Below are 288358 nucleotides of genomic sequence, written 5' to 3' on the forward strand. Positions count from 1 at the left end.
TTTGGTAGCAAATTTGTAGAAATTTTAAAAATGTTAGACTATCCTGTTGTGCAGGATACTCCTATATTCAATCATATTTATTAACTGAATATGATTTAATTCTCTAAAAAGTGGCCGGTTCCGCGACTCACTTGGCTAATCCTCTGCCTGTGGTGCCGGCACCCTGGGTTCTAGTCCCAGTCAGGGCGCCAGATTCTGTCCCGGTTGCTCCTCTTCCTGTCCAGCTCTCTGCTGTGGTCCGGGAAGGCAGTGGAGGATGGGCCAAGTGCTTGGGCCCTGTACCCTCATGGGAGACCAAGAGGAAGCGCCTTGGTCCTGGCTTTGGATTAGCCTGGTGCGCCGGCCGTAGGGCCATTTGGGGGGTGAACCAACGGAAAAAGGAAGATCTTTCTCTCTGTCTCTCTCTCTCTCACTGTCTAACTCTGCCTGTCAAAAAATAAAAAAAAATAAAAACAAAAATAAAAAAAATAGTTCTCTAAAAAGTGATGGAGTAACTTAGTATATATCTTTTCCAGAATAAAATGCAAAGCATTTCCTACAATTACATAGCCTCATTTACATATTGTCATTTTTGGTTTCCCCCCCAAAAAATACTTCCCACTGGAGATATGTTTATTGACTTTGAGTACAAAGAGACTTGCCAAGGACACAAGAGGAAAAAAAAAATCACTGGTTAACATTGATATTTTGATACAGCTGTGGCAATGTCCATAATTCTTCCTAAAGTCTTATGATTTCTATTATTAGCACTGCATGTTGTAAAATGAGGTTATGTAGCAGAATGTTTACTAGAAAGAGGAGGGTAACTGGTAATTATTTGATGGCACTGAGTAGTGTGGAGAAAGATCTGGGTAAGTGTAAAACATCTCCATATATTTTTTCAATGTCCACCATGCTCGCTACTGTAGTTAGTGATTATTAACCGCCTTGTTTACTTTTTGTCTTGAAGAAACCACTTATTTAATTTGTTCAGGAAACCTGTTTAATTTACCATGGGAGCGTATTCAGCAGGACATTGAAAATGAAAGAAGAGAGAGGACACGTTTGCCACATATTCTAGAGAAACGTGAAATATACTACAGATGCACAGAACCATAATCACAGGCTCATACTTGCATGTGATACATGCTGGATTGATAAAATTCATCCTAACAACAGCCTTACACTGCAGGAACAGTGCTGCCCCTCCTTGAGAATTTCTTAAAACCAAAGAGACAGGGGCCAGCACTGTGGTGCAGTGGGTTAAAATCCTGGCCTGAAGCGCCGGCATCCCATATGGGTGCCAGTCCTGGCTGCTCCACTTCTGATCCAGCTCTCTGCTATGGCCTGGAAAACAGTAGAAAATGACCCAAGTTTTTGGGCCCCTGCACCCATGTGGGAGACCCAGAAGAAGCTCCTGGCCCCTGGCTTTGGATCAGCTCAGCTCTGGCCATTGTGGTCATTTGGGGAGTGAACCAGTGGATGGAAGAGCTACCTCTCTCTCTTTGTGGCTCTACATCTCTCTGTAACTCTTTCAAATGAATTAATTAAAAAACAAACAAACAAACAACAACAGCAAAAAAAATTAAAATTAAAACAAACAGGGAGAGTTCTGTTACCTGACTTGATTCCGTGGTGAAAGACCCCGTTCTCACAAGTAAACATTGTCACTACTTCAAGCACTGCCTGATACTTTGCAGAAATACAGCATCCAGGATTCTCACCCCTCTGTATTTCAGCAAAGCATTGCCGGCGTTGTGAAACAGCCGGTTAAGCCACCAGACCTGTATCCCTGATGGGAATGCTGGTTTGAGTCTCCGCTCGTCCACTTCCTGCTCAGGTGCCTGGGAAGCCATAGGTGACGGACCAATACTTGAGTCCTTGCCATCTGCTTGGGAGACCTTGCTGGAGCTCCTGGTTTCACCCTGCCCAGACATGAGTGTTGCAGTTATATGGAAAGTGAACCAGCAGATGGAAGAGCAGTCTCTTTTTCTGTCTCTCTCTCTCTTTCCCTTTGCTTGTGTCAGTCTGCCTTTCAAATGAATAAATAAATAAATTTAAAAAATTTTTTCACCCAAAGAATTCTCTTTAAATTCCATTTCCTTAAACTATTTGAAGTGTCAGTAATGACATAGGCTTGTGCTGTGAGTTTACAACCACTAGATGGAGAACTTGTTATGCAAAATAGCATGTAAGGATGGGACGATCCAGCCAATTTAACTTTGCTGTCAGGGTAAAATTTGCTAATTTGGATCATATATTAGACTTCTGTTTTAGTGGTCAATGTGGTTCAATTTTAAGCAAGGGCATAATTTGCACAGTAACGAAAGCTGAAATTAATACTCAGAAACAAACCATAGTCTATTTAGAACGAAAATCCATTAAGTTGTCTGCGTTAGAGGAAGAAGCTGACCAATGTAGATAAAACCAATTTGTTATATTGGAATAGCTGAACTCGTGAAAAAATTAATATAGCATCCAGCAATCGAAGGATGGGACTAAGCCCCAGTGAGGTCACTTTGTTTTAATTTTAACTCCTAAGGAGAGTATAGTTCAAATAGTTAAAAATGACACTTGGCTTAACACTGCTGTTGATTTTTTTAACCTATCAAACCTGAAGTAATGATCTCAAAATTCTTAATTTCCAGCTCTCAAACAAATTCATCTCATCCTCAAAATCAATGATCTGTAAAGACAGTAACATCTATTGTCAATATTCTTGTTCATGTTTAAACTAATCAAAATCATGCAAAAAAAATGTTAATGCTACTACAGTGCTGTCAATGGCAGATGGCTTAGGCATTACAGAAAATTGTGTCCCCAAATGGCTGAAATTTGGAGCAGCAAGATATTTTTCTGATTCTCTTGGTTAAGTGTTTTTTTCTAAGATTTATTTATTTATAAGAGTTACACAGCGAGAGAAGGAGAGGAAGAGAGAGAGGTCTTCCATCCGTTGATTGACTCCCCAGTTGGCTGCAATGGCTGGAGCTGTGCCAATCAAAAGCCAGGAGCCAGGAGCTTTTTCTGGGTCTCCCATGTGGTCCAGGGACTCAAGGACTTGGGCCATCTTCTGCTGCTTTCCCAGGCCATAGCAGAGAGCTGGATAGAGTGCCTGCCTGATTGTTTTTTACAGGTCCATGGTGGTGACTCATTTATACATGGCGGGGAAAGAGGACTCTATGCATGGTGGATGCTGGGATTGGGTTATTTATGTATTTATCTGAAAGGCACAGGGAGACAGACAGACACAACCCACCCTCTGGTTCACACCCCCAGTGAAGGCTGAAGTTAGGCTTACACTGAAGCCAAGAGCCAGGAACTCTATGTTGTCTCACATTTGCGAGGCAGGAACCAAATTATTTGGGCTCCATGTTTCCTCCCAAGGTCTGCATTAGCAGGAAGCTGGAGCCAGGAGCCAGAGCCAGGAATCAAACCCAGGTACTCAGGTATGGGACACAGAAACCTTAACCACCAGGCTGAACACCAGCTCCCAAGTAATTAGGTTCCAATGCTGGAGAGATGCTGCATGTTTTGGGTGATTTTTCCAGTTTTATTGTCCAAGAGTGGGAAAGTAGCTCATGTCAAGATAATTCATCTTGTTCAAGCACAACACCACATGTAGAAACCGGAGTGAAAACAGCTCGATTGTCTCAACTGTGTCTCCCGCCTGAGTCGATTGCTGAGGTTAGCTCCCCAAGAAATGCCTCCAGCAACCTCTTCAAGAAACACAATCGGAACATTCACAATCACATTTGAAAATAAGGCCTTTAGAATTTAAATTACTACAAAATTATATCTTAATCCTGGATATGAATTTTATATGTCTCAACATTTAGCAGGTGTAGAGAAAAGCCAGACATTTTAGGGTAAACATTCTCAAATGCCAAAGTTCAATAAGAGGACAGCTTGTAGGATTTTTTTTTCCTCCTATTGGCCTAGAGGGAAATTTCATGGTGAGCAACTTATCAGAATCATCTGGAGAGAGGGAGGTTGTGGTGCAGTGGGTTAAGATGCCCCTTGAAATATCCACATCCCACGTCAAGTACCAGTTCAAGTACCAGCTCCTCTGCACTTCTGATCCAGCTCCCTGCTAATGCACCTGGGAAAGCGGCAGAAGATGGCCCAATTACTTGGGCCCCTTCCACCTATGTGGGAGACCCAGATGGAGTTCCTGACTCCTGGTGTCAGCCTGGCCCAGTCCCAGGTATTGTAGATAGTTGGGAAATGAAGCAGCAGGTGGAAGATTTCTTTCCCCCACCCCTGTCTCCCTCCTTCTCTGTCACTCTGCCTTTCCAATAAATAACTCTTTAAGAAAATCACCTGGAAATTTTTTGTTTTTCATTTTTCATTTTTATTTATATAATACCCAAAAATGAACACTAGAGATCACAAGTTAACGTCCCTGATGGGTTTCTCAGGATACTTAGGCTTGGAAAGGCTCCCTTAGAACCAAGTACATCCTCAGGGCAGGTACTCAGCCTTGTCTGCCGTTGTAGCACCTGCACCTCAGTGAGAGCAATGTGAGAGTGAGTGGGAGCTGTTATTCTTGACTTCACTTTCTGGATCCCCCAGTGCCCCTCCATGGCCCACAGTGCAGAGAAAGCTGATGATGGTTTTTGCTGAATGAATCAGGAAGCTTTCAGCATGCCTGAAAATGCAAGCACTCCCACTAAGAACCCAGACACACTTGTGAACTCCACCATTGAACTTTGTTCCCTCAAGGTGCTTTGTTTGCCCACTCATTGAGATTATTTCCAGCAAGTCAAGCCCTCTGTTTCCTAACAGATTTATCCTCACCAGAAGCTCCCAAAACGTGGAATGTTCCTTAACTCCAGAAATTTGACAGAGCTTGCAATGAATGAATGCAAACCTATATATATATAGCGTTAGGGATTCAAGAACCACGAATGTCAAATTGGATTTCTCCCCTTCTGTTTTGTTCATCTTCTCTCTTGCTTCACGTGAGGATATGCTGAAATAGAGCAACATCACACCTTATTGCATTTGCCTGCGACAGAAAAGGATCTGACACTTTGTGAATTAGGGAGGTGACTGTTAGCCAAAATACTCAGAAAAGGGGTTCAAATATGGATTATTTTGTAACCATCTGAGCCAAACACTTCATGACTCCAAACATTGTTGCACCAATTATTACTTAATTTTATATTTTTTATTCTGTTAAACTCAAAAGTCAACGTGCATAAATGGGTGCTTGTTTCCCTGTTCATCTATTTAGTGCTGTCTGAATCTCAGTTTGCAGAACTTACAAGGAGGCTGATTCTGGCAGTGTCTTGTCCATGTTGTGGCTTGGATTTCACAGGACAGGCAAGAATTCACGAGACATGAGGTTGACGTATTGGTAGGCAAGGGCCAAGGAAAACACAGGCAACTCTTGCGTGGTGTGTAGTGCTCACAGCAAAGGCTTTCTTGAGTCATGCTTGCCGTGTTGTGAGAGAGACAATTATGAGTCAGAGTTCCCCAGTCCCACTGCTGCAGGTCATATACATTCTCTCTCATTCACTCAAGGCCTGCCTTGTGCCTCCTTGTTTAGTATGGCTGACCCACTCACAGTTCCCTAAAGGCACACATAGATGTTACCCACCGTGTTTAGCTGCTCAAGCTGTTTTTTTTTTATTATTATTATTATTTGACAGAGTTAGTGAGAGAGAGACAAAGATCCTCCCTCTGTTGGTTCACCCCCCAAATGGCTGCCACAGCCAGGGCTGATCCAAAGCCAGGAGCCAGCCAGGTGCCTCCTCCTGGTCTCCCAAGCACTTGGGCCATCCTCCACTGCCTTCCCGGGACACAGCAGAGAGTTGGACTTGAAGAGGGCTGATCAAGATTTTAACCCCAGAACTCCTTCACCCCAACACCAACTTGGCCAACTAATTCTGCAAAACGCTGTGCGGTACCACCTCTCCTGTGGTTTTCCTAACTGATCCTGGCGAGTAGTGGCCCCCTCTCACTTGCTCTCCTTGAGATTGCTGTGTGTGTCCATATCATGTAAAGAGCTTGGCTCCCACACCCGAAGATTCTGTAATAATTGGGCTGAGTGGATGCTTGTGCACTGGGGTTTTTAAAAGAACTTCCAAGAGTATGCCATGGATAGCCATAGTTGGGAACCACTGTTCCATTCCATTGTATTGAGTTCTCAGTGTGCATGTCTGAACTGCCCCTGTGGTTAACAAATGCCCCATGCTCATTTGTTATGCCTTGGACTCCAGCACAGAATTCCTCAAGGCAGCATGCGGGTTTTAGAAACAGCTGGTGGCATCAATGGGATTCATTCAGGAGAGGCTGGGAAGACCCAGATTTGAGGAAGATGTGAGGAATCCTCTAAGGGTGCAATGTGAATTAAAGAGAAAAAGCGGGCACAGGCTACACAGTAGATGTAGATTGTGAATTCCATCATGGTTGGTGTACACTTAAATGCAGAAGGCAGAAGAGGGAGCAATCAACGGGAATTCAAAGCCTCTAGGAAGAGTTTTCATTAATTTAGAAGACAGGAGAGAAAGGGAAATCCGGACCAGTAAACTTTTGTGCTCATAATGAAGCCAAATCCTGGCCCAGTTAAAACTCTCTTTAAAACTAAGAGACAAATCATACCACTTACCTAGTGCCTTGTGGCTTTTCTGAGAAGAGGGGGCATCCCCACCATTGACTTTTCTCAGTGCATGCAAATCCAAAGCAGAGTAAGAATGTGCAACAATGTTTATAAAATCAATGTTCAAACAAGTGTGAACTGAAAATTTAGGGGATGAAGTTCCTGAGAAACAGCGTGTGTGATGTCTATACTTTATAAAGGATTTCATTCTCAATTAGCTCATTACGTTTTGCTGTTTCTCCTATATCTGATTCTAATTCTTTCTTCCTCTCCCTCTCTTCCTCCCAAACCCTCTGCCTGCCTGCCTGCCTGATTTCCCTCCTTCCTTCCTTCCTTCCTTCCTTCTTTCCTTCCTTCCTTCCTTCCTTCCTTCCTTCCTTCCTTCCTTCCTTCCTTCCTTCCTTCCTTCTGTCCTTCCCTCCCTGCCTCCCTCCCTCCCTCCTGCCTCCCTCCTTCCTTTTTCTCTTCTCTATTTTATGAAGTTTCCTGTAAGACATTTAATTTGCTGAGCACTAGAGAAAAGATTCAACCAAAAATTGAGGAAGTAAACTGAAATGTAAGGCATGACCTTCCCTTCCCTCCGACGCACATGTAACAGATTTATGTGCCTTATTGTAAACATTCTGCTGCATCTTTCCTCCACCTGCTACAAGGAGTTAGAGAATCTGCTTTTAACAAGGAAGATAAATGCACCAAATGTCACTGAGCCTCAGGGGGATCAGAGATGGTAAAACAAGTGGTTTAATGTTCTGATTTCCTTTTTCTAATGCATGCACTGAGTTATGTTTTCACTGAGTCCCCAAAACCACACAACTGAATCTGCTCTCTGCCTAAGCTAAGGGACATTTGCACCAATGAATCGAGCAGAGAGAATCATTCTCTCGTGGGTGGGTGTGCGAATGGCATGGAAGGAATGGGGTTGATACATGAGGATGCAGTGTGGCTACATTGGTGAGGACCATTTATGCACAACAAAGCAAAGATATTTATACAAAAATTTTGCTCTGCATAAGCTGTTTTTTTTCCTTTGAGCAGTAGTTATTTTTGTTGTTACTCACTTTCAGATCTGACCCTCAACATAAGAAAATGTTCTATTGTGGAGCACTAATTGGCATCAAGACATTTTGTGTGCTGCCATTGCACTGCTTTCTGCCATAGGACCACGTGAACTTGACCCAAAAATGAAGCTGAGTTGTAACAGTCATAAACAACACTGAGTTTGCCAAAAGAAAAAAGAAACTAAGCAAGGATGTCTGAAAGTGAGAAGTAAGGTCACAAAGACATAAAATAAGCAAGAAAAAAATGGATGGATGGATGGATGGATGGAAAGAAAGAAGAAAGGGAAGGGAGACTATGTTGTGATGCAAAGGATTAAGTCTCTGCTTGCAATGCCAGCACACCGTATGGGCGGCTGTTAGACTCTGGGCTGCTCCACTTCCAATCCAGCTCCCTGCTAATGCACCGTGGAAAGCAAAAGTAGGTGACCCAAGAGCTTGGGGGCCCTGCCACCCACATGGGAGACATGGAAGAAGCTGGCGACTCCTGACTTCAGCCTGGCCCAGCCCCGCTATTGTGGCCTTTTAGGGAGTGAATCAGCTGATGGAGGAGCTCTCTCTCCCTCTCTCGCCCTCTCTCTCTGCAAATCTGCCTTTCAAATAAATAAGCTAAATATTTTTTAAGAAGAGGAAGAAGAAAAAAAAAAAGGAGAAAGGAGAAGAGGGAAGGAGGAAGGGAGGGAGGGAGAGGCATGGAGAGAAATCTGTAAGACAGAGGATTCAATTTGAGTGAAGCAAGAAGGTGGAGGGGAAATTAAAATGAGGCTTTAAAAGATTGTGGTAGCCTTTTGACAGGTGAAGAGGGTAGTGATGAGTGACACAAAGGTGAGTAAGGTTATGAAACACCAAAATTGGTAGCAGGACTTAGTATATCACACGTATTTTTGTCACCTGTTTGATGAACACCTGAGTCCCTCCATCAGTGACTTGGGATCAGCAGCCAAGGGGTGCTGTGGAGCTTAGAAAGACAAGGGTGTGAGAATGGGCTCTGACAAGCTCACCCAGGGCAGCACTTTCTTGGTCATTTTAGAAAACACCCGAACTAGAGAGACGCCACACCGGTCAATGCCAGTGCCCTATGCAATGGGACGTTCTCAAACTCTACTGAAAGGAAATATTTCTGATAGCTATTTGAAGGGGTACGTATGGGATACAATTTTGGAGAGGACTGTACCAATCTATGAAAATATTAGGAGAGAATGCTTTTTTTCTTTACTGTTCTAAACAGAATAATTATAGCTGAGATCCATAAGTGGGTTTCTTGAATCATACAGTAAATTGTCTGTATTTAAAAATATATTTAATACACTGAAATATGCTGAATTATACTCAGTTGGGACATAATGTATTTAAAACACTGATTTACATATATATTATACTTCTATATCCACATATATGCATGTCTAGCTATACATACACACACTTATATATATGTGTGTTCATAATTTATTATTAAAAAAAAAATTTTTTGACAGGCAGAATGGACAGTGAGAGAGAGAGACAGAGAGAAAGGTCTTCCTTTGCTATTGACTCACCCACCAATGGCTGCTGCAGCCGGCGCACTGCGGCCCTCGCACCGTGCTGATCCGAAGCCAGGAGCCAGGTGCTTCTCCTGGTCTCCCATGGGGTGCAGGGCCCAAGGACTTGGCCCATCCTCCACTGCCCTCCGTGGCCACAGCAGAGAGCTGGACTAGAAGAGGAGCAAACGGGACAGAATCCGGCACCCCGACTGGGACTAGAACCCTGTGTGCTGGCGCCGCAGGCGGAGGATTAGCCTAGTGAGCCTCGGCGCCGGCCCATAATTTATTAATAATATATAAAATATGCAATGGCTGGCTGTGAAAAATATCAATCAGGTATAGTTCACTGTAATGCCATAGTCATGTACCCTAGCCAGTGCTTTAGCATCTAAATATTTTTATCTCCATAATTTAAAGCATTTCAATATATCCTGATTGCTACTATGACTCATTTACCTAAATATGCTGTCAACACTTGGTTCATTTATCTTAAATGCCTCTCCACTTACTTCACTATAAATCCATATTGTGCAATGAGGATTCTAGATTCTTCTTACCTGTGGGCTTACCTGTATGACCAACTTTGCACTCCCACGATGTCCCAGTACAAATGCTGTGGTGAACGCGATGTCTGCAGGTTCACTCTGCTTTCTTGCTTACTCTTTGCTTGCACTCGCATGGTCTCTCTCAGCTATTCTCTCACCATCCTCATCTTCCAGCCCTTGGGATTTTATCTGCCCACAGACGCCGTGACTCGCCTTGCGTGATGACTTCCTAATGCTGCACTCTTTACTACAAAACTTAATTTTCTTGATGTATTTAAACTAACATGTATGTAAAAGCTTTTTACAGGATGAAAATAAAAGTTTGACCAAAGGAAAAAACGGCAAGTTTGTCCCCTGAAGCCCTAGTTTTTGTTGAGGGATTTCTTTAATGGATGATATTAAGCCTAGAACCACAAGTTGGTGTGTATGTGTGCACACGTGTGTGGGTATACTAGGCTGTGTATATGGAATAAGAACTTTCCAGAGCTAAATTCTGAAATTAAGTCTCTAGTGAAGATCATCATCAGTTGAAGATAAGCATGCTGGGATTGCCCACGTTGTCATTTAAAATCATGCTCACTTGTTGTTAGGACTTTTCTCACTGCCCAGAATCAGCTGAGGTCACACTCATACATTGCGTACCCTGCCTCAGCCATCAGGATTTCCAAATCCTGCAAAATGTGAGGGTTCTGCCTGGCTGTGGGGTCTGTGCTCTGCTTGCTGACAGAGACTCCCTCATTGTACTGAAAGCTGAAGTGGCTAAGGGAAGAGGCCTCTGCATCAACAAAGTTGTGTCTTCTCCCAGCAGTTCTAAGAAAGTAGCCCTCTCGGTATCCTTGACCAAGATGTAGAATGCTTAGGGAAACAACTGCAAAAGTGAGATTCTTAGACACTTAATAATGAGTCTAATTTTGGTGATAAGCCCAAGGAATGGGATGCTGTGCCACTGCACCAGTGACATTCCCCCTCCTGTTGCCACTGGGAGAAGTCTCCAGCAACCACGTGAATGGAGGAATCCACTGTATTCCTTCATCAGCACCGTCATCTAATGTGGATTATTCCTTCCCAGCACTAAAATCAGTGCTCTACTCTGAGGTCATCATTGAGCTAGACACCAGAAATGTGAAAAACATAAAAATTATTTGCATAGTTCCCAATTTTTCCATCATTTTCAATTCAGCATTGTATGTATTATCTCTGGCCGTTGCTAGATTACTGGATTCTTGGAGACAGGAATTGTCTCTTAGTTTTATTTTTTTGTTTCCCATCATTTTTAATGGTGCTTGATATATGGAAATCTTTGATGTGTATTTTGCTGATTTGAACTAAATTAAAGTGAATGGGCTCAACATCAGTTTAAAACACGATTAAAATAGAGTTAAAAAAAAAGACTGAATTCTGCTGAAATATCTTTTGAGTACCCTGGGCCAGTTTTCCACATTTTGGTTAGTACGTCTATAAATAGAATAATACCATAAAAATGTCAGAATTTAATTTCAACTTTTGTCTTCATTATAACTACTGTTTTTCCTTTAGGGCTGAGTTGTATGGTTTTTCTTCTTGGGATATCAGATCCTAGCATTTAGTCAACACTTTAATCTCATTTATTGCAACTTAACTATACTCTCTGTCTTTTTATAAGACAGTCACCACTGACACATTGCCTGGTGGACTACTTCCATTTTGCCCAGGATGGCATGTACAATGAGTTGAAGTGTTTCCTGGAATTCAAAAATTATATTTCAAATCAGTTTCCAGCTGTTTTATTGTTTTCTTGTTCATGATCACATAAGGGAAAGTGAATAATACCAAACCAATTGTGAAATCACGTGTCACTCCCCTGGTGATGAAAAACGGGCGAGACAGAGCGTGTCATCAGCTTTGCTAAGTACAGACATTCCATCAACCTTAGGAACCGAGTGTGTACTTCTAGGCGGCCAGACTGGCTTAATGGCTATCAGGTGTGCTCTGAAAATTTGGTACTCCCACAGGGGGTTGCTCAGAATCCATCAGGACTTAATCTGGGGAACCTCTCAACACATACACATCACTCGGCAGCATCTTTAGCCTGGGGCACTGTCAAGGGGGCCTTTGAGGGATTACAATGACTAAGCCAGGCTTCTCCTCTAGACAAGAGGCCATAGTGGCACTTGGAGGATATTTCACACTCATCAAATCTCTTCATAGTGGAACAATTGAAAGAATAAGCAATGGTTGCAGCAGGAGCAAAATGATATCATGCTCTAAAGGGGAAACTTCTATAGCTATTTAAAATAAAGACAATGCCAAGAAACTTCCACCCCCAGCATGAGGGAGCCAGAGATGACGTTTGAAGTACTTGTCTGTGTGATCTCAACACTAGGCTATGTTTTAATGTTCAGTTGCCTCTTTGGAATACAATATGTTCATTTTTTCCCCATTGATGATCCAGGGAAGGTGGAATGGAGGGTTTAAGATGGCAACATGAGTAGTAGTCATAGGAAAGGGGTTTGAAATTCTACAATATATATAGGTGTGTTTATTTAGTAAACGTAGAGAAAGAAACGATGTTTGCAAAAAAAGCTTATTATGTGCATGTATGAAGCAAATATTTGTTGTAAGGCCAATGATAAAACTGGAAATCTACATTGATTTCCTCTGATAAATCTGTTCTAACATTCTTCCTTGCATAGTTTAGATTTAATCTAAAAATGTAAACCTAAGTAGCAAAGACATACAGCAGCAAACTTTTGAAGTCAGTAATATAATATCATCAATCACTTGAATACATAATGCTATATTCCTGGCTCTATAGGGCATGCCAATCTATTTTGTATCATTTCTCGTAACACATTATGAAATTGGTACTATTTTTATCCCTGTATTTTACAGATGAGGAAGCTGAGGTTCACAGGGATGCAAGTAAATTGCCCACGTGCACAGGTAAGTGACTGAGATAGGATTTGAACGAAGACCGCATTAATGTAGATGCTCTGTCTTCAAAACATAAATTCTGGGGACAGCGCTATGGAGTAGTAGTGAGTAAAGCTGCCACCTTCCATGTTAGCATCCCATGTGGCACCATTTGGAGTCCCAGTTCCTTGACTTCCTATCCAGCTTCCTGCTAATGGTCTGGGAAAACCAGAGGAAGATGGCCCAAGTATTTGAGCTTCAGCCACCAAAGTGGGAGACAGGATGAGTCTCCTAGCTCCTGGCTTTAGCCTGACCCAGGCGTGGTTGTTGTGGCTATCTGGGGGAGTGAACTAGCAAATGAGAGATCTCTCTGCCTCTCCCTCTGTCTCTGTAACTCTGCCTTTCAAATAAATACATGAATAAATAAATCTTTAAAAAATAGCAATGAATTCTCTCTTAAAATGGATGGGATAATTCCACTCCTCCATCCAAGTGCAGACACGAGAACTATCAGAACTCTCAGGTATACAAAAATTGTCCATCTATTTGCTCTTGTTGAAACTGGCTTAGTACCTACACTAAATGTGTAATGCTTAGCAGCTGTGATTGAAAAGCCAGTATTCTTATTCAGTTTATTTCATTCATTCACTTAAAAGTAGTTATTGAATGAAAGGCAATTTCACAGGTGCTGGAAAATCAGTGTTGAAATAAACATAGCCCAACCTTCACGGGCTCACAGCGGAAGGCATGTGTAAGGCTAATTTAGATAATAGTTGTACAGGGAGAAGTCTCTGAGAGAGCGTAACACTTGACCAAATTTAAATTAAAGGCTCTGTAGAAAAGGCCTCTCTTTATTTAAAACGGAAATTATTCTCTCATTTCATAAAACCAAAGCCCAGCTAAGGTTGTGTGTGAAGGTGTTGCTGTTCATACGGAGCACAAGCCGCAAACTCCAGGTGAAATCGACTCCCTGCCTGGTTCAGTTTTCCATTTGTAAATGGTCATGTTGTTGTAAATAGCTGCATTTACCTGCACAGTCTCTTTGATGCCATCTCTTCCTCCCAAAGTATGAAACGTCAGCTGTCTGGTACTTTAAATGAAAATCTGGAGCCTCTGTCTTTGGGGGCCCCAGTGGTTATCAGCAGCCCATTAGAAGGCTGAGCACAATGGCCGTTCGAGTTCCTTTCATTTTTCAGCTGATGGTTTTTAGTTCACCTTAATTTATGTTGGTAAGCGTATAAATCCGAGTTTTAAGAAGTTAGGGAAGTAGTAATTGTGCTGTAGTTCTTAAGCTTGCTGTGTCACACACCTTTTGTGTGAATCTGTAATTTCTCTGTAGACAAATGTCTTTATGGAAGCAAACACACAGGCACTCCCAAGGATTTCCAGCAAGAGCTTGCCTCTCTGGACTGTAGATTCAGGGACCACATATTTAGCATTGCTCCTCTGTTTCTCTTGCCAAAAAGTTAGTTGTCTATTTAGAGTAACAATGAATACAAAATTCATCGAGACAGATTTTTCTATTTGCATTGTCTGTCTGCCTTCCTTGTAGACAGAGGAAATGAGCTGGCTTCTAATAAGAAATTGGTTGATAGGCATTACTGGCTTTTTTTTTTCTCCTCTAAGTTTGATTCTTGAAGTTGATTTTAGTTGCTCATCTTCCTTCAAAGACCAGATGATCATTTAAAAAGTAAGTTACAAACATGCACTATGAAAGAAGCTATGTTAGGATTCTCCAATTGGATTGCCATTCCTCATCTTTCATTTGGATATTAAGGAAGCAAAATATTCACATCAAAGTCAAAGTCTTGATAAAGCTTTTAGGACTTGACTTAATGCACTCCAACCTCGTAGGTTTGGCGCCATCCTTTGAAGCTGAAAATAGCTAACAAATGGCTTTGCAGCGGTGCCTGACTTCTATTGTATTTCTGTTCTGCTGGTGGGCATGCATGATATAGGCAGATGACATCATATCTATTAAACCTCTCTCATTAAGAAGCTTATTTTAAGCTGCTCTTAGAGACCTTTTTTCATCTTATGTACAATTAGGAAACTGCAGGAAAGACTTACAAATTAAAATCTCTCTGAAAATGAAAATAGGGATAAATGTTTCACCTGTAGCACACACACACACACACACTTGGAGCACAGGAATGCACATAAGTTATCCGCATGCACCCTGCTAAATAAATTTACTTGTCTCCCTGTATGAGAAGCAGCTTGAACATCTACCTTAGGGGACCATGGAAACCTCAGAGGACGCTTCCAAAACAAAATTTACCTTGGCCTTCTCCCGTCCTGTGGGAGGACTTGGGAAGATGGATTTTTAGATGGAATACGTTTTCTCGAGATAAGAAGCAAGCTTCATTTTGCACTACCTTTGACGGAGTGAACTTCCTGGAAAGAGAATGTGAGCCGCAGGAGGGCTAATGAACGTGAACCTGGCTGCCGGACAGACCCACAGGCCGGCTTCTCCGTGGGAGTGGCTGGGCTGAGACCATCTCAGAAAGTTATGATGAAGCCTTTGCAATGCAGCTCACATTCCAGGGAAGTTCAGGTGAAGTTATGATGGGAGCTCCACGGGGGGTACCCAGAGAACAAAACAAGCTTTGTCCTGTAAGAGCTTGCACTGTGAGGGGTGACAGAGAGGTTGCCCAGGAAGAATCCTAACAGATGCATCACAGAACTTCTGAAATTAAAAGCAGAGCCCTGCCCCCAGTCGTAGCTGCAGATGTGTCCCAGAATGAAAGAGCTCTTCCGAGAGCCTTAAGGCCACGTGGTTTGGCTAACATGCTTAGACCTTTGTTGTTTGTTTTGGTTTTTTCCCCAGAAGGTACCCATCTCAGAGTAAATTTAATGTTTCAGTATTTTCTAAAATTTTATTAATATAAAGATAAAAGATTTCCTGAATGATATGAAACCATACTTGTCTCCCTAACAGACTCTTGGTTGCCAGTATTACTTGGGCTGGCTGGATGCAGGATAGGTTCCACTGCCCCACCCCCACCTCATTCCCTTTCACACTCCCTCACACTCCCCTGCTTCTTTCCTTTCTTTAAAAAAATTTTTGCAAAAATTTTTTTGTATTTCACATATACAGTCTTAAGAGCATACTGGTGTTTGCCACCATACCCTCCTCCTCCCTCCCTCCATCCCTCCCATCCTCCTCCTTCTTCCTTCTCTTCTTTTTTCTTTTAATTTTTACAATGCCATACTTTCCATTTTCTTTATAATCACAAGCTTAATCCTCCACCGAATAAAGAATTCAAGTACAAAGTAGAGAAGCCACTGCTCCTTGAGAGCATAGACAAGTGCTGTGATTCAAGAATTTCTGAACTGAAATTTAGCTCCTTACTTCTTGGAGTTTTACAACTCAAGTCTTTGTGATGGTCATCCCAGTGCAGACCGAGTGTCACACAGCATTCTGAAACAATTAGAGAAGAGACAGCAGCCAAAAACACTATGTTTCAGGTCGGCGCTGCGGCTCACTAGGCTAATCCTCCACCTTGCGGTGCCGGCACCCCGGATTCTAGTTCCAGTTGGGGCACCGGATTCTGTCCCGGTTGCTCTTCTTCCAGTTCAGCTCTCTGCTGTGGCCTGGGAGTGCAGTGGAGGATGGCCCAAGTGCTTGGGTCCTGCACCCACATGGGAGACCAGGAGGAAGCACCTGGCTCCTGGCTTCAGATCCACACAGTGCGCTGGCCACAACACGCTGGCTGTAGCAGCCACTTGGGAGGTGAACCAATGGAAAAAGGAAGACCTTTCTCTCTGTCTCTCTCTCTCTCACTGTCTAACTCTGCCTATCAAAAAAAAAAAAAAAAAAAAAAAACACTATGTGTCAGAGGGAAAAGAGAAACAAGATAGGAGAAAAGACTGTATTACCAAAAAGAACAGATTTTCATGGCAAAAACCTTCAGTCCTAACGAATAGATCAAATAATTAGCATTAAGTGTGATAAGGTGAAAAAAACACATGCTATGTTATTTAAATTTTTAAAAATTTAATTAAAAACACATTTGGAACTGGAAAAGGAAAATTTAGTCATCTGGAAAATTGATTTGTCTGGAACACTTTATAACCCATATGCATCACATAAGGGAGGTGTCAGTGTGCTTAGAAAAAATATTGAACTTTGTATATTGTTTGATGTAATCCAATAGATAACTCAAACAAGATTTTTATTAATATTATATTAAATCAGTATCTTAAAATTAGTATTAAGTTCATAGTTTTCAATTCAAACTCTATCCAGTGCTACTTTGAAAACAAGTAAAAGAAAACTATTAAATCCTCGTCTTTAAAGTCCAGAGCCTTTCATATAAACCATATTTTCCTAACCTGTTCACTAAATCTCACTACTGCCAAGGTGAAGAACTGCTTCTGTGTGTCTCAGGGAAAGTCATGTTGAAAACTAAAGTGGCCCCTTTGAGCATCAAGGAGCTTTGTGTGAAAAGATACACTCCAAGCCCTGTGAATCTTAGAGGCTTTCCTTCCTGAAATGCATTTTATAGTTTTTGACATTTGCTCAATTTATAGCTTTAACTGTGCCTGAGAAGCTGGCATCGGGCTGCAACAAGCCATTTCTCCCCTGTGTCATTGAAATATAGTTGTCAATTTGTAATAGATGATAACTGTGATTAATGTGTATATGGAATGCTTACTGTACTCTGTAATGTTACAGGAGTTAAACTGTCAAATAAACATATATGTAAGTAAATGCATCTCCTTTTATTCTTCAAAGATGGCTATAATCTTTAGATGCCACTGAGATTTAGTGATTATATTAACATATAGGACCTACACATTTTTAAAAAATTTTACAGTCTTTATGCTCATGTTCACGTGTTTACACAGTAATAAATGTCTATATACTAGGGCACATGGCAAGCCCTGGGTAGGCGTGACCCATGCCTCTTAAAATGCAATACTTTTTAAATATATACTATGAATGTGTATGTTTTTGATGGGGTATGTTTGAATAATCTTAATCCAAAATAAATGTCATTTAAATTTTATTTATTTTTGAGGAAGAAATACATACTGAATGAGAGAAATAACTCTCTGTCTCTTTTTGAAAGCTTCCATCTGTTGATTTATTGCCTAAGTACCTGCAATGGCTGGGACTTGGCTAGATCAAAGTCAGAAACTGGCATCTCAATCTAGTTCTCCTACATGGGAAGCAGGGACCTAGGTGTTTTTTTTTTTTTTTTTTTTTAAGCTTTGTTTATTGGAGCTGGAGCTGTGGCACAGCAGGTTAACGCCCTGGCCTGAAGCGCTAGCATCCCATATAGGTGCTGGTTCGAGATCTGGCTGCTCCACTTCTAATCCAGCTTTCTTCTATGGCCTGGGACAGCAGTAGAAGATGGCCCAAGTCCTTGGACCCCTGCACTTGCGTGGGAGACCTGGAGGAGGCTCCTGGCTCCTGGCTTCGGATCAGTGCAGCTCCGGCCATTGCAGCCAATTGGGGAGTGAACCAACGGATGGAAGACCTCTCTCTCTCTCTCTCTCTCTCTCTCTTTCAGTCTCTCCTCTCTTTGTGTAACTCTGACTTTCAAATAAATACATCAATCTTTAAAAGAAAAGATTTGTGTATTTATTTGAAAGGAAGAGTTAGAGGCAGAGGCGGGGGGAGGGGTGGGCGGTGGGGAGGCAGGGAAGAGAGAGAGGTATTTTCCATCCACTGGTTCATTCCCCAGGTGGCTGCAATGACCAGAACTGAGCTGATCTGAAGCCAGGAGCCAGGAGTTTCCTCCAGGTCTCCTTTGTGGGTGCAGGGGCCCGAGGAATTGGGCCAACTTCCACTGCTTTCCCAGGCAGACCATAGCAGAGAGCTGGATTGGAAGTGCAGCAGCCAGGACTCGAACCAGCGTCCATATGGAATGCTGGCACCACAGGCAGTGGCTTTAACCACATCACCACAGAGCCGGCCCCAGACCCAGGTATTGAAGCTATCACCACATACTAGCAGGAAGCTGGGATAGGGGATGAAGGCAGGACTGAACCCCACGTACTCCAACATGGGATGTGGGTGTCTCAGGAGGCATCTTAACTGTTATGCTAAGCATTCAGTCCAAACAATCATCTCAAAACACTAGCATTTGTTTAAAAAAACTACTCGACTTCCTCAAACACTTATCCCACAGCCCTATCTCCACCAATTTTCCTCGACTCTCAGAAGATCTTTATTAGAAAACAGTTGGACAGCTTACTATAGACATACACATGTTCCACTCCTGGACTTACCATAGAGAAAGGAAAACTTACATTGATGCCAAAAGATTTCCATGAATATTTACTGTAGCTTTATTTATAAACAGACCAAACCTGGAAACAGTTTATCTGTTGTTCATGTGGGTGAATGCACAAACTATGGATTGTGCATACCATGGAATACTATTCAGCAAGAAAATGGATTGAAAATTGATAATGTGACAACTTGGGTGGGTTTCAGGAGGGCATTAAACTGAGTGAACAAAAAGCAAAACAATGTCAAAAGGTTACACTGTAGGATGCCACTGAGGTTAACATTCTTAGAAAAACAACAACAGAAAGTAGAGTTGCAGTCATGGAGAGAAGGTAAGTGGTTGCCAGGATTGGGAGGCTGGACTGCAAAGTGGGTGTGAGGAGATTCTTTGGGGTGACTGCCCTGTTCTGCACCCTGAGGAAATCTGAGGAAGACCTGTAGCATAGGTAACAGTAGTAGCCATGCCAACCTCACTGCATTTTGGCTTTGTAAGATGTTATCTTTTTTTCCAACTATAGTGTGATTCTGTGATTTTTTTCAAAACAATTCTTTTTACAATTTTTATTTATTTATTTTTTCATTTTAATTGAAAGGCACAGAGACAGAGATACTTTATCTGATGGTTCACTCTCCAAATGCCTGGAATGGTTGAGATTTGGCCAAGCTGAGTCTGGGACCTGGGAACTCAGTCCTGTTTTTACACACAGGTGGCAGGGACCTAAGTAGTTGAGCCATCACCACGCATTAGCTGGAAGTTGGAGTCTGAAGGGGAGCCAGGACTGAAATGCAGGCACTGCAGCCTGTGGTGTGGGCACCCTGAGAGATGTGTAAATCCTGTGCTGAATGCTCGTGGTCCCTCCTTTTGTGGCTACGGGATTTATGTAGTGTCATGTCCGTGTCGCAGTGCTAAGCATAGGACAAGTTTGCAGACTCAGACACCCACTCCAGGCTCCCCCTGTCCTGTCCCAGTGTGGGGAATCCTCCCTCCCATTTATGACCAAGCTCTTCAGGTGGGCTTTCCATTCTACCTCTGCAGCTAACCAGCAATACTTTCTTACCTATCCTTGTGTATACATCTTGCTCTGAGCTGGATCCTTCCTATGAGTTTATAAAGTGGCTCAGAATATATGAGATTCTTTTTGGAAAAGAAGCATCTCCTTTATTTGACCCAATATACCCTCACAGATGTATGTGACCATTTTCCCCCCATTTTCAAAGCCAAATTTCCCCTAAATGGGCAAAATTATATTTTATACCACCTCGTCATCTACCATGTTCACTTTGACCCACACTGATGGGCTTGGAGGGGGGGTTGGTGCTCAGTTATTGGGGGAGCAGGGTGTGTGAATGCTGACTGTCAACATCAATCATTCTATTAAATCCAGTGGACTGTCACAGTTTCAGAGATCTTCTGTTAACACTTGTTTGTGCAATTATCTGATTAATATCTACATACTCACTAGACTGAGACCAGAGGTTAATTATTTTTATTACCGAATTCTTAACAGAGTACATCTTCAATTGTCTAAGCTCAAAATTGGCAAATAAGAAATATCATTCAAAAATACACATATTGGGCCTGGCATTGTGGTGTAGTGGATTAAGCGACAGCCTGTGATGTCCCACTTGGGCACTGGTTCAAGTCCCAGCTGCTCCAGTTCCAATCCAGCTCTCTGCTAAAGCACCTGGGAAAGCGGTCCAAGTACTTAGGCCTTGGTACCCACGTGGGAGATCCAGATGAAGCTGCTGGCTCTTGGCTTTGACCTGGCCCAGCCCTGGCTGTTGTGGCCATGAGTGGAGTATACCAGTGGATGAAAGATCTTTCTCTCTCTGTTTCTCTTCTCTCTGTGACTCTGCCTTTCAAAGAAATAAAGCTTTAAAAAAAAGTGAAACAACAACAAAAACCAAAAATACATATATCTCTAGGTCAGAGGACTCTTTCATCAAGCATATATACACCACTATTTATCTGGAACAGCATTTGGTATTCTCAAGTGCATCCCAACATAATCTAAAAACTGGACTCAAGACCTCTTCTCCAAAACTTACTCACACCAAGTGTTCCCCATTGTAAGGAGTGATATTTCCATGTGTCCAGTTCTACAAGCCTGCAGATGGGAGTCATTCCTACGTTTGTGGACTGTAGCAATCAAAACAAAGCCTTACAGATTTCACTCCTAAATAATAGTTGAATGAAGCTTCCCTTCTTTGTTCTGAAATGCTACACATCAATTATTCTCTCTTATTTAGACAGAGGCCCCTCCTAATCTTTTTACTTCTACATATTAAAACACACATAAATGCACATTACATTATATGTACATTAATATAGTATAGAATATAATAGGATGATTTATAAGGCATCATATATTACTAACATACTATATATTTACAAATTTAATGAATGAATTTCAAAATTTTTTGCACCATAAAGTTTGTTTTAATTGCATTGACATGAGCCCTTTGAAATACTGATATATAATAGTGAAAAGGGAAATTATTGCAGTAGCCATATTCCTACGTGTGTGTCTACCCAAGTCAGTACTGAGTTCACCCGGAATCAACACATCCAACAATGACCAGGCACCTACTCCATGTGAGAGACCGAATCTGATCACATGGGGCTCCTGCCCTGCTGCTGTCAGTCCTAATCTGTGTTCAGGGTTGTCTGATGGACATTGTAGGGAGCCTGTAGTCGGTCCTGTGTCCTGATAATCCTACCTTCTCTGTTACAGGCTACACTGTGTGCATCTAAATTTCTATGTCAAAGTCCTAACTTGGGAGCACCTCAGATCCTGCGTTTGAAAACAGGGTGTTTTGAGAGGTAGCTACATTACAATGTAATCGTGGGGTGACCTCCAGCAGGACTGAGGTCCTTCTCTGCAGAGGAGAATAGAACAGGGACAAGAGCCCACAAGGTTCAAGGGAGGACACAGCCATCCGGGTTGCCAGCTTTGTCTTGGGCGCCAGCCTCCAGAACTGTGAAGCAATTCGTTTCTGTTATTTAAATCACCTTGTCCTGGTACTTGGTTGTAATGGCGTTAGAAAAGAATACACTCGCCCCTCTCAATAGGTCTTCCTTGCTCATCTCTCAGCAGGCTTTGCCACAAAGCTGACTTCAGACTTCAGTAACAATAACTGACACTTGTATCAGGCTTCAACATTTAGATAAGGGTGCATATATTGCCTTCTTTAACCTGCACACCAACCTGAGAATGTTGGTGCTGTGTCTCCTGTCTGCATACCACCTTCCCAAGTGACAGAGCCCGGATGGGAACCCAGGTTTTCATTCCTGAGCTTGTGAATGTCTAGACAATTGCCTGACACACCACAAGCTGTACAATGAGCAATGCACAATTAACTGGAATTGATTCTCTGGTTAGCACCACTGCCTTCTTCTATTTGCTCTCATCAAGGAGTTAACATGTGCATGTGTGGGGCTGTGTGTGAGTCTGTAGCCTCTGGTGACTGGCGAAGACACAATCCGTCAGAATTGCACACCTCGTGACAGTGCACTCCAAATGATGTTCATTAACTGAAGCTTTCTTTGCTCACAACCTAAAATAATCTTGTTTTTCTTTTCTTTTCTTTTTTTTTTTCAGAAGTAAACAAGAACAGCGGCCTGGGGATATTCAGAGAAAATTCCACTGCAGATAACAGAATGTGAGATTGTTAGCCTTTTTTTTGCCACTTGTGTTTAACATCACAACTTGGTAAACTTGGTTTACCAGTAGTCTGGATACTGAGCTCAAGATGCTAATTCTCTCTTTATTAAGCTGTTATTAAGGGTTATATGAAATAAGGGTATTTGGAAATATCCTATTTGTTATGAGCTTATTTCTGTCTGGACAAAGTAGGATTTCTGCTTGGCATATATGTGTACTTCCTGGATAGGCATTTGGTACAGTGGTTAAAATGCCACTTGGAGGCAGCTCACTAGGCTAATCCTCCGCCTACGGCGCCCTGGGTTCTAGTCCTGGTTGGGGTGCCAGATTCTGTCCTGGTTGTTCCTCTTCCAGTCCAGCTCTCTGCTGTGGCCTGGGAGTGCAGTGGAGGATGGCCCAAGTGGTTGGGCCCTGCACCCGCATGGGAGACCAGGAAGAAGCACCTGGCTCTTGGCTTCGGATCAGCGCAGTGCACCAGCCGCAGTGGCCATTTGGCAATTTGTAGAATAACACATAGTAGTTATAAGTATGTGGCATACTCACACTCATATCTAGATGTGTCAAATTGTGTTCTGTCACATGAAGTTTTCAAAGTAAAGGTGAAGAACAATGTTTTAGGAATTCAGAAGATGATTTTGTAATTACTTGTCTCATTCATAAGTCGATGCTTTGCTAGAAAAGGTGTTGAGTCCAGCATTGTGGCATAGTGGGTGAAGCTGCTACCTGCGACACTGGCCACCCATGGGGGCTGGTTCATGCTCCAGCTGCTCTAATTCCCATCCAGCTCTCTGATAATGGCCTGGGAAGATCAGCAGAAGATGGCCTGCATGTCTGGGCCTCTGCCACCCACATGTGAGACCAGGATGAAGCTGCTGGCTCCTGGCTTTGGCTTAGGCCAGTGCTGGCCATTGTGGCCATCTGGGAAGTGAATCAGCAGATAGAAAATCTCTCTTTTTCATGTCTTTCCCTCCCTCTGTGTGTAACTTTGATTTTCAGTAAAATAAATTATATAAAAGCAGAAAACCTCTGAAATACACCACTATTATTGGGTTCTTGCATAAAATCATTAGCAGGCTTTTCATGGACCCCTGTTTATATTGTTGGTCATTACAGCTATTAGCCAAGAAGATGCCGAACATATGACCTCCGTGTATAGCATAAGTCATTCCACATACCTCCAACGAATGATGCTCATGTTGACCTGCCTGGGGAACACTGCTGTAGACAAGTTGCCAGCAGTCGGTAGCACGGTGCTCCTCACAGCGTGACACAAGCAATCTGGCACCTGGCATTGTTGAAGGTACTGTGAATGGTCTTCAAAACATTCATGAAAAATGTATATCACAAAAAAATGCATGGACTTCCCAAAGGTTTTGCACCAACATATGCTAATCCGTTTTCCACAAACTTGTTGAAATCCCCTCATATCATATCACATATTTTTGCTTTATTATATTCACTTTGATGATCATTAAAGCATAGCTAATGGGGCAGATGCTGTGGCACAGTGTGTTAAGCCACGGCCTGGAATGCCTGCATCCTATCTTGTAGTGTCTGCTTCAAGCCCTGGCTGCTGTGCTTGCAATCCAGCGTCATACTAACACACCTGGGAAGGCAGCAAATAATGGCTCAAGTACTTGAGTCTCTGCCGCCTGTGTGGGAGGCCCAGATGGAGTTTCTGATTCCTTGTTTTGTCCTAGCTCAGTCCCCTCTGTTCTGATCTTTTGGGGAGTGAACCAGCAGATGTAAGATTCACTCTCTCTGTGTCATTCTGCTTTGCAGTTCAAATAAATAAATAAATCTTTAAAAATCTTTAACTTACGTATCTAACCAAGATCATTATGGTTATTATCAGTTTTAATACATAAACTGTATGCTTATTTAACAGTTACTTAAATATTAAAGACTGTGCAGGTCTGGCAAAGTCATGGGGATGGCTTTCTAATGTCAAAGTGTTGGCAGAAGCAGCCGTTGTTGGTTCAAGAATACAAAAGGCAAAGCAAGCTGATCTACAGATTTTCTTCTTGACGTTTATTTCCTCTAACTCTGACTCAGGGAAGCGACTGAAATTTTGTAGCCGATTAATTCCCTCATGAGAGAGTGAATGGTGGTTAATTCACTCACAGGAGAGCCCCCAGCATGTGAGGTTTGAGGAAGGGCTCCCAGGACACAGCTCCTGGGGCATCAGATGGTTCAGGGCTCACCCCAGAGGAGTGCGGACTTCATATGGAGCCAATTATATCATCAGCACTGCAGGAAAGCGTCTAAGGCGCCCACTGTGCTTACACAGGGAATGGGGAAGTGCGTGCTTGTTTTGCATCTGAAGGGTTAAAGCTTATATGGAAGACTTCTGAGCCCCTGAGGGACACTCAGGGAAGAATCCCTCAGGTTTTATCAGTCTGCATGTAGAAGTTTGCAAACACTGAGACCACTACGAATAGTCTATGCGCCACACAGGGAAAATATTTATAGGCAGACTCTGATTTCTACATCATTCTTCTCATTCAAATAAATGGAAGTTCCAATCACGTGGCCAAGTGGTTTTTACAGTAGTTTCTCATGAACAGGCATTATAGAAAAAGAAAATAAAACAATTTAAATGTTACTTCACTTAAATATTCTTAAAATATACTTAAAAATATTTATGTAGTCAAGTGCTATATTTTTCAAAAATAATGGGTTAATAATATTTCAAATGTATTCTACTTTTTCCAGTACTCTGAGCCAAATTAATTTCTCGGCAAGATTCTTCATTATACCTCAATATATTTGTCACACTATCTATTGTAAATTTTGTTAATAAATGCTGCATAAAATAACCACTTAGCCTCCTGTTATCTATAACTGGTTACTATATACCAAAATCGGTGAAATATTGTCTTCAAAGAGCAAACACAATTAATGGTAAAACTACTACTCAAACAGTACTCTATACTTGGTGTGTCTTTGTGGGTGCAGTCTGTTGAAATCTTTACTCAGTATATACTAAGTTGATCTTCTGTATATAAAGATAATTGAAAATGAATCATGATGAAGAATGGGATGGGGGGGAGAGTGGGAGATAGGATGGTTGCGGGTGGGAGGGAGGTTATGGGGGGGAAAGCTGCTATAATTCAAAAGTTGCACTTTGGAAATTTATGTTTATTAAATAAAAGTTGAAAAGAAAAAAAAAAACAAAGATGAAAAAACCAAAACACTGCATAGACCTCTTTAGGAATAAGATCCATTAAATATTGTTATTACAATAGAAAAAAAGAGAAACAAACACAAAGGTATAGTCTATGCATAGTCTTTTTCCTTTTCAACCAGAAGATCTGGGGAAGACCTTGAGAGGAAAATAAATGAGTGCAAACTGAAATTATCAAAGTTGACACTCTAGAGGGACAATTCGACATGCCTTTAATTTCATTAATTGTTTAATGTTAAGGACTGCTTTCTGCAGGGCAGGTACATTGTTAGTAGAGACAAGAACATATCGATATCATTTATGGGTCACTCATTATGTCTCTGTTTTCATACTAAGCACAATACTAGCCTTTGGGCTAAGGTCCATTTAGATTATTATAAGATTTATCAATCAATTCCCATTTTACTCAGGGTTCAGTGGCACACAAATGGAAGTTGGAAAATGTTAACTTTTTTTTTTTTTTTTTTTTTGACAGGCAGAGTGAACAGTGAGAGAGACAGAGAGAAAGCTCTTCCTTTGCCGTTGGTTCACCCTCCAATGGCCGCTGCGGGCGGCCAGTGCACCGCGCTGATCCGATGGCAGGAGCCAGGTACTTCTCCTGGTCTCCCATGGGGTGCAGGGCCCAAGCACTTGGGCCATCCTCCACTGCCTTTGCGGGCCACAGCAGAGAGCTGGCCTGGAAGAGGGGCAACCAGGACAGAATCCGGTGCCCCAACCGGGACTAGAACCTGGGGTGCCGGCGCCACTAGGTGGAGGATTAGCCTAGTGAGCCGCAGCGCCGGTGCAACTATTTTTCTTATTTCTATTAATAAAGAAGATTATATTAAAATGTTTTTAATAGGAGATCAATCCTATCAATGTCCTCTTGTTTTTGCGTAGATATTTATAAATGAGACTGCGCCAGAATCTTACTTTTGTCGAAATATTTATTTCAATATTTGATGTAAATAATTTCATCATAAAATGAACCTGAGATTTTTCCTTCTTTTTCTATGGATCTGGAGAAATTTGACATGGGAATTACCTCATCTTCAGTCTTTGAGTAGCTTTACTTTGTAAAATCTTTGAGTCTAAGGCATTTTTTGCAGGAAGGCTCCTTCACATTTATTTTATTTCTTCTAAGGCAATAATCTATTTAGACTATATTTCTCTATAGGGATCAGTAGGGAGAGTGACAGAGAGAGGGGGAGGAGACAGTAAGGGAAACATGTTTCCCTTGGCTCACTTCCTGAATAACCTATATGGCCCAGGCTAGGCCAGACCAAAGGCAGGAGCCCAGAACTTCATTGTAGTTTGCCACATGGGTGGCAGGGGTTCAAGCATTTGAGCCATCTTCCACTGTCTTCCCAGGCACCGTTCAGGCACTGGATTGGAAGCAGAGCAGCTGGGACTCAAACCAATGCCTCTATATGACATGTAAGTGATGGCTTAACTCACTGCACCACCACACTGACCTCATATCACTTGCTTTATTTAGGTGTTTAAATGTACTTTGTGTAGAGTCATCAAAGCTAACCTTTGTGTTTGAGTTTTATTTCCTCTGTTTTGATGTCTGTTTTTCTCTTTCCCATTTTTAAATTTGTGTTTGTGCTTTTACTCTTTTTATTTCTTAATTAGTTCACCATATGCATCAGCTTTGTTAATTCTGTCAAAGGTCAATATGGCCTTTTTTTAAGGTTAGTTTTCTGCTTCATCAATTTCTCTCTCTTCTCTGTCTTGATTTATTTAATTGTATTTTTTTAGTTTTAAATTGTTCCAATATTTAATATTTTATCATTTTAAATTTTTCTTAATATTGTCATGTGATGGTGTCAGTTTTATTCAATAACTGCCTTAGCTTCTTCCAGGACTCTGAAATGTCTTGTTTAAAAAAAAAAAACTGTATCCTGTTTTCATTATCATTCCATGCAAACAATTTCATAACTTTGTTTTGTTTTTCCCTTTTGACTTGAAATTTACTTAGCATACTTTCAAATTTCTGGTTTAAAAGTCTTGTTTAAAAATTATCTTAGAGGGGCCTGCACCGTGGCTCACTTGCTTAATCCTCTGCCTGCGGCGCCGGCATCTCATATGGGTGCCAGGTTCTAGTCCCAGTTGCTCTTCTTTCAGTCCAGCTCTCTGCTGTGGTCTGGGAAGGCAGTGGAGGATGGCTTAAGTGCTTGGGTCCTGCACCTGCATGAGAGACCATGAGAAAGCACCTGGCTCCTGGCTTCGGATCGGTGCAGTGCGGGCCATGGTGGCCAAAATTTTGGGGGTGAACCAACGGAAGGAAGATCTTTCTCTCTCTCTCACCGTCTAACTCTGCCTGTAAAAAAAAGGAAGTTACCACTTACCATGATGGCACTGAGCCATTAAAATGTATGTCAACAATAACAGAGCAGCAATTTTTAGGAAGCAAGAACTGGGGACTTCAGAAAAGTTTGTGGAAAATTGAATTTCTTTTGACAGGCAGAGTTAGACAGTGAGAGAGAGACAGAGAGAAAGGTCTTCATTCCATTGGTTCACCCCCCAAATGGCCACTATGACCAGTGCGCTGGGCCAGTCCAAAGCCAGGAGCCACATGCTTCCTCCTGATCTCCCATGCAGGTGCAGGGCCCAAGCACTTGGGCCGTCCTCCACTACACTCCCTGGCCACAGCAGAGAGCTGGACTGGAAGAGGGGCAACCGGGACAGAATCCGGCACCCCAACTGGGACTAGAACTGGGGATGCCGGCGCCACAGGTGGAGGATTAGCCTAGTGAGCTGCAGCGCCGGCTGGTAAGTGGTAACTTCTAACATCATAAGTTGCAGTTTTGTTTCTTGTATAATTTTACAACTGGATTTTACCTCATCAAAATTAAAATTAGAACCTCAGCTTTCTTGTATCTAGTTTGTATGTTTGCTTTCAGTTTAACTTTTTAAATTTTAACAGTGCTGAATCTCTTTGTACAATGGTGTTTCATACATAATGATGAGATATGATTTTCAGCTAATCTGAAAAATTGTTTTAATAGTTTAATCAAGCTCTTTAATATTTGATGATATAACCAATTTTTATTTGTAGTTTTATAACATTATTTATTACTGTTGCATCATCTACATTTAAATGTTTTAAAATAATCATATTTTGACAGCAAGTAATCTGAAGTTCAAATGTCCAAAAGTGATTTCAACTTGGCAATGGATTACTTTAAAACTTGGAGCTACTTCAAGTGAAAACAAATACCAAGGATACATACAGTAAAATTACTGACATTTGAGTGAAAAAATAATGACTCTATACAATATCACCGATATTCCCATTTGCCGTCAATGACCATGTAACTTTTTACTTAGTGCATCTCTGTGGATTTGTACAAGGGAAGCGATTGCTGCTTACAGCCTGATTATTTTGTAATCTGATTATTCACAGCTTGCTAATTTGTAATTGGGCTTTTACAACTAGAAAATCCCCAGATTTCACAAAAACTAATTTATTTTGTTCGTTGGTTAATTGTAGCATTCACACTCCAAACAGTGGAGTGAGGTGACTTCTAGTGGGTTTTGTGCAGCGTTCTGGAACCAATAAAATAAATTATTGATTGCCTAATGAAGCGCTGCACGTTCATACAAATTCACTGTGTCTGGACAGGGATACAGCTGCTACTTTTATTCTGCTTTGGAGTCACCTACCATTGTGCCAAGGTCTATTGCTACATCTCAGGTGTGCTTTAAATGAGGTTGGGGTAACCTACAGGGAACTTTGTTAGGGGTTCTTATCCTTTTCCTTTCCTGCAGAGATACCCATTGCTTCTAATTTAGCCAAAGATCATCAGAATTAATTATGATTGAATGGCATGAAAATTGAAACAAAGTACAAGTTTAGTCCCTTGGTTTCTCTAAATGAGTAGAATTATATATTTTACCACATTACTGTGTAAGATGCCTATATACATAGGCAGATTAAAATTGTTGATTTAAACATCTGAATTTAAAGATAACATGGCAGAGAGAGTGCAAAGAACCTGGGCTTAACAAGATCAAATGAAAAATTATGAAACTTTATATTTCATTGTAACGATAAAAAAACACATTTATTTCTTTAAAGAGGAGAGTAACAGAGATTAACAGAGTTCTCCTATCTGCTGGTTCACTCCCCAAATGATTGCAACATCCAGGGTTCGGCCAGGCCAAAGCTGGGAGACTGGATCTCCAACCGGTGTGCCACATGGCCCTTCCCTGATGCTTTCCCAGGAACTGAGGGAAGCAGCTAGGACTAGAGCTTCACATGGATTGGTGGCATTGCAGGCAACAGCACTGTGCCACCATATAGGCCCCCATTAGAACTGTTTACCAACGCTAACATACAGCCAATATAGCATTGTCATAATCTGGAGAATAGAAACAAAATGAGAAATTTTTTATTGACTTTTATGAACATATAATCTAAGAAAGGCAACATGACATTGGAAGCAATCAGTTAATAATGTAAAATGACATTTGCTTTTTTTAAAAGATTTATTTATTTGAAAGTTAGATTTACACACACACACACACAGAGAGAGAGAGAGAGAGAGAGAGAGAGAGATCTTCCATCCACTGGCTCATTCCCCAACTGGCCTCATAGGTCAGGACAGGGCCAGGCCAAAATCAGGGGCCTGGAACTCCATCTGGGTCTCCCATGTGGTTACAGGGGCCTAAACACTTGTCCACCTTCTGCTTCTCTCCCAGGCTCATTTAATAGGGAGCTGGATTGAAAGTGGAGCAGCCCGTGTTGAAAGTCAGTGCTGTGGGTGGCAGTTTAATTCACTGCAACACAGCACAGGTCCCTAAAATGATATTTGTATGAGTCAGGTTATCTATGGTAACAAATGCCAGTAAAATGCTGTGCTGTTAAACACAAAGGTTTACTGTTCTGTTCACCACGACTCATTCAAGAAAAACCTCTGAAAAGCATCACCCTGGCAATTCAGGACTCAGAAGTGGCTTTGTCTCTTCTGCTCACAACTGCTTACCTCCTCCTCTCCACCCACACAGGGCTAACAAATCAATAGTTGTTGAACAACTTTGAAGATTATCAGTGTCTAAGTGTTGAATGGATGGAAACAGTTTAACTGCTATTTGAGTAAAGATAATGATTGAAATATTAAACTTTCTTGTCATTCTTCAACAGAAAAGTGATCTGCATCTACATTATTCCAGGTATTGCCTTCAAATATCTGAAATGAGTACCAAGACACATGGAGCATGCAATAGCAAAGCAATATGTCACATGTTAACAAACTGAAAAGATGCAGTATATTGGGTTGTTTACATCAGGCCCAGTCCTCAAACGCTAAGGCAAGTAAAATGATCATGAATTAGACAACTGTTCCGTGTTGTCATAGGCAACGCCCTTCCTTGCTCTGGCTTCGTTGACAAGAAGCTGTCTTCCCATGCTTTGTGTTTGGGAAGAAGACAGCCCAGATTCCAGAGCTTGATGTCAATAGTAAGAGGCTTCTGCAGGAGGGATGTGGGAATGATAAGGTCAGGAATGAAGGCTTCATAGAAGAATTGAATTTGTTAATTTTGACCCAGTTTTACATTGAAAATTCATGTTTGTCATAGGCTATCCTGCAGTGAAAACTCAAGTGATGCTTTCAGAGACCAGCCTGAGGTCACATCACAATCCACTACAATGGATCAACACATGGTAGTCGCTTTTGTACAGTGGCATTTATGTTCTTCTATCTCTTTGGGTGTTTTAAAATAAATAAAGGCTATTTCATCTCCTTTTCTTTCAGCTCTCACTATCTGTTATCCCAATCAGGATTCCCATCTAGCTATAATCAATATAGAAGATGTATGGGTCTTCGGGTATATAAATTACCAGTTACCAAAGAATGATTTGCTTATGTCTTAAACATGTACTTTGATTTGTTTTTGTGCATCTTGAGCTGGTTTGCAGATTCATTCATTATTTGGAGTAGGAAAAGATCTCCAGAGTTGTTGAGGTCTGGAAAAGATTCATTTGTCGAAGATAAAAAAGTAAAGATTTTAAATGAGGTGGGATGAGATGAAAATGCAATAGTGTTCATAGGAACCATTTGTCCGGGTCGGCATTGTGGTATGGTGGGTAAAGCCAACGTCTGTGATGTCAACATCCCATAAGGACATTGCTTTCAGTCCCAGCTGCTCCACTTCTGAGTCAGCTCCCTGCTAACTGCCTGAGAAAAGCAGCAGAAGATGGCCAAAGTGTTTGGGACTTCGTCGCACACGTGGGAGACTCAGAAGTCCCTGGCTCTGGGTTTCAGCCTGGCCCAGCACTGGCAATTACAGCCATCTAAGGAGTGAACCACCAGATGGAAGATCTCTCTCAATCTCTCCCTCTCTCTCTGTAACTCTGTCTTTCAAATAAATAAATAAATCTTTAAAAAACAAAGAGAGAAACTGTTGGTTTCTCCCTTGCTCTTACTACAATGTGATTGTTTAGTACCTTTATGTAACAGTGTAATCAAGGATCAAGGAAAATTGCAAAAAACTTTGGAATATAAGAGAATTCCAATGCTTTATGAGATGGATGCAGGAAGGAGTCCCACACTGTGGTATTGTAAAAGGAAGAGGAGGTGCTTTTAAGGTAGCTGGAGAGAGATGATAGTATCTTCTCAAATTCCATAGCTACCGGAACTTCAGTATCTGATCTTATTTGGAAATAGAGTCTTTGCAGATTTCATTATTTAAGATAAAGTCATATGGCATTAGATTAAATTGGTTAAACCCAGTATAACTGATGTCTTTTTAGGAAGCAAAGATGTAGACAGAAAGACACACAGGGAAGGCCATGTGACAACAAAACAGGATTATAGTTATGGTGCCATGAGCCACACAGTCTTTTTTTTTTTTAACCTAGAAAACTTTTATTTAAGGTATGCAAACGTCAAGCATTTCATATACACAAATTTAGGAAAATAGTGATTCTTCCTACCCTACCTTCCCTCTTGCCTGCATCTCTCATTCTTCTTCTTCCTCCCTCTCCTATTCTCATTATTATTTTATACTAAGATCTATTTTCAATTAACTTTATACTCATAAGATTAACCCTACACTAAGTAAAGAGTTCAACACATAATATGGATAAATAAAAAAATCTGTTTCTCAATAGTCAAACCAAGGGTTATTAAAAATCATGGTGTAAATTCAAAGTGTAAATATCCCTTGTATTGGTTACCTTTTAGGTATTCTATTAGTTACCATGGTTTAGGGAGAACATATGATATTTTTCTTTTGGGGACTGGCTTATTTCACCAAGTATAATGGTTTCTAGTTGCATGCATTTTGTTGCAAAACACAGGATTTCATTTTTTTAACCGCTGTGTGGTACTCCATAGTGCATATATACAATAATTTCTATTTAGTCTTCAGTTCATGGGCATTTGGGTTGATTCCATATCTTAGCTATTGTGAATTGAGTTGCAAGAAACATGGGGGTACAGATAACTTTCATATGCTGATTTCATTTCCCTTGGGTAAGTTCCCAGGAGTGGGATGGCTGGGTCATATGGCAGGTCTATATTCAGGTTTCTGTGGTATCTCCATACTGTCTTCCACAATGGCTGTACCAGCTTACATTCCCACCAACAGTGGATTAGAGTACCTTTCTCCCCACATCCTTGCCAGCATTCGTTGCTTGCTGATTTCTGATGAGAGCCATTCTAATAGGAGTGAGGTGGAAACTCATGCCATACAGCTCTTGAGGTCACTTGAAGCCAGAAAGTGGTGAGACAGGATTTCCCCAGAGCCTTCAGAGGGAGCATGACCCTGAAAACAGCTGGACTTTGCACTTCTCAGCTCCACATGTCTGAGAGAGTAAATTTCCATTGCTGAGGTTACTCTGTGTGTGGCACTTTGCTATAGTAGTCCTGGGAGACTAATAGAGGCAGGTTTTTCTGGTTATTACAATGTGCCGTTTGCTAGCTGGTTCTATGTTCTTCATAATCTATCTGATTGTCTTTAATTCCTTGTAAACTCTAACACTGGTTAGACTTATTGGTCAATTTATTATTATGGTAAATAAATTACTACTGTACATTGCCTATGCATACATGAAAGAATGCATACATTTGTTTAGCACATCTAAATATGTAGTTTTATGTATTGTTGGGTAGTTTTCGAGTGGACTATGAAAGCAGATGTCTAATTTCTATATTAATCAACTTTTAATTACTTTAACTAAAATACCTGAAACAAGCTTCTAGGGAGGAAAGGGTTTACTTCGTTCCACAGTTTGGAGGTTCATGTTCAAGGTGACGCACCCTTTAGTCTGGTGTCTGGTGGAGATCAGCAATGGTGGAAGGTGTGCAGAGGCAGGAGCACAGGGTGAGCCAGGAAGCAGGGCAAGAGGCTCAGCTGAACCTGGCTTTCAGAACCCAGCCTCTTGGGAGAGCCACCTTCTGAGGGCAGCCCCCAGGGACTAAAACACCTGCCCACTTCCCAGCTGCTCTAATTAGAACAAGTCTCCACCCTAATGCATCAACCACCTGCAGTCGTCCATTAACTGTTAAGGAGTGTTTAAATATTTCAATAGGTTTGGCAATCTCATTCCTATTCAATCCATGGCAATGTTTAAGAATAAATGGGAGGCCAGCGCCACGGCTCACTAGGCTAATCCTCCGCCTTGCGGCGCTGGCACCCCAGGTTCTAGTCCCGGTCGGGGCGCCAGATTCTGTCCCGGTTGCCCCTCTGCCAGGCCAGCTCTCTGCTGTGGCCAGGGAGTGCAGTGGAGGATGGCCCAATTCCTTGGGCCCTGCGCCCCATGGGAGACCAGGAGAAGTACCTGGCTCCTGCCATCAGATCAGCGCGGTGCGCCGGCTGCAGCGCGCCGGCCGTGGCGGCCATTGGAGGGTGAACCAACAGCAAAGGAAGGCCTTTCTCTCTCTCGCTATCTCTCTATCTCTCTCTCTCACTGTCCACTGTGCCTGTCAAAAAAATAAATAAATGGGGGGGGCAGCGCCGTGGCTCACTTGGTTAATCCTCCGCCTGCGGCGCTGGCATCCCATATGGGAGCCGGGTTCTAGTCCTGGTTGCTCCTCCTCCAGTCCAGCTCTCTGCTGTGGCCCAGGAGGGCAGTGGAGGATGGCCCAACTACTTGGGCTCCTGCACTCGCATGGAAGACCAGGAAGAAGCACCTGGCTCCTGGCTTCAGATCAGCACAGTGCCGGCCGTGGTGGCCATTTGGAGAGTGAACGAATGGAAGGAAGACCTTTCTCTCTGTCTCTCTCTCTCTCTCTTTCTCTCACTGTCTATAATTCTACCTGTCAAATAAAAACAAAAACAAAAAAAGAATAAGTAGTGGGGATAGCGCTGTGGCATAGTGGGTAAAGCCGCCACCTGTAATGCTGGTATCCTATATGGATGCCAGGTCAAGTCCTGGCTGTTCCACTTCCAATCCAGCTCCCCGCTAATGGCCTGGGAAAGCAGCAAAGCATGGCCCAAGTGCTTGGGCCCCTGTATCTGCATAGGAGACCTGAAAGAAGCTCCTGGCTCCTGGCTCCTGGCTCTGGCCTGGCAGAGCCCTGACTGTTGCAGACATTTGGGGAGTGAACCAGCACATGGAAGATTTCTCTCTATCTGTCTGTCTGTCTCAAACTCTTCCTTCCAAAATAAGTAAATCTTTTAAAAAAAGAAAGTTGTTTATAAAATATACATAAATTCCATTTGCAAACAATGTGTTCCAGTATTACAGCAAATCACTATTCAATGTGCCTGTCTTAATATGATTAGAGAAGAGATTATCAGAGATAAAACTATTTTTAATAATTGAGAGTACCTTTTTTCAAGGGCACTTGATCCATTTCATAACCTTAGACCCAAAGATGAATGGTCTCTGTAATTTCTAATTTTGATTGGCTTCACAGTGTCAACCATGGAACCAATGACTCACAAAATCTACAGATCTTTTTTATGCTTCATAGAAATATCTCAAAAATTCTTTTTTTTTTTTTTTTGACAGGCAGAGTGGACAGTGAGAGACAGGGACAGAGAGAAAGGTCTTCCTTTTTGCCATTGGTTCACCCTCCAATGGCCGCTGCGGCCGGCATGCTGTGGCCGGCACATCGCGCTGACCGGAACCAGGAGCCAGGTGCTTCTCCTGGTCTCCCATGCGGGTGCAGGGCCCAAGCACTTGGGCCATCCTCCACTGCACTCCTGGGCCATAGCAGAGGGCTGGCCTGGAAGAGGGGCAACCGGGACAGAATCTGGCGCCCCGACCGGGACTAGAACCCGGTGTGCTGGCACTGCAAGGCGGAGGATTAGCCTATTGAGCCCCGGTGCCTGCCTCAAAAATTCTTAATCAGGGACGAGAACTCCTCTCTACAGTCTACTTTCTATGGAAAATGAGGCAGTGGTGGTTAAAGCAGGAGCTTCTGGGAGAACCGTTCCTCACCTTGCCCCAGTGATGGCCTAAAAGGCAATTTCTACTGTTCATTTATAGGCTTTGCCAGTTTCCACTCACCCCGTGAAAAAGGCAAGCATGTCATTAATAACTTCATGCACATAGGATTTTATAAACATTTTAAACTTAAAATGTATAAACACTTGTATTTTTCAAAAGGTAAATTGTCTTTTTTTTTTTTTTAATTTGACAGGTAGAGTTATAGACAGAGAGACAGAGAGAAAGGTCTTCCTTCCATTGGTTCACACCCCAAATGGCCACTACGACTGGCGCTGCGCTGATCTGAAGCCAGGAGCCAGGTGCTTCTTCCTGGTCTCCCATGCGGGTGCAGGGCCCAAGCACTCAAGCCATCCTCCACTGCCCTCCTGGGCCACAGCAGAGAGCTGGACTGGAAGAGGAGCAACTGGGACAGAATCCGGCTCCCATATGGGATGCTGGTGCCACAGGTGGAGGATTAACCAAGTGAGCCACGGCGCTGCTCCCCAAGGTAAATTGTCTTTATTTCCCTCATTTAATATATACTACACTTGGATGACTACAGATTTTGGATTTTTTTTTTTTAATTTAGGGAGAAGGAGGAATGGAGAAAGAGCACTCCCATTACCCCAAATGCTCACAACAGCTGGGGGACAGAAGCTGAGAACTGACAACTCAATTCAGCTATCTTACTTGCCTAGCAGGGACCCAAGTACTTGAGCTATCACCTTGAGCTTCTCCCAGGGTGTACATTCTCAGAAATGCTGGAATCAGGAGTGGAGCTAGGATTGGCACCAGGTACTCAGATGTGGGACACAGGAGTTTAAATCAACATCTTAATCACTAGGGAAATGTCACCCTGACACCTGCAGGTTGTGGCTGAGCCTGTGCTGAATGGATGCATACTCTATTGCATACGGGTGTGGATCTAGGCACTGCCTGTTTCTAATATGAATTTCCTCTACCAGGAAAGAGCTGGATATTATCATATATCCTTTAGGGTTCTTTCAAATCCTACCCCATGTGTTAATTCTGCTCATAAAGATAATAGTCAAGAAAATTATTTTTCTGGCCAGCACCATGGCTCACTAGGCTAGTCCTCCGCCTGCGGTGCCAGCACCCAGGGTTCTAGTCCTGGTCGGGGTACCAGATTCTGTCCTGGTTGTTCCTCTTGCAGTCCAGATCTCTGCTGTGGCCCAGGAGGGCAGTGGAGGATGGCCCAAGGGCTTGGGCCCTGCACCCGCATAGGAGACCAGGAGGAAGCACCTTGCTCCTGGCTTCGGATCGGTGCAGCGCGCTGGCCATAGCGGCCATTTGGGGGGTGAACCAACAGAAAAGGAAGACCTTTCTCTCTCTCTCTCTCTCTCTCTCTCTCTCTCACTGTCTAACTCTGCCTGTCAAAAAATAAATAAATAAATAAAAAGATAATTATTTTTCTAACCCTCCCTGCTTAAATCCAGGATTGAGTGTTATGTGTGCTTTTCTATTTTCACCAAATATTCTTTTTTATTTTCATTGTTACTGGAGCTGTAAGAGAAGAAGAGAGAAACTGGTGAGTATCTTATTGGTTAAAATCTCTATTATGCCTTTGTAATATACTTAATGATATGGGGATAAGCAAATGTCAACCAATTTTGTTTAATGTTCAATTCTTTACAGTTTTAGCAATTTTCTTTAAACTCTAGTTTCATGCTTTCTGAACTTTGAACACATACTTAAGACTAGTAATAGCAATGCAATGTCAAAATGATAGCATTAGCTAAACTTTTACATCCACTAGGAGGAGCTGAGTGCTTTATTGACAATACGCAAGATTTATGTCTTAAAATATTTAATAAAATATTAGCAGTAAGTTGAGACAGATACTGATAAAATAATAGTAAGGTGAGATAAAATCAACATTATTATGATTATATAGTGACCCAACAGATAACAGTACAGAATAAAATCTACTGTGTTCTTCCTGATAATTAAATCAGCATCAATTTGAAGAGACTAATACAACACATGTGTGATTTTTCACATAAAGATTCTTTTAAATTTGTTTTATTTTGGCTGGCGCCGCGGCTCACTAGGCTAATCCTCTGCCTTGCGGCGCCGGCACACCGGGTTCTAGTCCCGGTCGGGGTGCCGGATTCTGTCCCGGTTGCCCCTCTTCCAGGCCAGCTCTCTGCTGTGGTCAGGGAGTGCAGTGGAGGATGGCCCAATTCCTTGGGCCCTGCACCCCATGGGAGACCAGGATAAGTACCTGGCTCCTGCCTTCGGATCAGCGCGGTGCACCATTGGAGGGTGAACCAACGGCAAAGGAAGACCTTTCACTCTGTCTCTCTCTCTCTCACTGTCCACTCTGCCTATCAAAAAAAAATTTTTGTTTTATTTTTGTAAAAATTAAGCTTCTCTGCAGTCATTATGCAAAAAGTAGATCCAAAAGTAGGGAAAAGAAAAAGTAGGGCAGGTGTTGTGACACAATATGTTAAGAAATTGCCTGGGAAGCCCACATTACACAGCAGAGTGCCTGGTTCCACTCTGAATCAGCTTCCTGCTACTGCACCCGAGAAGGCAGTGGATAATGGCATAATTAGGTGGGTCCTTGTTGTCTATCTAGGAAACTCAGGTGGAGTTCCTCTCTCCTGGCTTTGGCCTGGCCCTGCCTCGGTTGCTGCAGCCATTTGGGGAGTGAATCAGCAGATGGAAGCTCTTCTCTCTTTGTCACTCCGCATTTTAAATAATTAAGTAGGAGCCAATGTTGTGGCACAACAAGATAAGGCACTGCCTGTGACACCAGCATCCCATAGGGGTCCCAGTTTGAGTCCTGGCTACTCCGCTTTTCATCCAGCTCCCTGCTAATGCACCTGGGAGAGCAGCAGATGGCTGGAGTGTCTTGGCCCTTGCCACCCACGGAGGAGAGCCAGATGGAGTTCCAGGCTCCTGGTTCTGGCCTGGCCTAGTCCTGGCTGTCATTGGCATTTGGTGCTGAAGGCCTTTGCAGTACAGGAACGGTGCAGAGGGGTTCACCCTCTGTGAACTCTGCTCACCATGGTCCCTGCACACTCTGGGTGAAGGTGTTTGGCTATGACCAGGACAGGTGAAGAACCAGCTTTGGAGTCAGACAACTCTTGGATCAAGTGCCTGCTCCTCTACCTACCATGTTACCTGGGACAGTTTCCTGACCTTTCCATACTGCATCGTGCAGTGGCATCAATGAAATGGTTAGCTCAATATCTCAACTGTCCAACAAGAAGAAAATGCTCAACAGATAATGGCTATTACTGTAATTGTTTTCATTGTTGCCTGGCATCAATCAGTCTATAGATACGTCTATTTTTTAAAAAAAGATTTATTTATTTATTTATTTGAAAGTGAAAGTTACGCAGAGAGAGGAGAGGCGGGGGGGGGGGGTCCTTCCATCTGCTGGCCCCCAACTGGCCACAACACCCAGAGCTGTGCCGATCCGAAGCTAGGAACTTCTTCTGGATCTCCCACGCAGGTGCAGGGGCCCAAGGTTTTGGGCCATCTTCCACTGTTTTCCCAGGCCACAGTAAAGAGCTGGATCAGAAATGGAGCAGCCGGGACTCGAACCGGCACCCTTATGGGAAGCCAGCACTGCAGGCAGAGGCTTTACCCACTACGACACAGCGCAGGCCAAGATACCTTTTTCTCGATCAGCTCTTTCATTCAAGCTATCTATAAGGAACAACTCTTTTCTTTTTTCAAGACCAGGTAAATGTCTTTGCTTTTTTAATAAAAAAAATGAAATATTTGCTCATTTTTATGGCACATTTTCCCTCATACACGAAAGTTAAAAAGTAGACATTGTGGACATAGAGAAGCGATTCCTAGGGCCTGGGAACTGTGGGGAGAGGAAGGTTGGAGGGAAGTGGGATACCGGGCTGTTGGGGAATAGTCCGCGGCAGTATTGCTAGGCGGAGGTTTTTACTTTCGGTTTTGACCAGGGGCTTTCCTATGGGCGGGGCTCTCCGGAGGCGGAGGGCTCGAGGTCGCGGTAAACAACAAGATGGCGCCAGGACCCCCGCAGTGAGTCTGCCTGCCTGCCTGCTGCGTGACACCTCACCTGATTGGCCGAACGACGCGTGCCTTTCACGTGAACAGAGACCGGATTGGTGTGCCCGATGCATGGACTCTAACTTGCTCCTGATTGGTCGCATTTTGTATATAAGCCGCGGGTGTAAGGAGGAAGCTCTCTCTCTCTCCTCTCCTTTCTTCCTCCCTCTGTCACGTTTACTTTCTCTAATAAAAAGTCTACTGAAGACAGATAAACGTCGTTCATTCTTTTCTCGCCCGAGAAACCATCATCGCGGGCCCTGGGTTGAGTCTGCTGGCCAGACTCCCCGAGACGCTCGCGGCACCGGGCACCAAAACATTCAGGTAGAAGAAATAACTCCTGGTGCTGCACAGCACAGGGGGGTGACTCGTGCACAATTACATGTTATATGCTCTCCGAAGAAGTCAGAGAAAGGAGCTGGAAGGCTCCAAACATAAAGAAAAGATAAGGAGAGGATCGACTATATACAGCATGATGCTGGATATCATGTTACTTATCAGCTGGGCAATGGGCTAGCCACCTGTAAGTACCCTTGAACTACCTCCTTGTAGGATCCTTACAGTTCCAAATCTTCATGCTTACTCAATACTAACAGCACGACTTTCATGACCTGGATCACATCTGCTAAATGCTGTTGATAATGAATAAAGCTGTTTTTTGAATTTCACTTTTGGAATGCTTATTGTTAGTTTATGGAACTAAAACTGATTCCTTTTCCAATTTTTTATTGGAATAAAATACACATGATAGAAAATTTAACATCTTAACCACTTTTAAGTGGCTTTAATACCACAGCTCAGTGGTGTTAAATACATTCCTAAGTTGCAACTGTCAATACCATCCTTCTCTATAACTCTTTCCTTGTTGTAAAGCTGACAAATTTTTTAAAGGTTTATTTATATTTATATGAAAGTCAGAGTTAATACTTTATCCCTTTTAGTATTTTTTTTTGTTCTACTTAATCTTAATACTATTGGTTGAACTCTGTAATTAACACACAATTATTCTTAGGTGATTAAATTTAACTGAAAAGGAATCTCTATTAAATATAAGAGTGGGAATAAGAGAGGGAGGAGATGTACAATTTGGGACATGCTCAATTGGACTTTCCCCAAACGGTAGAGTTAGAAACGTGCCAGGGGATTCCAATTCAATCCCATCAAGGTGGCGTGTACCAATGCCATCTCACTAGTCCAAGTGATCAATTTCAGTTCACAATTGATCATAATGATAGGTCGAAGAGTCAAAGGGATCACATAAACAAGACTAGTGTCTGCTAATACTAACTGATAGAATTAAGAAGGAGAGAACGATCCAACATGGGAAGCGGGATACACAGCACACTCAGAATGTCAGATGTCCTAAATAGCACTCTGGCCTCTGAATCGGCCCTTAAGGCATTCGGATCTGGCTGAAGAGCCCATGAGAGTATTTTAGGCATGGAAAGCCAAGACACTCTGGCAAAAAAAAAAAAAAAAAAAAAAAAAAAAAAAAACAAACCACCACCAAAAACAAAAAAAACAAACAAACCTAAATGAAAGATCTCCGCGAGTGAGAGAGTGAGATCCCAGTGGAAAGAATGGGTCATCAAAGAAGGAGGTACCTTTCTCTGAAGGGAGAAGGGAGGAGAGAACTTCCACTTTCACTATGACCTTGTCTAAATAAGATCGGAGTCCGCGAACTCAAAGACTTCCATAGCCTTGGCAACTCATGACAAGAGCCTAGGGTGATTACTGATGCCATAAACATTAGTTTGTTAAGTCAACAAACAGGAGTCACTGTGCACTTACTCCTCACGTAGGATCTCTGTCCTTAATGTGTTGTACAATGTGAATAAATGCTATAACTAGTACTCAAACAGTATTTTACACTTTGTGTTTCTGTGTGGGTACAAACTGTTGAAATCTTTACTTAATATATACTAAATTGATCTTATGTATATAAAGATAATTGAATCTTGATGCGAATGGAATGGGAGAGGGAGCAGGAGATGGGAGGGTTGCGGGTGGGAGGCAAGTTATGGGGGGGGAAGCCATTGTAATCCATAAGCTGTACTTTGGAAATTTATATTTATTAAATAAAAGCTATAAAAAAGGATATAATTATATTTATATGAAAGTCAGAGTTACACAGAGAGAGAAGGAGAGGCAGAGAGAGAGGTCTTCCATCCATACTGGTTCACTCCCCAATTGGCCACAACAGCCATATCTGTGCAGATCCAAAGCCAGGATCCAGGAGCTTCCTCTCTGGATCTTTCCATGCTGGTGAAGGAGCCCAAGGACTTGGGCCATCTTCTACTGCTCTCCCAAGCCATAATAGAAGGCTGAATAGGAAATGGAGCAGCTGGGACCTGAACCGGTGACCATATGGGATGCCAATATTGCAGGTGGCGGCTTTACCTGCTATGCCACAATGCTGGCCACAAAACTGACAATTTCTACTCATTAATGATAGCTCTGGGACAACATTGTGGCCTAGCAGATTAAACTGCTGCCTGAGATACTGGCATTCCATATGGGCACTGAGTTGAGTCCCAACTCCTCTACTTCCAACCCAGCTCCCCCTTCTAATGTGCTTAGGAAAGCAGCAGAGGATGTCCCAACTGCTTCGGACCCTACCGCCATGTGGGAGACCCAGAAGCTCCTGGATCCTGGCTTCAGCTTGACCCTGCCCTGGCCAATGCGACCATTTGGAGAATGAACCAGCAGATGGAAGATTTCTCTCTCTCTCTCTCTGCCTTTCAAGCAAATAAATAAACCTTTCAATAATAATAATAACTTTCCACTGCTCCCTTCTCTAGTCTCTGAGAACCACCATTCTTTCCATCTCTACAATTTTTATCACTCTAGGTTTCTCACAGAAGTGGAGTCATACAATATTATGACTTCATAATATTGGGAATGATTTCACTTAGCACAATGTCCTCCAGCTTTATCTTCATTGTTGCATATTTCAGAACTTCACTCCGATTGCAGCTAGCATCCGATTTTATGTATGCACCATCTTTTCTTTCTCCATTCATCCATAGATAGACATTTGGGTTGCTTCCACATTTTAGATATTGTGGATGAAGCTGTTATGAATATGAGTCTATAACTATTTCTTTTTCTGTATTTTAAATGTCTAATTTGTATTGATCATATCTTTAAAACATCAAACATCTTTGATTAGTAATAATTGTACATATTTATGAGATACAGGGAGGCATGGCTGTAATGTATACTGATGAAATCTGAGTGATTGATGTTTCCAGCTCTTGGTTATTACCTTAGACTGCAGTCTTGGAGCTCCTTTTGCTCAGAAAATGTACAATAGACTTTAATGAACTACAATCAACTTACTGCTCCGTGTAACACTAGAAACTTATTCCTCCTACCTGATTGTGGTTTACTACCCATTATCTAACTTCCTCTAACCCCCTCTCTACTCTCTAGTAATAGCTATTCAGTGATCAGCTTGGTCTTTATTAGCTTCCATATACAAGGAGGAACACTCAATGTTTGTCTGTGTCTGACTTATTTTACTTAATGTCCTTCCATTCCATCCATCTTGCTGCCAATGACAAGATTTCACTCATGTTTATGACTGAACAATATTCCATTGTGTACATGTCCCATTTTCTTTATCTGTTTATCTGATGATGGACACATTGATTGATTCCATACCTGAGCTATTGGGAGCAGAATTCCAGTGAACAGGATGGTGCAGGTATCTTTTTGATACAATGATTTTGTTTATTGTGGATAAATATCCAGTGCTGGGATTGCTGAGTCACATGGCAGTTCTATTTCTGAGTTAGGATTCACTATACTAATGCATTCTGACTGTACTATTCCTACCAATAGTGTGTAAGTGTTCTTTCTCTGAATCCATTGCAACATTTATTCCTTTCTGTCTTTTAGATAGTAGCCATTCTAGCTGGGTAAGATAATATTGCACGATTTTGGTTTTCATTTCCTTGATGGCTGGTCATATTGAGCAATTTTTCACATATTTAGGCTATTTGCATTTCTTCTTTGAGAAATGTCTATGCGAGTCAATTGCTCATTTTTTAACTGGATTGGTTGTGTATATGTGTATGTGTGTGTGTATGTGTGTGATTCTTGTGGAGATTTTTTGGGTCCTTATATATTTTGGATATTAATCCTTTGTCAAATGAATTGCTTGCAAATATTTTCCCATTCCTTCAGTTGTCTTTTCTCTCTGTTGATTGTTTCCTTTGTGGCACAAAAGTTTCTTGGTTTTATATAATTCCATTGCAGCAGTTTTGGTTTTGTTGCCTATGCTTTTGGAGTCTTTCAAAAATACCTTTGCCTACACAAATATTTTGAAGTATTCCCTTATCTATTCTTCTGAAAATTCATAGTTTCAGTTTTTACATTTAGGTTTCTCATCCATATTGATTTGTTTCTGTATGATGAGAGGCAGGAATCTAATTGCATTCTTCTACATGCACATATCCTGTATTGCCATTATTGTTTATTTAATAGCTTACCCTTTCTCTGATATATATTCCTGTACATTTTATATTTTTATTTTCAGATATTTCAATACAGAAAAATATAAAGAAGAGTTCAGTGAATACACATAGATTTATAAATTTTTAACATTTTGCAAATTTACTTCATATGCAAATGAATATATGTATACACACATACATGTTATTTTTGAAAGCAGTGATGGAATTATTAATATCATATAGCATGGGATTAATGAAAAAGATCATAAAATGAGGAAAGAAGAGAAAAGAAGTATGTATTATTATGTAAAGGGCATAATTTAGTGAGGATAACATTTATAAACATTTACATACCAAATTATGTGATATCCACACATTTCCTTACTGTATATAATTTTAATTTCCAGAAATGAGAGAAAACATGTGGGATTTGTCTTTCTTATCTGGATAATTACATTTAACATAATGACCTCCAATTCCATACATTTTGTTATAAATATCAGGATTTCATTCTATTTTATTGGTGAATATTATGCCATGGCATCTGTGGACCACATATTTTAATCCAATCATCTATTAATGGATGTCTTGGTCGATTTGCTATGTTTTTTATTGTGAAAGGTGCTGCAATAAACATGTGAGTCCAGGTATCTCTTTCATATGCTGACTTCATTTCCTTTGGAGATAGTCCCAGAAGTAGGATACATGGGACATATGGTAGTTCTATTTTTAGTTTTTCTGAGGAATCTCCATACTTCTCCATAATGGATGTACTAATTTGCATTCCTACCAACAGTTTGCTAGGGTTCCCTTTTCTCTACATCCTTACCAACTTGTTATTCTTTTGACATTTCAATAATAGCCATTCTAACTGCAGTGAGATAACTCATTGAGGTTTTCATTTCAGTTTCCCTGATGGCTACTGATAAGGAGCATTTTTTTATGTGTCATTTGTACTTCCTCTTTTCAAAAATGTGTATTCAGATCCTTTGTCCATTTCTTAATTGGATTATTTATTTTACTGTTGTTAATTTTTTGAGACCCTTATATATTCTGAGTGCTAATCCTTTATCAAATGCCTAGTTTGCAAATATTTTCTACCATTCTTCTGCTTGTCTCTTCACTCTGTTGAGTTTCCTCAGCAACTTCTTTTATATATATATCCATATGCACACATACACACACACGTATAAAATCTCTCTCTTTTTGTATTTTAGAATTTTATGTAAGTTACACAAGTTTCATGAATTTCATATATACAGATTCAGGAACATAGTGATACTTCCCACCGCACCCTCCCTCCTGCTCACCTCAGCAACCTCTTAGCTTGATTTAATCCTGTTTGGTTTTTGTTTTCATTTTGCTGCCTATGTTTTTAATCAAAAACTCTTTTACCAATACCAATATCTAAGAGTGTTTTATCTATGCTTTCCTTTGATAGTTTCATAGTTTTATATCTTACATTTAGACCTTTGATTCATTTTGAGTTGATTTTATAATGGGTCTTGTTTTGAATTTCTACATGTGGAAATCTACTTTTCTCTTAACCATTTATGGACAAGACTCTCCTTTCTACCAGGAGTGCTGTTAGCACCATTGTCAAAGGTAAGTTGATCAGAGATGTGCAGATTTATTTCTGTAGTTTCTATTCTTTTCCATTAGTGTACTTACTATTTTTTTGCCAGCACCATGCTGTTTTGGTTACAATAGCCTCCAGTATGTCTTAAAATCTGATACTGTGATATCTCCAGCTTTGTTTTTATTGTTCAGGATGTCTTTATCTATTTGGGATCTTTTGCATTCCTTTGTGAATTTTAGGATTTTTTTTTCTAATTCTGTGAAGAATGGCAACATTATTTTGATGAGAATTGCATTGAATCTGTAAATCACTTCTCGGTATAATAGATATTTTATTAATATTAATTTATTTAAAACATGAACATGGCAGATCTTTCCGATTTCTTGTGTCTTCCATAGAAGTCTTTCATGTCCTTACATAAATCTACCTCCATGTATTTAAAATTTTTGAAGTTATTGTGAATGAGATTGGCTTTATAAATTCCCTTTGAGGGGCTGGTGCTGTGGCATACTGGGTAAAGCTGTCACCTGCAAAGCTGGCATCCCATATGGGCACAGCTTTGTGTCCTGTCTGCTCCACCTTCGATCCAGCTCTCTGCTATGGCCTGTGAAAGCAGTAGAAGATGGTCCAAGTGCGTAGGCCCCTGCACCCTCATGGGAGACCCAGAAGAAGCTCCTGGCTCCTGGATTCTGATAGGCACAGCTCTGGCCATTGAGGCCATCTGGGGAGTGAACCAGTGGATAGAAGACCTCTCTCTCTCTCTCTCTCTCTCTACTTCTCTCTCCCTCCCTCTCAGCCTCTCTTTCTCTGTAACTCTGCCTTTCAAATAAATGAATAAATCTTTAAATAATAAATTCCCTTAAATTAATATCATTGTTGGAATATAAAAATGCTACTGATTTCTGTTTGTTGATTTTATATATTGGAACTTTGCTGAATTTACTTATCAGTTTTAATAGTCTTTTGGTTTGCCTACATATAGAATTGTGTCATCTTCATATGGAGATAATTCAACTTCATCCTGTCCTATTTGCATGTCTTATACTTTTTTCTCTTACCTAATGGCTAAAACTTCCAGACTATATTGAGTAAGAATGGCAAGAGTGATATCCTTGTCTAGTTCCACATGTTAGTGGAAATGCTTCTAGCTGTTCTCCATCTAATGTGTTTTTGATTGTGGGCTTGTCATTGAAAGCCTTTATTTTGTTGAGATATGTTCCTTCTGTACCTCACATATTTAAGGTTATTTTTTGAATGTGAATTGGTTTTGTATTATGTCAAATACTTTCTCTGCATCTATGGAGATGACCATGTGAATTTTATCCTACATTCTGTTCAGGAGTTGGACACCATCCCTTCATCCCTGGAATAGCTACCACTTGGTGAGGGTGAATGGTCTTTTCCGTGTGCTGTTAGATTCAATTTGCTAGTATTTGTTGAGAATTTTTATGTAAGTTCATTAGGGTTATCGGTCTATAGTTTTCTTTTTGTCTTTTTTGATCTGGTTTTGGAATTCAGATAGTGCTAGCCTCATAGAATGAATTTGAAAGAATTCTCTTCATTTCAATTACTAGGAGTAGTTTGAGAAAAATTAGTGTCAGTCCCTCACTAAAAGTTTTGTAGAACTCAGCAGTGAAGGCTTCTGATCTGTGATTTTCTTTGTTGAGAGACTCTTTATTATTTTAGTCTCACTACTGGTTATTGATCTGTCTAGGCTTTCTAATGCCTTTGTGTCTCAATTTAGGTAACATATTTTCAGAAATTTATCCATTTATTTTAGGTTTCCTAGTATGTTGGAACATAGATGTTCATAATACTCCCTAAGATTATATTTTTCTGGTATCAATTGTAATAGCTCCTTTTCACCTCTGATTTTCCTGATTTGAAACTCTCTTTGTTTCTTTGTTAGTTTGACTAATAGCTTCTCAATTTTGTGTATCTTTTCAAAGGTCTACTATTTATTAGTATTTTATATTACTTTCTTGGTTTCTATTTCATTTATTACTACTATAATGTTATTTCTTTCCTTAAACTAAGTTTGGGTTTGGTTGGCTCTTGTTTTTTTTTTTTTTTTAAGTTCTTGATATTCATTGTCAATTTGATATCTTTCCAAATACTTATTGCTATACACTTTCCTCTTAGTACTATTTTTCCTGTATCCAATAAGTTCTGATATGCTGTGTTTTCATTGTCATTAGTTGTAAGGCATTTTTAAATTTCTCTTTTGGTTTCTTCAGTAACCAACTGCTCATTCAAGGGCATGGTGTTCAGTCTCCATTACTTGTATAATTTCTGGTTTCTTTTGCTGGCCATTTTCAGCTTTATTCCACTGTGATTGAAAATATACATGATGTGATTTCAATTTTTTTTAATTTTCTGAGACTTGCTTTGAGGCCCAGTCCATCCTAGAGAACGTGCCACGTGTTAAAGGAAAGAATGCGTATTCTGTACCTGTGGGATGAAATGTTCTGTAGATTACTGATGCCATAAACAGGAGTGTCAATTTGTAAAGTCAACAACAGGAGTCACGGTGCACTTACTCCTCATGTAGGATCTCTGTCCTTAATGTGCTGTACATTGAGGCTTAATGCTATAACGAGTACTCAAACAGTATATTTCACTTTGTGTTTCTATGGGGGTGCAAACTGTTGAAAGCTTTACTTAATGTACACTAAACTGATCTTCTGTAAAAAAAAAAAAAAAAGAAAGAAAGAAAGAAAGAAAGAAAGAAAGAAATTAATTATCAATTCCCAACTTGACTCTCACTGGGATTAAACATAACAATAGGTCTGATCTGATTTCATCATCATTTAAAAAAAATCATCTATTATTTTTCACTTTATGTTTCTGTGTGGGAGCAAACTGTTGAAATCCTTACTTAATGTATACTAAGCTGATCTTCTGTATATTAAGATAATCGAAAATGAATCTTGATGTGAATGGAAGGGGAGAGGGAGTGGGAAAGGGGAGGGTTGTGGGTGGGAGGGACGGTATGGGGGGGAAGCCATTGTAATCCATAAGTCATACTTTGGAAATTTATATTCATTAAATAAAAAAAAAAGAAATGTTCTGTAGATATTTATTAGGTCAATTTGGTATAGATTAACTCTGTTGTTTCTTTGTTGATATTTTTGTCTAGTTGATCTGTCCATTGATCAAAATGGGGTACTGAAGTCTCCCAGTGATTTCCCTGGCACTTTAATATGGAAGTGGATTGCAAGTGGAGCAGCCAAAACTGTAACCAGAGCTCATAGGTTGCTGGCGTGTCAGGGGCAACTTAACTGGCTGCACCCCAATGCCAGTTTCTACAATTGACTTTTGTATGTTGGTCTTATGGTCTGTGGCCTTGTTATACACACTTTTCAGTTCTTTTTTTTTAATTTCATGGAAAAAGTTGATTAAAATGATTTTATTTTGAGGTAAAAACAATCATAATCCATGCATAGGATATTAGTCTTTCTGTAGCTTCCTTAGAATTTTCTATGCTCAGGATTGTTTTTGCAAATCAAGACACTTTCTTTTTTCTTCCCTGATTGCATTGGTTACAATTCCCAGCGAATTCTTGAATAAAAGTGACATCGGTATCTTCTTGCTAATCTTAATGATTGAACACTTAGTTTGTCCGTTATAGGTATAGTGTTAGTTACAAGTATTTCATAGATGTCTTTTTATCAGATTGGGAATATTTCTTCCTCAATTTGTTGAGAACTTTCTCTTAGTTAAATCAGGAATATTGGATTTGCTAAAATGATTTTTTTCTCTCCTTATTAAGATAAGGCATAATGAAGTTTTTATTATATTAGTATTATTTACATGAATCATTTTTAAACATTAGACCAAATTTTCATTCTTTGCATAAGTTCCATTTGGTCATACTGTATAATATTCCTGTGTGTTACTGAATTTGAGTGGTTTCTATTTTGTGCATATTCATGAGGGTAATGGAAATTCTAGTTTTTGTTTGACATTAGCTCCGAAGCAACATTAGCCATACAGAATGATTTGAAAAGTGTTCTAATCTCTGAAACTTCTTTATGAATGATTTATGTTATTTATTTTCTAAAGATTTGATAGAATTTATCTATGAAAATATGCTTCATCTCTGTAGCATAGTAGGTTAAGCCTCTGCCTGCAGCACCACCATCCCATATGGGCACCAGTTCCTGTCCTGGCTGCTCCTCTTCCAGTCCAGCTCTCTACTTGTGGCCTGGGAAAGCGGTAGAAGCTGGCCCAAGCACTTGGGTCCTTGCACCCATGTGGAAGACACGGAAGAATCTCCTGGCTCCTGGATTCAGACAAGCCCAACTCGGCATTGAGTACATCTGGGGAATGAATCAGCAGATGAAAGTCCTCTTCTTCTGTTTCTCCCTCTCTCTGTAATTTTGTCTCTCAAATAAATAAATAAATCTTTAAAAAGAAAGTATCTGCATCTGAATATCTCTGTATTGGAAGCATATTAATTACCAGTTGAACTCCTTTAATTGCAAAATGTCTGATCAGATTTTCCACTTCCTTTTTTGTGAATTTACCTAATTTGTTTCTTTCTAGAACTTTATCTTATTTAAGCTGTGTAATTTTATTTTATTTTTATATTATTTTTAAACTTTTATTTAATAAATATAAATTTCCAAAGTACAGCTTTTGGATTATAGAGGCTTTTTAACCCCATAAGAGTTCTCCCACCCGCAACCCTCCCATCTCCCGCTCTTAGTATATACTAAATTGATCTTCTCTATATTAAGATAAGCTGTGTAATTTTATATGGTAAAGTTGCTCAAATTCCATGATAAATCTTTTAATTTGTGTAACGTCTATAGTGCTATGCCTTCTGTTATTTTGCATTTTAATAATTTTGTTTGTATTTGTCTTGATAAGTTTAGATAATATTGTATTTTTAAATTTATTTCAGAGTACAGCCTTTTTTATTGATTTTCTCTTATCTTCATTTCAATAATTTCTGTTTTAATCTTTATTATTATCTATTGCCTCTGCTTTCTTTGGGTTTAATTTTCTCTTCTGTAATCACTTTCTTAAGGTGCAAATTTTGTTGATTTGTGGTCATTTTTTTTTTGCTTTTTTTTTTTTTTTTTGACAGGCAGAGTGGACAGTGAGAGAGAGAGACAGAGAGAAAGGTCTTCCTTTTCCGTTGGTTCACCCCCACAATGGCCACAGTGCGCTGCGGCTGGCACACCGCGCTGATCCAAAGCCAGGAGCCAGGTGCAGGGCCCAAGCACTTGGGCCATCCTCCACTGCACTCCTGGGCCACAGCAGAGAGCTGGACTGGAAGAGGAGCAACCAGGACAGAATCTGGCGCCCCAACCGGGACTAGAACCTGGTGTGCCGGTGCTGCAGGTGGAGGATTAGCCTATTGAGCTGTGGCGTCGGCCAATTTGTGGTCATTTCTAATATAAACATTTAAAGTTAAATATTTTCAACTACTTGTAGATTTACATACATTGCATAGATTTTGCATATTTTTACATTAATTTCAAAATATTTTCTAATTTCCCTTATGAATTCTTCTTTGATACATGAGTTGTTAATCATGTGTGGTTTCTTTTTTTTTTTTTTAAGATTTATTTATTTACTTGAAAATCAGAGTTACACAGAGAGAGGAGAGGCAGAGAGAGAGAGAGGAGGAGAGAGAGGTCTTCCACCCACTGGTTCACTCCCCAGATGGCTACAACAGCTGCAGCTGTGCCAATACAAAGCCAGGAGCCAGGAGCTTCTTCCAGGTCTCCCACAGGGGTAGGGGCCCAGCATCTTGGGCCATCTTCTACTTCTTCCCCAGGCCATAGCAGAGAGCTGGATTGGAAGTGGAGTGGCCGAGACTCAAACTGGTGCCCATATGGGATGCTGGCATTGCAAACGGTGGTTTTATACCACAACACCAGCCCCAGGTTTATTTTCTAAAGTGTGCAAAATTCCTAGTTTCATTCTGTTGTTGATTATTTGTTTGGAGAGAATATTTTATTTGTTTGTTTTGATTACCAGTTACTATTTACAGCCTACCCTATGGTTTACCATACACAAATTCTATATTCTCTTAAAGAGTATGATGGATTATTCCAGATTTTATTTAGGGAAAGATCATCTGGGAGAGAGGCAGAGATTTTCTTTTCACTAATTTTGAAGGATAGTTTTGCTGGTTACTTAATTATTACTTGGCATCTTTTAATATATATATACTGTCACCTCATTGCTTTCCAGCCCCTATTCATTCTGATTTGATTTTGATCAGTTGTTCATTTTATTTAGATTTTCTTTTATGTGCTGAATATTTTTTAATTTCTTTTTGACTTTCTTTTGGTTATGGGTTTCAACAGTTTGACTATATTGTGCCTACTTGTAAATGTCTTTGTATTTCTCCAACATTGAATTTGATGACATGGTGGGTACATAGATGAATGTTTTCACACCAAATTTGACAAGCTTTTAACCACTATTTCTGCAAAAACCTTTCCACTCCTCTCCTCATCTCCCCTGCTTCTATGTATAGGTGTGCAGTACCAGACAACTAGACTTGCCAAAGAAAGTGTGGTTATTATGGGTATTAGGCCAACAGTAACCTGTTGAAGGCTCGGAAATACTTATGAGGGAAGAATGGTGAAATCTACTCTTAGGAAAAAAAATTTACTCAGAGAAACAATTAAGTGGTGTATGTTATAAATAAAGTCAGTGAAAAAGAGCACACTATATCAGAGTGGCTGAGGTAAATAGAAGAAATCTTTAGTGAGGCAGAAAGTTAATAGAAAAAAAACAATAAAATATTTACATAAAAATTAACCACCAAATCTATTATATTTTGTCAAATTCATACATTTAAATTAAACAAAAATATGTATTTATTCAAGCTCCCAATAAGCTTAACTGATACAAAATATTTTATTAAAATATTGATTCTGATGATAAATGTTCAATTGAAACACCACCTGAAGAATTTCCAAAATGTTCTTTCCTTTTGTAGATGAAAATCTACATAAATCTGGATCATAGACTTATATTCTAAATAATCCCATATGCTCAAAATATGTCCATACATATGCACATTAAAATTGTCATGTAAAAATAACTTCCAAGGTTCACAATATGTGAACACCTTAAGTCATGACTAAAAGAATTAAAATATTGCAAGGTCCTATGAAACAAAGGGACAAATCATTTTGTACACTTTTCTTTCATCATTTAAAATAACCAAGTTCTTGCTTTAAATTAAAATGTATCAAAACAAATGTTTGATTTTGTTTAGCATAAAATGCAATTTGATCCTTTCTTATTTGAAAAGAACAGTTTTTTTTTAATCCTATAAAACATAGACAAAAATTGTTCCCTTCTCTTTAAACGTAAGAACCACATCATCCTATTTAATTTCAGAGACTAGAAAAGCTGCCAAAAGGATGGTATTGGCTAAAAAACATGGATGCATTGCCAAATTAGTCTTCAACTTTTAGTAGTTTTATGAAATAATTACAGCCCTCTTAACATTTTCCCACGTTTTAAAAATTGGATAATAATCTTTTGACCATGATCGTACCTGTTTGACTTATAGACTTGAATGAACATGATGTCACAAAACATAAAGGACTCAGAAATAGAATAACAAAGGTTGGTTTTGACATCAACACTACTGGCTCCAGTTTTTCAACATCTTATTTCTCTTAATATATTTTCTTTCAGGTTGCACATATGTTGATTTTAAAACTTAAATGAAAATTCCTATTGATATTGGTAACTGTGATAATTGTGATAACTGACGTTGTCCACTGTAGGTTTTCGGAATAATAAATAGGATTTCTTACTGAAGGAATGAATTAATCATACTTATTGCTATTAATCTCTTTCTCCAGAAAATCAGGTGCAAGTTACATCTTGATGAATAAACAGGAAGGGAGACAGATTCAGGTGCTTGATGTGAGGAGAGTGGCATTCTAGTTAACAGAACAGGATTAAAGTATGGCTTCAGATATAACAAATATTACTCAAATAGGGCTTGAAAATCTACACAACCATATTTGGCTCCCAGGCAAATGGGTACCGTGAGCACCATGCCTCAGCAGCTTCACTGTGTGGGTTAGATTTAGGGACCTATAGGTGTCAAAAGCATATTCTTATTACTGAGTCATTGATGTGTATCTTCAAGACAAGTTCAGGGTAGCATTTAGAAGATATCCTCAAATTCAGAAAATAACTTTATATATACAAATCTGAGTCTACGCATGTTGTCCAAAAGGGACATCAGACAAGAGTTCCACAGCCCACGGTACTAAAAACCACATGTAGAAGTCATGACTTATACAAAATTTATAACTCAGTCATGACAACTCATTTGCATAATTAATGTACAAGACGTGTAACAGTTTGATGAAACAAAACTAATTATATCAGCAATATATGAGACATGATATTGAATACTGACTAAAATTCAAATCATGTTATGGATTTTATTTGAGAGGCAGTCAGAGAAAGGGTGGCGGTGGGGAGACTGTTCTCATCTGCTGGCTCACTTACTAAATGTTCATAAAGGCCAGGACGAGGCCAGGGCCAAAGCCAGGATCTGGGAATGCGATCCACTTCTCCTGAGTGGGTGAGAAGTCATCATCATCCCAAGGTCTGCATTACCAAGAAGCTGACGTTAAGAGCCAGAGTCAGACACCAGACCCACAGTCACCAACGTGCAACACCGGTGTCCTAAGCACTAGGACAAATGCCCACCCCTGACTCTTGGAATTAATAACTTCTTACCTCCCTACTGCCACATGTTCTAACACACGATGAGGCTGGTAAACATAGAAATGATTAACACATAGATCTAAGAAATTTAAATTGTGTCTGCCAGTCATATATTTGGAATTCAACAGTAAGGCAAAAGCTATTACTGGAGGTTCATGGGAATTTAATTAGAATGATGTCATTCATTGTTCCACTTACTCAGTATAAAGGTTTTCAACACACACCATATAATACATTTTGTAGTATTTGTGTAAGAATATTTACCTCCTAAAGGCCTTGAGTTAGTATTTGTATTCACAGTTTATGTCAAGCCTAGATTTTACTTCCTAGGGACAAAGTGATTTGTGAGATCCAATTGTAAGTTTTCTTGTGATTCCAGTTAATAATGTAGCTGCACTCATCCTATATCCTGTGCACCAATCTTGAGTGACTATGGTAGATTCAGTTATGTCAAATAAATGAGCATACCTCAAAGACACACAAACCATTCATGTGCATAGAGCTAGCTTTGCAGGAACAATATATGTGAAATAAATCGGTCAGGGTTTCCATCATCTTATGTCCACAGAAAAGTTCTTAGGCACAGACTAACATTTAATTCAAAACAGTACAATGAAAACAAGGGAAAGAATTATTTTTGTCTATCTCCCTGGTACAGAACATTCCTCCATGGAGTAAAGATTATGAGTCACATCTTGCAAAGTCATTGGTATCTGGTACCTAACATTTTCTGAGAACAAAATTTATTTTAGGAACTGTTCAGTGTGTAGTAGGTTTATCATCTCAGATAATAAATAAAATAATCCTGACAGCTGAATCTTTGTGCCTTTGATTTACAAATGACAATTGACATTTCATTCCTTAAGACTCAAATACGGGGGATAGGCACTGTGATGCAGCAGTTTATGTCTCCAGTTTAGATCCACATCCCCGTATCAGGATGGTTTGGGTTCTCATTATTCTCTGCTTCTGATCCAGTTTCCTGCAGGGGGTGATGCCAAAGTACTGGAAATCCTGCCACGATATGGGAGATCCAGATGGAGTTATGAGTGCCTGGCTTTAACCAGGCATCTCTCTGGTTGTTGAGAACCTCTGGAGAGTGAAATGCCAGGTATCTTTCTTTCTCTCTCCCTTGTTGTCACTCTGCCTTTCAAATAAACAAAACAAAAACAATTTTTTTTTCTTTTTTAGAAGAAGACTCAAATCTAAACTGACCTCGATGACTACCATCCCAAACTTTATCAGGGCACAAGAGTTCTATCATGTATAATAAAATAAGATTTAAAAAGCAAATAACACCAAGAGAAATAAATCAAAAGGTATAATGTGAATAAGTAATAAGGTGAGTAGGAGAAACCAATGCAGGAAGGTGGATGTGGTCAGAGCACCTTCAAGGATGAATTAATGGAGAAGACATGGGGAGAACGTCAGGAAAATCTAAGCAGATATGATGGTAAGCATGTTTGTTTACAACATTGTAAAAGGACAACTTTAAAAATCATTTTTTTTTGAGAGGCAGAGGAACAGAGACAGAGGAAGTGACATAAAAAAAGAGATTGAGACAGATTGACAGAAAGAGGTCCCATCTGCTATTTCACTCTCTAGGTGCCTACAACAATGGCTGGAGACTAGGCTGGCCTGAGATCAGGATCCAGAAACTCCATCCAGGTCTCCCTCATGGGTGACAGGGATCCAAATATCTGAGCCGTCACTGCTGCCCTCTTTAGTCTGCATTAGAAGAAGCTGAGGTTAGGAACCATAGGTGAGTATCAATTCCAGGCACTCAATGTGGGATGTAGGCATCTTAACCACTATGCTAAACTACTGCTCTATAGCAACCAACTTTTTGAAAATTCAAAAGATGTTGAGGATATATTTTGTGGGCAAACTGCATGACAGAGTGTGGAATTTGGACTTATGCTTGTAGCTAAATGAAGCTGATGAGAGTTGTTAAGCAGACAGCTGATAGAGTGATGGACAACTAAAGAAAGGCTGTTACTTAACTTTATGAAAACATGGCACAGGCACCAGTTAGAAGACGAGCACAGCTCCTCGGGCATGGGGCAGTGAGGACACGTTGAGGATATCAAATGCTCTTTGACTCCTAACTGGCTATGGCATTTGCCAACTGTTCTCTAGCTATACAGGAAGTCTGGTCCCTGACTAACGCAGTCATGAATTTGTCCCAAGTGTTTGGATAGTATGATGGAGTGGGAGTAGGGATGTAAAGATGGTCACCTCACAGTGACACCTATGATTCTGATTTGCTGGTCAGGCATCTTCTGGCCAGAGGTCAAATGGCTAGGATGGACATGGGCAGGCCAAAAAAAATAGACCTGTGGCTGCTAAAATACTACCCAGAACCCAAGAGGATGAGACTGAAGATGAATGTGATTGAATTATTTTTCCATTGTCATGGCGATACAGCGTTTGGGTGTGGTTGATGCCTAGGTTAGGAAGATGTCCTATTGATAGCTGGACACATGCCTTATTTGGGTCCAACCTGTGTAAGCAGCCCTATCTCCCCTTTCCTCTAATCATGCCATATTATGCTTACATTCCTTTGTGTCTATCTTATTCTCCTTCTGTTTGTCGCTGGGTCTCACCACACACACACACACACACACATACACACACATACATCATAGAAGATCTTGGTGTTATCAAATATGAGAAGGAGATGGTGCAAGTCCTGTGCAACCATCACACTGAGCATTCACACACTTCATTGAAACTAGGTGGCTGATATCAACCATTATTCATCAAGTGCACTGGGCTTCCCACCCTACTCACTGTGGATATTAAGATTGACTGTCACGAGCATTCCTTTGGTCCCTTTGATTGTCACTTTCTCCAGCTTATGTATTCAACAGTCCTGAGTATTATAAGTGTGACCCCTCATTTAGCTCATGTCTCAGTTACTCCGAATACTTTTGAGGCAGTGTGGACACTCCTTTTTGATTTTACAACACCATTGCTTGTGTAAATCTAAACTATCAAGGAAAATGCATTGATCTCTTTTTTTCCCACCTTAAAAGATCAAATCCCTATGACTAGAAAGATAACTTGACACATATTGCAGAAGCTGTCCAAAAGACTTTACTTGCAAACTGAGATCTTCAATGGCAAAGATTCATGACTGATAAGAGAAAAATATTATTTGCCATGAAACTACTTTCAGTGAAGTCCACCCAGGATGTTCCTTCAAAAGTGTGTTTCAAAGCTGAAGTACTTAATCTAAATATATTTATGGAACTCTTACATTTTGTGGGGCTAGGTGGATATTGACAGTGATTAAATTAAACCTCTGTTAACTACTTCAAGAAAATTTCTTGAATATTGCTTGTGACATCACATTAACAATGCATTATTCAGCTGGGTTCAGTGTAAGAGAGATGTTTAATTTGAAGCTTTTGCCACATGAAATAAAAAAATGTGTCGAAGAATTCTCTTTTAAGTAGCAAACATCAAAAATTATTTTATTCCTATATCAAAAACTAGGGGAATTAGAAGGCTATGCATAAGATATTTAAATAAATCAAATACTTAATTATACATATCAATTACACAGATTTTTCTGTATATTCTGTAGCAATGTTTGAATTTTACATCTAATTGCATGTAGAAGCAGTGTGTGAAGAAATATGTAGGTCACAGAATGGCCAAATGTAGAACAGGATTCCAAATTATAATGCCCCACATTTCAAAACCGGCTGCTGATAATTTGCCTAGTTTGTATTTCTTTGGCATCAGCGGCAGCTTTGCTAAGGAAAAGTAAATGTCATAAAATGTTTTGTTTTCCATCAGCCACTGGCAAATAGTTGGCATCTGTTTTCTGTTGTCTAGCAGCAGTTGCGTTTTCTGAAACAGAAGTTTCCAGTCTTCATTGAATAACTTGTTGATTTAGGACCCTCTAGGGACCAAAAACTGAAAAACTTGTTTGAGGAAAGAAAATCAAATTCCTGAAAACATTTGGGCTTCAGAAATGTGGACGGATTCCTTGTGCATTCCATCACAGGTCCTGTGGACTCACCTGTGTTTCCAGAACACACAGGAAAGAAGTAATTGTCCTATGAAAACCAAAAAGATGGAGTTTTCATGTTGCAAATTGGAAAGAGAGGAAAGGTCCTCTTTAAGCTAATTTTGTTCTCTCTCACCTTCAACTACTTTTTGACAAGAGCCACACATGTTAGTTGATACAAAGAAAACGGAAGGGAGCCAAACCTCCAGAGTGGAGAAATTGGGTCTGCCTTGAATTTAAGCGTTTTGAAAAGCTCAGTTAAGTGGGGGATGTGATTATTTGTAGAGCAGGAAAGGCACTTAGGAATGCGACTGTAGGAGGCTCTCTGTTTTCAATGTTTAAGAGCAGATAAAAGGCCACTTTCACTGACACCAGGCTTCTTCTGGCTGAGGACTAGGCCATTAATAGTCATTAACACGCTTTCAAATTTGTTGCCAAAGTGGTAATGAAATCAACACCTTCTAATTTTTATACTGCATTACTGCCAAAGCACATTTGGTCTTGTCACTACATAGCGATGTGTTGTGCGATGCGCTTACTATTTAATATCTCAACATAAACACTGAATAAAAACATACATACATCTTCTATGATGTGAGGACATGTGGCCATTGTGCTGCGAATCAGTAGGGATCAATTGTTGAAGCTTAGCTCACGGTTTAATGGGTGAAGGGCAGATAAACCAGCTTCAGGGTACATTGCCTCTGTTTTCCTATTTTGAATTGACCATCGATTTAGTTTTTCCAAACAAATCATTAGATGAAAAGCTATCCTTAGGAGTATGACTCCATGCCATGTTCCTACCCTTTCTCATTAGAGAAATGTTTTGGATCTTGGATAATTAGTTAATATGATGAACATCTTTTTACCAAATGAAACCATGCCTCATCTACTCTTAGTAATTGATGGTCTGCAAGTTTTACTTTAAAATAGACTGACAGACTTAGCAGCTGATGTCCCACCCCATTCTCCTTTATAACTATGTGATACGAATTATGATTTGGGCAATATAAAATGCTCCTTCTAAGAAGAGAAAGCAAGCGACGGGTAGTAGAAAAGGAGGAAAGAGCAGAAGAAATATCTTTCTTTAAATAAAATTAATTACTTGAAAGACAAAGTGCAGAGAGAGGAGGAGAGGGAGAGAGAGAGAGAGAAAGAGAGAGATAGAGAGAGAGAGAGAAAGCTTTCACCCACTGCTTCTCCCCAAATGCCTGCAACAGCTGGGACCGGGTCAGACTGAAGCCAGGAGCCAGGAGCTCCAGGTCTCCCACATGTGTGGCAGGAACCCAAGTACCTGGGCCCTCACCTGCTGTCTCCCAGGCACAGTAACAAACCTGGACTTGGAAGCAGAGTAACTAGGACTTCAAGTGGCACTCACATATGGGATGCAGTGTCTCACTTAGCAGCTTAACCCACTATGCTACAATGCCGACCCCAAGTCTTTCTTGTTCATTTATAATTTAATTTTCTTTCCCTGGCTTCCTGATTTTTCTTCACTACTGAAACATATTTGTAAATTATAGCTCTATTTTCCATTCCTAAATCCCACCCCAAACCTGTAATTGGAAGATAAAAGAAAAAAAGTTCGTAAGATTAATTAACCTGTGTCCATCCCATCCTAACACAAATCACAGTTGCTTACCTACATCCAAGCCTTATATCTCTGCCCTACATAAGCACCTTCCCTTTCATCCTCTTATCTTTCTCAGACTCACCAATGACGCTGGTGCACCTCTTCCCTTCGAAAAGTGTCTGGAAGACTCAATGAGTCTGTGCTATCTTCAAAAGGGAAGATGTATATATTTTCAACCCATGTTTTCTAAGACTAATCATCATGACTTACAGAGGCATGATCATTTCCTGCTGAGGGACTAAGTATGATGTAGGAGAGAAGGATGGATACAAAGTACATTTTTTTACCCTTACCCACTACCTGTTCTAACTAACACTGACAGACTCATTAGAATTGTCCGCTCATGTCATAGGCCAGGAAGACTGAAGAGCTCTGTGTATTCATTGTGACAGGTTTTGGCTATGGAAATATTTATTTATTCATATAATTATCCAATATAACACAATTATTTTGTTGTTCCCAAGTTCTGAGCAGTATGATCGGTCCTTGATTTTTCTGGAGGAAAAGCAAACTATGCTCATAAGCAATAGACAGCATTATTTTGAAGTTAAATGACATAATGTGTGGTTTGCACAAAGTATTATAGAACAGTACAGCAGAAGTAAAAGGTCTCAGTTAGCCTAAAAGAATTGAACTATCCTTTTTCTACTTTCACTCTGTTGCTCAATGCTGACAGTGGCCAAGAGAATGCAAAAAGCCATCATCAGCTTTGGTGTGGGCAGAACACTGGCCGGTGCAGAGAGAGCCAGAGCCAGCCTTTCAGGGACCACCCTTTAGTAAAGTGAAGCCATCCATGCAGAAAATCATGAGCTGGAATTTGAAAATGAGCACAATCAGGATTGCTCCACAAAGTCAGAAAAGGAGCCAAGGGGATGTGAAAACCTAGAACTCTGGAAAAATGAGGTTAAGAGAAAACAACACTTCATTAAAGAAAAGGTGGAGTTGGCTATCAAAAACCCCCACCATGTTCTTATTCACAGAAAGCCTGAAGTCACTACTACATTTAGGGTAGATTTAGGACTTACCAACTTTGGAACCAAGCCTAATTAAGCTTCAAAAATGAAATTTCAGGATCTATACCAAAATTAACTAATTCATTTTCAAATGGATTACATGAATCATCATAAAATTTCTTGCTACTATTGCTGTGTATCAACAATGTTTGAAGATATCATGTAAAGCTTTGCCCATTTAAAGGTTTCCAAAGTCTGTAATCTCTCCCTATAGATAATTTTATGTCTTTTCTAATTGTCATTTTTATATCTAAAAATATTTTTAGAAGCTTTTAGCTTCTTGTATTTAAAAGCCTCCATGTTTATTCTGGCAAGTATGTAAGAAATATGCCCCACCCCCTACCCAAGTTTTAACATATTCTATATAGCAGCGATACACAGAATTTTGTTGTGATTGGCCGATAACAAAGGATAACATTAAGAAACTATCCTGATAAAAACCACTCAAAGCTTGCAAGCACATGAAAACACTAAAGGTTACATAGGAAAAATAGTATGATTTACTGGATTATGCATTTTTATTGTTTCTCCAGTTAAATAAAATATATTTGACCTAAGGAGTCCCCCACCCCCAGATACTGCTCCTGACTCCTCTTACCTTGATTTCAAGTATATGTACTCTACATTGGAGTTCTTCCTTTTCTTGAGCTGCTGAGTGAACAAATTTCAAAGAAGAGTCCTCCAGGATAATCTTAGAGGATATCTACTTAAGTATGAAAAAGAGAATGTAGAAACTCTAATGTTTCCTGTAATTATTAATGAATAACTAAAAACTCAAGCATTGGCATGAAGATGCTCCTTCCTCAGGTACAATATTTTTGAGTGAATATTGGCTGTATTGTATAATGATATTTATCTCAGACAGCTCTCGTGGCAATGGAGTTGGTATAGACTCACCATGAATTATGCATGTCTGTTTTTCTACAACATTGCTTTATGGGCTCACTTAAAACTTTGTTATAATCAAAAACCGCATTTTAATTTCATATGCAGTTTTGTCATAGAACTCATGGTCCTATCTTAGCAGTTACTTTCAGGGAAAATTAACCTTTAAAGAATAAGTGTAGATGCGCTTGGGATAGACATTTGGATTTTAATAGTTCTCTATGAATAATGTTTAGTGTAAAGACTTACCTAAACACACCAAAAACTTGATAAACTGACGATACATTTAGATATAGCCAAAATATAAAATAGCTATTTTTCTGATGGGATACATTTAGATATAGCCAAAATATAAAATAGCTATTTTTCTGATGGGACCACCCAGATTATCCTAATATTTGTTCCTGGGCTGGTTTCTGCCTTCATTTTGTAGGTGAGGGCATTAAGAGTCAGGTAATATTATGGTCACAGCAATTAACAGAGAGCCATCAGTATACATGGCTTACATGTATTCCTTCCACAGCTACCCACCTCTGAAAAAAAGCTGAAATTTACCTGAAGCTGCCTATTTCAAAATTTACTTGGTATATTAACATGTTCAGGTTTTTTCTGGCTTATTGGGAAATTAGTTTCAAATAGTCAGCAATACATGCAAAAAAAAAAATCTAGAACCGAACAAGATATTTACAATATTTATATTGCAAAACAAATCAAATATATTAGAATTTTCTACAATGTATGTTGAGTTTTGCTAGTTATCTAACTTTGAAAGTCTCAGATCTTCTTATGAATTTCTTGACATTATCTTTTCATATAATCCAGTTATTTTTTCTCATAAAATCCTAGCAGACTTGCTATCCTGAGAGTCTAAGCAAAAGTGAATATATAATGGTAATAATGTGTGTCATTGAAAAATGGATGATCTTTGCCAAATTTAGGCTCCAGATACAAAAAGAAAACTTTCATTTTGGCAATAATTTCACTATTTCCACACAGGTTCTGAAATTTCATATTTTTCCCTTTTCTGTGAAGATTTGTTCATTTATTTATTTGAAAGGCAGAGTGACAGAAAGAGGAGGGACAGCAAGATGGGAGGGGTTGGTGGGGGGAGAGAGAGAGAGAGAGAGAGAGAGAGAGAGAGAAGAGCTTCCATCCCCAGATTCACTTCCCAAATGGCTACAACAACCAGGCCTGGGTCAGGCAAAAGCCTAGAGCCAAGAACTCCATCTGGATCTCCATAGCACTGGCCCCCCAGATCACTGATGTGGGGGCAGGAACCAAAATACTAGGACCACATTCTGCTGCTTTTCCAAACTCATTAGCTGGGAGTTGGATCGGATATGTGGAACAGCTGGATTTTGAACTGTTGCTGTGATCTGAGATGTGGGTATTCCAAACAGCAGCTTAACACACTGCACCACAACACCAGCTTCTTAAAATCCTGCATTTAAGATAGGGTCAGATACTTTAGAAGAATTTTTTGAAAACCTGATTTTCAATATTATGTTTAATAAAATGAAATGGGAAGCAAGGAACTGAAAGAACATATTGGCAATAGATGTATCTGACAAAAGACTTATGAAGAATAATAGCAACAATACTAAAAACTCAATGAAAAGTTGACAAAGAACAGGAAAAGGTTTAGGAATGGCCAATAATCATATCAAAATGCTTAAGAATATCAGTCAGAATACCACATTAAAAGCACTGTGTCACTTAAAAATAAAAGTTAAACCTTATAAAAGGCAATATATATATATATATATATATATAAATACAACAAACCCACCACACTTCATTTTCCTGAAGAATTAAAAAACAAGTAGATGAATGACGTTATGAAGTGTTGGTGAGGCTGTAGAGAAACTGGAATGCTCAGATTTTTTTTTAAGAAACATAACATGATGCAAGCACTTTGGTAAAAAGTTTGATATTGTATTATATGGCAAAACACTCACCTACAATATGACTGTGTAATTCTACTTCTTGTATTTTTTTGTTTTATAATTTATTTTTATTTATTTGAAAGACAGAGTTACAGAGAGAGATAGAGGCAGAGAGAAAGAAAGGTCTTCTGTCCATTGGTTCAGTCCCCAAATGACCTCGATGGCCAGAGCTGAGCTGATCCGAAGCCAGGAGCTAGGAGATTCGGGATTTCAGGTCTCCCACGTGGATGCAAAGGCCCAAGCACTTGGGCCACCTTCTACTGCTTTTCCGGGCCATAGCAGAGAACTGGATCAGAAGAGGAGCAGCTGGGACTCGAACTGGTGCCTATATTGGATGTGGGCACTGCAGGCTGAGGCTTTAACTCACTGCACCACAGCACTGGCCCCTGTTTCTTATTTTCAATCCAAGAGAAATGTAAGCATTTGTTCATACAAAATACAGAAATTCTCACAGCCTCTTCACTCAGAATATTCACAAGTGGAAAAATCCATCTGTCCATAAAGAATGCATGCTAACTAGCAATACAAAGGAATGAACTCCTTAGCATGAACAAATCTCCAAAATATTATGTGACATGAAGGAGTGCATGCATAGGGTACTACAAAAACATGCATACTCTGTGATTTGACAGATGAGTTTCTACCACAGACCAATCCAACTGTGATAAAATCTGAGCAGCTGTTGCCTGGGGCTGGGAATAAGCATGGGATCACTGACTAGAAAAGGGAAGAAGACAACTTCTTGAGTGTGTGGAAATGATGTACACCTTGACAACAGGGTATACCCATTTGCAAAGCTCATCTGTGCATGTAAAAATCTCAGGATTTCATTGTATGCTAATTACACCCAATTTCTTATTTAAAAAGCACAGAAATAATCATGCAGAGGAATAGAGGTAGATCTGTGATATAAATCTGGATAATTTTCTCATCATGTTATTATCAGGTTTTTACAGAGGCAAATGTATACCTTTGAACTTTTGACTTCCATGCCTTATTTACTGTTATTCCAATAGAATTTTTGACATCTAGATAATTTCGATTTTAATCTGAATTTTTAATTTGTAAGATTGTGTTATGATTTTATGGATATGTTGTTAGTGCCTGCATCTACTTGTATTTTTTGTGTCTTCTCATACTTCAAGATGCATATAAAACCCTAAATAACAAAATTGTATTGTCAATTTGTTAATTTTTTTTCTTCTCATACCATGATAAGCACTAAGCATTTGATTATGGTCTTGAATAAGTTACATCCGCTCCCTTAACAAGGTTAAGTATTTAGTGATCCATTCTGCAATTAGAAAGTGATAACATGGTAAGTGACAGAATGGTGTTAGCAAAAGATGCTGTGTTGAGTAAGGAGGCTAATGATGACACCTGCTTATACGAGGGTAACCCACTGCCATTGTGACCGGTGTGGACCTCATTCTGAGATCTCTGGCAAATGTTTACAGGGTTCTAATTAGAGTTTAAGATAATTCCATGCATGTTGAGAAAAATCTCTTCTGTCAGCCTGTTGAAAAGGAATCGATTTAATGATGACAGCCAGTCAACAATGCGAGTATCCTCTGGGGTACTTCTCGCTGGACAGCAATGGCCTATGACTCTAGCAGCAGCAGAGAGAGCAGGATGGGAGGGAGGAAGACTTGATAAACATTTTGGATTTGCCTTATGCGTATCTCAGATATTTTATTTGAACAACAAGAATGCAAATGCTATGACGAAGATGTCTCTGGGTTGAAGATGAACAAGTGTTACTGAATAGACTTGGTTCCTCACGAAGTATCAGTGACTTTTACTGATTTTATTTCATGCTTTTGAACATTTCTGCTTTGTGATGGCACCTTAAGTGCAACCTTAAGTTAATTTTATCTTCTAGAAGATGGTTTTAGTGTAGAGATGATCAGAATCAGTCTCCACTGGAAAGTATTTGGGAAAAAAGATACCCGATTTTGGGAAGTGGATAGCTGAGGGCCCTGACATGGGAATGTTGGCCTGAGCCAACAGATCTGGGATCTCAAATTTTTGGAGGTTGGGCTTGAAAGAAAATGTTCAATTTCTTATTTATTCAACTATAGTGATAATTGTAGAGTTGGTATTATATTTCATTGGAATGTCAGTCTCCCTGCCAGGAGACCCACTGCACCAAATCTCATAGAGCAAATCTCAAAGTATACAACACATTCATTCTCTCTTATGTTTAGTAAAGTTGAGTAATACACTGGAGAAACTAAGACAGGCCTTCTTTCTAAGCTCTATGTCTGGCTCTGATTTCCATCACCAGATGCCTAAGGATTGACCACGTCTGATTTTCCTCTGACTCCCTGCAAGCTCTTCAAGCCCAGACCCCTTTCTTTGTGGTGTACTGCAGTTCTCTTCCAGTCCCTGACATTTCCAGTGGGGGTCACTGTAAATACAGTGCCAGTAACAGGAATAGATTCTTACATGTCGGGTAGGATCTTCACTATTGTTGTGCAAATTAACTGACTGAAACCAAATAGTGTTAATGTGTTATTATGGTTAAGGTTAATAAGCCCTTGATTATCTCTGAGCATATTATAGCAGGCACATTATTTTAAAGGCCTATTTTGTTAGACTAACTCTAACTGGTAAATGAGCAACACATTCATGGGCATCACGTATTAACTCAAGCATGGGATTTTGAGCCACCTAGAGCTAGTTCAATTTCTTTCCCACTGTCTTCCCTTCCCCTCACCAGTGTTGGTTTCCTCCTGAGGTTGGGTGCCTGCAGTATTGTAGTTTGTGTGTCATTTATAATCCACCAAATCCAGCAGATAGCCAGCAAGTCATTTTAATTCTCTGAGGCTCAGTTAGCTTATTTCCACACTTTAGTAGCAACCATCTGTCATTGTTCATAGAGGAGATTGCTCTTTGGACTTTAAAAGACTTGTCATCCTTCTGGGATCACGTGTGGGGATTTTCCTGCTTTCTCATGTGTCATTTGTAAAATTTTGACGTTACTACCGGCAAGCGATTATAGAGGATAATCACTAACTCTTTGGTTTAGTCTTAACCAAAATAATATTGCTATATCAAGAATACTATGTGATGGGGCTAGCACTGTGGCACAGCAGGTTAACGCCCTGGCCTGCAGCACTGACATCACCTATGGGCGCCGGTTCAAGACCTGGCTGCTCCACTTCCGATCCAGCTCTCTGCTGTGGCCGGGAAGGCAGTGGAGGATGGCCCAAGTCCTTGGGCACCTGCACCTGCGTGGGAGATCAGGAAGAAGCTCTTGGCTTTGGATCGGTGCAGTTCCAGCCATTGCGACCAGTTGGGGAGTGAACCATCGGATGGAAGACCTCTCTCTCTCTCTCCTCTCTCTGTGTGACTCTGACTTTCAAATAAATAAATAAATCTTTTTTTTAAAGGGTGTTACTACTAAGTAGCCTGCCCTTCCTTGAGGTTCTATTTGTTTCCAGTGGATGCCCATTCAGGGACATAGCCCTTGAGAATGGAACATAGGCATCAGTAAGATACTTGCTCTCTACCAAGTGAAGAATACATTCTTCAAGTCCTTCCAAAATAGTGACTGGATATTTTATAAGCCCTATTTATAGCTGAAAAACCCGTTTAACATCCTCCTGTCAAAATTACCAAGACTCCTATTCATAGGCTGTATTAAACACATGATGCTATTGCTGATCCAAAAAAATAGAGAGCAAAGAATTTTTTTTTAAATCTGTGAATGTAAATGCCAAAAATGAATCTGTCTGGCTTTGCGTACCACCATGGTTTGACAGGCAAAGAAGGTGTAAAAAAAAAAAGCTGCTGATTTAGAGGCAGAGTTAGCTGTCAGTTTGTGGGAACTTTCAGTGTCTTACAAAGATGTTGGAGGAAAATGTGACAAAATACTTGAGTTTCTCCATTCCCATGGTGCCATGGATGCTGGGTGGTATGTCGCCCACTCAGCATCTGTTCTAACTCTTATTCTTTGTATCAGCATTCAGATTTCCTCTTGTCCAAGTGGTATCTGCATGTGTAGAGTTTGGGTTAATTCCTTCAACCAGTGAACACATTCTGGTCCCTGAACATGCTCATTGTAGCATGCACCTGCAGTTCCCTAACTGATCCAATCATGGCAGCTCCAGGAGCTCTTGCATGTTGTTCTGGGGATTTTTGATATTTTTTTCCACAGGAACAGGGGAAAATAATACATAGCTACAGTCACTCCAGGAAGAGAGTTTAAACAACACAGGGGCCTAACATAAGAAAAGAAAGCACCTACACACAGAAACACAGGAACGTGCACTGAGTTTTGACATATGAAAAATGTAATAGTTGCCTTTGAATGAACAATTCTTTGTCTTGTTTTTGTATGTAGAAAGTGTTCTGCTCACGGTGATCATTGTGTACATGAGCAGTGATCAGAAAGCCAATTCCAGCCAGTATTCCTAAGGGCTCTCTACATGAAGACTGCCCTTTTGTTTGGGGCAGCCAGTACTGTTTATCCTCTGTGTGCAGCCCTCCTTCTTAGATACTTAGGAAACCCAGTTTGCTTATGCAAAAATTGCAGCCAATGCTTTCAATTGTAGTAGCAATTCCTCTTGCTACTACAGTCTTTCTTTCCATGCAGACTGCATTTGTCCTGTATTACCTGCACCTGAGTTTTAAAAGATCTTGCTAGGTCCAGATTTCACTGACACCAATAACTGAGTGTTCTCAGCTCAGATTTTTTTTTTTTTGCTTTTACATTTTATTCAAGTGATTAACCCATTTACATTTATTGTCATAGTCCATATGTTTTCTATGCACTGTTAAAATTTCACTTTCTATTTTTATGCTTCCTGATTGCTTCTTCTCCTTGCTATCTTTTGTAGTTTAAGTTGTAAGAAATATGGACTTGATTTCTTCACATAATGAGGGAGCTTTATGAAGCCAAGGTGAAGCAATGTAACCAGCAGACAGTCACCCAGCATTTTCGACAACTCCCGTGTTTCAGAACTCAGTAACTTTTCACTTTAGGGTTGCAGCATTCAAATATTTGAAAGAAAAGGAATCCTTCACCGGTACCTGCTGTATCTCATTGATAATCTCTCCTGCCAGTCTTCCTTCTTCTGTTTCTGTTCTCAGTCTATGGGCTTGCACTTCTCTCTCTCCTGAAATAGGAATTCTGATGGATTCAGCCAACTCCTGTCATCAGAACTGTTCATCCTAGATGTCTTCTCTGAAAGAGCTGACTTGTTCATCAATGGACTCTTTTGCCCCACATCCTTCTCCCTCATGCCAAGGGTTGCAGGAAGTCTGCAGTCAAATTGCTTCTCCAGGTTGGTCCCCATGAGAGAAATGGAAACTGGGCTATTTCTCTTGGAATGAAATTTTGTTTGATTGACATATGTAGTACAATTTCCTGTATTTAAAACCTTATATCCATTTATATAATTGTGAGATGAAATAATCCAATTAACAAATGGAAAAATCACAGTTATTTACTCTGATTTGCTACACACACACACACACACAAATTGACTGTAATCCAAAATAGTACTGGCTTAAAAAAATGGGAGGTTATAGCTCTCTTATGAAAAACAAATTTGCCACTCTTTTTCCTGTAACTTTCTTGCTTAATTTTATCTTTTACTTATTTTATTTTATTTATTTATTTTTTTTTAATTTTTTGACAGGCAGAGTGGACAGTGAGAGAGAGAGACAGAGAGAAAGGTCTTCCTTTGCCGCTGGTTCACCCTCCAATGGCGCACCGCACTGATCCAATGGCAGGAGCCAGGAGCCAGGTGCTTTTCCTGGTCTCCCATGGGGTGCAGGGCCCAAGCACCTGGGCCATCCTCCACTGCACTCCCTGGCCACAGCAGAGAGCTGGCCTGGAAGAGGGGCAACCGGGACAGAATCCGGCGCCCCAACCGGGACTAGAACCTGGTGTGCCGGCGCCACTAGGTGGAGGATTAGCCTAGTGAGCTGTGGCGCCGGCATTATCTTTTACTTATTAAAGAATTATTCTTTCTTTATTTATTTGGAAAGGCAGAGAGAGAGACTGAGATTCTGAGAGACAGACATGTAGGGATTTCCACTGTTGGATCATTCCCTAACTGCCTGCAACAACTGAGGCTGAGCTTGGCCAAAGACAGGAACTCAGTCTGAGTCTTCCACAGGGGTACAGGGATCCAAGTACTTAAGTTGCCACCTGCTGCTTCCAAGGCAGGAAGCTAGAGCCAGGTACAGAACAGAGACTCAACCCCTAGTACTCCAGTATGGAATATAGGTGTCCCAATCATGTTTTATTCACTGTACCAAATGCCCACGTGACATTTTTCAAATAGAAATTTGAACACGCGCATCTTGTTTCCAATTCTGATAAGCAGTTTCCTTCAAGTTCACAAAAAAGTTGCTCTATGTTATATTTCTCTACTTATCAGTATCATGAATGATTCAGTAATTATTGATTCTGTATTGTGCATAAGAAGGAAATCAGCACACTTCTTTTTCTGTTATTGTTCTTGTCTTTTTCCAGTTTTTGATGATTTTATGGTATTCTGAATAATTATTATTATATTATTATTTTAATGAATAATCATTATTCCCAAGTGTTAATTTTTATTATGTTTCTTCTAAGATTTACCAAAGGGGCCAGTGTTATGACACAGTGGTTAAGATGACACCTGCGACACTAGGATCCCATAGGAGTGCCGGTTTGAGTCCCATATGTTCCAGTTCTGGTGCTAATGCACCTAGGAAAGCAGCAGACATTGGCCCCAGTACTTCGGCCCCTGCACCCTTGTGGGAGACCTGGATGAAGCTTCTGGCTCCTGACTTCCACCTGATCCAGCCTTGGCCATTGTGATCATTTGAGGAATGAACCAGCTAATGAAAAATCTCTTCTCTCTCTGTCTTTTCCTCTCTTTGTCAGTCTGCTTTTCAAATAAATAAATAAATCTTGTTTGTTTGTTTGTTTGTTTGTTTTTAAGACTTACTGAAAAAGAGAAGAGGGATTCTGGATATGTGGCAGTCTGTTTTGAATATATCGTTTCTACTTCATTCTCTGATTTTCCACAACTCCTGAACTAGATGAATCTGGTCACTCTGAGATGACTTACCATCTGAGTTACTGCTAGTATGGTGATGGGGCTTGGGAGTCTCACCTTTGAGAGAGAAGCCTAGAGAGACCGTGGCCAATGCATATTCAATGCTGGCACCTGAAACTAGTACTGGAACAGGTATGCTTTCAACAATTTTAGGACTATAAAATTCCACCAGCCTTCTCTCTCTCTCCTACACTCATGTGTATACCTGGGCTAGGATATTGGCCCTGCATGAAAACCTGTGTTCTCCCCCAAGGGACTGGAAACAGGAGTCCTTCCATTGCTGGTGGGGAGGCCCAACTGAGATTATCCCAGTTAGCAGAACTCAAACTCAGAAGCCAACAACACTGACAATTTCAAAAACAAAGTATCACACAACCGAAGTGTTTAGTAGCCTGTGAGGGTGATTACCCATGACAGAGAGCAGACTGGAAGAGACCAAAAAACACGTGGAGAGAAAATAAGTGAAGTTAAGCACTACGAAGAGAAATTCATTGTCCTTCACCTAAGTGCTATTGTTTTAAATTAAAAACCACAGCAAAAAAATAAACAAATAAAGTAACAAACGAAAACTAAAGGAAAGGTGACCATTCAAGGGATAAATATTTAAACGTTAAATAAGGCATAAAATAGATAAAGATTTCTGGATACAGGCTTTAAAAAAAGGAGAAAGAGGAGAAAAATGCAAACTTTGGAATGTACAAAAAAACCTCTAAAATACAAAGAAACATAAATGAATTATTATAATCACCTGTAAATCTGTGACCATTTGAGCCATAAGAAGTGAATGTTTTTTCCACTCAGATGCAGATGACCAAAACTGACCTAGCAAGAGGCTAATTCCCTGAGTGTATCGGAGACCAGGGGAACTGAGAGGGACACCAGGATGAGACGGGTTTTCAGTTAAGTTCTAGCTATAGTTAAACTTAAAGAAATTTCCTTATTATGACAATTACTTCAGACCCATACTGGAAAGTCTCCAAATTTGTTTTATGAAGGTATTATAACTTAAAATCGGAGTCTGATTAAAACAGAATAAAACAAAAAATAAAGACAATCTCTTGTTTGACTCAAACGTTCAAGACAAAATGGCACTCAACCAAAGCACCCGGAACAATGGATTGCCTACCAAGAATGTCAGGGATGGGTCAAAAACTTGCATGACTGGTGAGTGACTTGACTAAGGGTATTCAACCAGCGAGAGATGAAACACTCTTCAACCTTTCACAGCCTTACTTGTCAATGCATAATGATACTAGTGATAATGAAAATTAAAACCAACTAGCATTCATTGCACCAGTTCTAAGTACTTTATGTTGTATTTCTTAGAAGAAGTTGAAGGATTTGCCTTTTTGCCATTAGCTATTCTACTGTGAGAGAAACAGGAGCTGTCGTGAAGGGAACTGGAGAGTGTCAGTTTTGGAGACATGTGTCAGTAAAATGTTTGTTGTTGATATGCAAGAGTTAATGGGGAGATAGAATAAGGAGAGAGACAGAGGGACATTTTTAGATTCGGGTTTCACAGACTGAGACCAGGTAGGATGCACATGATCTACTCTCCACAGAAGTGATCAAGGGGGAAAAATACACGGGAAAGGTTTCCCAAAAAGTCAAGTGTTGGGCTAGAGAGAAGCAGGAGCAGCAGAGTTATCACCATGGAGGAGCAGTGTAGTGGCACTTCTCAGTCACTTAGTATTCAGGACTCAAACCTTAATTAGGATTCTTTTGTCACATTATTCATCAAACATACTTGAAGAAATGGAAATTAACTCAAAGTTTCTGTCACCTCAGGCATGCTTTTAATACTTCTATTCATTTCAGTGTATTGTGAAGTACAGTGAGTTGACTTGGAAATGTTTGAGTTGGAATAAGTAACAACCAAATGAAGAAATCACACACTATAAGCAATTCTGGCAGAGCTATCAAAAAGCAACCACTTACATGGATAATAAATGGAGAAATTTGTTGGTGCTGTTTCTTTCAGCCAGAGCTAAGAACACTGTTCTTTTTTTTTCTCAAAAATATTCTGCATTTCCACCGTAATGATTTGGCTTGCAGAGGTCCTTTAGAAAAATTAATTTAAAGGGGATTCTTGCTTATAATATTTTACTTTTGCTTTGCTAATACTGTAACTTTACTCTGAAGGAATTAGTGCATTTATGATTATAGTTTATCATGTCAAATAGAGTTTGCAGGATTCAAAAGAACCACATGCAGAACTACATCAGGCACTAAGACATACCCTTTTCAACTTCTTTCTCTCCACCAAATTTTAGCTACCTCACAAATCTGTCCCACATAGAATGAATTTTGTTCTCTATTTTGTTTCTCTTGCCCTGGGACACACATTTTACATGCATTATGCAAGTGTATAAATGTATGATATGTATCTATGCAAGTACAGAATGTAAAACTTAAAGATGATGGGACATGGGCCAGCTTTGTGATGCAGCAGGTCCAGCCACAGCCTTTGACAATGACATCCTATATGAGTGCCAGTAAAAGTCCTGGCTAATATTCTTCCAATCCAGCCACCTGCTAATGTGCCTGGGAAGGTAGCAGAAGATGGCCCAAGTAATTGGACCTCTGTCCCCATGTGGGAGACCCATATGGTGTTCCAGGCTCCTGACTTCAGCTTGGCCCACCCCCAGATGTTGTGGGCAATTGAAGAGTGAACTAGTGGGTGGGAGATCTGTCTCTTTGCCACTCTCTCTTTCTCTCTCTCTCTCTCTCTCTCATTTTGCATATCAAATAAATAAATACTTTTTATGAAATAAAAATGCTGTGAGAATGATCAAAAATCAGAAATCAATAGGCATTCGATATATGAGTCATCTTTTAATTTCACAAGCAAGCAAATAAATGAGTAAACTCTGATCACATTTTAATCTTAGTCAAGTATAGAAATGCCATACTGTATTAGTTAGGTGATTGTGAGGTCAACATTTTTTCAAATTCCTCCAAAATGTAGAATGTGACATTTTGTTGTTGGTCTCATCATGGATGCTAGAGAATTGGTGACCTACTGTGAGAATGCATAGCTGCATCTGGGTAAGCTCAAGGCTGCATTCTAAACTCAAGGCTTAGAAACTAGATTGAGCCTCTGCTTTACCATTCCCCAGCTGTGCTATGACCTTGGCCAACGTTGTTTTAAGCTTATTTGCTCATTTGTTTGTTTTTTTTTTTTTTTAATTTGAAAGGCAAAGCAAGAGAGAGAGAGAGAGAGTAGAAAAGAGAGAGAGAGAGAGCTTTCAGCTGTTGGTTCACCTCCCAAATGCCCCCAATAGCCTGGAGCTAGGAACTTCCTCTAGGTCTCCCACATGGGTGGCAGGCGTCTAAATACCTGAGGTGTCTTCTGTTTCTCACCCCTCCCACCGCCCCCCTGCCCCCATAGTAGGAATGAGCAGGAAGCTGGAATTGGGAGCTGAGCTGGAACTGGACTGCCAGAAACTCTGACACAGGTGTCACAAGCAGAATTTTCAAGGCTGGTTGTCACTATTATAAATATTATCTGCCATACACTGGGCAGCTTTTCATTCTTCCAGCTATATTTTAAAATAAGAGACTAGATTCCTTTTTTTTTTTTTTTGACAGGCAGAGTGGACAGTGAGAGAGAGAGAGACAGAGAGAAAGGTCTTCCTTTGCCATTGGTTTACCCTCCAATGGCCACCGCAGCCGGCGCGCTGCGGCCGGCGCACCGTGCTGATCCGATGGCAGGAGCCAGGTGCTTCTCCTGGTCTCCCATGGGGTGCAGGGCCCAAGCACTTGGGCCATCCTCCACTGTACTCCCTGGCCACAGCAGAGAGCTGGCTTGAAAGAGGGGCAACCAGGACAGAATCCGGCACCCTGACCAGGACTAGAACCCGGTGTGCTGGTGCCGCAAGGCAGAGGATTAGCCTAGTGAGCCGCGGCACCGGCCATGAGACTAGATTCCTAATGTGGAGGTTACCATGGTTTTTCATGCTATTTCCAGAAGCATTGAGGACCCCTCTCATACTGAATTCTTCTGTTTTATCCCCCAAAACACATGTCAACAGAAGGACCAAGAATTCATTCACCTTCGTGAAGACTAAGAGCTGCCTGAATAGAGACGCCCTGTGGGGAAAAGCTCTGTGGGTTTGAGTGTTGGTTTCAGAATCCCCGAGAACATTCTCTGCTCTGAGAACATTCTCTGTGCCTCGCTCTTGAGAGCTGTCAGTCAGTATTTTTGATCATTAACCATCTGTGATTATTTTAATTTTTGCCAGCAGGAGAAGGAACTCTCTTCCACCCAGGAGCTCTGTTATTACAATATAATTTATATGTAAAGAGCTCATTTCATCAGGGAGCAAGACTTTTACACAGCTTTTCTAAGGTTTAAAAGAAATTCATAGCATCCTGTTTTTCTCTTTCTCCAACTCCGTGCCACTGTTTCTCTATCGTACTCATCAGTTACCCTAATGGCTTTCCAGGCAGAAATTCTACAACACCCAGTTGATCTTTACAAAGACAGAATTGAAGTAAAGTATATTTCTGTTAGTTTTAAATAGGAAACTGTGTATTTATTGATGTTACTGTATTAAAGTTTAAAATTCATAGAGAAAAATATAATTCTACTTTTCAGGAATGTTTCCTATAGAAGAGAATGCCTCCATTGGAGCTCTCCTTCCTAGCACTTAATTAAAATGGCATAATGATATTTCAGCTACAACTATGTAATACAGGAAAGTTGTGAGAGAGAAAAAATGTGAAAATGAGAAAGTTGGCCTTCCTAAGTCACACCATGAGTTAGGACTTAAAGTCATGGAATCATTTCCATACTTCATCCCACTCCTGCTTCTGATTTCGCCTTGGCCTTCAGTGAGTTAAAGGCTGCCCTCAATCATTATCCCTACAACATAGGTTAATAATGTTTAACTCCACACGGTTATTGCAAAGACAAATGGAGCTTGGTCATCAAATTGAACCCGTGTTTAATGTCTGCCAGACTGAACGCCTGGGTCAGTAATGTAGAGGGGTTTGGTGAAGCGAATTATCAATCAACTCCACTCAACTTTAGATCTTGAACTTTGCAAAGCAACTTTCAAAACTCGACACAGCTGCTCCCAGAAGTCAGTGCTCTTCAGTTCCCGCGCCATGTTCGGAGGAGTCAGCAAGCACACTGTTGATTTCTTCCCAGGGCACGGTGTATTCTCAGTGTTGACTCTGTAGGAGTTACTGCTGATCTGAAGACATCCTATGCTATTCTTCTTTCCTTTCCATTTCCTTTCTCCTCCCCCCTTTCCTGGCCCTAATTCTATTCCATTCCTTCCCTCACTGTACTTCTCTGAGGCGCAGGAACGGGATTCTTCCTCCCAGAGTTTAAAAGAAGCAACAGCCCTAGCGTGTTTGGAGGACAGCTACAGAACAGCAGCAAGGAAAGAAACTAACAAACACTGTTCCTCCATCTAGCTCTTAGAGATCTTGTGTGAAAGACAATTTCAAAGGGACATCATGTGTTCCTTTACACAATTCTTGCTGAGAGGCTGAAAATCACACCAAGAATAAACGCAAACTTTTCTTCAATGGGCGAATGTGGGAGCGGCAGCTGGGGAAGAGGGTGTGTAAAACCCCTCCCCCAACACACACACGTGCATGCAAACACACTCACATTCACACACATGCCTGCCTGTGCAGTGGAGGTATGTAGAAGAAACAGCCATCCGTTTGGAGCAGAGGCAGCAGATTTTTCTGAGAAGTAGTCGGGAGTAGCCAAGTGGCTAAAGTAACCCTGAGCCATGAGGCAGAGTCCGTTGAAAGCTACCTAATCTGTATCCAATTAAACACCTGAACTTCATTTTCTCATCTTTAATCAACCCAGAGAGCCTTCCCCAGAGAAGTCCTGGGATCAGTCGTGCGGTCCAGACGTGTCAAGGTTAGTGACAGACCACTGCCTCATATACCTTCCAACAACTTTGCCCTTAGAAGAGGCTTGTTAATTAAAAACCAACCACCACCACCACCAACAGGACTTCTGCACGCCAGCTGTTGTTTTAAAGAAAGGTGGAACTCGGTCAATAGTCTCAAAGACATAATTTTGTCCCAATATCAAAACTGAAGAGTTATTGAGATTTTTAAAACTGACTTGAGGCCAGCGCCACGGCTCAATAGGCTAATCCTCCGCCTGCGGTGCCAACACCCCGGGTTCTAGTCCCGCTTGGGGCGCCAGATTCTGTCCCGGTTGCTCCTCTTCCAGTCCAGCTCTCTGCTGTGGCCTGGGAAGGCAGTGGAGGATTGCCTGGGTCCTTGGGCCCTGTTCCCGCATGGGAGACCAGGAGGAAGCACCTGGCTCCTGGCTTCGGATCAGCGCGGTGTGCCGGCCGCAGCAGCCATTGAGGGGTGAACCAACGGAAGGAAGACCTTTCTCTCTGTCTCTCTCTCTCACTGTCCACTCTGTCAAAAAAAAAAAAAAAAAAAAAAAAAAAAAAAAAAAACTGACTTGAGTTTATTCATTACAGATTGAGATGGTTCTGCTGTCCAGAGCTGCTAGAATCCTGGGCCACTCATGTGTGAGGTCCCCGTATTGTTCAGGTATGTGGTCAAGGACACTGTGTGCTTCCTACTGTCTCATGGGGTGGGGGTGTTCCAGTAAGGAGCTCTCAGACCACTTGGGGAAGCTGTCTGCCTAGCCAAAGGTGAGTCAGGTCAAATAACAAAGCAACTCTAATTAAGCTCTGGAAGATGTAAAAAAGGCACGAGCTAATGATTTTATTTCTATGCAAATAACAAGCCTCTGGGACAGATCAAACACAGTTTTACTTCCATATTGCCAAACTTTGATTTGATTGATTCTATATTTATCCCCATGTGGCAGCTGGAGCACTCACTTTGGAGGGAAACTTTTCCTAATTCCAGTCTATCAAGGAAAATCTGCAAGTTAAAAACTCACTTTTATCAGCAGGCATTCAGAGAATGGCAGGTGGCAAATAAAGCTCTTAGTGTATTATTCTAATTGCAATTTCTTTTTTTTCTTTGTCTCAAAGATTTTATTTATTCATTCAATTGCAAGGCAGAGTTACAGCGAGAGGGAGAGAGAGAGATCCTACATCCACTGGTTCATTCCCCAAATGGCTACAGAGGCCAGGGCTGGGCTGATACAAAGTGAGGAGCCAGAAGCTTCCTTCCGGTCTCCCACATGGGCACAGGGTCCCAGGCACTTGGGCCATCCTCCACTGTTTTTTCCAAGTGCAATAGCAGTGAGCTGGATTACAAGTAAAGCCACCAGGACTTGAACCTGTGCCCATATAGGATGCCGGTATTGCTCTCCTACGCCACAACACATGCTCCTTTATTTTCTGTTACCTTCATAACTTAAAAAAATGTAAGAAAAGGGATAGGATGACTGTGCACGGTTTTGACAGTTTCGTCGTCATTCTCTGATAAATGCTGTGTTTGAAGGTTGTACTAAGAAGTAGGAAGCTACTTTGACAATGTCCACAACTTGTGCAAAGGACAGAGAGGACTAGGAATTACTGGCTGCATTAGGTACTTCAAAGTATTGACTAATTATTTTTATACCTCTGCACGTTTATTTTCACAATTTACACACAATTTACACAATTGATTTTTGCTTTATATGGAGAACAAACAAAAGTAAAAAACAAAACAAAAGTTAACTAAAAGAATCAAACATTATGATGAGGCAAAATTAAGTCTAAATTAAGCCATGTAGTATTATTATATAATTGGGATAATACTATTTTATGTAAAAATCTATTTTAATTATAAATTAAAATCCATCAAATCACAGTTCAAACTGTTACTCTGGGCTTTATAAATCTATAAGGGATTATTATCACAGATATTACTTATTGATTAAGTGATAATATTAAAAATAAGGCAATATTACTATTTTCCGAACGATTTCATGTACTCTTTAAATAGTTGCAGCAATCAATCTTGAAATTTGTTCTAAGTGACAAACTTCACAGGAACCACCTATTCAGTAAATACAGTCCCTATTTAGGATTTTAAAATGTATTTTATTCATTTATTCGTTTGAGAGGCATAGAGACAGACAGAGAAAGCTCCTGTCCCATGATTTACTATCCAAGTGTCCACATCTGCCTGGACTGGGCCAGGAGGAAGCTGGGAACAGGGAGTACAATCCAGGGCCCCTGCTTGGGTGGCAGGAACCTCCCAGGGTCTGCATTAGCAGGAAGCTGGAAGCAGGAGCTGGGGCTGGATATCAAGTCAGCACCTTAGCTGCTTGGGTAAATGTCTACCCCATACATGTGTCATTTAATCAGAAATATTCCAATACATATCTTTGTCCATTAGCTGGGAACTCTGAAACAGAGAAGAATCACTATGACCTAAGTCAAAGGAAGAAGGGGAATTCCAACAGGAGCGTGTGGTGCTGTCCTCCTCTTTCCACCTGGCTCACACTGCACTGTGGCTTTAGGTATTTACCCAGCTTCCCCAGCTGCCCAGCTTAAATTTACTTTGGAGTCAAATAGTCATTCTTCATCATCAACCAAATGTTGATGCTTGCAGGTTTTCAAATTTGTCTTTTCTTCATAATCCTCACAGAAGTTTCCCTAAAATAATATCATTTTTAAACAGTTGCAAAGAAAAATTGCTTTGATACTGATACAGATTACTGCAGAAATGTAGGAAAATAACTTTGGAAATTTATATTCATTAAATAAAAGTTAAAAAAAATAAAAATTAAAAAAAAATAAAAAGTGAAAAAAAAAAAAAGAAATGTAGGAAAATAACCCCCAGGTCTGACTAAATGAATTAGGAACAACTTCCAAGCAGGTTACCTTTTTGCTGACATTTGACAGTAAATTTAAATTTTGACAGGAAGTCTTACGCCAAAAATGTGTAGAATGATAAGCAGATGTAACATGTTCTGGAAACTCGGTGTTGGATTTACTTTAAAGTGTCCTATTAATAACCACGAACTGTGTTGAAACTTGCAATGAGCAGGTAGACAGGAACCATGTCAAATTGACCTTGTGTAACCTGTAAATGCATTTAGATTTTTCTTTTCTCATTTCAATCCCTTCCCTCTGTCATGCCCTCATGTTTAAAAACCAAAAGTCAAGTCTGATTTAGGTATCTTAAAGTCTCTCTCAACAATTCATTTGCTAGTTGAATATGCAATTTTATATTTGCTTTTTTGTAGGGAAGTTATACCATTATGTATAATCCTCTAATGTTAGTACCAAAACACAGTAATTTAAATATATGAATAATGCAGACTGTTACCAAGACACCTCTGTCCAGTGCTGGCTAAGTAAGACACAGTGCACCATTGTGGGAGATGCCTCTCTTTTAATCCAGAGTCATCATTTCAGACCTCTGCAATTTGGGAATATACAGTATATTTTAATTACAATATATGCCATTTGGATTGAAACATGAAGACCACCTTCAATAAAGTTCACTCTCTTCTCAAGGAGATCAAAAAACTCCCAAAGGAACAGGAGTAGTGGTAGAACAGTTAAGCCACCTCTCGGGATGCTGTCACCCTAAATAGACGCGCTGGTTCAAATTGCAGCTGCTCTGCTTCCAATCCAGCTCCCTGCTGATGTGTCCTGGGAGGCAACAGATATGGCTCAAGGGCTTGGCCCCTGCCACCCGTGTGGGAGACTCAGATGGAGTTCTGGGCTCCTGGCTGCCGCATGGTCCAGAACTAGCTATTGTGAGTATTTGGGGAGCACACCAGTGGATGGAAGATCCCCCACCCCTCTCTCTCCCTTTGTCTTCCAAGTAGATGAAAATAAATAAATCAACATTAAGAAACACACATGATTTACTATAAGGAAAGGACAGAAACATCAGAAATTCAGTACAGTTATCCCACACGTGCGTTATTTGTGTCTGTCCTTAGTGAGCCTGCTATCTGTACAAGTGTATACAGGTAAAGATGTAGAAGCACCGAGTGGTGTCTGTGAAGCACAAGGACACACAGTGCAATGTGCAGAGCTGGGTGTATGTGTGTGGAAAGGAATACTCGCAGAGAAAAAGCAGGCAAATACATAGCTGTCCGAGTGATAGCTGCCAACGTGTAACAAGGAGTTGACCAAGGTGTGATGGTTTCCGGCGTCTAAACATCAGCCAAGATAGGCACTGAGCTGATTCGTTACTGGAGTTTTTCCCATTTCTACACAAAGACTGGACCAGGAGACAAAAAGAATCCCCACCTCTGATTTCAAGAAGCAGAGATCAAAGGTTTGAAAGCCTTAAGCCAAGTCCAGATCTGGATAAGAATGGGCTAGCCAAGCAGAGGCCTTTATTAGCCTGCTTAGATCTCGGCATTGTCACGTGAACTGGGCTATTACAGTGGACGGCTTGTGCTCTTCTGCACAGAGCTACGATGTGAGAACTGAGAACCTGTCAGAAATACCTTCCAGCACAGTCCTATTTCAGCATCACAGTGATCAGAAGAAGAAATACCCTATTTTTAGGAAATGGAGTAGAATAAGGGAAAATGCTTCTCACTGGACCTCTGCCCCAAAGATGCTTGCTTTTGTCTTAAAGCTTCAGTGTTAGGGATGCTTGCTTCAGTCAGCATAGTGTTTATGGAGATGAAATCATAAATCTTGGTGAGACACAGGTCAAAGTGGTTTCTTTCATGTGGTGCAAGACCAGGGTCACTTGTAACAAATGTATTTCAAGTCAGTCTCTGTGATTCTTGTAGAATTTTATAAAGAAATAGCAGGCATTGTTGGTTGAATCGATTCATGCTGTGTGCTATGTGTCATTAACTGTAGAGAAAGAAAACTTGTAAAATAACAACTAAAGGGTGAACCACGGTGTATGTTTCATCAAGGTAATTGTGAACCTTCTTCAAGATATTGTATCTAATTTTTAATAAAATTTATTTAGCTGGTAGCTGGTGAATTGAGCTGTGAGGTAGGACAATAGAAAAAAACAACCCGAGGGGCTGGCATGGTGGCATAGCAGGTAAAGCCACTGCCTGCAGTACTGGCATCCCATATGGGTGTCAGTTCGAGTCCCAGCTGCTCCACTTCTGATCCAGCTCTCTGCTATGGCCTGGAAAAGCAGTGGAAGATGGCCCAAGTCCTTGGGTCCCTGCACCCACATGGGAGATCTGGAGGAAGCTCCTGGCCATTGAGGCCATCTGAGGAGTGGACCAGCAGCCTCTCTCCTCTCTCTCTGCCTCTCCTTCTCTCTCTGTGTAACTCTGCCTTTCAAATAAATAAATAAATCTTAAAAAAAAAAAGACAACTAGCAACAGTGGTTACCTTTTTAGGTAACTTGAACACTTGAAAAATTTATTTATTTATATAAATGAATATTTATAAAGAGAACAGATTCCATGTATTTCATGTATCTATAATTTTAAGAACATGATGATACTTCCCAGCCTTCCACTCTCCCTCCTCCTTCCTCTGTTCTTAATTTTTGTGATGACACACTTCCAGTTTACTTTAGAATCACAAGCTTAATCCTCCACTACATAAAAATTCAACAATTAGATAGTAAAAAGACCACCGTTCTTCAGGAGTTTAGACAACGGCTAGAAATAATAATCAAATCTCAAGATGTCAATTTCACTCACATACATTATACTTTTCTTGTACTCTGTACCTAGCTAACACAGTTCAGAGAAACCATATGGTACTTGTCTGTCAGCAATTAGCTTATTTCTCTAAGCCTAATGGTCTCACCAGTTGCATCCATTTTGTTGTGAAAGACTGGGTATCATTCTGTTTATGGCTGAGTTTTATTCCAGCATACATATATACTACATTTTCTTTATCTAACCATCAGTTAATAGACATTTGGGTTGATTCCATATCTCGGTTATTGTGAAATGAGATGCTATAATCATGGGTACAGGTAACTCTTTGATATGCTGATTTCATATCCTTTGGATAAATTCCCAGGAGTGGGATGGCTGGGTCATGTGGTAGATCTGTTTTTAGATTGCTGAGACGCCTCCATACTGTCTTCCATAGTGGCTGCACTAATTTTACATTTCCATCAGTAGTGTATTAGAGGGGTACTTTCTCTCTCTACATCCTCACCAGCATTTATTGTTTGATTTTTTTGATAATAGCCATGCTGAGTGAGGTAAAACCTAATTGTGATTTTTATTTGCATTTCTCTGGTGGCTAATGATCCTGAGCATCTTTCCACGTGTCTGTTGGCCACTGTATTTCATCCTTTGGAAATGCCTGTTCATAGCCCTAGCCCATTTCTTAACTGGATTGCTTGCTTTGTTGTTGTTGAGTTTCTTGATCCTCATATGTTCTGGATATTAATCCTTTATCAGATGTTTAGCTTGCAAATATTCTTTCCCATTCTGCCAGTTACCTCTTCACTTTGTTAAGTGTTTCCTTTCCACCACATGCAAATTAGTTTTATTTCTTCCAGTGACACAAGTACAGAGCATAGGAATGATACCAGATGTTCATTTCCTACCACTACTCAATTTCTATTTATTTATTTATTTATTTATTTTCTTGACAGGCAGAGTGGACAGTGAGAGAGAGAGACAGAGAGAAAGGTCTTCCTTTTCCGTTGGTTCACCCCCCAGTGGCCTCTGCGGCCAACATGCCGATCCGAAGGCAGGAGCCAGGTGCCTCTCCTGGTCTCCCATGGGGTGCAGGGCCCAAGGACTTGGGCCATCCTCCACTGCCCTCCCAGGCCACAGCAGAGAGCTGGCCTGGAAGAGGGGCAACTGGGACAGAATCCGACACCCTGACTGGGACTAGAACCTGGTGTGCCAGCGCGGCAGGCGGAGGATTAGCCTAGTGAGCCGCGGCGCCGGCCACCACTACTCAATTTCCACTGTAGTTTTGTTGTTTCAGAGTGGCTGCACTGTCTGAAAAATCAGCTGAACACTATGGATAAATCCAAACAGTGATACCACAAATAGGAAAGAATATTTTTACTCTCAATGAGCACATCTACACATTTTAGAAATAAGGGCTGATGCCGTGGCTCACTAGGCTTCGGATCCGTGGCTTCGGATAGGCACAGCGCTGGCCGCATCAGCCATTTGGGGGTGAACTAACAGAAGGAAGACCTTTCTCTTTGTCTCTCTCTCTCACTGTGTAACTCTGCCTATCAAAAAAAAATATGTATTTATGTACCTTGTTTACATAATGATGTCATAATAAATATTTCTGAATAAAGTAATATATAATAAGTAGCTAAATAATCATACACTTCATATAAAATTGATCTTGCTTTTTTCTTATTTGACAGGTAGAGTTAATACAGTGAGAGAGAGAGACAGAGAGAAAGGTCTTCCCTCCACTGGTTCACTCCCCAAATGGCCGCTACGCCGATCTGAAGCCAGGTGCTTCTCCTGGTCTCCCATGCGGGTGCAGGAGCCCAAGCACTTCGGCCATCCTCTGCTGCCTTCCCAGGCCACAGCAGAGAGCTGGACCAGAAGAAGAGCAACTGGGACTAGAATTGGGGCCCACATGGGATGCCAGCACCGCAGATGGAGGACTAAGTTAGCAACGGTGCCATCCCCTAAAATTGATCTTAATTGATCCATAAAGTTTAGAAGATAGAAAGAGAATGGAGGGGCTGGCATCGTGGTGCAGTAGGTTAATTCTCCGCCTGCGGCGCCAGCATCCGTCTTCCAATCCAGCTCTCTGCCATGGCCTAGGAAAGCAGTAGAAGATGGCCCAAGTCCTTGGGCCCCTGCACCCATGTGGGAGACCCGGAAGAAGCTCCTGGCTCCTGGCTTTGAATCAGTGCAGCTCCGGCCATTGCGGCCCTCTGGGATTGAACCAACCGAAGGAAGACCTTTTTCTCTGTCTCTCGCTCTCACTGTCTGTAACTCTACCTCTCAAATAAATAAGTAAAACCTTTAAAAAAAAAAAAAAGAAAGAAAATGGAGTAGAAAAGTACATACACAAAAGAGTCAATAAAAACACAGGATAATGACAAGTAAATTGTACAGAGAACAATGAAGATAATAGTCATCTTTATATGCCAGAAACAGAGAAGAAATCATGATAGGGACTGTGAATACTGACCAGTATAGACACAAAGGAAACTTCTTAGAATTTACCACAGCAAGTTCATAAGAATTACAGAAGAAAATAACTAAACTGATAATGAAAACAAAAAATGCATTGAGGGCCGGCGCCGCGGCTCACTAGGCTAATCCTCCGCCTAGCGGCGCCGGCACACCGGGTTCTAGTCCCGGTCGGGGCGCCGGATTCTGTCCCGGTTGCCCCTCTTCCAGGCCAGCCCTCTGCTGTGGCCCAGGAGTGCAGTGGAGGATGGCCCAAGTGCTTGGGCCCTGCACCCCATGGGAGACCAGGAAAAGCACCTGGCTCCTGGCTCCTGCCACCGGATCAGCGCGGTGCGCCGGCCGCAGCGCGCCGGCCGCGGCGGCCATTGGAGGGTGAACCAACGGCAAAGGAAGACCTTTCTCTCTGTCTCTCTCTCTCACTGTCCACTCTGCCTGTCAAAAAAAACAAAAAACAAAAAACAAAACAAACAAAAAAAAACAACAACAACAACAACAAAAAATACATTGAGGTAGATCTTCTTTTTACTGTGGTTTTGTGCAATCTGCTTCTTTGAGTACTTGATCGGGGACACAGAAGTAAAACACAAAGCACTGGTCCAATACACACAGATACCGCTCTGGACTTTGAAGACATCAGTTGGTGTTCAGCCCCAATAAGCAATCCTCGATTGGAGAAAACATGATCCCAGAGATAAGAGAACTCCAAGGTTATGCCAGCAATTCTGGGCACTATTTCTGCAGAAAGGTTCTGTGAACACTTACTTGGCTATGCTTGCACTGAGATTTTAGAGACCTAAGGAGAGTAATTCTCAGGGACTAGGAAGTCATGGAAACATTTTGTGAATCTTCTAACACTGCTGAATCAAACTGCAATTCAGTCTTGACAAGGGCAATTAGATGTGATCCATAAATGGCTACATCTCCAGGAGTAGGAGCCAACAGAAAATGGACCATTCTTGATTTGATCAGGAGATTTTTCCATTATTTTCTTCTATAAAGAAGAAAATTAAGTCTTATAAGGAGGAATACAACGTCATCCAGTGATTCTACATGTCATTTCATACAGAATACCTAATATTAAACAAAGAAACTATAATGAAAGACAGATCAGAATATTGGAAAACCAAGAGAATGAATAAATGATAGAAATAGATCAACAGATGCTGCATATTAGAGGGTACTTCATAAAGACTGTGGGAAATGTGCATTATCTTTTCCATTTCCATCCTCATGTGACGCTTCACATAATTTAAGGAAAAAATAATTAAAAGATAATGTGTCTTTTCTTTTCTTTTCTTTTCTTTTCTTTCTTTTCTTTCTTTTCTTTTTGACAGGCAGAGTGGACAGTGAGAGAGAGAGACAGAGAGAAAGGTCTTCCTTTGCCATTGGTTCACCTTCCAATGGCTGCTGTGGCCAGCATGCCAATCTGAAGCCAGTAGCCAGGTGCCTCTCCTGGGCTCCCATGCGGGTGCAGGGCCCAAGCACTTGGGCCATCCTCCACTGCACTCCTGGGCCACGGCAGAGAGCTGGCCTGGAAGAGGAGCAACTGGGACAGAATCCAGCACCCCGACTGGGACTAGAACCCAGTGTGCCGGTGCCGCAGGCAGAGGATTAGCCTATTGAGCCTCGGTGCCGCCTGATAATGTGCATTTTCAATGAATATTTTGATACTTATGTGTGTGTAGATGCATTGCCAACTGCAGACTTTAGCTAAAATTTAACTATTAGAAAAAAAAACAAAGTAGATGAAAAATGATGTTATATGGCACAATATGATAAAATATGGTAAGTCTCATAAAAACTGTAATGTATAAATGACACTTAAATATAATTAAAATGCAACAATGATTAATTAAAATGATATAAAAAGCAAGAAAGACAATTAATGATCTGGAAGATACATCAATAGAAATTATGCATACTAAAACACACAGAAAGTAAGATGGAAAATACTTGGGAATATACAAGGAATGAAAGTGACACATGTGATGCTCAATGTCATCACTAACATGAATTATGCAACTGGATTCCCAATATGGGGGGAGGAGAGAGAAAAGGGAGGCAGGGAAGGAGGGAAGGAAAAAGAAAAAATGAAAGAAAGAAGTAATGTTTGAAGAGATAATGTCTAATTATTATCTTACACTCCAAAAAGACATCAAAAGGTGGAAAATCTCTATAAATATCAAGCACAAAAAGTCCAAGGAAACTGCAGATAAACACATCACATTGTAGGTAAACTACTAAAACAAACACACAAGAAAACATACGCAACCCCTTAAAATGAGCAATCATGACTGATTCAAATCTGGGCTGCTCCACTTCCCATCCACCTGTCTGCTGAAGTAAGTGCCTGGGAAAGCAGCTGAAGATGGCCCCAAAACTTGGGTCCCTGCCACCCACATGGGAGATCTGGTTGGAGTTTCAGGCTCCTGGTTCTCGCCATTCGAAGAGTGAACCAGAGGATGGAAGATACTTCTTTCTCTGTCTCTCCCCCTTCTTCTCGCTCTGTAACACTGCCTTTCAAATAAATAAATATATCTTTTTAAGAAAAGAATATAATAAGCCTAAATTACATATATAAAATAATTTCAATATGTTTATGGAAAATGTAATCAAAAGTGTGAGTTTATTTTGGTATGAAATCCACGCATTGTTTTCCTTGATACATATTTCATATGTGTTACAGGAAATAAACCTATATCTTTTGTATAAAGGTATTTTGGAGGTGTGATTAATTTAAGCAGTTTTAAAAACTGATTAATTTAATTATTTGAAAGGCAGAATTACAGAAAGAGAAGAAAGAGACAGAGAGAAAGGTCTTCCATCCAAATGACTGACATGGCTGAGGCCGGGTCAGACTGAAGCCAGGAGCCCAGAATTCCATTGGGGTCTCCCACATTGTTGGCAGGGGCCCAAGCACTTGCCATCCTCTGCTGATTTCCCAGGTGCATTAACAGGGACGTGGGTTGGAAGTGGAGCAGCCTGGACTAGAACCAGCTCTCATCTAGATACTGGTATTGCTGGCAGCATGTTAACCTACTATACCACAATGCTGATCTGAACTCATAATTTTTAAAAAGAAATTTGAGAGGCCAGCACTGTGGCTCACTTGGCTAATCCTCTGCCTGCGGTGCCGGCATCCCATATGGGCGCGGGGTTCTGGTCCCGGTTGCTCCTCTTTCAGTCTAGCTCTCTGCTGTGGCCCTGGAGGGCAGTGGAGGATGGCCCAAGTGCTTGGTCTTCTGTACCCGCATGGGAGACCAGGAAGAAGCACCTGGCTCCTGGCTTTGGATCGGTGCAGCACTGGCTGTGGCGGCCATTTGGGGAGTGAACTAACGGAAGGAAGACCTTCTCTCTGTCTCTCTCTCTCTCTCTCTCTCACTGTCTAACTCTATCTGTCATATATATAAAAAAAGAAAGAAATGTGAGAGTCAGAGGCAAAGAAAGAGCCATCCAGAGACAGAGACAGATGAATAGAGTGCTGCCATCCACTGGGCTGCTCTTCGAATACTGCCAATGGCTGGGGCTGAGCAAGGCTAAAGTCACAATCTGGGAACTCATTCCGGTCTTCCACATGATGGTGAGGACTTAACTACTTGAACTGCTACTGCTGCCTCCCAAGGTATGCATTAACAGGACGCTGGAACTGGGAACCACAGCGGGGACTCAAACCCCCGGGACTCTATTATGGGATACAGGCATCTTAACTGGCATCTTAGTCTGTATGCAAATATCCACTCAAACCTATCATTTTAATTTCATTTTTCCATGAGCTTATTAAAATAGCCTTGTATCTGTTATGTATATGACACAAATATGTGATACTTGTAATAAGAAAATAGCAAGTCCACACTTTTCATAGATAATAGAAGTTATCTCAGAAAGAAGCCAATATATTAATCAAATGATTCCCATTTATGAATATAAATTTCAGCAAGATAGTTGATTTATTAGAAACACAATGAACCTTGCAACCATAAATAAATATACATTTATTCTCATGAGTACATGCATGTTTTACAAAACACTGAGAATGTACTGTTATAAAGTATCCAACTATTGACAACTTAATTGCTGTGCCAATTGCTTGCCCCTAACTGACAATAAAATGGTGGAAAAACAGATGTGGGAACTTAAAAATATCAAGATATATTTATAAATATTTTAAAGCAGAATAATGACGATATTCTGATTTTTTTTTTTTTTTTTTTTTTGGACAGGCAGAGTGGACAGTGAGAGAGAGAGAGAGAGAGACAGAGAGAAAGGTCTTTCTTTTTCCATTAGTTCACCCCCCAATGGCCCCTCCGGCCGGTGCACCGTGCTGATCCGAAGCCAGGAGCCAGGTGCTTCTCCTGGTCTCCCAGGAGTTGGGCCATCCTCCACTGTACTCCCGGGACACAGCAGAGAGCTGGACAGGAAGAGGAGTGGAGTGACTGGGACAGAATCCGGCGCCCTGACCGGGACTAGAAACCAGGGTGCCGGCGCCACAACGGAGGATTAGCCTATTGAGCCACGGCACCGGCTATATTATGATATTGATACGTGAGCAGACATGAGTTATGACTCAACTTATGTTAAAAGGATGAAAGAGAGGAAAAAGTATCCGAATGAATTCCAAAATTCAATCATCCATTCAATAAAAATAATTATTGAACAGCAAAAGAGAGAAAAACTTTGCAAACTGGGACTGGAAGGGAGCTCTCTTCTCTTGATAATCAAAATATTCATAAACAAAACACTGATGAACATTGCTATGTATTTCCTTTAATGTCTGAACAAGATAAAAAAGACTGTTTTTGCTGTTTAGAAATAAGACTTGCAGGAATTGAGAAGCAGCCCACAAAACTATTTGTATATCATCTTGAATGCATTCCTTAGCAGACACAAGGGGTCTGTTTGCTTGTATGTTGCCAAATAATCTGGTTCAAGTGGGAGTTGCTTGGGAGGAAAGCTTTGTTTATGGCGGCAAGAAAAAGACACACAAAGGTGCAGCTCCCTGAAGAAACTGCCTCTCTGAAGAGCGGATTGCCAGGGTTTTACATCAAGGGAGCCTCCAGGATGTGCAAAAGCAAGGCCACGGGCCAAACGTTTGCCCTAGTAGCTAAGTTGCCATTGGAGTATCTGGTTTCAAGTCCTGGATCTCACTTCCTGCTAATGCTGACTCTCAGAGGTAGCAGTGATGGCCCCAGCATTTGGGTCCCTGCCATCCACATGAGGAGACTTGTGTTGAGTTCTCAGCTCTTTCGCTTTTGTTATTGACGACACCTGTGGAGTGAACCAGCGGATGGAAGATTCTCTCTCCCTCTCTCTCTCTCTTTTTCCCCCTTTCTCTCTCTCTCTCTCCCCCTGCCTCTATCAACTCTCCCTCCCTTTCATGTAAATAATTAAGTAACTTGGTAGACCAATCCCTTCTGATTTGCAAAATTCATTGTTACACATTGTATATTCAAAAGTATGATTCAGACTGGTTTCTTGCGGCTTTCACTCTTCCTTGATTGTGGGAGTCTGGCCCAACCTAAGGACAACGTTGAAAGGTGGGCTTTTCTGGACAATCGTTTGGAGAACAAGCTCAGGAGAGAACACTTTTCCTGTGCCCGCCTTGGGCTGAAATCCTGAGTTCTTGGTTCCACAACCAAGAGATGAAAGTCACCTGAAAAATGCAATAGAGAATCCCTGTGATACTGAGGTGGCAAGAGCAGAAAACAACCGTCACAGACGTAGTAGGGAAGGAAAGGAAAGAAGTTATTTTTTATTTAGAAATTTGAGGAGAAGTGCTGTGCGCTTGGGCTCCTCAAACTCAGAGGAGGAATTTAGGGGACTGGGTAAAATCAGTTCTGGAAAGGCCATGATAAGGGCAGAGAATCCTTGCAAAACTGCAAATTGGAAAAGACTGATGCCACTCGTGAGGCTCACAGCTACTGGGGTGATGCATTGTTAATACAGAAAATACAATAGGAACAGCACACCATGCTAAGGAACTAAGCCACCTCTTTCCACCGGTTTTCCAGGTTTCTTCTGGCGCCCTCTATTGGCAGAACAGGGAATCGCATTCTCATGTGACAGGGGTTGCTGAATGCCTGTGCGCCCACTTGTGGCACATGCATGAGCATGTATACACATATGTTTCTATTACATGCTCTAGTTATAGGAATTGTATATAATTAATTATGAAATCCTCATGGAGTATATGAAGTAGATCTAAAGTAAGAACAGCATTTTGAATTGATAATTCAATATATACAACTATCACTTTTCTTTGAATTCATCTAAAATTTTTATTGCTCTGGCAACCAAATGTCTAATTAATTTTTGTCAGGAGACGAAAAAAATTAAAAAAAAAACTTATAGGGTAAAGCAAAAAAGCACTGGTGATTTTAAGGTTAGAAAATAAGATGGGAAAGCTTGCTTTACCAAATTTCAATATAAATGTGAAGGCAGAGTGATTGATATGCTATTGAGGTATGGGTAAACAAACAGAAGAGAGTGGAGAATATAAAATCACACCCATGCTTGTGTGGAACTTGATATAAGTCACAGGCAGTATTACAAGTGAAGAAGGGAATTTATTAAGAAATATATTTTGTTTGTTTGTTGAGGTAAATTGAAATTATACCACAATTTCAGAGCATACACAATGATTATTTTTAGTCAGATAAAGAACTAAATTTGAAGTGAACAATTGTAATTTAGAAGAAAATTTTAAATGAAATTTTCATGAAAACCAGCCAAAGGAAACACAAAACTATGTGAATTTTTAATACAATTGATTTAATTAATAATTCATTGCCACAAATTACCATTACAAAGGTTACAAGACAATCCACAGAATTTTTCACTGTATTTGCAAACACCTTCAATGGTAAATGATTAGCATGTTGAACATAAAAGGATCAGAAAAGAGAAAGCTAATAATCCAGTAGATACATGAGTAAAATATGCTAAGAATACATTTACAGAGGAGGGAATATAAGGGAATTCAAGGAAAGACATTGAACAATGCCATGTTCATAAAATATACTGGAAACCACTGTACCTAGTTGAAATATGCCAGTCCCCAAAAGACAAAAATCATATGTTTTCCCTGATCTGTGGTAACTAATAGAGTACAAAAAAAATGTACTGTATGTGAGCAAAATTGACATTTTGAAATTTGATAGTTGTTTACAGCCCTTATCTCTACTGTTGAGGAACAGTGTTTATTTCTTACTATCTGCTGAATTTTTTACTTAGCATAGGGTTAATCTTGAGAATATATAAAATAAACTGAAAGTAGATCATTGTAAAAATTAAAAGAAGGAATAAGAGAAGAAGAGGAAGAAAGGTGGGGGTGCAGGCCAGAGGGAGGGTAGGATGGGAAGTATCACTGTGTTCCTAAATCTGTATATATGAAATACACGAAATTTGTTCATCTTTAAAAATAAAATGAAATATAAATTGTTAATAAAATTGCACTATTATGTATTGTTGACTATACGAGATAATGAAAATTTCACACTATTGTGGTGAAATGATAAATCGCCACATTTGTTGTTGGAAGTTCTCTGCCAGCATCAAATAAAATCCAACATATTCAGTTTGTAGCTGACAGACCTACAACCCTGTATTTTGGGTCAACTTTACGTACATAGGTTAGATAAAACCTTGCATATGTGCTCAAAGAGTCATATACAAAAACAATGTTTACCACTTTATTTCTTAGTAAAAATTATAAATGATCTAAGAATTGAAGGATATATATACATATATATTTCCTACATTACTAAAATGAAAAAAGTACCTGCATATATCAACAGACTTAAATCACACATCCACATGATTAAATCATATATAGATATGATCAACTCTAATTTATTGAGCAAGATAAGTGAAAATTACAGAAACAGGACAAGATGATAATGCAATGAATTTTAAAATATGCAGAAAATATTTAATAAGTATCTGGTTAAGTAGAAAGTATTTTATGAAATGTATTAAATTGATTTAAAACAAGGATCTGGAAAGTAATTACTTCTCAGGGAATTGGGTTGGGGAGGGAAAGATAATGTCCTCAAATTCATCTGTGAACATCTCTCTGGTCAACAAAAGCTCTGAAACAAATATTGTATGAGGCTAAATTTTGATTGAGGGAATGCAAATTGTTATTTGCTATTTGTATTTCTTCCCAACTCTCTGTGCATTTGAAATATTTAACTTCATAACCAATGGGGCATTCATATAGATAAACAAATACAACAGAGCTCATGACTCAGCATTTAGGGAAAAAAATGAACTTAAAATGGATCACCTAAATATATAACTTAAAACTGTGAAACATTAAAAATAGGATCACATCTTTATAATGTGAAGCATGTTTCTTAGATATAAGACATGACCCACTTAAAAAAATTGGTGATTGAAACATATAAAATTTAACAATAGGAGAATAAATCAATGATCCATAGATTGGGAGAGTATATTTGCCAATCACACAATCTAGATAGGTAGATCGATAGATAGATAGATGATCTTGAGAGCAGATGTTTATCCTAGTGCTTATGAAATGCCTGGGTTTGATACCTGGCTGTGGTTCTTGAATCTAACTTCCTGCTAATGCAAACCCTGAGAGGCAGTGGTGATGCCTAAAGTAGATGAGTTCCACCTACATAGGAGCCCCAACTCCTAGCCTTGGACCAGCCCAGTCAGGCAGGAATGTGGGAAGTGAACCAGCAGATGGGAGCTCTCCTTGTCCATCTGTCTGTCTCTGTCTCTCTGCCTCTGGAATAGACAAAACTTTAAAAAGCCTGTATCAAGAATATTTAGCTTACTTTCAAAAACTGACATTTAGGAAACAACTCAATAAGATATGGCCAATGGATGTGAGTGTTCTCTTCACCAAAGAAGGTTTGTAGCTGACAAACCCATGAAAACATAGCAGTGTGCTGCTAGATCAATGCAAACTAGATCATTCAAAATTTGTGTGACTGTATTTACACCAACTGCAGTCGAATTGCCGAACTCTAGAAATAAGTCGAATGCCCCATAAGAGATAAAATGATAAGGACATTGTGGTAAATACACACAGTAAGATATTTCAGGGACAAACAGAATTAACTGAAGATACATGCACTGCATGCATGAAGAAGAATGCCTGGTGCTAAGTGAAGGACACCAGAATCAAAGGCCACATCCTGAACGGTGCCATTTGCATGACTTTATAGAAAGGGCAGAATCATGGGAACAGATAACAGATTGGTTTTTGCCCAGGGTCTGTGGCAAGAGAAGGGCTTAGTGAAAGGGCAGCCCAACAACTTTGAAGTGTTGCTCACTGCCCTGGATCTGGATTGGGGCGGGTGCTTCTGTGCAAACTCAGAAATTCTAAAATCAACACGAACATGATGAATGCTATTTCATGTAAAATAAAAAGTTTAACTAAGGTATAATATGCATGTGTATAATACATATACATGTGCAAAAATCATTTACAAAATATGTATGATCCAATATTCTTACTTGCATCATAGAAAATCACCTATATTCTGTATTCGCATATTACAGAGTCTACTTTTCTGCCAATCCAGGGAAGACGATGTTATGAATAATTGAATAGTGAGCTTACCAGACTTTCATAAGAGAAGAGATATGTGTAATTTGTCTATAATTCACTTGTCTTCATTCTTCACTGTTTCTAAGGCACTGGTTTCCATGGGACTTTTAAAATTTTTGTTTTTTTTTTTTTAGAATTGAAAATCAACTCAATTTATTTCCAAGAAAATAACACACATACAAATAGATAACATAGCCATGTACAATCCATTCACTGCCATGAATCACAATGATCTGTCAAAGGAACAGTTGTACACATAAATTTTTTGAGGCCAGAAATTCACAAATGTCTCCTAGATTTTTTGATTTTGCTTCATCAGATAACTGAATTCATTGCCTAAAATCACTGCACAGAGAAAGTGATGTCATACCTGCAGGCAAATTAAAGTTTCCATCCATCAATGTCAGTATCGACACTACAAGTTACACAACTTCCTCATTTACTCCAAATCTTGAAGCAAACGTTGGCATATTTTAGAAGGTACAGGCTTGAGCAAAGGGAGTATTGTCCTAGACCAGTGATGGAAGGTGAGCAGGCCACCGAACAGATGACTGCAAATGTTAATGAGCAGCTGATTTATGCTTCCATACCCTTCTGTGTGGATTAATTGATCAAGTTAATTATAAGTAGATGCAATATGATAATGAGTTTCACAAAAGAACATGGTGTGGCATATTTCTCTGTGTAACCTTGCCTCTGGTCTTCTTACTTGGAAACATTACCTTTCTATTTGTTCTCCAAAACAAATACTGTTTTTGATGGACATTCCATCATTTCTCAGAAAACACAGAGGCTACTTCTTCAAATGCGAACCTAAAGGGAATTTGGAATAATTTTCTTGATCTGTAGGAAGACGCTCCTTGGGAAAAGCATATTTAATAGAGGAAATGTGTGATTTCAGTAATCACAGATGTTTATTCCAGTCTATTTATATTTGGCTCCACATTTTTTATAACATTTAAATAAATTTTATAAATTTGGTGCTAATGAGAGTATGTGATGTTGATAATGCTGACTACAATTACAGAAAGTGCATATGGCTGGATTCCAAGTTTGTTCACACATCTCTACCCCCACACACCTTCACTGCCAATCTCTGACACCCTCACCATTTAGTTATTTGGCATCTATACTGTAAGGCGGATAACCTTGTTAGATTATTGGAAGTGAAGACACACTCTTATCAAGGAACAGACTGTGATCACTGTGCTTGGACTCTTTTACATATCTGGTGCAAGCCATGGTCACAAATCTAATATTGATCTGCCTCAGATTCCATTGCGTGGAATTAAAGCAAATATTAACTTGAGTTGCATATGGAAAGATTTGCTATGTCTTTTCCTCATGGTGATAGTAAAAATTATAAATTACTCCTCCATCAAAACAGAAGTCTTGAAGGTAGGAGCTAAAATCTGTACATTTGTTCTTTCAGGGAGCTGGTGTTGTGGCGTAACTGTTAAAACCACCACCTGTGATGCCAGCATCCTTTAGGGGTGCCAGTTCAAATCCTGGCTGCTCCAGTTCTGATCCAGCTCCCTGCTAATGTGCCTGGGAAAACAGCAGAGGATGGTCCATGTGCCTGGGCCTCTGTAACCCTGTGGGAGATCTGGATGAAGCTCCTGACTCCTGGCTTTGACCTGGCCCAGCTTTAGCCATTGGAGCCATCTGGGAAATGAACCAGCAGATGGAAGAGTCTCTCTCTCTCTCTCTCTCTCTCTCTCTCTCTTTCTCTTTCTCCCTTTCTTCTTGTAACTCTGAATTTCAAATAAATAAATAAATAATTTTTTTAAATGTGCCTTCAGTCCTACACAAATATGTTATTTATTAAAATAATCTTCTCTCATCATAAAATTTACCCATGGTCAACTTCAGTTTCAAAATATTAAGTGGAAATTTCTAGAAATAAATAATTCATAAGTTGTACATAGCATCACATTTTGAGTAGTTTTATAAAAGTCTCAGAGCTTCCTTCTCTGCCCTATCCAGAACATGAATCATCCCTTGTCCAGCATATCCATGCTGTATATGCTACCCACCCATCAGTAACTTGGCAGCCATCTCTGATAGCAGATCCACCATTATGGTTTGGAAGTATTTGGGTGAAAGTCATGCTTATTGCACTTAATGATGGCCCAAATGCAAGAGTGATAACTGCTCTGGTACATCATTAATTATTGTTTTTTCCCTGTGAGTCTAATTTGCAAATTAAATTTATCATATATATAATTATATGTATATATGTTCTCTATAGCTTCAGGCATCCACTGGCAGTCACAGAACATACCCACATCAGAGATACGAGTACAACACAGTGACCATCAAGTCAATGTTTTGTGTCATATTTTCCTTTGTGATTTCCATTTGTGTGTTAATTCTCTGATTGATTTTGTGTTTCTTTGTGTACAGGATGTAAGGTAGGGTCTTGCTCTTGTGTATGTGGGTATCTAATTGTTCAAAATCATTTGCTTGAAATTCGATTCTTTTCATGAAATTACTTTGGCAACTTTGTTAAAACTTGTTTTTATTTTAACATATTTTTGTTAAAAATGTGTTTATTTCTGGACTTTTGATTCTACTCCAATGGTCAATGTGTCTGCCCTTATGCCATTAGTCCTCATCCCTGGTTACTCTGTCTTTTTTTCTTTTTTTTCTTTTCTTTTTTTTTTTTTTTCTTGACAGGCAGAGTGGACAGTGAGAGAGAGAGAGGGAGAGAGAAAGGTCTTCCTTTGCCGTTGGTTCACCCTCCAACGGCTGCTGCAGCCAGCATGCTGCGGCCTGCGCATCGCGCTGATCCAAAGCCAGGAGCCAGGTGTTTCTCCTGGTCTCCCTTGGGGTGCAGGGCCCAAGGACTTGAGCCATCCTCCACTGCACTCCCGGGCCACAGCAGAGAGCTGGCCTGGAAGAGGGGCAACTGGGACAGAATCCGGCACCCCAACCGGGATGAGAACCCAGTGTGCCGGCACCACAGGTGGAGGATTAGCCTATTGAGCCACGGCGCCGGCCACTCTGTCTTAATCATTGTGGTTTTGTTGTAACTTTGGAAATAGGAAGTGTGAATCCTCCAGTGTTGTTCTTGTTCTCAATTCCAGGTCCCTTGCCATTCTAATGAATTGCATAATCAGTTTGCCCATTTCTACCAAAATAGGCATATGGAGTTTTCATAGGGATCTCACTGAATCTGTAGATGTCTTTGTGGGGACATTGTCACCTCAACAATATTAAGTATCCAGTCAAGAAGCCTGAGCTGTCCAGTTGTTCTTCATCTTGTCACCATTCTCTTGTATATTAAACAGGATTTCTGTCCTCAATCTCACCAAAGAATTTTTTATTTCAGGTGTGTAACATAAAATGCATGATGCAAGCATTAGAGGCTCAATGTCAAAGGTAGAACCTATCTGTGGGACAATTGTCCTATAATGTGACAGATACTGTCTGATCCGGGGAGGCCAGGGGTGCAACACAGTAAGAATCTATGTCTAAATCAGGACATGGAAGAATCAGAATTTAAATTCATGGCACATGCATTTGCACTTGTAAGAAATATACTGTTGTCTAAAAGTATAAGACAATAAAAATTGAGTATTTGTATTTAAAATGAAAATTACCATTACCATAATTTATAATAATAAGGGTATTTCTAAAGATCTACAATTTGGATGTACTATTGGATGTACTGTTTGTCATTTTCTTTTTTTCTTTTTCTTTTCTTTTTTTTCTTTTTTTTTTTTTTTGCCAGGCAGAGTGGACAGTGAGAGAGACAGAGAGACAGAGAGACAGAGAGAAAGCTCTTCCTTTGCCGTTGGTTCACCCTCCAATGGCCGCCGTGGCCAGCACGCTGCGGCCGGCGCACCGCGCTGATCCGATGGCAGGAGCCAGGAGCCAGGTACTTCTCCTGGTCTCCCATGGGGTGCAGGGCCCAAGCACCTGGGCCATCCTCCACTGCACTCCCTGGCCACAGCAGAGAGCTGGCCTGGAAGAGGGGAAACCGGGACAGAATCCGGCGCCCCAACCGGGACTATAACCTGGTGTGCCAGCGCCGCAAGGTGGAGGATTAGCCTAGTGAGCCATGGCGCCGGCCCTGTTTGTCATTTTCTAATATTTGTCTTTCATACTAACCACAGACTTTATTTAAAGAAAATAAGCATACAAAATATTAAATAATATGCATACATTTATATGTTTATTAAATATAGATCTAATACTTGAATGTAATTCAAATCAAGAAATTCTGCTCATTTCATAGTAAAGTAAAATGCATATAAACTTAAGAAAGAAATTTACATTTTTGTGGTACCTCTCAACTGGCAAATCATTTCATAGTTTTGATTTACATATTTTATTTTTGTAAAATATGCCTAATAATATGTTATAGTCTAATGCTGTATGTACTGAAATGCAAGATTGGTTTAACATTCAAATCAATATAAATAATTATCCACATTAACTTAGTATAACATATTTGGACATGTAGATTAAAAGCATCTTATACAAGTCAGAATCTTCCATGCAAAGCTTCTTACTAAACTAGGAATAGGGCCGGCGCCGCGGCTCACTAGGCTAATCCTCCGCCTAGCGGCGCCGGCACACCGGGTTCTAGTCCCGGTTGGGGCGCTGGATTCTGTCCCGGTTGCCCCTTTTCCAGGCCAGCTCTCTGCTGTGGCCAGGGAGTGCAGTGGAGGATGGCCCAGGTGCTTGGGCCCTGCACCCCATGGGAGACCAGGAAAAAGCACCTGGCTCCTGGCTCCTGCCATCAGATGAGCGTGGTGCGCCGGCCGCAGCGCGCCGGCCGCGGCGGCCATTGGAGGGTGAACCAATGGCAAAGGAAGACCTTTCTCTCTGTCTCTCTCTCTCACTGTCCACTCTGCCTGTCAAAAAAAATAAAAAATAAATAAATAAATAAACTAGGAATAGAATGGAACTTTGATCTAGAAAAGTCTTAAAGGCCATATTGTCAACATAAATAATAGTGATTTATTAAAATCTTTCCCTCGATACTATTTGCCATCATAGTTACATGTGACATTGCAGTGAAACAAATGCTGAAATAATTGAAAAGGAATAGATGATATTGTCATCACTTGAATGCAATACTATTATTCTCACATGAAATAAAATAACAGGTAAAAAATTAATGTTAATGAATGTATTTGTTGTCATTGAAGGTTCATTAAAGTTCAGAATAAAAATCTCAATTGCACCTAAATACTAGAAACAGAAAATTACATTTTGAAAATAACATTTAAATTGCATAAAACATATAATATGTACATAAAATATAACAAGATTTGATAATATATCTATATGAATAAGAGTATTTGACAACCCATATATATGACAGCATATGCAAAGATCTAGGCTTGAATATGTAAATCCAGCATTTGTCAATTTAAGTAAATAGAAAATATTTGTGAAAATTAAAGTCCCCAAGGGCACAAAGAGTCTTTCAAACAAGAAAGAGGTGAGAAATCCATCGGATACCAAGATGTTTTATATCCACAATAGGAGAGCTGCAGAATTAGAAATGTAGGTCATGAAAACAGAATAGAGAGCTTGCAAATAGACCCTATGCATAACCTTTGATTTAGGACAAAAATACTACTGCATAGTAGTGAGGAAATGGTGGTACGTTTAATAGGTGTTGCTGATGTCTTTGGATGTACATATGGAAAACGTGAAACAGGATCTCTTCATACTATAGAAAATTTAGTTATAGTGAGATGTTAATGGTAGTATGAAAGAAAAACAGTGAACTTCTGGAAGACTATATAAAATCTTTTAAGCTTTATATAGGAAAAGTTTTCCAAAATATGAAAGTAAAAGCACATATCTAAAGGAAATGACTGATGAATTCCATTGTCTTAAACTTGTATTCACAAGGTTTGACATCATTAAAACAATGAAAAGACAAACATCAGCAAGGGTGAAGATACTGTCAAAACATAACACAACAAATAAGTTCTGTTGGAACACATAAGGACCACTTAAAGTTAACAAGAGATTGGAGGGCAGAAAATTGCAAAGGGCTTGATGAGGCCTTCCATCCACTGGTTCACTCCCCACATGGCTGCAACTGCTGGAGCTGCACCAATCTGAAGCCAGGAGCCAGGAGCTTCCTCCAGGGCCTCCCACGCAGATGCAGGGGGCCAAGCACTTGGGCCATCTTCTACTGCTTTCCCAGGCCACAGAAGAGAGCTGGATTGGAAGTGGAGCAGCCAGGTCTCGGACTGGTGCCCATATGGGATGCCGGTGCTTCAGGCCAGGGTGTTAACCCGCTGTGTCACAGCGCCGGTCCCTACCATCTGCTCTTTAAAATATTATAGTATGAACTAAAATTACTTATTCAAAATAGAAATAGACAAGATTTTGGTAACAATAGCATAACATGATACAAAATACATTCTTTATATATTAATCAATCATACATATTTAAATTAATGCATCAATTATTAACTTGAATATCCAAATATTTAACTTAAAATTATTTTATATTTTAAAAATTATGATTAACTTGAGAGAGAATTATAACTATTTAAAGCTCTCCTAAAATAAAATGGTTAAAACATGAAAACTAAGAACAATATGTAAACTATTCCAAATTTTATATCACAGGTAATTTAAATTTCATGTATTATTCTATAGTTCATTAATGTGTATATCTAGTTTTCCTAGCCCTATTTATTAAAAAGCCCATCATCCTTTTCAAATGCATGTTCTTTCTCTATAAATATTGGGAACATTTTCAATGTCCACAAATGGTACAATGGATAAATAATTTGTGGCATAGTACATTCATATAACATATATAGTGCAAAAATAAAACAAAGTATAGCTGCATTAAATGATGGCTATTTTTTTTAAAAAATTGACTGAAAGAAGTCAAACACAAGGGGCTGGAGCCGTGGCTCATTTAGCTAATCCTCCATCTTCGGCGCCGGCATCCCATATGGGCGCCAGTTCTAGTCCCAGTTGCTCCTCTTCCAGTCCAACTCTCTGAGGTGGCCCAGGAGGGCAGTGGAGGATGGCCTGGGTGCTTGGGCCCCTGCACCCGCATGGGAGACCAGGAGGGGGCACCTGGCTCCTGGCTTTGGATCAGCGCAGCTCTAGCCGTGGCGGCCATTTGGCGGGTGAACCAACAGAAGGAAGACCTTTCCCTCTGTCTCTCTGTCTATAATTCTACCTGTCAAATAATAATAAAAAAAAGAAGTCAAATACAAATAATACCTATTTTGAGATCTCATGTATGTTAAATGTAAAAAGCAGCAAAACTAAATCATAGTGTTTAGGGATGTCTCTCAACATAGTAAACTTAAGGTCTACAGGAAGTTATAAAAATATATTATTTCCACATTTTGGTCATGATGAAAGGTGTCTTCTGAAAATTTATTGAGCCAGACATTTTGTTTGTGCTCTTTCATTTATGAGTGAAATCTTTCACAAGAGCAAGGAGCATTATAGGAATTTATTTCTAAAATAATACATTTTTGATGACAGAAGAAAAAAATGAAGTCAAATGAAATAAAGTTGAAATTACCTGTAATTATTAGCAAGTCATTAAATCAAATCATAGATTCACAGAAAGACACATACTTCCTATTTTTTGAAGGAAAACTAGCAAATACAGCATCCTAATAAAATGTTCACCTATACATAATGAGAAAGATCAAAATTAATTAGCTTTAGAAAAGAAATTGTTTTAGCTAAATTCTGCTCAACCTAATAAAAATGCAGTGAAATGTTGATTAAAACAATACTTCTGAAAGTTTAATGAAATACAATGAGCACATTTTACATTGTATCAGTAAGATTCAGAAAACATGGTTATTTGAATTATTAGAAATACACATAGTTTTGATAAACCTTACACAACTACAAGCCAGTCTTGTGACGCAGTGGTTTAAGCTGCCACGTGAGAGGTGTCATCCCTTAGGAGTGCCAATCCCCTTCTCTGTTTCTTCCTCTCTCTCTGTAATTCTGCTTTTCAAATAAATAAAATAAATATTTTTTAAAAAACTTACCCAAATTTGGACAAATATAGCCAAAAATAGTTTTTTTTGTTTTTTTGTTTGTTTTTTTTTGTTTGTTTGTTTTTTGTTTTTTTTTTTTAATTTATTTATTTATTTTTTTTTGACAGGCAGAGTGGACAGTGAGAGAGAGAGACAGAGAGAAAGGTCTTCCTTTTCCGTTGGTTCACCCTCCAATGGTCGCCGTGGCCAGCACGCTGTGGCTGGCGCACCACGCTGATCCCAAGCCAGGAGCCAGGTGCTTCTCCTGGTCTCCCATGGGGTGCAGGGTCCAAGGACTTGGGCCATCCTCCACTGCACTCCCTGGCCACAGCAGAGAGCTGGCCCGGAAGAGGGGCAACCGGGACAGAATCCGGCACCCCGACCAGGACTAGAACCCTGTGTGCGGGCGCCGCAAGGCAGAGGATTAGCCTAGTGAGCCGCGGCGCCAGCCCCAAAAATAGTTTTACCTCCAACATCTTCGACCATCATAACCAATTATATGAATTCTGATTGAAATACCAATGTTAGTTTTCTTTTTTTGACATTAATTATCCCAAATAGTGCTCTGTAACCACAAAATGCTTCAGTGGAGTGTTTGTCACTCTCACATCATTATTTGATGGTTAGCATCACCCAATACCGGGAGTTTCCAGTAAGTAGGACTATTTCTGTTACCAAATTTGATTTTTTTTAAATGTTAAAACAGGAACTTAATCTGACATTAAATTATATAATATATTGCCTATAGTTTCTCTCTGAGTCCACCACATAAATATTAAAATATGATATTAGCACTGAGTGAGACTAAACAAATATATACTAACAATGCTATTTTAAGGGAAAAAGCATGTTCTTGGAATCCATGACCACTCCACACAAGATGAATATTTACAGTTTCATCTCACTTTAATTTAGGTAATGATTCAGTAAGTGACATAGAAACATTCTATAACCTGAGTCTTCTTGCATTACAGTTTATTTCTAAAGGTGATGAACCAGGCTGGTGCTGCGGCTCAATAGGCTAATCCTCTGCTTGCGGTGCCGGCACCCCGGGGTTCTAGTCCCAGTTGGGGTGCTGGATTCTGTCCCAGTTGCTCCTTTTCCTGTCCAGCTCTCTGCTGTGGCCCGGGAGTGCAGTGGAGGATGGCCCAAGTGCTTGGTCCCTGCACTCGCATGGGAGACCAGGAGAAGCACCTGGCTCTGCCGGCTGCAGCGGCCATTGAGGGGTGAACCAACGGAAAAGGAAGACCTTTCTCTTTGTCTCTCTCTCTCACTGTCCACTCTGCCTGTCAAATAAATAAATAAATAAATAAAAATAAAGATGATGAACCAACTCTTCTAGTCACATTTTGATAGTGAACAATTTTATGATGTTTTTGTCTTGATGGAACAAAAGTTTCCAGAGCTCTACCAGTGGAGCAAGGCAGGAAATAACCTGTCAAGTTACACAGTACCCTGGGAGGTCAAATCAGGCTCATAATCTAATTTCTACACCTTAACTTTCATCATGGGTTTGAAGAAAGATATTCTCTTCTGAACTTTTCAAACTTTGTTTCTTATTCCATTGTGTGTTCTATTTACTTCATAAATGGAACTTGAAATTTTAGTAGGAAGAGAGGACAACCCGCTTCAGAAGGTATGAGGACCCATCTCAGTTCATCTGTCACCATGGGCAACAGCAGGTGTTTCTACAGTGAATGGTGCACTCCCTCAGGTTTCCCTTCATCTTGTGTTCTCAGCAAGCTCAACTGTGGGTATATATTTTTCCTTTAAAAAGTTGTTTTGGGGCCGGTGCTGTGGCATAGTGGGTTAATGCCCTGGCCTGAAGCACCGGCATCCCATATGGGTGCCGGTTCGAGACCTGGCTGCTCCACTTCCGATCCAGCTCTCTGCTGTGGCCTGGGAAAGTAGTACAAGATGGCCCAAGTGCTTGGGCCCCTGCACCCACATGGAGACCTGGGGGAAGCTCCTGGCTCTTGGCTTCGGATAGGCTCTGCTCCGGCCATTGCGACCAGTTGGGGAGTGAACCATCGGATGGAAGAGCTCTCTCTCTGCCTCTCCTCTCTGTGTAACTCTGACTTTCAAATTAATAAATAAATCTTTTTAAAAAATTGTTTTTCCCTCTTTTTAATAAATTCCTCCCTTGACAGACTGTGCAAATGCCATGCCCCCTAGCCTTTGAAATCAATGAAAGTAGATCTATTTCTAGGTACACCTGGATGCCCGCTTCTGCCTACAGCTCAGGGTAATCTGTTCAGCATAAATGAAGTATTCAACAGCTGTTCAAGGAAAAAAGCACAAAAGAGACTCTTGTGCTGAATCTACTTTAAGCAGCATGTGTAAAACAATCCCAGCTGAGCCAGTGAATCAATAGCGTGTATTAAATCTTTAAGGTTTCACAAATACAATTAGAGCAGCCATAATAAATAATGGCCATAATCTGGAAAACCAACCCTATCTAACAAATTGTGCCAATGTGTTTCCTTTTTTACTTTTACTTTCTTTGTCAAGAAGTTATAATGAAAAAAGTGCTGAATTTTTGTAGAATTTTTCATTTAAAATTCCTTAAAACTTAGAATAGTCATCAAAGTTTAAAATTATTTCAAAATCTGCAAAAAAAGAAGTAAAATGAATCTTTCTTTAAAACAGTAAACAACATAATATGACTTACGTAACTTCCACGAGGTGATGTACAGATCATCAGTGCTTCAATATGGAAAATAAATCCATTCTGTCTCTGTCTCTTTTGTTTTCTTTCTTCCAACTCCATGCCGAGGAAGTAAATGGTTAATTGTGACAAGAACAGATACCACACCATGATTCCAACTTGGACAATGTTTTACATTTCCAATTCTGAAAACACTAATTAAAGAAAATCATTTAAACAGAATATTTGTGATTTCAATTTGCCTTTTGATTTAGCAGTCAATACTGTTTACTGTGTGCAAAGAATGAAAGTCAATATAATATTAAAATCATTTTAAGAAAATTAACGTCAAAGTTGGATAATATATTTCAGAAAGGTAGAAATAAGTTCATAATTGAAGATGACATAATTGTACACCTAAAAAACTCTAACAGCATCATGTGAAAATCCACTAGAAGTCATAAAATATTTTATGTAAAATAATGACGTTCAAGATTAATTATGAACAGTCAACATCACTCTTTTGTATTAGCAATAACTAAAATAGAAATGGTAGTATTAGTCTTCTTTGCTTTGCTCTTGAGTTTATAGTACACCATTGAGAATAGAATTGGCCTATTATAGCATCTGTCAGACATAATAACTTTACTGTGAAGATTTTTTTATGTGGCTATTTTACTTGATATACAAATGTTAAATCTTGTTTCTGAAATAATAGCAAGATGGTTGTGAATTTCTTTTTTAAATTTAAAAATTAATGTTATTGGAAAGCCAGAAAACAAATACTTTCTGGTTTCACTGAAGAGTTGAAGGGAGAAATCCTGGCTCTCACACAGAGCCTTCCGATTCCACCCATCACCCAGCAGAAGGAATAAGGTATCCTCAATCTGTATTCCCTGACACTCACTGTGAACTTGAACATGGAAAGGGAGATCCCTCATACATACATGCCTAACTCCTGACTTACTTGAGTTTATGTGAGGGAGAACATTAAGAAGTTTTTTTTTTAAATATTTATTTATTTATTTGAAAATCAGAGTTACACAGAGAGAGAAGGAGAGGCAGAGAAAGAGAGAGGTCTTCCATCTGCTGGTTCATTCCCCAATTGGCTGCAATGGCTGGAGCTGTGCTGATCCAAAGTCAGGAGCCAGGAGCCAAGAGCTTTTCCAGGTCTCCCACGTGGGTGCAGGGGCCCAAGGACTTGAGCTATCTTCTATTGCTCTCCCACGCCATAGCAGAGAGCTGGATTGGAAGTGGAGCAGCCACGACTCAAACTGGTACCCATATGTGATGCCGGCACTGCAGATGGCAGCTTTACCAGCTACGCCACAGCGCCGGTCCCTAAGAAGTTTTAAATGGTGGAGCTGAGAACTGCATAGATTTTTCTCACACACAAGTATCTTTTCTGATACAATGGAACCTTTGTTTACCCCACAGTCCATCTGTGTTTTCATTGGTCTTTATTTTAATATTTTATGAATTAACCATCAAGTACTCTCACTTTCCCCCAATCTCCTGGTTCAACATTTTTGCTATATTATTAAAAGACAAAGTTAAATCTCAAAATAATTATTTTTAGGAAAAAATCAAGCACCTGGTTTTCTAGCATAATTTGGAATAGTATTCACCTAATATTTCATAGGAGCACACATTTCACCCAGTATTAAAATACAGAAGTTAGGGGCACGTGTTTGACTCAGCGGTTATGATGCCACCTGAGGTGCCTGTATCCTACATTAGAATGCATGGGTTCAAGTCCCGGATTCACTTCTAATGCACACTCTGGGAGACAACAGGTGATGCCTCAAGTACTTGAGGCCCTGCCAACCAATGGGGGAGACCCAGGTGGAGTTCCAGGCTTCATCCCGGTCCAATCCCGGCTGTTGCAAGTATTTGGGGAGTGAACCAGTGGTTGGGAGATATCTTTGTCTGTCTGTGTTGTAGTCTCTTTGCCTTTCAAATACATAAAAATAAATATTTTTTAAAATTGGGCTTTATCTGTTTCCAGGATAGTAAATCCAATATCTGTTGACAGAAGGCTTTCTATGATTTTTCTATTTATTTGAAAGGCAATATTCAAGTGCACAGTAGGATGTGGTCTTCATGCTGTGCATTGAATCTCTAGCGCTTACTCACCCCGCACACCTGAGGCTGTGCGTGGGCCAGCACAGCCCCTCAGAGGATCCAGTCACAGCCCCTGCCTCGTGTAAGCACCATCTACTCTCCTCTGCCTCTGTGAAATGGACTTTTTAAGATTTTATGTGTACGTGAGGTTGGGCAATGTTTTTCTTCTTGTGTCTGACTCTCTGGGTTCATCCGTTTTGTCCTGACATAGTAGGATTTCCTGCTTTAGTGAGTGATATTTCATTTTCTCATTCAAAAACAATGTGGTTTCTCATTCATCCATCAATATTATTAATCTCGTTTTCATGTCTCAGCTATTATAAATGATACTGCAGTAGATAGAAATGCCAATATCAGTCCAAAGTACTGATTTCATGTCCTATGTGTATACATATATCCAGTAGTAGGATTGCTAGATATAAGATAATTCTATTTTTAATAGATTTAGGAAACCTCACATTGTTTCCCGTAATGAATGTGCCAATGTTTACCCCATCAACAGTGTACAAGGATTCCACACTTCCTCATAACATTTGCTATCTCTTCCTTGCTTGATGACAACCATCCTAACAGGTGTCAGGTCTTAGTTTGCATTTCCCTGGTGATTAGTGATATCGGGCAGTTTTTCATACACTTCTTGGCCATTTATATGTCTTCTTTGCCTGTTTCTCAACACCAGCTCATTTGTTTCTCTGCTACTGAGTTCTGTGAGTTCATTACATATTTAAATTTCAGCTTCTTGTAAGAAATATGGCTTTCAAATGTTTTCTCCTAAACTCTGGATGTCTCTTCCCCCTGTTGATTGTTTCCTTTGCTGTATAGAAGCCTGTAAGTTTGATGTAGTCTCGCTGGTCCATTTTCATTATTATTGTGTGTGTTTTTGGAGTCATTCAAAAATTATGTGTGGATATGTCTAGGCCTATGTCATGAAATTTTTCTCTAATGTTTTCTTTTAAAAGTTTAATTTTATTAATGTAAAAGGCACATTTACAGAGAGAGAGAGAGGGAGAGACAGAGACAGAGAGATCTTCCATCTGCTGATTCACATCACAAATGGCCACAAAGGCTAGGACTGGCCAGACCGAAGCCAGAAGCCAAGAGCTTCTTCTGGGTCTGCCACATTTTTGTAGGGTCCCAAGCACTTGATCCATCTTCTGCTGCTTTCCCAGGTCCATTACCAGGGAGATGGATCAAAAGTGGAGTCTCTGGGACTCAAACCATCACCTATATGGGATGCCAGCATCGCAGGTGGTGGCTTTACTGGGTATGTGACAATGCCAGTTCCTTGCCTTATGTTTTCTTATAGATGTTTGATTTGTCTTGAATGTTTGGTAGAATTCACTCAGGAAGCCACCGTGTTCTGGGCATTCTAGTAAAATATTTTTGATAGGTTTTTGATTATTATTTCAATCCCTTTATTTTTTGGTGTTCTCTTCAAGCTTTCCATTTCTTCTGGATTCAATGTTGGTAGGCTGAGTGTTTCTATAGTTCTATTCCTTTCTCTCATTATTTTCCAATTGGTTGGATTAAATTATTTTTAATAGTTTCTATAATCTTATTTTGTTTCTGAGGCATCTATTGCAAACACTCCTCTATTTTCTGTGATTTCATTTGGTCTTATTTTCTTAGTTAAGATAACAATTTGCCTATATATATATAATATGATATAATAAATTAAATTAAATATAATATATATATTATATTTAATATATGTATTAAATTATATTATTGCAGAAATTGGAGGAAAAAAGAATGGATGGAAGAGGGATATTGAGGAAGGGAGGAAGGGAGGGAAGCATGGCTGACTTCTTGGTACTGTATCTATTAAATTCAAGGAATATGTTCTCTTTATATTAATACAAATTTTAAAGAGAAAAAAGTAACTTTTACCTTAAATTAATTTGTTCTTCTTTTTTTAGTTTCCTGATGTGTAAAGCTAATTTATTTACTTGATATCTTTCTTTTTTAAATGTAAGGATTCAAAAAAACGTTGTGATACTTTTGGAAAACACCTAGATTTGAAGATATGGAGAGCCTTGTTTTCTCTGTGTGGTTCAGCTACTTTCCATTTGGTATTATGCACTCAAATTTACATTTATCTGTTAAAATTGCCATTTTATTAAACATTTTTTCATGCAAAAAAATAAATGTAAGGATTCATAACTTTAATTCACACTTTGTACTGTTTTAGCATATTTGGTGTATTTTGATATGATGTAATTTTATTTTCCTTTACTTTAGATATTTTAAAATTCTCTTAAATTTACCATTTGACCTAGCAGTTGTTAGAGAGTTTGTTGTTTAGTTTTCTTGTGTTTGTGAATTTTCCCATTTCCTTGCTGTTGATGATTTATAGTTTCTTTTTGTTGTGGTCAGAAAAGATACTTGGTCTGATTTTGATCTTCTTAAATGAGTAAGACTTATTTTGTGGCCTAATGTGTAATCCATCCTGCAGGATATTTTATATGCATTTCAGAAATATGTGTAGTCTTTACTGTTGGCCAGAACATTCTAGATATTTCTGTTGGGATTATTTGGCCAGTAAGGCAGTTTCCAGTCCACCTTTTGTCCATTGATTCTTTCCTTTCCTTTTCTTTTCTTTTCTTTTCTTTTCTTTTTTTCCTTTTCTTTTCTCTTCTCTTTTCTTTTTTTCTTTTTCTTTCCTTTCCTTTTTCCTTTCCTTTGTAAAAGATTTATGTATTTATTTTAGAAAGGCAGAGTAAACCATCCACTGTTTTACTCCCTAAATGACTGCAATGGCTGATGAAGCAGAGCAGGCTAGATTCAAACCAGCACACAATATGAATGCAGTGTAGCAGGTGGTGGATTAACCTGCTGTATCACAATGCTGGCCCCTAATTGGTTTTCTATCTGGATTACCTGGATTTATATCATTTTTGAAAGTGGAGTACTGAAATATCCTACTACTGTTGTAGTGTATCACTTTCTTCTGTCCAATCTATTAATATTAGCTTCACATACTTAGATTCTAATACTGGAGAGATGTCTGTGTTTATGTTATGTTTATGCACCTTTCTGTTGAAGTGACACTTCTGTCTCTCTGTAATGACACTCTGTCTCCAAGCTTTTGAACTGAAGTCACTTCTCTCTGGTATGAGCCACTTCTGCTCTCGTTTGCCATTTGTTTCCACATCTTTTTCCATGCTTTCACTTTCGGCTGTGCGTTTCTGAGTCTGAGATTCTCACAGATATCATACAATTGTGATTCGTTTTTTAAGCCATTCAACTAATTTGTATCTCTCACATTCACAGGGAATGATTTACTGCTGTCATTTTGGTCACTGTTCCCTGCTCAGTATGTAGTTCTTCTCTTCCTCTTTTTCTCTCTTGTTTTGTGTTTCACTATTTTATTTTGTATTTGATTTGTTTCTTTAATTCATTTGCTTTGAATTGTTTCTCTTTCTCAGTTACGTAAATGCACATCAACTATAATTACTATAGCCTTTTTTAAAGTTGATGACATCTTCACTTGTGCTAAAAAATGCTACACTTTCATCTCTCCTCCCTTAACTCCATACACTATCAGCTTCACAATGTACATATATACATTAGCATAATTCAATTTTAGTTATTCAAATACTTTTGTGGGTTTTTAAAAAAGATTTATTTGAAAGGCAGAGTTACAGAGGCAGGGGTGGGGCGCGGGGGGACAGAGAGAGATCTTCCATCTGCAAGTTCACTTCCCACATGGCCACAATGGTCTGAGCTGGGCCAGTCCAAAGCCAGGAGCTTGGAGCTTCTTCCAGGTCTCACATGCAAGTACAGGGTCCCAAAGATTTGGGTCATCTTATATTGCTTTCCCAGGCTACAGTAGAGAGCTGGATCGGAAGTGGAACAGCAGAGGCTAGAGCCAATATCCATATGGGATGTGACATGGCAGGTGGCAGCTTTACACACTACACCACCCCCATACTTTTGTGCTTTAACTTTTGTACTAGAACTTAAGTAATTAACCTACCACTTTTATAATAATGCAGTAATTGGGTTTTTCTCTATATTTACTTTTACCAGTGAGTTCTGAATTTCATACATTTTTGTGCCCTTGTGTGACTGTTTAGCATTCCTTCATTTCAACTTGAAGAACTCCCTGTGGTAGTATTTCTGAAGACAGGTACATTGGTGATGATATTCTTCAGGTTTTGTTTTTCTAAGAAAGTCTTTAAGTTCTCTTTGTATTCCAAGGGCAAGTTTTTTTGGGTATAATATTCTTGGTTGACAGTTTGTGTATTTTAGTACTTTTCATATATCACCCTGCTTCCTTGTAGCTTGCAATGTTTCTGCTGAAAAAAAAAATCCATTGATAGTGTTAGAGTGGTTCCATTGTATGTAACAAGTCTTTTGTTTTGCTGCTTCCTATTCATTTTTTACTTTAACATTTCAAAATTCAAATACAATGTGTGTGTTCAAATTTCTTTCATTTTTATTTTGTACATTTTGAGATAGCACATTTTTAATTTATATTATGGCCAAAGGCTTGATGTTCCACTAAAGAGAGTTCAGCAAATAAGAAGTAAAGGGACCACAGTTCAGCAGGAATATAGGCAAGGGCTATAAAGAGTAATCAGATGAAAAGGTGTCTCTTTTACTCATAGCATCCACAGCTCATCAAAACTTTAGTAGTGTATACTTTCAGTAAAACTGATACACGTAGACATCACAGGAATTTTTTTTTCTTTTTGTTTTTAAGAATATCTTAGCTCCCACATATAAGGGAGAACATGCAATATTTATCTTTCTGTGTTATTTTGCTCAGCTTCATGTTTTCCAGCTGCAGCCAGTTTATACAAATGATAGAATTTCATTTTGTTATAGTATATAAATGAACATATATAATATGTAATATATATTTATATTCTGAATTTTCTGTATTCATTCATCTGATGATGAACACCCTGGTTGATTCCACATTTTGGCTATTGTGAACAGTACTGCTGTGAACCTGGTGATGCAGGGTTCATGCCTTTTAGGTATACACCAAGTGGTGCAATTGCTGGTTCATAGGACAGGTCTACTTCTAATTCTTAAAGAAATCTCTGGACTGTTTTTCATAGTGGCAACACTAATTTACATTCCTGCCAACAGTATTGGAGTTCCTCTTTTCTACATTCTTATCAGCATTTGTTACTCTCTGACTTTTGGATAATAGCTGTTCTGACAGGCATGAGATGATATCCTAGTTTGGTTTTCATTAGCATTTCAGTAATGGCTAGTGATGTTGACCTATTTTCACATATTGGTTAGCAACTTATATTCCTCCTTTTGAGAAGTGTCTGTTGAGGTCCTTTTCCTATTTCTTAAATGGATTAGTAGATTTTGTTGAATTTTTTCAGTTGTTGATGTATTCTGGATAATAATCCTTTGTTGGATATGTAGCTTGAAAATATTTTCCACATTCTTTTGCTTGTCTCTTCAGTCTATTGGTTGTTTTGTTTGCTGTGCAGAAGATCTGAGTATAAAATCCCCGGTGTCTAGTTTTGCTTTATTTCGCCTGTATCTAAATAGACCTATAACAAGCTATGAGATTGAAGCAGTGGTTAAAAGTCTTTCATTGAGTCTGGCGCCGTGGCTCAATAGGCTAATTCTCCGCCTGCGGTGCCAGCACACTGGGTTCTAGTCCCGGTTGGGGCGCCAGATTCTGTCCTGGTTGCTCCTCTTTCAGTCCAACTCTTTGCTGTGGCCTGGGAATGCAGTGGAGGATGGCCCAAGTACTTGGGCCCTGCACCTACATGGGAGACCAGGAGAAGCACCTGGCTCCTGGCTTCAGATCAGTGCAGTGTGCCGGCTGCAGCAGCCATTGGGGGGTGAACCAAGGAAAAAGGAAGACCTTTCTCTTTCTCTCTCTCACTGTCCACTCTGCCAGTCAAAAAAAAAAAAAAAAAGAAAAAAGGCTTTCATTGAGAAAAAGTCCAGGACCTGATGTCTTTACTGCTGAATTCTACAAAACATTTAAAGAGGTACTAACTCCAATGCTTTTTAAACTATTCCAAAATATTGAACAAGATGAAATTCTGCCAAATTCATTTTATGAGGCCATCTTCCCTCTGATACCAAAAGCAACCAAAGACACAGCACAAACAGAAAACTTCAGACCTATATCCTTGAGGAACATAAATGTAAAAATTTCCAACAAAATACTAGCAAATTAATGCCAATTCCACAGCAAAAAGATCATATAGCATGACCAAGTGCAATTTATTCCAGAGACTGAAGAGTGTTTCAACATTTTCAAATCAACTATTATCATAATTCACAGAAAAGAATGAAGAGCAAAAACTATATGTTCATCTCAACAGAAGCAGAGAAAGCACTTGATGAGATTGAAAATATCATGATAAAAACCCTTCACAAATTAGGTAGAGAAGGGATATACCTAAAAATTATAAAGACTATTATTGACAAACCAATAACTAATATCATACTGAAAGGGGAAAAGCTGAAAGCATTTTACATCAGTTCTGGACCAAAATAAGGATGTCCACTTTCATCACTCCTAGTCAACATAGTAATTAGAAGTCTAAGCAAGAGCAATTAGGGAGGAGAAAGAAATAAAAGATATCATCGCTTCTCAGCCTTTTGGCTAAGATCAAGTGAAGAAATAAAAGATATCAAAATTGGAAGCAAAGAAGTCAAATTGTCCATATTTGTAGATGGCATGATTTTGTACATGGAGAAATCTAAAGACTCCACCAAAACTGAGAAGCTAAATCATTAAAGTTTCAGATTACAAACTAAACATACAAAAAGCACTGGATTTTTCATTTTTATATACTAATGATGAACTCTCTGAAATGTAACTATGAAATAAGTCTCATGAACAATAGCCATACAATCATACACACAAAACATTTAGGAATAAACTTAACCAAAGAAGTGAAAGATGGCTGGCGCTGCGGCTCACTAGGCTAATCCTCTGCCTGCGTCGCCAACACCCTGGGGTTCTAGTCCCGGTTGGGGCGCCGGGTTCTGTCCCGGTTGCTCCTCTTCCAGTCCAATTCTCTGCTGTGGCCTGGGAGTGCAGTGGAGGATGGCCCAAGTGCTTGGGCCCTGCACCTGCATGGGAGACCAGGAGGAAGCACCTGGCTCCTGGCTTCGGATCAGCACAGCGCTGGCCGTAGCAGCCATTTGGGGGGGTGAACCAATGGAAAGGAAGACCTTTCTCTCTGTCTCTCTCTCACTGTCTAACTCTGCCTGTCCAAACAAACAAACAAAAAAAGAAGTGAAAGATACCTGCAACAAAAATTATAAAGCACTGATGGAAGAAATCATCAGGGACATAAGTGAAAATATGTCCTTGCTCATAGATTGAAAATTAGTATCACTAAAGTGTCTAAAGTATCTAAAGAAATTGACAAAGTCAATGAAATCTCTATCAAAATTGCAATAACATTCTTTACAGCATTAGAAAAAAATACCAAAATCATATGAAATCACAAAAGACACAGAATAGCCAAACTGATCCTGAGCAAAAATAAATAAATAAATAAAAAACAATAGCAACCAAAAAAAACCCAAGCAAACAAAAAACCAGATCAAGCTGGAGGCATAGAGGCATCACAATACCTGACTTCAAAGCTTGCAACATAGCTGTGATAATTAAATCATCATTGCACTGACATAAAAATGCTACACAGATCAATGGAATAAAGTAGAGAGCCCAGAAATTAATTCATGTACATACAGCTAAATTAATTTTGACAAAATATGCCCATAACTGTACATTGGAGAAAGGGTAATCTCTTCAATAAATTGTGCTGGCAAAACTGGAGTATAAACTGGAGTATATATGTAGAAGAATGAAATTAGATCCATATCTCTCACCAAATACAAAAATCAACACAAGATGAATCAAAGACCTAAATATAAGACCTGAGGCCATGAAGGTGCCAGAATAAAATGTAGGAGAAATATTTCAAAACACTGTTGTAGGCACTGACTTGCATTTCCTTTGATTCTCCTTTAAATTTCATTTTGCTATTGCTTAGAGATAATTAGGGTGTTGAATGTCTCCCAAATGCCCGTGTGTTAAAGGCTTGGCTTCCAAGGTGGTGCTGTTACTGGGAGGTATCAAAACATTTGAGTGGTGAGGGGGCCAATGCTGTGGTGCAGCAGATTAAGCTGCCACCTGTGACATGAGGATCCCATATGAGTGCCAGTTCCAGTCCTCCTGCTCCACTTCTGATCCCAGCTAATGCACCTGGAAAAGCAGAAGATGGCCCAAGAGCTTGGACCCCTACTACCCACCCAGCTGAAATTCTATGCCCCTGTTTTTGGCCTGGACAAGCCCCAAACCATTGTGGCCACTTGGGGAGAGAACCAACAGATCTCTCTCTCTCTCTCTCTCTCTCTCTCTCTCTCTTTCTCTCTCTCTCTCTCTCTCCCTCCCCCATAGTTCTGCCTTTTAAATAAACAAAACAGATTTTTTTAAAGAGGTAGGACCTGATGGTAGGTCCCTAGGTTATTGTTACCTCAGAAGGAAGTCCTCCAATAAGCATTGCTATGATAGCTTCAGTTTTGGTCCAACCTCTGCTTTTCTATTTCCTTGCTTGTTTTGCGATCCTTCTGAACCCCCTCTACCAACCGCCATCGGCCCCTTTCCAGAGACAAAGTATATACCATGTGTTTTGAGTTCTCAGCCTCCAAAACTGTGAGTAAATAAGCCTTCTCTCTATATAAAATTAGTTAACCTTAGGGGTTTCTTTGTAGCAGTGTAAAGCTGACTCATACAGTTTTGTTTGAGCTTACTGGATCTGAATGCGTTCTTGTTCTGTAGATTCAGGAACATTTCAGCCAATACTTCTTAGCATAAGCTTTGCTGCCAGTTTTCATTTTTCCCCCTCTGGAAAGCTAGCAAAGCACATCTTGTGCTGTTTCATGATGCATCATAAGTCCTTTAAGCCATCTTCAATATTTCTCTTTCATTTTTATTATTATTTCTCTGGTTGAATGAATTTGAATTTGCTAAGCCTTTTTTATAGAAAACTTTTATTTAATAAATACAAATTTTGAAAGTACAACTTTCAAACAGCAGTTCTTCACCGCATAACCATCCTCCCACCCACAAACCATCCCGTCTCCTACTCCCTCTCCCATCCCATTCTTCATTAAGATTCATTTTTAATTATCTCTATATATATACAGAAGATCAACTCTAAACTAAATAAAGATTTCAATAGTTTTATGTTTGGTCTAGTCTGCTGTTGAAGCCCTCTATGTTTTTTTTTTTGTTGTTGTTGTTTTGCACTTCACTCATTGTAGTCTTCACCTCTATGATTTAGTACTTTTCTCGTATCTTCTGTATCTTTATGAAAATCTCAAGTGTTCATCCATTCTACTATCCTCAATGAGCTTCTATATGACAATTATTTGTATCTCTGCTGGGTGAATCCCTTATTGCCTTTGTGTAGATTTATCTTGATCTTTTATTTGGAACATATTTTCCATGACCTTCTGTGTTGGTTTCTGCATATTAAAGAAGAAAACTTCTCCCAGTCTTCATACTATGGTCTTTTATAAGGGACAGACTTCACCGATCAGCCAAGCCATATTCTGGATACCTTTGAGACCTTTATAATCATCCAAATTGCTGTCTTTGTTCTTAATACCCCCCCCAAAAGGCTTGAGTATGACAAATTCTATCAGTGTTCCAAGACTGGTGAGCTAGAAACCAGTCTCTTAAGTAGCCCCAGCAAATACTGGAGCACAAGATATATGGTCCAATTCCTTCTCTCCTCAGGGAAAATCTGGGAGTATATTTTATCATCTGTTTGTTCTGCGCTGAGCCAGGGAGATAATCTGTGGAAATGCTTGCACAGTCATTAAACTGTGTGCTCTTTAAAACCATTTCTTTGATTTCCATTAACCCTAAGCATGTAGAGAATGCTAGGTCACAGCAGCTCTCAAGGCAGATGGGTTATAGGTCAGTCTCTCAGGTAGTGGCTTCGAAGGTCAGGGTACTAGATGTATAGTCCACATCCATCAGAAAGAAACTCGAGATTTAGTTTTATCATGGGAGTTAGCTGGAGGGAAGAGATACAGGCAGAAATAACATACCCATTCAACCCCTCCAGAGAACCTCATTATCTCCCAAAGACAGGCAAGTTAGCAGCCAGAACCTTGGTCAGGAGCCAGAAAAGTTGGATTGTTAGGTGTTAGTCCTACCAGGGAGAAACTGGCAGCCATGTTTTAATGCTTGATTTCTCTTCACGGGTCCAGAGAAAGCTCCATGGAAGGTGCTCCTGTTCCCATTTCAACCACCTGTTTGTTCTCTGTGGCTCCTGGAAACTGAAAAATATTGAACCCCATCAGTTCCCAGAAACAAGCAACATAGGAGCCCATTCCTTAAGCAGCAGCTATGAGAGCTGGACTGTTAGATGTGCAGTCTTCATTCCTTGGGAGAAGCTGAGAGCCAGCTTTTATTGTTTACTTGCTCTGCAATGAGACAGGGGAAGAGCTGTGGGAAGTGATCATTCATCTGCTTGAAACTGATTATCTCTTATCCTGGGGGACCATCCGGTGCCAGACCCCATCCACTCCCAAGAGATGGGAAAGCTAGTCCCTTGGGTAGAAGCTGTAGTAGTTAGGATGTTAGCTGTGTGGCCCAAGTCCTTTGCTTCTCCAGGAGGAGCTGGGGGTTTGGGGTCTCTTCCCAAATGTGTGACACTGGGTTGGGCATGAGGTTTGTGGCAAGAGTGTTTCAGCTTCTCCTACCCATTTTGATGGGAGTATTTTTGCAGTTCCCCAGTGTGCAGGAATCTGTCAACCAGTTTCTGGTTTTTTTCCAGAGGAAATCAGTCTGTGCATAGCTGTTTCTGTGGCATGTCTGTGGGTGGAGTGTAAGCCTGGAGCTCCTACAGGCTGACATCTCTTCTGTATGCTTGCTCGCTGCTGCAGTGTCACGACCTTGAAAGACCACAAATAGGACACACATTCCCAAATCACATACAATCTCTTATTACCTGTATCTATGTTTTAGTTTTCAGTCCTTGTTCTACTCATCATTTTGAAATTAAAGAAACTAAAGGCAGAAAGTTTAAAATGACCTTTCGATGCTGGTATATTAGGGACAATGACAGCAAAACACAAATATTTTACTTCTCCACCGATGTATGTGGCATATGATGGAGAAAGAACATGGACCCAGGCTAGAGGTGGACACATAGGTGGGGAAGCAGGAAGGCAGGAGCTAAAGAACCCTCTCCAAATACTGTTCTTTCACCACACTCTTCTCATCGCCCTCCACTGTTTTTTATTTTTTAATACATATTTGCATTCATCTGCTTTACTCTTAAAAAAAAAAAAAAACAGGAAACTTGGCATGGCTCACTTGGCTAATCCTCCGCCTGTGGCGCCGGCACCCCTGGTTCTAGTCCCGGTCGGGGTGCCAGATTCTGTCCTGGTTGCCCCTCTTACAGACCAGCTCTCTGCTGTGGCCCAGGAAGGCAGTGGAGGATGGCCCAAGTCCTTGGGCCCTGCACCTGCATGAGAGACCAGGAGGAAGCACCTGGCTCCTGACTTTGGATCAGCGCAGAGTGCAGGCCGTAGCGGCCATTTGGGGGGGGGGGTGATCCAATGGAAAAAAGAAGACCTTTCTCTCTCTCTCTCTCTCACTGTCTAACTCTGCCTGTCAAAAAAAAATAAATAAATAAAAAAGGAAGCTAATTATATCTCAATATACATTATGACAACATTTGTTAGACTATTTCTAATCTGGAGGAAAGAAGAGGCCCACATTTGAAATATTTACAGAGCAAGTTACTATATAACCATTTTTAAAGTAAGTTATTTGAAGAGAAGAAAGTGAAAAAGATAGGGTCAGAATTTATGGGGCTAAAAAGAAAATCAGATGATAACATAGGAATTGATGTAGTCAACAGCAAGAGCCCATTAAAGCACCTTACAGCACCATTAGCTACATGTGACTTTGTGAATGTGAAACATTTAGGCACAGGTGTTGTGGCACAGCAGGGTAGACTGCCTCTTGGGACACTCATGTGCCATATTGGAGTGCCAGTTTGAGTCCTGGCTACTCTGCACTTCCCAACCAGCTTCCTGCTAATGTGCCTGAGAGGTACTAGAAAATGGCTCAAATGCTTGCCACTCACATAGGAGCACTGGATGGAATTCCTGGCTCTTGTCTTTAGCCTGGAGCAGCCCTGGCCATTGCGGTCACTTGAGGAGTCAGAGAACAGAAGTGCAGGCATTTTCTCTCTCCCCTCCCTGCCACTCAAATAAATAAATCTTTAAAATTTATAAATTTAAGAGTATTAACAATTCTACTTCTCAAACACAGTAACTACACTTTAAGTTTTTAAGAGCTACCTGTGGCCAAAGGCTGCCATTACAGGTTAGGACAGAAGAATCTATTACCATGAGGAAACTTAAGAAATGTACTTGTTTCTGCTTGACTCTGGTGAGGTTCCCCAGGGTCTCTGATCATTTTATCTACACATACACCATGAGAGGTAGCAGCCTGCAAATGAATATTAAAGCTTTATTCTGTTAGCCATGCTGTTCTTTTGGAATTTGTGACACAAATGGCTTTCCTTCTGTGTTTTAACAACCTCCACGTCATTTTGATTTTGGGTAACATAAATAAACCCCATTTTCCTTTTCCTTTTTATCTTTTCAACCACTGTTCTCAGAATTTATATGTATTTTTAAAACATTGACACTCATTTTGCTGAAATGAGTCTTTGGTTATTTTTGTCTTGCTGTTCTTCTCAGGATAGTCTTGGCCAACACAAATTTAATTGCAAAACCCTGTCTTCTGTGTATTTGCTTCACAACCTTCAAAATACCTCAAATACAAGCTTTATTTCTGTGACACTTCCTAAGTTACGCTGAATTTTAAAAATTCAGTGTCTTCCTAATCTCGTACTCTCCCTTGGTTGATGACATTAGATCTTATCTTGCCAAAAGTGTGTGAAGAATCTATTCTGTCAAGGAAGGTTCTGTAATTTTGTTTCTTAACAAAATAGAGAACCATGATTGGCAGAGCTGGTGCACATCATCACACTATTTTCAATCTCAATGCACACATTTTCCTATTTGCCCATGGGATTAAAGATATTAAAGAAAGCATTGTCAAGCTTTCTGTAGAAACAAGACACACTTAAATATTTTATTAATACATTTCAGTAAGTTTATAACTTAAATTATTTATACTAACATAAATCTATATTAAACATGTTAAGTTTCATTTCCAAAAATTCTTCCTCTCTAATGCCCTAAATGATAACAACACCTATATAGTCTAACTAAATATATCTGACATTGGGATTCTCAACTTTGATGTGTTTCCAAATGTATTCCTCCGGATTTTTAATGAAAATTATAAGTAAATAATCTTTAATATTACCTAAGCTATTTTTTCAATTAACCACAACAGTAACTTTTTCTTCTTTCAGAGGAAGATTATTTACTTGTAAAAAATAATAGTCGATTTTCATAATAGCCTGATTTTATATTATTTGAGCACTATAAATTAAATGTCCTACCTTACAATCTTTTTAAACAATGAAATGGAAAATCCAAGGTAGCAAATTTGACTATAAAGACATAAGACACTGAAAATATCATGTTAATATTTCTGTGAAATCAGCAGCTTTTTTTTTTTTTTTTTTTTTGACAGGCAGAGTGGACAGTGAGAGAGAGAGACAGAGAGAAAGGTCTTCCTTTACCATTGGTTCACCCTTCAATGGCCGCCGCAGCTGCTGCGGCTGGCGCACTGCAGCTGGCGCACCGCGCTGATCTGAAGGCAGGAGCCAGGTGCTTCTCCTGGTCTCCATGGGGTGCAGGGCCCAAGTGCTTGGGCCATCCTCCACTGCACTCCCTGGCCACAGCAGAGAGCTGGCCTGGAAGAGGGGCAACCGGGACAGAATCCGGTGCCCCGAACGGGACTAGAACCCGGTGTGCCAGTGCCGCAAAGCGGAGGATTAGCCTATTGAGCCACGGTGCCAGCCAGCAGCTTTTCTATGTTCAGTTTAACATACTACAAAGAGAGCTCCAGAGGTGGCAGTGTGTCAGAGGTGTTAAGTTGACCTTGAGATGCCAACATTATTTAAGGTATACAAATTTTATGTATTCCCTATCTACAGATTCAGGAACACAGTGATACTTCCCATCCTACCCTCGCTCTCACCCATGCCCCATCCTTCTCCCTCTCCTATTCCCACTTAATTTTTCCAAAGATCTGTTTTCAGTAACTTTATATTCATAAGATTAACCCTACACTAAGAAAAGAGTTCAACAAGTAGTAAGAGAAAAAAAAAAAAACACTATTCCTCAACAATCAAGAAGAAGAGCTATTAAAAATCATTGAATCTCAGCTAATAGGGTACCTAAAAGATAACCTATAGGTGTGAAATTCACATTTTGAGAGAGACATCCGATGCCCTTGCATCCTCTTGTTTCACAGCCAGGGCTTGGCTAGGCTGAAGTGAGGAGTTGGGAACTCCTTCCTGGTCTCCCATGTGGGTGGCAGGGACTCAAGTGCTTGAGTCATCATCTGGTGCCTCCCAGGAACGTCAGCAGGAAGCTGTATGTGAAGTGGAGTTGCCAGAACTTGAACCAGTGCATTGAGAAGGGATGCAAGCACCCAATCAGGTGACTTAACCTGCTGCACAACACCACCAGCCCTTCATGAGTTTATTTTTACATGAATTATTTTTCCAATCTTGTACTAAAGAGGAGAATGTGTTTTTAGCTCCAGAAAAAAAATTAGACCCTATGCTGTTTATTTAGTTGAGCTTTTCTACATTATCAATCCGATGACCCATTCAGACATGAAACGGGGGAAGAGTTTAGGTTTAATGATTATAAAACCAGGGCTCCTGGGAGTAATGATAATGGGGAGGAGAAGCCACCCCACTCTTGGAGGAGTGACAAAGTCAGGAGGGTGAGGACATTGTGGAAAACAGAAAACTTGTTCCAAGGCCCTAACTGAAGTTTCTATCAAGGAGAAGAGAGGGACAAGAACATTCTGGAAGCTTAGACAATCATTGCCATTCAAAACCTTCCCATCTGTGTGCAAATGCTGATGTGAGAAGGCTAAATTCCTCCACATTTCCAAGATGTCTTGAATCACAATGCAGAACTAGGAGGATGGGAAAATGGAGTTTTCAAGACAGCGTTTTAAATACACCAACCATTAGAGGCAGGTCTTTAACCTAGCAGTTAGAATCCAATCAAGAGGCTCATGTCCCACACTGCAGTGCCTGGGTTCCATATCCAGTGCAGGCTCCCGACTCCAGCTTCCTGCTGATGCCGACTCAGGGAGGCAGCAGTGATGACTCAAGTGATGGGGTTTGAGCCACCCATATGGGAGATCCCGATTGCATCCCCAGTGTTGGCCTCGCCCCAGCTGCAGCCATCGAAGGCATTTTTTATGAGGGGTGAGCCAAGCAAGATGTGAGGTCTCTCACTCTTTGTGTCTTGTCTAGACGTCTGCCAATCTGCATGTCAACATCAACACATCGGATCTTCAGGAGATGTGTGAAGCACGAAGGTGTAAGACTTCAGTTAGTTAACAACGTTGCAACTAGCTCTCAGTCTTAGGGTTGGCTGATCTGCGTGCCCTGGTCCATTTTCCCCTTCAGTTTTTCATTCTTCCATGCACTTTTTTAGTTTTGTTTTTTTTTTTTAAAGATTTATTTTATTTATTTGAAAGGCACAGTTACAGAGAAGGAGAGAGGTCTTCCATCCACTGGGCCACTCTCCAAATGGTCGCAACAGTTAGGGCTGGACAAGACCAAAGCCAGGAGCCAGGAGCTTCATCCAGGTCAGCCACATGAGTACAGGGGCCCCAGAACTTGGTCCATCCTCCACTGCCCTCCAAGGCATAGTAGCAAGGAGCTGGACTGGAAGTGGAGCAGCCAGGACTTTAACAGATAGCTATATGGGATGCTGGCCCTGCAGGAAGTAGCTTCCCCTGCTACGCCACAACGCCAGCCCCAGTTTCTCATTCTCATGATGAGGACTGCAAATATTTTTCCAATTAATATAATGAACGCTTCCTCCCATAAAATTTATGTGTGCCTGTGAAAATATCAAATTTATTTAAAATGGAGAAGATTCTCTTTGAAGTAGGAGGTGGCAAACTTTGGAAAGGGGCAAATCCTAAATATTTGAGACATTTGATCCACATTTGTTCTCTATCATTTTCTTCCTTTCCCCTCCACCTCCACTCCTGCCTTCTCCTACTCCTCCATTTTTTACTTTAGAATTGTAAAACACATTTGTTGCCAACTTCTGTTTTATAATGCCTCAGTACGGGCCTCTTAGTCAATCTTGCAGGGAATGGGTAAAATATACTCATTCCCAAGGCCATGAGGCAAACTCTCATTCACAGCATTGCACTTACAAGTTATGCGTACGTAGGAAGGATAAATATGAGAGTACAACTACAGCTGTATATCCCAGGAACGTCATATATGGTAAGCCCCACCTGGACATGCACATCATGTGAAACAACTTGCACAGTGTTCCAGGGCACAACAGGAAATGCACAAAGCAGGTGTCAGAGACCCACTGAAACTCGCATCAATCATGACTTCATAGAGAGACCATCAGGCCTACCGGGGACAAGTGTACCCTTTGTCAAAGGGTTGCAACTCTCCACTTTCTGCTCTTTCTTTTTATCTTGTTGGTGCAAGAATTCTCGGGTAGTTTGCTACCAGAGATTTGATGCCAGCTCTTGATAAGAGTTGTTCAGAAAAGTTAGTTGTTATGGACTTTGAGAAATTTGGGGACGCTAGGGGTTATGGAGTGATCTAACACCACTTTAGGTGAAAATCGTTGGTTCCTTAGGAAGCTAAGCTGGGATGTGATACCTTCCTACAGAAAAATGGAAGAATGCTTCCAGGTTTCATTCTCGATCCTGGTGCAAAACAAGCATGAGCTGAGTCCTGGGGCCTTGTCAGATAATTTTGCTCTGTGCCTCACAAGCATTCTCTTTATCTTTCGGTCTTTTTTTTAAAGATTTATTTATTTATTTGCAAGGCAGAGTTACAGAAAGGCAGGCGCAGAGGGAAAGGAAGAGAGAGAGAGAGAGGGAGGGAGACAAAGAGACAGAGAGAGACAGACACAGAGAGAGTCTTCTTCCATCTGCTGGTTCACTCCCCAGATGGCCACAACAGCTAGAGCTGGGCTGATCCGAATCCAGGAGCCAGGAGTCTCTTCCAGGTCCTCAGTTTGGGTGCAGCGGCCCAAAGACTACTTTCCCAGGGCATAGCAGAGAGCTGGATTGGAAGCAGATCAGCCAGGACATGAACCAATGCCTATAAGAGATGCAGGCACTACAGGTGGCGGCTTTACCTGCTATGCCACAGCGCTGGACCCGGACAAGCTGGACTTTGAGCACCCCCAGAATTGACAGGTCATTCTCAGTTTTCGCTGAGGCTCCTCAAGATTATGCTAAAATCTTAAGACTCCCAAATCTGTATATATGAAATACATGAAATTTGTCCACCTCATATAAATTAAAAGAATTTTTAAAAACTAGGTTCTTTCTCAGGACTAAAAATCAAGCAGACCTTTCTAGGACAGTGAGTGCTGGTTGATGCTGAAATGTCTATTGTCACAGTCCAGTAGCTCAGTGACAATGGCTCTCGCCTCTTTTGTGGGACTATGGCTTAACCCCGGATTCAGCTACCTTGGTTCTCCCGTCACCTTCTCTGCAGGTCTTTCCAACTTCCCCAAATGCTTAGAGACTGGGACGTGATCTCTCCTGAACATGGGCACCAGCCTCTGAAATAATTGTCTTGCCTCCTTCTTCAAACACAATTTTCTCATTACCTGCTGTTTGCATCATCAAGAGTGACTTTTCTAGGCAGTGGTTAAAATGTGCTCTGGGAAATCCTTGCCTCCCTCCCCAAAAACTACAAAACAAAGAAATGCAAAACACAGAGCCCTGCAGGGAGAGCTCAGACAGGTATCTCTGGAAGATATCTTACCACTCAGGGAAGCAAGTACAGGAAGGTCTGAATTGAGTACTCCAGCCATGCAGAAACAATTGACCTTTCTCCCCAAGGGAACTACAGCAATACATAACTACATAATGCAATACAGGTGTATGGTGGATACAGAGACAATCTAATAAACACGGTATGGATAGGTAAAATCGGTTCTGTTCCACAAGTGCATGTAGCTTAAATCAGTTTTATAGCTTGTCCTGGGAGTTGAGATCTAGGAGAAAACATAGTTTTGAGTGCCACATAACTGCCTTACAAAGCAGATGCCCAGAATGTGGGCTGTTTGTAACATCAGTCCATGCCGAGGAGGCTGAGAAAACACACACTGAATCTCATATTTACTTTTTCTCCCTGTGAGGTTGTTTCAGCTAAGAAATGTATTATTCAAAATGTCATAATTCCTGTGGAAGAAGCTATCACATTAAGTACTTAGATAGAGGAAAGAATGTTTAGAAACTCAGGACAAAGAGAGCAGGGAGGCAGGGAGGGAAAACTAAGGAAAGGAGAACCCAAGCTAAATCCCTAATAACAAAAACTCAAAGACATACTATCAAATAATTATACCCACGTAGACTTACATACTGCTTTTGTATCTGTAAGGGACATTTGTGTACAAGTTCCAGAAAATGTGAAATGGAAAAGAAGGGTGGTAAACTTATGAAAAAAAAATTGTTTGGTATGCAAACTTCATAACTTATTTTAAGATACATTTATATTTATATATTTAATATTTTATTTATTTTTGAGATAATCTTTTTGATATACATTATAGTCAAAGGCTTAAAACCCCACTAAACAGAGTTCAACAAACAAAAAGCAGAAAGACCATAGTTCAGCAGGAATTCAGGCAAGGGCCACAACAGCAATCAAATAAAGAGATGTCAAGTTCATCAATAGACGATACAATTCAAGACAGCCACACATCACCAAAGCTCAAGGAGTATTCAACTCCTATTATAGTCACCTTTCCACTCAATTTAGAACACATTGGAGGCTGGCGCCACGGCTCAATAGGCTAATCCTCCACCTAGCGGTGCCGGCACACCGGGTTCTAGTCCCGGTCGGGGCGCCGGTTCTGTCCCGGTTGCCCCTCTTCCAGGCCAGCTCTCTGCTGTGGCCAGGGAGTGCAGTGGAGGATGGCCCAAGTGCTTGGGCCCTGCACCCCCTGGGAGACCAGGAGAAGCACCTGGCTCCTGCCTTCGGATCAGCGCTGTGCACCGGCCACAGCGCGCCGGCCGTGGCGGCAATTGGAGGGTGAACCAACGGCAAAGGAAGACCTTTCTCTCTGTCTCTCTCACTGTCCACTCTGCCTGTCAAAAAAAAAAAAAAAAAAACCACATTGGATATTGTAATAAAATTTATACAGTGTACGATTTTAAAATAGGGATACCTTAGAAACATCTCTGAAACAAGATAAAATTAATTATGTTAAAGTAATATAAATTGTGCATAGGTTTTATTGTCAAATTTATTCTTCTCTTTCAATGCCCCTACTATTTAGTAGCAAAATAATAAAATACACACACACATAAATATATAAATCTCACCTGTTTCACTTTCCTGGCTAAGTTCTGCTCTTGGATGAATGGCAAACACACCCTCTGCCATCAGAAGGGCAATGAGTGGCAGCCAAAAACATCCTTGGCCTCCTAACCTCATGGGGAAGCAGATGTCCATGTTGGAGTTAAGGAAAAATAACATTTGTGGCAAATATTGCAAAAATTGTATAAATTATACAGTTAGACATACCAGAAGGAAACAACTAGTCATATTAATTATGTATGGGTTTTTTTTTTTTGAGAAGCGGATTATGTCTATTTATCAACAATGAAATAGAAACAAAACTAAAAAGATCAAACTTGATACAAAGATCAAAGAGTCATAGCTGAGTGGCATATGGGAAAAAGTCTTATTGGAAGCCAAGACAATGAAATTAGTTGAACTTAATATAGTATCAGAAAATATTTTTATGCCACTAATGTTTAGCTACAATAGAACATTATGGTTATTTTCTAAAATGATGCTTCTAAAGTGACAACAGTAATATATATATACTTAACCTATTTCCCTGATTCTGCCATTGTCAGAATTGAAGAGCAACTGATGACTATGCACTGATTAATAAATTAATCTTAATTTGTATCAAGTTTAAGTAAAATTACTTGAATTTAAGTGTGTAAATGCTTTTATGTCTTCATATATTTCATATGTGCTAAAATACATTTTAATAATTAACAATGTATGTATAATGTGATCAGTTTTGTATAATTAACTCCGTAATTTCTAAACATAGAAAATTACAAAGCAAGACATGTGTTGCAGATTTATCTAGTTCAATGGAAAGTTAATAAAAAAAAGAACTATGGAATTGACAAAAGACATCAATAGAACAACCATAGGAAATAAATTGTAATTAGTGGAAAATATACAGGTCTACAAAAAAATCAAAAATAAGATAAAGGCTTTTTATGCCTCTCAAAAGTGTCATTCTGCTTGCTCTTTGTGTCATTTTGAACTGGGTTATGGCCAATGGAATAAACACTTCCAAAATATAAACTTATAAAACACATCAGGAGACTTAAAAATGTGCATTACTGTTAACCAATAATGCTGTTTCCACATTACTGTGAAGGAAGAAGTCCTATGATAGAAGATGATGAAAATACAGGGCAACATTCTACAGAATTATCCAAGAACTTCTGGGGTCTAACTCAAGCCAGTCTTTGGATGCATTGTCCCATAGAATAATTAATATGGAACCTGTATTTGCTGCTATCTGTGTTGCTAGGAATACTATTTCAGAAGACTTGATGAGCCTGTTTGTAGGTCATCTGAAGTTTAACAGGTGTTGCAGCAAGCGTAACGTCTGGACTAACAAGAAGCAGGTTTTTAAAAGAGTGATCCAAAATTAGAACTTCCAGAATGGTTGTGAAGGAGCTCAGCAAACCCAAAAGGAAATCATTGTCACACGAGAATTTCAGGGCTCTAGAAACTGATAAAAGGAAGAGAGCAGATTGAGGAGCATTTATTTAAGAAGATCTGTGGAATTTCACCCAACAACAAGGGGATTCCAAGGCATTTTTGCATGTGGATGCTTCCTTTCTCCGTATTTCTTTTTGCTATAAAAAATAATGGAAGCTGGATATTTATAAGAAAGGAGGCTTACTTAGCTCACGGTTTTGTGAGTATGGTACCAGCATCTTTTCAGTTCTAGGGTCTCCTTGGCTGTGTCACACGGTGAATGTGCATGAGAGAATGAGTAATGGGGAGACGAGAAGCCAGAGAGGAGGAGCATGTAGTCTTTATTTCTTGTGAGAGAGAACTCACTCACTCCTAAAGACTAACATTACTTCCCTCTGCCTGCAGAATCCCCAATGACCTTGTCACCTCTCATTGGGTATCACCTCTAAGGCTCCATCACTCGCACCACACTGAAGACAAAGCTTCCAACATATGAACCTTCAGTAGTGGGTGGTGGTAATCACAGCCAAACCATAGCAGTCGATGATCTAGACAGCCTGACGCTGAAAATCTGAGTGAGGCAAACAACAAATTCTTAGATGATCCAGAAATTTAACAAAGTTATCCAAAGAATGAAGCCAAACAATGAAAGTTGGTAACCTCCCAAATCACTCCAGTGATCTGGAAGATTATGTGGCGTGCTCAGTAGGGAATGGAGGGAGCCATGTCACATGTGCCTAAGAGACACCAAAGGGTCCCATGGAAAGAGAAAGCTGCAGAAGATTGACGATTGCTCAACCAGGATTATGCTTGTCAACTTGCGCATAGATCCATCAGCAAAGAGTTTGTGCCTTCATAAGTCCAGCCAATAATAATTCAAATATGGAGCCTTAAGCTATGCTGACAGAGAATTAACTTCAAGGGACCCACATGTAAAAACAAAACCGAATTTTAAAAATATGCCATATAGAGACATCAGGTGCTGTACACCGTGACAGAGATGGACTCTACAGAATCTGGCCAGCCAATTTGCCATAAGAAAAGCAAACAAGAACAGAAAAGCAGCAACAGCAACTCTGTAAGTAAAGAGAACTCAAAGTTGCTGTGGTATTTTAAAAAGCACACTATTTTTTAACAAAATGTCACAAGACCTATTCTAAGGGAAGTGCTTCCCTATATTATAGAAAAACTGAACATAGAAATTGGCAGCTCATGACAAGAGCCTAGGGTGATTACTAAGGCCATAAACAAGAGTGTCAATTTGTTAAGTCAACAACAGGAGTCACTGTGCACTTACTCCTCATGTAGGATCTCTGTCCTTAGTGTGCTGTACATTGTGATTTAATGCTATAACTAGTACTCAAACAGTATTTTTCACTTTATGTTTCTGTGTGGGAGCAAACTGTTGAAATCTTTACTTAATGTATGCTAAATTGATCTTCTGTATATAAAGAGAATCGAAAATGATGTGAATGGAAGGGGAGAGGAAGTGGGAAAGGGGAGGGTTTCAGGTGGGAGGGACATTATGGGGGGGAAGCCATTGTAATCCATAAGCTGTACTTTGGAAATTTATATCCATTAAATAAAAGTTAAAAAAAAAAAAGAAATGTAATGGGAAACATTAACTCATCCAACTTGGAAGTCAAAGCTAAAGAAAGAAATTTTAACAATGTTGTCATTGTTATGAGAAAATTAAAGGTCTGGGCATTCAATAAAAAAAAAAAGAAATTGTCTCTGAAAGGACTCAGATGTTGGACTTAGCAAACAAATATTTCAAGAAAGATTATTTCTGTATTATAAATTTTTGCATTAACATGTAACACTTGTGTATTTTTAAGAGATATGTTATAATATTTAAAGAGATATACATAGTAAAACCCAATCATACTAGGAAATTAGACTTCCCATTGCCTTATCTTTTGTTTCTGTATGGAGGCTACTAGCTCTTCTGATTCTTTATGGAGAATATAATCATTATGTCCCTCAAGTCACTGAAAAAATATCAGAATCTCTTATGTTCACCTTACTGCATTTTGGTGCATATTATCCAACTTCCACTCATTCCCACTCCTAGGAATCACTATATATATATATATATATATATATATATATATATACACACACACACACACTCACACAGATCATACTTACATATATACATACACACATGTATCGATATGCAAGCATATGTATATAGATAATTTTAAGCTTTCATGTGTGAAAAAGAGCATTCAGTATTTGTGTTTCTATCCATTTAATTTCATTTCATATAATGATTTTCAGTTCTATCCATTTAGATATAAATGTCAGGATTTAATTTTTTTAGTGGTCTAACAATATTCCTTTGGGTAGGCATACCACATCCTGTTTGTCCATTCATTTACTGATCCAACACCTAAGCTGATCCCTTATCTTGGCTACTGTGGATAGTACTGCAATGGACATGAGCTAGCAGGTATTTCTTTCATAAGCTAATTTTTTTCCTTTTAGACTATACCCAGAAACAGGGTAGCTATGTCATATGGTAGATCTTCTTTGAGTTGTATGGAGAACCACCATACCGTTGACCATAATGGCTGTGCTAATTTGCTTCCCCACCAACAGTATGTTGGTTCCCTTTTCTCCACATCCTCATCAACATTTGTCCTGACTGGAGTGAGATGATACCTCATTGCTTTGATTTTCATTTCCCTGATGGCTAATCATATTGAGCATTTTCATGTATTTTTTTAGATATTTATTCTTCTGAAAAGTGTCTACTAATATCTTCTGCCCATTTAACTGGGTTGGTTACTTTTGCTTGAGTGTCTTTTTGTTTTGTGTTGTTTTTGTCAGTTCCTTATATATTCTAGATACCAATGCTTTGTCAAAATGGGTTGCTTAAAAATATTTTCTCCTATTGTGTAGGCTGTCTCTTCACTGTTGACTTGTTTTCTTTGCTTGGCAAAGTTTGGTATAATAATGTTTGCTTAGTTTTGTTATTATTCCCTGTGCTTTTGGAGTCTTATTGAGAAAACTGTTTATTATACCAATGTCTTACAGTGTTTCCCCCATGTTTTTCTCTAATGTCTTCAAAGTTTCAAGTCTTACATTTAGATCTTTGATCCATTTGTACTTAATTTGGGGATAGGGTGAGATGTAGGGTATGGGGGTAGGATGCTAGCTTCTGTATTTTGCACTAAATATCCGATTTACCAACATGATTTACTAAAGAGATTGCCTTTTTCTCAGGTAATTTTTTTGGTTCCTTTGTTCAAGGCTAAGTTGACTTTAGATGTATGGATTCATTACTGGCCTTTGTATTCTATTCCATTGGTTGATTTGTCAGTTGTCATGTTTTGATTACAATAGCCGCATAGCATGTCTTGAAATGTGGTATTTGGAAGTCTCCATCTTTGTTTTTTATTCAATATTGCCCTTGATTATTCAGAGTCTGGTGTTTCCATATGAATTTTAGAAACTTTTTTCTGGCTGTGTGAAGATGATTATTAATATTTTATAGAGATTACATTGAATCTGTAAATTACTTTGGGTTGTGTAGGCATTTTACTTTATTAATTTTTGCTTTTTTATTTATTCAAAATGCAGAGACACTGACAGAAAGAGATAAAAACAGACAGACAAAGATCTCCCATCTGCTGATTCACTTCTGAATACTGTCAGCAGGCAGGGCTTTGCCAGGCCAAAGCCAGGAGCTAGAAAGTTAATTTGGGTCTACTGTGTGGATGGCAGAGATACAACTACCTGAGTGATAACTTGCCACCTCCCAGAATGCACATCAGCAGGAAGCTGGAATGGGAACAGAGCCATAACATGAACCAAGTCACTATGAGACATGGATGTCCCAAGTTGTGTTCCAAATGCTAGGCTTTATACTCATATCTGGACGTTTTAATAATATCAATTCTTCCAGTGCATGAACAGTAACTTTTCTATTTGCATATATGTGCATATCTTGTCCAATCTGTTTCACCAGTGCTTTGTAATTTTCATTGCAGAATTATTATGTCTTTTGTGAAATTTATTTTGTTACTTTGTTTCCTGTAGCTATTGTAATAAAATTTTTCTTTCAATTTCTTTGTCAATGAGTTTCCTATTGATGTATAAAAACATTACTCATTTTAAGCTTATTTTTTATATTGCAACTTTTTACTGTAAATTTTACTGAATTCATTTATCAAGTCTAATAGTCTTTTAGTGGACTCGATTTATTTCTATATAGAATCATGTCATCCATGGACAGGAATTACTTGACTTCTTCCTTTCTTATTTATATGCCTTTAATTCTTTCTCTTGCCAAATGGTTTTAGCTAAAACTTCCGGATATATTGAATAACAGTGTTGAGAGCAGACATAGTTGTCTGGTTCCAGATCTCAGAAGAACTGCTTTCAGCTTTTCCTTCATTCAACATGATTCAACTGTGAGTTTGTCATATAAAGCATTTATTATATTGAGGTATGCTCCTTTTATATGTAATTTATTCAAGTTTTTAAAATTATAAATGTGTATTTAATTCCTCAAAGGGTTGTTGTATTATAATTATGTCTAAGTGCTCACAAAAGATCTATCATTCTTGGATGCTTCTTTAAATGTAATTAAGTTTCTAAATAAAAAAAAAAGAAGTGCAGTTAACTTTAAGATGCAATGACTTTGAACAGCCCTTGTCTCGACTGTTGAGGAACAATTTTTATTTTGTTTTGTTTTTTGTTTTTTGAAAATTTTCCATGCAAATCGTTGAAATCTTTACTTAGCATAGAGTTGTTCTTCAGTGTATAAAGTTAATTAAAAATGGATCTTAGTGGAGAATAGGACTTGGAATAGGAGAGAGTGGAGGAGGAGGGGTGAGAGAGTGGGTGGGAAGGTGGATATGATGAGAAGAATCATCATATTCCTAAAGTTGTACTTATGAAATGCATGAAGTCTGTATTCATTAAATAAAAGGTTTCTTTGGGGGGAAACAAACAAACAAATAAATACAAACAAGCAAATGCTCACACAAAAAAATTCAATGCTTCTCTGCATCTATTGAAATGATCCTGTGATTTTTAGCCTTTGTTTTGCCAGTGCTATGCATTGCACCTACTGACTGATATGTGCATGTTATTTCCCTACACCTCTGGGAAAATTCCATTTGGTCAGGGATAATGATCTTTTTGATGATTCATTAGGCTGATTTGCAACTATTTCCTTGTGAACTTTTTTGTCTATGTTCATCATGAATAACAGTCTACAATTTACACTTTTTGCCATGTGCTTGTCTGGATTTGGAATCAAAGTAATTCTAATCTTGTAGAATGAGTTCCTAGGGTCCCCGCCCTTTCAATTTTTTGGAATAGTTGGAGAAGAATTGGTGTGTTAGTTTTTCTTTAGAAGTTTGGTAGAATTTGATGGTAAAGCCATCCCATCCTGGGCTTTTCTTGTTATTATCTATTTAGAGTTTCTGTTTCTTCAGGGTTAAAATTTGGTAAGCTTTAAGTATCCAGAAAATAATCCTTTCCCTTATGTTTTCTAATCTGTGAGTAGAGACCTAGTGATCCTTTGTATCTGTGTCATATCAGGAGTTACTGAATTTATTTATGGAGTGCACTGGAGGATGGCCCAAGTCCTTGGGCCCTGCACCCCATGGGAGACCAGGAGAAGTACCTGGCTCCTGCCATCAGATCAGCGCAGTGCACCGGCCGTAGCGCGCCGACCGTGGCGGCCATTGGAGGGTGAACCAACGGCAAAGGAAGACCTTTCTCTCTGTCTCTCTCTCTCACTGTCCACTCTTCCTGTCAAAAAAAAATTTTTTTTATTTAAGTTATACATTTCATGTATTTCATATATACAGATTTAGGAACAGAGTGATTTTTTTTTTTAGATAGGCAGAGTGGACAGTGAGAGAGAGAGAGAGAGAGACAGAGAGAAAGGTCTTCCTTTTCCGTTGGTTCACCCCTCAATGGCCACTGCGGCTGGTGCACTGTGCTGATCCAAAGCCAGGAGCCAGGTGCTTCTCCTGGTCTCCCATGCGGGTGCAGGGCCCAAGCACTTGTGCCATCCTCCACTGCACTCCTGGGCCACAACAGAGAGCTGGCCTGGAAGAGGGGCAACCGAGACAGAATCCGGCACCCCAACCAGGACTAGAACCCAGTGTGCTGGCGCCACAGGTGGAGGATTAGCCTATTGAGCCATGGCGCCGGCCCATAGTGATATTTTTAAACTGTAGAGTCCCTCCAGCTCCGCTCCAACACTTCTTCCCCCTCCCTCTGCCATTCCTACGCTTAGTTTTTACAAAGGTCTACTTCCAGTTTACTTAAAGATCATAAAGTATAAAGTTAGATAGAGGTTTATTGACTTATCTTTTTTAAAAAATCTCATTAATCTTTTGTTTTGGCTTCTTAGTTTCCATTTTATTTATTTCTAATTTAATCTTATTATTTTTCTCTTTCCACTAACTTTGGGTTTTGTTTTTTTCATGTTTATCTTGGTTCTTGAGACACAGTATTAGGCTGCTTATAAGATATCTTTCTGGGTATTTTTTTTTGATAGGCATTTATTAGTATAAACTCTCTTCTTAGTACTAATTTTGCTGTTTCCCATAAGTATTGATGTGTTGTGTTTCCATATTCATTAGTTTCAAGGATTTTTCAAATTTCCCTTTTGATTTCTTTAATTGTTCATTCAGGAGCAAGCTGTTCAGTCTCCATCTGTTTCTATAATTTTAAGAATTCCTTTTGTTATTGATTTCCAGTTTTATTTCTTGTGGAAAAATACATTATATGATTTTGATTGTTTTGGAAATTTTAGACTTTTTATCATCAAATATGTGATCTACACTAGAGAACATGCCATGTACTGATAAAAAGAATGTGCATTCTACAGCTATTGGATGGAATGCTCTGTAAATGTCTGTTACAGCCATTTGGTCTGTAGTGATGTTTCTTCGTTAGTTCATCACTTGGATTCTATGTCCATTGGTGAAAATGGGGTGTTGAAATCTCCCATGTTGTACTGGGGGCTTAAAATCCTTTAACTCTACCATATTTGATTTATAAAACTGGGTATTCTAGTACCACTGAGCACATATACTGTTGCAATAATCTTTTTTTTTTTTTTTAACGTTTATTTAATGAATATACGTTTCCAAAGTACGAATAATGGATTACTATGGCTTCCCCCCCATACCGTCCCTCCCACCCACAACCCTCCCCTTTCCCACTCCCTCTCCCCTTCCATTCACATCAAGATTCATTTTCGATTATCTTAATATACAGAAGATCAGCTTAGTATACATTAAGTAAGGATTTCAACAGTTTGCTCCCACACAGAAACATAAAGTGAAAAATAATAGATGATTTTTTTTAATGATGATGAAATCAGATCAGACCTATTGTCATGTTTAATCCCAGTGAGAGTCAAGTTGGGAGTTGATAGTTTCTTTTCTTTTCTTTCTTTTTTTTTTTTTTTTTTTTTTTACAGAGGATCAGTTTAGTATGCATTAAGTAAAGATTTCAACAGTTTGCACCCCCATAGAAACACAAAGTGCAATATATTATTTGAGTACTCGTTATAGCATTAAATCTCAATGCACAGCACATTAAGGACAGAGATCTACATGAGGAGTAAGTGCACAGTGACTCCTGTTGTTGACTTTACCAATTGACACTCCTGTCTATGGCATCAGTAATCTCCCTATGCTCCAGTCATGAGTTTCCAAGGCTATGGAAGCCCCTTGAGTTCTCCGACTCTTATCTTGTTTAGACAAGGTCATAGTCAAAGTGGAGGTTCTCTCCTCCCTTCAGAGAAAGGTACCTCCTTCTTTGAAGACCTGTTCTTTCCACTGAGATCTCACTCACAGAGATCTTTTGCCAGAGTGTCTTGGCTTTCCATGCCTGAAATACTCTCATGGGCTTTTCAGCCAGATCCGAGTGCCTTTAGGGCTGATTCTGAGGCCAGAGTGCTATTTAGGGCATCTGCCATTCTATGAGTCTGCTGAGTATCTCACTTCCCATGTTGGATCACTCTCCCCTTTATTTATTCTATCGGTTAGTGTTAGCAGGTACTAGACTTGCTTATGTGCTCCCTTTGACTCTTAGTCCTTTCATTATGATCAATTGCGAACTGAAATTGATCACTTGGACTAGTGAGATGGCATTGGTACATGCCACCTTGATGGGATTAAATTGGAGTCCCCTGGTATGTTTCTAACTCTACCATTTGGGGCAAGTCAGCTTGAGCATGTCCCAAATTATATATCTCTTCCCTCTCTTATTCCTACTCTTATGTTTAACAGGGATCACAATTCAGTTAAATTTCAACACTTAAGAATAACTGTGTATTAATTACAGAATTAAATCAGTCATATTAAGTAGAACAGACTAAAAAACTACTAAGAGGGATAATGTATTAAGTTGTTCATTAACAGTCAGGGCTATGCTGATCAAGTCACCGTTTCCCATAGTGTCCCTTTCACTTCAACAAGTTTCCTTTTTGGTGTTCAGTCAGTTGTCACCGATCAGGGAGAACATATGGTATTTGTCCCTTTGGGACTGGCTTATTTCACTCAGCATGATGTGTTCCAGATTCCTCCATTTTGTTGCAAATGACTGGTTTCGTTGTTTCTTACTGCAGTATAGTATTCTAAAGAGTACATATCCCATAATTTCTTTATCCAGTCTACCGTTGATGGGCATTTAGGTTGGTTCCAGGTCTTAGCTATTGTGAATTGTGCTGCAATAAACATTAGGCTGCAGACCGCTTTTTTGTTTGCCAATTTAAATTCCTTTGGGTAAATTCCAAGGAGTGGGATGGCTGGGTCGAATGGTAGGGTTATCTTCAGGTTTCTGAGGAATCTCCAGACTGATTTCCATAGTGGCTTGACCAGTTTGCATTCCCACCAACAGTGGGTTAGTGTCCCTTTTTCCCCACATCCTCGCCAGCATCTGTTGTTGGTAGATTTCTGAATGTGAGCCATTCTAACCGGGGTGAGGTGGAACCTCATTGTGGTTTTGATTTGCATTTCTCTGATTGCTAATGACCTTGAACATTTTTTCATGTGCCTGTTGGCCATTTGGATTTCCTCTTTTGAAAAATGTCTATTGAGGTCCTTGGCCCATCTCTTAATTGGGTTGTTGGTTTTGTTTTTGTGGAGTTTCTTGATCTCTTTGTAGATTCTGGTTATCATATCTTCTTGTTGAATTGTTCCTTTGATCATTATGCAATGCCTGTATTTGTCTCTTTTTACAGTTTTTATCTTAAAGTCTTTTGTCTGATATCAGCATAGTTACTCTTATTCACATTTTGCTTTAATTCCATGGAATACCTTTTTCCATTTTTTCACTATTAGCCTCAGTGTATATCTACATGTGAAGTATATTTCTTATAGGCAGCATGTATTTGGGTCTGGTTGTTCATCCACTCAGTCATTCTGTTTTTTTTTTTTTAATTGGGGAGTTTAATCCATTAACATTCATAATTATTAATGAAAGCTAATGGATGCCATTTTTCCCTTAATATTTGTTCTGTTTATTTTGATTACCCATTTTTCCTAATTGGTTTTATGCTTTTACATTTTTTTTTGCTGGTAGATTTCTTTGTTTTTCTATATAGGACACACCTAGACATCCTTAAGACTAGTCTGGTTGTGATGGATTCCTTCCATTTTTCCTTGTGTTAGAAATTTTGATGGCCAGACTTCTGAATTATACAAAATATTTAAAAAGGAACAAATTACAATACTTTTCAAACTGTCTCAAAATATTGAATATGATAGAATTCTGCCAAACTCTTTTTATGAGACCAGCATCACTCTAATATCAAAACCCAACAAAGGCACAACATGAACACTACAGACCTATATATTTTTGATGAACATAGGTGCAAAAATTCTCTACAAAATTCTAGCAAGCTAAATCCAAAACCACATAAAAATGAATCATGATCAAGCTGGATTTAATCCAGAAATTCAAGAGTGGATTAACATTTCTGAATCAATATATCAATAAATGTCCTAAATCACATCGACAGAATGAAAAAAAATGCCATATGGTCAACTCAGTTGATGCAGAGAAAGCATGTGATGGGATTCAGCATTTCTTTATTATAAAAACCCTTCACAAGTTGGGTGTAAAAGGAACATATCTCAGAATTATAAAGGTTATGAATGACAAGGCAACAGCCAATATACCGAATGGGGAAAAGCTGAAAGCAATCCCCTCAGATCTGAAACAAGACAAGTATGTCCACTGTGATCTGGAAGTATTAAAAAGAGCAAGTAAAAGGAGAAATAAATAAAGGGCATCAAAGTAGAAAGGAGGAAGTCAAAATATCCATGTTTGCAAATGACATGATATATGTGGAAAGACTATAGCACTCTACCAAAAACCTATTATAATTAATAAACCAATTTAGTAAAGTTGCAGGTTACAATTAATATAAACAAAATAAGCAAACAAAAAGCCAGCTTTTTTATACACTAAGGATGAATTAAGAGAACAATTGAGAAAGAAACATTATTCATAACAGTCACAAAAAAAATCAAACACTTAGGAATAAATTTAACCAAGGAAATGAAAGATTTCTACAATGAAAATTATAAAACATAATAAGGAAATCATCAAGAACACAAGATATGGAAAGATATTCCTTGCTCATGGATTTGAAGAATCAGTATTGTTAAAGTGTCTATACTACTTAAAGCAATCTACAGATTCTGGGGCCGTCACTGTGTCGTAGCAGGTAAAGCTGCTGCCTGCAGTGCTAAAATCCCATATGGGTGCTGGTTCAAGTCCAGGCTGCTCCACTTCTGAGCTGGCTTTCAGCTATGGCCTAGGAAAGCAGTAGAAAATAGCACAAGTCCTTGGGCCCCTGCACCCACATGGGAGACCCAGAAGAAGCTCCTGGCTCCTGGCTTCAGATTGGCACAGTTCCAGCCACTGTGGCCAATTGGGGAGTGAACCATTGGATGGAAGACCTCTCTCTCTCTCTTCCTCCCTCTCTCTCTCTCTGCTTCTCTCTCTCTGCCTCTCCTTTTCTCTCTGTGTAACTCTGCTTTCAAATAAATAAATAAATCTTTTAAAAAAAGTGAAACTGTAAGTGCTTTTGATAGTATGGACATTTGATGATATTGATTCTTCCAATCCATAAACATAGAAGATTTTTCCTTTTTTTATTTGACAGATAGAGATATAGACAGTGAGAGAGAGAGATAGAAAGGTCTTCCTTCCTCTGGTTCACTCCCCAAATGTCCGCTACGGCAGGCACTGCGCTGATCCGAAGCCAGGAGCCAGGTGCTTCTTCCTGGTCTTCCATGCAGGTGCAGAGGCCCAAGCACTTGGGCCATCCTCCACTGCCCTCCAGGCCACAGCAGAGAGCTGGACTGAAAGAGGAGCAGCCGGGACTAGAACCCGGCACCCATATGGGATGCTGACACCAAAGGCAGAGGATTAACCAAGTGAGCCAGAGCCCCGGTGTTTTTTCCATTTTTTGTGTGTCATCGTTAATGTTTTACAATTTCCATTGTAGAGCTCTTTGACTTCCTTATTTATCAGACTCTTTTATGAGTTCCAATAGTCTCTCAATGGAATCTTTTGGGTTCCCTATTTACAGACTCATGTCATCTGCAAACAGGGATTGTTTGACTTCCTGCTTTCCAAATCATTTTGATTTCTTTTTCTTGGCTAATGGCTTTGGTTAAATCTTCCAGGACTATATTGAATAGCAGTGGTGAGAGTGAGCATCCTTGTTTGGTTCTAGATCTTACTGGGAATGCTTCCAACTTTTCCCCATTCAATAAGATCCTGGCTGTGGGTTTGTCTTAAATTGCCTTGATTGTGTTGAGCAATATGCCTTCTATACCCAATTTGCTTTAGGTTTTCAACATTAAAGGATGTTGTAATTTATCAAATGCTTTCTCTGCATCTAATAAGATAATCAAACCGTTTTTGATGTATTACATTTATTGATTTGCAAATGTTAAACCACCCCTGCATAATAGAGATAACTTCCTCTCAGTCTAGGTAAATAATCATTCTGATGTGTTTTTGGATTTTATTAGCTAATATTTTGTTGAGGATTTTTGCATCTATGTTCATCAGGGATATTGAGCTATAATTCTCTGTTGTATCTTTTTCTGGTGTAGGAATTTAGGTGATTCTGGTTTCATAGAAGGAGTTTAGGAGGAATCTCTCCCTTCCTGTCAATTGTGTTAAATAGCTTGAGAAGTATTGGAATTAGTTCTTCTTTAAATGTCAGATAGAATTCAGCAGTGAAACCATTTGGTCCTGGGCTTTTTTTTTTTTTTTTCTGTTGGGCAGGTCTTTATTACTGAATCAATTTCTGTGTCATTTATGGGTCTATTTAGGTTTTCTATGTCTTCATGACATGGTAGATTGATTGTATTTGTCCAGGAATCTATCCATTTCTCCTAGCTTTCCCAATTTGTTGGCATCCAGCTCTTTGTAGTAATTCCAGATGATTTTTAAAATTTCTGTAGTATCAGTTGTTATGTTTCCTTTTTCATTTCTGATTTTATTGATTTGGGTCTTTTCCCTCTCCCCCCACCGCCCCGCTTTGGTTAACTGGGCCAATGGCATATCAATTTTGTTTATTTTTCCAAAAAACCTGCTCTTCATTTCACTGATCTATTGTACTGTTTTGTTTTTGTTTCAATTTTGTTGATTTCTTCTCTAATTTTAATAATTTTTTTCCTCCCACTAATTTTTGGTTTGGTTTGTTGTTGTTTTTCTAGGTCCTTGAGGTGCAATGATAGCTCATTGATTTGTTGAGAGGCTCTTTCATTGGCATGTCCATTTGAGCCCTAATGTCCATGTGTACTTGAATACCCACATTTTTCTCCATCTTTGGGAAGTTTTCAGCTACTCTTTCATTGAATAGGTTTTCTGTGCTTGTACTCTTCTCCTCTCCCTCAGAAATTCACATTGTGCATGCAATATTAACTCATAAATGGTCACAAAACACCTTGGAACATGAAGGCTGACTTCATTCATATCCTTTTCTTTTTTGTCTAATTGGATTGTTTTGAAAAAAATCACCTGTCTTCTAGTTCAGATATTCTTTCTTCTGCTTGACCTATTCTGTCCTTGAAGTTTCAACTATATTTTTATTTGACTTACTGCTTTCTTCATCTCTAAAAGTTCTCCTTGGTTCTTTTCCAGTGTTGCTGTCTCTTTGTAAGATATCTCAATCATATCATTCATTTCTTTTTTCATTTCATTTTTATGCATACATTCTCATATCTTACTGAGTATCCTTATAGTCACTTGTTATTTGTTTTTTAGCATGTGCTTCATTGGTTTGTCCTTTTTAGTGTAATATTAAAGTGCTATAGTGCTCCTTTTGGTACAGAATGTCCTGTTTTTTGGTCATACTTCTAGTCTCCTGTGTTGATATTTGAACATCTGACATATAAGTTGTTTATTTCATTTTTTTTTTGACAGACAGAGTGGACAATGAGAGAGAGAGGCAGAGAGAAAGGTCTTCCTTTGCCGTTGGTTCACCCCACAATGGCCACCGCGGCTGGCGCACTGTGCTGATCTGAAGCCAGGAGCCAGGTGCTTCTCCTGGTCTCCCATGCGGGTGCAGGGCCCAAGGGCTGGGGCCATCCTCCACTGCACTCCTGGGCCACAGCAGAGAGCTGGACTGGAAGAGGAGCAACCGGGACAGAATCCGGTGCCCCGACCAGGACTAGAACCCAGGGTGCCAGCGCCGCAGGCAGAGGATTAGCCTATTGAGCCGCTGCGCCGGCCTCTTTCACTTTTAAAGGGTGGCTGTTGTAGATTTAAGATTTTTGTTGTGAAGATGCATCTTTAAGTGTCTATTTTTACTTTGGCTTTATTTCACACTGGATGTTTCATTGTAATCCACCACCCCCCCTTTTTTTTGGCTGTAGTGGATCATAGCAGCTGAGGGGATCTAGTCTCCTCCTGGGGCCCAGTGGGGTTGTTTGGATCCCCAGCAAACAATTTTCCGGCTTCTGTCAATATGTAGGCTAAAACCATGGGATGAAGGCTGATTCCAGAACTGGTGGGATGTGCAGATCCCACTGCTATCAGTGTGAAGGCCTGAATCCATCAGTAGATGCTGGCACTGTGAGCAGCCTGAGTGCATGTGTAGTCCTGAGCAGTCCAGTAAGCAAGCACAGCTCTGACTAGCAATGCATCAAACGAGGGTGATTCGTAAACACTCTGCCTGGGAGTCCTGATACTGGTGGTCCCAGCAGCAGTGAGCAATGCCCCAGGCAGTAGGGGGAGGCATGGAAGTGAAGGGAGGATTGGCCCAAGTGCAGGCAACCCACTTCTAGAGTTCTAGGGGACAGGTACCCTGCTCTACTATTCTGTCCCTTGCAATGCAGAACACTGCCTAGGGTAGCGTATAGGGTCACCATTGCTCTGCTGGTCTAGTTGGGTTTGTAAGGCTGCAGCCCTTTTTGTGAGTGTGGTGGACTGTTTAATGTCTGTGAGGCACTGGGGTGTGGATATGCAAAGGCTTCTGTCTCCTGGGGCAGTGTGAATTCTAACAGTGACTCCTTCTCCAGGATGGTGCCTCACTGTGGTTTTGCAGGATCTAATGTGGTTCCTCCTCCGAATCCAGGTGAATGACCATAGTATAGCCAGGTGCTCCCACCGCTGGTCTCCTCGTCTGGTGGATTGCCAGCCAGGGTGATCATGCAGCTGGGTGCTGCTGAGGCTCTCCTGTTTTCCTTGGCCTTGCAATGGGGACTCCCCTGGCTGTTGGGCCGGGGTTTCATTGTTGATTGGTGTTGTTCCTCTCTCTATGCCCCTCCCAGGTTTCTGTGCCCTGCCTGGTTCCTAGTCCTTGCTGAGTTCAGGTGTACTTTCTCAGGTACTCCTCTCAAGTGCAGCTATTTATTTGCTGTTTTAGTTCTTCTCTGTAGTGGAAGAGGTGAACTCTGGACTTCTGTCTTCAGTCATCTTGGAAGTCCCTTTTAAAACAGCCTTTCTGGGGCCAGTGCTGTGGCACAGCAGGTAAAGCCACCACCTGCAGTGCCAGCATCTCACGTGGGCACTGGTTCAGTACCCGGCTGCTCCACTTTCGATCCAGCTCTCTGCTATAGTCTGGAAAAGCCTTAGAAGATGGCCCAAGTGCTTGGGACCCTGCATCCACGTGGGAGACCCAGAAGAGGCTCTTGGCTTCTGGCTCCTGGCTCCTGGCTCTGGTTCAGCACAGCTCTGGCTGTTGCAGCCATCTGCAGAGTGAACCTGCGGATGGAAGACTTCTCTCTCTCTCTCTCTTTCCCTCTGCCTCTCTGTAACTCTGCTTTTCAAATAAATAAATAAATCTTTAAAAAATTAGCCTTTTTAAATATGATGACCATCCAAAAGAGTTAAATAAAAATATGAAGACAATAAAAATCAATAAAAAATCAATAAAAACAGTCAGAAGGAAAATCTGGAGTTGAAAAGCATAAGAACGGACATCAGAATTCACTACAGGAGCTAAATAAACTTGAGATAGCAGAGGAAAAAGTCATCAAACTTGAAAATCTTTCAATAGAAAGCATCTAATTCAAAGGAAAGAAAGAAAAAATAATCAAGAGAGGAACAAGGCCTCAGAGAACTGTCGAGTTTGCTGACATAAATAAAGGAGAGTTTCATAAAGGAGAGAAAAAATGGGCAAAAGTTCAAGATATAAACCTAGCCAAATATTATGAAAGTCATTAATCTACAACTTGAAGAAGCTCATTGAGCTCCAAAACCATTCACAACCAAATGTATCCTTGGGAGACTGTTGAAAGCAAGGACAGAGTGAAAACTTTGAAAGCAAAGAGAAAGCTGGTTGAACTTTTTTGTGTGAAACCACATAAATCCAAATACAATAAATTTCAAATTCCCATTTACCCTCAGGCATTTCTTAATAGCAGTGCAAGGTGCAATCACAGAGCTGGACAACAACATTTAAAAGTTTAGTTTTGGGGGACCGGCGCTGTTCCGTAGCAGGTGAAGCTGCTGCCTGCAGTGCTAGAATCCCATATGGGCTGTGGTTCAAGTCCCGGCTGCTCCTCTTCTGATCCAGCTCTCTACTATAGCCTGCAACAGCAGTAGAAGATGGCCCAAGCCCTTGGGCCCCTAAACCCACGTGGGAGACCCAGAAGAAGCTCCTGGCTCCTGGCTTTGGATTAGCACAGTTCCAACCATTTCGGCTAATTGGGGAGTGAACCACTGGATGGAAGATCTCTCTCTCTCTTTCTCTATCTCTCTCTCTCTCTCTCTGCTTCTCCTCTCTCTGTGTAACTCTGCCTTTCAAATTATTTATTAAATAAATCAATCTTTAAGAAAAAGTTATTTTTTTCTTTACCCTGATACCTTGTGGTTGTCTGAAAGCTGAGGTTGCATTCTCTCAGGCATTAGAACCCAAACCTCAGAGCACTGCTGACCCCAGCTCGCTGTTGTTAGCCTACTCAGCCTGGAGGTTACCTTTTGTAAATCCAGTGACGGTGCACTTCTGTATCCACATGTCCCTTCTCTTTGAACTGTCCTGTCCGTTCTATGCCTACTAAAGGTGCAATGAATGCATTCCAACTGCCCAGAACCATGGTGGGCGGGAGAGTGCAGCAGTGATGGACTAGTTCCAGGATCTCTGGCAAGGAACTCATTCACGAGATGAGGCAGATGTTGTGGCTATTTCTGGAAAGAGATTAAAAAAAAAAAGACAAGAAAACCTCTTCCCTTGTAGCAAGTGAAGGCCAGAGAGACTGCTAGAGGTGGAGGTGGATGTACACTTACTGTCTCAGATGGACACACACACTTCAGAGCTAGGACTCTGACCATTTCACCACTCACTGCATGGTTGGAGATGAGATTCAACTCTTAAGAGTTCATTTTCTAATCTGGAGGCATGGCAGGTTAGAGGGGACACATCCCTTGAGGGCAGGAGCTCCAAAGGGAAGGAACAATTGATTTAACTGAATTCCCGCAGAAGTCTAGGCCCCTCTGAAGAAGCTGGAGTTATGCAGATCCCCATGGTTCTGACTTGGGACTGATACAATGCTGAATCTAAGATAAATTCACTGATGAGCTATGTCATGTCAATGACAACTGAAAGTCCATACCCAACCCCTCTGATATTCTCACAACCAGAGATAATGAGTTTTCAGAAGAGACTTGGGACAAACCTTTGTCACATTACACTGCTGTTAAGAGTTGGGTCTGTGCCACCTGAGTGATAGAGCCACAAATGGCAGTCACCCAGAAATACACGATGAGGAAATAGGACAGGACAGGAGTTGGAACGCAGAGCTGAACAAAGGACCTGTGTGTATGACCCTTCCATTTTCCCTGCAAGGGAAGATGAACCAGAGGCCTGTTTACATCAGTTCACAGATTCACGTCTCTAAAATATCATCATAGAAATTCAGAAAGTATACACAATATTGAACACATTACATTTGTTGTGACTGTCCTGTCTCTCTTGTTGTTGTGCCCCTAGGTTTAATATAAATAATATAATACAAGTAATATGAAAACCATACATATTATACCACATAATAGGTTATAGCTACATATATTATAATAGTAATATAAAAGAAAACTGAGACCACTGCCCGAATCTCCAAATAGTTTATGTACTACATAGATTCCCTATGCATGGGTCTGTGACAGAAGCCCCCACCAAGTCCTTTTCCCAGTGACAGAAATCCCCACACAAATTAGCTTTCCCCGAACCTCTGCAACAGTTCCATCTTCATAGATGTTAGTTGTTTCCACTCAAATGACCAAGGAGGACGTTTGAGCATAGGAACATTGGCCTGCGGGGCTGTCAATTTTCATCTTGTATCCTAAGATAGTTCAGCTCCTACTTAGTCTCTCTGAGTTCTTAACACCTTCGATTTTGAAAATACGTAATTTAATCAAAAATAACCTAAATGGTAGATTTTTTTGTACTAGAAGGTAAAAAGTAGAATTCTTCAAATTTCCCACTGATAAGACTTCCTCACTTATATGGACATTGCATTGCATTCTAGTTCTGAAAAGCTGTCAGTCTGAACTGTTTCTATTCATTGTAAAACAATCACTCAAACAGGGAGGAAAATTTACATTGTACGTTTATACTCCATGGTTACTGTGAGTATGGCTAATATTTGAGCTCTGTCTGATTAACAAATAATATGACTGGGTAATATAATACATCCTGGAGGGTTAAAATATCACTATGTAAAAATATCACAAGATAAACGCTTTCTACAGGAAATAATAGATTTAATATATAAAAATTGTCTTTTGGTAGTCAGAATACAGGCTTGTATTTTTTTCTGAATTTTCCACACTTTGTAGAGAAAGCTCATCATACAATTAATAAAGTGTTTGTGGATCAAGCAACTGTATATCCTGTAGTCTTTATTAGCCATGTAATCGCTTCTCAGCCTTTCGGCCAACATCAAGTGTATTAGCTATGTAAATTATCCCCTACAATCACAAGCCGTTCAGGAAGTTTAACAAATAATAAAACCTATAGAAGGGCACTTTGCCAATCTTTTTTTTTTTTTTTTTGACAGGCAGAGTGGACAGTGAGAGAGAGACAGAGAGAAAGGTCTTCCTTTGCCATTGGTTCACCCTCCAATGGCCGCCGCGGCCGGCGCGCTGCGGCCGGCACACCACGCTGATCCGATGGCAGGAGCCAGGAGCCAGGTGCTTTTCCTGGTCTCCCATGGGGTGCAGGGCCCAAGCACCTGGGCCATCCTCCACTGCACTCCCTGGCCACAGCAGAGGGCTGGCCTGGAAGAGGGGCAACCGGGACAGAATCCGGCGCCTTGCCAATCTTAATGTACACGATCCTACTTATTAATATAGTTAAAATATATTGCAGGGGCCAGCGTTATGGGGTAGCAGGTTAAGCCACTGTCTACAATGTGGGCATCCAATCTGTGTCCTGGTTGCTCTGATTCCAACCCAATCCCTGCTAATGTGCCTGGAAAAAAGCAGCGGGAGAGGGGCCCAAGTGCTTGGACCCCTGCTACACATGCTGGAGACCAAGCTGGAGTTCCAGGCCCCGGGCTTTAGCCCAGCCCCAGCTGTTGTGGCCTTTAGTAGAGTGGACTAGCACATGGAAGATTTGTATCTCTTTCTGTCTCTCCCTCTCTCTCTGTAATTCTGCTTTTCAAATAAATAAGTAAATCTCTAAATATACATATTACAAACTAACACCTCAGTTTTCAGGTTTATGCACGTTTCGTGGAGACCTGGCTTTTTCTTTTGTTTTTCGTACTTTTAGCAGAAATCTCACATCATGATATTTTTGGAGTACAGTGTCTTTGAACAACCTGCATTTACCCTGCCTTTAATTCTTTCATGCTTTGAGCATCTCTGGAAGGCATAATTCTACTGAGGAAGAAAAAAATCACGTATTTTGAGAAAAGGAGGGAGAGAAGGGAAATGCACATGTGAGGCAGAAGTCGGAGGTGGGAAACAGCTCCAGCTCACTGGGACTCTGCATGTGTTCCAATTACTTGGGAAGCCCCAGAGTCCATTCAAAGTTACTTCACAACCCTGGGGCTATGCGGTCATCGATAACGATTAATTTATCCTTACTGGCATATCCTTACGCACACACACAATGGAATAATATTCAGCTATATAAAAGAATGACATTCTGTCATTTGTAGGAAATTGGACAGGACTCCAGGACACCTCGTTGAGTGACACAAACCCCACACAGAAGGATGGATACCACAGTTACTACCCCCTTACTTGTGGGAGCTAAGATTAAATATGTACATATACGCTCAGTCTGAATGCAGAATGCTGATTACTTGAGGCTGGGAGGGATGAGAGGGATAAACCAAGTTTGCATTAAAAAATTGGCAACAGGGGTGTGGTTCATTAACTGTGAGAAAGACACTAACGTGAGCTCTTGATAGGGAAAACCAGGTGAGGAGTACGTGGGAACTTTTGTATTACTACTTCACGATTTTCCTTCTACAGATTTAAAACTTATTTCAGGATGAAATAAAATGATAAAAAGTTATTTTTCTTGTGTATTTAAAATTATTTGAATATTATTTTTAAAGATTTATTTATTTATTTGAAAATCAGAGTTACACAGAGAGAGAAGGAGATGCAGAGAGAGAGAGAGAGAGAGAGGTCTTCCATCCACTGGTTCATTCCCCAGTTGGCCACAATGGCCGGAGCTACACCCATCTGAAGCCAAGAGCCAGGAGCTTCTTCCGGGTCTCCCACATGGGTGCAGGGGCCCAAGGCCTTGGGCCATCTTCTACTGCTTTCCCAGGCCATAACAGAGAGCTGGATCAGAAGTGGAGCAGCCGGGACTCGAACCAGTGCCCATATGGGATGCCAGCACTGCAGTCGGCTGCTTTACCTGCTATGCCACAGTTCCAGCCCCAATATTATTCTTTTTTTTTTTTTTTTTTTTTTTTGACAGGCAGAGTGGACAGTGAGAGAGAGACAGAGAGAAAGGTCTTCCTTTTGCCATTGGTTCACCCTCCAATGGCCGCCGCGGCCGGCACACTGATCCGAAGGCAGGAGCCAGGTGTTACTCCTGGTCTCCCATGGGGTGCAGGGCCCAAGCACTTGGGTCATCCTCCATTGCACTCCCTGGCCACAGCAGAGAGCTGGCCTGGAAGAGGGGCAACTGGGACAGAATCCGGCGCCCCAACCAGGACTAGAACCTGGTGTGCCGGCGCCGCTAGGCGGAGGATTAGCCTATTGAGCCGCAGTGCCGGCCTCCCAATATTATTCTTTGTCCTTAGTCTAAGGCCTTTAGAATCCCATAAAGAAAGTAAATATTAGTTAAAATATATTATATTTTAAAATATGACAAAGGGCCACACACAAGGATGAGAACAAAAGAGAAGCATTGTGAAATAAATTTATATATAACACAGCATAATTTAGAAAATAAATAATCAGCATATTAGAATCCTTCTGCATAACAATATTTGATCAGTTTTGCTGCACCTTTGCTGAAAGTTACACTCATGTATGTAGTGGCTTCATGCATGTATGTGGTAATTTCTCTGTGAATTTGAAATTACATGTAAATAAAATGTCAAAAATGTACAGCTATATATACAGAAAGAGAAAATTGCAATTTTTATGTCTTCACTCTGCTCCAAGAAAAAAAATCTCATTTTGTTTTCCCAACTTATTGTCATAAGTCAATGTCAGTGTAAAAAAAATTAACTTCTGCAAAAATGATCTTGGTCCCTCAGGACACCTGAAAGGCAGGTTCATTGTCTGATTAATTGTATGTTGAGCAGACAGTGTGGCAGTGACTCAGAGAGACCAGCTGCTGCTTTACAGTCAGGCAAAGCCCGACGGCCTCACCTGGACTGTGCAATGTGTGGTGCGCTGTCTCCCGCTGTCTCCCCTGCGTTTTCCAGTGCATACTAAACTTTGCACAGAGACATTCCTGTTGGGCAGGGTGGCGAGTTACAGCGCCACCCCCGCGTCTGGGCAGTCAATTAAAGTGCTCCCCAGGCAGTCCTGAACTGCGATTCCAGATTTGGTGTCCTGTGTGTACCTTATGTGATTTCAGCATTTGCTGCTAGCAGCTTTGGCCACTGACACTATGAGGACCTGGTTTGTATATATTTTAGCAAATACTGCCCAAAGAAGCATCTCAAAATCAATGAATCAAATGGACGGGAATTCAAGCTCCCCTTCAGATTGCCCTTTGGGGCCCAGTTTCCCCAAATATCCCCGTCTTCCCTGCTTTCTTTCATTCAGCGAGGTGCACCAGGGCATGGCCTCTCTGCTCACACGCTGCTATGGGAGAAGGACCACGTTGGGCAAATTTCTCGCTCTGCTCACCGGGACCTGACTGCTCCCCGCTAAGGCACAGGTGCACACACCAGCCCGGAGTCCGTCCTGATGGCCTCAGCACGCGGCACCGCAGACTCCCAGAGCCGGGGCCTAGGACAACACGTGACTTTGTTAGGAACACCTGCAGTCTGAGGTTTGCGAAGTTTGTAAAGAGAGAGAAAGAGGAACAGGGCAAAGTCGCACACAACGCAGGGATGCCTAAGCCACGAACAGGACCTTTGCTTATCACTCCCACATAAATCACCAAGAGGAAGTGAACTTGGTGCTAGGTCCCTGGTGATGGTATTATACAAATCCACTTGGAGACATACTGTAGATGCTAGTTTTTGTTCGAAATAGTATTGAAAACCCATTACCAATGAAATCGCCTACCGTTTTCCCATACATTTCATCTCCTGGCTCTTCAAAGATGTACCCCACATACACTGGTCTGTATGTGCCGTAGTACAACGCTGCATAGCCCTGGGCACACAGGCATGGCACGCTCACACGCATGGATCTACCTAACACCGATTTTAGGGGAGATTAAAAAGCTCTTCAGATAATAATGTCTATGGCCACTACACTTCCACTCCTGCTCTCCCCTTAGCTGAGATTTGCTCTCATATAATATGTGTCATTGTTACCTTTCTTTTTCTTAAAGAAAGGCAGAGTTACAGGGAGAGAAACGAAGAGACAGAGATCCATCCTCTGGTTCACTCCAAAAATGGCTGCAACCGTCAGGGCTCGGTCAGGCTGAAGCCAGGAGCTTCTTCCACCTCTCTTACATGGGTGCAGGGGCCCAAGCACTTGGGCCATCCTCTGCTGCTTTCCCAGGTGCATTAGCAGGGAGCTAGACCAGAAGTGGAGCAGCCAGAACTCGAAACTGTCACCCATAAGGAATGGCAGTGTCACGGGAGGCAGCTTTAACCACTTTACCCACAGTGCTGGAAACCTTGTTTTCTTCTGGAAAGGAAACAACTTCTCTCCATAAGCAGGGCTGCTACGTTAGTAGGACCCAGAGCATTGCTGTGAAAATTCCTCCCCTGATGCACAGGACGTGAAAACAGCTGGGCAAAGAAGGGAACCGTCTGCTTGCCTCCTGTCGTCTTCACAGAGGAGCCAGGTGTCACGGCTGCGCTGCTCCTGCACCGCTGGATGGCAGGGTGTTTCCCACAGGGTCCGACTGAGTGCCTTGCGGCAAGCAGAACACGTTCGCCTTTCTCCCAGCTCACACCTGGAGCTCCTCCTGGGTGTGGCTAGGAGGGAGCACGTTAATCTTGTTGCAGGAGGTTGTTTGGGCCAGCAGACGTCTGGGGGGTGATGTCAGTCAATTCTCTGAAAGCAGACATAGCTATATATATTTACAAATATATTTTTACATATGAATATATGTTTATATAAAAATGTGCATGAATGTATTTCTATTTATATATTGTAAATACTTAGACATACATTTATATGTAATATAAATACAGAAACATGTATTTTATATATGGTTTTATATATATATAGTTTATATTCATCTATGAGCTAGCTAGGTGGGGTGAGACTCAGAAAGAGAAATAAGAAATAGGATGATGCTTCGAGTGAGTCTGTGTGGGAAGAATTAGCACAGAAAAGACCTGCAGCCTTAAATAATATATAAATCATGTTCCCAAAGTCGTCCTAAAATGAAAGCCAAGAGCAAGGGAAAGTTTCAGTGGGTACGTTGGGAAGGCAGGGGGTCAGAGGCACGTTTAGCTGAAGATGGTTCTGTTTTGTGTTATGTTGTTTGGTTTTTCATTAACTGATATTCTTAGAAAAGTTCAAGCTTGGAGAAACAGGGTCCCTAATTCTAGTCATGCCTAGAACAATCTCATTTTCTTCATGTCATAGACATCATCAGGAAGGGGTTTAGTTTATGGAAAATTCTTTATCATGAAAAGTGAACATAGCAAAAAATAATGTTAAGCAAGAAAAATGAGAAAACTTTAGAATCTATGTAATAAACATATTCTGTGAAACGCTCAAAGAGAACCTCAAAGGAAAAGTAAATGGGTAAAAATGTTTTAGGTGAAGACATACCCTGAATATTATTCTTTTTATGGTTTATCTTGGGGCCGGCATTGTGGCGTAGCCAGCTAAGCCACCCACTGTGACACCAGCATCCCATATGGGCACCAGTTGGAATAGTGATTGCTCTACTTCTGATCCAGCTCTCTGCTGATATGCCTGGAAAGGCAGAAGATGGCCCAAGTACATGGGACCTTGCACTCACGTGGGATACCCGGAAGAAGTTCCTGGCTCCTGGCTTCAGCCTGGCCAGCCCTGGCCATTGTGGCCATTTGGGGAGTGAACCAGCAGATGGAAGACTTCTCTCTCTACTCCTCTTCCTCTGTTATTCTGCCTTTCAAATAACTAAACAAATTCTTTATCAAATAGGTTATTTATTTATTTATTTATTTAAGAGAGCAAGAGCGAGAGTAGAGTGAGAGAGAGATCTTCCATCCACCGGTTCACTCCCTAAATGTCTACAATGGCTAGAGCCAGGCCAGGCTGAAGCCAGGAGACAGAAAAGTGAATCTCCCAGGTGGGTGACAGGGGATGTGCTTAGGCACTTAAGCCATCCTCTGCTGCCTTCCCAAATGCATTAACCTGGAGTTGGATTGGAAGTGGAGTAGCCTGTAGCCACTACAATATGGGATGCTGACTTTACAAGTGGTAATATTCACGGGCTGTGCAACAGCACTGGCCCATGAGTATTATTCTTTTTTTTAAGATTTTTTATTTATTTATTTGAAAGGTAGAGTTGCAGACAGTGAGAGAGAGAGACAGAGAGAAAGGTCTTCCATCCAATGGTTCACCCCTGAAATGGCCATCCTCCACTGCCTTCCTGGGCCACAGCAGAGAGCTAGACTGGAAGAGGAACAACCAGGACTAGAACCCGGCACCCATATGGGATGCCGGTGCAGCAGGCAGAGGATTAACCTAGTGAGCCATGGTGCCAGCCCTAGTATTATTCTTACTACATAGATTTTGAGTAGTTTTAATGAAGTGTAAACAAAAAATAAGCATATATTTCCATTAATTCTGCTAATAATCTGATTATTTTCTTGATATATTTACTTGAGCCATAAATAGCACTCATATATTTTAATATTTTCAAATTTTTCCATTAAAAAACTTATTGAAAGGCAGAGAGATCTACTTATTGGTTCACTGCCCAAATGGCCACAATGGCCGGGCTGGGATCGGCAGAAGCCAGGAGGACGAAGCTCAATCTGGATCTCCAATGTGAGTGCCAATGGCCCAAGCACTTCAGTCACCTTCTTCTGCTTCTTCCCCAGGTGCACTGGCTGGGTCTGCAGTGGGCTGGATCAGAAATGGGGCAATCAGGACTTGAACTAGGACTAGGATGCTGGCATCAGAGGTGACTGCTTAAGCCCAGGCACCCAATATGTTCAAACTTTCGTATTACGTTCTCTAACTGACTCCAATATTCAGTACATATAACAGAAATGTTCTGATAATAAGCAGAAGTAAAATGTGTGCTAGTAAACTAAGGCATGCTCCTCATGATTAACAATTATTATTTTATTCAAGAATAAAAGACTAATGTCAAATTTATTTTAAAATTACAAGAAATAATTTGCATTGTGATGAATAAATAAATTCTATTTCAGAAAAGAAGAAAAAGGCTGTTTAAATTAAGAAACTTGAATAATCTGTGATTTCTGTGATTTTTAAATAACAAAGCTAACAAGTAGGAAAAGTCTCTATTTCTCTGATGACACAAAAATCTACAACAGTATCTTAGGTAACTTCAACCCCACCGGTATCAGGCCCAAATTCTTCCAAAGCAAAAAGATCTCAGTCTTCCTGAATATTGTACATGCGAATGTTACCTGCAAGGTGGTGTGGACTAAAAAAAAATTAGAAAATTAAGGTACTTATTTTACAAACAGACACAGGGTGCAAAAACATTTTAAAAAGTTGAAAATTTCTGAAAGAGAGAGGTAAAACAGTCTGATATGTAGGTAAAGAATTAAGGTAAAAAGAATACAGACATTTTGAGAGGTTTTCAAGAATAAAGATCACTATTTCAGGTTTGAAAAAGACTTGGGAGAATAATGGTTATATAGTTCCTGTTGTGACTGAAACAGAATATTATTAGGACCACAAGCAAAATAACTTCAATAGTTGGCTAAGATATGTCGGACTGCAAGCGTGAAAGACTGAATAGATAAGTGACTGACTGAATATACACAGTGAATTCAGGCAGGTTTAAGGAAATTTGTAAATTAAAAATAATTAGCCCTGAAATAATGATGCCCTGTTAATAGACTTGCAAGTAAAATCTGTCAGTTCTGCATAGTTTTCATTTTAATTTGACAATTTCGAACAGTTTTAATGAATTTCCTAGTACCATTGGCAATGACATCAATATCAACACAAGATTTTTGAAAATAATGGACCACAAGTTTCCTCATTCTCTTCATTGGAGTTATTTTAAGATATGATTTGGAAAGGAGTTTTATCTTAACACATGTATATTAGCTCATGATATTTTGCATTAATTTGCATTATATTTATTTGTGATTGGCAATTAATTTCCCTTTTACTTATATGTATTTGTAAACTAGAATGTTATTTTAGAAAATGCGAGTTCCTGAACAGTGATGAAATATGGTCCACGTTTGTTATCCCAGGAACAGGACATTTCAAGTGTTGCGAGTATCATTCTGCTTCGTGTGCTGTTTTTCCTCCACACAGCACCAGAAATGACACATCACAAGTCACTCATTGAAATGCGACCTCAGAGTCACACTGCATGTTACAGATATCTGGGAGCTGTGTGATTAGTTAACATCTTGTGCAAGTTCTCAGGAGATAATTGGCTTACTCTGTTTCTATAATAAAATGAACTATGTTTCAGCCACGACTCTCAGGAATAGGAGCAGGAAAATGCCTTTAATCAGATAAATTCAAGGATCTCAGAAGAAAAAATGAAAAAAAAAAAAATCTCAGTGTAATTGAAGATTTTCTTTCCCTACCACATACGGCCTCTAAGGTGGCAGAAAGTGAGACTGTGGCCACAGATGTGCCAATCACTGTCAGCAATCTTCCACTCCAGGCAGAGAAAGCTAAGGCTCCTGAGAGTCCCACTTCTTTCGTGTGTGTAACTTAGCAAATGTTAGGCTCCCAGCTGACTGATGCTTTGACTTCACAGTTCACTCAAATCAGAATGAAGTAGGTTTTATTCCATGCCTACATTTGAGAGAACTACAGAGACAGTTTTGTGAGAATTGAAACAATGTTCCAAAGTGGAAAGAAAGAAAGTAGTTGGCGTGTTTGCCTGCCATTCTCCTTATCAACCTCTTATGTTGTTACATGGGGATTCCAAATCCGCTGACCCAGAAGACAGCACAAGAAGAATAATACAAATAGACAAACACAAAACTGGAGGAGTTCTTTATATCAAGTATCATACTTGCAAACACGGGCAGTGTGTGGGGCTAAGATGAAATATTTGCACAAATGTGCTTGAGTTTCGTGATTCTAGAATCTGAGTTGCCTTCCCAGGATATAACCCCTGAAGAAAGAGATGGGCATGAAACCTATAGGTTAAAGACCTGATACTATTTTTGCTAGTTTGGTTTGCCATTTTGAAAGAAGTCACAAGAATTCATCGTTGTGTCTTTTAGTGTAAGAGCGGGTTTAAAAAGTTTACACTTAATGGCACAACACACTTTATGGAGTGAGTGGTACCCACAATAAACAGGCAAGTAGACAACACTAACCTGAGGGCTCCAGTTACAGCAGAAACCAAGCCAGGCTACCACCCCGTCTGATTACAAAAGTGCCACTCGGGAAACAAAATTCTTAGCACAGAAGACACTTCATTTTTAATCAAAAGCATTTAATCTCTTTATTGACCTTATTGTAACAGGAAAGACTGGGGATGATCTTATCATTAAATATATGCAATATCTAAAAAAAAAACTGTTAGTAAATAGTTGAGGAGGAATGAAATAGAACTCTGTCTGCAAACTCAGACTAAAGGAAAGCTGTCAATTTCCAGTAAAAGTTAATATGAATATCTTAAAAATGAACATGAGGGGCTGGAACTGTGGTTCAGTGGGTAAAGTTGCCACCTGCAGTGCCAGCAACCCATATGGGTTGCTGGTTCAAGACCCGGCTGCTCCACTTCTGATCCAGCTCTCTACTATGGCCTGGGAAGGCAGTAGAAGATGGTCCAAGTCCTTGGGCCCCTGCACATGCGTGGGAGACCCGGAGGAAGCTCCTGACTCCTGGCTTCTGATCAGCCCAGCTCTTGCCATTGTGGCCAATGGGAGTGAACCAATGGATGGAGGACCTCTCTGTCTCTGTCTCTCTCTGCCTCTCCTTCTTTCTCCGTGTAACTCTGACTTTCAAATAAGTAAATAAATCTTTAAAAAGATGAAGATGAAAAATTTTAAAGTATACTTATTATTTATTTACTTTTACTTATTTGAGAGAGAGACAGAGATAGAAAGAGATAGAGAGAGAGAGAGAGAGACTCAAAACAACAGCCAAGGCAGATCCAATCTGGGTCTCCCACATGGAAGGAACTCAGCTATTTGAGCCATCACTTGCTGCCTCTCTGGGCAAAGATCAGCAATCAGCATGAAGCTAGAGTCAGGAGTGGAGCTGGAACTTGAACCCAGGGAGTCTGATGTGGTATGTGGATGCCCCAATGCAATATTACCCTTTTCCCCCTTTGTTATTCCTCCATGCTTTCCCCATTTAGGAAGCTAGACTATGAGGTGTGCACTGGCAGTGAAAGATGGTTAGAGCTCAGAATACCAAAAGTGCTTCAGGCTGTCTAGATTCCAGATGGTACCTGAATATGAGGATATGTGGGAACTTGGACACCCTCCTCCCCACAGATGAATCAGAATGGGATCATACAGAATAAAGAACGCAACTGTGTGTAAAAGTGGATGTGGATCCCATCCCTAGTGAAGTAGGTTGAGACATAAACAACCCAATAGTAGTAGACTTTCATGCCACATGACTGGCATGCCAATCTCTCCGGGAAATCCCAGAAAATGCCAAGACACCAGAGCAGCAAGGGTACCAGGTGTGAAGGCAGCTATCCTGCAGCAGCCTCAAGTAGTTTGCCCTTACCCTAAACATGGCACACCTGGAATGAAATTATTACATGCTGAAGAATAACACAGGGGCTCTCATGGTGCAGGATCAAGGGCATTAACTGATTTGTTTCAGAGGACAAGACATGGATAGAAAGTAAGAGGGACTTATAGCTGGAGATGTGGAAAGGTTGATGGAGTGGACACCTGTGTGTGATGTGTGTGGGACAGACAGGAACAAGAGAGAGCCCTAAGTGCTAGGTCCCTACCCACAGGACTGTGACACTAAAGTGAATTTTCAATAACCTCCAAATAACCCTTCAGAAAAAAATCTGAGGACTGCTGAGTTTATTGAAATTGAGTTTCAGGGGCCAGCACTGTGACATAACAAGCTAAGCCTCCTCCTGCAGCGCTGGCATCCCATATGGACACAGGTTCAAATCTTGGCTACTCCTCTTCTGATCTAGCTCTCTGCTATGGCCTGGGAAAGCAGGAGAAGATGGCCCAGGTCCTTGGGCCCCTGCACTCCTTTGGGAGACCTGGAATAAGCTTCTGGCTCTTGGCTTCAGATCAGTGCAGCTCTGGCTGTTGCAGCCAATTGGGGAGTGAACTGACAGATGGAAGACCTCTCTCTCTCTCTCTCTCTCTCTCTCTCTCTCTGCCTCTCTTTCTTTCTCTGTGTAACTCTGACTTTCAAATAAATAAATAAATCTTTTTTAAAAAAGAAATTGAGTTTCAGTCACATTGGCAAAATGAGAATTTATGATGAGTGTTAGTATCAGTTATCGACACGTGGTTATTATTTTACAATGTAGTTTGACTCCAATACCTAAGAATGTAAAATAAAGAATGCATAATACAGACAACAATAGTGATATGATATGCAAGTAGTAGCCATATATTCCATAGTACAGCCATCATAACCACGTATTACAATCAAGTTAAACAGGAAAGCTATCCAGTGGTGCAGAAATACCAGAGTCCTGTAATGCCTTAAATACTGGAAGAAGCAATGCCAGCAATTCCCCAAACATAGATATTAGAAATCTATTCATTTTATTTTCCAACTATTAAATTTTAGAGCTGAAAAAGACTTGAAGTCAACCATTCAAGTTCTCAAACTTATGAGAGTAGAAAGTGAGGTTCAGAAGTAAGAAAAATGGATCATCTTAAAATTAACTTTTTTAGTTTCATTGCTCTAAGTGACTGAAAGTGCATCATTTTCTAGGATGCTTATCACAGCATCTACCAATATCAGGCACCTGTTGGGCTGAATTCAGCAACCTTTAAACCCACTGTTTGAAATACAAAGGTCATCTTTAACGAATCTTTAAGGAGCGAGGAACACCATTAACTACAACCATATGAGTTGGCAGAAAACTTGGTTTAATTCCACTGATGCCATGTAGGATCTGTGTGCAAGTCACTGAGTCTTAACTTTCTTCTTAAATTAGAGATCCCAGGAACATTACTTTCATTCACAGGAGAATACATAACTACATATGCCCTAATATATATAAATGTCAATGAGCCCCATAAAAAATTTTCTTTTATTTTAACATAATTTTAAAGGTAATTTTAAAGGAACATCAACAACCAATATCTACCTGTTCTCTCTTTACGTTCTTGAACATCATTCCATAGCAACCTGTGTATAAAATATTACTTGATTTTAAATATAGGTAAATACCAATAGAAAACAGTGAAAAATGCATAGATTTAACTTAGCCAGAGAAGCAAACCAAAGATCTATAAAGTAATCCTGCTGTTATAATTTCATTCTCATTTCATCAAAGAAACTTGAGCTCACAATTAATTGGAATGAAGGACTCATCAATCACTTATTCAGAGAGAAGACCAAATATTTATATAATTTTTAAAAATTGGGCCAGCACCATGGCTCACTTGGCTAATATCTGCCTGCAGTGCTGGCACCCCAGGTTCTAGTCCCAGTTGGGGCTCGGATTCTGTCCTGGTTGCTCCTCTTCCAGTCCAGCTCTCTGCTGTGGCCCAGGAAGGCAGTGGTGTGGCCGGCTGTAGCGGCCATTTGCGGGGTGAACCAATGGAAGGAAGACCTTTCTCTCTGTCTCTCTCTCACTGTCTAACTCAGCCTGTCAAAAGAAAGAAAGAAAGAAAGAAAGAAAGGAAGAAAGAAAGAAAGGAAGGAAGGAAGGAAGGAAGGAAGGAAGGAAGGAAGGAAGGAAGGAAAGAAAGAAAGAAAGAAAGAAAGAAAGAAAGAAAGAAAGAAAGAAAGAAAGAAAGAAAGAAAATTGAGTGTCCTTCCTTTCCTACTCCCTTAGAAAAATGAACAGGGATTTAATCCTTTGTATTAATGCACCGCTATGGTTCAAAATGGGTTAGCACCATTATGGTAGTTTATCATTTCCTGTGTATGCTTAAGAGTTTTGGCAAATCATTACCTCTCACCCAAGATTTCAGTTTTGTGACTGGGGGGCTAGCTTTGTTTATTTGTGGAAAATGAAGTAGAATGTAAAAATGTTGTGCAGAAAGAAATGTGACTTCTTCCATGTGTTTTCTACCCTTGAGATTCAGGTCCTCTCAATCCAAAATTGAGAAAAGCTTTCAATAATGGTGTTTCGTGGTCTCTGATAGAAGAGGCTGGGTTTTTGCAAATTTCCAGAGGAGAGATTATATCTGGAAAAGCAGGCCAAGAGTTCAAAGGACAGAGTCATTGGCGGACAGGGAGAGAGTGGCAGGAAGGTGGTCACCTTCCTCCCAGCTGAGAGTTTGAGGAAGCTTCATTTTCAGTAAATAGCAAGAATATTCCAGTAATGACACTCCACTTCCTTCTCAAACATCTGTATAATTTGTATTTCACTATTGGTAATTTTGAATAAAATTTTCAGGGACAGGTGTTATGATGCAATGGGTTAAGCTGCCTCTTGGGACATCCACATTCTATATTAGAGTGTCAGTTCAAGTCTGGGATACTCCATGCTTCCCATCCAGCTCCCTGCTAATGCAGCTAGGAGGCAACAGGTGACAATTCAAATAATGGATTCCGGCCCTACCTATGTGGGAAACCCAGATGAGTTATAACTACCTTTTGGCTTTGGACTAGGGAGTGAACAATGGACGGAAGATCTCTCCTTCACTCTCCCTTTCTCTCCCCCTCTCTCTGTCACACCATTTTAGAAATAAGATGAATAAATCTTTTTTGAGTTTTCATTTGGGATATCTTACCTAAATTATGTCCCTCTGCAAGGACAGTGCTCTGCCCCAGTCTTTCTTCTTTGATCGGAGTCTTTGCTGAAATGTGTTCACACTTCACTGCACGGTGGAGAGCTCAGGCACTAGCGAGGCTCCCTCACTAGAAGATGAGTAATGAGGAAGAAGGCTTTGCTCATATGGGGAGCCACCAACCTTGCCTGAGGTCTAAGGAGGAGGTGTCATGTTCCCAGGTCATGTATGTGACTCACTTCTTTCCACATAAATCTCCAACTTCCCCAATAATTTTCTACAGTCAGTTATCAAACTAAAGGACAGTCTTTACTTCCTGAAGTTGGCATTGTACATTATTCAGAACCATCTCCATATGCTTTCCATCATTAAGTCATTTTCACAAATCCCAAGACAAGTGCATCATTTATCCATCTTTAAGTAGCCATAATAAGAGAAATAGATGGACTGAGACTATTATGACCCGGAACATGGCCAGACAGAAGCAGAGAGCAAGACACTGTCCCTGGTTAAAAAAAAATAAATCAAATTCATTAAGAAATAATAATATGAGAAAAGCACATCCTCATAAGTAATCTATTCGTATGCAAACATTATGCAAATGATTTACCCGTAAAAATGTCTAGTTCCATCACAGATCATTTTGTTTTTCTTTCCCGTGATTCTTGTCTGAGAAATGAATTCCAAGACATTATGGTCTTTGAAGTATTCCATCCTGTAATCATCATCAATGAAGAAGGGAGAAGGGAAACTCGCCCTTTTGACAATTTTTGTTCTGACATTTCTTTCCTAAAAGGGACTTCTGCTGGAGAAAGCACTGGGTATCCCTAAAAAAATCCCTAATCAGGAACCCTTCACATATGCCTGGAGAATAGAGCAACTGAGATATTCTGAGTGAGCGATACAAATGCATCAGCTTGTTGCAAGCATACCCTGATAGATCTCTGGCCAGTGGTGTAGAAAGTAGGTCTAAGGGCTTTTCATCATTCACTCTCTAGCTTACATGGAGAAAACTGTGTAACTCTTGCCATTTTTAAAAACACTGTTAGACAGCAATTCCCTGCTTCCTTTTTCACTCTTAACTTTCAGATAATGTTCTTGTCTTCCTAGTCTGGTATATATGTGTGTGTATATATATATAGCAGGTAATTGTGTTTTCTAATTAAGAAACAAAAACTGGTCAAATTTTTCATATGCAAAAACATTTTTTTGAAATATGTATACATTATTGTAGCATAATGGGTAAAGCTGCTGCTTACAATGCCAGCATCCTATATACGCATTGGTTTAAGTCTTGGCTGCTCCACTTCTGATCCAGCTCCCTGCTCCTGGTCTGAGAAAAGCAGTGGAAGATGGCCCAAGTGCTTGGGCTCCTGCCACCAAAGTGGGAGACCCAGATGAAGCTCCTGGGTTCACCTGGCCCAGGCCTGGCCACGGCATCCATCTGGGGAGTGATCACGCAAATAAAAGATCTCTCTCTCTCTCTCTCTTTCTCTCTCTGCCTCTCTTTCTGTAATTTTGACTTTTATATAAATAAGAAAGACATATGTATACATTGTGGACTGGCAAAATTAAGTTGACCTATGCATTACCTCACAGAAGATTTTTCTGTAGTGAGAACACTTAAAAGCTAATCTCTTAACAATTTTCAAGAACAGAATCAATGCCTTATTATTAATTATAGCGAGATGTTACACAGTAGATTTCTTGAACTGATTACTCCTATCTAACTGAAATTTTGACTTTTGAGGTGATTTTTTTATTTGACAGGTAAAGTTAGTGAGAGAGAGAGAGACAGAGAGAAAGGTCTTCCTTCCGTTGGTTCACCCCCCAAATGACCGCAATGGCTGGAGCTATGCCGATCCGAAGCCAGGAGCCAGGTGCTTCCTCCTGGTCTCCCACATGGGTGCAGTGGCCCAAGCACTTGGGCCATCCTCCACTGCCTTCCTGGCCCACAGCAGAGAGCTGGACTGGAAGAGGGGCAGCTGGGACTAGAACCCGGCGCCCATATGGGATGCTGGCACAGCAGGCAGAGGATTAACCAAGTGAGCCAAGGCACCGGCCCCCAAGGTGATTTATTATTATTATTATTTTTTATTTTTACAGGCAGAGTTAGACATTGAGAGAGAGAGAGAGAGAGAGAGAGAGAGAGACAGAGAGAGTTATAGACAATGAGAGAGAGAGAGACAGAGAGAAAAGTCTTCCTTCCATTAGTTCACTCCCCTAATGGCCGCTATAGCCGGCGCTGTGCCGATCTGAAGCCAGGAGCCGGGTGCTTCCTCCTGGTCTCCCATGCAGGTGCAGAGCCTAAGCACTTGGGCCATCCTCTGCTGCCCTCCCAGGCCACAGCAGAGAGCTGGACTGGAAGAGGAGCAACTGGGACTAGTACCCAGCACCCCAACAGGGACTAGAATCCAGGGTGCTGGCGCCGCAGGCAGAGGATTAGCCAAGTGAGCCAAGGTGCCGGCCAATTGTGATTTATTTTTAAACTTTCACCGGAGAATGGGTTGTACACTTTCCTAGAATATAAAATTATATTAAGCTCATCTTCTTACTTCCCCAAAGTACACTTCACCAACTAAATACACACAGATGATCGAGGAGGATCAGAGATTGGATTCAGCATGGAACAGTGACAACTACCACCACCACAAAAACAGGAAGCACTTGGACTCTACTGAAAATCTCCTGCATCCATCCCCAATTCCTTGCTGACGGCTTCTCTGAACCCCCTCTGTCATCTCATTTCAGTAGGGGCTCATGAATCAATTTCTACTTGGTTTCAAGAAGAAAAAACAGTTTAGGCCTGTTAACTGCTTTCTTCAAGATCACCTGAGTGTGATAACAGTGATAATTAAAGAGTTCTAATGGCTTAGAACAAAATTTCTGATCAGTATATTTTGTATAATGAAATGGAAATAGTTGAATATATATCCAAATTAATTAAAATATTAGAGAGAAAGAAACCAGAAGCTTAGGCACACATATGGAGAGACAAATAACTACACAATAGTAAAAGCATGGATGTTTGGTACAAACTCTTCAGGAAATAAGGCAGCATTATTTTGTTAAGTGGAGCCTTCAACTCCACTGAGATTCAGCAAATCCGCTTGTAGGCATGTACCTTGAAGAATTCTTGCCCTTGTGCATCAGATATATATATATAGATAGATAGATAGATAAAACAGTCATAGCTGTACTGATAAATAAAATCTCAAATTTCTACCAAGAAGAATGGAAAAACAAACTGCATCACACATGTGCATTGAAACCTTACACAGCAATAGCAATGAACAAACTGACTACCTGCCATCACACGGAAGAGTCTCAGACACACCAGGGCGATGGAAAAGTCCTAGAAGGCTGATACAGGGCTTGACAACATTTTAAATACCTCCCAAACTACTTAAGTTATGGATTACCCATGGATATTGAATATTAACTAAAGGAGATGATAAGGACAGATTGCAGAGCAGTGGTTCCAGTTAAGTGAAGGAAAGGGGATGGCACATGGAGAACCACAAAGTGCAGGGCACGGCAGTGCTGTCTGGCCGTGTCTGGCCCCTAAGACTAACTTCAGGTTCAAGGGAGAGATTCCATTTGTCTGATTCCTTACATTTCATCTGTTCTTCTTATGAATGGAATACGATATGGAGGGGGCATTATGAATGAAATACGATATGGAGGACCAGGATACAAAAGTTCTATAATGTAAACAGGAGAAATGTCAAGAGAAAAGGGTATAGAAAAGAGGAAGTATAAGGAATACAAGATTCATTCTGCTGGATGTTAACTGTATCATGGAACTTCAAAAATTAAAATTTTTAAACATTAGTGAATAATACATACAAGAGTATTACAATAGATCCACAGGAAAAATACAATTAAAAGATGTTTGTTTCAGTTCAAAAAGTTTTGAAATGAAAGCATAGTATTTTTATAATATGCATTTTCTATGAGCTACTTGAAGACGTTCTCATGGACGAGAGAAACTAAGTTAAGAATTCCAAAACAGATAAACACATGCTTAGGCTATGAATTTATGATGGTGTTTGTATATAAATCTAGTGATGTTGAAAAATCATCCTGATGCTTAAACTATCTCTCATTGCAATTTTTGAAAAAATCCAAATGGAACAAATTTATGAACATTAAACATGGAAACAATAAAGCATTTGAAGAAAATAAAATGACACAGATATTGTTAATCTTCATATAGAAGATACACCAAGCAAGCTAGAAATCTAGCAGCTATTAGGCAAAAGAATTAATTGCAAAATACATTCTAAATATTTCTATTGACCAAAGAAAAAGCAGAGATGTAGTAATGTGAGCAAACACTTGTTTTACAAATCAAAACAAATGGCAGAAAAAGGCAACACCTTCTGTCGAAATATTTTAAGATAATGGCTATCTAAATAGGATTTGTATTTTTATTAATACATGCACATGCTTATTGATCTCATTAACTGAAGTGAATTTTAATCCAAAAGCTTGAGCTCTTTAGTATTTACAGTTAGTACTTTTGAGTGTGAGGATTTGTCGTGTCTACCAACGAGGACATAGCCAGCTGAAGTTTCATAGATTGCGTGAAGTGAGCATTTGGGGTAGTTTTAAAAAAATACAGAATGTGTAACATATCCCTAACTGGATAAGCGCCAGCTGTTTTCCAAAAACTATCATTGCACAGGCACCAAGGAAGAATGGGGGAGTCATAAGGAGCATTTTTCTGGTAAACCTGAGGTGTTGGGTAAAGAAAATGGGGAGGGCTATCTCACATCAGAAATGGAATAATGCAAATTTCAACCAAAAAATTCCACTGGCTTTTGGGAGGCAGCCTATGAACAAAGTAATAATGTAGACAATGACACCATCAGTTCAAGCTGTGCTCATACAAGGAAGACCCAAATTTCTAACACCTTTTTCACGTGTCAGCTGTTTAAAAATTAGGAATGAAGTCTTTTACTTGCAATGATTTTGCCACTGTAAATTAATGATCAAAGTGATTTATTATTCTGTTGTTCAACTGCTGCTTTATTTCTGTTGATCTTTGTTTTTCTGCTTAATTTCTATAAATTACTGTACAGTTTCCCATAAGGTATAATTAAGCAGAATTGCTTAAGTTTTAATTATTGTGTATTATAGATGTTGAAAGCAGCATTAGCACTTGGCTTTTAAAAATGTGATCGTATATTTATAAGAGAGCATTTATAAACACATTTACATATAGTTAAGATGAAAAAGGTATTTGAATAGCAGTCATTAGCATTTCTTCAAACATATGGCAGAGCAGCAGAGGCCCTGAGCCATGCCTTCATTAACTGAGCACAGTTTCATCAGTGTTGCAGCTTCCTGCTGTGCCACCCTGCGGCGTCCCCTTCTGTCCCCGAGGCTTCAGTGACAAGGGACAATATGTCCCCAAGGTGAAAATCTGGAAAATATAGCAGATTAGCCCTCAGAGAAGTTCTTATGATTATTTAATCACGCTTAGGAAAAAAACACACAGCGCCATTCAGCCAGTGGCAGTGTTTGCCTGCCGGTCTCGGGTTCATGAGACACAGGGACCCTGAGCGGGGGAATGGAGAGGACTCTGTGCTGCCTCTGTCCGCACAAAAGTCAGGCCGGCCTGGGTCATGGGATTCGCTTGATCAAGTGTGCTGTGTGTGGTGTTTTCAGATGATGGATGCAGGTGAACTTCCTTAACTGATGTCACACACCATCATGTCCTTTTATTCCCCCACAGAAATTAGAAAAATTAAAAAATGATTCTTACAAACTTTTTTTTTGTACCTATATCTGTGGCAGAAGGAGCACAAAATCTGGAAAACCAAGGCCTTTGTGTCACAGAGGTCTTCACATTTATGTTATATCTGCTAAATATTTACACTGATACAGAATGTGTAATATCTTGGATGATAGGATGCATATATATATATATACATATATGATTATTCACTTTTAATCTGCATTGGAAATTAAAGATGATCAGCTCCTATGACACCAAAAAAAGAGATAAATTTTAAATGTGGATCAGATAACTGTCAATTCTTGGTGGAAATGTGCAGTCTTAGAAAAATATCATCAAGGGGGACGGGCACTGTGGCATAGCCGGTGAAGCCTCCGATGGCAGTGCCAGCATCCCATATGGGTGCTGGTTCGTGACCTGGCTACTCCACTTCTGATCCAGCTCTCTGCTGTGGCGTGAGAAGGCAGTAGAAGATGGCCCAAGTGCTTGGACCCCTGCACCCATGTGGGGACCCAGAAGAAGCTCCTGGTTCCCGGGTTAAGATTGGCACAGCTCCAGCCGTTGTGGACATCTGGGGAGTGAACCAGTGGAATAAAGACCTCTCCTCTCTCTCTCTCTCTCTCTCTCTCTGCTTCTGCCTCTCTGTAATTCTGCCTTTCAAATAAATAAATCTTTCAAAAAAAGTATCATCAAGGGAAGGAAGTTAGTGGAGATATTGTGTCCACTTCTGTTTTAATAGTGACCCTGGGCATGACATTTGATAGATTCTTAGGGAAATTGAAATAGCAATAACAAATAGAATTGTTCAGAGATATCCCTATGGTCTTATACCATGGGAGGATACAAAAAGAAGGAAAGATAAAACTATGTTGATTTTATGTCAGTACACGCCTTCAGAATAAGTATTACTGCTTGCAAACTAGTTTTTTCATTCAGAAACTTCTGAGGTTTACTTAAATGAATAGTCTGATCAATTCTATGGATATGTGTAGACCTTCACTGGAACAGTGAATTTAAGAAATCATCATATTTCGAAAGAAATTACTCAGCCCTGTTATTTTGACCTTTCACTTTCTCTTATACTCATCAGTATAGTCTCAAGTATATTTTTGAATTTTCTTTCAGGTATGTAAAATCCTTTCCTTTCCTACTGTTATGCTGACTACTTCTATTTGATTTATTTTAAGCCAGCATATCGCACTGTGAAGAAAAGAGAAAAAGTAATAAAATCCAATCCCTTTCCTCAAAAAGGTTATACTTTGCCATAAAATGTTGAACCCAAAGTATAACTATTTGTGCAGAAAAGTGAGCCTATCGCCGTTACTATGCTGCCTTTCCTGCCACCGATGGAATATTTGCTTTCTGGGTATTAGACCAGAGACGCTGGAACCAGACTGCATTAATCTGAAGCCCAGCTCCACAAAAATTGGCTATGAGAGTGCGAGCAAGTTATCGCCATCCCAGTTTTCTCACAGACACCAAGAGTAGCTCCTGCCCCAATGATTGGCTTCGTGGTTTAAGTAAATTAACCCATGAGGAGTACCCAGAAGAGCACCTGTAAGGAATCATCTCTTTATTAGAATTTACAATTTAAAAGTGCCTCTCCAAGTGAAAAACGCTTAAAAATTCCCACGTGTTTCCTCCCTGCAGGGTCTCCATGGTTCAGCTGTTGGGTCCCATCTGCTTCCTGCTCTTCAACACTAAGCCTTTTGACAAAAGCTAGTTAGTGGCCATGGGTAGAGTTGAGGGCGAGAGAATGTAGAATGAAAAGCATCGTGATGGGTCCTTTGTTGGCAAAAACAAATTCCATCACATGGCTCCCAGCCCAGGGTTCCTTCTAGACCTCTCAGACAAGGACTCAGGAAGCTCCGTGTTTACTCAGCGCATGACAAGTCCTCCTTCACTGCAGTGATGTGACGACTTTTTATTGAGAGTGCAAGTAGCTAAGAGCAAGACTGATCTATCTGCATCTAGGGTGAGAATGTGGGGACAAAGAAAATGGAAACAATCAATGGCCTTATGATAAATGACTGGTGTTGAAAAGTACATTTAAAGGTATTCTTAAAACTTACCAGAATATGTTTAAATAAAACATTAATTAAGTGGGATATATCTCTATATGCTGGATCAGCAAGATATGGGATCAAATCATATCAACATATTTGGGGAATACCCTTTTGGACCTTTTTATTTCTCATCATCTCATGGCATATCACAAGTCCCCAGAAATATGCCATGCTAATATTGCCAACTGAGTTCTTCCAAGCAGAGATGACATCAGCCATCTGTCACACAGTACTAATGCTGGGAAGCAAAGCCAACCATAGAGAAAATAAATACCTTTCATATCGATTAGTCAAATATTTATGTTGAGAATGAAATGATTAAAATCTCACTATTCGAGCTAATTACCCTAAGTGAATATTTACCTTCAAGTGAGTGAAAAATATCAGCAGTGTTCTTGCCTTATTTCTTTCCTAAAACCAATTTTCCCTGTGAACATGTGTGCTGTAGGAAAGGCTTGTGCTAGACTTTGCAAGGTGTTGCAATATACCACCATCACACTCTTTCAGCCTGCAGGTGCAGCTCCTGCTGCTTTGGTGGATTCAATCTATCCATGGTGCTGCCCTGGGTTCCAGATGGCTGTTCTGTTATTCTATTTTAAGTTAATCCGTCTCTTAAACTCAGATATTCTGGAGCCAGTCAAGCAATTGGTGTTGAACCATTTTTTTTCTAGAAGTGTCTAAATAAGTAATACAGAGCTACCTAGCTTAATTTTAATAGCTGATTACATTATTTTCCAGATTGAGTAGCCCTATTCAAAGACAGGAGAAGTTTTTCCAACTTCAGTCACTGCTGATGTGGATACTGTAAGTCATTCCGTGTCCATAGGAAAGATCTTGGCTGAACTGACTATGTCAGCTTATATGGAATGCATACATTTATATCAAGGGGCAGGACTTGCTCACAATCACATCTAGGTCTACAGCTATTTCATAATGGTGCATATTTTCCTTCTGGGAAGAAGTGGTTTATATTTGATTAGGTAGTAAAAGCAGCTCAGAGCCCTCTTCCAGGTGACTTACAGGTCACCATACAGAACGCTTCTGTAAGCTCAAGAATTTCCATTTAGTTTGGTTTGAAATAGCATCCTTTTCTAAAATAAATGAAACAGGATGATGGGAAAATATTTTGGGAGCGTCTGCAGCTTTATATAGTAACCAAAGTCAAAGGGTTACATGACTAGTCTTTTAAGATCAATTACATGTAAGTCACTCTGGTTTGCCTTTCTGTGTGGTTTCCAGGGGAGTGCAAAATACAAATGAAATGAGCCAACATTTTCTTCTCTCACCCCTGTTTCCCGCTGACTATCAAATTCTTCAGAGGCGGGTACAATGTGAGTAAATGGATCTCTTTCTGAGATATTTGTCTTGGCCACTGAAAATTTCAGACACAAAATTACTCTAGACTCACTTAGATATATTTGAAAAATCAGTTTAACACACCATCATACCATTTTGCCTAACAGGATATTACCAGTTTTCATTGTGTGGGCAGTGATCTATCTTAGAACAAATTTGCATACCATACAACTTTCACATTCTCACGTTATTCTACAGTGTCTATGTTACCAAACTATTACATATTTCTGAAGCAGTTGTAAAAACAAGGCACTACCACAATAGGGGTCTGTAATCACCACTGCTGTAGTTGGAGAAGCTGTCTTTTCTACACAGGACCATGGATGTAGGCAAACGCACCTGAATGGCCATGGGACAGGGTCATTACACTTGCCCCCAGTTGCTACTCTTACTAACTGGGTACATAACTGGCCTCTGATGTGCAAACAGGGACAAGGACTGACAACTCTGAAGATGGAAAATGGAAAGCATTTCTCTCCAGAAAACTCCCAAATATGTCCTCTAGATAGAATGTGTACATGGGTGGCAAAAGGAGGTTTCCACAATTTGAACATTTCTACAAAGAAGCAATGAATAAAATGGCCAACGAGCCTTCTCTCCTGACTTACTGCTCTCCAAAAAAAAAAAAAAATTTTTTTTCTCTTATGTATATGAATGGAATAGTGTCCTGTTCCCTTAAATCAGAATTATAAAATTTGATGTGCATATTTCCTTTTCTTTCTCTAGGCAAATATAAGTTTATATTTTGAGTGGCTTAAATAAATCACCACCTATGTGTTCACAATTCCATGTAAGTGATTTGAACAGGAGTTTCCAGGGATAATCCTCTCTGTTTCACGTGGTGATGATATGCTCAGCTATGCAGTTTTGGGCATTTTGAGAGGTTACCTTGAGCTGGATTGTCCTCTCTGCTCATGCCTGGTATAGCTCCAAGGCTGGCTTTAAGCCACATCGGTTCTCTCATACATGACTTCTCTTCTGGCAGAAATGATAACATCTGTACATAAGACAGAAGCATCCCAAGACAATGGAACCAGAAGCCCCTGAGTCTCCTAGGACTTTGTGTCACAATTCACTTTATTTCTTATGAATTTTATTTCTTACAGCAAGCCAAAGGACCAGTGAAAAAATCAAAGTGTGGGCTGGCACCGGTACTCTGGGTTCTAGACCCGGTTGGGGCACCAGATCCTGTCCTGGTTGCTCCTCTTCCAGTCCAGCTCCCTGCCATGGCCTGGGAAGGCAGTGGAGGATGGCTCAGGGTCCTTGGGCCCTGCACCCACATGGGAGACCAGGAGGAAGCACCTGGCTCCTGGCTTCAGATCGGTGCAGTGCACTGGCCATTGCGGCCATTTAGGGGATGAACCAACGGAGGGAAGACCTTTCTCTCTGTCTCTCTCTCTTTTTCACTAACTCTGCCTGTCAAAAAAAAATCAAAGTGTGGATATTTATTGATAGTCAATATTATAACAATTTAGATAAATACAGGTATAAAAATATAAATACACACACCCAGAAGGAGTGAGAGTGAAAGTGAAAGAGAGAGAGAGAGAAAGAGAGAGAGAAGAGAGAGAGAGGAGAACTTATAAGTTTGAGTTTTAGCTCTGGTAATTACTTGATTCATTAAAATTCGCACAAGTGATTCAACTTCTCTGTTTTCAACATTCTCACCCACAGAGTGATATTAGTAACTATCCTATAGATTTATTTATTTTGAGCAAAAGATGTACAAGATGTAGGCAGTGCCTGATGCATTAAAATTCACACACTTTACTATTTCTTTCTGACCACTTTATGTAAGACATGAGCCAGGCTTATACATTGCTCTAAATTGTGTTTTTTATTTCCTTAGCTCCATGCAGAGATGAGCTGCAGTGAATCTAATTGTCCTAATGGGTACGTGGAGATCCAGGAAAGAGTGATGTCCTCATGTTGAAAGTTACCCCAGATCTGTCCCCTGTTCCTTCATTTCCAGTCAGTATCTATGACTTGCCCTTGTGTAGAATGTGGTTATTGTTGACTTTAGGTCAGGAGTAAAATTTTCACTTGAGAATTCAGATGCGGTGATCTTGTCAAGGCACTACTTGTAGTAGGAGATAAGCATCAGCTTTGGAAGCCAGCAACCTGCCCCGTGAATGACAGCCAGTGATTAGAGGAGGGAGTGAGGTAAATGATGTAAGACTTATAGATAAACCAAGGAAAACAGCTATAAAAGAAATCAAGGCTGTGGAGGTCAGAAACTGATTAGCTCATTCAAACATCCCTCTACTCTGCCACCAGAAACTTCCTTTTAGTAGATAATCCAGAGAAATTCAGTTTTTAAAACTGAAAAGCTACTTGCAAATATGAAATTATAGCACCTACATAAATATATTGAAATTAAATGTTTACCGTAACAGGGTTATAACTTGATATCATAATCATACCAAATAGAAGAAAATTACAAAATAAACTAAAATAAGTGACAATTACATAAATAAAACAGACCTATTAAATCAAAATATGAGTTAAATTAAAGAATAGATGGGCAAGAAATCAGAAAATAAGAAACAAGAAATTATAAAACTTTGGAAAGAAATTGAAGACTAAATAATAAATTGCAGACTGCAGAATAAGAGGGTAAAAATTAACTTATAGTAAGGGACATTTAGGATTTAAGAGACAGACAAACCAAAAGAGAGAAGTAACAAGAATTATAGGTAAAATAGTCCAATAAATGTACAATTTGTGTTTTCCTGAATAAGAAAATTTGTGTTCCTGCATAAGAAAATCAAACTAGGAAAATAGAATGGATGACATTAAAAACAAAGAAGAAAAACACCCCCCAAGAAACCTCAAAGACAAATACTTGAAAATCATCTCTAGAGTCAACTGACCCAGTTCTGCATCTAAGGAGCATAAAAATTCTACTTGAGAAAGTTGATCTGGTCAACCTGGGCAGTGTTCCTATGAAATTAAACTTCAAAGAAGAAGAAAATCCCCAGCACTTTTAGCTACAAAAACGATGTCAATAATAAAGGAAGAAATCAACTGAGCTTCACACATTTCTAGAGCAATGCTGAATTTAAGAAAAGAGTGAAGTAATAGTTTTTAAATATTTGCAGAAGAATGTAACTCCAGGATTTTACACCTAGCCAAACTGTCACTCAGTGATCAAACACAGAATTGTTAAACATGCAAATTTCCAGGGGAAGTGGGTGTATGAGTATTTTTTTTTAGGAATACACAAAAGGACAAGCTTCCCAATAAAGAGATGACCAGGAAATGTCAGCAAAGGACTTAGTGGTGCTTATGGAATAACTTTAAAAATAGATGTGTATGTATCAATAAAACAATGGTAAGATAAGGATGCAAAGCTATTATTTTACTGCTGTTGAAACCTGGATGCTAAATCCTTGAGTTAAATATTTAAAATGATGTCAGGGGCTGGCATTGTGGCACAGCAGGTTAAGCTGCTGTTTGCTGTGCCAGCATCCCAGAGCAGAGAACCAGCTCTTGAAGTGCCTGCTCCACTTCCCAAATCCAGTTCCCTGATAATGCGCCTGGAAAGCACTGGAAGATAGCCCATGTACTTGGGTCCTCACCAACCACGTGGGAGACAGATGCAGTGCCTGGCTCATGGGTTCAGCCTTGCATCTGTTTGGACCTGGCTGTTGCATCTGTTTGACAATGCAAGATTTTTCTCTCTCTCTCCCTCTTTTGCTTTGTCTTTTAAGTTAAAAAAAAGAATAAATCTTTTCATAAGTAATAAAATTATGCCAGTGTATCTTCCTTATATATGAAAAATATATGAAAACAGTTTATCTAGAAGCATTTGACTAAGTAGAGAATATACATGGGACAAGATACTTATTATATTATCATTATATTTTATAGATTTATTAAATATTTGACAATGATTATTAAAAATTTCAAAGATACATTAAGACACTCGTGGCTGGAGATATAATAATATTGGGTTTTAAAGTTAAATAGGTTAACAGGTTCACAAATTTCTGAAAATTAAAATATGAAAGAACTGCAACATTAAGTTATAAAAACTTTCAGTGGGCTGGCATGGCAGCTCAATAGGCTAATCCTCCACCTAGCAGTGCCAGCACACCGGGTTCTAGTCCCGGTCGGGGAGCCAGATTCTGTCCCGGTTGCCCCTCTTCCAGGCCAGCTCTCTGCTGTGGCCAGGGAGTGCAGTGGAGGATGGCCCAAGTTCTTGGGCCCTGCACCCCATGGGAGACCAGGAGAAGCACCTGGCTCCTGACTTCGGATCAGCGTGGTGCGCCGGCCGCAGCGCACCAGCCGTGGTGGCCATTGGAGGGTGAACCAATGGCAAAAAAAGGAAGACCTTTCTCTCTGTCTCTCTCTCTCAACATCCACTCTGCCTGTCAAAAAAAAAAAAAAAAAACAAACAAAAAAAAAACTTTCAGTGAAATCTTTTTTCCATATATTTTCACAGTAATAAATTGTGTTAAAATCAGAGGGAGAACAAATAAGAGGGAGATTGTTTACAAGTCTCATGAATGCAATATTAATATAGTAGAGCAATATGGAATAACACTAAAACATTTAATCCCTGTGAATTTAACTAATTTTATAGAATTTGGCATATTTAATTCAAGTATTTCATGCAGTGATGTCATTCTGACAGAGTTTTCATTTAAGAAATGATCCTTGGGGCCATCGCTGTGGCATAGCAGGTTAAGCTTCCATGTGCATCATTGGCATCCCATATGGGCACTGGTTCATGTCCCAGCTGCTCCTTTTCTGATCCAACTCTCTGTTTATGGTCTGGGAAAATAGTGGAGGATGGTCCAAGTGCTTGGGACCCTACACCCATGTAAGGGACCTAGAAGAAGCTCCTTGTTCCTGGCTTCAGATAGGCTCAGCTCTGGCTATTGTGGCCATTTAAGGAGTAAACCAACAGATGGGAGACTTTTCTCTGTCTCTCCCTATCTCTGTCTGAAACTTTACCTCTCAAATAAATAAATAAATAAACAAAAAATTTTAAAAACAGATGATCCTCAATAGTTAATAATATCTGAATATTTATATATGTCTGTCTTGTCTGATATATATAAGTTACAGCACTTATGTATTCCATTGTGGAAGAAAGCCCTTGGTGGATTTTTGTTTTGTCTTTCCTTTGACTACAGCTTTATTTGCTCAATGTACTGCTTTCAAATTTACATTGTTTGGCTAAATATAGAACTCAGTAGTTTATGACTGTCTTTGTGTTTAAGTTTATGAGTGATGTGGCTGGAGTTGTGGCACAGCTGGTTAAGCAGCTGCTTGTGATGCCAGTAGCCCATATTGGAGTTCAAGCTCCAGCTGCTCTGCTTCCAATCCAAGTCCCTGCTAATGTACCTGGGAAAGCCACAGAAGGTGGCCCAAGTACTCAGGCCTCTGCCACTCATGTGGGAGACCCAGTTGGAATTCCTGGCTCCTGGCTTCACCTTGGCCAAGACCTAGCTGTTGTGGCCGTTTGGGGAGTGAAGCAGTGGGTATAAGATTCCTCTTTCAGGCTCTCCTTCTCTGTCATTCCACATTTCAAATAAATTAATGTTTTAAAAAAGCCTACAACTGATTATTACTCTTTCTTTTTTCCTTTTTAAGTTTTCCAATAATTCTCCTCTGGCATAAAGGAGGAATATAAAATAGACTTATAACTTCCAATAATTTGAAGAATTTCCAATACTCTCTATCAACATAAAAAAGGAAATGAAAATTAGAAGTTAAAATGGTGTGTTTATAGCACAGTAAAACAAATATACCAAAATATAAAATTTGGGCAATAAGATTTGGGTAATTTACTTTTTTTTCCTTTTTTTTTAATTGCCTATGTTCTTATAACATGCATATACTAATTTATAAAAGAAAAATTATTCCAATGTTGCTTAAGGTTTTCCAGAATATATTAATAAAATCTTATTTAATTAACATTTTTAATTTATTTATTCTGAGTTTCAATCTACTTGAAATTAACATGCTATTAATTTTCAAATAACTTATAGAGATTCTCATAGAATATAGTGCAGGAGAAGTTATATAAAGAATTTTAAGAAAATCAAAGGGTGAGGTGTGTGGGAGGGAGAGAAATAGAATCTAAAATAAAGGAAGAAGTGGATATTACTAAGGGCCTTCATTTTGCAATAAAATAGTCTGATTTTAAGAACTGAAAGCCAATATAGTTAGAGATATGATGCCTTATTTAATTTTTATTTTCTTCTAAAATAAAACCAACACCATGTCTGCAATTATAAGATTTTCCCAGAATTGTACTCAGGGAAATATTATTAATTAGTTTTATGAAGAATTATCATGTAAAACAACTTCCATAAAAAAGATGAATGCATAAAACAGGAAAAAAAGGACCCTGTTAGTGTCTCATTGGCCTGAAAAGACAGACAGTCCAATGAGTACCAGACTAAACCTAGGGACACACAAGACAGCAAAATTCCCGGCATTGATTTTCAAGTGAATTAATTTGAAGACAATTTTAGAAAATCAGACATTTTTGTTACAGAATATTTGTCAACCTTGTTATAAATCAGTCACAAGATATGATCTGTTTGTCAGTGATTTATATTAGAAGTAAATGCAAAATTAACAGTGCATTTCCCTTGAGTGAAATAATATCACATATTTTAAGTATTGTATGTGGCCTGGCTTTGAATCCAGATCTGCACTGACAACCATGAGATAATTGCATACCTTTGCTGCTCCTTTGCTTCCCCATCTATAAAATAGGGATCATTTATTCATTCTTTTGACACACATTTATTGATTATTACACCAGCTGGATGGGTTAAGTTATACTGTGGTGACATCAACTCCCTAGCCTCAGTGGCTGCATGCCACAAGTTCTTATGTTTGGCTGTGCAAGTCCACTGTACATGTGGGAAGCTCTCCACAGCAGCTGTCCTCCAAGTGTACACTCAGCATACCTAGCTGGATCAATCTTTTGACTCCTCGATGCAAACATGAGCTTTCAAGACCTCCACATAGAGGGAAGGAGGTGAAGGAAAAGCTGAGAATCCACAATTAAATTCAACCACCTAGAAGTAACATGCAGCATTTTCACTCACATTGATTTGTAAAAGGATGTCAATGTCTATCTCCAACTTCAAGTGTCAGGAAAGAGCAATCCCTCCACGTGACAAATGGAGTATAGATTGGCTGTCACTGGGCAGTGCGAGTGCTCATCAGCATCACCGCAACATGCCAGTGTTACTATTGATTCAGCAGTTAGGGCAGTAGCAGAAAATTCTAAATTTCTGGACTTCACAGATCTTTGAAGAGATCATGATGAGGTCAGAGTATACAGATTGTTAAAAGACAGAAAGAACATAATGTATCACAGAAGCCCTAGTGTTATAGAGAAGAGAAATAAAGTTACCTGCGAGAACACAGGAAAAGATGAAGGTGGAAATAGGTGCTTATGTTTTTTTTATGCTGTTGAAAGGCATGGAGTACTGCACTGACGTGATGATATTTGGGGAGAGACATTGTGATATGAACAATTGCAGGTACCTGGGAGAGGGAGCAGCAAATGTGAAGCCAGGAGGCAGGTAAGAATGCAGCCTAGTATATCAAGAAGCAAACAGAAAGATGGTAGAATTACAAGTCCATCCCTCATTATGGCACAGAAAAATAGATTTAACAGTGAAATACAGAACAAACACTTTTATGAGGGGTTTGGCATTGGGTTAAGAAGTTGACCTACTCCAAACATGAACAAAACCAAGAGCAGCCACATGGAGACTGGTGAAAAGAGTAATTTCCCTTCACCTGTGTCGGCCTCTCTTCTAGGCAAGGCATATCCCAGCTCACAGAGCGGTCACCTCACCCTATCTACATTTCCTCATCTGAGGGGAAAGGAGAGTGTACTGTGTCCCCAGCGTTCTTCCTTTCAGTGCACTTCCCCTGAGACAGTTTCTGTCACCCTTCACAAGAAGAACTGAAGTTAGGTAGTATTCCATAGTATATATATATATCATAATTTCTTTATCCAGTCAACAAAATGCATGCAACCGGAAACCATTGTACTTAGTGAAGTAAGCCAATCCCAAAAAGACAAATACTGTATGTTTTCCCTGCCCTGTGGTAACTAACAGAGTATCCAAAATATAATACCTAGGAATGAAATTAACACTTTAAGATTTGATGATTTTTTACAGCTCTTGTCTCTACTGTTGAGGAACAGTGTCTTTTCCCTCATGCTATTGTTGAACTCTATACTTACTGTAGGGTTAATCTTATGAGTATAAAGTAAACTGAAAATAGATATCTGTAGTAGGAATAGGAGAGAGAGAATGAAGAAGGGTGGGAGTGCAGATGGGAGAGAGGAAAGGGTGGGATAATCACTAAGTTCCTAATTTGTATATTAAATGTATGAAATTTGTATATCTTAAATAAAATTTTAAAAAAGAATCTTAAAAAAAAGTACTGATGTTAAGTTAAAAAGGGGGTGGGGCAGAATATCAGTTTGTTATAGCCAGCCCAGGTCCATGAGTTTGAGAGAAGGCACAAAAGTCTTCTCGAATGAGAGATGAGCAGAGCAGGCTTCCAGTGCTTGGCTATTCGGTGCATTGTGCAAGAAGCTGGTTTCTGTTTGGCCTTACTGGCGATGCACACAGAACTATTATAGTTTGGTGGGGGAAAACTAACAATGAAAGAAAAGGAACAGATGACCTGCCATACCCAGCATGACACGGGAGACTGGGATAAGGGCAGAAGTCATATTTTCTACATAAAAAAGAAGTAGAAAGAATGGGATATGCCACAATGTCCTACTCCACAATATAGCAAGTAGACCAAAAAGAGATAATAGATCCTAGAAAATAAAACAAGCCAGTATGTCCCTTTGCTTCAGAATCTGTACACACAGAGAAGGCACATACATAGAAAAGGTTAGAGAGCATCCCAGAACCTCTTTCAAGGCTAATTGTTGAAAGTTCTTTTCTTTCAAAGGCAATCTGTAAAGACCAGGAGAGGTTGTTTATTCAAAGATACAGAAACCAATGCAAGGAACATAAGTAATCAGGGAAATGTTGTCATAAAATCAAAGAACAAAATGAATCTCTAGTAACCAGTACTAAGAAAGGGAGATCAGTGAATTTTCTGATAAAATTTTGAAATAAACAATTTAAAGAAAATGAGTTACAGGAGAAAACAGACTGCTAAATGAAATGAGGAAAATGATACATGAACAAAAGGAGAATGATAACATAAGGAAAGAAGCAGAAGTTCTAGAGCTGAAGGGTGTAATAACTGAGCTGAAAAATGCCTCAAAATATTCAACAGCAGACCTGAGGAAGCAGAAGAATTGGGCATCTCAAAGGCAGATAATTTGAAATCATCCAATGGGGGGACAAAAAGGAATTCAGAACGTAGAAGTCCAATAAGTCCATAACACAACATCTTTGACCAAATAGTCAAAAGTCCATGACGAAAAAATTTGAAAGTGGTACAAGAAAAGTGATTATTACATAGAGAGAGGACTCATGAGACTGTCTCTGGATCTCTCAGCATAACTTTGAAGGTCAGGAAGGAGTGGGAGGATGTATTCAAACTGTTGTAAGAGAAAAGAAGCTATCAAACAAGAATACTGTGCTCAGCAAAACTTGTCTTAAAAATGAAGTTGGTAGGGCCAGTGCTATGGCACAGTAGGTTAAGCTGTGGTCTGTAATGCCAGCATCCCATATAGTTACAGGTTTGAGTCCTGGCTGCTCCACTTGCAGTATGACTTCCTATGGCTTTCCTGCCTGGGAAAACAGCCCTGGGCTCCTGCACCCACAAGGGAGACCCAGATGAACCTCCCGGCTCTTGGCTTTGGCCTGGCCCAGCCCCAGTGGCTGCAGCCATATGAGGAGTGAAATAGCAGCTGAACAGTCTCTTTCTGTGTGTGTGTGTGTGTGTGTCTCTGTCTCTCTCTCCTTGAAACTCTGCCTTTCAAATAAATAAATAAATATTTTAAAAAACAAAGAGATGATAAATGTTTTCCCAGACATTTAAATGCTGAGGGAGTCCAGCACCACAATCCAAAGAGGGTTACTGAAGTTGGACAGAAGGACAGTGACACAAGAGTATGAAAGTGTGACACTTACTGGTAGAGGTAAACACATATGTAAACACAGAACACTACATGTTGTAAAAACAGTGTGTAAGTCACTTTTAATTCTAGTGTAAAAGTTAAAACACCAAAATATTAAGAATAACCAGTTATGAAGAATGATATCAACAATTTAAAATGCTACTGTGGGGGAAATAAAAGAATAAAGTTTGTTTTTATTACAACTGAAGTTAAGCTGTTATCAGTTGTTAAATCTGATCTAAGATATTTTACATGAACCTCATGCAGATGACAAAGAAAATTTTAAAAAAAAGAGAAAGGAACAAAAGTACATGACTGCCAAAAAATCAAAAATAATAATAATAATAAAATGGCAAGAGAAGAAGACCAGGAACTATAAAAGCTTCAGGAAACGATTAATATAATTACAAAAGTAAATCCTTACCTATGGATAGTTACTTTACATGTGAATGGATTAAATATCCCAATCAAAAGATTCAGAATGATTGAGATATAAAATAGAAGATTCGACTACATGCTGTCTATAAAGATTCACTTTACATTTAAGGACAAATAGTGTAAGTGAAACAATGAAAACAAAAATGTATTGATAAAAAATCAATACCAAGAGAGATAAAGAGTGCCTATAATTATATCAAGCAAAAAAAAAAAAAAAAGCTTTAAGAGGATCAGTGTTGAAGCTACCACCTCATAGCCAAATCCAACATGAGTGCTGGTTTGTGTTCAGAATTCTCCACTTCCAATCCAGCTTCCTGCTAATGGCCTGGGAAAGTAGCAGGAGGAAGTTCAAGTGCTTGGTCCTCTGCTATCCATGTGGAAGTCCTGGAAGAATCTCACATCTCTTGTCGTTGATCTGGCCCAGCCCCAGCAATTGCAACCACCTGGGGAGTGAACCAGTGTATGGAAGATTCTCCTCTCTCTCTCTCCCCGTACCCCCCCCCCCCCGTAACTCTGACTTCTAAATAAATGAATGAATAAATAAATCTTTTAAAAAAAGACTTTAAGTAGAAACCTGTCATAAGACATAAACAAGGTCATTATTGATGATAAAAGTTTCAATTCACCAGGCAGTTATAACAATTATAAATATGTATATACTCAACATCAGAGCACCTACACTTATAAATCAAACATTGACAGTGCTGTTGGGAAAATAGATAGCAAAATAATTACAGGATGAGACTTTAATATCCTACTTTCAATAATGGATAGAACATCCAGACAGGAAATCAATAAAGAACAATGCTATGAACTAAAGGAACCTTAGAGATGTATACAGAACCTGTTATCCAACAGCAGTAGGTCACACTCTTAGCAAGTGCACATGAAACATTATTCAGAATAAACGACAGGTGAGGTCAAAAAAGTAATTGTAACAAATTTAAGATTGATATCATGTGAAATATCTTTTCAAAAACAAAGGAGGAGGAGGAAGGGCAGGAGTGAGTGAGGGGGAGTAGATTGGGAAGTATCAGTACACTCTTGAAACTGTATATATGAAACTTGTTCCCTTTACATACATAAAAAACTATATAAAACAATAGCATAAGGGAAGCTAGAAAACTCATAAATGTTGATATGTTAAAAAAAAACACTACTAGCCGGCGCCGCGGCTCACTAGGCTAATCCTCCGCCTAGCGGCGCCGGCACACCGGGTTCTAGTCCCGGTCGGGGCGCCGGATTCTGTCCCGGTTGCCCCTCTTCCAGGCCAGCCCTCTGCTGTGGCCAGGGAGTGCAGTGGAGGATGGCCCAGGTGCTTGGGCCCTGCACCCCATGGGAGACCAGGAAAAGCACCTGGCTCCTGGCTCCTGCCATCGGATCAGCGCGGTGCGCCGGCCGCAGCGCGCCGGCCGCGGCGGCCATTGGAGGGTGAACCAACGGCAAAGGAAGACCTTTCTCTCTGTCTCTCTCTCTCACTGTCCACTCTGCCTGTCAAAAAAAAAAAAAAAAAAAAAAAAAAAAAAAAAACACTACTAAGCAATCATAAGTCAGAGAAGGAATCAAAAAAAAAAAAAGGAAAATTAGAAGATACCTCAAAAAAACCCACTATATATCAAAACTTAGAGTATGCAGCAAAGACAGTACCAGGTGGGAAGTTTTATAGCAACACTTACACTAGAAAGATATTTTTGCGTCAAATGGAAAAAAGAGCAAAGTTAGTGTAAGGAAGAAATAAAAAAGAATAGTTCAGTAAAAAATAAAATAGACAATACACAAATGATATGAATGAATGAATGAAACTGAAGAGTTAAAATTGTATATGTGCGGGTGTAAAAAGTTAAGCTTAAGCTTACAGGTTGGAAGCTTCCTGGTGCAGCTGTGAAAATAAAACAGTGAAGTAGCACCTTGACAATAGGGACTCCATTTTGGAGCACTTGAGACTGCATTCTGGGAAAGCAACCCCCCCACCGTGAGACTCTGGTCCGAAACTATGATCTCAAATAGTCGGACAATAGCAGTGCACTACATCACCCTTGGCAACACACAAAAACCCCCTAGCATGATTGCTCAAGCTTAAAAGTAGAAAGGTTACACCTGGGTTACCTGGGCTAATAATGAAGATGTGATTTGTCTATGTCTTAAGATCATAATTGCTGATTGTAAGACTTTAGCAACTGCTTAACAACCGTGTATTCTCTTCCCCCCTTCCCGGTTTTGCGGTTTTTGCCTTTATAAACCCGAACTTTTGGTTATTCGGGGCTGCTCTGCTCATGATGATCGGACAGCCCCAGCATGCTGGATAATCAATAAAGCTTCCCCTTGCTGTTTGCATAAGAGATGTCTCTTGGTGACGTTTTTCGGGCAGTCGACTCTAACAAAACCAAGTTGTTTATTGAAAAGATAAATAAAATTGATCAAAGTATAAAAAGCTAAACACCAAAAAAAAAAAAAAATAAAGAGAAAGGGGCACTTCCAAACTTATTTTATGAGGCTAGCAGTACCCTATATTTAAGCCAGAGAAGGACTTAAAAAAATTACAATAAAATTGCCTTACAATTTCCCAAATGAGAGTGGATGTAAAAGAAAACTCTGCACAGACCAGACATAGAAGGAACTCACATCAACATAACAAAAGCCACCTTTGAAAAGCCCATGGTTAACATTACACCCTAAGAGCAGAAAGAAGACAACAGCATCTACTGTCTCCACTTCTGTTCAACACTGTCAGAATATCCCAGCCATAGCAAGTAGGCAAGAAAAAGACACGTTCTTGCTGGACGACAGGCCTAACGTTTAAGATGCAATGTCTCACAACGGAGTGCCCGGGCTTGTAAGTCTAGCTTCTTGCTACTGTAGACTCTGAGAGTCAGTGGTGATGCTCAAGTGGTAATTGGATTCTTGCCTCCCAAGTGGGAGACCTCAATAGAGTTTCTGACTCAAACCTTCAGCCTTGGCCCTGCCCTAGCCACTGAGGACATGTGGGTAGGGAATCAGTGAATGGGAGTGTTCTCTCTCTCTCTCTCTCTCCCCTCCTTGTGTGTGTGTGTGTGTGACCCTCTCTTAAATAAATAATACTAAGATAAAAGGCATTCAAGGAAGGGGGTGTTTAAAATTATCCTTGTTTGCAGATGATATGATCCTATGAGTAGAAAATCCTGAAGACGCCACTAAAAAACTGTTGGGTCTAATTTAAAAATTGGAGAAAGTTACAGGATATGAAATCAACATACAAAAATAAGCTGTGCTTCTATACATTAACAACACATTATCTAAAGAGGAAATTCAGAGGAGCGTCCCACTATAATAACATCAGAAACAATAACATACTTAGAAATAAATTTAACCAAGAAGATAAAAGTTTTTTACATTGGAAACTATAAAACATTGATGAAAGTAGTTAAAGAAGGCAGGTTTATGAATTGAAAGGCTTAATATTGTTAAAATATCCACATGATCCAAACAAGTTCAGATGCAATGCACTGTATGTTAAAATATTAATAGTACATTTTCCTTACATAAATAGAAAAACAATTTTTAAAATTCATACAAAACCATAATATAATCAAAATAATACTGAGAAAGACAAATATGAAAGAGTAAAACTTTTGTATTTCAAACTATATTTTAAAGCTATTCTTTTTAACATAGCATGGTACTAACATTTAAAAATAGAATTATAGATAAAATTATAGACCAGTAGAATAGAGTCCAGAAATAAACTCACCCATATACAGACAGCAGATTTTAACAAGAGTGCCAAAACTGTTCATTGAGGAAAGGACAGTCGCTTCAAAATACATTGCTGAGAAAACCGAGCATCTACATGAAAAGTATAGTGAACTCTTCCCTTAAACCAGACACCAAAGTCAACCCAGAATGGATTAACTATTTAAACATAAATCCTGAAGCTTTAAAACTCTTAGAAGGGGCAGTGCTGTGGCGCAGCAGGTAAAGCCTGCATTGCCAGTATCTCACAAGGATGCTGGTATGAGTCTCAGCTGGTCCTTTTCTGATCCAGCTCTCTGCTGTGGCCTGGGAAAGCAGTAGAAGATGACCCAAGTCCTTGGGCCCCTGCACCCATGTAGGGGACCTGGAAGAAGCTCCTGGCTCCTGGCTTTAGATGGGTTTTCAATCAGCTCAGCTCTGGCCATTGTGGCCATTTGGGGAGTGAACCAGCAGATGGAAGATTTCTTTCTCTCTCTCTCTCTGCCTCTCTCTCTCTGTAACTCTGCCTTTCAAATAAATAAAATAAAATCTTAAAAAAAACTCTTAGGAGAAAACTTATAAGAATGCTAGATGACATGGATATAAACAATCATTTCTGAGTATGACAAAAAGTACAAATAACAGAAGCAAAACATAAACACGTAGGTTACATGAAACTGAAAATCTGCTCTAATGGAGAGATTGGAAATGTATCTCTGTATAGTGGAATATATGAGGAACTCCCAAAACTTGATAGGAAAAAAATAACATATTTTAAAATGAACAAAGGATCTGAACACATACAAATAACCAATAGTTTCCGAAATCAGACGAGATTGGGCATATACAGGGTGGCATGGCCATAGAAAATAGTTGTATGAAAAGGTGGTCAACATCACTATTCATCAGGGAAAATCAAATCATAATCACAATAAGATATCAGTTCACAAATGTCAGAATGTCTATTTAAAAAAAAAAAAGATAATTGTTTGGGAGGATTTGGAGGAATCAGAGCCCTGTGCACTCTTAATGGAAATGTAAAATGGCTTACCTCCTACAGAAAACATGATCCAGCATCCTGTGTCTGGATGGAATCATACTCAAAAGAATTTAAATTAGTATCTCCACCAGCATTGCCATGATCATTTCAAAGTTATTCACAATAGTCAGCATATGGACACAACCTAAATGTTCATGGACAATGAATAATAAAGAAAACATGGCCTATTCATAAATTCCATCTTATTAAAGCATGAATCACTGGCCATATGTGAAAACATAAGTTAGCCTGGAAGAAGACAATCTGGAAAGTGATACAGAGCAGTTATAGACAAACACTGCAGGATTCCACTTATTGGAAGTGTCTGAAATTATCAACTTGCTATGAATAGAAAGTAGAATGGTGGTCACCAAGCCTCAGGGTTTGGGCAAATAGGGAATCACTGTTAAATGGGAATAGTTTCTATTAGACAAGATGAAGAAGTTCTAATGATCAACAATGCAATATGGTGCCTATAGCCGTCCATTGTATATTATCTTTAGCAACACTTATAAAGTGGTGTGGGAGATGAATCTCAGGTGCTCTTAACTACAACTTAAAAGAAGAATTTATATATATATCTCCAAATATTATAATATTTCTATAGGCTTTTAATTATATTTTGATTAACTAAAAACACTTAATCTATGTACACTTTAAGATTTATGTAACACTTTTTTAAAGATTTATTTATTTGAAAGTCAGAATTTCACAGAAAGAGGAGAGGCAGAGAGAGAGAGGTCTTCCATCCGATGGTTCACTCCCCAGTTGGCTGCAACGGCCTGAGCTGTGCTTATCCGAAGCCAGGAGCCAGGAGCTTCTTTCAGGCCTCCCATGCAGGCGCAGGGACCCAAGGACTTGGGCCATCTTCAACTGCTTTCCCAGGCCATAGCAGAGAGCTGGATTGGAAGAGGAGCAGCCGGGACTAGAACCAGCACCCATATGGGATGCCGGTGCTTCAGGCCAGGGAGTTAACCGGCTGTGCCACAGCGCCATCCCCAGTAGTGTATATACACTTGATATTACTTTTGTATAATAATTTTGCTTTAAGTGGGCATTATCATATGAATTATCTTGCTATAGCTATCTTTGTGGATAATGGATTACCAGAAAAGTTCACCAAGAGCGTAATGTCATGGCACAGTACGTTAAGCTACCACTTGTGACAACTGCATCCCATATTGGAGTTCTGGCTCAAGTCCTGGCTGTTCTGCTTCTGATCCGGCTTCCTGCTAATGCACCTGGGGAGGCGGCAGATGTTTACCCAAGTAATTGGGTCCCTGCCACCCCTGTGGAAGACCTGGGCTCCTGGCTTAGACCTGACTTAGGCCTGGCTGTAACATAAATAGATCTTTTTGATGGAGTCAGTGTTGTAGAGTAGCAGGTTAAGCCACTGTCTGCAGCACCAGCATCACCTATGGGCGCTAGTTTGAGTCCCAGCTGCTCCATTTCTGATCCAGCTTTCTGCTTCTGCACCTGAGAAAGTAGTAGATGGCCAGGCTGTTTGGGCTCCTGCCACCTACATGGGAGATCTGGAAGAAGCTCCTGGCCGCTGGTTCTGTGTGGCCCAGCCTTGGTCTCTGAAGCCATTTTGGGATTGAAGCAGAGGATGGAAGATCTCTCTGTCTGTGCCTCTATCTCCGTAATTCTGCCTTTCAAATAAATAAATAAATCTTTAATAAAAAGAAATGGAAAATTTCTTTATGTGCAGTTTGATATCCTACTACATTAGAAGTGAAGTAGTTGCGTAGGTTGCTGGGTTTGGAAGTCTGAAATTAAGAGGAAAGCCATATGCTGCAGTAAATACATGGAAATCCAGCATTTGGTGTGTATTTGAAGCCCTGAAACTGAGTAAATTTACCTAGGAAGTGATTCAAAATAGAGAAAATGTTGGAGAGCAAGTCCTCATATCTCCAATGTATATAAAAGAAAGAATTAGGAGAGACAGAGAGTCAGAGAGGAAACATTCCAGCCACAAGGAAGGGATTGTATCAGCAGAGAGTGACATCTCGAAGTCAAATGTGAAAGAAGATTCAGGAAGAAGCGCCTAATGCATGTAAAGGCCATCAAGATAACAACAGCCGGCTTTATAAATATTCTTGGAGGGAATAATGAGATGATCTATGTAAATCACTAACCTCGTTTCTTTAGTACGTTTATAAATTCCACTATTTGAGACTGGTATCATTCTGTTCTGAAAGTTCATTCATATCCTGTGATTGATCCTAGTGACATTCAGTTGAACGAGATTCACAGAACTCAGGGACAGGTGGAAGAGATATCTCACAAGCCATCTGCAAATGTTAAAAGTGCTTTGTAGAAAAATAGGAATTATCCATGTAATGCTAGATAAGGGGCAGGTAATGAGTAAATGCACAAAAGATAAAGGGGAGGAGGAATATTTTAATATCTAAATTGATTGTTAAAATTAAAGGAAAGGAGAGTACATAGTGATGAAAGCAGAGGGAGCTAGGATGTTAGGCATTTAATAGACTTTTAGGTGCCAGTATAAAAAGCGTCTAAATTTATTCTGAATGCATGAGAGGAACAATGAAGAATTTTAAGCAAGACAGAAAGGTTACTTTTCCCAGTTAGTTAAGAAATCACTCTAGCACTGATGGACATTGTGTGTTAAGTTGCCCCTGGGGATGCCAACGTATCTTATCAGGTTGCCTGGGATCAAGTTCTGGCTTTGCTTCCAACTGAACTTCCTACTTGTGCGGACCCTGCGAGGCAGCAGCTGACAGCTTAAATATTGGGATCCCTTCCGCCCATATGGAAGACCTGGATTGAGTTCTAGGCTACGGGCTTCAATCTGGCAACACAGAGCTCTTTCACGCCTTTGGGGATTGAACCAGTAGATGAAAGATATCTCTCTGTCTCTCTATCTCTCTCTGTCTCTCTCTCTGGTTCCATCTTTATTTCTCTTCCTTTTCAATAAAGTAAATAAATACAATTTAAAAGGGAAACCACATGAAAAATGGAATTTAAAAGTTAACTAAGAGGCCGGTGCCGCAGCTCACTAGGCTAATCCTCCGCCTTGCAGCGCTGGCACACCGGGTTCTAGTCCCGGTCAGGGCGCCGGATTCTGTCCCGGTTGCCCCTCTTCCAGGCCAGCTCTCTGCTGTGGCCAGGGAGTGCAGTGGAGGATGGCCCAAGTGCTTGGGCACTGCACCCCATGGGAGACCAGGAGAAACACCTGGCTCCTGCCATCAGATCAGCAAGGTGCGCCGGCCGTAGCGCACCGGCCGCGGCGGCCATTGGAGGGTGAACCAACAGCAAAAAGGAAGACCTTTATCTCTGTCTCTCTCTCTCACTGTCCACTCTGCCTGTCAAAAGATAAAAAAAAATTAAAAATTAAAAAAAAAGTTAACTAAGATTCATTACAATAACCAGAACAAAAATATTTAGTAAGAGGAATTGGAAAATATTAAAAGGTGAAATCAGATGTAAATTAAATAAGAGTAAAGATCCAGAGTCTTTCAGAGAACCTCCAAATCTGTTAGTGGAACCTGTTTTCCTCAGCAATAGAAAAATATATTAGTGTAATTAGCAGGGAGGTGGGTCAGAAGTGGAGCAACCAGGACTGAAACTTGCACTCATATGGGATGTTGGTGCTGCAGAGGGCAACCTAACCTGCTACCCCACAGAGCCGACCCCTTACATAATGCTTGACTTGTAATGAAAAAAATTACATATGTGAATGGAAGGGGAGAGGGAGCGGGAGAGGGGAGGGTTGCGGGTGGGAGAGAAGTTATGGGGGGGGGAGCCGTTGTAATCCATAAACTGTACTTTGGAAATTTATATTCATTAAATAAAAGTTAAAAAAATACATAATTAAAGTAAACACACAGTATGTCTTTGCTGTAGGAATAGTTATCTAGGCCTGAAGAATTCAGTAACGGATAAGGCAAATGTATTTTTTTAACATAATAGTTAAAAATTATATTGATAGATTCACTTTTGAAAATGGAAATATATAGGAAGGCTTATAAGGATGTTGGACTGTGAAAAAAGTGGATAGAATTTTTGGCAATCTCTCTCTGTGTCTTTCTCTTTCTCTCTCTCCCTCTCTCTTTCTCATTTCAAACCAGTCAGAATATTAGTTCATGCAGACAGAACATGGTATGCCACCAATGAAGCCAACAGGACTCATTTTCCAGAATTAGGACAGTAATGTAAAGAAAAGAAACAATAGTCTCACAAGTCTGGGTCAGTTACCACTTGGGCCACATTCTGTGTTCTACGTGGTTATTGAGGTTCACGCTGACTTCACTTCCTTTGCGTCTTTCTATCTTGACCATTTCTTAGCTCCAGGGCTCAACAGATTTATGAGCCACTAACACCCTTCTAATAGGTTCCCTTTGCTTAGTAGACAGTGCTAACTGTCACTTCTTGAACCATTGCCTTGTCACCCATTTCTATGCATTTAGATTATTTGAGTTTTTGTAAATTTAAAGCAATGTGTAATCTAGTACTCAAATAAAGTTGGAAATGGGATGTATTCTGAAAATTCATGCTCCCTAATATTCCTTTCTGTTCTAGATGCTTCAACGAGAAAAACACAAGAACACTCCTTTCTGCAATATAAATACAGTTGCTTTGGTTTTTACTGTTCCAGAAGATGGACAGATAAGAACATAAATGGGACGTCCTTACCACCTCAAAGAGAAGAGGCTGTGGCTCCAGACCCTGCCTCTCACTGGTACTGCTGCTTAGCTGCTCTCTAGGAAGCCCCTTTGCAAAGCGAAGATTCTGATTGCTCTAGGGCAGCAGACTTTGCTTGTTATTTACAAAAGTCTCAGAAGTTCACCATGGAGTTCTCCGCAGATACCATACAGACAGTGTATCCAAATCCAAATGGTTTCCTAGAGACTTTTCCGAATCGTTCCTTTTTCACAGGGGTTTCTTTTTCACCTGTTTTCTAAAGCCAAGATGAAATACAGAGATTAAATGGTATTTCCGTTGCTGTCATTCATAGCAATTGACTTGATTGCTTCCTAGAGACAAGTTTGTTGTTCAGTTTTCTGATGGGTCTCAGGTTTTAAAACTCCAAAGATACACTGCATGATTCTTTAGAGAAAACCACTTTCTTTGCTTGGGTGCCTAAAACAGCAATTCCACCTCCTCCCCTCTTTTCTTTGAGCTTAAAAGTTTTTCTTATGGAAGTGATTGTGCTGTTTGTACCTGAAGTATTTTCCATAATGAAGTAAAATGATTATATTTTATGCTCTTACACAATGTACTATTATACCTGTTAGAAAAACATTTTCTTAATAATGTGAATATTCCATAGTGCATTGGAGGTCAAATCCAAAATGAATACTCCTACATATGTATTTACTTGGAGAAGGTAATTTCTTGTACATGGAAAAGAAATATTATGTGTCCTGTTTGCTGGGATAATATGTTCTTCTTTCTAGCATTCTGGAGAATGTTAACAGATCTCTGAGCAACATGCAGCTATCTGTGAAAGTCAGTTTTAAGTGACACCTGTTTGATCGTTAATCAGCAGTAAATTTTAAATGTGTTCCAGGTTTTATTATATTTTCACTCAAAATTATTTTGTTCTAACAAAAGGAATAATTTAACAAGCCATTAACTATTATCTCTGAAAGATCAGTCTTTTAAATGTTAGTTTCTGAAAACCATGTAAATATTACAACAACCACGCAGGCGCCGCGGCTCAATAGGCTAATCTTCCACCTAGCAGCGCCGGCACACTGGGTTCTAGTCCCAGTCCGGTCGGGGCACCGGATTCTTTCCCGGTTGCCCCTCTTCCAGGCCAGCTCTCTGCTGTGGCCCGGGAAGGCAGTGGAGGATGGCCCAAGTGCTTGGGCCCTGCACCCCATGGGAGACCAGGAGAAGCACCTGGCTCCTGGCTTCGGATCAGCGCGGTTTGTCAGCTGCAGCGCGCCAGCTGTGGCGGCCATTGGAGGGTGAACCAAAGGCAAAAAGGAAGACCTTTCTCTCTGTCTCTCTCTCTCACTATCCACTCTGCCTGTCCAAAAAAAAAAAAAAAAAAATTACAACACTATCCACTCTGCCTGTCAAAAAAAAATTACAACAACCAAAGCCCTATTTAAATCAGGGGGACCAGCTGCCACAACAACAGAACTCTGAAACCACAGTGGCTCAGTTTCTCTCTTGAGATGAGGTCTACAGGGGCCGACAGGTCGTCCTCCTGCTTGCAATTGTTGTCACCTTTGGCCATGGCCTTGAAATCAGGGCTACAGCGGAAGAAATGCATCAGGCTCTTGATTAACTGGCATCCCTTCTGCTGATGCTTCCCTGGCTGGGAGTTCTAAGAGGGTCCTAACCCTACTCTAAAGTTTGCTGGGGGACACTGAGATAAGGGAGTTCCTGTATTTTTTGCTGAGAAGACCAATATCAAACCTCTGTCTCCACCTAAGCTATATCTGATTTGAACATTGGTCATCAAGAAGGGAACAGTCCTTACTTCTGTAAATTCAACTAAAAGCTCATGGGGCAAATGAGGAGAGAGAGAGAGAGAGAGAGAGAGAGAGAGAGAGAAGCCAAAACATGATGGATCTCCTAGTTACAGAAGAGGAAATACACTTGGGATGTTCAGTCCTGACTTAGCCACACTTAGACTGCTAAGCATGAATCTGGACTTAAACTAAGGTCTTCCCACTTAGGTGTCCCATCCCCATATGTAGCATGTGTCTCCTACCCAAAAAAGTAGAGAATGCTACAGTGAGACTTGCACTGCACACAGCTTTGAATATTTTTAGACATTTGAATTATTGATTTTTTAACTTTTTGTTGATTATCCTTACTACAAATCATATGATTTCTCCAAACACTTAAAGGTCAATTTTATTTTAATCAATTATTAATAAAATGCCTTATTGTAAATAGCATCCTGTAGGATTAAATAAATCACACATATGACAAAAGCAATGAGAAATCAAAAATGTTTTTTTATTTCTCGGGCTAAAAATATGCTTAAAAGTAGTTTTCTATTTAGATAAATGATTTGAGAAAGATTTGATTTTTGACACGGTGGTTAAGACACTGCTTGAAAAGCCCTCATGCGTTATCAGAGTGCCTGGGTTTGAGTTTCAGCTCCACTCCCATTACCAGCTTCCTGCACACTCAAGAGGCAAAAGGTGTTGGCTCTAGTGATGGCTTCCCTGCTGTCTATGCGAGAGACCTGGAGACCTGGATGCAGTTCCAGCTCCTGGCCCGATCCCAGTTGCTTCCAGCATTTGGGCTGTGAACCAGTTAATGGGAGATCTCTCTGTGTCTATGTGTGTGTCTCTCACTGTTTCTTTGTCCTCTTCACCTGTAAAACTAACCAGGAATTCTAAGCCATCCATGTCATTTACATTATCATTGAATTCTTTCTTCATTTTAACCTTACAGAGAATTCTATGAGTCTTTAACAACATCAATGAAAAATCACACATACAAAAACAAAACATTTAAAGCAAAAAATCCCAAGTATTATTTACCCAAGGTGTTGCTTAACGTGGCCAGGGAAGATAGTTCTAAGCTAAGGACAAGTAGGTTGCTACACATCAATATGTAAGCCAGAACATTCAGCACCCATTCTTCTTGTTCAAACCTCCTCAACCCAAGGTTTCAGGAAAACATCCATATTAAACATGAGTGGTGCTCTGTTCAGAGCGCAGTGAAGCTGCAGCCAATTTCAGTCCAAAATCCCATGTTGAATATTTTCTTCCAGTCATATGGGAAATTTTTATTTAATTTTATAACATTTTCTTGAAGTAATCTGCACATGTGTCTTAATAAATGTAAACATTAACTGTGGCTATTATCCTGGTTTTATTTTAAAAGAATTATATTTACTATACCTACAAATAGTTCACATGAACCAAGAAACCTAATATTTATATTTTACAATAAATATTATGAATATCTCTCTCAGGGAAAGAAACTGTTTAGATAATCTGCTTTTCACATACAAAATCTTGCTTCTAAATCTTAGAGACTATAGTTTTCTATTTTAACTTTTTCATATTAGACAGTTGTAAAATAGTGCCTTATAGCCATACTTAAGATTTTTTTTTTTTTGCAAAGGGGGAAAAATCATGGAAGCTATATAAATAAGTAATGATTGCCCAAGATCAGAGGAATTTTACATAAGACCAAAGCAATTTTATCTGGTGCTTTGATACAAGTTTGTAAATAATTCAACACAATGATAATAACGGCACCTTGAGAATTCCCAAGAACTGATTTACGCTCCAAGGTATTAGAAGATGATTAGATACTGAATAGTTTTAAGTCACGAATTAATTTTTGGGCCCTTTCAAGAAGTGGGGTGAAGTGTATTCTTTTAAACATTTGCTGCCAGTTAGTGTAAATACAAAAAATGCTCACGCCCTGGTCCTCTGTGTGCTAGAATACTCAGCCAACGGCAGAGCAACGTGCTATTTCCCTAAGAGTCAGGAATTCAAAATCAGCAGTTTTGTTTAAAAAAAAATTACATCACATATCTTCATCATCTAATTTTTCCTCATCTCTATCCTTACACGTGCAGAGCAGATGTGATCCAAAAAGCCCTGGCTTACAGACTCTCACCAACCAGTGCATCATTTTGGCCTCCCTTCTCACTACTTTCTTCCAGGCAGGTTAATTTCTTTCCCAGGAGTTTAGATTTCATCATGCGTGAAATACGGAAACTGGGCTCTGTGATCTCAAGGAACTCCTTAGTCTGAAGAGCTCTGAGCATGTTTTTCTAGAAGGCAATTCTGGAAGAGAAGGCCCCTCACTACCCAGGTTCTGCCCCCTTGTCCAGCCAGGCTTGGAGGCCCTGAGAGCTGTGCAGAGCCCAGGCTCATCGGAAGCAAGTTGTTGACTCTGGTCTTTTCTGTCCTACACACAGGAATCCTCCCCCTACTCACTCTCCTGCACCTGCTACACCTGATTCCCTCTGGGAAACCCTAGCTGCAGTCCCAGAGTGTTCTCCACTTCCTTTCATAAGCCATCGTCTTCACTGATACGCCTCTCATTCAGCCAGTCCTCCTAAACGTTAATATGCTTTTAAACATCCATGCCTCCACATGGACTACGATTTCTCCAAAGATAAAATCATGTACTTTCTAAGATTCATGTATGTGTTTATTTATTTGAAAGGCTGAGGGGCAGAGAGAGGGAGAGACATCTTCCACCTTCTTGTTCACTCCCCAAATGGCCACAATGGCCAGGGCTGGACCAGGGACAAACCAGGAACCGGGAACTCCATCCTTGTCTCCCACAAGGCAGGCAGAGACCCAAGTACTTGGGCCATCTTCTGCCTTTCCATGTGTATTAGCAGGGAGCTGGACCAGAAGCAGAGTAGGCAGTGCTTGAACCAGCACTCTATTGTTATATGCCACAGTCACAGGTGGCGGCTTAACCCACTGTACCGCAACACCGGCCCCTCCTGTTTTGTCCTTGTACCGCCACAAGCAACATGTTTTACACTGAGAATACCCAATAAGGACCTGGTAAATGAAAGGCAATTATGGATAATAGGTAAGATTATAGTAGTGAAAGCAAGACTAGGAGATATTAGATTCCTATTATGGTACCAGTTCTATGATTGTTAATTTTATATCCTTGTATATATCACTTCAACTTATAGAGTCTCTTTGTTCAAGTATCGGTAAGAATGCAAATGTTGCCTATTTCATTGAACTGCTTTTATGATCATATAGCCTAATGCAAATTGAATTATGTGAGTATGTATGTCATTAATTGAATTATGTGAATATATGTGTCATTAATTAAAATTCTGTATAGGCTGTCACTGTGGCACAGTAGGTTAATCCTCCACCTGCAGTGTAGGCATCCCATATAGGTGTCAGTTTGAGTCCTGGCTGCTCCACTTCCAATCCAGCTCTCTGCTATGGCCTAAGAAAGCAGTAGAAGATGGCCCAAGTCCTTGGGCCCCTGCATCCGTGTGGGAGACCTGGAAGAAGCTCTTGGCTCCTGGCTTCGGACTTGCATATCTCTGGCTGTTGCGGCCATTTGCAGAGTGAACCAGTGGAAGGAAGACCTTTCTCTCTATTTCTCCTTCTTACTGTTTGTACTCTACCTGTGGGGAGCAACTGGGAGCAACTCGGACTAGATTGTTACTGGAATTAAGATTTATTCTATGCATCTGCTCTCCCACAATATGGCGCTGGGAGACGAGGAAACAGCTTCTACTCAGCTGCCTCCAGTTCAACAAATAAACTGTAGGACCTGCTCCTGATTGGAGGAGAGCAGCGTACTCGGCATGTGGGTAGCAGGGTTGGGATTGGTGGAAGAGGACTATAAAGGAGGAGAGAGACAAAATGCACGAGGAACATCTATCTGAAGGAACACCTGAGCAGCCCCCGAGAGAGCCGGCCGGCGGTGTGCCGCTCCCCCGCGGAAGTGGGGAAAGTGGCAGGGGGAACCGCCCTTCCACGGAGGTGGAAGGGATGGTAGCCAACCCGGGAAGAACCAGCAGCAAACCCGGGAAGGGCCGAGCAGACAAAAGAACAACGCAGGGTCCTGTGTCGTTCCTCCGCGAAGAGGGGGAGCGACATAATGGTGCCATGACTCGGATATGAAGCCTAGGCAGGGTTTAGTGTCGCTCCTCCATGAAGAGGGGGAGCAACATCTACCTCTCAAATAAATAAATAAAATCTTTTAAAAATTCTATGTAAAAACATCACATTTTATACTAATGTCTATACTTTTTCAATAAATATGCATTTTGGGGACCAGCACTGTGGTGCAGTAGGTTGTCGTCTTCAACCCAGGCATTTCCATAAAAGGTGCTACTCTGGGTCCTGGCAGCTGCACTTCCAATCCAGCTCCATGCTAATGTGCTTGGGAAAGCAGCAGAACATGGCCCCAGCGCTGGGGCCCCTACCACAGAAGTAGGAGATTAGATGGAGTTCTAGGCTCCTGACTTAGAACTGGCCCAACCCTCACCGTTACAGTCATTTAGAGAGTGAACCAGCAATGTGGAAGACCTCTTTCTCTCTGTCTCTTCCTCTGTATGTCACTCTGCCTTTAAAATAAATAAAAATACATTTTTTAAAAAAATATATTTTTTATGGGACAGGTGTCTGGTTCAGCAGGGATGCTGCTGCTTGAGACACGTGTATCCCACATTGGAGTGCCTAGTTCAAGCCCTGGTTCCTCCACTTCTGATCCTGCTTCCTACTAATCCACATCTTGGGGGTAGCAGTTGAAGACTCAAATATTTGGGTTCCCTCCACCCATATGTGAGACCCTGACTGAGTTTCAGACTCCTACATTTGTCCTGGCCAAGCCCTGGCTGCTGTGGGTATTTGAGGAGTAAATCAGTAAATGGAAGCTCTCTCTGTCGCATTTTCTCTCTCTCTCTCTGGATTTCAAATAAAATGAAAATAAATAATAAATACATAAATAAAATGTTCCACAAATATAGATGTAGGACTATTTTAAAACTGTGAGGAGACATGTACTTATCAAGGACTACTCTGTGATATTGACTGCTACAATCCAATTTAATACTGAAAATTCCTTTCTCCTGAGTTATCAGTTTTAGATTCCCCCCCCCCAGAGCCATCAAAAACTCTAAGTATCTAGATGAGAAAATCAGTATTAAATTGGATTGTAGCAGTCTGAGCTAACAACGAGGCAATAGTGACTGAAAAGCTACAATAGTTTTCCAAATATGCAAATACTCTCTATTTTGTAGTCTCCAACTGAGCCAGTTAGAGTTGTTCTGTTCTTTACTAAAAAAGAAAAAAAAATATTCTGCATGACATGAAAATGAGCTTTAGAAACACCTGAGTTTACATTGCTAACCAGTCACATGCTGCTGACTTTCAGCTTATTCTTTTTTCTAAACTTGATTTTAGCTTATTCTTTTTTTAAACTTTCTTTTCGATATTTAATTCCAAAAATGCAGTCTGTATGACAAAGTCACACTTTTCTCCTTTTTATAAAAAGAGTCAAAGGATAGAAAAACATGAACTTGCTTTGTTCCATTGTTTTGCATTGGATAATGAAAGATGGGCAACTCCATCATGGACCGTCCTGTTAACGGCAAGAGGTACACAAGGTCACATTGCCGATTTCTCAGGAGGTCCAGGCAGCAGACCTCTGTGGCTTAGGGGGCAAGACTCACTGCAGTGACTACTCATGCAATGTGTTCGCAATTAAAACAGCACTGCTGAAACTCCCACCGGTGTGAGCGTCCCAGTGTTCAATTCCAAGCTACACCTGAGTGGTGCTTTCTATAGAGGTTAACTGCAAGTGTAGATTTCAGAATAAAATTAAAGCTGTGACTAGCGATAGAATGATCAGTTAAGAACATAACTTTTGTCCTCAGTTAAAAATTTTCAAAGTAATACTAATATCTCCAACAACTAGGCAGCTACATAAATTCACATTTTTCTGAAGGAAAAGATGCACAATATTATGCAAATTTTAAAAATACTTCATGGGGGGCTGGCGCCACGGCTCAATAGGCTAATCCTCCACCTGCAGTGCCGGCACCGCGGGTTCTAGTCCCGGTTGGGGCGCCGGATTCTGTCCCGGTTGCCCCTCTTCCAGGCCAGCTCTTTGCTGTGGCCCGGAATGCAGTGGAGGATGGCCCAAGTGCTTGGGCTCTGCACCCGCATGGGAGACCAGGAGAAGCACCTGGCTCCTTCCTGGCTTCGGATCAGCACTATGAGCCGGCCGCGGTGGCCATTGGGGGGTGAACCAACGGCAAAGGAAGACCTTTCTCTCTGTCTCTCTCTCTCACTGTCCACTCTGCCTGTCAAAAAAAAAAAAAAAAAAACCTTCAGTTCCTTTCAAGTTAGGAAATATACTTATGTGTGTGTACAAGTAATGATATGCAGATTATTAACTGTGTGTGTAGACTTATAGTCACAGGAACAGATACGGCCATCAGTGTGCATCCGGATACCCTCTGCTGTATGAAGGCATCACTCTAGAAATAGAGTTACGTCCCACCATCTGTCTCTTCCTCCATGCTACTGATGCTCAAAAATCATCTGAGTTTCCAGCTCTGCTTCCTCAACCTCCTGGGGCCTTCCAGTGCCACTGCAGTAGCCCATGCCCACCCCCATCTAGAAAGCTCTTTCTGGGGCCAGCGCTGTCGCATAGCAGGTAAAGCTGCCACCTGCAGTGCTGGCATCCCATATGGGTGCCAGTTCCAATCCTTGCTGCTCCACTTCTGATCCAGCTCTCTGCTGTGGCCTGGGAAAGCAGTAGAAGATGGCCCAAGCCCTTGGCTCCTGGCTTCGGATCAGCGCAGCTCCGGCTGTTGCACCCACTTGGGGAGTGAACCAGCAGATGGAGTACACCTCTCTCTCTCTCTTCCTGCCTCTGCCTCTCTATAACTCTGCCTTTTAAATAAATAAATCTTAAAAAAAAAGTTCTTTCTGGGACATCTGTGGCCTTGGTCTTCTCCAGTGTTAGAATAATAATGGGTACAGAGCAAGCGCAGTGTCACTCCCTACTCCCTTTGGAAGTCTCTCAACCTTAATTCATTCCTATTTGAAAACTTTTAAAAATATTTATTTATTTATTCAAAAGTCAGAGCTACACACACAGAGAGAAAGAGAGAGGTCTTCCATCGCTGGTTCACTCCCCAATTGGCCACAATGGCCGGAGCTGCACTGATCCGAAGCCAGGAGCTAGGAGCTTCTTCCAGGTCTCCCACGTGGGTGCAGGGGCCCAAGGGATCCATCAGGCTTCAGCTGTAGACGGGGTGAGGACAGTGGGTCCCTCTTCCTCTCCCTTGGCACTTCTCTCCATGGTGAGCAAGTTCTCTTGCTCAGTCATCCAGTGTGTCTCCTGACCCCCATCTCTCCAGGGGAGGACGCATGACTTACTGGGATTGGCTATTGTGGAAGAGAAACAGGCAAGATGAGCCCAGCCTTCCTCTCTCGGTTCTTTGCAAGGAGGGCACACATGCTCCCTGGTCCTCTGTGTCATCCCTGGGAGAAGCGAGTGGCTCGTCTTTCTAGCACTGCGGTTTGGTATTGGGAAGCTCAGTTGCCTGAAGATGTAAACCACATGTCCCTGGTGTGGGGAGCAATCCGGACTGGACTGAGTTACTGGAATTGGGACTTATTCTATGCATCTGCTCTCCCACAATATGGCGCTGGGAGAGAAGTAAACAGCTTCCACACAGCTGCCTCCAGTTCAACCAATAAACTGTAGGACTCGCTCCTGATTGGAGGAGAGCAGCGTACTCGGCGTGTGGGCAGCCGAGTTGGGATTGGCGGAGGAGGACTATAAAGGAGGAGAGAGACGGCATGCACCAGGAACATCTATGGGGAACATCTAAGGGGAACATCTAGCTGAAGGAACACCTGTGCAGCCCCCGAGAAAGCCGGCCGGCGGTGTGCCGCTCCCCTGCGGAAGTGGGGAATGTGGCCAGGGGGAACTGCCCTTCCACGGAGGTGGAAGGGATAGTAGCCAACCCGGGAAGAACCAGCAGCAAACCCGGGGAGGGCCGAGCAGACAGAAAGAACTGCGCAGGGTCCTGTGTCGTTCCTCCACGAAGACGGGGAGCGACACCCAGGGTCTTGTGTTTTCTCACATCTGGCTTCTACATTTACATGCCCCCCCCCCCACCCCGGTAGCTCAGATTCAGACAAGGAGCCAAGTATTAAGAATCTGACTTCCAATATCACTTTCATCATGACTAGAAAAAAAATTTCAATTTTTACCCGAGATGACTTTTCATCCTATAACTGACAGCTGTGTGCTTGACCTCCCTGGCGATGTCACACAGGAGCTCCTGCCCCAGCATTGTTACATGAAATGAGTACAGGCATCCTGGCCATATAGTGTGAAAGGTCATACACACGCAATGACTTTGGCCAAGAAACGAGCTTGCAAAGAGTGCTTGGTGGCACTCGAAAGCCAGAGATGAACATACTAGAGAGCAGCACTGAGTGTGGATGGAGCGGGCAGTGGTGCTGGCATCAGTGCTGCCACGGACGCTGCAGGGCTCACGTGACCTCTCTCGACCTCAGCGAGATCCAACACAGCTTTGCCATTTGAGCCTCAGAGTTGTAAGTGAAGGACTTTAAATATTGACACACATTTGTTGAAATATATTCATGTATATGTATTCACAGATCTGATAAAACATTCCTCACTTTTTTCAAATATATGAAGTATAACATTATACATATATTACATGCATGTATGTATCTATATCCATAGATATGCACTTACACATATTAGTCCTGTAGGCTGTGAGGTTGTATAAGCTTATGTCAAAATAAAATTTTAAAAATTTGGTCTTATTAAAAATTAATTTTTAATTATAGAAAAATTATAACATAAGATCACCCACTATGTATGTATATGACCATTTATCATTCATACTCTTGAAATTTTGGTGTTCATCCAGATTTCTCTCACTTTCTTCACTCTATGCATTGCATTAATAATTATTATACTTATGCCATAAGTGTCATTACTGAATTAGAATAGTTATAATTATTTTAAAACTGTCTTAAATAGGTTTCTTTAAATTCAATTGTCTTTTATATATTACAATTTATATTGTCCTCTATTGTTCCAAAAATATAGTCTTAAAATTCAGAGTGCCAAAAAAAGGCCCTAAACATGACAGGGCAGAACGGAAAGGAGGAGGAAGTAGATGTTTATCTTACATTGTATTCTTGGTTCCATCACAAGTAAAATTTGTGACATTTGGCATATCTGAATTTCATTTAATCTCGAGTTTCCTCTTGTATAAATATGACAACCATCAGGACTGCTCCAACTAATCCTTTGTGTGCCTTGAAAAATAACTGAGGCCACACTTGTCCTGCTTTGTCAATTCCAAGCAGTCCATCGCTGTTACTGGTTTGAATACTGGGGATGCAACATCCCTCAGATAGGAAGGCCACCGGCAGGTGTTGGCTTCAGTCATCCACTGCTTCATGGCAGAATGTAGTTTGCTAAGAAGGCAGACTCTTCTCTTCTGGGATGCTTCTCTAAAGCATGGAACCCAGGTAGGCACTCTAGACTGTTGGGCTCAGGGCTCCCTCCTTGTAATTACTTCCACATTCCAGGTAGCTCAGAGAAAACCCAAGCCAAAATGGATCGCTAGAGACCGCATGGACAGCCAATTATGCACTATGGTACTTTTTTCTCAATTTAATCAGAATTCTACAGATTGCACTCTAAAAATAAAAATCTTACTTTTCCAATCAGAGCTCCTGGTTATAAATATTTGCAAATTCTTTGATTAGAAGTAATTCTCTGTTCATAGAGAAACCTTAATCATGATCCAGTTTGTGAAAGGCCAGTGAAGTCAAGTTACAAGTCAGGGCTCTTTCTTTGGGATGTTTCGATAAATTCGGCTTATTCTTTAACCTTAATTTTCATTTGCATTTAGAACTAAAAAAATTTAAAAATGGAAACTTTTAATAATAATCTTTATTGATTGCCATGGGATATTTTTTTTCCTTTGTAATTTACAAGGAACATGTGGTTATGTAAATATTTTTTCTGGAAATGCGTTTCAACATAATCCTACATGAGTTACAAGAGATTTGGATTGTCATGTAAACCTGTGGTGCAACCACAGATTTTAGAGATAAACATGATTTCTTAGGTGGTTATTTTCACTATGACATATTTTATATACATAAGTGGACAAATTCAAGTCATTTCCAGGAATCTATAAAGAATTATCCTGTGATATGTTTTAAAGTTTTAAACTTAAGTTCATGATGTGTTTAATAGTTGGAATGGAGGATACAGGAGATTAATTACAGGACCAGACTCCAAATTCTTGAATGGTTATCTTTGAGAACTGAGTGCTAAAGCTTGTCATGATTTTCCATACTTGAGTAAGTCTGCTTTTCACTTATTAATAGCAAGATCAATCAGTTTCCAAAAAATAATGATATGTCTTACTTAGATTGAAGGTTTATTAGATGGTTTGATTTTGTATTTCATGGATTATTAAGGCTTCACCTGGGGAAAATAAAGGTGTGAACTGCCAATCATTTGATATGAATATTATCTGTGTCAAGTATTTATTGCTCGGTAGATAATCCTGTTGCTGTGTCTGATTTGGCTGTCTCCCTTATAATCCACACAAGTTCTTTCAAAAGCTACCTGCTCAGACAGTGGGGATGGCCTCAAGAATCGAGAATGACAGAGGCAAAGATTAGTTAGAGCTATCCCCCCTATACTGGAAAAAAACTGACATGAATGCAGACTGACGCTTTCATGCCTTCAGGATTCATTGGCCCAACAGACCTGCTCTTGGGGTCACAGAACTGCTCTAAGGAGGACACACTAAAATGTGCCGTTAGCACAGGGCTAGCTCCAAGTTAACCCTCCTTGACCAGTTGAGGCTTCCAAGGAATTGCTTCAAACAGCCATGATGTCACATCCACGTTCCTCCCCACAGTAACTCTTTGTGACTCATCTCCAAATGGACTGAGACCAACAGAATAGCCTTTCACGTCTGGGCAGGGTAAGAAGAGCATGGCAGATTAGAGAGAGAGAAACACACATAAAGGAAGGAGAAAGGCAAGTGCCAGGATTTTGTGGTTGTTGATTACTTTCTAACTCTGCCTCCCTTTCTGCCCCTGTCCAGGCCACACACCTGTGGCTGAGCTCAGGCAGGTAGCTGGCCTATGTTCAGGACCACATCAGGATAGAACCAGGTCCCAAATACCATCTTTAGGCCACTGCCTGAAGCCCACACTCTTCTAAGAATCTGGTGAATGGCATGGATGGTGGGAGGCCTTTTGTTGGCTTTGCTGAGACATCGTTAGTGCCAATGGGAATGAAGTTGATCTAAACATAACTGAATGAGGCTGAGGAGATGGCCCGGAGAGTGCTTTAGGGATGTGAGGTCCCAGACACATTAGCAGGGAGCTGAATCAGAAGTGCAGTAGTCAAACCCATTCAGTGCCCATATGGGATGCACGTATTGCAGGTCACAGCTTTACCCACTAAGCCACTACACTGACAGCCAAAAGATTTTACTTCAAGGGTAAAAAGGAAGACGATAAGTATAAGGAGTCCTTGCAGGCTGGCCCTATAACCAAAGTCCACATTTATATGGCATGGCATTGTTTAAGAAAAGAAATTTGAAATATTTGGGACTTTTAACAATATCTCAGTGGAACTGTAGTGTGCATTAGAGCACAGGCCATATTTTTGAGAGAATAATGCCTTGTTACACTCCTTGGGTCAAGTTGGCAAGTCTGGGCATTATACTGTTGGAGAGTATGAACTAATAATTCTACATTGTATTCAATGTTTAGTGTTTGTGGATATTCAAAGGAAGGGACAGTTATCCTGGTGGTCATGGTGGAATTCCCAGGTGAAAAGGCTGTGGTGATAAACAGAGAAGGTGGGAGTAGGAAGTCCAGTTGAAGAGGGTCAATAGAAGGCCAATACCCACTGGGGAAAGCAACAATCTTCATTAATTCCTAGAATGGCACAAATAATAGTAACTGCCACAGGATTTTCTTTTAAGCAAATTTGCGTACCTGCTGAAAAGAATGTAAATTAGTAAAGCCATTATGGAAAAGATATGGAGGTGCCTCAAATAAAACAAACAAACAAACAAACAAAAAAAACCTCCTGCATGACTCAGCAATCCCACCATGGGTATAGATCTAACAGAAATGGAATCATTATGACAAAGAAATGTCTGCTTCTCCAGGTGCAATGCACCATCATTCACAATTGTAAGATGTTAAATCAATCTAAGGGCCTATTAGCAGAAGAATGGATAAAGAAGATGTGACCTATCTACACAGTAGAATACTATTCAGCCTTAAAAAAGAAGGAAATTTGTCATCTGCCACAGCATGAATAAGCCTAGGGTACATCATGTTGCATGAAATCAGCCAATCACAGGAAGATAAATACTGCTTGGTCTCACTTACACGTGGAATCTAAAAAGTCAAAAGCACAGAAACAGAGAGCAGAATGATGGTTACCAGAGACATGCTGTGGTGGTGGTGGTTGGGGGGGAAGGAATGGGAGGTACAGTCCAAAGGGTACAGAGTTTCAGTTACACAGCGAAATGCCATTTTAGGATCTGTTCTACAGCTTATCTGTAGTTAATAATCATGCACGCTGTATCTCAAAATTAATGAGACAAAGGATTTCAAAGTTGCACCACAAAAAAATATGAATAAGTGAGGTTCTGGCCATGCTAATTAGCTTTATCCAATCACTCCACTTTTTTTTTTTTTTTTTGGTGTGTGTGAGTGTATACATCACATTGCACCCCACAAATATATGCAGTTATGATTTTTCAGGCTAACAGACTTTTCAAATGATAATAATAATGATGATAATGAACGATCGCCTTTAGGAATGGAACTCTAATGACGTACTTTTTAGCAGAGAGTAAGGAAAACACCAGGACCTTGAGCTAAGCAGATAACAAGCTCAGGGATTTTGATAGAACCTCTAATAGCAAAGGAACAAAAGAAATGAATGTCCCATATCTAACCTGCTACTTTCTTAGGAGAGGCAGCCAATGGATTCTGTGGGGCCAGTAGTCTTAGTGGCTGGGTTAGGGTAAAGACCACTGCAGCAAAGAGTGTTATCACCAACATTAAGCCTTAGGCTGAGGTGCTATCAACTGGGAAGTGGATACCCATTTGGGTTGATATGGATTGTCATTGAATGGCATTTTTGCATGTATGTGGGATGATCCTCTTGTGGAAATTAAGGGCAACGTTGGAACTAGAGGTTTTAAGACAGGTGTGGCTGCATAGCTGGCAAGGTGAGGCTGGCATCAGTGATATTGCTAGAATAAAAATGGGAATCTAACTGGCAGAATAATAAAGGGTAGACAAATCAATATGCTTCCAATACTCTATGGTTTTACCTGAGTGGCTGATGAAGGGAATTATGCTGCATAGAGAGGCTTTAAGCCATATTGGCCTGATTTGAGTGCATTTTGTCGATAGGCTACCCCTCTGTTTCCCAGTCAAAGTATCTATGGCTGAGAGTAGAATTTCAGCATTGGTCAGTAGGCAAACCTTCCAATTTAGAGAATTACTGAGTGTTCTTTGTCTCAGGTGTTGGCTCAGTGGGTGAAGGCAAAGTGGAGGGTCTGTGAGATACCAAGTTTGCATCAGCCAAATTCAGTGGCCTGTATTCCCCATGTTTGGTTGAAAAACTGGCTTATTTGGAGGGTTGGGCTCTAGACCACAAACAAATTAAAGGACTGAAAGCAACAGTAATAAGACCAAGAGTGAGCAGAATGGTGCATAGATGCATTTAGAGGACTTTGTTGTCTGATGTGGATTTTCCCTTAGCTTTATAATTGTTAAGTGGGATTGGCTGGTTTTATCATCATATGATATGGTCGGTCTGGATTTCAGTATTATCTTCCAAATGTGATTTTTATTTGTCTAATGGGATTTTTAAATCTTCCATCTTAGCAGTACATATTGTCTGTGAGAATGGTTCTAGACAATTTGCTTCTTAAAGGGCACTGGAAGGAGATGCCATATAGATTATCTGCCCCTTATAAGTTGAAGCTTCATTAGGCCCTATGTGACACAGATACATGCTTAACTCTTGAGAGAATTTATGCTTAATGGATCCCAGTGGAGCACTGAGTTCTGAGTCTGGCCTCCAGCCTTTATGCAATGAGGGAAGAATTAAAAATCCATAGATAGGAGAAAATTATATTACTATTATATATTAAAAGATATTACTCAGAGATACTAAAAGATATTATTATTAGCAGATCATTATTTGAAAACTCTCTTGAATTTATTATGAGGCTGCACATACATGGAGGCAAGGCATATCCCCCTTTAGATATGGAAATTATAAAACTAAGTTTTCAAAGTTAGTATGAGGTATATGAGTTAGTCAAATGACTTTCAATTAAGAGAGATTAAGTTTAGGATAAGATCAAGACATATTTTGAGGTCCATTGATCATATTATAACATAAGTAGGAGTTTACTGAGTAAGTTCATTCAGTTCTCAATTAAACTGGTTGCCTCGGACCTGCTGGAGAAGTTAAAGTTCCAATGAATGAGCCCAGCATTGTGCATTCTGAGAAATGAATGTGTGCCTTGATCACTGTCAGTACTGTGTAGAACTTCAAAAGGGGTAAGCTCTTGCATTTGGGCTATAGTTTATGTACAGACATCTGGAGCTTTGATTTATATTTTAAGTATCCTTGAGGTGAAAGATTTCCCAAGTTCTTTACCCTGAAGGAAAATACTCTTAGGCAATGGTCCAGGAATTTATAAATATCTGAGATGGAGTCTTTATTGGCCATGGTATCAGTGTGAAGATAACTACCTGATGATTGGCCAATCGTGCTAACTCCTTGGATACTGCATTGTATCAGAGATATGCTTGTTATGAGATTGAAATCAGCAACATCCCACCAAGCAAAATCAATTATGATCATTGCACTGTTATCCATACCATCTATGAACTCCTAATGGGCTTCTCCAGAGGGATCTTGAGAAGGGTGACCATGAGACTCTCAAGGAATCTTGAGATGGGTAAACCTCCTCTAGTACCATGACACCTGCCAGAGGAGAAGGAACCAAGGACAAAGGAAGCCATCCTCTCCTGCAGGAATACTGTGCACAGAGCCAAGTTGTGGCCCCACCCTGAATCAAAGAATCCTCATTAACTGCCAATGGTATGAAGCTTTACTGTTACAACCCTTGAAGTAACAGGCAGCTGGACATGAAGGCTCTCAACCTCAGGGGCCATCACAGCCTCTTTTTCCAAGAGATTGAAGTTTCATGGTCAGCATTTACTATTCTAATGGGATAGACTACTGGATTAAGTGGGATAATCCATCTTATCAGAAGCCAGTGGACTATTTGTGACCATCATAAATCACCCAGAGGCTCCAGGAAGCACACAAGGAGGATGCTAAAGGCCCTACAATGAAGGAGGCTCTGAGAGCATCGACAGAAATACCTGCTGGTTCTCATTTGTACTGATTCCAGGCCTTCTATTGGTGGGAGCCCTATACAAGGTGGGCTATTTGTAAACAGCAGCATCAGTCAGGTTAAGTATGGTGCCTCCAGCGCTCAGAGAGAGCTAAAAGACATTGAAAACACATATCCTTTAATAGATATATCAGATGCATCTCATGAGAGAAAGATGTCATAAAAGCAGTGTCTTACCTGTGTTGCTGGAGAAAGGTAAGCACAGTGCAGGTAGGATCTTATGGCAAAGATCCTATGAGATAGCAAAGAAATTGAGGTACCCTTATGGGCATCCTGGTAAAGGTTGATTGTATTTTCTACAGAGGTGGAGGCAAATTGCAATGGAACCATTGCTGAAATAGGCATAGAATATAACCTACTAATCAAATACATAATAGTAAAACATTTGCTGGTTACTGACCAGATGGAGCTTGTGATTTTAATGATATTGGGTTTGGAGTTTGAGGTAGTCTGGCTTCCTGAAGTACCATGGCACCTGGCAGGGGACGAGAGACAGAAGTGACTACTCCCTCACCAGATGAAATATGCCAGAGGGCCCAGGTTTGGCTACACCTGGTACCACAGCTTAAGGTCGCAGTAATCCACGGTGATAAGCCATTCATTTTTTTTTTTTTTTTTGACAGGCAGAGTGGACAGTGAGAGAGAGAGACAGAGAGAAAGGTCTTCCTTTGCCGTTGGTTCACCCTCCAATGGCCGCCGCGGCCGGCGCGCTGCGGCCAGCGCACCGCGCTGATCCGATGGCAGGAGCCAGGAGCCAGGTGCTTTTTCCTGGTCTCCCATGGGGTGCAGGGCCCAAGCACCTGGGCCATCCTCCACTGCACTCCCTGGCCACAGCAGAGGGCTGGCCTGGAAGAGGGGCAACCGGGACAGAATCCGGCGCCCCGACCGGGACTAGAACCCGGTGTGCCGGCGCCGCTAGGTGGAGGATTAGCCTAGTGAGCCGCGGCGCCGGCTCAGCCATTCATTTTCAAATACGGAAGCAGTAGGAATAGTCACTTTCTCTTTAATAAGGTCTTATAGAAAAAGTTTCAATCTGTGTAAACAAATATTGAGCCATATTAACTATTGTAACTGGGGATCGGTGAGTTTCCATTTGTCAAGACAATTTGTAAATGCCAAACACATAAATTAATTCTAGTTTATTACATATTGTGTGTGATATTTTGAGTCAATGGGTACTTTATTTGTGGCTATAGTTAAAATGAAGCTTACTACTTTCTCTCTACTCGATATGTTGCTATTATCCTAGGATTATAAGGTGTACAACATTTAAGGTTAGAGGAAACACCAGGTATAACTATAATTTCAGCCCCAGGGTTGATTAAGTTCATAATGCTCTGAAATTCATTTAATCAAACATAATTTAGAACCAGTGCTATAAAGGCAAAAGGCTGATCAGCCTCTTTTTTATCTTGTTGTTACATGAATTATTATTTTTTATTTTGGATTTCCACTTGAGTGGAATTGTGGGCCTTTGCTTCAATTTACCTATGCTTCCCCTGTCCCATTCCCTTTTGTTTATTTCATCCTACTGTACCCAGGTTTCTTTGTTCCGCCCCTCCTCCCCACTATGCACCCATTGTACTTGAGGGTACAATGTTACATAGTTAGAGATTTCTTCCTCTGGGCAGTTATAAATTAGTAGCATCAGGGCTAGGGAATTCCTCCATGGTGATGGTCCTATGATTTCAGTGACTCAGTGACAAGTTCCATTTGAGACAGCACATTTGTCTTGGCGTGGGCAAGGGTGGCATGGATTGTTTTCTGCTTGATTCTAGAAATTAACCGTTGGTTCAATAAAACCATGAATAGCTGAGTGGCACCATGGAGGAACACAGGGTCTGTGACCAAGAGACCATGAATTGAAGCCATCCCTTGTCACACCTCTGCATTTCTCTTGCATGCATCTGAAGACCCATCTTTCACTCTCTGGATGACACCAGCGTGGATTTTCTAGGCAGTCAGGGAGAAAGGAACATAGAATCCAATGGCCAGCACTGTAGGCAGAATTCTCCCATCCCAAGCCCTCCCAGTGTGTCTCAGACAGATCAGAAAGCTGTTTTCTCTGAATCCATCCTAGAAGCAGCTCAGTTAACCTTTGGTCTGAAGTGCCCTTGTCTTTGCACACTCATACGCTGTCCTAACTACTAAGGCCCACCCACCCTGGCAGGGGCTCTTATGTTATTTAAGGCATGGGAAACATTGGTGGTGTTGGTGTGAGGGGCAGGGGTAAATGCAGGGATGAGATATGCTTTCTTTTCCCAACAAGCCCCATGTGTGTTACCACTGGGGCACATGTCTCCAAGGTACATGAACTTAGCTGGCAAGAGCAGCAAGGCAGAAGTAGTCGTGAAGACAGGAAGCCACTACCTCCCTTGGACAACCAAGAGACCAGGCAGTGTTGCTCTACAATGGAAAAGACCAGCTAACAGCTTGTCACTCAGGGATTTCCCGAAACACTGGGTCAAACAAGGATTCTTCCTAAGTAATAATTTTTTAAAAAAATCCCACTTGTGCTGAAGAGGTGCAAGGTCACTGGAATAGGCCTCTTCCAATTACAGACTGTGGCCAGAGGTACCTGTGATCACCGAACAGGGGAACTAGGACTCATGTAGCCAATTGCTTCTGTTGTTCTAGGTGGGGTCTCCACCAGGATAATATGTAGACCCCAGTAGTCCTGCCCCTTCTGAACATTCTGACAGCAGGCACATTTGTGTCAGGAGAAAGGAGGCAACCACAGCCAGTGGGGCAGCCAGCAACAGCAGCCAAGGTGCAAGCTAATCAACAAGAGGCTACTCCATCCCATCCTGCTCTCCCACGGTTTGAAAACAATTCATAAACCAAGAGTGTGCCCCAACAAAGCTATTCAAAAGTCAGCAGTCACAGACATGCCACACAGTGGCAAGAAGTAAACATTTGGTTCATTTTCAAAGGCAGATGTTTCACCTGAAAGTTGTTAGCAAACAGGATGTTAGTGGCCAAAGCAGCCAAAGAAAATGCCAGAAAGATTGTAACCTCCTAGTACTCAGACAGTAAGGAACCCTGGGGAGGGACCTGCATGCTAGGAAATAAATAACTTGCTGTAAACCCACCCAACAGGCACCAGTCTTGCAAGATGTTTAATAAAGTCTCACTTTCACTGCACTTCCTGAATCTGAGTCCATCCTTTGAGTGGTCTGATGAAGCTGTTAGCTGTTTCTCACACAACTCACAATGCCAGTTGTGTCATGAAGATCCTTTGATGGCAAGGCACTGCATAGATGGAAAACAGAACCCTTTGTTACAGCTCCAAACCAGCAAAGGCTGTGCTAGTGAGAGAGTGATAGCAAGCCAGAGCTGTAGGTTTTCTTTTATGCAGAGCAAATGGGTTGAGGTTAGCAAGGTGTCTGGGCTCCTTGTGTGTCAACCGACTGGAGTGATATTGTGGAGCTGGGGCACAAGGGCTGTCCCTAGTTGTCTGATATCATTAATTCAGATACTTAGTGGCCCAGTATGTAAAAGCCCAGTGAGGGAAGCACTTGGCGCATATACATAATTAACTGTTCAAGAAGGCAAACTGAACTGGCCTATAGCCGAAAGTGGGTGAAGACTGTGTTTCAAAACAAGAGATTATATTGTGTGGGGCTGTGGTCCAGTGCCCAGAACAGCCCTGGCTGAAGAAGTAGACATCCTAGGCCAGGCAAGTGGAAGTCATGGCCAGACCCCAGGCAGGCGTTCAGCCACTGTGTAGCTGGTTCTCTGCTAACACTGGCAGCTGGTCTCTTCAAATGCCCACAGAGAAGACAGCGCTCAGGACAAGATAGCCCCTCGCTATGGGGTGAGAGGAGCCAGACAGCACTGTAGGGATCGGGGAATCTGTCCTCACTGTGCCAGAAGGTCACACACTTTCTGCCTTGCTCCTGCCCAACCCCCAGACTATACCCAGATGGAGTGTGGGGGAGTTATAGGGGAGGATACAGAACTGTAGCGCAACGGTGACTTTACATGAAAAATACGAAGAAAGACAAAGTCACACGAGACCACTGAAACTACAGTATCGGATTTACTGGTGAGTTCTAGATGTGGTAGCTTTTCCTGATCATTCCGTTGTGGTGGATTTTGGCTAAGCCAGACGAAATGCTGGCAGGCTGGTTGTAGACAGCCAGGTCACATGCGATCTCTGATGCCATCTGTATTTGTGGAGTTTCTTGTTTGTGAATTCCCTTTGGTCAGTCTCCAGCACTTACTAGACTCATGGGACACAGGACACTCCTGCCTTGATCTTTGTGGTGTGAGACACACTCAGTTCCTTCAGCCTAGACTCTCTGGCTTTCACACAGTATACATGAATAGCTTGCAGATACCATGTGCATCAAATTATAAACAGTTGCATCTGCTGTGTCTTATCAATTGTCCATTTCAGTGGATGATATGTCATTCTATCAAAACTACTATCATTGGCCGGTGCTGCGGCTCACTAGGCTAATCCTCTGCCTGCGGCACCGGCACCCCGGGTTCTAGTCCTGGTCGGGGCGCTGGATTCTGTCCCGGTTGCCCCTCTTCCAGTCCAGCTCTCTGCTGTTGCCCAGGAAGGCAGTGGAGGATGGCCCAAGTGGTTGGGACCTGCACCCCATGGGAGACCAGGAGAAGCACCTGGCTCCTGCCTTCGGATCAGCGTGGTGCACAGGCCGTGGCAGCCATTGGAGGGCGAACCAACGGTAAAGGAAGACCTTTCTCTCTGTCTCTCTCTCTCACTGTCCACTCTGCCTGTAAAAACAGACAAAAAAAAAAAAAAAACTACTATCACTGGACCTCACAACTTACTACAGATTTGTCTGTGTTACTCAATATCCTTAGGGCTAAATTCCATGAAATTTGTGTCAATATTCATTCTCATGTCCTCACCTTCCATTTTTAATATATTATAATATCATATTAAAGCATGCGTGTGATTTACAGAATAAGATAAAATGGACATCAATGGCCCCAGTGCCAAGCCTGAGAGATAGTTATAAGTCCCCCATCTGTCAAACCCATCTTCCTCCATCTCCTAAATACAACTTTTAACCTTGTCCTTTTGATGTTGATCGTTTCAGTGCTACGTATTCTTTTGGCCTTCTTGTTTCTATTTTCCACAAATAAAATCACACTCCATGCATCCTCCTCCAACTTGGTTTTGTTACCCAATGTTATCTTTTGGGACATTCATGCATGTTGATCCCAGAATCTTTAGTGTATTCAGTGTTGCAGTTCTAGACCATTCCATGGTTTGACAATCATATGAATTATGGCTCCATCCCACTAGTTACAACTTGATGGGCTATTATTTTTTCTTTTTCTATTAGATATGACTGTTGTTACTTATGATAAAGTTCTGCTGAAACTGACAGAATACTCATGTCTGTTCCACATAAAAACCCCAGTAGGAGTTCACAGTGAATGTCATGCTCTGGCTGTAAGGATCCCAGACTCCCATTATTACACTGCCGAAGTCTGTCCACCTCCACGTCTGTCTCCACCATCAGGAAGAAGACAAAGGAAAGAGAAGACCACGCAGCCATCAGTAAGGACAGTAACCAGAAGTCACACACTGTACCCCTGCTCCAAACACACTGCACAGAACAAGTCTCTCAACACAGCTAGCTGCGGTCTTCATTCTGCTTGATTATCAGCACAGCACTCAACAAGTGGTGTGGATGGATCATGGGAAGGAGCTAAAAAGCTGTGCCTGGTGTGGGCACGGCACTCCTGGTGCATGTGTGAGGAGACAAGTGACTCAGTAAAAGCAGGGGCATGTACATACACTGATGGGGAATGCCGATACACTTTCCAGGGAGACTTCTTGGTGGATATCCACAGTGGAAGTGTTCCTGGTTTGCCTTGATGCCGGGTATCTATTTATTTTAATTTTTTTCTTTCCTTCCTTTTGTTTTTGTCAATCTGCTATGAAATGTAATCAAACTGTAATTCTATTTATTTTTGTGCTTTCTAATTAAATTTCTTCATGTCTTTTGCCCATTTTTCTATTTGTCTTCTTTTATCCCTGTGCAGAGTCACTCATATTCTGTGGGCTACTCCATTATTAGTTACACTTACATGTGTTCTCTGTCTTTTCCTACTTTATGACTTTTTTCACCCTTTTAATGGTGTTTAATGATGAAATATTTTGATTATGATTTTGATTTTTCTAGCTTAAAATTAATGTGATCACTAGTTTATATTTTTAAGAGTTTAAAATTCCAGATTTCATGCTTTGATCTCTGAAAAATCTGGAATTATTCTTTTGCATAGTACAGATCAGGACTGTTTTCCAACATTTTCCTTTATGGAAAGCTAATTGCTCCACATCATACATCATAACATTTCTCTAATGACCAGCAATTAATCCTGTGTGTAGGGGCTGGTGCTGTGGTGTGGCAGGTGAAGCTGCCGCCTGCAGTGCCAGCATCCCGTATGGGCACCGATTTGATTCCCGGCTGCTCCACTTCTGATCCAGCTCTCTGCTATGGCCTGGGAAAGCAGTAGAAGATGGCCCAAGTCCTTGGGCCCCTGCACCCACGTGGGAGACCGGGAAGAAGCTCCTGGCTCTTGGCTTCAGATGGGTGCAGCTCCAGCTGTTGCGGCCAATTGGGGAATGAACCAGTGGCTGGAAGACCTTTCTCTCTCTGCCTCACCTCTCTCTGTGTAACTCTGACTTTCAAAATAAATCTTCGAAGAAAATCCTGTGTGTACATGAATGTGTGTGTGTGCTTCCTGGGTTCCTTGTTCTGTTTCAGTGTCTAGCTGTCCATCTCTAAGTCCATATCACACTGTCTGAAGACAATGTTTAATCTTGGTGAGGCATAAAGTAGATTTATTCTCCTTGCTTCTTCTTCAGAAATGTCACTTTTTAATTCTTGGCCCGTTGCTCCTGAACATAAATTTCATCCACAGCATATTGACGCTTCCAAAAATCTTTAGATTTTTACTGGAACTGCATTGAATCCTGGTCCAATCATCTGTTGCTTCTTAGAAAATTGCTCTGATACTCAAGTTCTGGGAACAACCATTCGTTCTCATGCATTTTTCTGTGAGTGGGAGACTGAGGCAGGGCTCACTTTGGAGATGCTTCTACCCTGTGTGGCTTCCCTACTGAGGTATACCCCTGGTTGGACTACTGAGAGGGTGCAAGATGGCCTCACTCATAGGTCTGCATCTTCCTGGGGTCGCTGAAGCTTGGATGTAGCTGTCTCCGAAGCGTTTGCCTGGGGCTCCACCTGCAGAGGCTCTCAGTGTAGGTGAGTTTCTTACCTGGTAGATTAGGGCACAGAGGGGTTATTTCAAGATAAAAAGCAACAGAGGCCATGGTTTCTTAAGACCTTGGCCCAGAAGACTGTCCCAGTATCCCTTGCGCTATTCTGGATCAGTTAAAGTAGTCACAAGGCTAAACCAGAATGAAGGTTGTGGGGTGTGGCTCTCTTCTCCCTATTAAAGGAGTGTAAAGATAGTGTGTGCATTTTTAATCTGCCACTAAGCCAGGACTAAGAATAGGCATCTTCTTTTTGCCAAGTCTTCCAATTTGTGAACCTGATTTATCCTATATTTAGTAGAATTATTTAATGACTTTGGGAAAATGTTCATAAGAACCTTTCACATTTTCATTATATTTTAGTAGCTTACACATTTTTAGGCTGGGCTAAATACTTCAAATTTATTTTCCTTTGTTGTTTATGTATAGAAAGAGAATGTTTTATGGTGCTTTATATCTGCAACTTATATTTAAGATAAACAATGTCATTCATTTTATTTTTTCTATAGATTCTTTATTTAAAAATTTACTTATTTGAAAGGCAGAGTGACAGTGAGACACAACCAAAGATGGAGAGAGAGAGAGAGAGAGAATCTTCATCCGTTGGTTCATTCTCCAAGTGGCTGAAACAGCCAAGGCTGGGCCTAGCCAAAGACAGGAGCCAGGAACTCCATTCTGGTCTCCCATACGGGTGGCAGACCCAAGCACTTGGGCCATTTCCTCTGCCTAATCAGGTGCATTGGCAGAGAGCTGGTTCAGAAGCGGAGCAATGGAGACTTCAATCAGAGTTCCGGTATGGGATGTCATCATTGCAAGTGCTTAACACCACTGCACACTAACCTCCCACCCCTTGTAGATGCTTTTGGGTTCAATATTTAGACAATCATTTATCTAACGAGTGATGGCAGTTTTGTATTCTAATTCCTATAACTCTCATTTTACTTTCTTGTATGATTTAATTAGCTGGGACTATCTGTATATTAAGGAATAGAAGAGGGTAAATTCCTATATCATTCAGGACTTCAGAGGGGATGTTTTAAAAATTTGATCATTGACTTTGGTTGTATTTCCCTTTTGGTTAATTTTCCTTTAAAATTAAAGAAGTGAGCTTCTATTCACATTTCGGGATCTTTGGTTAATAATAGTGAAATTATATTGAATAACTTTCTGGATCTGTTGACAGAGTAATGCCTTTAGTAAGATGAATTATATTACTACATTTTAATGATGTATATTAATATAACTTAATATACAAATATATATACATATATATACATTTAAAACACAGAATATAATATGTATCTTAATATAAATCAGCCTAGACCGTTAATTTTGTTTATATTTTTAATTTGTTGAAAGATTTGTATTGTCTAATTTTTTTTGCCTCTGTGTTTGTCACTCCCCGTGTTTTATTTTTTCTGATATTGTTCTCATATTATTTTAGAACTCTTCATTTAGTGGGGCATTAAGCCTTTGACTATGACCTAATGTTATCTCTAAAATAAAAAATAATTTTTAAAAGTTATATTAAGCATATAAAATAAGCTGGATTTGTTTTTTTTTTGTCACTACTGGAACACTTTTTGTAAGATTTAACTGCTGGTGGCTGGCACCGCGACTCACTAGGCTAATCCTCTGCCTGAGGCGCCGGCACCCCAGGTTCTAGTTCCAGTTGGGGAGCCAGATTCTGTCCCTGTTGCTCCTCTTGCAGTCCAGCTCTCTGCTGTGGCCCGGGAGTGCAGTGGAGGATGGCCCAGGTCCTTGGGCCCTGCACCTGCATGGGAGACCAGGAGGAAGCACCTGGCTCCTGGCTTCGGATCAGCGCGCCAGCTGTAGCAGCCACTTAGGGGGTGAACCAATGGAAAAAATGAAGACCTTTCTCTCTGTCTCTCTCTCTCTCACTGTCTAACTCTGCCTGTCAAAAAAAATTTTTTTTAATGATTTAACTGCTGGAGTCTTGACTATTTATTAGAATTTGTCTACAAGATTATGAACGTGATGCTTACTTTGTGGATAACTTTAAAGCATCTGATACAATTTTTCTGAAGATTATAGGAAATTTCAGGTAGGGTATTTCTTTGTGACCTGTTTTGCTTATTTGTAAATTTGTAAACTTTTGCAACTGAAGCTAAGGCTTTCATTCAGTAACATTATTCATGTTTAATCTCACTTTCCATTGTAGTTATGTAGCAACCTCACTCCTGGCCTCTTTCTGTCCCCACCTACTACCTCTCTCTGTCTCTGCCTCTCATTTCCCTGGGTCAGTGCTCAGAGTCTATTGTCAATTTTATTACGTAATGAGGGAAAAGTAATACATTTTCTTCACTCGTGGCAAGACTGGTGGCTGAGACTCCTTTAACAAACGGCAGGCATGTGGAAAACATCAGAGATTCTTCAAAAAAAAAAAAAACCCTAAAAATAGATGTAGCATACAATCCAGCTATCCCTCTTCTGGGAACATATGGGGAGGAAATGAATTCTCAAAGGAAAGAGGTACCCGCACTTCCCTGTTTATTGTAGTCCACCTTGCAATAGAAAATATGTGAAATCAACCCAGATGTCCATCAGTGGGTGACTGGAGAAAGAAAGTTTGGTGAAAAGACATGGGATGGAACATTGCTCAGCCATAAAATAAGAATGAAATCCGGGGCTGGTGTTGCGGTGGTGTAGTAAGTTAAGAAGCCACCTGGGATGCTGGGATCCATTATGGGTATCAGTTCCTGTCCCAGCTGCTCCACTTCTGATCCAGCTCCCTGCTAATGCACCTAGAAATCAGCAGAAGATGGTCCACGTGTTTGGGCCCCTGCCACCCATGTGAGGGATCTGGTTGAAGCTCCTGGCTTCAACCTGCACCAGTCCTAACCATTGTGGCCATTTGAGGAGTGAAACAGTGGATGGAAGAATTTTCTCTCCTTCTCTCTTTGTAACTCTATTGGTCAAATAGATACATCTTTAAAAAAAATGAAATCCTGATATTGGCAACAAAAAGGATGGAACTGGAGATTGTTGTGCTAAGTAAAAAACAAATTCCACAGTGTGGCTGCCATATTATTATTATTATTATTTTGACAGGCAGAGTGGACAGTGAGAGAGAGAGAGACAGAGAGAAAGGTCTTCCTTTGCCGTTGGTTCACCCTCCAATGGCTGCCGCGGCCGGTGCACCGCGCTGATCCAAAGGCAGAAGCCAGGTGCTTCTCCTGGTCTCCCATGCGGGTGCAGGGCCCAAGCACTTGGGCCATCCTCCACTGCACTCCCGGGCCACAGCAGAGAGCTGGCCTGGGAGAGGGGCAACCGGGACAGAATCCAGCACCCTGATCGGGACTAGAACCTGGGGTGCCGGCACCACAGGCAGAGGATTAGCCTATTGAGCCGCGGTGCTGGCCTGCCATATTATTCTGTATATAGATATTTATAGATGTCATCTTTACTGAATTATGTTCCTTACATAGTTATATACTCTTATTTCCTCACTTTATTGTCTTTCTCTCATATGCCATGGTATGTAATATCAATATCCTTATCCCTGATTTTGAGAAAAATAATATGCATGTGGGTATACCTAATATTTACACGTGAAGTGAATATGGTAAAATGTTTAAATTTGTTAACTCTGTGTATGTTCATGGAACTCTTCTCTATGCGTTTCTGCAGTTTTTCAAATAGTTTTTAGATAACAATTTAGAAGGTAAAATAAGGATTGATAATAGAAAAATATAAGATCTGTTTAATATAAATTGTAAACAGTATAAGAACCTTCAACAATGAAGACCCAGAGAAACATGGACAATTGTAGATGGAGGAGCAAAGAGTGTAATCTAATGGAAATAAACCGAGGACAGCTCAGTAAGGCCTGTAGGCTCCTCAGGGTGCAGGAAAGATGCATCTGGAAAGAGAGTCTGTGACGTTCTGTGGGGGAGGCCACAGGATTCTTTTCTGGCCACGCTCAGAGGACAATGGCAGGAGAAGGCCAGAGAGACAGTCCTCCTGTGGGCTGCTGTCTCACACGCCCAGGTGCTGTATTCCGGAGCAGTGTGCGGAACCCCGTCCGCTGGGACTGCAATCAGTTCATTTTCTTTAGTGGATATGAAGCCAAGCCCCTCTCCACGATGCTTCTGCAGGAGACTTTGTCAGTCCCAAGCTCTTTCCATTTGTTTGCAATTCCTGTCTTCCCTCTGATGACTCCAAGTCCATGCCTTACTAAAGATGAATTCACTCAGTTATGAGAGTGGAGCCTGGGTCAGGTCGATCCCACTAGACCCCAGACCCCAGACTCAGAATTCAATTTTCACTTCTACAGAGAACTTCTTTTTCAAGATTATTTATTTATTTATTTGAAAGGCAGAGGTACAGAGAGAGGGGGAGAGACAGACAGAGAGAGATTTTTCATCCTCTGGTTCACTCCCCAAATGACTGCAACAGCTGTGACTGGGCCAGACCAAAGCCAGGAGCCCAGAGCTTCTTCTGGGTCTCCCATGTGGGTTTAGAAGCCCCAGAACTTGGGTCATTATCAGGGAGCTAGATCAGAAGTGGAGCAGCCAGGACTCAAACTGCTGCTCACATGGGACACTGGCCTCACAGGCGGGGTTTGAACTCACTACGCTACAACATCCAGCCCCCACAGATAACTTCTTAGTGCTGGACCCATTCTGAGACTGTTCCCTGGAATCCTGGACTGTGGTCAAAGAGAGCGAGAGACATCTACCCATAGGCCCCAGACAGGGCCCACATGGCCTTCACTGACCATGCAGAGAGCCATGAGCACTGTGGACCCACCAGAGACCCTCCCCTGAGCAGATCACGCACTGCTCAAACCCAGCTTTAATCTGCAAAACCCATCACCCTGTGTCTCTCAGGGGATCCGGAGGCTGAGCTATTGGTGCTCTGCAGTTTGCACCTTGCTCTCACCAGCCACGCTCAGCAGATGAGCAAACCCAGGATTTTCTGGGGTTCTACAATTACATCTGTGTTGTTTGCTTCGTCAACTTCTGGTTTTTAGTTTTCCACCTATTTAATTCATATCTATGCATAAGAATGCTGTGTATACAAACTACACCCCAATTATTCCAGGTATACACTGAGTATACTTAGGTTGGCACTTTTAGCTTTCCTTGTGATATTCTGTCCCTTAGGTATATCCATTTTCCTGAACCCCATATGTGATAAGTAACACTTTTCTTCTAACTCAATCTAAGTGTTTGCCAATATCCGTTATGATTTATTAATTATTTTAATTAAGAAACATGTTCTTAAATTTTTAAGTGGTTGAGAGGTGTATTATTATTTATTACTACTTTATAATTTATTTTCCTGGGATTAGAGTGTTGAAGCAAACAGGTGGCTCAAAGTTTGTTTTAAATTTTAAACATGTGCATGATCTTTATAAATCCATTTTAGTTACACTCTCCAGAACGTTAATATGTTTAAAGTAGGAGGAAAAATAGACTTACTAGAAATGACCTTGTGTTGAGAATGGCCTGTGTGCCTTGCCCAATGCTATTATCCTACATACATGGTCTGATGTGGTACCTACCACTCTAGTTAACGTCAAGATTTGAGGCTGAAAGCACATTTGAGGATGTGACCGTGTCCACACTGTAGAGTGTGGCATGGTAAGTCCATGCGTGGAATTTAAGAAGCTGATGAAGCACTCTGATGGATTTCAGCCTGTTCAGAATCACAAGGCTGGAGAAACTCATTCGACAGCAGGGGTTCTCATTCTGTTTTTATGCATTTGGTTTCTTTTTATATGGACACCATAGCTGAAACTGGAGAAGTCACCGGAGATCCTATTAGAGAGTCGACATCTGAGTGGGCCAAGAGTTTGTAACTCCCTCCACCCTAGCCTCAGCTGTCATGTCCACTTAGAGCTGGACCCATGTGTTGGGAGCAACTCGGACTAGACTAAGTTACTGGGGTTGGGACTTATTCTATGCATCTGCTCTCTCACAATATGGCGCTGGGAGAGGAGTAAACAGCTTCTGCGCAGCTGCCTCCAGTTCAACCAATGACCTGCAGGAGCTGATCCTGATTGCAGGAGAGCAGCGTACTTGGCATGTGGGCAGCAGAGTTGGGATTGGTGGAAGAGGACTATAAAGAAGGAGAGAGACAACATGCACCAGGGAACATCTAAGGGGAACACCTGAGGAACACCTGAGCAGCCCCCGAGAGAGCCGGCCGGCAGTGTGCCGCTCCCCCGCGGAAGTGGGGAAAGTGGCAGGGGGAACCGCCCTTCCACGGAGGTGGAAGGGTCGGTAGCCAACCCGGGAAGGACCAGCAGCAAACCCGGGGAGGGCCGAGCAGACAAAAGAACAGTGCAGGGTCCTGTGTTGTTCCTCCGCGAAGAGGGGGAGCGACATAATGGTGCCGTGACTTGGATAGGAAACCTAGGCAGGGTTTAGTGTCGTTCCTCCACGAAGAGGGGGAGCGACACCCATGGCCACTTGCTCCGTGGAGAGTTGCTGGCCAGTATCAGCTGGGCCTGATTTCCTAATATCACTTGTTCTGTTTGCCTCCCCTCGGAGTGAGGGCTGACCTGCGGTGACGCCTCACTTCGCTCACCATGGAAGGAACTGGAAGAGCTTCCATTGAAGGCTCAGCTTGACTGGAGGCTCCCTCATCAACTCCTAGACACAAGTGAATCAGAAAACTCAGTAGCTGCTTGAAAGAACAGAGCAGCATCATACAGAAGTGTGGCCAATTTAATGTCCCCATGGGACAAACGTCAACAGTGAGAGAAAGGAAGAGGGGGAACATGCCTGCATTGCCTTCCACCTGCTGATGCATTGCTCCAAGGCAAGAGGTGCTGGAAAGGCTGGGCGAGGCGTCCCATGGGACAGAGCGACAGCTGGGTTCATGTTGAAGCTGTGCTAGTTTGGGGATGTCTTCCAGGCTTGGCTTTCCCTCCTGCACTGACTCACCCCATTCTGCCCATCATGAAGGAGGAAAAAGCTTTGTTTCAGTTTCTGTGTCTAGAGGAACCAGGAAAAGTCAGCATCGAAGATCACAGAAAAGATTTGGGGGAGAGCATGGAGAGTGGGTGGCTGGAGAGAATACGAAATGCAGCCATGGGCACTCGGGGGTGGGTGGCAACACATGAGAATCCCACGTGATTTCTGACATGTCTGAGCTGGCTATTTCAGTGCCCCAAGTATCAAAGGACAAAATGACTCAATATCAATGAACCACTGTTATTTATTAAAAAAAAAAAAAAAAAAAACACTGCATCTTTTTTTCTATAGCTTTTTCTGTAAATAGTAGAAAATTCCGCACAATGATTTATGAAAACAAGACAACAAATTCAAAATCCATTGAATTTCCTTGTGTTTATGTTTCACTTCCACAGTAACTCTCATTTTGTTTAAACATACACACGCCGGCGCTGCGGCTCACTAGGCTAATGCTCCACCTAGCGGCGCCGGCACACCGGGTTCTAGTCCCGGTCGGGGCGCTGGATTCTGTCCCGGTTGCCCCTCTTCCAGGCCAGCCCTCTGCTGTGGCCAGGGAGTGCAGTGGAGGATGGCCCAGGTGCTTGGGCCCTGCACCCCATGGGAGACCAGGAAAAGCACCTGGCTCCTGGCTCTTGCCATCGGATCAGCGCGGTGCGCCGGCCGCAGCGCGCTGGCTGCGGCGGCCATTGGAGGGTGAACCAACGGCAAAGGAAGACCTTTCTCTCTGTCTCTCTCTCGCTGTCCACTCTGCCTGTCAAAAAAAAAAAAAAAAAAAAAAAAACCACACATACACAGAGTATCTGTTGATTGGAGCAATCAGTGTATGTATATTGTATACGTCCATGTATGTGAGATATATACACATATCCATGAATAATTAGCTCATCTCTGAATATGTGTTCGTGTTCTCAATGAAAGTAGAGGAACAAGGTTAAATCACACATTTATTTGAATAAGAAATGCATTTCTTATTGCTAATCACTATACTACTTATAATTAATCATTGACTATTAATCACTAGTCGAGTTTCATCCCGAACGTTCAGCATTAATCAAATCATTAAAATCCATACATATTTAACAAGAAGGGTGCGTGTGCTTCCCTGATGCGTGTTCAGGCTGGAGCCAGCGACTGCTGAGGCCAGCGCACGTGTGTCTGAGAGGGTGACATGTGACGGGCGGTGTTTTCCACACGGCGCACATGGGTTTGCAGCTGCAGCTGTTGTGTGCAGATCCTGGCACTCTTCATGCCTCTGCCTTGTGCTCTCTTCAGAGCTTTCTTCTCAGTCTCCCAGCACTGACTGCCAAATACCAAGCTAAGCTGTCCGCTTCTGTGGTGTTTCCCGGCCCCTCCCACCTCTACCCTCTTATTGGGTGCACCCTTCACTGTGTCTTGGAACGAAGTCTCTCCCTGGCTGCTTTCTGTGTGACACTTAAACTCATCACACAGTAGTTGCCAGGTTGTCCCCCTGCCTGGTGTCCCCTGCACTTATCCTGTGTCCTCCAATGGGCCAACTGCATTCAATCTCATATCAAATACGGAATAGCTGTGTCTTCCCTTCCCCTAGCATTTTATATTGCACAATGTATTTTCAAATATATGATCCTCACTCTTTTTGTTTTCCCTGTCACAGAAATGTAATGTTAAAAGGAAAGGTCATTTTCCTTAAACATGAAAACAGATGCCATGGCAGGTAATTTCTGTGTGATATCCCATAGAATGCAGTTTTCTCAATATAGTATCGGAGAAGGGGGAACAAGATTTCCAAGGTCACTCAGTAAGGACCTGGAGATCCAAATATCCTATCACTGCCTTCAGACCACGCCTCTGCCAGCTCCCATGGGGATGTGCCTAATCTGGGCTATGAAAATCCTGTCACTGAGCTGAAGAGTTGTCTGCCTGCTTTGTCTTCAGAACGTGAGCATCCTTCCTATCAGGAGGCAAATCTCCGGGCTCCTTTGAGGAAGGAGTATGCCACACTCACCTCTTAGCTGTGGCACTTAGAATGTTCACAATCAGTATTTGCTGGAGAAATGAAATGACAAGTACAGCATTCAGAACACACCTAATAACTAGGTGCACCCTGTTTAGAAGGAACTTTAAAGCCACATTGACAGCCAACGTTGGAAAACGATGTTGGTCTTTTCAAATGGGGGCAGAGAAACCACACAGGGATTCCAACAGGGGATGCTGAAAGATCATTCACTCCACCAGGAGTCTGCAACAGGGAGAGTGAAGTAGGGAGGATGTTAAAGATTCCAGAAGAGCAGAGAGAAAGCAGAAGCCGGCCTCAAGAGAACACACCTCCAACCCCTTGTCCCCCGCTGAGGTCGAGAGCTTGGTGCAGGGGTCACAGCTGTGGCTCCTGGGTACCACAGAGGAAACTGAGCCATACCCTCCCAACTTGCTGGAAATCCTGGACACCAAGTTTTCATTGGTAGCTGTCTCACCAGACGCACTCAGCAACAAAGCCCTTTGAAGGTGAGTTAGGGAAGCTTCTGGGTGCTGGCGTTGCTGGCTGCCATGCACTGAAGTAGCTGAGGGAGCCTGGGGCCAGAGAACCCCCTGAAGGGACAAGGTCTGCTGGAGACACGGGCCCCTTCTTTCCTCAAAGACTCTCCATCACCCTCTGCTGGTGATACTTCACATTACACCAGATGGTCAAGGGAAAATGGGAAGGGACCCAAATCCATTTTCACAGAGCTGGCAAAAAGGATGGATTTGGAGCTGAGAGGCAAAAAAGCGATCATTAGTACAATTTCTCTGATGACATTTTAAATTATCACATCTTGTTGCTTTAGTATCATAATTCAGTGATGGCTTTCTGTTCTTACTAAAAGAAAAAAAAATCCACTTTATTAATCCTGAAATACAGCATTTTCTATAAGGTGGCAGAAAGGAAAGCTCCTATGATCCGTGTTCAAGGAAATTTAGATTCCTTCTTTACTGCCATCAATAGAATCTTTGACTCGGAATCAGTAACCTCACCAAACCATCGAATACTTGTGCACAAGATAAGAATTTCTTCATAGATACCTGCACTCCCATCTTTATAGCAGCTCAACTCACTATAGCAATGATATGGAGTCTACCCAGATGTCTATCAACTGATGATGGATATAGAAATTGTGGCATTAATATGCAGTGGAATATTGCCCAACCATAAAAATATGAAATCCTGACTTTTGCAATAAAAAGGATGGAACTGGAGATTATCACACTATGTGAAATAAGTCAGACACAGAAAAACAAATGTCCCGTTGCTTTCTCTCATATGTAGAAGTTATTTTATACAGAGTATTAAAATTATGTGGATGGGCTGGTGCTGTGGTGTAGTAGACTAAGCCTCTGCTTGCAGCACCAGCATCCCATATATGGGTGCCGATTTGTATCCTGGCTGTTCCTCTTCCAATCCAGCTCTCTGCTATGGCCTGGGAAAGCAGTGGAAGATGGCCGGAGTTCTTGGGCTCCTGCACCCGCATGGGAGACCTGGAAAAAGCTCCTGGTTCCTGGCTTCAGATCAGTTCAGCTCCAGCCATTGCGACCATTTAGGGAGTGAACCAGAGGATGGAAGACCTCTCTCTCTCTCTCTCCCTCTCTCTCTCTCTTTCTCTCCCTCTCTCTGTCTGTAACTCTGCCTTTCAAATATAAAAATAAAATCTTTAAAAAAATTTTTGTGGATAATCTGTCACTTGATACATAGTTGTCAATGTTACGTGTATATTACAAATGTCTTCTTTCCCCATGTATAGTCATTGTTACAAATCTCTCATTTTGTGATGTTAATATCCCTGATTTTAAGAAAAAATAGCATGCATGTGTATACATATGAAGTGAATGTGCAAAATGTTAAATCTTTAAAGTAAAATAGACATTTATAATAAAAAAGAGGTTTAACTCAAATTTAAAAACACATTTATAAATTCATAAACTCGTTTATGAAAAGATTTAACTCTTAAATAATCTGTACAAACACCACGGTCATTCTTGGCTCATAAAATTCACTTTCTTAAGGAATTCATAATGCTTTGTGTGAATATTTTAAAAAGTTAATGGAAGATAGAATTAAATATGGTTTTTGATGCAAAAGATTATTAAAATGCATGTATTTTCTGTAGTATGCATCTTCCACGAGCTCTTGAGGATCCCTCCTGTAGTACTTAAGGTAGTAGAGACTTAGCGCCCTGGCTGCTTTCTCATGGACTTGTGCTATTTGCCACTCAGAGAACTTAACATGTACTTATTATCAAATTGCTAGCCTTGGGCCAAAAGTAAATTAACCCAAAATAGATTGGGTCAATTCCAGCTTTCTCCAATCACTTACTGATGGAGATATTGTGGGATGGTACCTACCCTACCTCAGTCAAACCCCCCTAGGTAACAGGCAGAGTTCAGCATTTTTATTAATAGGCCCACGTGTCAGGCCTAGTAGTAAATGTCATTCACGTTATCTGTTCACTGTTTTGAATGTCTGCTTCTCCCACTAAGAAGTCTCATTCACTACTGTGAACATCATGCCTGTAAGAATATGTGCCATTACAGGGTCAGGGCTGTGGCTTAGTGGGTAAGGTAGCCACCTGCAGTGCCAGCATCCCACACAGGCACCTGTTCAAGTCCTGGCTACTCTGCTTCTGATCCATCTCTCTGCTGTGGCCTGGGAAAGCAGTAGAAGATGGCCCAAGTGTCTGGGTCCCTGCATCCACGTGGGAGACCTGGAAGAAGCTTCTGGCTCCTGAGTTTGGATTGGCACAGCTTCAGCTGTTGCAGCCATATGGGGAGTGAATCAGCAGATGGAAGACCTCTCTCTCTTTCTCTCTCTCTGCCTCTGCCTCTCTAACTCTGTCTTTCAAATAAATAAATAAATAAATAAATAAATAAATAAATCTTTTTTAAAAAAAAGAATATGAGATAGGCGATTGTGATTTTACTCTGAATCAGTAAGCTTGCCAAACTGGGTAGGTTTGGGGCATCCCTGAAATCTTATAGCATTTTTTAGCAGCCAGTCTTAAACAGAGTCCAGCTGGACAGCTACTGGAAAATTTGTGGAGAATTATGGATTCATGGAAAAAGATGAAGTACTTATGTCCATTGAAAGTTTTTAGCCTAAATTGTCAGAGATACAGAATATTATCCTAAATGAAGTAACTATTCTTCTATCAGTTGTCTACAGCTGGTTAGTAAACCTTCTCAAAATTCAGTGGTCTGCAAGAACAAAAGTTTAGGCTCTCCTATTTTATGAATGAAAATTAACATTAATGAAATTGTATCCTTAAGGAGTAGAAAGAAGAGAAAATTCAGTGAACTTATGTTCTTTCTTGGATAAGAATTTGGTCTGTGCTTTCCCAACACCTGAAAAACCCATTAATCAAATTTACTTTCCATACTTCATGTTTTCCCATACTTTGGTATATGGACTATACATTGCAGGTAAAATTCATATTGTTACAGTTCAGCAGGTTTGCCATGATCAATTTGAACAGTCACTTTTATGAAGATAATAGTATATAGGAAGTCGTGAGATCAACTTTTTCATGTTAAAATTTCCTTCAGGTCAATTCATGGATCAGATTGAGTGTCTCGTACATGCACCAGGAATAATGAGTAAACATCCTCTGTTCTCAGGATCATGTAGGTGTAGCTTTGCCAAAGTAGGAGAGTGAGGTGACAATTGACACAGAATAAGAAAGGAGGACATTCCTGTCTTGCTATGAAGTCTGCCAGGAAGGGGGAGTTATTGAAAGGGATATCTTTAAACACCAAAAATAAGGATTATTGTTCCCCCTGTGTCAACAGTCTCTGCAACTTCCTCTGTTTACTGAGGCTTCGGTCCCTCCATGTTTTCTCAAGGCAGTGGTCTTTCATTTCCCATCCTTTATTTCTTTATGTGTTGCATTTGATTTTAATCTTCCTTTCCACTGTACAGAATGTTCTGTTCTTTCGTTTCTGAGAAAAGAGCGTCCTCTTGGTGTTTCTTCTTTTCTGACAATAGTTTTTTAAGTTACCTTGCTGTTCACGGCTCTCAAGTGACTTTGCCCAAAGTTTAGCCTTCATTTTTCTCTCTTTAGTCTTCTTTCTTTGGGATACTTTGGCCTCAAAGGTCTCCTAGTAATTGAATTCTTACCGTTGATTTGTAATCACAGATAGCTAGTGAATATGTTCAGTTATGCATTCTCAGTTGTACCAAATATCAAAACACTGAATTTTAAGGTATGCTGTCTATGGGTGAAATTTAGGCTATCTATTGGTTCTTTTGAAGAAATTCACTCAGGTTTAAAGGATTTAGACTTAAAAGTTGATTAACTCTCACCAAGCACACTGTTCCTATAGACATAAATTTCTCACCTCTGTTGGGACTGGCGTTGTGGCACAGTCCCAGCTTATGCCTTTGACACTAGTACCCCATATCAGAGGGCTGGTTCTAGTCCTGGCCCTTCTGCTTCCAATTCAGTTCCCTGAAAATGTGCATGGGAAAGCAGCTGAAGATGTCCCAAATACGTGGACCTCTGCTACCCATGTGGAAGACTCGATTGGAACTCCTGGCTTCTGACTTTGGCCTTTCCCAGCCCTGGCCACTACAGCCATTTAGGGAGTGAATCAACTAATGGAAGATCTCTCTCTCTCTCTCTCTCTCTCTGCCTTCCAAATAAATAAATCTTTGTAAGAAAACTCTCTAACCTTCCAGTTTTGATCTCTAAATGTTCACGACATAATAAATTGTTACAGAGAGAGAGAGGGAGAGAGGAGATGAGAGATAGAAATGAGGGAGAGAGAGAGAGAGAGAGAAAGAGAGAGAGAGAGAGAAAATCTTCCCTCTACTGGTTCACTCCCCCAAATAGCCACAATAGCCACAAAGTGCCAGGTTGAAGCCCTAAGCCAGGATCTTCTTTTGGGTCTCTCATGTGGGTGGCTGGGACCTGAGCACTTGGGCCATCTTCTACTGCTCTCCCAAGAGAAGTAGTAGGGAGCTGGATCGCAAGTGGAGCAGCTGGTTCTCAAACTGGCAGCCATATGGGATGCTGGCATCAAAGACATCAGCTTAACCCACTATACCACAAGGCCAGCCCCATCCCTAACCATTATTAAGTGGTTACTCCTTGCCAGGAACTATGCTAAGAGCCTAAATGTCTCTGCCTTATTAATCAAGCAATTGAGACAAAGAAAATTTGGTAACTAGACCAGGATTACCAAGATCTACATAGCAGAGCCAGGGGAGCTTAGATAGAATCTCCCCAAAGCCTAGCTTGCCCTGAGCTCTATTCCACACCAAAGGCTCCTCTTTTTCATCTTCTTTCCTGTGCCAAGAGGCTCAGCAAATCTTATAGCCTAAAAGTAACCACCTACTGCTTGGGCTATTGGCACTCAACTGACAGGGTTGAGTTTTGATTTCCATAATGTTTATTGTGAAGAAAGATACAAAGTCTTGAGAGATCACTTCAAATCTGTGCAAAGGCTAAGAAGGAAAGGGATGGATTGTGTGTGTGTGTGTGTGTGTGTGTGAGTGAAAAAGAGAAGGAGAGGGACATGGAGAGGGAGAGGGAGAGGGAGAGATCTTGAAGTGTTTAAACATAACGTGCTGGTTGATTCTCAGTATCCTAGTTGAGATTAGTAATGTTAAAGTTAGTATTGGACAAGGAGGAGGAGCCTTCCTGTTGCATGGTCCTAATTTAGATGACTTTCTCCTACAGTTCCCATTGTACCATGACAGCCATTGGCACATGCAGCATTGTGCTTCCCTGCCCAAGCTCTGCAGTGAACTTTATCATCGAATGTTGGGTAAATGCCTTCTTTCCTTCTCCTCCCTCTTTCTATCACTTGGTTGACTGCCCTTGAGATTGATGAAATCTGTTTCCATGTACTTTTCCTATACCAGTCTCTTTGAGTTCTTATTACTTTTGGATGCTTTTCTGGGTCTCTTTCCAGCTCCCACCTCTTCCACACGTGCCCTTCATCATGTCCTCAGCTCTGATGTTTGCTCACATGGCAGTCAAGCAGCGAGATCAGCTCCCTTGAGTATTAGCTCCCCCACAGGAGTGCAGTGAGCGTGGCTCTGTTGCGTCGTTGTCATTATTTCAGATGTCTGTCTCACAAATCACTCCCGGAAGCCCCCTGAGAACAAGATAACAATTCCTCACTATTTCCCTGTACTCTCTGTATCTCATATGTAATAGGCACCTAATCCATGTGTAATGGCCTGAAAACATGTAAGCTAAAAGTTGTCTTTGTCAGCACAAGAGCAGCCATAGATGCATTTTTAAGGAAAAAGAAAACACTCCTTTTTGTGTGACTCCCCATGAGGTTGGATTATTTGATCAGACAGTCTTTGAGTTTCCTTGTATTAGAAATTTTGGAGCCGGCGCCACGGCTCTCTAGGCTAATCCTCCGCCTTGCGGCGCCGGCACACTGGGTTCTAGTCCCGGTCAGGGCACCAGATTCTGTCCTGGTTGCTCCTCTTCCAGGCCAGCTCTCTGCTGTGGCCAGGGAGTGCAGGGGAGGATGGCCCAAGTGCTTGGGCCCTGCACCCCATGGGAGACCAGGAGAAGCACCTGGCTTCTGCCATCGGATCAGCACGGTGTGCTGGCCGCAGTGCGCTGGCCGCGGCAGCCATTGGAGGGTGAACCAATGGCAAAGGAAGACCTTTCTCTCTGTCTCTCTCTCTCACTGTCCACTCTGCCTGTCAAAAAAAAAAAAAAAAAAGAAATTTTGGAGCATGAGACAGCATATTTTCTGCATTAAATAAACAACTATATTTATGGCCATCCTAAAAATATTGCCAAAAGTTATATAACGCTAATTTATATGATTAAATAATTTAGGCAATGTAAGTAAAATAGAGATAATACCATCCATCAGACAGGCTATTGCAGAGATAAAAATCAGATAATGTATGTACAGCATTGAGCATGATTTCCAGCAAAATAATAAAGACTTATGATTGATTTGTGTTACAGACAGGAGAGGGATATAGTTGGGGGGGAGGGGTAGAAGAGAGAAATTTCCCATATATTGACCCATTCCCCAAATACCCATGATAGCTGGGCTTGTACAAGCCAAAACTGGAGCCAGAAACTCAATCCAGGTCTCCAGTACAGGAGGAGGGACCCAACTACTTGAGCCATCATCTGCTGCCTCTCAGAGTGCACATTCACAGGGAGCTGGAACAGGGAGCAGAGCAAGGAGTAAAATCTAGGCACTCAGATATGGGATGCAGGTTCCCAAATGGCATCTTCACTGCTACACTAAATGCTCACTCCAAGTGGATGGTTTTTATCAAAATTAATATTTCCTTTCATAAAATTTGAAGCATAGATTCTAATGATGAACTCACAGAAAGAGAAATCAAGAAAAAAATATTATTCACAATAGCCACAAAAGATCAAATATCTAGGAATAAATTTAAACAAAGAAGTGAAAGATTCTCTACAATGAAAATTATCAAACATTGATGAAAGAAATCATCAAAGACACAGGAAAATGGAAGGATATTCATTGCTCATGGATTGGAAGAATTAGTATCATAAAAAGTCTATACTACCTAACATAATTTACGGATTTAATGTAATTCCTATCAAAATACCAATGGTATTCTTTACAGAGTTTGAAAAAATCCTAAAATTCATATGGAATCACAAAAGTCCCCAAATAGCCAAAACAATCAGGAGCAACAAAAACCAAGTTGGAGGCATCACATTGCCTGATTTCAAAGCATACTACAAAGGTATACCAATTAAAACAGCTTGATACCGGCATAAAAACTGATACAGTGGCGTAACTATAATCTCTTCAACAAATGTTGCTGGCAAAACTGGATGTAGAAGTGTAGAATAATGATATGGAAAATACAAAAATCAACTCAAGAAGTATCAAAGATCTAAGTTTAAGACCTGAGGCTATGAAGTTGCTGAAAGAAAATATAGGGGAAACATTACAAGATGTTGGTGCAGGGGATGACTTCTTAGACAAAACCCCCAAAGCACAGGCATCAAAAACAAACCTAAACACATGGGACCTTATCAAACTCAGAAACTTTACACAACAAAGGAAATGATCAATAGAATGAAGAGACATCCAACAGAGTGGGAAAAAAATGTTTGCATACCACCTATCTGACAAAGGATTAACATCCAGAAAATCTTAGCAACTGAAAAAATTCAACAAAAAAGCAACAAGCAACAACAACAACAAAATACAATCCAGTTGAGAAATGGGCAAAGAACTTCCATAGATAATTCTCAAAAGAAGAACTATAAATGGCCAACGAATACATGAAAAAATTCCCAACATCACTAGCCATCAGGGAAATGCAAATCAAAACCACAGTGAGATATCACCTCACCCCTGTCAGAATGGCTAAAATAAAAAACACAGTGACAAATGCTGGCAAGGATGTGAAGAAAGGATCACTTATATACTGTTGGTGGGAATGTAAATTAGTGCAACCACTGAGGAAAACAGTACGGGAGTATCTTAAAAGAAACTGGAAATAGACTTGCCATATGACCCAGATATCTCACCTCTTGGAATATATCCTAAAGACTTGAATGCAGTGTATCGATATATGTACCACTGTGTTTTTAACAGTACTGTTCACAGTAGCTGAAATTTGGAACCAACCAAGGTGTCCATCATCAGATGCATGGATAAATAAAATGTGGCATATATACACATGGAATATTATTCAGCTATAAAAAGGAATACAATTCTACCATTTGCAGAAAAATGGATGCAACTAGAGAACATCATGCTGAGTGAAATCCAAAAAAAAAGACAAATTCTGCATGTTTTCCCTTATATGTATGTGGGAGCTACAATTTAAAAAAGAGAGAAAAAAAAGAAATAAAAAGGAAAGAAATGTCTGTGTATCAGTTTTGCTGCAAATGCAATTTTGTAAAACTTTGATTTATATCTTTGTAAAATCAATGGTTATGAATGTTTACTACTACAGTTTTAATGATCTTTGATTATTTTAAAATTTACTGTATATGGGTGAAATAGTCATTTTTCATTCAATTATTTTTATAGCCATTGCTATAGTCCCACTAAACTAGGACCTTTTTGGTTTTTACTTGTTAAACTTCTTATTTGGTGAAGTATTAAGCCTTTTTACTGTAATGCAATTTTAAAATGTTATCTTAAAAACTAAAAAAAAGAAAGAAAGGGAGAAGGAAAGAGGGTGGGAGGGAAAGGTGGGAGGGTCCCATTATGCCACAGCACCTGCCTCAGGATTCTTTGTTTATAAGACTTATTTATTTGAAAGGTAGAGTTACAGGGGCTGGGGGGGGGGGGGAGCAGATGGGAAGAGAGAGAGAGAGAGAGGAGAGAGACGGAGGAGAGATATTGATCTTCCATCTGCTAGTTCATTTGCCAAATGGCTTCAATGGCCAGAACTGGGCCAGGCCAAAGCTAGAAGACTGGGACTCCATCTGAGTCTCCCACGTGGGTGGCAGGGGCCCAAGGACTCAGGCCAACTTCTGTTGCCTTCTCAGGAGTATTATCAGGGAGCTGGATAGGAAGTGGAACAGTTAGAACTTGAACCAGCACTCACATGGGATGTAGTTTAACCAGCTGCACCACAATGGCAGCCCCAAAAGACACTTATAAAAATATCTACAATGGTATCCCTGATCTTTTCTTAATTAACTTCGGGATTCAAATGTGATATTTCCCACTCCAAAATGAGCATTGTTGCATTAAGAAAAACTTTCACTTGAAGCAAACGGACATCTTTACATAGCTACAAAATGATCTCTTTTTCCACCACTATGTCTTATGTGAATACTGGGCAAGCAATCATCACCTGTTTTCAATCTTCATATGGAAATCATTTTAGTAGCAAATAAAGACATAGAAAAATGCCAATACATAGCTTGGGGGGGTCATAAATGACTTCAGGTGAGAAAATTGACACAGGAAAACAATTAAATCTTAGTACATTTCTATAATAATTACCATCTTAGACTATAATTATGTTCACTACTGCTCTTCTGAAGTTCTTCCAAAGCCAGGAGCCAGGAATTCAATCTGCAGGTGGCAGAAACTCAACTGCTTGAGCCATCACTTGCTGCATCCCAGGGTCTGCTTAGCAGGAATTTGGAATCAGGACCCAGAGCTGGAATGAAAGCTGGGCCCTCCTATAGTGGCATCTTAGCCATTAGGCTGACGCCAGCTCCCACTACTATTCTTTAGGCTCGCTGTGGGACAGAAGCCTCAGCCCTGCCAGCTGAGGGCTTGGGTACAAATTATTTTCTGAAAAAAATCACATGCACATTATATTTATATGAATCTATCAATGTGCTCACCCATCAGTGTTTCTCAGAAAGACCTTCCTGTCATATTACATGTTACATTTACTGCATAACAACACATTTTTTAAAAAGATTTATTTATTTATTTGAAAGAATTACAGAGAGGCAGAGAGAGAGAGAGGTCTTCCACCTTCTGGCTCACTCCCCAGATGACAGCAATAGCCAGAGCTGTGCCATCCAAAGCCAGGAGCCAGGATCTTCCTCTGGGTCACTCAGGCAGGTGCAGGGGTCCAAGGACCTGAGCCATCTTCTACTGTTTCCCAGGCCATAGCAAAGGGCTGGATCGGAAGTGGAGCAGCTGGGACTCGAACCGGCGCCCATATGCAGGCAGCAGCTTTACCCGCTATGCCACAGCACCGGTCCCGAATACCTCTTTTCAATTCCTCCCACCTTTGAAGGTCTGTGAAGTCTCCTACAGAATCTTACGCTATCACTCAACATTGAGGTCATCTTCTCCAAAACTGTTTCCCAAAGCACCCTGTTCAAGATTTGGGCTGGGATTTCCCTCTGGAAGCTCTCACGGCCTCTGCTGCCCCACGGTGCTGCGTGGTCAATGAGCTGTAAGGGTCATTCCTGTCATGACTTTTCACTTCCTTAATGATAGTTTTCATTTCTTCGCTATCACCATAGTCCTCATGCTTAGTACAGAGGCCAGGAGTTGGGAAGCCTCATAAATGCTTGAGAGATCACTTGGTGACTGCTTTTTCTTTGTGGAAGTAGATTCCGGGGGCAGAAAGTATCCTATCTTTCAACTTGGGGATTACCCAGGAGACCAACATTCATCGCAACAGTATTTAAGGCAACTAAGCAAAGTTCCAAATGCTGGAATTGGCTGCGTAAACCGTATTTATGTCTTTGCCTTTGCTTTAGGACTCTGAAGTTAATGCCTTGATTTTAGGTTTGCCTTATTTTCTCACTTTATTCTCTTCACTACATGCACTAGTGCACGCTTTGACAATTTGCAGTGAGAGTGACACAGAAGTCTTGTCTCCACGTTTCAAAGAAATGGCACTTGTCTTCTTTTCCGAAACCATAGTTGAGCTTCTTAAAGCTTTCACTAGAAATCTCTCTCTCTTGCTTATTTGGCTTTTGGTCTTGCCAAGGATTCATGATGAAAAGCATACCTTTTACCTGTGCAGAAGTGTCTGACAAGCCCTCATGTTAACAAGCAAATCAACATTTTACATTTACAACCACACCAATTTTTATATTCTTCTCACATACCCATTTCCTTAGCATACAGAGTGAAAAAAGTAAACGTTTTTTGAATAATTGTTATTTGCCTTAAAGTTTTCAAATGTCGATCTCCTAGAGGCAAGAAAAAAAAAAAAAAAAACACAACCTCCCTTCCTACATTTAGTCACTGCTGTTAAGAACTCCAGTCCCTTCTCTTTAATCCTAGGGATGCCAAGAGGCAAGATTTTTGGACAGAAAGAAAAGCTGACTTGTTTTCTCTGGGTTTTGGCTGTGACTTAGACGTCGCTTTGTTTTATTGTAATAGGATATGTTGGCATGAAAGCTGAAGTGGATTCCAAGAAGTATAGGCTGGACTTTTTATTGGCATATCAAACAGAGACTCATTCAGGCCATACGTTAGTGAGCAGCCAAGTAATTAATAATAACACACGTGGAAGAAAATGAGTGTTTTGGTTGAGCAGGAGAATAAGGAGTCAGACAAAGACCCAAGATTCATGTCCTTGCCCTCTGCGGCAGCAAAAGCAATGTTATGAATAGCATTTAACTTGAATTTGCAGCAAACTGCTGCTTTTATCATAAACAATTGCCAGATGGTATACATTATCTTTCTTTTTTCTCCTTTCACAAAAGCGGCATTAATTGCAGAGCAGCCCAGGGCTCCACTCAGCTCATCAGTGTGATAACACTTCATGACCCTGATTAGCCGTCAGTCTACTCAATTAAAAAGATCATTTAGACATTCACCCAATCATTTGCCTATCGAGCCACCTGGGCCTCTACCAGGGGCTCCATTTGTAACATTCTCCTGCCCTCTCTCATCTTGCCTGGCTTTTTTACATATCTCCAAAAGACGTAATTGAATTAAATAAAGCGTCTCAGGGCAGCTGCAACATCTGCTGTTTGTGGTATGTCAAGCCTTCAGCATTAAAAACAGTTACATATGCTCCAAATTAGCAGGTCGCGGAGATGAAACAGTCGATGATAGTGTTTTTGTGCCAGCGTGAGAAGCAGCTCACAGCTGTGTGCAATTTACAATTAAAGGCTTTATCAGAGCTCAATTGTACTAGTGAATCAAGTGGTGAGAGGTCAGTTAGTGAATTAGACCAATTAGAGCTTGTACAGTTAAATTATCTGTCTTATTACCTGCTGATAAACAGCCTTGTCATATCTTCACTGCAGTGGTGAAGCTGAGTGAGCTTTATGAGTGATGATGCAAGTTGGCTGTCGTGGAACTTAGTGGTTTCCAAAATCAAAACCTATAGCAACCAAATGGCTTAAATAACCTTTTAAAATAGCTGGAAGACAGGGAACTAGGAAATGGTTAAAACTCCTGCGATTAAGTTGGTTATATCTCACTCTGAACACCTTCCCATGTATGAGATTTTTAAAAAGCAGAATGACAGTTGACTCACCAAACTTGAGTTTCAATTAATATCATTTCTAATGATTTTAAGTTATTCAAAGAGAATTAAGGTAGAGCAAAATTGTGTTTGGAAAACTTAAGAGCCAAGTGTTTAAAATCGATGGAGGAGGGCACATAGGCCCTCATGGAAGTGGGGATCCATTTCTTTAGGAAAGCAAATTAGTTATTCTCACAATCAAAAAATACGCATAGTTCAGAAATTGCGAATTCTTTAGTAGGGCAAGCCACACCCATTTTATGCTTCTGTACATGTAATGTAATGTAGGTATCAATGAATAAAGATTGTGTTTAAATATTCTAAGATGAAATCAGTGGTGAATTATTTGTATTATAATTTTTCACTGAACGAATGTCCATCTTTTCTCTACTTGGCCAGTTTTCTTGTCTACTTGATCTTATTTGAGTTATAAAGCCTTATGATTAAACAGATTATCATTGGCCAGGCAAATCACTGATGTCAATCAGACTGAAAAAGCTAGTCCCACAATCATTTTAGATTCCTTCTTGGATCAGTGGTGAGAAAGAAATGTGGAGAACACATCTTAAATAGCACATGGTTATAGCCTCTGGTTTACTTTTTCCTAGAGCAAGGATTTCAAAATTTTGATATTGGCCAAAACTCATGAGAGAGATTTTGAACCATACTTTTTCAGTTGCTTCAGTCTTTCCACAACACAACTTCAAGTGTTTTGACTTTTTATTGATTTAATTTTAGTTTTACTAAATATGTAGAACTTCTTCCAAAAATAGGACAGACTTTTGCTTTATAACTTTCTATTTGGGAACAAAATTTACTAAATCAAATAGCAAGGATCACAGTGAACATAATAATACATAAGAGCCAAAAATGCATCTTTCTTTAGAGAAAAATGCTGCAAAATTATTTCATGATTAAGAACCAATATTCTTGGGGCCAGCGCAGTAGGTTGATCCTGCACCTGTGGCGCCGGCATCACATATGGGCGTCGGTTCTAGCCCCGGCTGTTCCTCTTCCAGTACAGCTCTCTGCTGTGGCCTGGGAAAGCAATGGAGGATGGCCCAAATGCTTGGGCCCCTGCACCCACACGGGAGACCAGGAAAAAGTACCTGGCTCCTAGCTTCGGATCGGCGTAGCTCCAGCCATTGCAACCAACTGGGGAATGAACCAAAGGATGGAAGACCTTTCTCTCTGTCTCTCTCTCTCTCTCTCTCTCTCTCTCTCTCACTGTCTGTAACTCTCTCTCTCAAATAAATAAATAAAATCTTTATAAAAATAGAACCATATTCTCTTTTTAAAAATGTGTTTGTTGAGAAGCATGTTCAACCCTCTCCTTTGAGAAGATACATGATGAAATTATTCAGTTACTTCAAATAAATCTATGAATATATTTCAGTAGTAGCCAATCTCATCAAAATAAAATGTGTTAGAATAACTTTCAAATGTATCTGGTGGAAAAAATGTGCACAGGGCATCAAAAAGTATGGCTGCCTATTGCATTTTTCTTATGGTTTACTTCTTTCCATTGTTCCTTTCTTCCAATTTTGCTGTCACCTTTTATGACTTGTTGAATTTGTGTAGAGGTATATTTTGATTCCTTATGCTTTATATTTTGTGTATCTACTAAACATTTCTTTTTTGTCACCACCATAAAGCTTAAATATAACATTTTATAGTTATAACATTCTGTTTTAAGGCAATGACTTCAATCTCATACAAAAATCTTAACTTTAACTTCTTCCTTCCTTCACATGTTATGCTATTGCTATTACATCTTCTTGTTTTGCATATCAGTTAATTTGTTATTGTAGGTATAGTTATTTTTAATACCTACTTTTGAGCTTTTGTAGTAGAGTAAAATGTGATTTACACACCACCATTACACTGTTAGTGTATTCTGAGTCACCAGTGAATTTTATACTCTGGAATGCTCTCATGTTAGTTTGCATCTTTTCTATTTCAACTCCATGAATTCCCTTGGCATATCTTGTAATGTGATGAACTGCATGGCTTTCATTTGAGAATGTCCATCTCTCCTTCATTCCTGGAGGACAGTTTTGCTGGGTATATTAAACTTGGTTAATAATAGATAGATCATGAGACAAAAAATTAATAAGGGAACAACAGTCCTCAACAGCATATAGGCCAAACAGCTCTTACAGGTGTAAACAGAACTTTGCAACCAGAATATAGAATATATATTTTTCTCAAGTACACAGAACATTCTCCAGCATAGATCAAGTATTGGATCACAATAAAAATCTTAACAAATTTCAGAAATAGCCTCAAATACTTTTTATGACTACAATGGTACAAAAGTGTAAGTAAATAATAAGAGGAATTTTGGAAAATTCACATATATGTGGAAATTAAAAAACACACATCTGAAACATAAATTAGTCAAATAATTCTTCTAAAGGGAAATTTCAAAAACTTATTGAGACAAATGAAAATGGAAACATTATATACCCAAACTTAGGATGCAGCAAAATAGTTCTAAGAGGAAATTTTATAGTGATTAATGTCTACGTTAAGGGGAAAAAAAAAAGACAGCATCATGCTACACTTCAAGGAACTAAAAAAGAACAAATTAGGCCCAAGATCAGGAACAATAAATATTAGGGAACAAATGAAATAGAGACAAGAAAGGAGAAAGATCAGCAAAGTTAAAAGTGAGTTTTCTGAAAACATCAGCAAAGTTGAAAAGACAACTAAACTCATTGAGAAATAAGAGAGAGGATTCAAATACAATCAGAAAATAAGGCAGAAACATACCAATGAACATCAAAAAAATATAAGGGATCGTAAGAGACTAATATGAGCAATTATATACCAACAATTGGGTAGCCTAGAAAAAAATGGATAAATTCCTAGAAACAGACGACATACCAAGGCCAAATAACAAATAAGGTGGTTGAATCCACAGTCAAATCCTTACAAGAAAAATTTCAGAACCTGATAGCTTCTCAGATGACTTATTCCAACATTTAAGAAACAAATATCAATCTTTCCTAAATTCTTCCTAAAAGCTGTAAATAAGGAAAAACTTCCAAACTTACTTTAGGAGTTCAGCGTTACCCACATACCAAGCCAGATAGAGACACAACAAAAAAAAGAACGTTAGAGAACAGTATCCCTCATTATTATAAATGCAAAAACCATAAAAAAAAAAACCAGTGAACCCAATTCTACAGCAAATAGCAAATTGAGACTTATTCTTTGGATACCAAAATGGTTCAATAAGTACAAATCAATTGATACACACACTGTATCAGCAGAATTAAGGATAAACATCACATGATCATCTCAGCAGTGTCAGGAAAAGCATTTGACACAGTTCAACATCCCTTCATGATAAAATGCAGCAAATTAAGGATAGAAGGAATTTACTCGAGCATAGTAGAAATTGTATGAGAAGCCCACAGCTACCATTGTTCTTAGTGGTGAAAGACTAAAGTGTTTCCCCTAAGACCGGGAACAGGCAAGGGTGCCCACTCTTGCCACTTCTACATCACACAACTCGAACCAGAGCCAGTAGTCAAGAAAGCAAAATAAAAGGGGTCCAAATTGTAAAGGAAGAAGTTAAATTGTCTGTGTCTGAAAAAGTTATTATCTTGTATATATATATATATATATATATATATATATAAAAGATGGCCTCAAAAACAAACAAAATAAGTGTTAGAATTAATAAATTAGGTAAAGTTGTGCCAGATACAAATCAACCTACAAAAGTTGTGTACTGTAAAGTAACAGAGACCTGTGTGAAAAAGAATTTAAGAAAATGAGGGACTGTCCTGTGGCACAACTGATTAAGCTGCCATGTGAGACACTGTTGCACCATACTGGAGTGCTGGTTTGAGTCTGGGCTATTCCACTTCTAATCCATTTTCCTGCTAACTTGCATGGGAAAGTGGCAGAAGATGGTTCAAGGACTGGAGCCCCTTCCACCCAAACTGGTGATCTGGATGGAGTTCTGGCTCCTGACTTCAGCCTGACTCAAACCTGGCAGTTGTAGCCATCTGAGAAGTGAACCAGGAGATGGATGACTCTCTCTTTCTCTCTCTCTACTCCTCCTCCACCATCCCCTACTCACTCTCCCTCTCTCTGTCACCCTGCCTTTCAAATAAACAAGTAAATCTTTTTTTTTTTTTTTAACAGGCAGAGTAGACAGTGAGAGAGAGAGAGAGACAGAGAGAAAGGTCTTCCTTTGCCGCTGGTTCACCCTCCAATGGCCACCGCGGCCATCACGCTGTGGCCAGTGCACCGCAGCTGATCCGATGGCAGGAGCCAGGTACTCCTCCTGGTCTCCCATGGGGTGCAGGGCCCAAGCACTTGGGCCATCCTCCACTGCACTCCCTGACCACAGCAGAGAGCTGGCCTGGAAGAGGGGCAACCGGGACAGAATCCGGTGTCCCGACCGGGACTAGAACCCAGTGTGCCAGTGCCGCAAGGTGGAGGATTAGCCTAGTGAGCCGCGGCACCGGCTAAATAAACAAGTAAATCTTGACAAAAACAAAATGATTTCATTTACAATAACATCTAAAACTGAAATTTTAGAACTAAAGAATGGAAAAATGTGCATTGAAAAATCATAAATGATAATGAAAGAAATTGAAGAAGATACAAATGAAAAAGTATACCATGCACATGAATATAATTAGTACTGTTAAGATGTCCATATTACCCAAAAGAATCTTCATATCAAAATTCTGATGGCATTTTTCAAGTAGAAAAAATATCCTAAAATTAATATGGAGCCATGAGAGACCATAAATTGTGAAGGAAATTTTGAAAATGAATTAAAAAGTTAAGATATCGCCTCACAACTGCTAGAATAGTTGTTATTAAAAAGACAAGAAACAACCAGTTTGGGTCAGACGTATGGAGAAAAGAGAATAGCCTTTTGGAAAATGGTACAGAGATTCCTCAAAAATGAAAAATAAACTGTCATACAACCCAGAGTTCCCATTAAGTATCAGAAGATACACTTTCACTCTCATGTTCATTGCAGCATTATTCACAATAGCCAGGGCCAGCACTGTGGTTCAGCAGGGGAAGCTGCTGCTTGTGATACTGTTGTCCCCATATCCGAGCACCCGTTCAAGTCCTGGCTGCTCCACTTCCAATCCAGCTCCTTGCTAATGCACGTGGAAAACAGCTGCTGATGACTCACGTGCTTGGGACCCTGCCATCCAGGGGGGAGACCAGATGGAGCCTGGTTCAGCCCTAGCCATCATGGCCATTGGGGAGTGAGCCAGTGCATGGGAAATTCCATCTCTCTCCCCCCCCCCTCTCTCTGTGTGTGTGTGTGTGTGTGTGTGTGTCACTCTGCCTTTCAAAGAAAGATAAATCTTAAAAATATTTACATTTATTCACAAAATTAAGTTGCCATATGCAATCCAGGCATCCCATATGGGCACTGATTCAAACCCTGGCTGTTCTACTTCCAAACCAACTCCCCGTTAATATACCTGTGAAATAGTGGAAATTGGTCCAACTGCTTGGGTCCCTGGCATGCACGTGGGAGATCCAGACGGATACCCAGGTTTCTGGCTTCAGCCTGACCCAGCCAAGTCATTGTGGCCATTTAGGGAGTGTATCAATGGATGGAAGATCTCTCTCCTTCCTCTCTTTCTCTCTCTCTCCCTCTCTCTCTCTCTCTGTAACTCCGCCTTTAAAATAAATAAAACCTTTTTAAAAATTTACTCACAATCACCAAGATTTGCAAACAATCTAAGCAACCATCAACGGATGAATAGATTAAAAAAATAGTGGTATATCTGTGAAATGGACTATTATTCAGCCAAAATTAGAAAGAAATCCTGCTTTTTTCCATAGCATGAAGGAGCCTGGAGAAGAACATGCTAGGTGAAACAAGGTGAACAGAGACCAGTACTCACGTGTGGGATGTAAAAGGCTGAATGCATAGGAGAATGGTGGCCGACAGAGGCCATGGGTGGAGGAGATGGGGAGATGCTGATCGAGAGGAACACATTCTGGGATTGCCTGTTCTGTAGCGGTGGTGGTGAATGTGTTATTAATTTGATGCTGGTCATCAGCCCAAAATGTACACAGGGGAACTTTTTTTTTTTTTATTTTTTTAATTTTTTTTACTTTTTTTTTTTTTTTGACAGGCAGAGTGGACAGTAAGAGAGAGAGACAGAGAGAAAGGTCTTCCTTTGCCGTTGGTTCACCCTCCAATGGCCGCCACGGCCAGTGCGCTGTGGCCGGCGCACCGCGCTGATCCGATGGCAGGAGCCAGGAGCCAGGTGCTTATCCTGGTCTCCCATGGGGTGCAGGGCCCAAGCACCTGGGCCATCCTCCACTGCACTCCCGGGCCACAGCAGAGGGCTGGCCTGGAAGAGGGGCAACCGGGACAGAATCCGGCGCCCCAACCGGGACTAGAACCTGGTGTGCCGGCGCCGCTAGGCGGAGGATTAGCCCAGTGAGCCGCGGCGCCGGCCACAGGGGAACTTTTAAAAGTTTGTGAACAAATAGATTAAAAGAAGTTTATTTTTTGAAAAAAAAATTGAGGTGCAATGGTGAGTGCTTGGCTTAGCAGGTAAGATGCTGCTTGGGACACCCACATGCCATATCTAAGTGCCTGGGTTTGTGTTCTGGCTCCTCTCCCAATTCCAGCTTCCTGCCCGTGCATACTTTAGGTGGTAGTTGCTCCCTGCCACTCATGTGGGATATCTAAGTTCACTCCTGGGTTCCTTGGCTTCAGCCTGGCCTAGCCCCAATGGGTACACACATTTGGAGAGTGTGAACTGGCCATCAAATTTTTTTTTAAAAAATTGAAAATCATGCATATTTTTCCTAAAATACACGTTTTCAATTAACTTTTTGAAGATCCTTTGTATATCAGATCATCACATTGTACACTTTGAATACATTCAAACTTCATTCTATAATGAAATATTTTATAAAATCAACAAATGAAAACATATAGAAGTTTTTTTCCTTACTATCAGGTACTTTTGAGTTTATATTAACTGATGAGTTACAAGATATTGCATTTGTAATAGGGCTATCTTAGAACCTACATGTACTTTGCAAGGTTTGTTGAGGATGTGGTGAACTCAACAGAGTTGCAGTGACTGGGATTTTTATCTAAAGATTTATCTTTTGCTTCAGGGAACTTTGTTATCGTCAGATAAAAGACACCACCACAAGTTAAATAAAAAGTAATACAACTGAAGAATAATAGGTAATTTTTGTTCGAATGGGTGCAAAGTCTATGGCATAGGTAATCTCATCCTCTCAACACTCCTGTGACGCCTGATTCTGATAGTGGCTATCCACAGTCTACAAATGAGGCAGCCGAGTCTCCACGTGGTTCAGCAGTAGCTTGTCACAGAGTTCAGCAATGCTGGACACTAGTTAAAGAGACTTGGGCCTTTAATCAGTACTCAGCATTGCAAGAGGAGAAAAAGAGACTCCTGTGAACAGATCTCAGCTTTGATTTGTACAGAGGCAGCTGAGAAAGAGCAGGTGGGAAGGAGGTGTGATGGTAGCTCTGTGTAATCAGGGAAGTGAAAATTTACAAAGGGTTAGTCAATGCAAATGGAACTGGCCAGCTGGGTCTGCTCCCTGGCAATTAGCAGTGTTAAGAGTCTATCCTCCCACAGAGGCTGGGAGACAGAGTCCAGTCCTTGGGTGTTGGTGGGAATCCACAGCGGAGTCTTCAGGCAGCCTGTGTGTTTCCTAATGCAAAGCACTCCAAATGGAGGTGGGGTTATCTCAGGGACTTAGCCTTGAGCTGTTAGAACCTTACACAAGGTTAAGGACTACTCAGGAAGACAACACAAAAGAACCTGGGGTTTGGTTAAGGAGACAATCTGTCACTTGTGTAAGATTACATAGCTAGCAAGTAATGAAGCTGCTTAAATTAGGTATTAAGGTAATCTCTGTGCTTCATAAGTGTTCATAAGTGACTTGCACACTCAACAGACTGTCAGAATTCTGTTTCTGAGAGCATGCTCATACAAGAGTACTTCAAAATATTCATGGAAAATGGACGTTAGATGGGTTTGTTTTCGGTGTAAAGCATTTTTAAATCCATGCACAGTTTTTCGTAGCATGCATTTTCACAAACTTTTTTGAACACACCTGTATATGGCACTTTGATGATAACTGAACTCCTCCAAAAAGAGTATGAGGGCTTTACAAAGTAGGTCAAACAAAAATGATAGAAAATTAGCACACATCTTGGATTTTCCACTCTGTACGTCTAAATGAAGAAACATTCGGAGGCATTCACTGAATCCTTCTAAGGGACTTGAACTATTCCACTCATTCTTCAAAGTACTGGCAGCATGTGATGGGGTGGAGACAAAGCCTTATCTCTCTGTGCACCATGTAACCTGTGCTGTCATGGTGGTGAAGCATTCTCAGGTTTCTGCTAAGTAACAGCTGAAGACTCTCAGAAACATACAAAAAGGAGGAATTTCCCTAGTTTATATATATATATATATATATATATGGGGGGGGGAGGATTTACTCCACATTTGGGAAATGGTGATAATTACCAGTTCCATAAGCAAAGCCTGAACCCTGCTTCAAGAAATCCTTTGTCTGGTGCTGATGATGTCGTGGACTTGCCTTATGGATAAGGAGTAGAGCCAAGGGTTTGCAAAATACAGTAACACACTAAATTTTTGTCAAAATAAGGTTTAAAAATAGGAAGCTGTATCAGTAAATAGTTTGGTTTGCTTCCAACATCTTTACTGGTTCCTTTAAGAAACTTGTCAAATGGATACCATATCAGAAAGATGATATGCAATAAAACACAAGGTAGTGAATAACTGGAAAAGCAAACTGTTGTTAATATGATTGCTCTTTTTTGTTTGTTGTTCCATCTAATACACATTTGTAAAAGTAACTATTGTTAGTCACATTAGAAATTCTATTTACCCAATGAATTGTTTGAAAGTATATTTATACACATACATACATACACACACACACATATATCCTTAGTTTCGCCTTCAACCTCTTCTGGCTTAGAAAAATTCATTTTCTTCTTAGAGGTATAAGAGTGAGGATTCACATTGCACATAAAAAATTAATTCTTGGTCCATTATTATTTCCAACCTGTGTTAATAATGTATTAGATGTGCTTATTGCATAGATACGGATGTATAGATGGGCACATCTGGGTTAGGCTGGTCAGATATGATCCTGAGCTCACTCTTATTACAAACCAAATCTAATGTTTATTGGTTGAACATTATAAGAAATATGACTCAGTTCATATAAGGGCTTTATTCAAAGTGTACTTACCAAAGCCTTGCTTCAGTAAGGACTATATTTCTGATATCGATCAAGCCATATTCCCTTGGTGTACAAATGATTAATTCACCATTAAATCTTGTGTTATGAGTAAGCCACAGAACAACATTTTTAAAAGTATTAAAGTGCAAGTATACTTACATAAAAAGACATAAAACCTTTATGTACATATTACATAATGCAATGTCTATCTTCACAATATAAAAGTACTTTTTAAGATTTGAAATGTTGCATTAATTAATTATACCCAAAGAGACATTTACCTCTCCTTTTGTTGTATCTACCATATACAACAGTACTCCAACTATTTTTTCAGGAATATGGAGACCACGTATTCCAAGAAATAAAATGATTGGCTAAAATAAATGAAGTAAAACCAAAAGGAAATCGCAAATTCTTTAATAAAGTACATCTCATCCCTAAAAACTTATTTTTAATAAATTGTGCATGAAGAGAATTTACTTTCCCATTGAATTATTTTATCAAATGAAAACAGATGATATTAATCTATTTCCAAGTATAAGTGCTTCTGGTAATCTCTTCTCAGCATTTTTAAGTGTAAAGAGCAGTAGAACAGGTTTAAATCATTTGGAAGTGACTCTGTACTCTGTGCCTGGACCACCAACTTAGGCAGGAAAAACCATCATCTGTGAAGACAAGGAGCTCGCTGTTTTCAGTCACCTCTGTGAGCCTTCCATCCAACACCAGAGCAGCAGGACTGCTTTGTTCCCTGCTGAACCCCTCTACTCTTTTCGTATAGAGTTTATTGGAGCACGTTTGCCTCTGCTAAAATGCTGCCAGCCACTGCATCCATACTGTCCTCATGATTCCTCCATACATTATTGTTCCTCACTTCCAGGCATTTCCTGTGGTTAAGTTCTTGACGTGGCCATGCTGTCTCCTACTGATCCTTCAGTGTCAACCTAAATTCACTTACGAAGTCTCTGACTCCTTCATCCACCCAGTAACATTTTCTTGAGTCCCTGTGCTATGCTGGATATTGGTTTAAATACTGGTAATACAATGGTGGGCAAAGTATCCATAACTTCTACCTACATGAATTTTATCATCTTATAGGGAATATAGTACAGTCCTTCTTTGACCAGGGGTTTTCTGGAAATAGTATCTTATAAAACCTGAGTTGATTGTCTGTGGTATTCATTTGCAGAACTCAACATGGTGATAGCCAGCAGGATGGTCTAGGCGGCAATGCCCTTTGAACCATGGCCCTGCACACCGGTCTCCTGTTGTATCATCCAAGACTCAATGGTCTTTCTACAATACTGGCTCTAAGCTTAAGAACCTCTAGTTCCACACAGGTAAGCTATGACAATTGGCGACAATATAGCATTATCAGTGGATAGATTTTCAAAGGGAAGGCTTTTGGTTAACTCTGATTCTTCCACTGATCATGTCTTTTTTTAAAAAAAAAATTAGTTTATTTTAAGGGCAGAGTTACAGAGCAAGAGAATGAGAGACAGAGATATACCTTCCCTTTGCTGGCTCACTCCTCATATGGCTGCAATACCCAGGACTGGGCCAGGGTAAAGCCAAGAACCTGGAACTTCATCCGGGTCTCCCACATGGATGGCAGGGTCCTAACTACTTGGGCCTTCTTTCACTGATTTTCCCAGGTGCATCTGCAGGGAGCTGAATTGGAAGTGGAGCAGCTGCGACTCAGACCAGCACCTACATGGGATGCCAGAGTTGCTGGCATCAGCTTCACCTGCAAAACCACAATGCCAGCCTGCATGACCTTTTTGAAGGAATCCAAGATTACCAGCTGGTCAATCAGATCTCACCTTTCACTAAACTCTGAATAGAACTTTGTCTGCCAACAACATCTGCTTTTGACTTCCCAGGGCATCTAGTTTTGCTGTTTCCACTTTCTGGGATATCCCTTTGCTTCTTTGTTGATTTATGTCTCAAGGCCAGTGATTTGATCAGAAATAGTACTCTAACTCAAATCTCATTTAAGTTGTGGTGCTCATTCTTTCCAGGATTTCTTTTGTGACTGCTACATTATACATCAATTGTCCCCCAGGACAGGCAAAGCCTTGGTTTCAATACTTACTGCATCCTAGTTCAATGATCTCTTTTGAATGGCATGGCCTTATTTTATGTCCCCATGTATATGTGTTGAACCAAAAACCACCTTGTAACAAGGTCAGCTTCTCTAGTGTGTGTATAACTGTTACGCACTTTCAGGGTCATAACATGGAGAATTTATTCTTTACAAATGGGACTTGGTGTGCCCAAATTTGGAATTTTCTTGCTGAGATGCTTACTTTCTAGAATCAAGAAATACGAACTCAGTTCCTGGCATGACTAGAGGTTCCCCAAATATGGATGAATCCATTTTCTAGAATAGTAAACTTTCTCTCCATCTGTCTCTCAGATCCCATGGGTGACGGAGCCATCCATGGGAGAAATGAGCCCTCTTCAGTCTATCGGGGGCATTTCCTGTTTTGGTCACACTTGTTATTCCGGAGAAGAGTGGCATCCTACTATATCAGTTGGCTTGCACTGCATTCCCAGCTTTGAGTGACTTAATTGCCAGTGTTCTAGTGCGCTTTTACAGCAGAGTTGCCAACTTTTCTCTCCGGGTTTCAAGGACACAGGTTTAAGGAAAACAGTGGGCCTCTGTTTGTCTCAATATCATTGTCTTGTACAGGGATATCAAGCTTTACTTTCAGATATTGGCAAATCTAAATGACATTTTAGAAATGCAGGATTATAATTCCCAATGAGTCGTCTCTCTCTTGCATTAGACAGACAATAAATTCATTGTGAACTTGGTGGAATTTTGTAGCCAAGTAGAAGGTTAACTATTCTTTCCTCTTTGCTTGTTTACCCAAAATAAATCAACTGTAATTTTTTACAGACAATGATGTGTAAATTATATGAAAGTTAATTTGTTACTTTGTATAGTTCAGTGTTATGTAAATATTTTTAAACATATATTAAAATTAGACCTGATATATAACTGCAGAGATTACTACTTCATTACTAAATTCATTTAAAAACAATCTTTGGGGCCAGCATTGTGGCCTAGTGGGCATAGTCACCACCTGTGTTACCAGCATTCCGTATGGGTGCTGGTTCAAATCCCAGCTGCTCCTCTTCTGATCAAACTCCCTGTTAACGCACCTAGGGCAGCAGTAGAGGATGGTCCAAGTCCTTGAACCCCTGCACCCATGTGGGAGACCCATAAGAAGCTCCTGGCTCCTGGCTTTGGTCTGGCCCAGCCCTTGCCATTGCAGTCATTTGGGAGTTAACCAGCAAATGGAAGATCTCTCTCTCTCTCTCTCTCTTTCTCTGTATGTGTGTACTCTGCCTTTCCTTTCAAATAAATAAAACAAATATTTATTTAAAAAGGATACCTAAAAATAAACAAAATAACTGTTTTTTGAACATTTAATCAACAAATTAGCTGGACTCTGAGGCTACACCAGTGAATAAGCTCCTGCCTCCACAGAACTTGCTTTCTAGTGTGGAAGAGAGGCTACATGTAAGTGTGTGCATATTTCAAAATTGGTTGAGGTAATGACAAGTGCTTTGGAGAAAATACTATGTTTAGGTGGATAGAGGGATAGTAGGATAGATAGGTCCCTTTAAACAGATGACATTTAAACAGAGACGTGAATGCACAAGGAATACCAACCAACAGTCAGGCTGTCTGGAAAAAACAAATCCAGGCAGATGAAAAGCAAACAGAAAGACCCTGGAACCAGGCCAGAGTTTCTGCAGCATGGGCATTCATGTAAGAATCTGTAAGCCATGGAAAGAAGTTTGGAAGTTATGGAAAGAAAATAGCAGTTCCTGGAGCATTTTAAGGGGAGGCGTACTGTGATGCGGTTTGTGCTTTAAAGGGGAGTGAGAGCCCAACCTCAGACATGGACAGGATAAAGCAGATGGAGGATGCTCTTGCAGCAGAGCTGTTGGCAGTAAGAGAGGCCACACAACAGAACCACAGTGATGCAGGCGGTGAGAGGTCATAAGTTTGTATGATGGAGTCAGCGCAGGGAGCACTGAACAAAGGCGCTCAGGTAAGATTTGGTCTGAGAAGTTGAGTAAACATGCTTTGCTGTTTATGATCATGGCAGAGGCTGGGGAAGGAAAAGATTCGTGGAGCAGAAAGGTGAGCTTGCAAGTTCTGCTTCAGGTACGTCACAGGTCCCCAGTCCTTGCACTGAACCCAAGAGTCCCAGGCATCGGAAGGAAACTTCTTTTTCCCACAACCACCTCCAACCAACAACTCCGTGTTCAAATACACCCTAAGGGTTTTTTTTTTTTTTTTCCTAGGTACTGTTTGTATGAAAGTTTCCCTGATGTTCTGAGTCATTTTCCTTCACACACACACACACAGTCAATATAATAACCAACACCATCAAATTCTCCCAAACTGATAACTTCTTGTTTCCCCCAAGTCGTTTCAGCAGCAGGAGGACAAACGGGCGACTGCCTTCTCTCTTTCAATAACTCTTCCACTCTAGCCAGTTGTGGCTTCTGCCACACCAAGAGCTTGGGCCAGCTGTTCAGCACCTGTTTCTTCTTAAGCAAAGTCTTCTGCAGGCCAAACTACAGCCAGCAGAGCTCCTGGCCTCTTTGCTTTGTGAGAGTAAGACCTGAGCACACAACTGTTGTTTTGTTTGTTTGTTTTCTGGACTCCTGTTCCGTCATTATCACATCATTATCCAGCACCTTATTTTGCCACAAGAGGGTAGTTGCTACTGAATTTCTTGGGCAGTGAGCAAACCCAAAACTGAAACCGTCCCATTTCTCCATCGTACTGCACCTGGTAGGCCCTTAGGTTTGATGCGTGAATGGATAGAGCAGAGAGGGGGAGGTGAGAAACTCTCAATGAGTTCTTACTCTTTTCTGATGAGAGACTTTCCCCAGCATCCTTTAGAGTTGCCTCCTGAAATCTCACAATGCCAGCAGCTGGGAACCATGATTAAGTGTCAAGACGTGTGGGTTTCGCCACTTCCTAGTACTGTGACTGTAGACAGATTGTTTGACATTCCTGATCACATTTCCTTGTTGGGACTCAGTACAATAAGCCCTGCCTTCCTCGAAACGTTGTTGAGATCAAAGCGGATCAGCCTGTGAAAGCTCTTTGTGGAGTTCTGCTCGGGCAAGAGCACACGACAGTCTTTGGTTCCCTTCACTCAGGGCATAATCTAGGTGTAGAAATCGGCTGTGCTCTTCTCTTTAGCAATGAGTGCAATTGTTTGTCATGGTTTATGCCAAGACTTGTGGGCCATCCAAGAAAGAAGTACCTTTCTCTGAAGGGAGGAGAGAACTTCCACTTTGACTATGACCTTGTCTAAATAAGATCGGAGTTGGTGAACTCAAAAGGCTTCCATAGCCTTGGCAGCTCATGACAAGAGCCTCGGGTGATTACTGACATCATAAATAAGAGTTTCAATTGTTAAATCAATGACAGGAGTCACTGTGCACTTACTCCCCATGTAGGATTTCTGTCCTTAATGTGTTGTACTATGGGAATTAATGGCACAAACAAGTTCTTTATGCAATCCTTAACTCATGGTCTGCACTATTGCTTTCTTCATAACAGTATCAGTAGACATCAAAACATGTTAAACATGACATTTCAGCCAAGAAATTATTGTTTTAATATGTTTCTATTTTGAAGTTTTATTTATTTATTTGTAAGTCAGAGTTACAGAGAGAGAGAGGTAGACAGAATGAGATAGAGATCTTCCATCTGCTGGTTCACTCTCCAAATGGCCACAATGGCCAGAGCTGTGCCAGGCCAAAGCCAGGAGCCAGAAGTTTCTGCCAGGTCTCCCATGTGGCTGACAGAAGCCCAAACACTTGGATCATCTTCCACTGCTTTCCCAGGCTATTAGCAGGGAGCAGGATTGGAAGAAGAGCAGCTGGGATACCACTGGCTCCTATATGGAATGCTGGAGTTGCAGGAGGTGGCTTTGCCCGCTACACCACTATGCTAGCCCCTGTTTCTATTTTTAATTGTTTGATTTTCCATGAATAAAGATTTTTTTTCCAAAAGGAGGCACAACCAATGTTTTTTAGTTGTTTCTATATGAAATTATTCAAATTCTATCACATAATTACCTAATGACATACAGTTTGTTAGGAAATGGATATGTGCAAACTAAAACATACAATTGTACATAGCAAATGGGGTCTGGTTATGGCTGGTGTGGTGGCATAGTGGGTAAAAGCTTCTGCCTGAGATGCTGCCATCCCATATAGTCCTTGCTTCGATTCCTGGCTGCTCCACTTCCTAGCCAGCTCCCTGCTAATGGCCTAAGGAAAACAACAGAGGATGGCACACATATTTAGGCCTCTGCTATGCACATGGGAGACCCAGATGAAGCTCCTGGATCCTGGCTTCAGCCTGGATCAACCCTGGCCATTGTGATCATGTTGGGAGTGAACCAGGGAATGGAAGATCTCTCTCTCTCTCTCTCTCTCTCTCTTTCTCTCTGTGTGTGTGTGCGTGTGTGTAACTGACTTTCAAATTAATAAATAAATCTTTAATAAATAAATAATTGATTAATTTGCCATTAACAAGGAAGGTATTTTCCCCAAAAAGAGGCACAAAAAAACAACAAATATTCGTTAGTTGTTTCTATGGGAAATTATTTGAATTCTCTGACTTAATTATCTAATGATATTCAGTATGATAGACCATGGATAGATGCAAATCAAAGCATACAATTATTATAGCAAAAGAGGTCTGGCTGTGTATGGTTTCCCACTAAAAATTGTAATGACTGCATTTACCTTAGGCTTGTATGTTCATTTTTATCCAAGGACCCCCACAGAGGGCTGTGAATCATGGTGTAAAACAATTGACGCAGAGAGTCTAGACTGAGCCTCCCTCTATTCTAAAAATTTGGTTTGTATATATTTTACCTTCTTTCTCCATTGTTATTTAAACTTCTTAAAAGCACCTAGAGGCCGGTGCCACAGCTCACTAGGCTAATCCTCCGCCTTGCGGCGCTGGCACCCCAGGTTCTAGTCCCGGTCGGGCGCCGGATTCTGTCCCGGTTGCCCCTCTTCCAGGCCAGCTCTCTGCTGTGGCCCGGGAGTGCAGTGGAGGATGGCCCAAGTGCTTGGGCCCTGCACCCCATGGGAGACCAGGAGAAGTACCTGGCTCCTGCCATCGGATCAGTGTGGTGCGCTGCCCGCCGTGTGCTGGCCGCGGCGGCCATTGGAGGGTGAACCAACGGCAAAAGGAAGACCTTTCTCTCTGTCTCTCTCTCTCACTGTCCATTCTGCCTGTCCAAAAAAAAAAGGCACTCACGTGACCAGCCTGTCAGGCAGAGCGGTATTTCAACAGCACAGAAGGGGCTTACACGACACAGCTAGTCTGGTTCAGAGCAAGACTCCAGGAGAGCAACCACTGAACTCATACTAGAAATCAGAGCCCCTTGCTAGGTTAATGACCTACATTTTATAAAATAATATTTGTTTTTTAACTGCTCATTTATTATCTTGTTTGCAAAGGTCATAACATGTAGAATTGCAAGCTGATGTTCTCATGGAAGATTTTAAGTATTTTTCCCTCTAAGTCAGCCTTACACTTTCTGACAACCCTAAAGAACCCACACGTTTGTCTACACTGACCACTACACAGAGTTTATTCACGAAAAGCTGCTCAATCTCCTGTTGTTAACTTTGATTCCATACTGCTGTGATATCTTTGAAAATCTGATTTCAAGTTTGTATAATAATAGGGAATTTAAAATGGATTGGTTTAAACAAGCAATGATTTAAAAGCACTCCAAAGCTCTGTACTGATTTTGGTTTTGATATTTTGGTTATGCAGATAAGAAACTCTCAGAAGAAATAACTGAGATGAATAACAACAATCAATGAATACATTACTTCTCCTAATTGTACAAACAGTCAAACTGTGTAAAGCATAACCGTATTGTTGCTTCAGCTGTTCCTATCCCCAGTTAGAGGGAACCATGGTGGTAGAATGAAGTTCATCCTGATCATCCCTTTCCAAACACAGGATTTTTTTTTTCCAAAAATGGGAAAAAGAAAAAGAAACAATCTCATTGTCACAAATTGTTCTGCCAACATATCAAATAATTAAAAAAAATCTTTTCAACTGTAAAACTATTTGGAACATAGAAAAAGAAGACCAGCGTTTCTATTTATCCTCTTAGCATATCCTCTTTTTTAAAAATACCACATATCAGGGCTGGCGCCGTGGCTCACTAGGCTAATCCTCCACCTGCGGTGCTGGCACCCTGGGTTCTAGTCCCCGTCGGGGCTCCGGATTCCGTCCTGGTTGCTCCTCTTCCATTCCAGCTCTCTGCTGTGGCCCAAGAAGGCAGTGGAGGATGGCCCAGGTCCTTGGGCCCTGCACCCGCATGGGAGACCAGGAGGAAGAACCTGGCTCCTGGCTTCGGATCAGCGTAGCGCACTGGCCCTAGCGGCCATTTGGGTGGTGAACCAACGGAAGGAAGACCTTTCTCTCTGTCTCTGTCTCTCACTGTCTAACTCTGCCTGTCAAATTAAAAAAAGATACCACCTATCCTTTAGCTTCTATCTTACCCCTCATCTAAATATAAAAGCAGAACCATAAATAAAATATGGCTAGATGGAGATCGGTGGTGTCTAAAATAGCAGGATGGCTCCCAGCCTCACAGGCATCCTGCTTTCCCACAAGGTGCATTGTGTTGTCAATGCCAGGAGTCCTAGTCCATTCCATTCTCCCCCAGTGCTGGACCACATCCCTGCACCTGCTCACTTCCAGCCACTAACAAGACTACACCAAGACCTGAAATTCCTAGAGCCCGCTGAAGTACCAGTGCAAGCTTTCCGTGTTGGCTTTTAGTATTCTCCTCAGTTATTTCTTCTGAGAGTTCCTTATCTTCGTAAACTCCTATCTGCAGTTCAGCGATACTATATTTTCTATAACATTTTTCTATACTGTTAATGCAGGGTTAGAGAAATGCCCACATGTGTTAGCTCAGTACACTGAATTGCCAAAAAAGAAATTAAAGAATGTACACCGTAATCTTCAGTGATAAACGTGGACTATTACAAAACAATACTCCTGAGCTTAAAGAATCTTAACTACTTTATGAAAAAAATTGGTTTATTTTTTAATATTTTATTGTGTTTCAGCTCTTGAATGTTTTGTTTCTATGAAATTTGCACCTATTCGATGATCATCTGCAAACTCCCCACTCATTTAACCAGAGAAACATAGAAATATATAGCTTATATTTCTATGACTCCTTTAGCCAAATCAGTCTATTACAACACTCAATTTTGAAAAGGAGAGATAGGCAGATACTACAAAAAGAACCAAATGTTAATCTATTTCCATAAGCTTTGAAATATGTGGAAATCATAAAAACCATAATAAACTAGGCTATAATCTCTTCCTGAGAAACAATAACAACAACAAAAAACACCGACATCCTATTTTCAGGGTTTGGAACTTAATGCATCTTACCTCCAGCTGAGGAATACTGAAAGCGTACCCTTCATAATCATGGTAACGAATTTCAGGATTTACCTCTGGCCCTATCACCTTATTATTAGCTGAGTCTAAGGGAAACAGCAGAATGTCAGCAGGAGCAATGACTCCTCTGCTTGAGACTGGACGAGATGAAGCGTTTACTTTGATTGGAATGATTTATGAGTGAAACTGCGGAAAGTGAGATGCTGTTTAAAGGGCACAAATGGCATATTTAACTTAACTCTTGGTTCTACTCACTAGAAAACTCCTGAGTACTCACTGACTTTATATCTCATATGTATATTAAAACTGGAGGTAGTTACCTGAAATTTTAATGGAAACTCCTTGTATATCAAATTAATTTCTCCCTTTTATGAGCTCATTGAGCAGCTTATTTAAAATTCTGTTATAGTTTATTCCTACCTTTTGCATCCCTGTCTTCTCCACTCAACATCCGTGCAAACAGTGACTACGGTTTGCTCATTGTGGCCTTGTTTTGTGGCCACTTCCAATTACATGAACACAACTGAATTAAAATACAATCTAACATGGTTGCATAAGGCAACCTATGATTTCTCTTATTTTACCATTTGCTAAAGCTACTAGAAGACCATATAATAAATAAAACTAAAAAAACCCAATGATTTATTGTTATTTATAATATAAACATTAAAAGTATACTTGTTATGTTTAGTTCCCATAGTTCTAGAGATAAAACTTCGAGCTGTAGAGTATTCTTGGCATCCAGATGTACATGTTTCCAAGCATGAACTCTTGAACCCAAATTCCGTGATGAACTCATGACAACATAGTGAATGGCACCAGAAATGTAAAGAGTTTGGCCAAGTTTCTATACATATAGAATATTTAGAAAAGAGTAAAAGGTCCTAGAAGAATTTTGGGCTTCCTTTTTGTGTGGTTTACCTGGAAATACCATCACATGCTTTAAGGAACTGTACAAACACACCAGCCCTTAGTCTAAATTCTAGTTCAGTGCCTAGAGTTGGAAAAGAAGTCAGTGACAAAAATTTTTCTTTACTAATTTGGAAATTAAGAAAGTTTCTGATTTAGAAAATGAAAGTATATGTCAAAAACAAATGTGAAATTTTTATAGAAATATTGTAACATTTTAATGAATTCCTTTCATTGATCCATTTAAGAAAATCCTTGCGCCAAAATACATAGAATTGGCCAGCACCACGGCTCAATAGGCTAATCCTCCGCCTGCGGTGCCAGCACACTGGGTTCTAGTCCCGGTCAGGGTGCCAGATTCTGTCCCGGTTGCCCCTCTTCCAGGTCAGCTCTCTTCTGTGGCTCGAGAAGGCAGTGGAGGATGGCCCAAGTGCTTGGGCCCTGCACCTGCATGAGAGAGAGAAGCACCTGGCTCTCTTTGGATCAACGCGGTGCGCCAGTTGCAGCAGCCGTTGGAGGGTGAACCAATGGAAAAGGAAGACCTTTCTGTCTCTCTCTCTCACTGTCCACTCTGCCTGTCAAAAAAAAAAAATACATAGAATTGTACACCAAAACATATAGAAATAAATGATCAATTTCTTTTCAACATTAAATAAGTTTTGTTTTTATTCATATACAGCAAATTTTAAGATAGTCATATCATTAAAAGTACAGTAGTATATCATTCTTTATAATTTGACAAAGATTTACAAGGTTTTGAAAAAATACTATATCTGTAGCAAAACAAATAGGGACATGCATTCCTTTTTTGAGTTTTAAAAAATTTAGCTCCCACATGTAAAGAAGAAAACATGCAGTATAAAATATTATACACACCCTCCCAGGAATTTACATTGCTATAGATAGAATATTATTATATTTATATAAGAATTGTGTCAAAAACCTAATTACCTAACTAATGAAGCAAGGAAAGCATACTAACATGGACTATTTTAATGGATAAAATGATATTCATTAAAACTTACATTTACTCATTCACATATGAACTAATATATACACTGTTTCCTTTCGAAAATAAAAACCTTTTTATTATCATTGTAGTTTTCTTTTTTTTTATTTGACAGATAGAGTTATAGACAGAGAGAGAGACAGAGAGAAAGGTCTTCCTTCCGCTGGTTCACCCCCAAATGGCCAATACGGCCGGCGCTGCGCCAATCTGAAGCCAGGAGCCAGGTGCCTCTTCCTGGTCTCCCATGCAGGTGCAGGGGCCCAAGCACTTGGGCCATCCTCCACTGCTTTCCCGGGGCATAGCAGAGAGCTGGAGTGGAAGAGGAGCAACCAGGACTAGAACTGGCACCCATATGCGATGCCAGCGGAACAGGCAGAGGATTGACCTAGTGAGCCACGGCGCCAGCCCCACCATTTTAGTTTTTAATGCTACAGAAAAAACCTCTGAGTCAGGATTGTCACTCCCCGTCTTCGTGGAGGAACGACACAGGACCCTGCGCTGTTCTTTTGTCTGCTCGGCCCTCCCCGGGTTTGCTGCTGGTTCTTCCCGGGTTGGCTACCGTCCCTTCCACCTCCGTGGAAGGACGGTTCCCCCTAGCCACTTTCCCCACTTCCGTGGGGGAGCGGCACACCGCCGGCCGGCTCTCTCGGGGGCTGCTCAGGTGTTCCTTCAGATAGATGTTCCCGGTGCATGTTGTCTCTCTCCTCCTTTATAGTCCTCTTCCACCAATCCCAACTCTGCTACCCACACGCCGAGTATGCTGCTCTCCTCCAATCAGGAGCAGGTCCTACAGTCTATTGGTTGAACTGGAGGCAGCTGTGTAGAAGCTGTTTCTCCCTTCTCAGCGCCATATTGTGGGAGAGCAGATGCACAGAACAAGTCTTAATTCCAGTAACTTAGTCTAGTCCGGGTTGCTCCCCACAAGGATGAGTAAAAGGGCAGTCCACTAGTAACATTTGCCCTGTGAGAAAATAAACTGTCACACCAGGATATTTCCATTCACTGGAAAACGAAATACATGAAAGCATGAAAAGTGTTGGATGTGATTAGAGTCTCCACCATCAATATCCCAATGTCCTGCCTGTTCCTGTACTGAATGAGAGAGTTAAGCAATACCAAAATAATTATAGAACATTTATTTAATCATATAAAACTCATGTTGCCTAGTAATTTTGCAAGTTTCTTAGGATTAGCGGAGTTCTCAGTCACTGGTTTTTTTTGTAGATCCTTGCAACTATCTGGAACCTTTGTATGTTCTGCAAGGTTCATACCCAGTTGATACCATATGACCCAATGAAGACTCACTGTAACTTAGACACTAAAACTGAGGTTCAAAATAGTAATGTTCACTTATGCTGGGCTAAAATTATTGGTTAATATCAAATTATTTTGAAATAAAATGAATTTTTTAAATCTAACCTCAGAAAAATGATTTTAAGTGTAAAGATGTTCTTTACAAATTTCTAATAGATTTTATGCAGCTATTTCATAAAACAATCTCCACTTAGAAATTTACCTCCTAGAAGAGAATCTCAGAAATCAATTTTAATTTGGAACACTTATTAGACCTTTAACCTAAGAGCTTAGCTATATTTCTAATCATGATACAGCTGACTAGTAGTGCCAGATCCAAAAGTATTCTCAAATACGAAACATAATACTCCTCTTAAAGAAACATCAAATGGAAAAGAACAATGAAAAAGTGTTTAAAAATTTTTTGAGAAACAAATGATGCTTGTACATTTGCATAGGGCATGGTGTAATACTTCAACACATATACACAGCATGAATTGATCCAATCAGGCTATTACTACTCACATTTGCTTATCGTCTTAGGCTAGGAGCCCATGAACTCCTTTCTTCTAGTTCCTTACAAACTACATGAACTATTGTCATCCCCTTGTGCTATGGAATGTATTCCTGTTGACTGATTGTGTTAGGGTACCTGTTATCCAACTCCACGTCTCTCCCCTACACCCTGCCTTTCTTGGCCCAAGATGATGACAATTCTACATTCAGATGGACTAATTTTAGCTTTCACAAATTAAAAATAAACTGCTATAATTGTCTTCCTGTGTCTGCCTCATTTCATTTAATGCAACGACCTCCAGTCCATCCATTTTGCTGCAAAACACAAGAATTCATTGTTTTTTTCTGACTTAACAATATTCCATTATGTATATAAATCAAATTTTCTTTATTCAAGAATCTGTCTGATCTTGGTTGATTCCACATCTTGGCTCTTGTGAATAAGGCTGCAGTAAATCTGGGAGCCCAGTTATCTTTTTCACATGCTGATTTCCTGTCTTTTTGGTTATATACCCAAAAGTGGGAGAGCTGGATCACAAGATAGGTCTATTTTTAGTTTTTTGAGGAACCCAGAGACCTTTCTCCAAAATGCCTAATTTGTGTTCCCACCAACAGTGTGTAAGAGTTCCCATTTCTTACAACCTCAACAACAATTGTTTTGTTTTGATTTGTCTTTTTGATAATAGCCATTCTAACTAGGGTGAGATGATACATCATGGTTTTGATTTCTGTTTTCTCTTATGGCTAATGATTGAATATTTTTCATATAGTTTTGTCCATTTGTATGTTTTCTCTTGGAAAACTATATTTTTTGCCCATTTTTAATTGGATTTTTTTACTGTTGTTGATTTTGGCTTCCTTTTATATCTAGATATTGACCCTTTGTCTCATGAAGAGCTGGCAGATAATCTCTCCCATTATATTGGTTGTCTCCTCACTCTAAACTGTTTGCTTTCTGTGCAGAAGCTTCTTTCTTGAAATAATCCCATTTGTCCATTTTTGCTTGTTTTAGGAGGGTTTTATCTAAAAAAAAAAATGTTTCCTACACCAAAAACTTTGCTTCCCTGTAGTCTAATAGCTTCACATATTTCATTTATGAAAGCAATCCATTTTGGACTGATTTTTGTATACAGTGAGAGGCAGGGCTCAAGGCTAAGTCTTTGAAGCAGTTAACCTTTCTCCAGTATATGATTTAGATATAGTGGATGATAATCAGTTGGCTACGGATGTGTGGGTGTATTTCTGAGGTTGCTATTCTGTTCCAATAGTCTTTGTGTCTGGGTTTTGTTTGTTTGTTTATCACTACCATGCTGGTTTGGTAACTATAGCTCTGCAGTACATCTTAAACTTAGGAATTGTGATGCCTCCAAATTTGTTCTCTTCGTTCAAAATTGCTTTGTCTATTTGGGATCTTTAGGCTCGCAAATGAACTTTAGAAATCTTTCCTAGTTCCATGAAAAAAATTATTTATATTTTGGTTAAGATTGCATTGAATCTGTAAATCACTTTGGGAAGTAAGAACATTTTAACAAAATTAATTATTTCAATCTATGAAAATAGGAAGTCTTTCCATTTATCCATTTTCAGTGTCTTTTTCACTTTCTTCCATCAGTGTTTTAGAATTTTCATTGAAATGGTTCTTCTTTTTTGTTTAATTTCTTCCTATGTATTATTGGTAGCTATTGTGCATAGGATTGTTTTTATTATTTGTTTCTCAGTGATTTCATTATTGGTGTATAAAAATGCTGACGATTTTTATATGTTGGTTTTCTATCTTGCTACATTACTGGATTTGTTTATCAGCTCTAATAGTGTTTTGATGAATAATGGGATTGAAAAAATAATTAAAAATCTACATATTCAAAAAATCAAAAATGTTATATATAAAATCAAAAAATCAAAAGTATATATATATATAACACACACATATGAGTAATGGGATTGAAAAAATAATCAAAAGCCATATATGTATATGCAAACAGGGATCTTTTGATTTTTTTTCCAACATCTGTTTCTTCTGTTTCATTCTCTTTTCTAATTACTCTGGCTAGAACTTCTAGATCTGTATTGAATAAGACCAGTATGAGTAGATATTCTTGCCTATTCTAGATCTTATAGATAATGTTTTCAATTCATTCCATTTAGTATGCTGTTGACTGTCCATCTGTCATACTTGGGCTTTATTATGCTGTGGTATGTTCCTTCTAACCTAATTTGTTCCAGGTTTTTATTATGATTAGATATTGAGTTTTATCAAATGCTCTTTCTGCACATATTGATATAATCCTATGATTTTATCCTTTATTTTGCTGATGTGATATAGTAAATATATTGGTTTGTATAAGTTGAGCCTTCTTTCAATTCTGAGATAAATCCCACTTGATTACATGGATAATCTTTTTTTATGTTGTTGGACTCCATTGTTTTGGTTTTTTTTGTTTTTTTTTTTTTTTTTGAAAACCTTTGTATCTATGGTCATCAGGGAGATTTATAATTTTCCTTTTTTTGTTGTATTCTTGCCTGGTTTTGAAATCAAGGTAATTAATGTTGGCCTCATAGAAAGACTTTGGAAGAGGTCTTTCCTTTCCATTCTTTGAATAGTTTGTGAAAAAATGATGTTCATTCTTCTTTATACATTTAGTAGAATTCATCAGTGAAACCACCAGGTCTTAGATTTTTGCCTTATTGAGAGACTTTTAATTTTTTTTTTCAATCCCATTACTCATTATTGATCTGTTCAGGTTTTCTACATCTTCAAAGTTAAATTTTGGTAGGATACACATTCCAAAAATCCATGTTGGTTCTAGTTTTTCTAGGGTATAGTTGTTAGTGATAGTTTCTAATGCTCCTCTATTTCTCATTTCTTATCTCTGATTTTATTATTTGGGTCTTCTCTTTTTCTTGATTAGACTAGTTTATGGTTTCTTTTTTTTATCTTTTCAAGTAATGAATTCTCCATGTCCTTGATTTTTCAGCTTTTTTAATTTCTGCTCTGAGCTTTGTTATGATATATTATATCACAATTTGGATTTGTTTTGTCCTTGATTTTCTAGGGCCTTGTTTTACAACATTATGATGTTCATGTGATGTATTCCTGTGGTTTTGTTTTTTTTTTTTTTTTTTTTTTTTTTTGGTAAGGACTTGCTGCTATAAACTTCCCTCTTGGAACTTCTTTTGCTATGTTCCATAAACTCAGTTGTAACTGATCTGTTCTTCCATCCATTAACCGTCATCTTCCACCCACAAGGTAGCGTATTTCATTCCCAATGTTTCAATTGACTTTTTTTTTTTTCAATTTTGTCTTGCATTTTAGGTAATATCATTTACTCCTGCTTGTGATTCCTTTTTTTCCCTTTTTTAAAGTATTTAACACATAATGATTTTTGTATTCTTTATCTGACAATGTCAAATATTTAGGGGAAGTAGGTTTTTGAAAGCATTGCTTTTGCTTAATCTTAATCTTGGTCATTTTCCCTTAGATGCTTGGTAATTATTTCTATCCCTGGGAGCCCTTGGAGCTCACCTTGGAGATGCTTCCTGGCACTTCCTTCTTTCAGGGGACCAGGAAGTGCCCCTGCAGTGGGTTTTCTCTGGCTCCCCTTGAGTCCTCAGCTCCATCCTGGCATTTCTAGTTTACCCCGTTCTTCCTCACAGTGAGCAGGGTCTCGGTTGCTACCTCATACGCCGAAGAAGCTGATTTTTACCGAAATTCTGACTCTCACAGCTCTGTACTTGGCTTGGACTTTGTCTTATGTGACAAGAAGAGACTTTCTATACAACCTTGATTAACTGTAAGTAGTCCGGCAACACGAAGCAGCATGTATTACCCTAACTTGACAGAGATGCTATTCTCTATAGTGTAAGTAAAGTATATGTACAGCATAGTATAAGGCTGGATTACTTTGTTATATATAAAATCTGACATACTGCTGGCACAACTAAATTGATATTTTCTTTAAAAATTATATTTAAAAAATAAAATATTTTATTTAAAAATATTTTATTAAAAAAATAAAAATTTTATTTGGATACAGCCCTGACTATTGGGGGGCATTTGAGAAGTGAACTAACAGATGGGAGAGCTCTGTCCTGTCTGCCCCACCCTCACCTCTCAAATTAAAATAATAACACTAAAACATACTTAACTAAAATATAGTTAAAGCCAAAGAAAATTCTTGGAACAAAAAAATTGAATATTGCGATTTCAAAATAAGGTAATTTGGTATACGTGAATTTCACCTATATCTAAAACTGCTGTAAATTATCTTATCCTATTAAGACTTACATGTTTCCTGACATCAGCTTTGTAATATATCACTTTTCTCTATGAAATTATAAATGGAAAGAGTTATTTTTAGATAACAGCTGTGATTTTTTTTAAAAAAATATTCACAGTAAAGGCAAATAAACTGTCTTTAAATAGCAAACCAATACTGAATTCTGAAAATTTTCCTCTTAGTTTTACTCTGCTTGTTTTTCCCTGGCAGCTCTGCCTATGCTGAAAAGCAACGTTTTTTAGGAAAAAAAAAATCTGTAGGTTATAGAAGCAAATGCAGTCAAGTTTCACTATGGGGGAATCTTAGGGCATCAATGACTTCTGTCACTCTTGTTTCACCCTTGAAAGTGAGATGTGGTCAAGATTTTTTTTGACAGAAAACAATGCAGAGTTGTGTGCATCTTTACCTATTTTCTGTTATATTCTGTTCTGCCAGGGAAGAACAGAATCAGCCGTTTGGCTACAATAGAATTAGCAGCCTGTGCAAGGAGAGTATGTGCTGATCTTCATGAAATTAATTACAAGGGATTAAAAAGGAAAGCAGAGTCGGAGTCTGAACTCTGTCACATCAGTAGTCTGGTTAAGATAAGCAACACTGATTTCCTCTGAGTGGATTTGTGCACAATGGGATTTTTTTGGGAAATAAAATCCTCTGCCTTCAGTGTATTCCATTGGTGCTTAACTAAATTCGCAGCGACTGTGTGTTTCTTGTCAACTGGACTCCAGGTCCTGTGCAGCTGAGCAGATTACTTAAAAGCAGTGCTTGCACCTCTCGCTGGAGCAGGACTCCCAGCAGCACTGATTCCCGCAGGTGACTAATGAAGATCTTCCAGGAGAAATTAGCCTCTCTGCTCCCTCCTGCATTCGCTGGCCCTGTGGAACTCTCAATCTGCCCTCTGCCTTCAGCAGGCTCCCTGGAGAACGCTGGAAACAGGTGTGAGGGATCTTGTCATTAATTGAGATCAGCAGTGTCGGTTAATTAAGTGGAAGTTCTTTAACCTGGCCTTTGCAGACAAAGTTGGCGGAGAGTGCAACATGATTAAAATAAAACCCAGGTTTCTTGTCATCGCTCAAAGTCATTTTTCTTCTTCCTAATTACATTTCTTACATTTTCTTAGGTTGAACTCTTTGAAAATAAATATTAAATGGGACCAACATTTTAGGGGGAAGCTATTGTTTAATCTACTGATATGTAGAACACAGAACATCATGAGAACAGAGCGTCTTTCCACCCCGTGTTCCACATACCATTCCTTCCAAAGGACGCCACTCGATGCATCTTGGGAGAAAAAAAGCTATTGTAAAGCACAGTAATATTAGAAATTCTGGGATCCTTAAAGCCTTCTTTGTTGGGGAACTTTTGTTAGACTAAAACATGACATGTTATGTGTATTATTATAATAATACATTATAATAACAATTATATATTATATAATATATAAAATATTATAATATTTTAATATTTATTCAATATTAAATATTTATTTATTCATTTAATAATATTATTTAATATTTATTTATTTATAAATATTTAATAATATTTATTATAACACAATATATTATATATTATATGATTTATTATATATAATTAATATATATTGATATAATATAATATTATTTTTATTTTATATTAAACTTATGATTATATATAATATAATGTATATGCTATAATATATTATAATTATATGATATATACTATATAATTATATGATATATAGTTATATAATATATAATTACTGATTTATAAATCAGTAAGATGGCTACAAGAGATATGGCTTTACACATGTATGATATAGCCAACACCAGTATTATTTATTTGAAAATGGACTCTTTTTAAAATTTTTTTTATTTATTTGACAGGAAGAGTTATAGACAGAGACAGAGACAGAGAGAAAGGTCTTCCTTTCGTTGGTTCACTCCCCAAATGGCCGCTACGGCCAGTGCGCTGCGCCAATCCAAAGCCAGGAGCCAGGTGCTTCTTCCCGGTCTCCCATGCAGGTGCAGGGGCCCAAGCACTTGGGCTATCCTCCACTGCTTTCCTGGGCTATAGCAGAGAACTAGGCTGGAAGAGGAGCAAATGGGACGAGAACCGGTGCCCATATGGGATGCCAGCGCCGCAGGCGGAAGATTAACCAAGTGAGCCACGGCATCAGCCCCCTGAAAATGAACTCTTTTTGTTCTTAAACTTTAGAGCATAGTGTACCAATACAATATTTTTTTAGATTTTATTTATTGATTTGAGAGGTAGAGTTACAGATAAAGAGAGGGAGAAACAGAGTGAAAGGTCTTCCATCTGCTGGTTCACTCCCCAAATGGCTGCAAGGGCCAGAGCAGGGCCGATCCGAAGCCAGGAGCCAGGAGCTTCTTCCAGGTCTCCCACGTGGGTCCAGGGGCCCAAGCTCTTGGATCATCTTCTACTGCTTTCCCAGGCCATAGCCGGGACTAGAACTGGTGCCCATTTGAGATGCTGGCATGGTAGCTAGGTGATTAACCTACTGCACTACAGTGCCGGCCCCTACCAATACAATTTTGTGGGGCTTAAGAAAACCCTGAATTTTCCTTTTTCAGAAATTTGCAAACTTTTGCCCAGTACATCTATTCTTACTTTTCATTTTTGTCTGTTAGAATTGTCTTCCTCTTGATGATTCTTTTGTGAATTCCACACTGAGAAGTGGGTTGCTTGCGTTCCCCTGGGTGCTGAGATACACCGTGGTGTGTGTGCGTTTTTAAGGCTAAGCTGCCCACTTGATTTTCCAGTCTGGCTTTTAAGTTTGTGTCTGTTTGACATCAAAGTAAACAGAAATCAAGGAAGTTTTTCCTCTAGCATTTCACTGACTGCCATGAGAATATTTCCAGGAGTGACCTGGGGTCTCATCCCTTCCTCAAGATGCTGGTGCTGCTGAGCAGTGATGGAATGTGAGACCCCGTGCCGCCCCCGGCAAGCGTCTCGGGCAGTGAATGGGAGCGGGAGTGGTGCCCTAACACTGGACAGGACCCAGCCTGCCTGTCTCTGTGCCGGGGCTCTGAACAGAACTCCAGATTGCTGAAACGTAGACGGTATTCCCCCAGAGTCTCCTCTGAGGCAGGAGGTGAAGAAATTTTCTAATTTGTCATTATTTGCTTTTACCTTTTACTTCTAACAACCAGCTCCTGTCTTCTTTGAGCCCCAAATTATTTTTTTCTTTAAAAAAAAAACCTTTTAAATAAAAGTCACTGATGGGACAGTCTTTCAAAGGTGAGATCTCATCTTTAAGAACAGAGACCAGATCATTATTAAGAGTCCAGAGAAGGCCGGCGCCGCGGCTCACTAGGCTAATCCTCCGCCTTGCGGCGCCGGCACACCAGGTTCTAGTCCCGGTCGGGGCACCAGATTCTGTCCCTGTTGCCCCTCTTCCAGGCCAGCTCTCTGCTGTGGCCCGGGAGTGCAGTGGAGGATGGCCCAGGTGCTTGGGCCCTGCAGCCCATGGGAGACCAGGAGAAGCGCCGGCCGCGGCGGCCACTGGAGGGTGAACCAACGGCAAAAAAGGAAGACCTTTCTCTCTGTCTGTCTCTCTCACTGTCCACTCTGCCTGTCAAAATAAATAAATAAATAAATAAGAGTCCAGAGAAGACATTTCTACTGTCAACTGACTTACCTGTCTCTGTGCCTTTAAATCCTTTGAAAAGTTATGTAACACTGGGGCCAGTGTTTGGCCTAGCAGTTAAGACCCAGTTGAGATACCCACATGGCACATCAGAGTGCCTGCGTCTGAGTTCTAGCTCCACTACTGATTCCAGCTTCCTGCTAATTCAGATCCTGGAAGACAGCAGGCGATGGCAGCGGTGACCAGGTTCCCGCCACTGTGTGGCAGATCCAAATGAGTTCTTAGCTTCCTGCTTTGACCAGCTTGAGTCCCAGGCGTTGCAGGCTTTTGAGAAGTGAACCAGTGGATGAGAACTCTCTCTCACTGCCTCTTAAATACACAATTTTTAAGGTTTGTCATCTGTATATATTACCATCATGAAGCCTCTGACATGAAATTAATTAAAACATTATTAATATACACAGCATGTTTCAGAAAGAGAGACACTGTAAAATAAAACCACATTTGTGTCATTCCATTTGCTTCATAAAATCTACTGATGAAATTCTAGGAGAAATTCGTGTTGTCTGCTGAAAATTTTAAAAGAAATAAGAGGCAGTACTTTACAAGTACGATTTTATTAAGGAAATGAGTTTTGTTCACTTTAAAGTTATTCAGCAGTTGAAAAATCAATAGTGTTTACCAAAATGTAATGCCGTCATCTGACATCTTCTCAAAGTATTGGGAATCAGGTTTTCATGTTGCAATACAAATCATTGTTTATTTAAAAGAGACTTGATTAAAAATAACAAAGTCCTTCACCTTCTCCTTTCTTATCATTTGTTTGGAATCTCTTTGATGATTTATATTTCAGACAGATATTGATTTCTGTCTTCTTCTGCCCTATAAATGCTGCTCTATTTTCAGTCAAGTGTGTTGAGCATTAGGTCAGCACAAGGATGGAATAAATAAACCAAAGCGACTTGTTTTACATAAAGCAGAGCAAAGCAGCTCTAAGACACCCAGTATTTTCTGTAACCAACCTTTTGCCTGCCAAATAACAAATGCACAAAACCAAGACTCAGATACAGCTTAGTCAGTTTTCTGTTTCTCAAACGTCTACCTTATTTCAGATTTTATGCTTTCTTAGGACCAATGCAAATGTTTTATCTGTTTTTAAGTGTCATTTTTGGGGCAGTCTACCTAGGCTGAATTAAAATTGTCATGACTTTCTAGAATTCCAAAAAAAAAAAAATCCTGGGTATGAGGACTAAGAGAAACACATACTTTTTTTGAGAATAGAGTGCTGCTTTTTAAAAATTTTTTAAAGATTTATTTATATATTTGAATGGCAGAGTTACAGAGAGGCAGAGAGAAGGATCTTCCATCTGTTGGTTCACTCCCTAGATGGTCACAATGGCCAGAGCTATGCCAATTCGAAGCCAGGAGCTTCTTCCAGGTCTCCCACACGGATGCAGGGTCCCAAAGACTTGGGCCATCTTCTACTGCTTTCTCAGGCCATAGCAGAGAGCTGGATCAGAACTAGTGCTCTAGTGCCGAGACTTGAACCAGTGCCCATAAGGGATGCTGGCACTGCAGGCGGCAGCTTTACCCACTTTGCCACAGCTCCAATATACTAGAAATATATTCTTTACAACGTCTTTAAGGACCCACGCATGCTAAGATTTGGGTGCCGATTAAGTACATGTCAAAGCCAGGGGCTCAGCATGGAGGGGTCACGCTCATGATAACCAGTAAAGTCGCCGCTTTTCTGCCACTGACCACAATGCCATTCCGTTGAAGGAAGGGAATGTACTGAACTAATTAAATATGCTTGTGAGAAGTGCCTACATGAAGGTCACGGCATTGCCTTGGGAAGAGAGAAAGCATCAGCTGAGAAGATCGACTGAGCAAACTCCTAAATAAAAGAAACCCACTTGAGTCCTGCACAGCAAACTCCCATACCTCTCAGCTTCCAAATATAAGGATTTATTTTGTCACTTGGATTCAGGTTTCTCAGGCGGCAGGAAAATGACCTCCTCACACCCATCAGAAATGCTTGCATCTTGCTCCATGGCAAGGGGAAATGAAGGTTGCAGATAGAATTGGCGTTGTTATCAACTGACCTTGAGATGCAGAGATTATGCTGGGTTACCCAAACAATGTGCTCCATGTATCATGTGGCTCCCTATAAATGCCAGAGAGCCAGAGACATAGTGGCGTGAAAGGCACTGCCGCACCTGCGTTCCCTATCCAGTCAAACCCATCCGCAATTTCTCTGTTCCAGAAAAAGGCGATCATATTTTTTTATTGTTTTCAGATGATAAGTTTGTGATCTTTTGTGGAAACCCTAGTAGGAAATCCGGACAATGTCCAGCAGAAATATGATGCAGGAAGAGACTTAATGGAAGCCACTCAAAGAAAATGAAGCTACATACTCATAAAGAAAAGTGCTGTATTCACTGAATCTCCACTTTTCCCAGCCTGTAAGAGACATCGCTGAGAAACATGGGAACCAAGAGGAAGGCCGGTCCTAGGCCTTCCTACCCAATCCAAGCAGATGAGCATGGAACCCACTTAGTGTCCTTTCTCTGCCGGAGTAGAGTGCTCTTAAAGTCGACACTTTCCCTCTTCTACATCATCACATTTAACGTTCCTTTACTTGATGACTGACAGCTGGGCAAAGAGAAGGTCAAAAGCTGTTACACATTAATACAGATGAAGATGATGATGAACCACCCTCTTTCTGGCTCTTTCTCCTCTCCTCTCTGTCACTCTGCCTCTGAAATAAATGTTTCAATTGTTAAAAAAATATTTAAAAGCTACAAAGAGTTAAAGTCAGAGTTTTCCCTGAATTCTTAGAGTTACAAAACTAAACAAGCAAAAAGATCTAATGAAAAGAAAGAGAAATCCTTAAATTTCAGGGGTTTGAGGGGTTATCTCAATTGAGACGGTGAAAAACAACTGCAAGAACCAGAGAGCAAAACCAAACAGGCAGGAAACCTGCTCCCTCCTTGGGGTCCTGCTCATTCTACTGTGATTCTCCAGAATAAAAGTTTCCACTGCCCACACGGCTTGCTCCCCCATTGTTACTGGGACTATTTTGGTGGGAGACTTTTGCTGTTACCCTACGAAAGTTCAGTGTTCCGTTGTGACTTCCTGCATCCACGTTCGTTACTATCTATGCTCTTGTTAACAGTACTAATAGAAAACGTGTTTCTTACCTTGTTTATTGCTTCTTCTGCTTAAGGACATACTCACTGCTCATTCTGCTCAATCAGTAGCAGAGATAATGCTTTTTTCCACCACCATGCTCTGGTGCACTTCAGGGACAAAATGTAGAACAGGCAAATCGCCATGTACAGAGACAGCATTGAAAAAGGCTTTGCGCTCAGGCCGTTTCCAAATGATTTGTAATCCAACCAGAGATTGGAACGTCCACAAGAGAGTACATTAAATGTCTGTGAACCAGCTCATCCCAGAGATCTTTTCAGCTTTGACAACTTGCTAACCACATTGTCTCAGGGATAGAAGATCAGCTCCCAATCCCTATGCGCGTTCCACCTGTCAATGAGTGGCTGTTTGCATTGAGATACAATTTGAACACTGGGACAAAGCATGCAACTTGGGTTCTGTGTATTTCTCAAGATTCCTGTAATTAATGTTGCACAGGAGATTAGACCCAAGGTCATGTCCTGAGCACAGAGGAGAGCACAGCTCTCAACACAGACAATGATCCCAGTGACTAAAAGGAGAGCAACTCAAAATCACGGATATGTGGGTGATGTTAGTTCATGACTATCAGAAATGTATCAGTAGTGTTTAACACACACACATATTTTAAAGATTGTTTAAATGAATGGATGTGCAGAAAAATTCTGTAAGTGATCTATTAGCTCTTTTCTAGGGATCTATCCAAATTTACCTAACAAAGGAAATTATTTTCTAGATAAATGTGTGATGATTTCATGCTGCAAATTTTCAGTGAATGCTTTTACCCCAGGCAATGTTTCTTTGTTTTATTTTTCTGCCTGAAGAAATTGGTAAAATTTTTGTCTGGAGGGCTCAAATCACCTTTAATATTATACAACTTTCCAAAATTTCAAACAAACATTTTGTAAAATTTCCAACTATTATATTACAATAAATTATCTCTGCTTTTATCAATATCATCTTCAACATGTTATTTTTAAAAATAAATTCTAAATGTTATTAACTCTTTTTATGGATACACAGAACACTATGTCCTAATTCTTCTAATAGCATTCAAGGTGCTGTGTGAATATATTTAGTGAAATAAGCCATTCCCAAATTACAGATATCATATGTTTTCCCTGATCTGGAGTTACTAACATCAAAATGGACATTTTGATATTCAATGATTGTTTACAGCCCTTTTCTGTGAAGGAATAGTGTTTCTTCATACTATTTGTTGAATTCTTATTATAGGGTTAACCTTATGAGTATTAAGTAAGCTGAAAATAGATCTTCATAAAAATTAAGAGTGGGAATAGGAGAAGAAGGAAGAAGAAGGGTTAGAGTGTGGGTAGGAGGGAGGATAGGTTGGAAAGAATCTATGTTCCTAAATCTGTATATATGAAATCCATGAAACTTGTATAACCTAGATAAAATTTAAAAAAATATATTGGTAGGGACCAATGCTATGGTGCAGTGGGTACAGACACTGCCTATGACACTGGCATCCCATGTAGGTGCCAGTTTGTGTCCTAGCTGCTCCACTTCTGATTGAGCTCCCTGCCAATTGCCCAAGTGCTTGGTTCCCTTCTGCCTATGGGGGAGACTTGGCTCCTGGCTTCGGCCTGGTTCAGCTCTGACCATTGTGGTCATCTGGGAAATGAACCAACAGTTGGAAGACCCCTTTCTCTCTGTCTCACCTTCTCTCTTTCTCTCTGTAACTCTGCCTTTGAAATAAATAATAAATCTCAAAAAAAAAAATAATATGGGGAAATGGTGGGTCATAGCAAGTCCCAGATAATGAAAAAGCAATGTGTTTTGCCAAACCTTCTTTCCTTTCCACGTGCCTGAAAGTGGAACACCATGAGACACTGGAACTGCAAGCCTAGGGCATCCTGGGAGCTGGTTTCTGAAGGGATGAAAGCTGTGCACGAATCCAACTGGCTGGTGAGAGTCTCAGCACTATGACATTTGCATACTCTGTCAGCTTGTGTTGACCATTCTGAATAACAGAGGGAATAATTACGAAGGAACCATTTGATGTAGAGGCTTCAGAGAGAAAAAAGTGTTCTCATTGAATCTCCAAGAATTGTCTATTGTAAAAAAAAAAAATCAAAGAATTGCAGGAGGGCTGCAGCTGGCTCAGTGGGTTAAGACACTGCTTGCTATGCTGGTGTTGGGCTGCTCAACTTTCAATCCACCTTCCTGATAATTTATCTGGGAAAGCAGAGGATGGTGGCCCAAGTCTTGGGGCCCCTGCCACCTCACCAGAGACTCGGTTGATTCTGCACTCCGGGCTTAGGTATGGCCCAATCCCAGCACAGGCCATTTGGGGAGTGAGCCGAAGAATGGAAGATCTCTCCTTCTCTCTCTCTCCCTCTCTCTCTCTCTCTGCCACTCTTTTAAAAATAAATAAGTATATAAAAAAGAATTGGGACATTATTAAGCATGCTTCTATAATCATGGTGTCATGAAGAGCAAACTGAATAAGAGTTTTAAGGAGATAAGCATTCATTACACACTTATAGTTTGACCATCTGAAGAATTCATATACCATTTACTTATAAATTTATAAATACATAAGTATATATACTTATATGCTTATATAAGTATATATATTTATATTATAAAATGTACCATATAACTAAAAAAACCATGTAAATAAATACTGCATTAAATCTTTCACATAATTTTTAGAACAATACAATTTGTACAGAACACAAAAGTTATGTGCTTATCACTAATGCAGCCAAGATCACAAGTAATTGAAGTGATAGAACTATGATTGTAGCTGGGCCTCTCTCTAATAAGAGATAATGTTTCTTTCTTTTTTTTTTTTTTTTTTTTTTTTTGACAGGCAGAGTTACACAGTGAGAGAAAGAGACAGAAAGGTCTTCCTTCCGTTGGTTCACCACCCAAATGTCCGCTATGGCCGGCGTGCCGCGCTGATCCGAAGCCAGGAGCCAGGTGCTTCCTTCTGGTCTCCCATGCAGGTGCAGGGCCCAAGCACTTGGGCCATCCTCCACTGCCTTCCCGGGCCACAGTAGAGAGCTGGCCTGGAAGAGGAGCAACCGGGACAGAATCTGGTGCCCTAACCAGGAATGGAAACCAGGGTGCCAGCGCCACAGGCAGAGGATTAGCCAGGTGAGCCATGGCGCTGGCCAGACATAATGTTTCTTAACCACTTACTCAACAAATGCACTTGCACACAAATACATAGAAACACCACAAATATGAATGCACAAAAACGCAAACACACACCACAAACGTACTTATGCTTGTAAAATGGACATGTATTATTATTATATTTAAATCTAAAAATATGAATGTATTGTGTTGAGAACAAGTATATATCCCGCCAGGAGTATTGGGTTTATATTTAAAAGTGTTTTTTTTTCTTCCCCAGGGGGACATTAATAACCAACTCTACAACATATGAAAGACAAGAGCATTTCAGGTTGACTGCAGCTACCACTTTGTGGCTGAAAATTCACACAGTTGTGGAAAAAATTGTGAGTGTCAGTATATTCTATGTAGCAGTCAACATTTCCTGACCTGCGGGGATTTGGGATGGATGGTATCAAACCTCTGAGATGACTTTTTCATCTGTGATTGTATATCACTTCATAGTAGAGTAAAATAGCAATGTTGCAAATGACAATGCTTCAATAAGAAACAATATCATTTGTATTTGTATTTTATAGTTGGGGGCCACCAACCATGACTTGTGGACCTCCTGTGCTTAATTTTTAATTTATGCTTAAATTTTATTGGCGCAGAGACATCTCACTCACCTATGTATCATCTAAGGTGCTATATTGCAATTGCTTTAGAATTGAATCATAATGACATAGACATAGAACCTTTGCTATCTATGTGGTCCTTTAAGAAAAATCCTGGTGTAGATAAAGAGGAATTTCTGAAATGTTTTCCAAGAATAAGGTAAGAACAGTGCTGCACAAAGCAAATGTCAGTGATCGTTTTAGGAGTAGGAGGAGAAAAGGCAGCGCAGTTTAAGGAGCTGGCACAACAGCCCAGGACAGCCTGACTCTGTATAGAAAAGAAAAGAAAAGACTCTACCACCAAGTCACAGAGGAGGGATGTGCTCAGTCACTGGCATCTGCCCTGGCACACGCAGTCCCCAGCAGCAGCTCACCACTGGGGCACCTTGTGGAAGGGCTCCCACTGACACACAGGTGTGATTTACTCTCCCTTTGCTTGTCTCCTGCTCTGTGTGCATGCACAAGCTCTCCCATTCACAGGCTCTCAAGATACTGAAGGTATGTGGTATGCGCCCTTCTCCCTTGTTGATTCTGCTCTGTAAGGACACTCTTATCCCCTCAAATGTCCTTTTTAAAACAGGTTTGCCTCAGACTCATTATTGAAATCCTTCCCCAACATCTCCCTGAATGGCCCCAGGATTGGAAACAATTCTACTTAAACTAAATTCACTTAAAAAAAAAAAAACACAGTGGCCATTCTCCACAATATTGTAGATTTTATGAACAATATTACATAGAATTTCTTTTAAAATAGATAATTCTGCCATTAAAGTTGCCTTCATTTCTCCCACTTCTACACTGTCTTTGTCTCTCTGGTCCTCCTCTCCTCAGCATGCAAGCATTATTTTAGAAATAATGCAGTTTAGTCACTCCTAAAACAGATGCACAGACAAAGATCTCTGCTTCTGTTTTTCTCTCTGCTCTTCCAATTTTGTTGTCTAACAAAATGTGTCAAGATGGTCGACGACACATCCTGTTTCCATGATGCCTCCTGTCTCAGATTCACTGTGTGCAGAAAAACACACACACACACAGTTGAGCTGTCAATCCCAGCTCTCACTTTACACAGCCTGACATCAATCGGAAGAGGTGCTCCTACTCTCTCCTCTCCTGTTTCTGGAAAACCACTATCTGGTCTTTCCCCTTCCTGTGCAGTCATTGTTCTAAAGCCTCTTTAAAATTCCTCCATAGCTCCCTGAATGCTACAGTGGAATAGCATCCATAGCTGTTTCTCTCGTTCTCCACTTATGCCAGATGATCTCAACCAATCCTATAGCTTTGAATCCTACCTCTTTACGAAAAAGCCCTGTGATCATGGATCCAGCCAGATAATTCTGTTGAAATCTATAATGACCAACTGGACATCACTAGTTTTGTTCTGTATCAGTTCTTCTAGATTAAACCCATGCATCTTGGAATTCCCTATGTTGTATCAACCTAGGCTTGGGTTGAGAGATTGAAAGGTGGGAATGAATCAGCAGCCTTTATACTTGGGAGATTTGTGTGTGCCGACAACACCGCTGCATCTTGCATGCATGGCCTTGGCTCACCTTGCTTGCCGGCAAATGACACCAGGGCAACAGACGCTTGCCCCCACTGATGTCTACCTGGTCACCATCACTGTAAGAATCTCTGACTCTTGGCCAGACAGGTGTACAGCTCCATGGTGTAGAGTGCTTCTTCCTTCTGTAGTTGGTCAAGGTTGAAGGTACGAGAGACAAACTTGAATTCTATTATGTTGTCATAGGTTCTTGCTCATCCCGCTTCACTTCTGAAGATTAACAGACTTTAAGTCCATCACCAGACAATGCAAAAGCAAGTCTTGAAAAGACTTTGTATCAACTTTCACAATTATGTACCATCAATTATTAAGTCCTCATTTTAAAAAAAACCCTTAGTTTACTTTATTCATAGGGCTTATGCCTTCCTGCTTGAATCCTAACAGATACACTCCAGTTTATTTTCCTTTCCACCAAAAGGTGGAACCACTTGACATGGCAAACACTTGTTTGTTTTCTGATTGCTTCTAGTAAAAAGTAAGTTCCATGGGGTAAGGTGCTTTGTTGGTTTCAGTCATGACTGCATTCATGACTTACAGAATCTGTTTCATTAGAAATACTCAATTCAGGGGCCAGCCCTGTGGCATAGTGGGCTAAGCCTCCACCTGTGGCACCAGCACCGCATATGGTTCTAGTCCTGGCTGCTCCTCTTCTGATCCAGGTCTCAGCTATGGCCTGGGAAAGCAGTAGAATATGGGCCAAGTCCTTGAGCCTCTGCATCTGCATGCAAGACCCAGAAGAAGCTCCTGGTTCCTGGCTCCTGGCTGTGAGGCCATTTTGGGAGTAAACCAGCTTATAGAATATTTTTCTTTCTGTCTCTCCTTCTCTCTGTCTGTAACTCTCTGAAGTAAATTAATGAAAATCTTTAACAAAAAAAAAAAAAAAAGAAAGAATACATATGAGTAGATGTCAAAAGTTCATGGGAAGAATAATTAAAAGAAAAGTTTGTTTTGGTGTGAGAACCCTTGAAATCATTTCCATCAACTTTTAGAAGACTTATGTATCTATTTAATAATAACTATGTATTTTGTAAGGGATTCTTTTGGTTAGTCCCAATATCAATTTATGATGAGGAGCAATGGCAAGGGTAAGTAAAAATGCTTGAAATAGGGCTTGAAAAATATTAGCACTGAGAAAAAAAACCAGGCAGGAAGTGACAAGCTACAGGAAATGAAGTTTGTTTCTTTACTAACAGGTTAAATAATAAAGAGTCCAATTCTACATACTACCAAGTGCTTGTCATGACAAGTGAGAAGGTTATTCTCTGAATGTGCAACCTGCATCGTTTTGTCGACTGCTACAGACTAATCAACACTGGTTCACAGTCAGTGACTGAAATTGCTAGAAAAGAACCTGTCATTTATGCAGTTATGTTCCACTTTGAAATCGCCGCGTACGTAGTTGCAAACAGACATTTGGCAAAAGTGTCAAGCAAGAAACAAGACATACTATTGCAGGCATACTTTTTTCCTTTCTACAGCAGTATGAGTTCTGCCTGGAATTTGTTTCCTTTGTGTGATAAATCCTTCTTCTCCAAAGGTAGTGGGGTTATTAATTAAACAAAGGAGAAGGCAGCTGAGGTGGGATCAGGCTAACCCCAAGTTGTTAAAGGAGTAGGAGCTGTCTTACAGAACATTTTCCCCAGTGGTTAGCTAGGCTGTCACCATTTTAGTACCTCTGAGGAAATGTGCTCTGAGATCTGTGTTACTGTTGGCAAAGGAACGAACTAATTTTAATTCTCAACTCCTAAACCTGACATCAATCCAGAAACTTTGCAGCTAAATTTATCTCTATTTGCTGCCCTGCCAATATTTGCATTAAGAATATTACATAGGAAAATAGCAACCCACCTGACATAAATGAAAAAAGTGAAATTTATAAAAGAATTATTGTTACATCTTACAACGTTCGAGTCTATGGAAAGTTCTGATTCCTAGAAGGTCACTAAAGGGCTCAGAAAAGATTTGTTTTCTCTGATTGCTCAACTGGTTACAAAACCAGATGATTTCCTGCCACATCTACCAAAACAAATATTATTAAAATACTGAATTTCTCACTGGTCAACCAGAGTGAAAGATTGTGTTTATTTGCACATGTGCACCATCCCCCTCGCAGAACTTGAACTGGAGGTTGCAACACACAAGACAGTTCCAGTGTTGGGCGGAGCCAGCCTTTGCGGGCTTAGCACATCCTCCTCCTCACTCATCAAATGCAAAGTATTATTGACTGTCCAGCTGTTTACGCAAATGGTTTTCTTCCGCATAAACACTCAGGTTATTATCACTGTGATAATGAAGGCATGCTTAAGTGCTGATCTTGGAAAGGATGAGACTTAAAAATCCCCACTTTCTTAGAGTTGTTCCGAAAAGGAAGATACCTGCTGGGAACAAGGAAAAGGTCTGTTGGATTTTCTACTGATAAGTACCACTCAAGTAGATTTCTAGAGAGGAAGGAAAAAAAAATAGGGCTCCAGAGTTTGGTGCTGGAAGAATGCCCCAATTCACACCACGTTAAAGTCAGTGATTGTTAAATGGCTCTGTTTGCAAGCCATGTTTTAGGTTCTAATTGTAAAGAGGAGCTTGTGAAACTTTTGATGGTGTTCACTTGTGACCCAAAATGTTCCCATTGGTTAAAACAAAAACAGAAAGCCCAGCCATGGAATCTCTGTTTTGTTCAGTTGCCATGTTTTGAAGTCAGCCTGGGATTGGATTTGCCAGGAGCGGGCAATAGTCAAGCTACTATAGACGACATCTATCATCTTTGCAACTTTTAACGAGGTAAAAGGACACATAGAACCCTCATCTGCCTTGATGGGTATTGCTGTGCAATCGCAGTGTAATTATGGCACATAGCAGCTTCAGAAATTATCTCTCAAGAAAACAGCTGGTTCTCTTTAACAAACTGAGATGTGATATCATCAATTAAAAAAAAAAAAGCCCAAAGAAAATATTCCAAAAATATAGGCTGATAATAAACAAGCAACAAAAAAAAATGAAATAACATAAAATTTTAAATGGCTAAATCGGAGCTGCTGATATGAAAAGTAAGACACACACATATCAAACATAAAATTATGAAGGTAGAAGGTATATCGTGTTATACTACAGTGCAAACAGACTTCTCAGAAAGATTTTCCAAACACGTTTTTCCATGTTTCTCTTTTCACTTATTTCTGTAACTACGTAAATGGGTGAGAAAATCTACTCCGTATATGAGATACACACACAGATCAAAGTATAAGACTTTTTTAATATGCATTGTTTTGCAAAATTTACAAAATGATTCAATTAGGACATTTAGTACTCCACATTTGTAATTTAATTGGCCATTTAGCTATATTTCATGAAATGTTTTCAATGAAAACACCTGTGCACAAAAACTTGAAGGTGCTAAACAGGTCACTGAGTGAAAAATTATAGATAATTCACTTTGACAAATGACTTATTCCAAAATTACCTTAAAAGTTAAAACCCTTATAGTGGCTTAGAGAATTTGATTTATAAATAAGAAAAGAAGAATATTTCACAAGATCAGAAATACAAATATTGATATTTATTTCCTTATCAAAGATTTGGTTGATTGATATGAATGGCAGTATGACACAGAGAGAGGGAGAAACAGAGAAAGAAAGAGATTTTTCCAAACACTGGTTTACTCCCCAAATGGCCACCTCAGTTGGGACTGGGTCAGGCCAAAGCTTAGAGTCAGGAACTTCATCCAGGTCCCCCACATTGGGGGCACGGGTCCGAGTACTTGGGCCTTCTTCCATTGATGACCCAAGCATGTTAACTGGAAGTAGAGCAACTAGGATTCAAACTGGTGTTTGGATATGGGATGCTGCTGTCCCAGGAAGTAGCCATCATGCCACTGTGCCACCATGCCAGCTAAATATTATTACTAAATATTCCTATTTATGTTTTCTTGTCTTCTACTCAAAAACCTGTCACCAGGCAGTTATACTTAGGTTTGAAGTATGAAAAATAAAAGCTGTTACTATTTTACAGCATGGCATCTCCTGGTGGTATCATGGTATCCCGTACCAGTATCCCTTATGAATCCTTTATCTTGAAGCTGTTCTAATAAATAAACATTAACTGAGGCTAATTTTAAACAGAACTAAATACAACTTATGAAATTAAAAGCACAAGTCTTTGTGTATATGTTTATTCTGTGTATAAGTGGTATTCATATATATGAAGCATATGTATTGAAAATCAAATAATTATATCCTAAGTTTTGTGCAGGGTACGTTGAATTCTGAGCAAAATGCCCATAGTGAATCTCACCGTGTGGTTCCCTGCACCCTTAGCACCAGTAGCCTGGAAACTTGCTACTTCCCAAACTTGCTGAATCAGAATTCCCGGGTTAGGCTCCAGCAGCCTGTGTTTACGCAAGCCTACAGCTGCTTCTGATATACCTTAATGCTTGGAAACCACTTGTCAGTAAATGTAAGTTACTTTTGTACTTATTTTAAGTTGCTGAGACTCTCAGATCTCATTCTGACTCTAGACTTGCTTTCAAACAAGTTCTGAATGAGAAATGCTTAATGTGGGGATAGTTAGCATGCTCTTATCTGGCTGATTGGTTCTTTGTGGCTTGATGGAATCTTTTAAAAACGGCTTTAATCAAATCACAGCATCTTCCTTAAATTGGCTAAGGAATTTAGGTCTTATGAGCTCTTGACACTCTTCTAACATTCAGAAACAGAAAATTTGGCACCATTGGGGTTAAAAATTAGTAAATACCAAAAGACAATGTGATATTGACCTTGAGTTTCAAATCCAAATCTTCCAGCATCTATGTTGAATTTTAATCGGATTAGATTGAAGAGTATTGTTTTCAACTAATTTTCTGTATTGATGATAGCTGTCAGGTAACTCATGACAATTTTAAACAACAGACATTTTTGAATTAGCTAAGTATTTTCCACAGTGCCTTCGTCAGTCTGGGTATTTGGATATCTCCCTCTGTTCCCATGCATGTGGGTTTGGTTTCTCCTGAGCTCAAGATGGTATTTTGTCTTCAGACTGGATGAACCCAGCAGCTTCAGCAGAGGCAATGCTGGCATATTCTCAACACTGGAGAACACGGTGTGCTTTGCCCTCAACTCTGCATCCTCCTAGTAACAGAGGTGACTGTTTATCTCTCTTACAAGCTACTGTTACACATTTTCGATTTTAATTTCAATTTTAATTTTATTTTTTTTTTGAGAGGCAAATTTACAGAGAGAGGAAGAGACACACAGAGAGAGGCCTTCCATCTGCTGGTTGACTCCACAAATGGCTGCAATGCCAGAGCTGGGCAGATCCAAAGCCAGGAGCCAGGAGCTTCTTCTGGGTCTCTCATGTGGGTGCAGGGGCCTAAGCACTTGGACCATCTTCTGCTGCTTTCCCAGTTCATAGCAGCAAGCTGGATCAAAAGAGGAGCAGCTGGGACTTGAACTGGCGCCCACATGGGATGCTGGTGCTGCAGGTGGAGGCTTGACCTACCACACCACAACACCTGCCCCTGTTACAAATTTCTAAGAGATACTGTTGAAGTCAGCAGCCAGCTGAGGGGAGGTGGAGTCCAGTTTGCTTTGGGTGTGGATGTGTCCTGGAAAGTTCACGTGTTGGTAACTTAGTCACCAATACACCAGTGTTGAGAGGTAGAATCTTACTACAAGAGGTCATGAAGCCCGTGCCTGCATGAATTGACCAGTGCAGTTATCACAGAAGTGGGTTAGTTATCATCCATGTGGGTTTGTTACGAAAGCTCAGCCCTCTCTTACCCTAGCCTTGCCCTCTCTTGCTTCTCTGCCTTCTGCCATGGGATGAGGCGATAGGAAGGTCCCACCAAATGTCAACCAGCACCGTTCTCTTGGATTCCCAACCTCCAGAATCACCAGCAAATTAACTGGTGTTCTTGATAGAATATTCCGCCTCTGGTACTGTTACTGCAGCGGAAAATGAACTACGATCCTGTGTGAAGATATTTTCTGAAACAGTCATAATTGGAAGAGTTTCTTCAGACTGCCTGGCTGTATCTTTGCTGTTTACTTCAAGGGTTAATCTTTTCTATTCTATCTTGCTTTTGAGGACCTGGCACATGATAATTGACTAACACCGGTGTCAAATCAATGGAATGGCTGAATGACAATCTCAATAATAATAATACTCAATTTTTCAAAATTAACTCAATAATAAAAGATGAAGCTTTGCATGTAGATGTCATGTATCTTTGTGACAATGTCATCAAAGAGAGATGACTTGTACGTAGCATAATTGGTTTATAACAAACTTAAGACTAGATTTCCTCTCCAGTTAACGAATGCTTATTGATACAATCAGTGAAATCGTTGTTGCTGTGGACCTCAGAAGCTTTATAGGATCGGAAGGGACGTGAGGGAGCTGGCAGTTAGTGTTGGTGAGCTTCTAAACTCATCGTCGAGCCCCGATGTGTAGGTGTCTGTGTGGACGGCCATGGGCTACCCCCGCTGCATGCGAGATGACTCCTTTTTGTCCTCTCCTTTGATCTCACCTCCAACATCCAAGATCCTGTGTATTTGCAGTATGCCTGCAAAACCACAGATTCTAATCACCAAAATTTCAAGGAGCCTCATCCCAGTCTGACGACTGTCCTGATGAATTTGCACCAGACTCCAATAAGCTGTATCCCGTTTTGTTCCCCATTATAGCATAGCTGGCTGTTCAGTATTTTTAATCTTGACCAACATTTTACAAAGACTCTCCCATTAACACAACCCAGAAAGCAGAGGGGAGTAACACATCTAAGATTGCTCTACACTTATCTTTGAAATGTATGCAAATGCTATTTTATTTCATTATAAAATAATGTTTTGATATGAAAGTAATGCTTTAAATTGTTTGACATCAGATGGAAACGTATTTCTTTCAGAACAGTGTGCTGCATGCTGCCTGTACATTATAAATAGCCATCAGGCACAAACTTGCATCATCTTGTGAGTATCCATGGACAATTTGAGAAGTTTAGCTGTGACTGAATTTTAATGGAAGAGCTCATTTTTTTGGCAACTGTTTATGGTAGACACCTGTATTAGAAAGCGACTGCCTGGCCTGTGCTGCGGCTCACTTGGCTAATCCTCCACCTGTGGTGCCTGCACCCAGGGTTCTAGTCCTGGTTGGGGTGCCGGATTCTGTCCCGGTTGCTCCTCTTGCAGTCCAGCTCTCTGCTGTGGCCTGGGAGTACAGTGGAGGATGGCCCAAGTCCTCGGCCCTGCACCCGCATGGGAGACCAGGAGAAGCACCTGGCTCCTGGCTTCGGATCGGTGCAGTGCACCGGCCGTGGCGGCCATTTGGGGGGGTGAACCAACAGAAGGAAGACCTTTCTCTCTGTCTCTGTCTCTCACTGTCTAACTCTGCCTGTCAAAAAAAAAAAAAAAAAAAAAGAACAAAGAAAGCAACTGCCAATAGAAGCTTGAGAGCAGATAATCTAAATGGTACACTCAGGGTTGGCATTGTGGTGCAGCAGGTTAAACTGTCCCTTGTAATGCTAGCATCCTATACATGGCCTCTGGTTCCCCCAGCCACTCCACCTCCAATCCAGCTCCCTGCTAATGCACCTGGGAAAGCAGCAACAGATGTCCCAAGTACTTGGGCCCCTGCCACCAACAGCAGACCAGGAAAAATCTCCTGGCTAATTTGCTGGGAGAGGACTTCAGGCAGATGTGCCACAGTTTCTCAAGATATTCTCAGGTATGTTTGCATCTCAGCAGACTGAACTCAGTCTTTCAAACAGGAATTCACGACTGTGTCTCAAGATTCAGATGTTTCCAAAGAAACATCTAGACTTTGAATGGAGTACTCCAGGAGGTTGGCCAGTCGTTCTACTTGTTGGATTCAATTCAGCTGTCTTAAATTTTAATAAGACATAATAGTTACTGTTCATTTACAGAAAAGTCTTTTCAAGCCATGCTTGATAAATTGCATCTTAAAAGGTAGTAAGGTAGTTGTATATTTAATTACACAAAATCTGCTAATACTTGAGTGATTTGAATTACATAAAGTGAACATGCAGAAGTAGGTGTTAGCTTTTCCCTTGCATCCCACGTCAGATCCAGTTTCCTGATAAAGCGACCCTGGGAGGTAGCTGTGATAGCTAAGTAGCTGGGCTCTTGTCACCCTTTTGAGAGCCTAGGATTGAGGTCCTGTCTCCCAGCTTTGTCTTCAGCATAACTGCAGTCATTATCAGCCTTTGGGAAGTGAACCCAAAACAGATAGGAGACCTGTCTGTCTACCTGTCTCTCTGCTTCTGTTTCCCTGCTTCTCATACAAATAATTTTATAAACCAAACTCAAAATGCATTTTTATTATTTTTATTTTATCTGAAAAGCAAAGGGGGGAGGAGGAAGGGAGGGATAGATAGATGAGAAAGAGAGAGAGAGAAGAGAGAGAGAGAGAATCTACCATCTACTGATTCACTCACTCAAATACATCCAACAGTCAAAGTTGGGCAAGTTGAATCCAGAAGACTAAACTTCATTGGGATCTTCCACATGGGTAGCAGGGACCTTTGCTTTCATCCCAGGCATATTAACAAGAAGCGGGATCGGAAGCAGATTAGCCAGGACTCAAAACAGGCACTTGAATACGGGATGTGGGCATATGAAGAACTGGATTAACCCACTGTGCCACAGAACCTGCTATGAGACTGTATGTGAACAAGTGAATCATAGGAAACTAAAGCAAAATGTATGAAAAATAAAATGTTACTAGAGTAAGCTAGCATACCAGAAAAGTTACTGTGAAGAAGTGCTCAAATGATGGGACTTTGCCAGCATTATTTGGGCCACAGGACATGTGTCTGACTCTTGGCTTGCTGCATATGAGTGTACTTCAAGCTGTGCATGGAAAATAGAATTAAAAGACAAGTTTATTTTAGTGCAAAACATTTTTGAATTGTATAATTCCTCATAATATGCATTTTCATAAACTTTTTGAAGATCTCCTCATATGCATGGCTTTCGATTTTTTTTGCACCCAAACTTACCTTGAAATTCCATTTTCCATGAACTTTTTGAAGTAGCCATTCTTCAGAATACTGGAAAGAGTTTATGAGAGATTTCTCAGAAACAGGTAGGCATTGCTATAACCTTACATCTCCTTTCTGAGAAAACAAGTTAACTGAAATATTAAATGGATAAATATTTAATTCTTGTCTAGAGGAAAAGATAAATTAACTAGAGTGATAGCCATCTGAAAATGCACTTGGAATGATGCACAATAGTGGTTAATACCACATGAGGGAATATAGGCAAATGCTTTAATTGAACCAAAAAAACAAAATTGCATCAAAGTTCACAGTTCTAGAACGTCTAAACCAAAGTCAACTTTTATTGATATTTGAAGCAGTGAAACCACTTTCATAGATCAATTTTGTGTGGTAGCTGATGTACTTGAGAGACACATCTATAATGTCTGTGCAAAGCGTTATAAGTAGTGCTGGCCATTATAAAATAATGCTGGTATTCAAACGAAGTTTTAAGTGATAGCTAAATTTTCATACAGATGACTTTAAATTGTTTCTGAACCTATTTCACTGAGGATTAAACATTAAAAGCAGTTTGCATTCTTAAAAGCTGACCCAACTATTAGATAAACAAATACCTTTCCATGCAGAATACTGAAAGTACAATTTGCCAGTGCTGTGTGGACTAGCACTTTTGCTCTTGAAGTAGTTATCTTGAGAATATAAACGAGAAATACTCAGCATAGCCTTTTTAGGTTAAATTTCAAAGGAAATTATAAGAAATAGATAATAGATGATAGATAGAAAAGCTTGCTTTATACTTAAATTCATATATGTGAAAAAACACTAAAAATGCTGCTAAGATGTTGTTCATCATTTTTATTATAAACTAGGAACACCAGCACTAGTTGTAACACCAATTTCACAACTGGGGGATATAAATTATAGCTAGATTACTATTAATTGGCAGTAGCCACAGCTCAATATTCTAATCCTTTGCCTGTGGCACCAGCACCCCGGGTTCTAGTCCTGGTCGGGGCACCGGATTCTGTCCCGGTTGCCCCTCTTCAACTCCAGCTCTCTGCTGTGGCCCAGGAAGGCAGTGGAGGATGGCCCAAGTGCTTGGGCCCTGCACCCGCATGGGAGACCAGGAGAAGCACCTGGCTCCTGGCTCTGGATCAGCGCGGTGTGCCGGCCGCAGTGCACTAGCCGCAGTGGCCATTGGAGGGTGAACCAACGGCAAAGGAAGACCTTTCTCTCTGTCTCTCCCTCTCTCACTGTCCACTCTGCCTGTCAAAAAAAAATTACTATTTATTCATTTTGCCCAAGCTTCTTTATAGTTTCTCAATTAAGATTATTTTAATTCAATATAAAGTAGCAGAGTAAGTTTTTCCTCCACCTCCAAGCGCACCTGCCAAAGCCTTGCACTAATAGTATAAACATTGGAATCCTGATGAAGTCAGAACAATGACAGCAACAAAATCCCAGACAAGTGCTTCACTGCCTCTCGCACCATCATCATCCTCCTCATTGACTTGAAGATAGCTGTCTACATAGCAGCAACTTTTTTTTTATTATTTGACAGGCAGAGTTAGACAGTGAGAGAGAGACAGAGACAGAGAGAAAGCAGCAACATTTAAATAGTGATTTTGGGGGACTCAGCATCAGCCACAGCAACATCCAAGACAGTGGCGGCCCAGTTGTATTAGCACCCGCAGAGACTGGTTTTACCCATCAGGCTCTCCGTTGCCAGTTTCCCAACATTCCAGTGCTTTTGTGAGAGAATACGTGAGTGCTCTTTGCTTCTTCCGTTCTTCCTTGGTGAACACAGGTTCCTAACGAAAGAAATTTGCTTTACCTCAGCACGTAGAATCCTCGTCTCCAATATTTTCCATTCGTAATTCTGTGACTTTTATTAATTTGGCTTAGAGGTTGCAATACCTACCTCCAACCAAACTTCTGCACAGGACTCACTCTCACATGGTACCCCCTTCACAGACTCACAGCCTGAGGGGCAGGCACTCGGCCCAGCAGCTGAGTCACTGGTCGGGATTCCTTTTCCCATGTAGTAGACCCTGGGTTGCAGGCCTTTGGGGTGTGAACCAGAGTGTGGGAGCTCTCTCTGACTCTCTCTTTTTGTCTCTATTTCTCTGTCTCTGCATCTCAAACAAAATAAATAATAAAAGAATCACAAATTCAAGCTCTAATTCTCTTGATTAAGAATACAAGCGTTTGCAGAAGTAAATTGGACAGGACACACACACACACACACACACACACACAATCATGTGATATAACAAAGAGCAAAACTTTTAAAACAGTTAGTGATCCCTCTGTTTCCACAAAGTCCAGCACTGTGTGGCATCAGCTAAGCAGTCTGCACTTCACCTTCAAAAGCCTTGAGCAAGTCTCCCTGTCCCCACACTGGTTTTTTCACACCCTTACTTCCCCTCTCATTTCCCAGGTTTATATTATTAGTGTAAGGCTTTGGCAGGTGTGATTGGAGGTGGAAGAAAAACTTATTCTGCTACTTTATATTGAATTAAAATAATCTTAATCGAGGAACTATAAAGAAGCTTGGGCAAAATGAACTGATAGTAATCTAGCTATGTGATGATCCAGTACCCTTATTTATGCTTATGAATAAATTTCTATCCAGTCTGGCATTACAAAATTAAGAAATCAAACTGATGAAAATTCTCCTTCACTAAAAGCTGAAGAGGGAAAATGGAGAAGAGAAGAATTATCTAGATAAACTTTAACCATTGTTATATATTCCCAATACCCCATTATACTTTCCTTTCAGCCAAAGTTGGCTCAAAAATGCATATTTTTCAGTTGTTCGATTGTCAATGCTTCATTTGGCTTCTTTCATTGATCTTTCCTTCTTATTTTAAGATAGATTTATTTATTTGTTTGTTTGAAAGCCAGAGTTACAGAGTGAGGGAGAGACAGCAAGAGATCTTCCATCCACTGGTCCACTCCCCAGATAATCAAAATGTCCAGCGCTGGGCTGGGCTGAAGCCAGAAAACAAGACTTTCTCTTAGGTCTCCCATGTGGTGAGCAGGAACCCAAGCACCTTGGGCATATTCCACTGCTTTTCGCAGGCCATTAGCAGGAAGCTGGATCGGAAGTGGAGCAGCCATGTCTCAAACACGCGCCCTTATGGGATGTTGGCACCACAAGCAGCAGCTTCATCTACTATGCTGCAAGTTTGGCCCCTCTTTCCTTTTCTCTACTGTGTTTTTCTCCACTTTCCCTCTTCCATCTTACTTACATTTCATACAATTCACACGGAAGCTAAGGCACCACCGCCGTTTGTGAATGACTATTGCTGCAGGAGAGAAGCATTTAACAAAAGAAAACCAAGTCTGAGAATGAGAAGTTGGGATGTGTCAGGGCACAGAGGGCCACTGGTTCTCATAAAGGCAATGGATTTACACAGTACCTTTTTGTAGGGTGTGCGATCTCACAGATTTGTCCTATGGCGGATCTTTAGACCTGCTCCTCCCTGTGTCATGTCCCCAGATGTGCGATTAATGAATACTGCCATCTTGAATAATATCCACAACATGGGCTTCTATCAGGAACATATTTGAATTCTTATTTTCTCTCCCCTTCTCTGAACATTCCATGAACCTAATGGTTGGCAGGTGGGTGTTTCTATCATTGAAGTGGGCTCGTGGTGGAGACCGAACATTTTCCATCCCTTTAAATCATACTTTTCCATGTTTTCTTTATTCCAACCAGAGTACACACATTCACTACAACCACTGTGCTCACCATGTTCCAAGCCTCATGCTATGTGTTTAAATAGTTACCGTCCTTTCACCTTAGTTTGTAAATTGTAGTTATTACTGAGCTCACTGTTGTATCAGGCAGATCTTTCTGCTCTACGGAACAGGAGATTGCTTGGACCACCAATTTCTACCTGCTTTTGCCAGTCTTTTTTTTTTTTTTTTCACCTTGCAAGTATCTCAGCTTGGACCAGTGCTTTATAAAGGCAGTGATTTTTCTTCTCATTGAAAATGGCACAGTCATGTGCTCTACTGAAAAGCTCTTCTGTGGTAACTGATTTATCATGCTTATCATTTAATTCACTGCATACAGCTGAAATTTTGGTTTAATAGCTAAGTGCAC

General features: G+C 40.4%; 1 long non-coding RNA gene across 5 annotated transcripts; it reads left to right on the top strand.

The window, feature by feature from the left end:
- The first annotated feature begins 76515 nt into the window (after positions 1 to 76515).
- On the top strand, positions 76516 to 189845 carry LOC149121705 (uncharacterized). 5 transcript variants are annotated; one of them, XR_016222413.1, is made up of 4 exons: positions 76516 to 77334; positions 77918 to 77990; positions 108964 to 109058; positions 109771 to 109932. It is a non-coding gene; the product is annotated as an uncharacterized LOC149121705 (long non-coding RNA). The 5 variants fall into 5 exon arrangements; XR_016222412.1 differs by lacking the exon at positions 109771 to 109932 and adding an exon at positions 132334 to 132811 and having other exon boundaries at positions 76517 to 77334; XR_016222416.1 differs by lacking the exons at positions 108964 to 109058; positions 109771 to 109932 and adding an exon at positions 189821 to 189845 and having other exon boundaries at positions 76526 to 77334.
- Positions 189846 to 288358: the final 98513 nt, after the last annotated feature.

This window comes from Oryctolagus cuniculus, chromosome 16 (genome assembly GCF_051225735.1).
Source record: "Oryctolagus cuniculus isolate XC-2025 breed Fujian yellow rabbit chromosome 16, ASM5122573v1, whole genome shotgun sequence".
Lineage (NCBI taxonomy): Eukaryota > Metazoa > Chordata > Mammalia > Lagomorpha > Leporidae > Oryctolagus > Oryctolagus cuniculus.